At 51.2% G+C, this 284,507-nt stretch overlaps 4 protein-coding genes, 1 long non-coding RNA gene and 1 other non-coding gene across 8 annotated transcripts; 4 read left to right on the top strand and 2 right to left on the bottom strand.

Moving 5' to 3' along the window:
• Positions 1-67,052: 67,052 nt before the first annotated feature.
• FOXK1 (forkhead box K1) lies at positions 67,053-157,695 on the top strand. The gene is given in 10 exon segments (XM_033194141.1): positions 67,053-67,650; positions 128,712-128,897; positions 142,646-142,802; positions 143,400-143,546; positions 145,138-145,331; positions 148,922-149,088; positions 149,177-149,461; positions 151,102-151,326; positions 152,216-152,338; positions 152,341-157,695. Coding segments are annotated over 10 exon segments (2,199 nt in total). The 5' UTR covers positions 67,053-67,090; the 3' UTR covers positions 152,496-157,695.
• On the top strand, positions 74,582-74,689 carry LOC117073893. The gene has a single exon (XR_004433440.1). It is a non-coding gene; the product is annotated as a small nucleolar RNA U13 (small nucleolar RNA).
• Positions 157,696-159,434: 1,739 nt separating the features above from the next.
• Positions 159,435-161,165, top strand: LOC117073331. Its single transcript, XR_004433203.1, has 2 exons — positions 159,435-159,810; positions 160,641-161,165. It is a non-coding gene; the product is annotated as an uncharacterized LOC117073331 (long non-coding RNA).
• A 3,858-nt stretch (positions 161,166-165,023) lies between these two features.
• Positions 165,024-181,296, top strand: AP5Z1 (adaptor related protein complex 5 subunit zeta 1). The gene is given in 18 exon segments (XM_033195116.1): positions 165,024-165,191; positions 170,062-170,199; positions 170,456-170,642; positions 172,392-172,536; positions 172,763-172,872; positions 173,632-173,800; positions 174,338-174,481; positions 174,845-174,882; positions 174,952-175,114; positions 175,703-175,881; positions 177,087-177,229; positions 177,608-177,748; positions 178,325-178,356; positions 178,359-178,435; positions 179,345-179,442; positions 180,230-180,362; positions 180,443-180,657; positions 180,887-181,296. Coding segments are annotated over 18 exon segments (2,424 nt in total). The 5' UTR covers positions 165,024-165,150; the 3' UTR covers positions 181,158-181,296.
• A 5,444-nt stretch (positions 181,297-186,740) lies between these two features.
• RADIL (Rap associating with DIL domain) lies at positions 186,741-268,198 on the bottom strand. Of its 3 annotated transcripts, none has more exons than XM_033195111.1 (15): positions 268,071-268,198; positions 262,147-262,745; positions 222,229-222,476; positions 220,514-221,146; positions 219,105-219,142; positions 209,093-209,253; positions 204,454-204,566; positions 203,454-203,691; positions 202,517-202,689; positions 192,150-192,300; positions 190,077-190,312; positions 189,272-189,614; positions 187,810-187,949; positions 187,266-187,405; positions 186,741-187,117 (listed from the first exon to the last, which is right to left on the bottom strand). In XM_033195111.1, the coding sequence occupies exons 2-15, from the start codon at positions 262,679-262,681 to the stop codon at positions 187,015-187,017; spliced, it is 3,252 nt and encodes a 1,083-aa protein (XP_033051002.1). In that variant the 5' UTR covers positions 262,682-262,745; positions 268,071-268,198; the 3' UTR covers positions 186,741-187,014. The 3 variants fall into 3 exon arrangements, with proteins under 3 accessions (XP_033051002.1, XP_033051004.1, XP_033051003.1); XM_033195113.1 differs by having other exon boundaries at positions 190,113-190,312; XM_033195112.1 differs by lacking the exon at positions 268,071-268,198 and adding an exon at positions 266,612-266,963.
• PAPOLB (poly(A) polymerase beta) lies at positions 241,555-246,460 on the bottom strand. Its single transcript, XM_033195114.1, has one exon. The coding sequence runs from the start codon at positions 245,645-245,647 to the stop codon at positions 243,734-243,736; it is 1,914 nt and encodes a 637-aa protein (XP_033051005.1). The 5' UTR covers positions 245,648-246,460; the 3' UTR covers positions 241,555-243,733.
• Positions 268,199-284,507: the final 16,309 nt, after the last annotated feature.

The raw sequence follows: 284,507 nt of genomic DNA, 5'->3' as shown, positions 1-284,507 counted from the left end.
GGCATGGTGGCACTCACTTGTTGTCCCAGCTACTTGAGAGGCTGAGGCAGGAGAATCACTTGAACCTGGGAGGTGGAGGTTGCAGTGAGCCAAGATCGGGCCACTGCACTTCAGCCTGGGCGACAGAGTGAGACTCTGTCTCAAAAATAATAAAAGTAATAATATTATTATTACTAAATGGAGCTGGGCATGATGGTTCACACCTGTCACCCAGCACCCCAGGTTGAGGGCTCCAACAGGAGGATCGCTTGAGGCCAGGAGTTCGAAAGCAGCCTAGGCAGCATAACAAGAACTGTCTCTACAGAAAAAAAAAATTGTAATTAGCTGGGTATGGTGGCACACGCCTGTGGTGGCAATTACTCAGGTGGCTGAGATGGAGGATCGCTTGAGCCCAGGAGGTGGAGGCTGCAGTAAGCTATGATCACACCACTGCACTCCAGCTTGGGCAACAGAATGAGACTCTGTATCAAAAAAAAAAAACACACACACACAATAGAGATGCATTGCTTCACAGTTCCAGAGGCTAGACACCTGAAACTAAGGTGTCGGCAGGGCTCCGCTCACCCTGACCCTGTAGGAGAGGACTTTCTTGGCCTTGGCACATGGCTGCATGACTCCAACCTCTGTCTCTTATCACACGGCCTCTTGTCTCTTTTCTCTGTGCATCTTGTATGGACATCAGTCATGATGGATTAAAAGTTCACCCCCCTCTAGGATGACCTCATCTTAACCAATTACATCTGCAACAGCTCCATTTGCAAATGAGGTCCCAATCACAGGTTCTGGGGGCGAGGACTGCAAAGTTTGCTTTGGTGGGAGGTACAGTTCATATGATACCAATGGATAGACCAATAAGGGTGGTATCCCATACAACGGAAGGTTGTTCGCTCATAAAAGGGAATGAAATTCTGATACATGCTACAGCACAGATCAAACTCGAAAACGTTGTGCTAAATGAATGATGCCAGACACCAAAGGCCACATAGTGTACAATTCCACTTATGGGAAATAGGCTGAACAGGCAAATCCAAAGAGACAAAAAGTAGATTACAGGGGCTGGAGAGAAGGGAAGAATGGGGAGTGATTGCTTATGGGCGTGGCGTTATTTTTAGAATGAGAAAAAATGTCCTGGAGTTAAACAGCAGTGACAGCACAATTTTGTAAATACACTAAAAACTACTGAATTGTACACTTTAAAAGGGTGAATTTGTGGTATGTAAATCGCATCTTGATTTAAAAAAAAAAAAAAGGACCCTGTTTAAGAGGATGAAAAGATAAGCTACACACTGGCAGAAAATGTTTGCAAACCACGTACACCCCAAAGGACTGGTATTTAGAGTGTATTTTTTGAAAAGGAACTCTTCAAAAATCAACAGTAAGAAACAATCTAATTAGAAAATGGGCAAAAGAAATGAAGAGACATGGCTGGGTGCAGTGGCTCATGCCTGTAATCCCAGCACTTTGGCAGGCCGAGGCGGGTGGCTCACCTGAAGTCAGGAGTTCAAGACCAGCCTGGTCAACATGGCAATATCCCATCTCTACAAAAATGCAAAAATTAGCCAGGCATGATGACAGGTGCCTGTAATCCCAGCTACTTGGGAGGCTGAGGCAGGAGAATCGCTTGAACCCTGGAGGCGGAGGTTGCAGCAAGCTGAGATGGTGCCACTACACTCAAGCCTGGGTTACTGAGCGAGACTTCGTCTCAAAAAAAAAAAAAGAGAAATATTTCACTGAAAAAGATACACAGATGGAAAATAAACACATGAAAAGATGTTCAATATCGTTACCCACTGGAGAGAAGGTGCCCATTAAAACCACAGTGAGATATCATGAGACACTTGTCAGAACAGCTAAAATAAAAAATAAAATAAAAATAGTAACGCCGGGTGTGGTGGCTCACGCTTGTAATCCCATCACTTTGGGAGGCTGAGGCAGGTGGATCACAAGGTCAAGAGATCAAGATCATCCTGGCCAACATGGTGAAACCCTGTCCCTACTAAAAATAAAAATTAAAAACACAAAAATTAGCTTGGCATGGTGGTACGAACCTGAAGTCCCAGCTACTCGGGAGGCTGAGGAAGGAGAATCGCTTGAACCTGGGAGGCAGACGTTGCAGTGAGCAGAGATCGTGCCACTGCACTCCAGCCTGGCAACAGACAGAGTGAGACTCTGTCTCAACAACAGCAACAACAACAACAACAAAAATAGTAACAACACAAAATGCTGTTGAGGATGCAGGGAAACTAGATCCATCATATGTTGCTGTTGAGAATGTAAACTGGTACAGATACTCTGGAAAAGAGTTTGGCTGTTTCTTCAAAAACTAAACATGTACCTATCACACAGCCTAGCGACTGCACTCTTGGGCATTTAAATGAGAGAAATGGAAAGTTATGATCACACAGAAACCTATACATGATTGTTCAGAGTTGCTTTATTCATAATAACCAAAAACTGGAAACAACCCTGAATTGTAATCCCCATGATGCCATTAATCCCCGTGAGTCAAGGACGGGACTGAGTGGAGGTAATTGGATAAGGAGGCCATTTCCCCCAGGCTGTTCTCATGATAGTGAGTGAGTCTCACGAGATCTGATGGTTTTTTTGTTTTTTGTTTTTTGTTTTTGAGATGGAGTCTCACTCTGTTGCCTGGGCTGGAGTGCAGTGGCGCAATCTCGGCTCACTGCAAGCTCCACCTCCTGAGTTCAAGTGATTCTCCTGCCTCAGCCTCCCAAGTAGCTGGGATTACAGGCGCCCGCCACTATGCCCAGCTAATTTTTTGGTATTTTTAGTAGAGATGGGGTTTCACCATGTTGGCCAGGCTGGTCTCGAATTCCTGACCTTGTGATCTGCCCGTCTCAGCCTCCCAAAGCGCTGGGATTACAGACCTGAACCACCACGCCCGGCCAAAATCTGATGGTTTTACAAGCATCTGGCATTTCCTCTGCTTGCACTCACTCTGTCCTGTTCTTCCTGTGAAGAAGGTGCCTGCTTCCCCTTTGCCTTCAGCCACGATTCTAAGTTTCTTGAGGCCTCCCCAGCCATGCAGAACTGTGAGTCAATTAAACCTGTTTCCTTTATAAATTACCCAGTCTCAGAGGGTATTTCTCCATAGCAATGTGACAATGGACTAGTGTAAAACCCTTGCCCTTCAATGAAACTGTAACGTCCTCACCCTGAACACTTCTAATTTTATTAATTTATAATTATATAACTAATTTATAATTAATTAAAAGAAACAAACCATAGATACACATAATAACGTTTATGGTTCTCAAGGGAGTTATGCTGAGTGAGGAAAAAAAGCCAATCTCAAAAGGTTACATACTATAGGAATCCATTTATAAAACATTCTTTAAATGTAAATGACAACATTACAGAGCTAAAGAACAGATTAGTGGTTGCCAGGAATTAGGAACTGGGGTGAGTGGGTGGGTGTGACTGTAAGGGGTAATTCTGTACCTTGATTGTGGTGGCTGTCACACAAATCTGCACAGGTAATAAAATTATATCACACACACACACACACACACACACACACACACAGCCAGGCATGGTGGTTCATGCTTATAATCCAGCATATTGGGAGGCTAAGGTGGGAGGATCACTGGAGGCCAGGAGTTCAAGACCAGCCTGGGCAACATAGTGAGACTCTGTACAAAAAAATTTAAAAATAGCCAGGCATGGTGGTGCATGCCTGTAGCCCCAGTTCCTCAGGAGGATGAGGCAGGAGGATCACTCGAGCCCAGGAGGTCGAGGCTGCAGTGAGCCATGATCTCTCTACTGCACTCCAGCCTGAGCAACAGAGGGATACCCTATCTCAACACACACACACACACGCGCGCGCGCACACACACAGACACAAATGTACGTATATCACTGTTAAAATCAGAATTAGGTCTGTGGATTGTAACAATGTCAACTTCCTGGTTTTGATATTGTACTACAGATATGCAAAATGTTACCATTGGGGGAAACAGAATGACGAGTGCATGGGACTTCACTGTACTTTTTTTTCTCCAATTTCCTATAAACAGAATTATTTCAAAATAAAGAGTGTGTTGTCGTTGTTTTTAGAAACAGGGTCTCACTCCGTTGCCCAGGCTGTAGTGCAGTGGTACGATCATGGCTCTCTGGGCGGGGAATGCTTTGTTGTGATGAAAAATAAAACCTAAGTGGAAGTCACTGGGTTGGAACTCTGGGAAAGATTTTTTTTTTAAGTGGCTGACTAGGCCTTTTTTTTTCTTTTTTTTTGAGATGGGTCTTGCTCTGTCACCCAGGCTGGAGTGTAGTGGTGTGATCATAGCTCACTGCAGCCTCAAACTCCTGGGCTCAAGCCATCCTCCTGCCTCAGTCTCCCAAGTAGCTGAGACTACAGGTGCTTACCATTATGCTCAGCTAATTTTTTAATTTTTCTAGAGACAGGAGGTCTCACTATGTTGCCCAGGCTGGTCTCGAATCCTGGCCTCAAGTGATCCTCCCACCTCAGCCCCCAAAGCTCTGAGATTACAGACTTGAGTGGCAGTGCCACAGACAATGCCCTTTAAACCACTCTTCTTCCTCCTGTCTGGAGTATGGATGTGATTGTTGGTGCTGCAGACGCAGTTGAGACCATGAAGTGACCTTGAGAATGGAAGCCTGGAGAATGCAGAGGATGGTGAGGACAGAGAGACAAGGAGAGCCTGGGACATGGGGACTCCACAGAGTCGGAGACCTCACCTGGGCTGAGCTGCCCTCTTCTGATATTTAAGCCACTCTTTTTCTACTACTTGCAAACTCATCCTCAGTCCCCAACCAGGGCTCAAAAGACCAGTGAGAATCTGGAGAACCAGGCTGGAACAGGAACAAGAGCAAAGGCATCCCAAGAGTTAAGAAGCAAGAACCATACCCAGGAAGGTACGGGTGGCCCCGTCATTGTCATAAGGCGAGTCCTCTCCTTGCAGGAACAGCTGGGAATATAAACAGTCACGGGCAGGCAGAAGCAAGCCACACCCTTTCCTGGAAGCCAAGTCACGTGTTGGGACAAGAAAAGAGACTGTATAAGTCTGTACATTTTGCTTCTAAAACTCCCTCTTTGGCCCGGACATGGTGACTCATGCCTGTTAATCCCAGCACTTTGGGAGGCCAAGGCTTCAGAATGGCTTGAGCCCAGGAGATTGAGACCCGCCTGGGCAACATAGCAAGACCTTGTCTCTGTATTTTTAAATTTTAGAAATAGCTAAAAATAAATGAAAGCCCCTCTTTGGAGATTTTGCTTATTTTATTTTATTTTATTTTATTTTATTTATTTTATTTACTGACAGAATCTCACTGTCACCCAGGCTGGAGTGCAGTGGCACTATCTCAGCTCACTGTAACCTCTGCCTCCTGGGTTCAAGCCATTCTCATGCTTTAGCCTCCCAAGTAGCTGGAATGACAGGCACCCACCACCACACTTGGATAATTTTTTTGTATTTTTAGTAGAGACAGGGTTTCACCATGTAGCCAGGCCAGTCTCCAAATCCCAACCTCAAGTGATCTACCTGCCTTGGCCTCCCAAAGTGCTGGGATTACAGGAGTGAGCCACCGTGCCTGGCCAATTTTGCTTGTTTATTGTTATGATGTTTCCAGAGAGAAATATACTTACTCAGTGTTGCAAATAAAACAAGAGTTACGAATAGATGTTCCCACCATCTCTCCAGTCAGGAAGGCTTGCTCCACCATGCTGACCTGGAGACAGTGGGCGATCTCTTGTGTCCACATCAGATAAGCCTTGCCAGGTCAGAAGCCCAGTTGTTTAGACAAGCAACGGAGCCTGTCTCAGCGGAGAACTAGAAGCACTACAGGGAAAATCTCCATATGGCTTAATATACTATTGTTCCTCCTTGTCCACGGTTTTGCTTTCTGCAGTTTCAGTCACCCATGGTCAACTATGACCCAAAAATATGACACGGAAAATTCCAGAAATAACCAGTCATAAGTTTTAAATTGCATGCTGTTCTGAGTAGCGTGATTAAGTCTTGCAACACCCAGTTCCATCCCACTTGGGACATAGATACCTTTGTCTAGAGAACCCACATTGTACATGCTACCCACCTGTTGTCACTTAGTAGCCATCTCAGTTATCAGATTGACAGATCACAAGAAGAGGATTACTACAATGTAAGATATTGAGTGGGCTGAGCACAGTGGCTCACGCCTGTAATCCCAACACTTTCGGAGGCCAAGGCAGGTGGATTGCTTCAGGCCAGGAGTTCAAGATTGGCCTTGCCAACATGGAGAAACCCCGTCTCTATTAAAAATACTAAAATTAGTTGGGCATGATGGAACATGCCTGTAATCCCAGCTACTTGGGAGGCTGAGGCAAGAGAATCGCTTGAACCCAGGCGGCAGAGGTTGCAGTGACCTGAGATCATGCCAATGACTCCATCCTGGGAGACAGAGCGAGACTCCATCTCAAAACAAACAAACAAACAAAGATATTGTGAGAGAGAGAGGGAGACAGACAGAGAGAGAGAGAGAGCCCACATTCACTTAACTTTCATTACAGTGCATTGTTATACTTGTTGTATTTTATTATTAGTTGTTGTTAATCTCTTACAATGCCTAATTTAGAAATTAAGCTTTATTATTGGAAAGTACACATCGGATAAAACATAGTATATTAGGGTTTGGTACTATCTGAGGTTTCAGGCATCCACTGGGGTTCTTGGAACATAATCCCTACAGATAAGGGGGGACTCCTGCAGTGTTTGTGAGTGAATAAAAGGATAGGAAAGCCCTTTGAAGTCCTAGAATTTCCCTCTCATTGTAATTTTCAAAAATTTAAGGGTGCTCTGACCCCACAAGGGGAGTGATATGGTTTGGCTCTGTGTCCCCACCCAAATCTCATCTTGAATTGTAATCCCCAGGTGTTGAGGGAGGGAGGGACCTGGTGGGAAGTGACTGGATCGTGGGGGTGGTTTCTCCCATGCTGTTCTCGTGGTAGTGAGTGAGTTCTCACAAGATCTGATGGTTTTATGAACGGCAGTTTCCCCTGCGTTTTCACTCTTCTCTCTCCTGCCGGCATGTGAAGAAGGTCCTTGCTTCCTCTTCACCTTCCTCCATGAGTGTAAGTTTCCTGAGGCCTCCCCAGCCATGCAGAACTGTGACTCAATTAAACCTCTTTCCTTTATATTAGGTTGGTGCAAAAGTTATTGTGGTTTTCGCCATTGTAAGTAATGGCAAAAACCACACTTCTGCACCAACCTAACAAATTACCCAGTATTGGGTATGTCTTTATAATGTGAGAATGGACTAATCTAGGGAGGAAAGCCCTAATTTTGGCACATTCTAAAACAAAGGATCCCACAACAGGGACTGGGGAAGGAAGGCAGGAAAAAAACACCACTGACTTTTAGAATCTTTGTTCTTTTGCTCCTGATTCAGTATCTAGAGGAAGAGCAAACAGTTGGGTCTACCTTGGTTCACGTGACACCATTTGGCTTCTGGAGGGGAGTCCTGCTTACAAACCTCAACCCAACGCCACTGGGTGATATCCAGTGGGAAAGGGATGGACACTTCCTCAAGAGGAAACCAAGGAGAATGGAGAACTGGGGAACAAAGAAAAAATAATGTCCATTCCAATTAATTTAAACTTTTTTAAAAAAGAAAACTAAAGCTCCAGATACACAGGGTGATACTAAGATAGCATATTTGTGCTTTAAAAGAGTTTGAGACCAGACAGAGTGACTCATACCTGTAACCTTAACACTTTGGGAGGCCGAGGTGGGAGGCTCAATTGAGGACAGGAGTTTGAGACCATCCTGGGCAACACATCTAGAGTGTGTCTCTACCAAAAATTTTAAATTAGCCAGGCATGGTGGTGTGCACCTGTACACGCAGCTACTCCCAGAGGCTGAGATGCAAGAATCATTTGAGCCCAGGAGGTCAAGGCTGCAGTGAGCTATGATTGCACCACTGCACTCCAGCCTGGGTGACAGATCAAGACTCCATCTCTTTATTTATTTTTTTGAAATAGGGTCTTGCTCTGCTGCCCAGACTGGAGTGTAGTGGTGTGATCTTGGCTCACCACAACCTCCACCTCCCAGGTTCAAGCAATTCTCCTTCCTCAGCCTCACAAGTAGCTGTGATCACAGGCATTCCTCACCACACCCAGCTAATTTTTCTATTTTTAGCAGAGACAGGATTTCTCCATGTTGGCCAAGCTGGTCTCAAACTCCTGACCTCAGGTGATCCACCTGCCTCGCCTCCCAAAGTGCTGGGATTACAGGCATGAGCCACCACGCCCAACCCCCGTCTCTTTAAAAAACAAAAAGAGAGAGAGAGAGAGTTTCCGTGTCCAAATGGATTCTATACTAAAATCAACCTGGACAATTATGTGGTTCTCTGAAGTCACACAAAGAGAAGTGAAACAGTCCCTGACATCAACAAATTCCCAGTCTAGAAAGGGAGCAAGATATACATGCCACAGAGCAAAAAATGATTGGTAAGAACTGTTAAAGATAACCTACCCAAGCACCATGGGAGAACAGAGACCAGGGTCGTTAATTTGTCAAAATCAGAGTACGCTTCCTGGTGGAGGTGGCATTTGAGTAGGAGATGAGAATAGAGAACAGAAATTTGGAACAAATGATGTAGAGCTTTGAATGTCCTGCTGAATTTTTCTTTAACAGTATTGTTGAAGGTTTTTGAGCAGAGGAATAAACATGATCTTATCTCAGCAACAATGTAGAGATCAGATTGCCCCAGCAGGAGAGATTAAAGGTTAGAAAACCAGTAAGAATGTTGTTGCAATAAGGCAGATGAGAGATAAGGGCCTGCTTTAGAGGACTGGGAAGTGAGGGTAATGATGGGAAACCACATTTCAGGGAGCTGGACTGAGCAGGTCTGATGAATAATTGGATGGTGGGGGTCAAATAGAAGATAATGCAAGACTTCTGTCTTGGGTGATTTGGTGAATGGTGATGCTATTATTCAATCCGGGAAACTCAGGAGCAGTGTGCCAGGGGAAGGGGGTGAGGTTGATTGGGGTCAGATAGAGCTTGAGATATTTCAGAGATACACTGGTGGAAATATTCTGCAGGCTGCCGGAATTTTTCTTCTTTTTTTGAGACAGGGTCTTGCTCTGTTGCCCAGGCTGGAGTGCAGTTGCACCATCTTGGCTCACTGCAACCTCAACCTGGCAGGCTCCAGACATCCTCCCACCTCAGTCTCTCGAGTAGCTGGGACCACAGGCATGCACCACCACACCTGGATAATTGTGTTTATTTTTTGTAGAGATGGGATCTCACTATATTGCCCAGACTGTTCAAGCTACTGCCCTCAAGCAACCCTCCCACCTCAGCCTCCCAAAGAGCTGAGATTACAGGCATGAAATCACCAGGTGAAAATCTTGAGTCCAAAACTCAGAAAGAAGCCAGGTGTGGTGGCATGCACCTGTAATCCCAGCTACTCAGGAGGCTTAGGTGGGAGGATCACTTGAGCCTGGGAGTCCGAAACCAGCCTGTGTAACATAGGGAGACACCATCTTTAAAAATTAATTAATTAATTAATTAAAATTCAGGAAGGCTGGTCACTGGTCATCATTACCTTTGAACAATGAAATTATGGATGATTTTTGTCTGATTATTTTTAGGGTTCTTGATAGGCACATGTTACTTTTATAGTTACCAAAAAGAATATTGTTGAAGAATAACTGAAGGAGGAGACAGGTTAGGATAAGATAAATCAAGATGATCGCAGACATGGCAGAACGTGCGGACGCGGCTGCAGAATTAGAGTTCGTTCAGTTCAGATCCACAGTTACTATACATTTCTGCTTTGTCAGGCTCCAGAGTCACTGCCATAAACAGGACAGTGAGTGACAGATGTGGTCTCCATCCTCAGAGAACCCCAAGGAGTAGGAAGGTGCAAGGAGAGGAGAGATGAACAAATGTCCCACTTTGAAAAAAAAAAAACAAAACGAGGAAGGGCAGATTCTGGAAGCTGCAGAGTTCTACATCTTACAGCTAGGAAAAAATTCTAAAATCTTGCAAATCCTATGGGAACAAGGCACAGATGCGTGGTCCTTAAGAGATGGCCAGGACCCACCAGGAATATTCGAACCAACGGAAGCTCATTTTCCTTCCAGAGAAGGGAAGACTAAAGAGATTGCATATCAGGATTTCAGCCAGATATTTGACAAATGTCTCATGACAATTCTACAGGCGAGTTAGAGGAATATGGGCTGGAAGGGAGTGGAGTGAGTGTGGGTTCAGATGCAGTAGAATGACCTGCCGCATGCAAAGTTTTGATTAATGAGCTGATGTCAATCCAGAGAAAGGTCCTGAGACCTCACAGTTCTCCTCTTGGCTCTGTCCTGTTTATCATTTTCTTGACCAGGGAAACAGATATTGGCTGAGAATGAAGAACTTAATGAAACCTCTTGGGAAAAAGAGCTGGTTTGTCTTTTGTGATGAGAAATTGCCACCACCACAGTGTGTGTTTCTGCAGGTCCCAGATGACCAACCACCTCCCGTGAAGATGAAGAGTCCAGCCCTGCATGAAAGATCTTAGCGGTGTCCTCCACTGTCCTTCCCAAATCCAACATCCTTCCAGTCTGCCAAGCGTCTTTTGGACACTGTCACCCCAAAGTCCGCCATCTTTGCAAAGCCAGTGTGTCTACCCCAGAGCCCATCCTCTTAGGCTGAAGGCAGTTTGGTTTTATGGGAGGCACAGGGTCTGTGCAGCCAGTAACACCTGAGTTCCCATCGCCAACCATGCTGTCCAGGTGTGTGCATTAAGATAAGTGACTCCACCTTTCCTTCAGCCTCAGTTTCTTTATCTGTAAAAGGGGTAGATTCTACCTACCTCTTGGAGTTTGTAGGGCTTAAATAAGGACATGCTGCATACATCAAGTGTTTGGATTGACCACCACAAAGAAAAATCACTACCAAGCATCTCTGAAGTGCCAAGTACGCTACTGGGTGTGGGTATACAAGAGACACAACCTCTGCCTTCAAGGCAGCGTTTACTATCCAGGGCAGAGATGGATGGTAAATAGACAGACATTTACAATGGGCAAATAGGGCCAGGGGCAGTAGCTCACACCTGTAATCCTAGCACTTTGGGAGACCAAGGCAGGCGGATTACTTGAGGTCACAAGTTCAAGACCAGCCTGAGCAACATAATGAACTCTGTCTTTACTAAAAATAGAAAAATTAGCCAGGTGTGGTGGTGTACGCCTGTCATCTCAGCTACTTTGGAGGCTGAGGCACGAGAATCACTTAAACCTGGGAAGCAGAGGTTGTAGTGAGCCGAGATCATGCCACTGCACTCCAGCATGGGTGACAGAGCAAGACCCTGTCTCAAAACTAAACTAAAATAAATAGGCTAATAGGCTGGGTGCAGTGGCTTACAGTGCAGTGGTGCAGTCATAGCTCACTGCAGCCCTGACCTCCTAGGCTCAAGCCATCCTCCTGCTTCAGCCTCCCGAGTAGCTGGAACTATAGGTGCACACCACCACACCCAGCTAATTTTTGTATTTTTGGTAAAGACATGGTCTCGCCATGTTACCCAGGCTGGTCTCAAACTCCCAACCTCAAGCAATCCTCCCGCCTCAACCTCCCAAAGTGTCGGGATGACAGGCATGAGCCACCCACACCCGGCCCAAGAACTCTGTGTTTCGTGCAAACATGCATAGCTGTGTTTTCACTTTAAAGCCACTAAGCATGCTTCCTGCCCACTCCCTGCTGCCAGCCCCTAGCATCTCGCCTCCAGTCGAGGTTAAAGCCCTTCTTAGGTCTGTTCTTAGCTCCCCCAGGTAGCACTTCTGCATAGTTCACGTGCATTGCATTAGGGTGATGCCTAATCGCCATTTGTTTTCTTTGCGTGGAATTTGCATCTCTAGCACTCAGCAGGCTGCCTGTCACACAGTAGGTGATCAATAAACGTGGGCAGGATAATTAAAGGAATGCTCTCCCGCTCCAGCTGACACACGCCAGCCTCCCAACCACGTCCCACGTTGTGCTGTTGAGAGCTGCTCAGGGCGGCGCTGCTGTAACTGGTGCTTCGGATGTATTCTAAGAGCTACAGCTCAGACCAGGAGCACCGGAGAACAACAGGCCAGTTCAGATGATTACAGCAGGACTGATGGCATGAAGTGCGGGAGAAGCCGCTGCGGCTTTTCTGTTCAATTCCCGTCCTGCACTGCCATCTCCAGGGCACAGGAGCCCTCGCCAGGATGATCAAAGAGGCAGCCAACCCAGCGGGGGAAAAAAATGCAACATCACCCTGGTGACCAGGGCTTTTGATCCGGGAAGGTCGGAGCGTATTGGGAACATTTGCTCATCATTCCTCTCCTTTTGCTGTGCAGCGGTGAGAAAACGGGGAAGGCCAGTTGTTAAAAGTGTATCTCCTACGCTATTAGCTGATGAGACCACAGGACCAAGACAGGGACTGTCCCGGCCCAGCACTCACACCCTGTGGCAATGTCCCTAGCCAGCTCCAGGGATCTTGTACAATACAGATTCCAAGGCAGTCGCCTGGGGTGGGGCCTGAGAGCTGGCATTTCTAGCAAATCCCAGATGCAGCTGAAGGTGCAGGTCTGAGCCATAGTCAATCCGTAAGGGGCAAAGTGTGGTGTGAGGGCCAGCAGCAGCGCCTGGATGCATTTTTTTTTTTTTTTTTTTGAGACAGAGTCTCACTCACTCTGTCACCCAGGCTGGAGTGTGGTGTCACGATCTCTGCTCACTGCAACCTCCGCCTCCCGGGTTCAAGCAATTCTCCTGCCTCGGCCTCCCAAGTAGCTGGGATTACAGGTGCCCACCCACCACTACGCCCAGCTAATTTTGTATTTTTAGTTGAGATGGGGTTTCAGCATGCTAGTCAGGCTGGTCTCCAATTCCTGACCTCTGGTGATCCACCTGCCTTAACAAATGTATCTAAGTGTCCTTTGGCGTGCAGATTATTTTGTCACCACGAGGCCACTTTAAAGATACATTGGAGGTGCAACGTTCCTGGTGCTGGCAGGAAGACATTTATTTATTTCTTTATTTGAGTCAGGGACACCAGACCCCCGTGACATGCAATTTACCTACATAACAAACCTGCACATGTACCCCTGAACCTAAAATAGACGTTTTAAAAAGTATTTAAAAAATAATAAAATACGTTATTTGACTGTGTAAAAAAGAAAAAAAGTGTCTCTTTTTAGAAGGGGGTGGTGGGACAGGGTCTCACTCTGTCACCCAGGCTGGAGTGCAGTGGTACCATCTCGGCTCACTGCAACCTCTGCCTCCCAGGTTCAAGCAATTCTCCTGCCTCAGCCTCCCAAGTAGCTGGGATTATAGGTGCCCACCATCGCGCCCGGCTAATTTTTGTATTTTTAGTAGAGATGGGGTTTCACCATGTTGGCCAGGCTGGTCTCGAACTCCTGACCTCAAGAGATCCTCTCGCCTCGACCTCCCAAAGTGCTAGGATTTCAAGTGTGAGCCACCATGCTTGGCCAGCACCTGGAAGATTTTCGTTCCCCAAAACGTAAAATGCCTCATCCAGGCAGCATCGCCGTCAGCTGGGGGTTTGTTAAAAATACACAGTCTTGGCCCCATGCAGACCTGCTGAGTCAGAGCCCTGATGATTCATAGACACATGAAAGTTTGCAGCCGGGTGTGGGGATAATCTCATGCCTTTATCTCAGCACTTTGGGAGGCCAAGGCAGGAGGATCACTTGAGGCCAGGAGTTTGAGACCAGCCTGGAGATGTGAGACCCCATCTCTACAAAAAAAACTTAAAATTCTAGTTCTTCCATGTAAATAAGGTTTTGGAAAAAAGAAAATTTTTAAAAATTAAAATTAAAAAATAAATTTAATTTAATTTAAAAATCAGCTGGGCATGGTGGCACACACTTGTAGTCCCAGTTACTAGAAGACTGAAGCAGAAGGACCGCCTGAACCCAGGAGTTGGAGGCTGCAGTGAGCTATGATCGCACCACTGCACTCCAGCCAGGGCTACAGAGCAAGGCTCTGTCTCAAAAAATAAAAGGAACAAAATCAACCAGTGACATTTCAGTCTCCTTCCCACCTCTGTCCCCACCCACCTCCCCTACCCAGGAACGACTCTTATCAGTTTCCCCAGCATCCTACAGGGATGTCCACGCTCATGTAGATATACATGTGTCCCATCGTTCTCATAAACGCTCATGGAAGACAGGACAGTCTTGTCCCCTAGTTTCCTTCCCAAGCAGATTCTTCTTTTTTTTTTTTGTGAGACGGAGTTTTGCTCTGTCCCCCAGGCTGGAGTGCAGCGGCGCAATCTCGGGTCACTGCAAGCTCCACCTCCCAGGTTCACGCCATTCTCCTGCCTCAGCCTCACGAGTAGCTGAGACTACAGGCGCCTGCCATCACGCCCGGCTAGTGTGTGTGTGTATGTGTGTGTGTGTGTGTGTGTGTGTGTGTGTTTTTAGTAGAGACGGGGTTTCACCGCGTTAGCCAGGATGGTCTTGATCTCCTGACCTCATGATCCGCTGGCCTCGGCTTCCCAAAGTGCCGGGATTACAGGCATGAGCCACCGCACCCGGCCCCCAGGCAGATTCTAACCCCCGAGTCATAGACTTCGCAGCTAGCTTCCGAGCTTCTGCCCAATCTCAGATGGTCTGGACTTCACCTTCATTTTATGAACCCAGAATCAGCTGCCGAGGCTCTCCAAGAAGCCACGAGTTGGAGGGACCACACCTTGGCTTTCCAGGACACTCTCCTGTCCTATTTCAAAGTGAGTCAGGATCCTTTTTTTTTTTTTTTTTGGTGACAGTGTCGCTCTGTCACCCAGGCTGGACTGCAATGGCTCCATCTCAGCTTACTCGCAACCTCCGTCTCCCGGGTTTAAGCGATTCTCCTGCCTCAGTCTCCTAGTAGCTGGAATTACAGGCATGTGTCACCATGCCTGGTTAATTTTTGGATTTGTAGTACAGACGGGGTTTCTCCACAGTGGCCAGGCCGGTCTCGAACTCCTGACCTCAAGTGATCCACCCACCTGGACCACCCAAAGTGCTGGAATTACAATCGTGAGCCACCACACCCGGCCTGTGAGTCAGGAGCCTTCTTAACAAGCTAAAGCACCTCCCTTTACTCAAGAGGATTTCTTGCGTCTTCCAGATCTTAAAGGGAGAAAATCATGCCAAAAGATTTTGCGTATTTCTTAGTTTATTCTTGGATATTTTCATCTTAGCATCTATCATAAGAGGGACTTTTTCTAAAGAGCTGTTATTTGTTTATTGGAATTCTATTGTTCTTTTAAAAAAATAATCACTATGTACCCACTCATCTTATTCAATTTTCTTTTTTTTTTTTTTATTTTGAGACGGAGTTTTGCTCTTGTTGCCCAGGCTGGAGTGCAGTGGTGCGATCTCGGCTCACTGCAACCTCCGCCTCTTGGGTTCAAGCGATTTTCCTGCCTCAGCCTCCCAAGGAGCTGGGATTACAGGCATGCACTAGCCCAGCTACTGTTGTGTTTTTAGTAGAGACAGGGTTTCTCACTATTGGTCAGGCTGGTCTCGAATCCCCAACCTCAGGTAATCCGCCCACCTTGGCCTCCCAAAGTGCTGAGATTACAGGCATGAGCCACTGCGCCCAGCCCGAATTTTCTTATTGTTCACGGCAGTCTTCCAGTCGATTGCCGGGTTTCTAGGCATAGGTCATGTTATGCACAAAAAGTTTTTGATCAGTTCTTTATTTCAGCTCTTCTGAAACTATCTGTGGTGAAGGGTCATGTTTTGGTTTTCTAAAATACGTGACAACCAGGCATGGTGGCTCACGCCTGTAATCGCAGCACTTTGGGAGGCCAAGACAGGTGGATCACCTGAGGTGAGGAATTCAAGGTCACCTGGCCAACACAGTGAAACCCCATCTCTACAAAAATACAAAAACTAGCCGGGCATGATGGCAGGTGCCTGTAATCACAGCTACTCAGGAGGCTGAGGTGGGAGAACCGCTTGAACCTGGGAGGTGGAGGTTGCAGTGAGCCAAGATCATGCCATTGCACTCCAGCCTGGGCAAAAGAGCAAGATTCCATCCCAAAAATAAAATAGGTGAGAAGTTCATGAAACCCACTCTTGGCTAATTTCTTTCATTTTTTCTTTTCTTTTTTTTTTTTTTTAGACGGAGTCTCGTTCTGTCACCCGGGCTGGAGTGCAGTGGCCGGATCTCAGCTCACTGCAAGCTCCGCCTCCCGGGTTTACGCCATTCTCCTGCCTCAGCCTCCCGAGTAGCTGGGACTACAGGCGCCCGTCACCTCGCCCGGCTAGTTTTTTGTATTTTTTAGTAGAGACGGGGTTTCACTGTGTTAGCCAGGATGGTCTCGATCTCCTGACCTCATGATCCGCCTGTCTCGGCCTCCCAAAGTGCTGGGATTACAGGCTTGAGCCACCGCGCCCTGCCTTTTTTTTTTTTTTTAGACATGGTCTCACTCTGTCACCCAGGCTGGAGTGCAGTGGCACAGTCACGGCTCATTGCATCCTCAACCTCTCAGGCTCAGGGGAGCCTCCCATCTCAGCCCTCCAAGGAGCTAGGACTACAGGAGTGCTGATTGTTGTGTTTTTTGTAGAGATAGGGTTTCATCATGTTGCCTAGGCTGGCATCAAACTCCTAGGCTCAAGTCATCCTCCTTTCTTGGCCTCCCAAAGTGCTGGGATTACAGGCATGAGCCACCAAGTCTGGACTCTCAATGCTTAGCTTCTATTTCTGTACTTAACTTGTCATAGACAAGTAAACAATTGACAGAGGAGAGTGGTCCACAGATCTCATTTTCAGTATTATTGTTTCAGACCTGTCTCACTCTAATGTTATTAGATGATGTTAGAATTCCAAACCAATAGGGCATTCTCTTTATTCTCTCTCTCTCTCTTTTTTTTTTTTTTCTTTTCTGAGACGGAGTTTTTCTTGTCGCCCAGGCTGGGGTGCAATGGCCGTGACCTCGGTTCACCTGCAACCTCCGCCTCCAGGTTCAAGTGATTCTCCTCCCTCAGCCTCCCTAGTAGCTGAGATTACAGGCGCCCACCACCATGCCTGGCTAATTTTTGTGTTTTTAGTAGAGACGGGGTTTCGTCATGTTGCCCAGGCTGGTCTTGAATTCCTGGCCTCAAGTGATCCACCTGCCTTAGCCTCCAAAATGCTGGGATTTCAGGCGTGATCTCGAATGTTGAGTTACCAAGCTCTGTTTCCTACTGCAAGATCATTAACAAGGATTATGCAAAGTACAGAAACGTGGATCCACGAGTTTCCTAGTACTTGGTTTGTACATATGTGTTTAATACACTTTTTATGGCTAAAGCCAGAAAAAAAGGAGAAGAGGGAAAGATAATATTCCAGGGAGATATATATATATATATATAATTTATTATATACATATTAACATAATATATATAATTATATATTATATATTATTTATGTTTTATTTATTTTTATATTTATTTTATATTTTATTTATTTATTTTTTTTGAGACGGAGTCTTGCTCTGTCGCCCAGGCTGGAGTGCAGTGGCACCATCTTGGCTCACTGCAACCTCTGCCTCCCGGGTTCACACCATTATCCTGCCTCAGCCTCCCGAGTAGCTGGGACTACAGGCGCCCGCCACCACACCTGGCTAATTTTGTGTGTGTGTGTGTGTGTGTGTGTGTGTGTGTGTTTTTGGTAGAGACAGGGTTTCACCGTGTTAGCCAGGACGGTCTCCATCTCCGGACCTTGTGATCCGCCCAACTCAGCCTCCCAAGGTGCTGGGATTACAGGTGTGAGCCACTGCGCCTGGCTGGGATATTGATATTGATATTGAAAAAGTTCACGGATTTTCTCTAAGCTGGGGAGCGGAAGGGGGAGTAAGAGGACTTGAGCCAAAAATAAGTTTTAGAACTTCTGAACATGCTACAATTTGGCAGAGAGGAAAAACTACGTCTTCAAAAACAGATGTTTCAATTAATATGTCTCTTTTACTATTTATTAACTAGTGTCAAAGTGACGTCATTGGCCTAATTGTTCCCGCTGCAGCGGAACTGTCTCCAAGTTTGAGATCCCGTAATTATACGTTGGACTGCACGTGTCTTACAAGATCTTTGCGGTACCCTGCGGAGGAACGATGTCTGGGATTCCGCCAGTTCCAGGGTTCTGCTGGCAGTGGAACAGGACATGTGCAGCTCAGGGGTCAGGGAATTTTACCTGGGGGATCTTCAGGACCTACAGTCCCGGCCGGGCCTCCCAACCCTGTTGGCCAGTGGTGAAGACCACCATGAACTCTGTGCAGGTCTATTTTCCAAGGGTCTTCATTCTAAAATCAACCATTGGTGCCACTGAGGGAAGGGGGTTGCCGCCAGAGGGTGTGGCTACCCTGTCCCCAGGCTGTACCCCATCGGCAATATCCTCACTGCCAAGCAACAGCTCCTCTGCTTCCCCCAGACCACAGTCATCATGAAGTTGCCTCTTTATTTTCATTCTCATTTACCTTTAGTCTCCAACCTCCATTCTCACACCCAATTATTGTGTTTCATTCTGACACTCTTTGCTATTCATTGCTATGGGCCTATTTAGCAACTTTCAGAAATGAGAGGTAAGGCCGGGAGAGGTGGCTCACTGCCTGTAATCCCAGCACTTTAGGAGGCCGAGGTGGGTGGGTCACCTGGGTCAGGAGTTCAAGACTAGCCTGGCCAACAGGGTGAAACCCTATCTCTACTCAAAAGAAAAAACACACACACACAAAAATTAGCTGGGTGTGGTGGTGTTCACCTGTAGTCCCAGCTACAAGGGAGGCTGAGGCGGGAGGATCGCTTGAACCCAAGACGCAGTTGCAGTTAGCTGAGATCGCACCACTGCACTCCAGCCTGGGCCACAGAGTGAGACTTTGTTGCCCGCTCCAAAAAAAAAAAAGAGAAGAAAAAAAGAAGTGACATATAAACAAACTTTTTTTTTTTTTTGAGACAAGGTCTTGCTCTATCACCCACACTGGAGTACAGTCATTCAGGCTGGAGGTCCTAGCTCACTGCAGCCTCAAACCCCTGGGATCATGTGATCCTCCCACCTCAGCCTCCCAAAGTGCTGAGATTACAGGTATGAGCCGGTGTGCCGGCCTCTGTCTCCTTCTTTACCTTAAAACTCCCCCTTTGCTGGGCACGGTGGGTCACGCCTATAATCCCAGCACTTTGGGAGGCCGAGGCAGGCAGATCACGAGGTCAGGAGATCGAGACCAGCCTGGCTAACACAATGAAACCCCATCTTTACTAAAAATACAAAAAATTAGCGGGATGTGGTGACATGCGCCTATAGTCCCAGCTACTCGGGAGGCTGAGGCAGGAGAATTGCTTGAACCTGGGAGGCGGAGGTTGCAGTGAGCCGAGATCATGCCACTGCACTCCAGCCTGGCAACACAGTGAGGCTCGGTCTCAAAAACAAAAAACAGAAAACTCCCCCTCACTCACATGCTCCCACTACCTGGTCTGGTCTTTCTGTTCCACCAAAATAGTCCTGGCCTCAGGGCTTTTTGCACTTGCTTTTCTCTGTCCCTGGAAAGTCCCTTTTGCTCCCTCCCAATCTTCTCATTGCTATCTCCTTGTCAAAGAGGCCTCGGGTCAAAGGGCCACCTCCAGAGAATTCTTCAGGATCACCTGATCCAGATCACTGTATTTTCCTAACCACCAATGCTCACCGCCAACCACCTGATGGTTTTGTTTGTGTTTACTGACCACATCCTCTATAGGAATGTAAAGTCCACCAGAGGGAAGTCCTTACCTGTTTTCCTCCCTTGCGTCTCCCCTGCGCCTTTTATAATGCTTGATATCTACAAAGCAAGGATGCTTGTTTATGCTAAACGAGGGCTCTACCATTTGAGCTAATTCCCCAGTTCGAAGGATGCATGTGTATGAAATGAACAAATACACCGGGGGACACGCTCATGAGAAGATAAGAAGAAGCATTTCCACCAGAGAGATCATCAGAGCAGCCCTGAGGCTGGGTGTTCGAGGTCAGAAAGGCAGCCAGGTGGGGCCAGAGGGGTTCAAGATGATGAAACAGGCAGGGGCGAGACCCATCAGGGAGCAGGGCTGAGCCTCTTGGATCACAGAGAGGACATGGTCACGGGACAGACACAATGTGATCTGATCTGCACTGCAAGTGGTTAAAATAGGCTTAGCATAGAATTTAAAAGCTTAACCTTTTTTTCTGAAATGGAGTCTTGCCCTGTCGCCCAGGCTGGAGTACAGTGGCGCAATCTCGGCTCACTGCAAACTTTGCCTCCGGGGTTCAAGTGATTCTCCTGCCTCAGTCCCCCAAGTAGCTGACATTACAGATGCCCGCCACCACGCCCAGCTAATTTTTGTATTTTTAGTAGAGACGAGGTTTCATCATGTTCCCCAGGTTGGTCTCCAACTCCTGACCTCAGGTGATCCGCCCCCCTCGGCCTCCCAAAGTGCTGGGATGACAGGCATGAGCCACCACGCCCAGCCAAGCTTAACCATTTTCAAGCGTGCAGTTCAGGGGCATTAAGCACATCCACACTGTCGTGTGATCACCACCACCCATCTCCAGAATTCTTTCATCTTCCCAAACTCAAACTCTGTCCCCATCAAACACTCACACCCCCTTCTTCGGTCCCCAGCCTCTGGGAACCACCATTCTACTTTCTGCACCTATGAATCTGATGGCTCTAGGAACCCCATTTAAGCAGAATCATGCAGTCTGTCCTTCTGTGTCTGGCTGATTTCACTCAGCACCGTGTCCTCAAGGTTCGTCCATGTTGAAGTAGGTGTCAGAATCTCCTTCCTTTTTAAAACTGTGATCACGACTGCAATCCCAGCACTTTGGGATCACCTGAAGTCAGGAGTTCGAGAACGGCCTGGTCAACATGGCAAAACCCCGTCTCTACTAAAAATACAAAAATTAGCCTCGCATGGCCTGTAATCCAGCTCCTCAGGATGCTGAGACACAAGAATCTCTTGAACCCAGGGGGCAGAGGTTGCAGTGAGCTGAGATCGGGCCATTGTACTTCAGCCTGGGCAGCAGAGCAAACCAGAGTCTCAAAAAATAATAATAATAAAGTCGTGATAAAATATACAAAACATTAAGGTAGTGGAGGGGGTTGGGAAAAGGGGATGATTACTGTGTACAAAAATATAGTTAGATACAACAAATAAGATCTAGAATTTTCTAGCACAGCAGGGTGACCACAGTCAGCACTAATTTGTTGTACATTTTAGAAAAACCAAGAGAGTGCAATTGGAATGTTTATCACACAGAAATGATGAATGCTGGGGGTGATGGAAACCCCATTTACCCTAGTGTGACTATAACACAAAGATCTCATGTGTCCCATAAATCTATACACCTACTATGTACCCATAAAAATCAACAATTAAAAAAATTAAACTAAAAATATAGGTCAGGCAAGGTGGCTCACATCTGTAATCTCAACACTTTGGGAGGCTAAGGTGAGAAGATCTAAGCCCAAGAGTTCAAGACCAGCCTGGGCAACAGAGCAAGACCCCATCTCTACCAAAAATAGAAAGAAAAAAAAATGGCCACGGGTGGTGGCTTACGCCTGTAATCCCAGCATTTTGGGAGGCTGAGGCTGGCAGATCACCTGAGGTCAGGAGTTCGAGTTCAGCCTGGCCAACATGGTGAAACCCCGTCTCTACTAAAAATACAAAAAAATTAGCTGGGCGTGGTGGTGCACACCTGTAATCCTAGCTCCTCAGGAGGCTGAGGCAGGAGAATCGCTTGAACCCATGAGGCAGAGGTTGCAGTGAGCCGAGACTGCACCACTGCACTCCAGCCGGGGCAACAGAGCGAGACTCTGTCTCAAAAAAAAAAAATTAGCTGGGTGTGGTGGTGCCTCCCTGTGGTTTCAGCTATTTGGGAGGCTGAGGTGAGAGGATCGCCTGAGTCCAGGAGGTGGAAACTGCAGTGAACTGTAATGCCACCATTGTACTCCAGCCTGGGCAACAGAACAAGACCCTGTTTGAAAAATAAAAGTAAAAATTTAAAAATAGAGATATATAGATATACACATACAAAACATAAACTGCACTCCACCCCTTTTTAAGGCCAAATCGTATTGCAAGGTATGCCTCTCCCTGGAACTGATGTGTCTCGAGAGGGCCTCTTAGCTGCTGGGTGCAGTTGTCCAAGGGGGCACTGCGGGGCCCGGTGCCGCCCTCCATCCAGGTCACCACTGCACCTCCACGACCACCCACGGGGGCCCCCACTTTGCAGGCAAGAGCCCCGGGCTCAGAGGCCAGTGGGCTGCCTGCGCGAGGTCACGCAGCAGGTGAACCCTCCGCAGGGTGAGTAGCGGGTCAGGAGCGGGGCGCACTCCGCGCTCCTTCCCTGCCCGGCCGCAGAGCCCGGCCCCGCCCCGGGCCCTGCTACCAGCCCGCCCTGAGCCGCCACTGCGCGAGCGCAGGAGGAGCAGCGCGGCGCAGCCCTAAGGCGCATGCGCGGACGGCCCACACGCGCGGAAGGCTCCCTTCCGCCGGCGTGAATCCGCCGATCCGGGCTTTCGGGCCTGCCTGGAGCTCTGTTTATAAACACACCGCGCGGCTGCCGGCGAGGGGTAACCCTAAGGGGAGTGGGGTCGGAGGTCAGAGGCCAGCAGGCGCGGGGTCGCCGGCCGGGAGACCGGCCCCGCCACCCTCGGGGACTGCTGGCTGCGCGGCGTGGCCGGCCGGACCGCCCTACCGCGGACCGGTGCTGCCGGGGCGCCACGTGGTGCGCACGTGGTCCAGCCCCGGCGCTGCGGGTCCCCTCCCCCACAGCGCCGGCAGGACCGCAGCGCCCACTGGCGGCGCCTTGTTGCACATTGCGCGTGCGCACGACTCGTCGCGAGGCGCCTTCCGGTGGCACGGCGGGGTCCGTTGCCCGCTCGCGACGGCTGCGCTGGGATGTTCCGGGGCGGTGGGGTCGCCTGCCTAGTGTCGTGTGCGCGAGTGACGGGTGGAGGCCGGATTTGTGCGGGTTTTTCAAGGCTCCAAAGGGAGGGGGGAGCCTCCGAGAGTCCACGTGGGGCCGGTGGGATTCGCAGGGCCCGTTTTCTGAACATTGGGTGTCCTCGAACCTGGGGGCGCGGGTTGTGTCCGCCCCCAGCAGGGATGACCGTGCCTGGGTCAGTGGCTGCATAAATAAATAAATGAATGGGGAGGAAGTTGATAAAATGTTAAAAGTGTCGTTTCAGATTTTTTACTATGTCACCTACTCTTAGAGATTTTATGAGACTTTTTTGTTGTTTTTTGGAGAAAAGGGGGTCTCCCTGTGTTACCCAGGCTGGTCTCAAACTCCTGGGCTCAAACCATCCTTCCCGCCTCAGTCTTCTGAAGTGCTGGGATTACAGGAGTGAGTAATGGTACCCGGCCTGTTGATATTCTACGTGAAATCTATTGGGCTTTTCCTAAGCACTCCGTCAGTGGTGGTGGTTACAGTTGTTGCTTAAAAACAAAAACAGAAAGAAGTGTCATACCCTATTCTAAAAGGATTTGAGAAAGGTTTATAAAGATTAAAAAGCAAGTGGCAGGGAAAAATAAAAACAAACACGCAAACTTCCTCCTGACTTTTTCTGCCATTTTATAGCAAGGGTTCAGAATTGCATTGGTACTGTCAGTTGTTTCTGTAAAATTAGTGTTCCTCAATTTACTCCAGAGATATTTTTGTTTTCTTGAGACGGGGTCTCACTCTGTTGCCCAGGATCGAGTGCAGTGGCACAATCATGGCTCACTGCAGCCTCAGCCTCCCGGGCTCAAGCGATTCTCCTGCCTCGGTCTCCCAAGTAGCCAGGATTACAGGCGTGAGCCTCCATTCCCAGCTAATTGTTGTATTAATATATTTTATAGAGACAGGGTTTTGCCATGTTGCCCAGGCTGGTTTCGAACTCCTGGCTTCAAGTAACCCTACCACCTTAGCCTCCCAAAGTGCTGAATTACAGGCATGAGTCACCACGCCTAGCTCAGCAACATCCTTTATTATTTTATTTTTTCATTTTTGTAGAAACAAGAGTTTCACTGTGTTGCCCAGGCTGTTCTCAAACTCCTGGCCTCAAGCAGTCCTCCCACCTCAGCCTCCCAAAGTGCTGGGATTACAGGTCTGAGCCACCGCTGCCAGCCCATCTTAAATACAGTCACACATCGCTTGAGAAAGGGGTTACCTTCTGAGAAATGCATTGTTAGGCAATTTCATCCTTGTGTGAACATCATAGCACGTAATTACACAAACCTGTATGATACAGCCTGTGGGTGCTAGGCTACAAACCTTTAACAGCATGTTAATGTACTGAATACTATGAGCAATTGTAACACAATGGTAAGTATTTATGTATCTAAACGTAAAAAAGGTAAGGTAAAGATACAGTATTATAGTCTTACAGTATTATAATCTTAGAGGACCACTGTCATATATGGCGTGAATGATTGCCCTACTGCATGATTGTAAATACCTACTATGTGCCGGATAGTGCTCCGGACTCTGAGATGCCAGGGTAATCTCTATTTAGATAAATGGAAACTCTAAACATGGTTACATAATAAAGGAAAGCCAGGAAATACATAACGTAACGGTCAGGCTGATGGTACATGTTTAACAATTGACTGTGGAAGGACTGCATATATACACACACATTTATTATAAATGTTACTGGTATGAAATGTGTGTATCATATCAATTACAAATAATGATAAAACACATAATACTCTTTTTGTTTGTAAATTCCATAGTCAGTGATTCTGAGAGAATGCTTTCTCTGCATTGCTGAACTCCCATATCCAGCGGCCAACCTGTGCTTGAAACTGAATTGTAATCTGCAAGGTTGAGTTGCTACCCAACCCAGCATTTTCCCAGTAAATTTGTTGTTTTTAAACGTAATGTTTGGTCTGGTGGGGTGGCTCACGCCTGTAATCCCAGCGGGATTGTTTGGGAAGCCAAGGCAGGAGGGTCACTTGAGCCCAGGAGTTTTTGTTGTTGTTCGTGTTTTTTTGTTTTGTTTTGTTTTTTGTTTTTTGGGGGACAGAGTTTCGCTCTTGTTACCCAGGCTGGAGTGCAGATGCAATCTCGGCTCACCGCAACCTCCACCTCCTGGATTCGAGCGATTCTCCGCCTCAGCTTCCCAAGTAGCTGGGATTACAGGCATGTGCCACCACGCCCAACTAATTTTGTATTTTTAGTGGAGATGAAGTTTCTCCATGTTGGTCAGGCTGTCTCAAACTCCTGACCTCAGGTGATCCTCCCGCCTCGGCCTCCCAAAGTGCTGGGATTACGAGCATGAGCCACCACACCCAGCCAAGTCCAGGAGTCCAGACAGCAAGAACCTGTCTGTACAAAAAATAAAACCATTAGCAAGGCATGGTAGCATGCACCTGTGGTCTCAGCTACTTGGGAGGCTGAGGCTGGAGGATTGCTTGAGCCCAGGAACTGGAGGCTGCAGTGAGCCATGATCATGCCACTGCATTCCATCCCGGGCAACAGTGAGACCCTGTCTCAAAAAAATGAAAGTAAAATAAATGTAATGTTTGACATGAGTGTTGATATTTTCACTTAACGTTAACAAGTAAGAAATGAAGCAAAACACATACAGATCTGAACTTTATTTGTTCCTCAATGATGTCAGCAACTTCTCTGCTGTATTGGAGCATGATTTTCTGTTACTGGGTGAATCATTTCTCAACATTTTGTGCTATTCACAATATAATGGCTGCAGACATCACAGAATTTGAAATGTAACCACATGGTTAATTTTCTCCATTACTTTCTTATGTCTAGGGGTTGGCAAACGAATTCTGCAGAGTCAGATGGTAAATATTTTCCACTTTTCCAGACACGTACAGTCTTTGGCGCAGTCTCTTTTGTTTTGTTTTGTTTTAACCACCCTTTAACAACGTAAAAAAAAAAATTTAGCTCAAGCAAGAGCCAGATTTTGCTTTCAAGCCCTGAATTGCAGCATTTTCAGATTTTCAGTGTAAATATCTCCGCAATAGTTGGTCCAAGCTGCCAAGTGGAGTATCTGAACCAATGTGGAGTATCTGGACTTGAGTTGGGAGGATAATTTCCAGTATACAGATGGAGTAGTGTAACCTCAAGAGCACAGATTACAGTAAAATAATTAGGACGTGATAAGTGTGGAGACCCTTTCTTTTTTTTTTTTTTTTTTCAGACAGAGTCTCGCTCTGTTGCCCAGACTGGAGTGCAGTGGCGCAATCTCAGCTCATTGCAAGCTCCACCTCCCGGATTCACACCATTCTCCTGCCTCAGCCTCCCGAGTAGCTGGGACTACAGGGGCCCGCCACCACACCCAGCTAATTTTTTGTGTTTTCAGTAGAGATGGGGTTTCACTGTGTTGGCCAGGCTTGTCTGGAACTCCTGACCTCAAGTGATCCACCGGCCTCGGCCTCCCAAAGTGCTGGGATTACAGGCGTGAGCCACCGTGCCCGGTGAGACCCTTTCAATAGAATTTTTTTCGCTGCAAGTTTAATGTAATTTTTTTTTTGGTTTTTTGGAGATGGAATCTCTCTCTGTCGTCCAGGCTGGAGTGCAGTGGCGTGATCTCGGCTCATTGCAACCTCCACCTCCTGGATTTAAGCAGTTCTCCTGCCTCAGCCTCCCTAGTAGCTGGGAGTACAGGCATGCACTACTATGCCTGGCTAATTTTTGTATTTCTGTAGAAACGGGGTTTTGCCATGTCACCCAGGCTGCTCCCAAACCCCTGAGGTCAAGTGATCCACCCACCTCAGCCTCCCAAAGTGCTGGGATTACAAGTGTGGGCCACTATGCCCGGCCTAATATCATTTAATTTTTACTAATGACTGTGTTTAACAGCCAATTCACCAAAATCCTGAAAGTTTAATAATCGACTCTCACGAACAGCTGCAACTCAGCATTAGTCTTACCTGTAGGTGGAGATGGGCTTTGGGGATGGTAGACAGAGTTCCATTTCTTAGCGTGGGTTACACTTAGACACATCTGAAAGTGACCCCCAAGGAGCCACACCCCTGTATCACGCCCTCCCTTGAGCGTGTGCAGCGCCTGTGATGGGCTTTTAACCAGTGGCACATGGTGGAGAGGGCAGGTGTCATCCCTCAGATCTGGTTACATTATATGGAAAGGGCAAGGGGCTCCTATTCCCATGGCTCCCATGATCACATGACAAGACCCCATCTTGGTCCGCTGGAGACAGAGACACTCCTGCTGGTCTGGCAGAAGCAAACAGCATATTGTGAACAGTCCCTGGAGAGGACCTCATGGCAGGGGACTCTGCATTGCCTCCAGGACCCGAGGGCGGCCTCCAGCAGATGGCCAGAAAGAAGCTGGGGTCCTCAGTCATACGGCCACAAGGAAATGCATGCTGCCCACAGGCCGAGTGACCTTGAGAGAGGATTCTTGCCCCGTTGAGCCTCCAGATGAGAATGCAGCCCAACTCAACCTGGATTACAGCCATGAGAGGCTCTGAGCAGAGGACCCAGCTGAGCTGTGCCCAGACTCATCCTAGGGAGACCGCGTAGTGCTAAATGGATGTTGGTTTCAGCTGCTAAACTTGTGGTCATTTGTTACACAGCAATAGCAAACAAATACATAATTATTCAACATATGGATGCACCTTTCTGTATGTGTGTTACATTTCCCTTTTTTTTTTTTTTTTTTTTTTGAGACAGAGTCTTGCTGTGTCACCCAGGCTGGAGTGCAATGGCATGATCTCAGTTCACTGCAACCTCTGCCTCTCAGGTTCAAGTGATTCTCCTGCCCCAGCCTCCGGAGTAGCTGGGATTACAGGCGCCCGCCACCACACCTGGCTAATTTTTGTATTTTTAGTGGAGACAGGGTTTCATTATGTTGGTCAGGCTAGTCTTGAACTCCTCACCTCAAGCAGTCCACCTGCCTCAGCCTCCCAAAGTACTGGGATTATAGGCGTGAGCCACAACACCCAGCCCATTTCCCAATTTTTAAAGATTAGGGGATAAAACATAAACATTAAAAAGGGTAGAGAAGAACTGTACAGAATGTTGGCAAGAATGCCCTCAGACGGTCTAACAATGGTAAAAAAAAAAAAAAAAAAAAAAAAAACTGTAATGGGTTTTGGTTGGCGTGTTTGCCCCTAAAGAGCTTACTGTCCCAACTCCTTCTCCATGGCCTTGGGACGGAAAAGGCTGTGAATTTGGGAGCTGGAGTCCCACGCCTGAGTTTTGACCTCACCTCTGGCACTTTCTAACTACCTCTGTGTCTCCACTAGCCTCTATCCGCTCATCTTTAAAATGAGATAACAGTAGGACCTGACTCACGGATAGCTGTCGCGATTTGGTGAGCCAACCATTTTCACTATAGCCTTCATCCACTGTGGGGCCATTAGGGGCAGGGGCTGACTCCAGCTCCTGGATATTTCCATAGGTCCACCTCTAGAAATGTGATGACCCCATCCCTTTGGTTCAAGAATCAAAGTCAGGCCTGGCGTGGTGGCTCATGCCTGTAATCTCAGCATTTTGGGAGGCCAAGGTGGGCAGATCGCTTGAGAACAGGAGTTTGAGACCAGCCTGGCAAACATGGTGAAACCCCATCTCTACTAATAATACAAAAATTAGCCGGGCATGCTGGCATGCACCTGTAATCCCAGCTACTTGGGAGGCTGAGGCATGAGACTTGTCTGAACTGAGGAGGCAGAGGTTGCAGTGAGCCTGGATCATGCTGCTGCACTCCAGCCTGTGCAACAGAGCAAGACTGTCTTAAAAAAAAAAAAGAGCCAAAGTCAGTCAATATCCACCATGCCCCGGGCCATTTGAGGAGGATCAGGCATGCAATTTGCAGGGGCCTATGGACAGAGATTCCAGAAAAGGGTTCCTATCTTCCAACAGGCATCCGTGGGAAGAGATGACCTTTCCCTGTCTGAACACCATGGGAGAAGATGAGCTATGGACAGCCTGGGGCAATGCAGAGCCTGCTTCTGCAGGAGAGCAGCATAGAGCCCACCATCCATGGAGGGAGCTGGAGCCCCAGGTTGACCTACCTCAAAACTCCAGTGACATCCAGACCCCAGTGATATGGACAGAAACATTTCAGCATTGTTTGGACCATTTTGAGTTGGGTTTTCTGGTACTTGATGAACTAAACTTGCGTCGCTTCCACCAGGGCTCTCCCCTGTGGGAACGGGATAAGGGATGATTGACATTGGATTTGGTGTCCCCCTGGAGTTGGGCAAAGTGAGAGTGGCACAGCGGCTGGCATTTGATCTCAGCGGAACCCCATGGAGGCTCCCTGTGGGCTGCTGCAGTTGCTTCTTTTTTCTTTTTACTTTTTTTTTTTTTTTTTTTGAGATGGCGTCTTGCCCTGTCGCATGGGCTGGAGTGCAATGGGGCGATCTCGGCTCACTGCAACCTCCACCTCCCAGTCCAAGCGATTCTCCTGCCTCAGCCTCCCAAGTAGCTGGGATTACAGTTATAGGCATGTGCCACCATGCCCGGCTAATTTTTTGTATCTTTAGTAGAGAGAGGGTTTCACCATGTTGGTCAGGCTGGTCTCAAACTCCTGAGCTCGTGATCCACCCCCCTTGGCCTCCCAAAGTCCTGGGATTACAGGTGTAAGCCACTGCACCTGACCTTTATTTATTTATTTTTTGAGACAGAGTCTCCATCTGTCACCCAGGCTAGAGTTGCAGTGTTGTGATCTGGGCTTACTGCAACCTCAGCCTCCTGGGTTCAAGTAATTCTGACTCAGCCTCCTGAGTAGCTGGGATTATAGGTATGCCCCACCACGCCGGCTAATTTTTGTATTTTTGGTAGAGACAGAGTTTTGCCATGTTGGCCAGGCTGGTCTTGAACTCCTGGCCTCAGATGATCTGCCTACCTCTGCCTCCTACAGTGCTGAGATTACAGGCGTGAGCCACTGCTCCTGGCCTGCAGTTGCTTTCTTACCATCATCAACCCCATTCATATTAGCTCACACTCCTATAAACACACCACAGACTGGGCAGCTTCAACAACAGAAATGTATTGACTCACAGTCTGGAGGCTGGAGTCCAAGTTCGAGATGTCAACAGAGCTGGTTCCTCCTGAGGCCTCTCTCCTTGGCTTGTAGACAGTGTCTTCTCTCTGTGTTTGTTTGTTCTTTGGGTTTTGTTGTTGTTGTTGTTGGGGTTTTTGGTTTCTGGTTTTTGGGTTTTTTGAGATAGAGTCTCTGTCGCCCAGGCTGGAGTGCAATGGTGCGATCTCTGCTCACTGCAAGCTCCACCTCCCAGGTTCATGCCATTCTGCTGCTTCAGCCTCCGGAGTAGCTGGGACTACAGGCGCCCGACACCACACCTGGCTAATGTTTTGTATTTTTAGTAGAGATGGGGTTTCACCGTGTTAGCCAGGATGGTCTGGATCTCCTGACCTCGTGATCTGCCCACCTCTGCCTCCCAAAGTGCTGGGATTACAGGCGTGAGCCACCGCGCCCAGCCCCCTAATCTCCTCTTCTTATAAGGACACCAGTCACGTAGGGTTAGGACCCACCCTTATGATCTTATTTTACCTAAATTGCCTCTGTAAAGACTCTAGGCTGGGCGCAGAGGCTCATGCCCATAATCCCAGCACTTTGGGAGGCTGAGGCAGGAAGATCGCTTGAGCACAGGAGTTCAAGACCAGCCTGGGCAACAAAGTAAGACCCTGTCTCTACAAAACATATGAAAATTAGCCAGATGTGGTAGTGCACACCAGCAGTCCGAGCTACTAGGGAGGCTGAGGTAGGATGACTTGAACCAGGGAGGAAGAGGTTGCAGTGAGCCGAGATTGCACCATCTCATTCCAGCCTGGGCGACAGAGACTCTGTCTCAAAAAAAAAAAAAAAAAGAGACTGTCTCCAAAATAGTCATAGACTGAATGCTGTGTTCCCCCAAAATTAATAGGTTGAAACCCTAATCCCCAATGGCATGGTGTTAGGAGGTGGAGTCTTTGGGAGGTAGATAGGTCACAAGAGTGGGACCCTCATGATGGCATTAGTGCCCCCCACTAATAGGTCATTGTATTAGTTCCCTGATAATACAAAGCACCAAAGAGCTTGCGCTCCCCTCTCTGCCATGTGAGGACCTAGCAAGAAAGTAGCTGTCTGCAAACCAGGAAGTGGGCCCCACTGGACATCAGATCTTGTCCAGACTCCAGAACTGTGAGAAACAAATGAGCTCCTGACTGGATTCCTAGCACTTTGGGAGACCAAGGTGGGAAGATCACTTGAGCCCAGGAGTTCGAGACCAGCCTGAGCAAAAAGTGAGACCCCCCCTTCTCTACAAAAAGAAAAATAGAAAAAATTAGCTGGGTGTGGTGGCGTGTGCCTATAGTCCCAGCTACTCAGGAGGCTGAGGTAGGAGGATCGCTTGAGCCTGGGAGGTGGAGGTTGCAGTGAGCTATGATCATGCCACTGCACTCCAGCTTGGGTGATAGAGTGAGACCGTGTCTCAAAAATTTTTTTTAATGGTTAAGCTGTCCAGTCTACGGTATTTTTGTTATAGCAGCCCAAGCTGACTGAGGCAGTCCTCTACACCAACTGCTATATGCTACTGCCTCTGATAACTTGTCATGAAACACTTATGTGCTGGTGTGAAATTGCTGTTAGCCATGTTACTTGCTCTGCATATTATAACTAATGATATATTTGGAGCTGAGCAAAGGCTCCATAAGTACTGCTGAGCATCTGACTTTTGAATTTGCATCGGATGCTACCGTCATAGACAGGCACTCAGCAATTGTTCTTTTTATTTTATTTTTTTTAGAGACAGGGTCTTGCTCTGCTGCTCAGGCGGAGTGCAGTGGTGTGATCATGATTCACCGCAGCCTCAACCTCCGGGGTTCAAGCAGTCCTTGAACCTCAGCCTCCCAAGTACTGAGACTACAGGTGCACATCACCACACCCAGCTATATTTTTTAAATTTTTTTCTTTTCTTTTTTTATTTTTGAGATGGCGTTTCGCTCTTGTTGCCCAGGCTGGAGTGCAATGGCGCAATCTTGGCTCACTGAAACCTCTACCTCTGCCTCCTGGTTTCAAGCAATTCTCCTGCCTCAGCCTCCTGAGAAGCTGGGATTTTTATTTCATTTTATTTTATTTTATTATTTTATTTTGGGAGACAGAGTCTCACTCTGTCGCCAGGCTGGAGTGCAGTGATGTGATCTCAGCTCACTGCAACCTCTGCCTCCTGGGTTCAAGCAATTCTCCTGCCTCAGCCTCCCAAGTAGCCGGGATTACAGGCACACACCATCACGCCCAGCTAATTTTTGTATTTTTAGTAGAGACAGGGTTTCACCATGTTGGCCAGAATGGTCTCAATCTCTTGACCTTATGATCCACCCACCTCACTCTCCCGAAGCACTGGGATTACAGGCATGAGCCACCACACCCGGACATTTAAAAAATTTTTTTTGTAGAGATAGGGGTTCTCCCTATGTTGCCCAGGCTGGTCTTGAACTCCTGGCCTCAAGTGATCCTCCCACCTCAACCTCCTGAAGCAGCGGGATTACAGGCATGAGCCATTGTGCCTGGCCTCTAGCAATTGTTAAATGGATGAAGGAAAGGCACCTGGGCTCTGAGAAAGAGAAGCACCCTCATTTGATCCTCACTCTAATTCGACCAAAACAACGTGATCATTCCCACCATCCAACCTCCGGGACAAACGCAAGCCAAGGAAGCGCTGAGCCAGCAGGAGATCCACACCAGGAATGGTTTCCAGGCTGGGGCCTGCTGACTGCTGCCTTCCTCCCTCTTTAACTCTGCTGTACCTTGTCACCCTCCTCTCGCTTCCAGAGCTCCCCCTCGCTTCTGCTGTGATAGTAAGAGGCCCACAGAGCCTGCTCAAAGCTCAGCCAAGGCTAACCAAAAGCCATCTTCCCGCTCACAAACCCGCATCTTCTCTCTCCCACCCCAGCCTCAGAGTCTCCTGTCCCCCTTTCCTGGAAGCCAAAATATCACGGCCCTGCCATTGCACACTTGCTCTCATCTGCAGAATTTCACAAAAGAAACCAAAGGCCTCTGGGCCCCCACTCCAGCCCCAAGCACTCTGCCAAGGAGGGAGGCCCCTGCTGTTCATGCTGCCTCATGTGCAGGCAGACAGAGCTTCCCAGGCCGGCTTAGGTCGTGAGGTTGGCCTGGCAGGGATGAAACGGGGCCGGAAGAGGACTGGATTGTAGCAGGCAGTCCATGGGGCTTTATCGCCGTTTTATGCGGAACAAAGGCCCGGCTGGCCGTGGGAGCTGATGCTGCTGCTCTATTGAAATCTCGAGGTGGTTCTCTATTAATCACTCCCCCTGGCGCCTCAGAGGCCCAAAAAGGAGTCAAACAAAACCTCTTTTTCTAAGCAGGATGAGGTTTGCAGAGGCCTGAGCAGACAGATTCCCCCCGCCCCTCTCACCGACTTAACACACAAGAAAAGGCTGCCTGGGTGCATTGAGGAGGGGAGGTTGGAACGTGACCAGTTCCACTGGGGACCCCAGAGAGCTCCATGCAGGAAGCAGGGTGGGTGAGCAAGGGGTCTCGCCTTCCTGCAGCCCCTTCCTCGTTTTATTTTAGAAACTGCAAAGACCCGATCACATGATTTTTTTTCAGTAGACATTTACTAGGAGCAGGGTAGAAAAAAAACTCCCATTTTCTTTCCTCCTTAGACATAACCTTGAATCACAATTTCTTTGTTTCTCTCGCTCTCTTTTTTTTTTTTTTTTTACCTGATGTTGCTGTTCTGCATTAACCAATAACTGATACTGCATTATTCATTAACCTATAAATATGAAGTTTGGCCTCTATTGGCTTCTATTTTTAAACAAGCTAAAACACCAAGCAATCTTTTCCCCTGATAAGGCCTCACAGTCCCCCAGAGACCAGGCCTGCTGCCCCAGGTATGCGTTTGTCTTACTGAGAAACAGCTCCCTAATTTTTTTTTTTTTTTTTTGAGACAGAGTCTCACTCTGTTGCCCAGGCTGGAGAGCACGATCACTGGCATGATCACAGCTCAAACTCCTAGGCTCAAGCAATTCTCCTGCCTCAACCTCCCAAGTAACTGGGACTACGGGTGCGTGCCACGATGCTCAACTAATTTTCCTTTTTTTTTTTTCCTTAAGGTGGAGTCTCACTCTGTCGCCCAGGCTGGAGTGTGATGGCACAATCTCGTCTCACTGCAACCTCTGCCTCCTGGGTTCAAGTGTTTCTCCTGCCTCAGCCTCCTGGGTAGCTGGGATTACAGGTGTGCGCCACCACACCCAGCTAATTTTTGTATTTTTAGTAGAGATGGGGTTTCACCATGTTAGCCAGGCTGGTCTTGAACTCCTGACCTCAGGTGATTCCCCCACCTTGGCCTCCCAAAGTGTTGGGATTATAGGCGTGAGCCACTGGACCCAGCCTAAAGTTTTGTTTGTTTGTTTTGTTTTTTTGTGTGTTTTTGTTTGTTTTTAATAGAGACAGGGTCTCACTATGTTGCCCAAGCTGGTCTCAAACTCTTGGCCTCAAGTGATCCTCCCACCTCAGCCTCCCAAAGTACTATGATTACAGGCGTGAGCCACTGCACCCAGCTGCAATCAAGTTTTATTTCATAACTTACTTGATGACACTTTGCTGTCTCCCTCCCTTCCTCCTGCCCACTCCTTTCCTGCTTCCTTTACTCTCATTCTGTGTTCTTCTGCTTTTGTTTCATTTTTGGCTTAAGACAACAGAAGTTTGCTCGGTCACGGTTCTGCAGGCCTGAATTCTGAAATCACGGTGTTAGCAGGGCCACAATTCCCCTGAAGGCCCTTGGGAGGAATCTGTTTCAGGCCTCTGTCCCAGCTTCTGGCAGCCATGGGTGTTTCTTGGCCCATAGATGCATCATTTCTTCAATCCTTGGATTCTTCCGTTCTCTACCTTTACAAGGCCATCTTCTCCGTCTTTTCATGTCTTCTTCCCTCTATGTGTATCTGTGTATTCTGTGTCCAAATTTCCTTTGTATTTGTATTTTTATTTATCTGTTTATTTTTAGAGACAGGGACTCACTCTGTTGCCCAGGCTGGAGGGCAGTGGTGCAATCACAGCTCAAAGCAGCCACAGCCTTGAACTCCTGGGCTCAAGCAATCCTCCCACCTCAGCCCCCTTAGTAGCTGGGACTACAGGCGTGCACCACCACGCCTGGCTAAATTTTTTTTATTATTATTATTTTGTAGAGATGGTGGTCTTGCTGTGTTGCCCAGGCTGGCCTCGAACTCCCTGGCTCAAGAGATCCTCCCACCTCAGCCTCCCAAAAGTGCCGGAATAACAAGGCATGAGCCGCCATGCCCAGCGGGAAAGGATTTATCATGAGAGATTGGCTCCCATGATTATGGAGGTTGTGAAGATCTGCAGTTGGCCATCTGCAAGATGGAGGCCCAGGAAAGCAGTGATGCAAATCCCAGTCTGAGTCAGAAGGCCTGAGAACCAAAGAGCACCAATGTCCAAGGGCCGGCAAAGGTGAATGTCTCTGCCCAGAAAGTGCCAAATTTGCTCTTCCTCCACCTGTTTGCTCTATCTGGGCCCTCAAGGAATTGAACGATGCCCATCCACACTGGTGAGAACAGGTCTTCTTCTCCTTTATTTTATTTTATTTTATTTTTTTGAGACGGAGTCTTGCTCTATTACCATGCTGGAGTGCAGTGGCGCCATCTCAGCTCACTGCGACCTCCGCCTCCCGGGATCAAGCAATTCTCCTGCCTCAGCCTCCGAAGTAGCTGGAACTACAGGCACGCGCGCCACCACGCCCAGCTAATTTTTGTATTTTTAGTAGAGACGGGGTTTCACCATGTTGGCCAGGATAGTCTCAATCTCTTGACCTCATGATCCGCCCGCCTCAGCCTCCCAGGGTGCTGGGATTACAGGCGTGAGCCACCGCACCTGGCTGACGATGGGTCTTCTTTAATCAGACCTACTGATTCAAATGCTAATCACTCCTGAAAAAACCCTCAAAGACACACCCAGAAGCAATGTTTTACTAGCTACCTGAGTAGCCAGCCCTTAGCCCAAACAAGTTAATACATGAAATTAACCATCGCAGGTGCATGGATAGTCTAGCCCGCCATGTGCTGTGATCAAATCACAGAGGGAAATCTTACCATAGCTGTCAAAACCACTTCTACCATTGTGAAATTTTTTTATCAACTAAAAAAAAAAAAAGACACTCTAATTAGAGAGATGATTATAATAATGCCTTTACGGTGCTGCCTAAGGATTAGTCAGACCTGTAAAAGTAAAACATTTACAGTACAGCTGAGGGTCTACTCATTGTTATTTTCCAGGAAGAATTCAAATAACTCTCAGCTGATCTTTCTGGTTTGTTTTTGTTTGTTTTAGACAGAGTCTCGCTCTGTTGCTCAGGCTGGAGTGTGGCGGCACGACCATAGCTCTCTGTAACTTGGAACTCCTGGGCTCAAGCGATCCTGCCACCTCAGCTTGCCAACTAGCTGGGACCACAGGTGCATACCACCGTGCTTGGCTAAGTTTTTTATTTTTTTGTAGAGATGGGGTCTCACTATGTTTCACAGGCTGGTCCCAAACTCCTGGTCTCAATCAGTCCTCCAGCCTTGGCCTCCCAAAGTGCTGGGATTGCAGGTGTGAGCCACTGTACCCAGCCCTCAGTTGATTTTTTTTTTAATGCCAGTAATGATTGGAAAGTTTCATATTTTGCTTTATGGTTTGCAGCACAAATCAATGCACAGGATTTTACGAAAAAAAATTCAGATAGATCGGGTGGGGTGGCTCACGCCTGTAATCCCAGCACTTTGGGAGAAGGAGGCAGGCGGATCACCCGAGGTCGGGTTTGAGACCAGCCTGACCAACGTGGAGAAACCCCATCTCAACTAAAAATACAAAATTAGCCGGGCATGGTGGCACATGCCTGTAATCCCAGCTACTCGGGAGGCTGAGGCCAGAGAATCGCTTGAACCCAGGAGGCAGAGGTTGCGGTGAGCTGAGATCGCGCCATTGTATTACAGCCTGGGCGGCAAGAGCAAAACTCCGTCCCAAAAAAAAAAAAAAAATCAGAGATGTTTCTCTTGCTCCATCCTCAACACAGGCTTTTATTTTCCCCAGAGTGAAGGAGATGTTAGAAGAATGCTAAACCTTTGCCTAACTTCAAAGTTCAGCAAATAAGAATAGTGAGGCAAAGGTTTAGCATTCTTCTAACATCTCCTTCACTCTGGGGAAAATAAAAGTCTGTGTTGAGGATGGAGCAAGAGAACCGTCTCTGAATTAGTTTTTTTTTTTTTTCTTTTTGAGACGGAGTTTTGTTCTTGTCGCCTAGGCTAGAGTGCAGTGGTATGATCTCAGCTCACCGCAACCTCTGCCTCCCAGGTTCAAGCGATTCTCCTGCCTCAGCCTCCCGAGTAGCTGGGATTACAGGCATGCAACACCACACCCGGCTAATTATGTATTCTTAGTAGAGAGGGGTTTCTCCATGTTGATTAGGCTGGTCTCAAACTCCCAACCTCAGTTGATCCACCAGCCTCGGCCTCCCAAAGTGCTGGGATTACAGGCGTGAGTTATCGCACCCGGCCTATATGAATTTTTTTTTTTTTTAAGATCCTGTTCATTGATTTGTGCTGCAAACCATAAAGCAAAATATGAAACTTTCCAATCATTACTGGCATTTTTTTTAAAGATCAGCTGAGGGCTGGGTACAGTGGCTCACACCTGCAATCCCAGCACTTTGGGAGGCTTTGTTCTCTTTTTCCCTTTCGGTATTCCTCCCAAAGCACAAATTTGTAGTGCTTTGCAAAGAGTGCTTGATTAATATGTGTACTATACAGTTATTTAAAATGATATTGGTCGGGTGCAGTGACTCACACCTGTAATCCCAACACTTTGCAGGGGAGGGGGGAATGGGCCAAGGCAGGAGGATCATTTGAGGCCAGGAGTTTGAAACAAGCCTGGGCAAGACAGCAAGGTTCCATCTCTACAAAGAATAAAACAATTAACCAGGCATGGTGATGCACGTCTGTATCCCAATTCCTTAGGAGGCTGAGGCCGGAGGATCACTTGAGCCTACAAAACGGAGGCTGCAAGTGAGCCAAGATCATGCCACACAGGTGACACAGGGAGCCCTTGTCCATTAAAAAAATTTTTTTTTAATTAGGTCAACTAAGAATTTTTAAGAACATGGGGAAATACCACATAAAGTGGAAAAAAAAAAAAGGAAGAAAATAAGCTGAAAATAGCCAGCTGTAAGGTTAGGCATAAGATTTGTTTCTTTTATGTATGTATTTCCTAATTCCCTACAATGAATGCAAGCTGCAGTTCTAATTGAGAGAAATATCATTTTTTGAACGAGATGTAACAGAAACGGGCACAATGTTTTCATATTCCTTCTCTCCCAGATGCTACCTTTTTTTGATGATTGACTTTTGTGGTCCATTTAAGTTCCTTGTATGCAATTCTTGAGATGCTAGCTTGTTGCTTGGTAACAGTCGTTTTTAATAAGGCCTTTTTCTCACTGGTCCCCTTCAGCAGGGCTGAGCTGCAGAGCCAACTGGTGTGAAATGATTTCAGGCCAGGGCCACAATGAAACTACCTGGTCTTCTGAATTACCGAGTGGATGCTGGTACCATTGGCAATTTCCCAAAACATTACATTGAACAAATGTACTGGAAAGAATAACACCTTCAAGATTCACGGTTCCCTGTTTTTGCTTCAACTTGCAGATGTGCAGATCTCGCCTTCTATCTGTCCCTTGCACACTGCTGGTCCCCAGAGTTCTGTCTCTGTCCTGTTGCATCACATAGCTTTTGGTTGCTTACCTTTCAACCTCTTCCCCCTTTTCCTATCCAGATAACCCAGATTTCGTCCAGATATTCATTTTCCATCAGCTTCAGGGAAGGTGGACCCCAGTTCCTAAGAGAGAATCATGGCAGAGCCAAGAAAAGCGAGGTGACCCCAGACACCTCTCCAGGAATTGGGTCCAAGCATGGCCACATGATGTCGTTGTGATGAGTGAACAGAAGGGGAAACATGCTAGGGGAGGGGAGCACCTGGAAAAAAGGGTCTTTGTTCCTAAGAAGAGATGAATAAAGCAAAAATGGTATCTGGATCCTGCATTGTGGATGGAAGGCCTATGGTCCCTGCAGCCGTCTTGAAATCATCAGAGCCAACATACCAGGACAGAGGGGATGAATGACAGAAAGAAATGGGGTCCTCAATGACATCGCAAAGTCACTGAATCAGTCCACCGCAGGACTGTCCGTCTCCTAAGTTCTTTTTTACTTTTTAGACAGAGTCTTGCTTATGGCCAGGCTGGAGTGCAGTGGCATGATTTCGGCGTGATTTTGAACCTCCACCTCCCAGGTTCAAGTGATTCTCCTGCCTCAGCCTCCCAAGTAGCTAGAACTACAGGCATGCGCCACCACGCCTGGCTAATTTTTGTATTTTTAGTAGAGATGGGGCTTCACCATGTTGGCCAGCCTGGTTTTGAACTCCTGACCTCACATGATCCCCCACCTCGGCTTCCCAAAGTGGTGGGATTATAGGCGTGAGCCACCATGCTTGGCCTCCTAAGTTGTCATCATGCAAGATCATAAATGCCCTCAGTGTCAGAGTCACGTTGAGTTAAGCTTTCTGCTATTTGCCATCTGAAGCCATCTCACTGAGCCAGTGCTTAAGCTGAGGGCTTGCATGATGTGGATACCCTGTTCTTCCCTCTGCAGAGGGTGACCCACCCACTGGGGCCATCCACCACACTCAGACTACACCTGTGATCTTGGCATAATTATAAAAATGCCTCGCTCTACTCCCAAAAGTGTCCCAGTCTCAGGTGATCGATCGTATGGTCCCTGTTACAAATTGAATTGTGTGCCCTTGAAATTTCTATGTTTAAGTCCTAACTGTAAATACCTCAAAGTGTGACCTTGTTTGGAAATAGAGTCTTTTCAGATATCAATACTCAAGATGAGGTCATGTGGCTGGGCACAGTGGCTCATGCCTGTAATCCCAGCACTTTGGGAGGCTGAGGTGGGAGGATCACTTTGAGGCCAGGAGTTTGAGACCAATCTGAGCAAGATAGTGAGACCCCGTCTCTACAAACATACCTACATTTATTTATTTATTTATTTAGAGACAGAGTCTCGCTCTGTCACCCAGGCTGGAGTACAGTGGCTTGATCTCGGCTCACTGCAAGCTCTGCCTCCCAGGTTCACACCATTCTCCTGCCTCAGCCTCCCAAGTAGCTGGGACTACAGGTGCCCGCCACCACACCTGGCTAATTTTTTGTATTTGTAGTAGAGATGGCATTTCGCCATGTTAGCCAGGATGGTCTCGATCTCCTGAACTCGTGATCCACCCGTCTCGGCCTCCCAAAGTGCTGGGATTACAGGCGTGAGCCATCGCACCCGGCATAAACAATTTTTTAAAAATTAGCTGGGGATCCTGGCTGCGCCTGTAGTCTCAGCTACCCAGGAGGCTGAAGTGGGAGGATTGCTTGAGTCCAAGAGGTCAAGGCTGCAGTGAACTATAATTGCACCACTGCACTCCAGCCTGGTGACAGAGAGAGAGACCCCATCTCTGAAGAAAAAAAAAATATCAGGTTATACTGAAGTCAGGTAGGCCCCTAATCCAATACAACTGGTGTCCTTATAAAAAGAGAGAGTTTGGGCCAGGTGCAGTGACTCACACCTGTAATCCCAGCACTTGGGAGGCTGAGGTGGGAGGATCACTTTGAGGCCAGGAGTTTGAGACCAATCTGAGCAAGATAGTGAGACCCCGTCTCTACAAACATACCTACATTTATTTATTTATTTATTTAGAGACAGAGTCTCGCTCTGTCACCCAGGCTGGAGTACAGTGGCTTGATCTCGGCTCACTGCAAGCTCTGCCTCCCAGGTTCACACCATTCTCCTGCCTCAGCCTCCCAAGTAGCTGGGACTACAGGTGCCCGCCACCACACCTGGCTAATTTTTTGTATTTGTAGTAGAGATGGCATTTCGCCATGTTAGCCAGGATGGTCTCGATCTCCTGAACTCGTGATCCACCCGTCTCGGCCTCCCAAAGTGCTGGGATTACAGGCGTGAGCCATCGCACCCGGCATAAACAATTTTTTAAAAATTAGCTGGGGATCCTGGCTGCGCCTGTAGTCTCAGCTACCCAGGAGGCTGAAGTGGGAGGATTGCTTGAGTCCAAGAGGTCAAGGCTGCAGTGAACTATAATTGCACCACTGCACTCCAGCCTGGGTGACAGAGAGAGAGACCCCATCTCTGAAGAAAAAAAAAATATCAGGTTATACTGAAGTCAGGTAGGCCCCTAATCCAATACAACTGGTGTCCTTATAAAAAGAGAGAGTTTGGGCCAGGTGCAGTGACTCACACCTGTAATCCCAGCACTTTGGGAGGCTGAGGCAGGCAGATCACGAGGTCAAGAGATTGACGCCACCTTGGCCAATATGGTGAAACCCTGTCTCTACTAAAAACACAAAAAATTAGCTGGGTGTGGTGGTATGCACCTGTAGTCCCAGCTACTCAGGAGGCTGAGGCAGGAGGATCACTTGAACCTGGGAGGCAGAAGTTGTAGTGAGCCGAGATCGCGCCATTGCCCTCCAGCCTGGTGACAGAGCAAGACTCTGTCTCAAAAAAAAAAAGAGAGAGAATTTGGGCTTATGCTTGCAATCCCAGCACTTTGAGAGGCTGAGGTGGGTGGATCACTTGAGCTCAGGAGTTCAAGACCAGCCTGGGCAACAAAGCAAACCCCCCATCTCTACAAAAAAAATTCCAAAAAAAATTAGCCAGATGTGGTGGTGCACACCTGTAGTCCCAGTTACCTGGGAGGCTGAGGTGGGAGCATTGCTTGAGCCCAGGAGGTGGAGGTTGCAGTGAACCTCAATCTCTCAGGCTCAAGCAATCCTCCCACCTCAGCCTCCCTGAGTAGCTGGGGCTACAGGTGGGTGCAACCAAGTCTGGCTAATTTTTTTCATTTTTTTAAGAGATGGGGCCGGGCGCGGTGGCTCAAGCCTGTAATCCCAGCACTTTGGGAGGCCGAGACGGGCGGATCACGAGGTCAGGAGATCGAGACCATCCTGGCTAACACGGTGAAACCCCGTCTCTACTAAAAATACAAAAACTAGCCGGGCGAGGTGGCAGGCGCCTGTAGTCCCAGCTACTAGGGAGGCTGAGGCAGGAGAATGGCGTAAAAAACCCAGGAGGCGGAGCTTGCAGTGAGCTGAGATCCGGCCACTGCACTCCAGTCCGGGCGACAGAGCGAGACTCCTCCTCAAAAAAAAAAAAAAAAAAAAAAAAGAGATGGGGTCCCACTTTGTTGTTCAGTTTGGTCTCAAACTCCTGGGCTCAAGTGATCTTCCTGCCTCTGTCTCCCAAAGTTTTGAGACTATAGGCAGGAGCCACCATGCCCAGCCATTAAACAAGTTATTAAAAACATTAATCTCAAAGGAAAATAGTGATATATTTGACTGAATTAAAATTAAGAAGTTGTTCATCAATGTACAGCAACAAAAATAAAATGAAAATGAAAAGACCAGTCACAGAGAGTAGCAGAAGATACCTGCAACACATATAGCCAACCAGGACTAGTAGTTTTCCTACTGTTCAAAGAACTTCAAACCAGTAAGGAAAAAAAGGATGACCCTATAAAGAAACGGGCAAAGACTGGAATAGGCACTTCACAAAAGAGAAATATCATTTATTAAATGAGATATCACAGAAACGGGAACAGTGCTCTAATATTCCTTTTCTCCCGTATGCTTTTTTGGTGATTGACTTTTGTGGTTCATTTAAGTTCCTTGTATTCACAAAGGGGAGCAGTCCAAATGGCCAGTAAACATTTGAAAAGGCATTCAATCTCATTAGACATCATTCAAGTGCCTATTAAAACAGTAAGGAGATACATTTATGCTCTTTAGGCTGGCAGAAATTTTAAAGCCAAATAATAAAGATGTAAAGCAATGGGAACTCTTACACACTACAGGTGGGAGTGTAGATTGGTGCAATAGCTTTGGAAAATAGCTTGGCATTACCTAAAAAATTTGAACTTTGCATATCCTATGACTCAGCAAATCTGCTTCTAGACTCATAACCTAGAACAACAGTTCTCAAACCTTAGCCTGCATCAGAATCCCATGGAAGGCTTTTGAGTTCCCCTCCCAGAGTTTGAATCAGTAGATCAGGGCTGGGGCCTGAGAATGTGTATTTCTAACAAGTTCCCAGGTGACGCCAAGGCTGCTGGTCTGAGGATCACACTTTGAGAAACATGCACACCACCCAGATATACACACAAGACCTGCTAATAGAGTAATCACTGAAAATGTCCAACACCAGTTGAAAGAATAAAGTATGGCAGTGGTCCCCAACCTTTTCAGTACCAGGGACCAGTTTCGTGGAAGACAATTTTTCCACAGACCAGAGTGGGGGGGATGGTTTTGGGATGATTCAATCACATTCCATTTATTGTGCACCTTACTTCTATTATTATTACATTGTAATATAGAATGAAATAATTATACAACTCATCATAATGCAGAATCAGTAGGCACTTGTTTTCCTGCAATGAGACAGTCCCATCTGGGTGTGATGAGAGATCATCAGGTATTAGATTCTCACGAGGAGTTGTGCAACCTAGATCCCTCAAATGTGCAGTTTGCAATAGGGTTCACCCTCCTATGAGAATCTGATACTGCCGCTGATCTGACAGGAGGTGGAGTTCAGGTAGTACTGAGAGCCAGGGAGAGCGGCTGTAAATACAGACGAAGCTTCACTCGCTAGTCTGCCTCTCACCTCCTGCCGTGTGGCCTGATTCCCAGTCCGGGGCCTGGGGCCTGGGGACCATTGAAGGATGGGATATTTCTGTAGTGGAGTACTGCAAAGCATTGGAAATGAATGGACTGTAGCTAGGATCAAAATATAGATCCCAAACAATTCCCAAAGCCCAAAAGATAAAAGACCATACACCGTAGAAACCCAATCATAAAAATAAAAAGAGCTGGCTGGGTGCGGTAGCTCACGCCTGTAATCCCAGCACTTTGGGAGGCCGAGGCGGGTGGATCATGAGGTCAAGAGTTTGAGACCAGCCCTGACCAACATGGTGAAACCCTGTCTCTACTAAAAATACAAAAATTAGCCAGGTATGGTGGTGCGTGCCTGTAATCCCAGCTAGTGAGAGAGGGAAATGGTGTTTGTCAGCCACATCTTCCCCTTTCAAAGAGCTTTTGCTGGGATGACCAATTGTCCCTGATTGTGCAGGATTGAAGAGTTCCCCAGGATGCAGGACTTTCATGACTGAAACCAAGAAAGTCTGGGCAAACAGGGATGAGTTGGTCACCCTAAACTCTGTGACTTCTGCTTAAACACATTGACTGTAGCTATTTCTTTCTTTCTTTTTTTTTTCTTTTGAGATGGAGTCTCGCTCTGTCGCCCAGGCTGGAGTGCAGTGGCGCGATCTCGGCTCACTGCAGGCTCTGCCCCCGGGTTCACGCCATTCTCCTGCCTTAGCCTCCTGAGTAGCTGGGACTACAGGCACCTGCCACCTCGTGCAGCTAATTTTTTGTATTTTTTAGTAGAGACGGGGTTTCACCGTGTTAGCCAGGATGGTCTCGATCTCCGGACCTCATGATCCGCCTGCCTCGGTCTCCCAAAGTGCTGGGATTACAGGCGTGAGCCACCTCGCCTGGCGACTGTAGCTATTCCTATGGTCATTTTGCTAACCTCTGGCTTCAAGGAAGGCTGGGATATATAGGTTTTTAGCAGGGCTCATTATCACCCCAGTCAAAAACAGAGTCCTGTTAATTCGAAGGAAGGGCATAATGGATATTGGAAAGGCAGCTAGTGGTTCTCCCCTTTGACTCCAGACAGCAATCATTAACCACCCCGCAACATTGCCTGAGATCACATGGCTATCATTAGAGATGTGACAAGAAGCCAGGTCTTCTGCTGGTGGCCCCCATAGGTGGCCTGTTTCCCTCTTTCAAACAATTATTCATTTCTGGTAGCCAAGAGAGAAAACTATTTCCATATGTTAGCATTTTCAAGCTTCAATGACTAATTATATTCCAAAGGTGAGAGGTTTACCTTTGGTCAGGAAACCTTCCCGCCATGTCTTGACTCAGTTACCGGGTGAAAATGGTCACCAAATGGAACCATGGCTATTTTACATACACATCATTTTTCTTTCTGTGTTTGCAGTCATGCTTGACTCTTTCTCAATGGGAATTCTGGTTTTAAGATTTTAGTTTTGGGCCGGGGGCAGTGGCTCATGCCAGTAATCCCAGCATTGGGGGAGGCCAGGGTGGGTGGATTGCTTGAACTCGGGAGTTTGAGACCAGCCTGGCAACATGGCAAACCCTGCCTCTAAAACCAATACAAAAATTGCAGGGCATGTTGGGATGTGCCTGTAGGCCCACCTGCTTGAGCCCAGGAGACAGAGGTTGCAGTGAGCCGAGATTGTGTCACTGAACTCCATCCTGGGTAACAGAGTGAGACTCTGTCTCACAGACACACATACACACACACACACACACACACACACACAGATTTTAGCACAGATTTTAGTTTTGGCCGGGCATGGTGGCTCACACCTGTAATCCCATCACTTTGAGAGGCCAAGGTGGGCAGATCACTTGAGCTCAGGAGTTTGAGACCAGCCTGGGCAACATAGCAAGACCCCATCTCAATTTCAGAAACAAAAACAAGACCAGCCTAGGAAACACAGCAAGACCCCACTGCAATTTTTAAAAATTGTTTTAGTCTTATGATGGGTTCAGGAATCCTGTGTCCTGTACTCTCTTTTTATTTGGTGTTTTTCTGGTTTGTTTTCTCAAACATTAAGTACTGTTTTATCCTAGATGTCTTTATTCTAAGTACCCTTTGGTACCTGCATTTACTCTTATGGACTTGGTAAGAAAATGCTTGTTTGGGAGGATTCCAAATCCATTAACTCCATATGCCAGCTCACTTTCATTTCACCAGCCAGGTGCTTTGGCTGTATGGCATTAATATACATAAAAAGAGGGAGGCAAACTTATGTCTCATAGATGGAATCTTTTTTACCAACTTAAACTTTGGAAGACGCTCTTGGCCAGCTTGGTTTGTTCCTTTGAATCATGAATACGATAACCGGCAGAGGGAAAAAATATGATCGGTAGGTATCAGCCAAAGGATGCTGGGCCTTGTACATTTCATATATATTTTGTGGCCTTCCCATAACACATCATCATTGGAGGCTGCATATCTGCAAGGTACACACAAAATAGGCTGCATCTCATCTGCTTTCAATCACCACAGCACCGTGTATGTTTAGTACAACCACACTTCTTATAAACGGCCGAGCAACGGGCTGGAAGCCAGGGCTTCTCAAATTCCATTTCCTTCTCTAGGATACGAATTTCCTCATAGATGTGGAAAGCTACGTTTCCTCTTTCCTTTCCTCTCACTTCAAAACAGTGAATATGTGAGTATATATTTAGAGTAGCATGAGAAACAAACAGTTCCTACATCTTGCATGTAATTCACTAACGTCCAATTTCATTTTCTCTCCTTGTCTCCATGTAATTCCTTCTTTCCTGTTCAGAGCTCTGAAGATTTGTAATTAAACTCCTACACTTGGGGTTTTTTTTTTTTTTACTTCAGCTTTGATTATAATTTTAGGTTGAGCCATATGAAAGTAATGACAATTAACCACGTGACTTATTTTTTTTTTTTGAGATGGAGTCTCGCTCTGTTGCCCAGGCTGGAGTGCAGTGGCTTGATCTTGGCTCACTGCAAACTACACCTCCTGGTTCAAGCGATTCTCCTGCCTCAGCCTACCGAGTAGCTGAGATTACAGGTGCCCGCCACCATGCCCAGCTAATTTTCTTTGTAATTTTAGTAGAGACAAGGTTTCATCTTGTTGGCCAGTCTGGTCTCTGACTCCTGACCTCAGGTGATCCACCCGCCTCAACCTCCCAAAGTGCTGAGATTACAGGAGTGAGCCACCATGCCCGGCCCTCACATTTGACCATATTTGATTGGCAGTTGTATCTGATTCAACCTAATTATAAGCTGCATACATTGAGATCGTGCTTATATTCACAGCACTGCACCAAGTTTTTACACATATAACCCCCAGTTAGACTGCAGATTCACATAAAGTGGGAAAACTGGGGCACGCATGGAGATTAAGTGATTCGACCAGGGTTGTGCAGTTAGTAAGTGTTGGAGCCTCAATTAAAACTCAGGGGTCTGGCCAGGTGCGGTGGCTCACACCTGTAATCCCAGCACTTTGGGAGGCCAAGGCAGGCGAATCACTTGAGGTCAGGAGAATGAGACCAGCCTGGCCAACACTGTGAAACCCCATCTCTACTAAAAATACAAAAATTAGCTGGGAGGGGGTGGCACGCACCTGTGATCCCAGCTACTTAGGAGGCTGAGGCACAAGAATCATTTGAACCTGGGAGACCGAGGTTGCAGTGAACCGAGATCGTACCACTGCACTTCAGCCTGGGCAACAGAGTGAGACGCTGTCTCCAAAAAAATAACCAAAACAAAAGAGATGGTGGTCTCCCTACGTTGCCCAGGTTGATCTTGAACTCCTGGCCTCAAGCAATGCTAAGGCTTCGGCCTCCCAAATTGCTGGAATTACAGGCATGAGCCACGGTGCGTGGAAACTGGTTTCTTTGGAGACGGGTCTGAGCTCCTCATCACTGTTCTCACACCTCTCAAACACGTGGCTATTTGTCACTTCAGGGTAAGAAGACGTGACATACAGCAGCACCTTGGGATCTACATTAAAAGGCTGCTTACCCTGAATCCACTTAAAATGGAAACCAACACGTTTTAATTCTGTGAAATTTTGTGAGATTTGTGGGGGGAAGAAAAAGGTATGATTCAGGCTTTACCTAGAAAGATGATTCAAATACGTTGGTTTCACTTATGCTTCACTGAATTTAGTTCCTACAAAATTTTTGCTAACTTTTAACAGCTGAGACAAAATGCGCATAGCATATATAGCACCCATTTTAAATATACAATGCAATGGCTTTTAGTATATTCACAGATCTGCGCATGCATCAACACAGTTTATTTTAGGACATTTTCTTTTTTGTCATTGTTGAGACAGAGTCACACTCTGTCACCCAAGCTGGAGTGCAGACGTGCGATCATGGCTCACTGCAACCTCCACCTACTGGGCTGAAGTAATCCTCCTGCTTCAGTGTCCCAAGTAGCCAGGACTACAGGTGTGTACCACCACGCCTGGCTAATTTTTCTAGAGATGAGGGTCTCGCCATGTCACCCAGGCTGGTCTCGAACTCCTGGACTCAAGCAATCCGCGGGCCTCGGCCCTGTAAAGTGCTGAATTATAGGCATGAGCCACCATGCCTAGCCCTATTACCACATTTTCATTACACCAAAAGAAAATTCCTCGCTCTATAGCTATCAGCTTCCTCTCCCACATCCCCATCCCAGCCAGCCCTAAGAAATCACTAATCTGCTGTCTCTACTGATTTGCCTGTTCTGGACATTTGACATAAATGGAACCACACACTAGGTGGTCCTTTGTGATTGGTTTACTTCACTTAGCATAATGTTTTCAAGGTTCATTCATACTGTAGCATGCATCAGAACTTCAATCCTGTTTATTGCCAAATAATATGCCACTGTAGCCGGGTGCAGTGGCTCAAGCCTGTAATCCCAGCACTTTGGGAGGCCAAGGTGGGTGGATCTCCTAAGGTCAGGAGTTTGAGACCAGCCTGGCCACCATGGTGAAACTTTGTCTCTACTAAAAATACAAAAATTGGCCAAGTGTGGAGGTGGGCGCCTGTAGTCCCAGCTACTCAGGAGGCTGAGGCAAGAGAATGGCATGAACCCGGGAGGCGGAGCTTGCAGTGAACCGAGATCGTACCACTGGACTCCAGCCTGGGCAACAGAGCAAGACTCCATCTCAAAAAATAAATAAATAAAATAAAATAAATAAAATTGCCTTTTTGACTTGGAATCGGAAGCCTGACTTTTTATTTTCTTTCATCAGATCCCAAAGAAACCAACTGCCATTTCCACTGCTGAAGTCTCTCAACAAACATCACTGTGCACTGGTCTGGTCGCCAATGGGAATGTCTTTCCCACGAGTTCCTCCCACATCCTCAATAAAGAAGCAGGAATAATTACTGAAATTGTTCTTTTGGCCAGGCACGGTGACTCATCCCTGTAATCCCAGCACTTTGGGAGGTTGAGATGGGAAAACTGCTTGAGCCCAGGAGTTCAAGACCAGCACAGGCAACATAACAAGACCCTGCCTCTATTAATAAAAATTAAATTAGGCCAGGCACAGTGGCTCATTCCTGTAATCCCAGCACTTTGAGAGGCCAAGGCGGGTGGATCACAAGGTCAGGAATTTGAGACCAGCCTGGCCAACATAGTGAAACCCCGTCTGTACTAAAAATACAAAAATTAGCCGGGCGTGGTGGTGTGTGTCTGTAGTCCCAGCTACTCGAGACGTTGACGCAGGAGAATCGCTTGAACCCGGGAGGTGGAAGTTTCGGTGACCTGAGATCGTGCCACTGCACTCTAGCCTAGGCAACGAAGCGAGACTTCCACCTCAAAAAAAAAAAAAGAAATACAATAAATTAAATTACATTAAAAAAGGGGAAAAAAAAGAAATTTTTATTTGGTCTCTGCCAGGAAAAAAAGTAGCTTCCACTTAGCAATCAGCTTGTTTTTATTTTATGGAGAGTTAACCTTAGAAGTGAACATGTTTCCTTCTTTGTTTGGGCTGCTAGGTAGCTCAGAACCAAAACTGGAATCCATCTCTCCCAACTACATTAAACTTTACGGTTTGCATTTTGTGTACTCACTATATGCATGGCTTAATCTTACGTTTCTGGTCAGTATTTCTCTGTTTTTCAGTTTTCTTATTTACTGATCTACTTTTACACTGTTGTGTGTACATATCTGAGTAAGCTATCAGAAATGCATTTTTAAAAATTTGAGTTCAGAAGAACTTAACCACCATGATGCAATCAGCAAAAGTCAGACTGTGGGAAACTCGAATGAGCAAATGACCCAGTTTCTTGAAAGGGGAAGAGAAGGAAATGGATGGGAAAGCCTAGACGAAAAGCAATTACAAGAACCCTCATATGCTGTTCTTGGGAATGTCAAATTCTGCAGCCGCTTGGGAAAGCAGTCTGGTAATTTCTTCAAAAGGTAAACATATACTTAGTATGTAACCCAGCAATTCCATCCCTAGGAATCTAACTGGAGAGAAATGAAAACACACGTCAAAGACTAGTCTGTGAATGTTCATAGCAACTGCATTATTCACAGGGCCAAAAGCTGGAAGCAATCCATGTGTCCATTGAGTCGTGGATTTATTCATTTTTTTATTTTTTACTGTTAAAAAAAAAATTTTTTTTGAGACAGATTCTCACTCTATTGCCCAGGCTGGAGTGCAATGGCGTGATCTCTATTGCCCAGGCTGGAGTGCAATGGTGTGATCTGCAGATCTCACTGCAACCTCCGTCTCCTGGGTTCAAGCGATTCTCCTGCCTCAGCCTCCCGAGTAGCTGGGATTACAGGCATGTGTTACCACACCTGGCTAATTTTTGTAGTTTTAGTAGAGATGGGGTTTCACCTTGTTGGCCAGGCTGGTCTTGAACTCCTGACCTCGGATGATCCGCCCACCTTGACCTCCCAAGGTGCTGGGATTATAGGTGTGAGCCACTGCACCTGGTCGACTTTTTTTTTTTAAGTGTGGTATATCCATACCATACAGCGTTCTCAGCAATAAAAAGGATGAAGTGCTGGTACATGCAACAACACGGATGAACCCCCAAAGTTTGTGCTTAGTGAAAGAAGTCAGACACAAAAGACCATGTGTTGCATGATCCTGTGTACGTGAAATCCGTAGAAAAGTAGAAATGGGCCAGATGTGGTGGCTCATGCCTGTAATCCCAGCACTTTGGGAGGCTGAGACAGGTGGATTGCTTGAGGTCAGGAGTTCAAGACCAGCCTGATCAACATGGTGAAACCCCGTCCCTACTAAAAATACAAAAATTAGCCGGGTGTGATGGTGGGCACCTGTAGTCCCAGCTACTCGGGAGGCTGAGGCAGTAGAATGGCTTGAACCCGGGAGGTGGAGGTTGCGGTGAACTGAGATCCAACCATTGCACTCTAGCCTGGGCGACAGAGTAAGATTCCATCTCAAAAAAAAAAGAAAAAAGTAGAAATAGTCAAGGAGAAAGCAGATGCTGGAGTGAGGACTGACTGCAAATGGGCATGAGAAAATGTTTAGGATGATGGAGGTATTCTTGTTTTCTTTTCTTTCTTTCTTTTTTTTTTTTTTTGGTGAGACAAGAGTCTCGCTGTGTCACCCAGGCTGGAGTGCAGTGGTGCAATGATAACTCACTGCATCCTTGAACTCCAGGGCTCCACCGATCCTCCCACCTCAGCCTCCCAAGTAGCTGGGACCACAGGCACACACCACCAGACCCAACTAACTTTTTCTTTTTTTTTTGAGACGGAGTCTCGCTCTGTCACCCAGGCTGGAGTGCTGTGGCCGGATCTCAGCTCACTGCAAGCTCCGCCTCCCGGGTTCACGCCATTCTCCTGCCTCAGCCTCCCGAGTAGCTGGGACTACAGGCGCCGCCACCTCGCCCGGCTAGTTTTTTTGTAGTTTTTAGTAGAGACGGGGTTTCACCATGTTAGCCAGGATGGTCTCGATCTCCTGACCTCGTGATCCGCCCGTCTCGGCCTCCCAAAGTGCTGGGATTACAGGGTTGAGCCACCGCACCCGGCCCCAACTAACTTTTTCTAATTTTTTTTTTTATTCTTTTTTTTTTTTTAGCTGGAGTCTCACTGTGTTCCCCAGGCTGGAGTGCAGTGGCGCAATCTTGGCTCACTGCAGCCTCCGCCTCTCAGGTTCAAGCCATTCTCCTGCCTCAGCCTCCCAGCAGCTGAGATTATAGGTGCCTGACACCACCCCCTGCTCATTTTTGTATTTTTTGTAGGGACAGGGTTTCACTGTGTTGGCCAGGATAGTCTCCAACTCCCAACTTCAGGTGATTGGCCCCCGCCTTAGCCTCTCAAAGTTCTGGATATAGGCATGAGCCACCACACCCAGCTTAATTTTTAAATTTTTTGTAGAGAGGGAGAGGTTGCAGTGAGCAGAGACTGCACCACTGCACTCCAGCCTGAGCAACAGAGTAAGACTCTGTCTCAAAAAAAAAAAAAATAAAGTTGTAAAAGACAAACCGACAGACATGGTGGCTCACACCTATAATCTCACCATTTGGGGAGGCCAATGAAGGATTGATTGCTTGAGGTCAGGGGTTCGAGACCCGCCGGGGCAACATAGGGGAGACCCTCCATCTCTACAAAAAAAAATACAAAAATTAGGCCAGGCACAGTGGCTCATGCCTGTTAATCCCAGCATTTTGGGAGGCCAAGGCGGGCAGGTCACCTGAGGTCAGGACTTCGAGACCAGCCTGGCCAGTATGGCAAAACCTCATCTCTACTAAAAATAAAAAAAAAAGTAGCCGGGTGTGGTGGTGCATGCCTGTAATTCCAGCTACTTGGGAGGCTGAGGCAGGAGAATCACTTGAACTCAGCAGGCAGAGGTTGCAGTGAGCCGAGATCGCGCCACTGCACTCCAGCCTGGGCAACAGAGCGAGACTCTGTCTCAAAAAACAAAACAAAGCAAATTAGCGGGCGTGGTGGCAAGTGCCTGTAGTCGGGAGGACCACTAGAACCCAGGAGTTCAGAGCTGCAGTGAGCTGTGATTGCTGCACTGCGCTCCAGCCTGGGTGAGAGAGCGGGACCCCATCACTAAAATAAATAAATAAATAAACTTAAGAGTCTTCTAAAAAAAACAAAAATGAAGCTCTGGAGCACAGGTCACTGACGACATCTGGCTGGAACGAGGCTGTGAACATCTAGTTTTCGACTGCTCAGCATTCATTTCCCCTTCTGCTAACAGGAGTCAGGCTTTGCTTGAAGGAGTGGCCAGCCCTTCGCATGCAGCCTTCCAGAGTCTGCCCCTCAAGGTAGTATACACAGGTCCACCCTTAGCCCAGGCCTGGACACAGAACCTCTGCTAAGCCGATCGCCGCTTGGGATCCCTCGGGGATTCCAGATTCCAGTCTCGTACACAATGATGCAAGAAGGGAAGAGCTCAGAGCAGATAGATCCCGGTGGGGCATCCTGAGACACCAGCCTTGTATTTTTGCTGCCAAATCCCACAGCAGCCCTGACTCCTGTCTTTTCTGAAGCCTGAATCTTGGCGTTCTTCTGTTATGGGAACTACGGGCTAATACATTCCCTTTTTGTTTAAGTTGGCTGGGGTTGGTTTCTGTGGCTCAAAACCACAGCACCCCATGGCAGAGCCTCTGCGGATCGTCAGCTATTCTGTGTGCTTCTTTTCCTGGCCTGTCTTCGGCTGGTACAGCTACACGCCCAGAACCCCTTGGACATTAAGACTTATGCAAGCCGGCCGGGAGCGGTGGCTCAAGCCTGTAATCCCAGCACTTTGGGAGGCCGAGACGGGCGGATCAAGAGGTCAGGAGATCGAGACCATCCTGGCTAACACGGTGAAATCCCGTCTCTACTAAAAAATACAAAAAAACTAGCCCGGCGAGGTGGCGGGCGCCTGTAGTCCCAGCTACTCGGGAGGCTGAGGCAGGAGAATGGCATAAACCCGGGAGGCGGAGCTTGCAGTGAGCTGAGATCCGGCCACTGCGCCCCAGCCTGGGCGACAGAGCGAGACTCTGTCTCAAAAAAAAAAAAAAAAAAAAAAAAGACTTACGCAAGCCATGAGCAGGGCATGGTGGAGTCAGTCTGTGGTCCCAGCTACTCAGGAGGCTGACATGGGAGGATCATTTGGGCCCAGGAGGTGGAGGCTGCAGTGCATTATCATTGCACCACTGCACTACAACCTGGGGACAGAGCAAGACCCTGTCTCAAAAAAATAAAAAGAAATTCAACCAGGCGCAGTGGCTCACACCTGTAATCCCAGCACTTTGGGAAGCCATGGTGGGTGGATAGGTGGATTATTTGTGGTCAGGAGTTCAAGACCAGCCTGGCTAACGTGGGGAAACTCCATCTCTACTAAAAATACAAAAATTAGCCTGGTGTAGTGGTGCAGGCCTGTAATCCCAGCTATTCGGGAGGCTGAGGCAGGAGAATCGCTTGAACACAGAAGGCGGAGGTTGCAGCGAGCCGAGATCGTGCCACTGCACTCCATCCTGGGCGACAGAGTGAGACTCCATTAAAAAAAAAAAAAATTGGCCAAGTGTGGAGGCGGGTGCCCATAATCCCAGTTGCTCAGGAGGCTGAGGCAGGAGAATCGCTTGAACCCGGGAGCGGGAGGTTGCAGTGAGCCGGTATCTCGCCACTGCACTCCAGCTTGTGCGACACACCAAGAATCTGTCCGGAAAAAAACAACAAAAAAAATTCCATGGGAACCAGTAGCAGGGTAGGAAAACGTAAGCAGTAACAATGAATTCCTGGAGGCTCCGGACAGACGAGTCTGAGTGTTAAAATCTCCAAGGGGACCCAGCCCTAGAGGGCTCTCATACTTTTGTGTTTTGCTCTTGAAGCCCTACCAGATTTTCACAGTAAAGATCAGAGAAAGACAAAGCCAAATCCTCATGCTTCAGCAGAGGGAAGCGGAACACAGACGTTTTGAAATACACCAGAGCTCTCTGCTATTCTTTGCAAGGCCTGCCCTCAAGGGAAACTATTTCACCAGAGCCAGATGGATGGACTGGGGGCGTAGACTAACCACTTATTTATCTTGAATGCGCCTTATTGTCCTCATTTATAAAACCAGGGTAGTAGCCACAACCTCATAATGGTGTTGTAAGGATGAAATGATGAATGCTTGCAAAATGTTCTGAGAGGTGCCTTGGTGCACAGCACCTGCTTGATATACGTTTATCTGCTATCATTATTATCGTCATCCCCTGCCCCCAGATAGGGCAGAGATGTGGACACCGGAGCATCTCTGGATCCCGATGGACATCCAGTCCTCAAACTCAGTCCAGTCCTCTGTGAATCTGGTGTTTGGGCTACGATGATTCTTGCTTTTCTCATTTCCAAATCTATTCTTGCCAAATAAGCTTCGTGTCTTAAGGTAACATGAGTGAGTTTCTGAGTGTCTCACACCCTCACTGATTTCTCTCTCTCTCTGAGACGGGGTTTGTCTCTGTCATCCAGGCTGGAGTGCAGTGGTGCTGTCACAACTCATGGCAACCTCGACTGCCTGGGCTCAACTGATCCTCCTGCCTCAGCCTCCAGAGTACCTGGGCCCATAGGCACGCATCACCACACCTGGCCAATTTTTAAAATTATTTGTAGAGACGAGATCTCCCAATGTTGCCCAGGCTGGTCTCAAACTCCTGGGTTCAAACAATCCCCCTGCTGCAGCCTCCCAAAGTGCTGGGATTACAGGCATGAACCACTGCACCCAGCCAACATCATCCATTTTAACCCTCATTTTATAGTAAGGGAAACTGAAGCCCAGCAAGACCAATAACTTGTCTGAGGTCACACAGCTTGTTATTCATGAAGCTGCCTCCAAAATTTACACCTCTCCCACGGCACCATCATGCTGCTTTGTTTTAACATAGTGATGCAAACGTCTCAATTTTTTTTGCTTCACCTCTCCATCCAGGTCAGGGATGGACTGACTCAAATTGCTTCTATTGTTATCACTAGTATTTTATCTGGCTGTTGAATCCATGTATGGAACATCAGATACCCTCATTAACTCCCCTGCTGGTATCCACATCCCTGTGTAGTCCCCTCCCATACTGAATTAGGCTAACTTGTGTAGCCACTAGGCAGAATTGGACTTCTGGGGCCAGATCATAAAAGACTCTGTGGCTTCTCTTTGCTCTTCCATGAAGTCCTTGCTGCAAGGGAAGCCATGTTGTGAGGATGCTCAAGCAGCCCAGTGGCAGGAGGTCACATGACCTCCTGCCAATTACAGCACCAACTTCCCAGGTGTATAAGGGGCCACCTCAGAAGTGGAGCCTCCAGGCTCAGGTAAATTTCAGCTCCAGCTAACATCTTGATGCAACCTTACAAGAGACCCCTGAGCCAGACCCATCCAGCTGAGTTATTCCCAAGTTTCTGAGCCACAGAAACTGTAAGATGATAAATGTTCACCATTTTAAGCCACTAGATGAGGAGTGAGGAGTCATTTGTCATGAAGCAGTAAACGAGTAATGTATAGCACTTCTATCTTTTTTCCAAGTCCCAACGCCAGTGTATTTCATCAGGAATATTTTTCCCCATGCTTTGGTTTGAACATGTTTCCTGTGGTGTCAGAGTCAGATGTATATTTTCCTGAGCTGGTGTTTAAGAAATATGTATGAGTTCTAAATGACAGGGTGGCTGTAAAAGAAAAACAAGTTAACCTGTTGGAAGCAAGCTGAGGAAACACGGTTCATCGCTCTTAGATTTTTAGGCTATGGTCTCGAATGAGTAAGGAAGTGTTTCCACAGAAGATAATTCTGTGCCTTACACACAGGCACACACATGTGTGCACACACACACACGTGCACACTCATGCATGCACACACACATGAACATATGCACAGACACACATGCACATATGCACACACACACATGCACACATGCACAAACACACACACTTTTGGTCTCCTTGTCTTTTGCAGTGACATCAAAGTGCAGTTCTTTTCAGGAATGGTCAGAGTTTTCATCACTGAGTGATGAGAAACCCTACAGACTCAGTGAACAGGCAGGAAGCAAGACTGGAGACACAGGAAAGATCCTTGGAGGATACAGAAGCCGTAGGAGGTGACATTCAGTGGACAGGAAAAGGAAGAGGAGGAGAAGACAGAAGAATGCTCTGAGTTCCCCGATCATTCGCCAAATAGCTACCGAGCTTCAAAGGTTTCAGATTCTGAGACTTCTGCTTTGCTTTGTCAGCTTGCTTTCAGACTCAGCCAGTGCCGGGGTTCAGGGAATTCCATAAGGACCCTTTTCTTGTGATGGGGCTCTATTCTGCTGCCTTGCACATGTCCACCTGGTACCAATGGTCAAAGCAAGGACCCCTTGGGCTTAAGGCAGAAGAACAACCCCGTTATCGCTTCTTCATGGGTCTTCTACAGCTACTGTGTGCCCGGCACATGGTGCACGGCGTGATTCCTAGATTTTGGAAGAAAAAGGAAAGAGAAGGTAGAAGAATAGCCCAGCTATACCTCATTTTCTAGAGCAGCACCATCCAATAGAACTTTCTGCAGTGATGGAAGTGTTCTTCCTCTGCACTAATCAATACGGTAGCTATTAGCCACCTGAGCCTAGAGGCTCTGCTTCCAAGGTGGTCCCTTACACACCTGGTGCTATTATTGGCAGGAGGTCATGTGACCTCTCTACTGAGTGCTTAAGCATCCTCACAGCATAGCTTCCCTTGCAGCTACGACTCCATGAGAGAGCAAAGAGAAGCCCCAAGGGTCTACTAAGCATTTGAAATGTGGTGCCTGCCATAGAGGAGTGGAATGTTTAATTTTATATAATTTTAATTAGAGTATAAGTTTAGGTAGTCATATATGGCTAGCAGCTTCTGAATTGCATGGCATTGCTTTGGGTTTATAAAAACAGTCTCTCTAAAGATTCATAAAAACTTTTGTTAGGGCATGGTGGCTCACGCCTGTAATCCCAGCACTTTGGGAGGTCAAGGCAGGCTGATCACCTGAGGTCAGGAGTTCGAGACCAGCCTGGCTAACATGGTGAAACCCCGTCTCTACTAAAAATATAAAAATTAGCCAGGCATGGTGGCAGGCACCAGTAATCCCAGCTACTCGAGAAGCTGAGGCAGGAGAATCACTCGAACCCAGGAGGTGGAGGTTGCAGTGAGCCAAGATCCCACCACTGTACTCTAGCCTGGCCTGTAGAGCAAGACTCCGTCTCAAACAACAACAACAACAACAAAAAGCTTTTAAATTGGGCCAGGCACAGTGGCTCACTGAGTGTAATCTTAGTACTTTGGAATGCTGAGGTGAGAGGATTGCTTGAGCCCAGGAGTTCAAGACCAGCCTGGACAATATAGTGAGACCCTGTCTCCACAAAAAACAAATTTTTTTAAAACTAGCCACAGCTGGGTGCAGTGGCTCAAGCCTATAATCCCAGAACTTTGGGATACCGAGGTGGGCAGATTACTTGAGGCCAGGAGTTTGAGACCAGCCTGGCCAACATGTTGAAACCCTGTCTCTACTAAAAATACAAAAATTAGCTGGCATGATGGCTAGTGCCTGTAATACCAGCTACATGGGAGGCTGAGGTGGAAGAACCACTTGAACCTGGGAGACAGAAGTTGCAGTGAGCTGAGATCGCTCAGACTCTGTCTCAGAAAAAAAAAAAGACTAGCCAGGCATGGTGGCAGGTGGCTGTGGTCCCAGCTACTCAGGAGACTGAGGTGGGAGGATTGCTTGAGCCTGGGAGGTCGAAGCTCCAGTGAGATATGATCACCCTACTACTGTACTCCAGCCTGGGTGACAGAGTGAGACCCTGTCTCAAAGAAAAGAAAAGAAAAGAAAAGAAAAGAAAAGAAAAGAAAAGAAAAGAAAAGAAAAGAGAAAAGAAAAGAAAAAGAATAAATCCACCATAATATTTTTGTACAAGTTTTTGTGTCAACATAAAGTTTTCAGTTCACTTGAGTAAACATCTAGGAATGAGATTGTGGGATCCTGCTGTAAGTGTAGCTTAACATTATAAGAAACTGCCAAATTGTTTTTCTTCTTTTTTTTTGAGACGGAGTCTTGCTTTGTCGCCCAGGCTGGAGTGCAGTGGCACAATCTCAGCTCACTGCAAGCTCCACCTCCTGGGTTCCTGCCATTCTCCTGCCTCAGCCTCCCGAGTAGCTGGGACTACAGACGCCCACCACAGTGCCCGGCTAATTTTTTTTCTTTTCTTTTTGCATTTTTAGTAGAGACAGGGTTTCACCGTGTTAGACAGGATGGTCTCGATCTCCTGACCTTGTGATCCACCCGCCTCAGCTTCCCAAAGTGCTGGGATTACAGACGTGAGCCACCGCACCCAGCCCCAAACTGTTTTTCAAAGCTGCTGTACCATTTTGTTTTGTTTTAATCTTTTAAAAAATATTTATTTATTTATTTATTTTCAGGCAGGGTCTTGCTCTGTTGCCCAGGCTGGAGTACAGTGGCAAGATATAGCTCATTGCAGCTTCTACCTCCCAGGCTCAAGGGGTCCTCCTGCCTCCGCCTCCCACATTGCTGGGACTACAGGCATGTTCCACCACATTCTGATAATTTTTCATTTTTCGTAGGGGTGGGGTTCTCACTGTGTTGCCCAGGCTGGTGTGAAACTCCTGGCCTCAAGCAATCCTCCTGCCTCGGCCTCCCAAAGTGCTGAGATGACAGGCGTGAGCCCCCACACCCTTCCAGCTGTACCATTTTGCATGCCATTGGCAAGGTAAGAGAGCTCCAGTTGTTCCACATTCTTACCAACAGTTGTTATTGTCAGTTTTGTCTTCTAAGGAATGTTAATAGGTGTGTAGTGATATCTTGTTGTGGTTTTAAGTTGCTCTCTAATAATAATATTGATCATCTTTTCATATGCTTGCTTGTCACCCATACTTTTTTTTTTTTTGAGACAGAGTCTTGCTCTGTTGCCCAGGCTGGAGTGCAGTGTTGTGATCTCGGCTCACTGCAACCTCCGCCTGCCGGGTTCCAGCGATTGTCCTGCCTCAGTCTGAGTAGCTGGGACTACGGGGGCCTGTCACCATACCCAGCTAATTTGTGTGTGTGTGTGTGTGGTGTGTGTGTGTGTTTAGTAGAGATGGGGTTTCACCATGTTGGCCAGGCTGGTCTCAAACTCCCGATCTCAGGTGATCTGCCCATCTTAGCCTCCCAGAGTACAGACATGAGTCACCATGCCTGGCCCCATATGCCTTCTTTGGAGAAGTATCTGTTCATAACTTTCACCTGATTTTTAAATTAGTTAATGTGTTTTTAGAGACAGGGTCTCACTCTTGTTGCTCAGGCTGGAGTACAGTGGCACAATCATGGCTCACTGAAGCCTCGACCTCCTGGCTCAAGCAATCCTCCTGCTTCAGCCCCCTGAGGAGCTGGGACTACAGGTACGCGCCACCACACCCAGCTAATTTTTGTATTGTTGTAGAGATGGGGTTTCACTATGTTGGCCAGGCTGGATATGCCGATTTTCTAATGGACTGTTTCTCTAAATATTTTATTACCTCTTTAACAATAAAATTAAATAAACTCCTTCTTTCACACAGCCTTAACTTCATGTAGTGGTCTTGTGGATGGCTTACTGCCTCGGAGTTAGTTTTGTTCCTTCTTGTTTCTGCTACCAGCTTCACAGGCTTCTGCTAAGGTAAGAGCCTGCCTATGGTGGAGCTTGAAAAGGTTGTCTCACCCCTCCTTTGCAAACCCTTTTTTTTATTTAGATGGAGTCTCACTCTGTCGCCCAGGCTGGAGTGCAATGGTGCAATCTCAGCTCATTGCAACTTCCACCTCCTGGGTTCAAGTGATTCTCCAGCCTTGCCTCCTGAGTAGCTGGGATTACAGGTACAAGCCACCATGCCTGGCTAATTTTGTATTTTAGTAGAGATGAGGTCTCACTATGTTGGCCAGGCTGGTCTCAAACTCCTGACCTCAGGTGATCCACCCTCCTCAGCCTCCCAAAGTGCTCGGATTACAGGCATGAGCCACCGCGCCAGGCTGGAATCTTCTTATTTTTCTTTTTTGTTTTGTTTTTGTTTTGAGACAGAATCTTATTCTGTCACCCAGGCTGGAGTGCAGTGGTGTGATCATAGCTCACCGCAGCCTTGACCTCCCAGGCTCAGCCTCCCAAGTAGCTAGGACTACCGGTGTGCTCCACCATGCTTGCCCAATTTTTGTAATTTTTTTTTTTTTTTTTTGAGACAGAGTCTAGCTCTGTCGCCCAGGCTGGAGTGCAGTGGTGCAATCTCGGCTCACTGCAAGCTCCGCCTCCCGGGTTCACGCCATTCTCCTGCCTCAGCCTCCCAGGGAGCTGGGACTACAGGCGCCTGCCACCGCGCCCGGCTAATTTTTTGTACTTTTTTTTTCAGTAGAGACAGGGTTTCACTGTGGTCTTGATCTCCTGACCTCATGATCCGCCCGCCTCGGCCTCCCAAAGTGCTGGGATTACAGGCGTGAGCCACCGTGCCCGGCTTGTAATTTTTTGTAGAAATGGGGGGGTCTCGTTATGTTGCCCAGGCTGGTCTCCAACTCATGGACTCAAGCAATCCTCCTGCCTCAGCCTCCCAAAGTGCTGGTGTGAGCCACCGGGCCACCTGTGCTTCTTTTTTTGAGCGCATGCTTTGTGAGACAGCTTTCACATGCCCTCTGGACCTGGAGAGAGTGAGAGAAGAACTCCGTTTCTAACGTTTTGGTTGGTCAATGCCTTTTTACTGGTCCTTTTTAAACCTTCCCTGTGGAAGCTACCAATATATCCAATGACTGACTGTGTAAGGAAAAAGGAATGGCAAATGATTAAATACATGTCTGGACTTGCCAAGGTCACAGGGAGTTGGCCTCGTGAACTCCTTGCAGTATTATTGTACAGTGTTTTGCTCCTTGGGGAAAACATCATCTAGGTTTGTAGTTTGCGCACAATTCTTTCTTTCTTATTTATTTATTTATTTATTTATTTATTGAGATGGAGTCTTGCTCTGTCGCCAGGCTGGAGTGCAGTGGCAAGATCTCGGCTCACTGCAACCTCTGCCTCCCAGGTTCAAGCGATTCTCCTGCCTCAGCCTCCTGAGTAGCTAGGACTACTGGTGCACGGCACCATGACTGGCTAATTTTTTGTATTTTAGTAGAGACAGGGTTTTACCGTGTTGGCCAGGCTGGTCCCGATCTCCTGACCTCATGATCTGCCTGCCCCCATCCTCCCAAAGTGCTGGGATTACAGGCCTGAGCCTCCTGAGCTCAAGTGATCCTCCAGCCCCTGTCCCCTAAGTAGCTGGGATTACAGCCATGCGCCACCACACTTGGCTAATTTTTTGTATTATTTGTAGAGACAGGGTTTCACGGTGTCGCTCAGGCTGTTCTCAAACTCCCGACTTCAAGTGATCTATCCACCTCGGCCTCCCAAAGTGCTGGGATTACAGTCATGGGCCACCTCACCTAGCCTACGAGTCTTTTTTTTTTTTTTTTGACGGAGTCTCGCTCTGTCACCCAGGCTGGAGTGCAATGACGCCATCTCAGCTCACTGCAACCTCCACCCACTGGGTTCAAGCGATTCTCCTGCCTCAACTTCCCAAATAGCTGAGATGACAGGTGCCCGCCACCATGCCTGGCTAATTTTTGTATTTTAGTAGAGACTGGGTTTCACCATATTAGGCAGGCTGGTCTCAAATTTCTGACCTCAGGTGATCTACCCGCCTCAGCCTCTCAAAGTGCTGGGATTACAGGCATGAGCCACCACGCCCAGCCTACAATTCTTTACATTTAATATTGTTAGGCCTGTGGGGCCTGGAGGTACATACATGCCTCTTGTCATTAAATAAATCTGTCATTAAGAAGTCAGAAGTCATCTCAATGAGTCCAAAGGAAGAGACTGTATGAGGAGATTGTATGTAAATCTCTCTCTTTACCATTGTGGTAAAATACACATAACATATAATTTAACATCTTAACTGTATTTGTTTTTTTTTTTTTTGAGACAGAGTCTCACTCTGTCTCCAAGGTTGGAGTGCAGTGGCGCAATCTCGGCTCACTACAACCTCCGCTTCCTGGGTTCAAGTGATTCTCCTGCCTCAGCCTCCTGAGTAGCTGAGATTACAGGCGCCTGCCACCATGCCCAGCTAATTTTTGTATTTTAGTAGAGATGGGGTTTCACCATGTTGGTCAGGCTGGTCTTGAACTCTTGAGCTCAAGTGATCTGCCTGCCTCAGCCTCTCAGAGTGCTGGGATTATAGGCATGAGCCACCGCGCCCGGCCATCTGAATCATTTTTAAGTGCACAGATCAGTGGCATCAAGCACACCCACAGTGTTATGCAACCAACACCATCATCCACCTCCAAAATGTTCTCATCTTCCCAAACAGAAACTCTGTCCCTATTCGACAGTAACTCCCCGTCTCCCCTCTCCCAGTCCCCGGCACCCAGCATTCTACTCTCCTCTCTATGACTCTTACTGCCCAAGGGACCCCACAGAAGTGGAATCACACCGCATTTGTCTTTCTGTGACCAGCTTATTTCACTGAGCATAACGTCCTCAAAGCCCATCCCTTCACATGTCACGTGTGTCAGAGTTTCCTTCCTTTTCAAGTCTGAATCATACCCCACTGGATGTGGTACCACAGGGGTAAATGCATGCTTGGATTGCTTCCACCTGCTGGTTCTTGTGAATAAATAACGTTGCTGTGAGCATAGCGTGCAAGTATCTCTTCAAGACCCTGCTTGCAATTCTTTGGGGTATAAACCCAGAAGTGGAAGTCTGCACTGCATCTTATGGGAACTCTAGTTTATTTATTTATTTATGTTTGTTGATTTATTGAGACAGAGCTTTGCTCTATCACCCAGGCTGAAGCGCAGTGGCGCGATCTCGGTTCACTGCAACCTCTGCCTCCCAGGTTCAAGCAATCCTCATGCCTTAGCTTCCTGAGTAGCTGGGACAGGTGCACACCACCACACCGGCTTTTTTTTTTTTTTTTTTGTATTTTTGGTAGCGACAGGGTTTCACCGTGTAGGCCAGGCTGGTCTGAAACTCCTGACCTCAGGTGATCACCCACCTCAGCCTCTCAAAATGCTGGGATTACAGGTGTGAGCCACTGCACCCTGCCTAGTTTTAACTTTTTGAGGACCCTCCATGATGTTTCCCACAGAGGCTGCCCCATCTTCCATTCGCATCAACAGTGTGTGCCTTTGCAGAAGATCAGTATCTCCTGCATCCTTTTGCTTCTCTGCACCTCTCTCCTTTCGCTTCTCTTGCTGGTCTCCAGCGTCCTAAGGAACTTCCGCCGTCATTCTGGCCTATTTCCGGTTCAGGATCCCCATGGCAGCTGGAGTGATTGCATTTCAGATACTGCATGTTGGTGTGCCTGTCGTCTTGCACTTAAAGCCCCTCAGTGGCTTCCCATTACTCTCGGATCAGCCCCAGATCCTATAGGACCCATCTCGGCCCTTCTTCCCTCCTTAGCCTAACCTGGTTCAGCTGAACATGGCCACTCGGTTCCACACACAGTGGCCACCTGCCTACCCCTCCACAGCCCATACTTCCTTCTTTATCACACAGTTTCCTGACAGGGGCACTGCCCTCACAGTCCCATGCCACTTCTCTAATCAGGCATCCCTTAGACCTCAAGGAGGGGCCCCTGACTCTGTTTACCATCCTCCCCACCTCAATCAAGCAGGTACTCTAGTTACTGCTCCTGCTAAAAATGCGTTCCTTGGCCGGCCACCGTGGCTCACGCCAAAGTGCCTGTTATCCTAGCACTTTGGGAGTCCGAGGCAGGTGGATCATGAGGTCAAGAGATCAAGACCATCCTGGCAAACATGGTGAAACCCTATCTCTACTAAACATATAAAAATTAGCCAGGTGTGGTGGTGCACGCCTGTAGTCCCAGCTACTCAGGAGGCTGAGGCAGAAGACTCGCTTGAACCCGGGAGGTGGAGGTTTGCAGCGAGCCGAGACTGCGCCACTGCACTCCAGCCTGGGCGACAGAGGGGGACTCTGTCTCAAAAAAAAAAAGCAAAAGAAAAAGAAAAAGAAAAAAAATGCTTTCCTTGCCTCCCACTTACCTCTGTTTGCATGCACATATTCAAGACTGAGAGATGAGATTAATACCTATTTCAGCCCCAGATTGGAACTCAGTGTGTGCGGGTCAGGGAAGCTCCCGCCTTAGACAGGCCCAGTCTCTCGTCTATACTCGCACGTCACCATGCACTAGTCCCTTACTGGATGTATCATAGCTGTGACTTGATTTTACTTTTACTAGATGTGTCTTTGATTTAATATCTGCATCTTCCCCTCGACTATAATCTCCATCAGGGTGGGAACTGTGTCTCCTTTCCTGCCCTTAATAATTCATAAATGAGGGAAATGTGGAAATTGCACCACCTTTTTAGGGGGATCTGAAATGGCAATGGAGGACCAGGCTACTGAAGTCCCAAAGGGATCCCAATGATGCCCACATTTGCCACTCCCTGTTTTCAGCTAACATTTCTCTCTGGGGCATTCTCTCAGATCTGTCTTGCCTGGATCTAGCGTATTGAATGAGTGAATGAAGGGCTTTATAAAGAAAGAGAGATAGGCTGGGCGCGATGGCTCACGCCTGTAACCTAGCATTTTGGGAGGCTGAGGTGGGAGACTGCTTGAGCCCTGGAGTTGGAGACCAGCTTGGGCTATATAACGAGACCCTGTCGCTATAAACAATTTAAAAAGCCCGGGCGAGGTGGTTCACGCCTGCAATCCCAGCACTTTGGGAGGTCGAGGTGGGTGGATCACCTGAGGTCAGGAGTTCAAGACCAGCCTCACCAACATGGTGAAACTCCATCTCTACTAAAAATACAAAAATTAGCTGGGTGTGGTGGCAGATGCCTATAATCCCAGCTACTTGGGGGGCTGAGGCAGGAAAATTGCTTGGACCCAGGAGGCAGAGGTTGCAGTGAGCCGAGACTGCACCATTGCACTCCAGCCTGAATGACAGAGTAAGACTCTGTCTCAAAAAAAAAAAAAATTAAAAATTAGTTGGGCATGGTGGCTCATAGTCCCAGCTACTTGGGAGGGTGAGGTGGGGAAATCAGCTGAGTCTGGGAAGTTGAGGCTGCAGTGAGCTATGATTGTGCCACTGCACTCCAGCCTGGGTGACAGAGACCCTGTCTCAAAAGAAAAAGACAAGAAAGAGAGAGAGAAAGACAGAAAGAGAGAAAGAAAGAAGAAGGAAAGAAAGAAAGAAGGAAAGAAAGAGAAAGAAAAAAGGAAAGGAAAGTAAGAAAAAAGAAAAGAAAGGAGGGAGGGAGGAGCGAGGGAGGGAGGGAGGGAGGAGCGAGGGAGGGAGGGAGGAGGGAAGGAAGGAAGGAAGGAAGGAAAGAAAGAAGGGATCAGGGATTCAGTTATCCATCTCAAGTGGTCTTCAGTTACAGTAAAGTATGATGACCTTTTTTTTTTTTTTTTTTTTTTTTTTTGAGACGGAGTCTCGCTCTGCCGCCCAGGCTGGAGTGCAGTGGCCGGATCTCAGCTCACTGCAAGCTCCGCCTCCTGGGTTTACGCCATTCTCCTGCCTCAGCCTCCCGAGTAGCTGGGACTACAGGCGCCCGCCACCTCGCCCGGCTAGTTTTTTGTATTTTTTAGTAGAGACGGGGTTTCACCATGTTAGCCAGGATGGTCTTGATCTCCTGACCTCGTGATCCGCCCGTCTCGGCCTCCCAAAGTGCTGGGATTACAGGCTTGAGCCACCGCGCCCGGCCAATGATGACCTTTAATCTGAGGGTTTAAGAATGATCAGGCCTGGCACTGTGGTTCACACGGGTAATCCCAGTGCCTTGGGAGGTCGAGATAGATAGATCTCTTGAGACCAGGAGTTTGAGACCAGCCTGGCCAACATAGCAAGACTCTGTCTCTATAAAAAGTAAAAAAATTAGCTGGGCGTGGTGGCACTTGGGAGGCAGAGGCAGGAGGGTCACTTGAGCACAGGAGGTGGAAGTTGCAGTGAGCTATGATTGTGCCACTACACTCCAGCCTGGGCGACAGAGCTAGATTAAAATATAAACGTATGTATTATATATAATACACATATATTTTATCGTCTATCTATCTTACACTTTAGGGTTGGGGGCTGGAGTGGCTGGGGCGGAGAGACTGCTGAGGTCATCCGTCCCTTTCTCCAGTGACCTAGGCTCAAAACTTTCCGGATGGGCATTTCAGGGGTCCCCTGTTCCTCCCGATGGAGGAAAGGGCGTCCACTGCCTGCAGCCCCGCGGGCAGGGGGCTAGGTGCGCCGGATCCAGCTCTCCGGGGGCCCCCCCCAGCCCTGCCGGCACAGGCCTCGCCCCCGGCCCCCAGCTGGCGCGCGCCCCGTGGGCTGCGCTGGGCGGGACCGGCTGGCGGGCGAGGCGCACGGTGGGCTGGGAGACTCCGCTCCGCGCCGCCGCGATCTGGTCCGGGTTTCCGCGCCCGCCCAGCGCCCCGGCCTCCCCGCCCCCCGCGCCGCCGCTGCAGCCGCCGCCGCCGGAGGCCGCTCGGAGCCGCGCGAACATGGCCGAAGTCGGCGAGGACAGCGGCGCCCGCGCCCTGCTCGCGCTGCGCTCGGCGCCCTGCAGCCCCGTGCTGTGCGCCGCAGCCGCCGCCGCCGCCTTCCCGGCGGCCGCGCCCCCGCCGGCCCCAGCGCAGCCCCAGCCTCCGCCCGGGCCGCCGCTGCCGCCGCCGCCGCCGCTGCCTCCGGGCGCGATCGCGGGCGCGGGCTCCTCCGGGGGGTCCTCCGGGGTATCCGGAGACTCCGGGGGCGCGGGCGCGGCACCGGCCCTGGTGGCCGCGGCGGCCGCCTCTGTGCGGCAGAGCCCGGGGCCGGCGCTGGCGCGGCTGGAGGGCCGCGAGTTCGAGTTCCTCATGCGCCAGCCCAGCGTCACCATCGGCCGCAACTCGTCGCAGGGCTCGGTGGACTTGAGCATGGGCCTGTCCAGCTTCATCTCGCGGCGCCACCTGCAGCTCAGCTTCCAGGAGCCGCACTTCTACCTGCGCTGCCTCGGCAAGAACGGCGTCTTCGTGGACGGGGCCTTCCAGCGGCGCGGCGCGCCCGCCTTGCAGCTGCCCAAGCAGTGAGTGCCCCTCGCGACCCCCGCCGCCCGCACCCGGGGCTCACCCGCGACCTCGATCTCTGAGGCCCAGGCCTGGGGATCCCCCTACAGCCTACCTGGCCTGAACCCCCACCACCCCCAGCTAACCCCGGCAACCCCCGACCGGCCTGGATCCCGGGGTCCACCCCGACCCCCGCCTCCTGGGTCCCTGGGGTCACCTAGACCCCAATTCTGGACCCTCCGGCCGGAGGATTCTCCTCCACTTTCCCCGGCCTGGACACCCCGTCGCTTCCGACCTCTACCGGCCTGGACCCTGGGGTCAACCCCTACCCACACCTCGCGGCTCCTGGGGTCACCCCTGACCTCATCTCCCACCGGCCTGGGCTCCTGGAGCCACCCCTACCCCAAGCCCACTTGGCTGGGCCTCTTAGGTCACCTCTGACCCAGATCCCTGCTGCCCCCCAGCTCCCACTCGCCTGGACTCCTTGGTCATTCTTAACGCCTACTGGCCTGGATTCCTGGGGTCGTTTACCTCCCCACCCCGCCTAAACACGCAAGGTCAACCGTGACCCCCACTTCCTAGGCCCCCACCCCCCCGGGGTCACCCCTGACCACTAACCCCACAAGCCTGGGCTCGCAGGGCCACTCCCACCCCAGCTCCACCCAGCTGGGTCACTGAGGTCACCCTGACCCCAGTCCCTGTTGCTTGGGCCTGGGGACCACCCTCAACCCTTCCAGGTCACCCTGGACCACCACCAGCTTGAACTCCAGGGTCACCCCAGCCTGGCCTGGTTCTCAGGACTACCCCCGACCCCCACCAGCCAGGGCCTCAAGTCACCTCAGTGCCTGATCCCTGCCGTCCTGGACCCCAGTGGCCACCTCTGACTCTTGTCTGGTCTGGATCCTTGGGCCACCCCCACCCCATCCAGTCTGGGTCCTGGGGAGCCCCAGCACACTCACACAGGACAGTGGGAAGGGTGTTGCTCCGGGAAGTGCGAGGACCCTAGGAGTTTGGACTGGGCTGAAGGAGCAGAGGCCTGGCAGGGAGGGGAGAGGACAGGAAGCCCGTGCCTCAGTTTACCTTGCCAGTGAGTGCTCCTGGGATGGTGTAGCAGGACCCCAAGCTCGAATTAGATTCCCCTGGGCCCGAGGTCGCCAGGGCAGAGAGACCCAGCTGGGCCTGGATAGCTGCCCAGGCCTGTTGGTGCCTTTTCAAAGCATCCCGTGGTCACCTCCCGCCCATTCCGGTTCCCTCCTTTCCAGCTCCACCGCCTGCCCTCCGCACCCTCTGCTCTACCCCGGACCTCAAGGTCTGTTGATCAAGAGAAAGCCTGTTTAATTACTCATTTCCTCTGGAGCCACTTTCTTTTTCTATTTAGTGATTGCCTCTAACTCATCACCAGTGTTTATATTTCTTCAGTGTGGTTCTCCTTCCAGGGTTGTCTGTCTAATTACTCCCTTTTATAAACGCCTTGCGTCTGGGGAATTTTTGCTGGGGTAATTCCCAGAGCCCAAAGTTTGTGTCTGTAAACTTCTCCCCATTTTTAGAGCCTTGGCATGTTTGGTTACAAATATGGCATTGAATAATTTACAATGCAACATCAACAATGACTCACTCCCTCTTGGGGCCTGAGAGGGGAAGTATACCTTTTCCTAGCCATGCTGGAAAGGTGTGCATTTTGGTAAAATCAGAACTCAGGAGATAACAAAGTTGTTCTTTGCCTCAGTTAGTACTCTGTTCTCTCTTTTCCATAACCAATATACTCTCTTTCGTTTGGGGTCATTAATACTCTCTTTCGTTTGGGGTCATTAAATGCATTTGCTGGCCACTCTCCCCTCCAGTAAGAAAATGACAGGTAGGCTCCCCAGGCCCCCCTGAGAGGCCTGCTTTACAGATGCACTTTTATGTAACTCAGGTTCACCAGATACTTCCATTAAACAGTCTTGTTTTCAGGTTTCCTGTGCCAGCCATGGAAACAGGTACACTCCCCAGTCAGACCCAGCTTTAGTGAATCTTGAAGGAGGTTTTCACGGTATTTTTTTTTTCTAACTCAAGGGGAAAAAAATTCGACCTCAGATCGTCTACGAATAGGCCAGTAGCAGGTTTGTTATTTATGAAGTGTTATCAGTGTATACAGTCCTTGCACATTTATGCTCCAGGGAGCTCGTGTTCTCAGTGGGTGCATTACCAGGCATCGTGGTGGAGCTGTCAGGCTACACGGATGCCCGCCTGCTGACTTGGTGCATTAGATGTGTGTGAAGTGCTTGGCCCACTGTGCCTGTCTGTTTTTATTTGACTTCACCTGCACATGTGAGCAATATCTATGTAGGCAGCAATGTAAAATTTACAAGAACAAAGCACATGTGCAGAAGGAAAAACATTAACTGGATGTCCACGTCCACCCTCCTAGAAAAGAGCTGTTTGCTTCTTTTTTTTTTTTTTTTTTTTTTTTTTGTCACGGAGTCTTGCTCTGTTGCCCAGACTGGTGTGCAATGGCTTACTGCAAACTCCACCTCCTGGGTTCAAGTGATTCTCCTGCCTTAGCCTCCTGAGTAGCTGGGATTACAGGCACATACCACCACGCCCAGCTAATTTTTTGGATTTTTAGTAGAGACGGGGTTTCACTGTGTTAGCCAGGATGGTCTCGATCTCCTGACTTTGTGATCTGTCCCCCTTGGCCTCCAAAGTGCTGGGATTACAGGCGTGAGCTACTGTACCCGGCCTCACTTTTTTTTTTTTTTAATTTTAGAAAACTTATACCTAAGTAGTCACATATGTAGCACAGGCTGTTATAAACTTCTTTTTGGTTAGGTAAAGATTCTTTTTTTTTTTTTTGAGATGGAGTCTCTCTCTGTCGCCCAGGCTGGAGTGCAGTGGTGCAATCTCAGCTCACTGCAAGCTCTACCTCCCGCGTTCACGTCATTCTCCTGCCTCAGCATCCCTGGGAGCTGGGACTACAGACGCCGCCACTATGCTCGGTTAATTTTTTGTATTTTTAGCAGAGACGGGGTTTCACCGTGTTAGCCAGGATGGTCTCGATCTCCTGACCTTGTGATCCGCCTGCCTCAGCCTCCCAAAGTGCTGGGATTACAGGCGTGAGCCACTGCACCCTGCCTGGTTAGCTAAAGATTCTTAAGCCTGGCTGGGTGTGGTGGCTCATTCCTGTAATCCCAGCACTTTGGGAGGCCAAGGTGGGTGGATCACTTGAGTTCAGGAGTTCAAGACCACCCTGGTCAATGTGGTGAAACCTTGTCTCTACTAAAAATACAAAAATTAGCTGGGTGTGGTGGCTCGCGCCTGTAGTCCCAGCTACTTGGGAGGCTGAGGCAGAAGAATCGCTTGAACCCGGCAGCGGAGGTTGCAGTGAGCTGACATCACGCCACTGCACTCTATCCTGGGCGACAGAGCAAGACTCTATCTCAATAAAAAACAAAACAAAACAAAAAACAAAAAACAAAAAATGCTTCTTAAGCCTGTTATGTTGAAAGTCATCAAGAAATTGTAAGGATTTCAGAGCAAGGAAGTTAGATGCTTAAGTTTTTATCACCCTAAATGGGAAATTCATCACCGAATGTCAGGAATTACTGTGTCTGTTTTCTCTCGGGCTTTGGTACCTGCTATTGCCATTGCTACTGGAAATTGTGAATTTCTTTATTGTAAACTACAAATTCTCTTGCTGCGTTGAAATATGATTGCCTTGGACATGCTTGGATTTGGTGGGAGGTCTATGTTGTGTTGGTGCCCACACCATTTTCCAAAGCTGTGTGGTGCGGGGCTGCCCTCTTCGCCTTGGGACAGGTGCATGCCACACACACTTCCTGTACGGCTCCCACTCAGGAAGGATGCCAGAATTCACCCCTATTTGTTACTGGAGGTATATAATTCCAAATCTTCAATATTTTTAATTATTGGCGGGGGAAAAAAAAATGACTTGTGACCCAGCTTAGAGCTGATCTCACTCCACTGGGTGTCTGACACTATGCGTGGTGGGTAAGCATCTCGCCAGAGCCCCCAGGCACAAGGGAGAGTGCGTGGATTCTGATTCAGGTTTGCTTGGTGTTGAGTTGGAGGAACTGCCCGGGTCTCCGTCCTAGCGTTTCTCCTAGACCATAAGCTGCCTGTGGCTGGAGCCGAGAATTTATGATCTTTCACCAGAGACCTAGCGCAGGCACTGGCTGGTATTAGGTACACAGCAACTGAGTTCTGTTTGTTGAGTGAACAAATTAATGACTAAATGAATTTGCAGCTTCCGTAGGAGAAAAACAGTGTCATCGATTTAGCCTGGTGTCCTAAAAGCACCATGAGCCTGTCATGGGGGGGGAATTCAGACAGCCTTCTTCGGTTATGGGGGAAGTGGGGGTGAGGTGTGTGTGTGCTGCCATTCTTGCTGTCACTTAATTTTTTTTTTTTTTTTGAGATGGAGTCTCCCTCTGTTCCCCAGGCTGGAGTGCAGTGGTGCGATCTCGGCTCACTGCAAGCTCCACCTCCCGGGTTCACGCCATTCTCCTGCCTCAGCCTCCTGAGTAGCTGGGACTACGGGCGCCTGCCACCACGCCCTGCTAATTTTTTTGTATTTTTAGTAGAGACGGGGTTTCACCATGTTAGCCAGGATGGTCTTGATCTCCTGACCTCGTGATCTACCCGCCTCAGCCTCCCAAAGTACTGGGATTACTGACGTGAGCCACCGCGCCTGGCCTTTTCCCTTTTTGCATAGTTAATGTTTCCAACTGAATTCTTGGTTTGTTTGTTTGTTTTTGTTTTTTTGCGACAGAGTCTCACTGTGTCGCCCAGGCTGGAGTGTGGGGGTGTGATCTCAGCTCACTGCAACTTCCGCCTCCCAGGTTCAAGCGATTCTCCTGCCTCAGCCTCCTGAGTAGCTGGGATTACAGGCGCACATCACCACACCCAGCTAATTTTTGTATTTTTAGTGGAGATGGGGTTTCACCATGTTGGCCAGGCTGGTCTGGAACTCCTGACCTCTGGTGATCCACCCGCGTTGGACTCTCAAAAGTGCTAGGATGTCAGGCGTGAGCTGCTGCGCCCGGCCCCAACTGAATTCTTGATGCCACTTAATTTTGAATTTCATTACCCAATTCAAAATTCAAAAAATTTGTTTTTCTCATGAACCTGAGACCCTGTGTGTATCCCACACTTGCTTTTCTCTCTTTCTCTGCAACGTTTTCCCCCAATATTTTTATAGTAAATGTGGATTGCTTGAATAATTACAATGAGAACAAGACTTCTGTTTGTGGTAACTTTGAGGGGTAAGATTCATATGGGTGTCTTTTTTTCTTTATACTTTTCTGTGTTTTCCATGTTTTCTGAAGTGAACGTGGTTACTTTTTAAAATTATTTTTTAATTATGTAGAGACGGGGTCTTACCATGTTGCCCAGGTTAGTCTGGAACTCCTGGCCTCAAACGATCCTCCCACCTTGGCCTCCTAAAGTGTTGGGATTACAGGCGTGAGCCACCATGCCCAGCTGCTTTTTTAAAAACACACTTTTTATCATGGACAATTTCAAACCTAGACACAGGAACAAGCTTCCACATGGCTGTTGCCGGCTTCAGCAGCTATCATCGTGTGGCAGTCTTCTTTATCTTCACCCCCATTCACCTTTCCCCCTTGCCCCAGTTATTGAGAAGCAAATCACAGATGTCATCTTACTTTGTCTATAAATATTTCAACCAAAATTTCTAGAAGATAAGAATTCCTAAAAAAAAAAAAAACCAAACCACAGTGTCATTATCACACCTAAAAAATGAATAATAATTTATTACTGTCCTCAAATAATCAGTGCGTAGGTTTCTCTTACCGTCTGCATAGTTGTTTTCTTTTCTTTTCTTTTTCTTTTTTTTTTTTTGAGACAGAGTCTTTGCTCTGTCGCACAGGCCGGCGTGCAGTGGCACTATCTTGGCTCACTGCAACCTCTGCCTCCCAGGTTCAAGCGATTCTCCTGCCTCAGCCTCCCAAGTAGCTGGGATTACAGGCATGCAACACCACACCCGGCTAATTTTTGTTTTTCGTAGAGACGGGGTTTCACATATTGGCCAGGCTAGTCTCGAACTCCTGTCTCCAGTGATCCGCCCGCCTCAGCCTCTCAAAGTGTTGAGATTACGGGCGTGAGCCCCCAGGCCCGGTACCCACTGCTTTTTTCTCATGGGGTCTTTTGTCCTGTGTAGTTCCCCATACCCTGCCTTTGCAATTGGATTCTGCCAGCATCTGTTCACTATGTCCCTTCCTCTTGTCATTTCTGTAAACTGGTGACTAGACCCGGGGATTCCATCAACTCAAGTGTGTTTTGTTTTGCTTTGTTTTGCTTTTTTGCCAGAACTGCCTTATAGGTGGTGGTGCGTGCAGAGGTGAAAATGTCTGGGTGTCCCCCCTAATTTGTAAGATTAGCAGCTTTTGGTGATCATTGCCTGGGTCCCTTAATTTGTTCTTAACTGTACTTTTTTTTTTTTTTTTTGAGATGGAGTTTCACTCTTGTCACCCAGGATGGAGTGCAGTGGCACCATCTTGGCTCATTGCAACCCCTGCCTCCCAGGTTCAAGCAATTCTCCTTCTTCAGCCTCCCCAGTAGCTGGGATTACAGGCGTCGACCACCATGCCTGGCTAATTTTTGTATTGTTAGTAGAGAGGGAGTTTCGCTGTGTTACCCAGACCAGTCTTGAACTCCTGACCTCAGGTGATCTGCCTACCTCAGCCTCCCAGAGTGCCGGGATTGCAGATGTGAGCCACCGTGGTGGCCCCCTGTACTTTTTTGTAGTTCATTTTGGCTGCCAGCATGGATACGTGCCTGGGTTACCATGCCCCAGCTGCTGAGAGGTGCATTGTGAATGGCAGGTGTTATGGATCACAGCCTCTGCACATGTGCCAGGAGAAAAAGTAATTGTAACCACCAAAGCGTTTTACTACATAAATGTTTTAGCCCCTATAAAAACATCTGGAGATCCTTTTGTTGTTCATGAGCCTGACAATTGGGTGTTTTCATGCGGCGGCATGTGAGATGTGCCACCCTGGAACCTTGTTACGACGTGGGCACATTACCTGTCTGACCTGAAAAATAATTAATAAAACATACGGAAGCCAGTTTCGCATGGCTATTTCCAACTGGTCACTTGAAGAATATCGAATTATATAATTACTTATACATTGTATAACCATCATAAAATTAGTCACAGATTTTGACATGACATTATCTTGAAATTAATTGGAAAAGTGCCCCAGACCTGGGGAAGTCGAACGCCTCACTACGTGGCATCAAGGACGGTCACGGCATTCCTCTTCTCCTGGGGTTTTCCCACCCTTGTCACTGCCCTCACCCAGTCCCCTTAGGTGACCCAATGCCTGGGTGGGTCATGCTTGGCTGGTGCAGGAGTGGGCGTATGTGCTGAGCTGGGCTTTGCACTTGGGACAAGTGAGGGTGTCAGATCAGTCTCTTTCCAGTGGGTAGACGTGAAAACTCAGATGGTGCTGTCTCCCTTCTCCACGTGAAGGATCAGCCTGCAGTGCCAAAGGCGATGGGAAGAGCTGTGATTAGGGAGGGTTGGTCTCTTAGTGAAGGAAGCCACGGAGGAGACAAAGAGGGGCATCAGACCTGACTTCTGAGACCTGGTGGCCCCAGGACTGGAGAGGAGCAGATCCAGGTGCAGGATCTGCTGAAGGAAGGAACGTTCCCGTTGGGTGATGGTTTTCAGCCGGACCTAGGGAAAAAAATCGCTGCTGTAGAGGTTGGTGGGGAGCTGCTTCGCGGAACGGGGTGAAGCTTTAGTTTTAGTCCGGTGGTATCTTGATAGTCAAAAAATGAAGTGCGTGGCCGGGCGCGGTGGCTCAAGCCTGTAATCCCAGCACTTTGGGAGGCCGAGACGGGCGGATCACGAGGTCAGGAGATCGAGACCATCCTGGCTAACACGGTGAAACCCCGTCTCTACTAAAAAAATACAAAAAATTAGCCGGGCGAGATGGCGGGCGCCTGTAGTCCCAGCTACTCGGGAGGCTGAGGCGAGAGAATGGCGTAAACCCGGGAGGCGGAGCTTGCAGTGAGCTGAGATCCGGCCACTGCACTCCAGCCTGGGCGACAGAGCGAGACTCCGTCTCAAAAAAAAAAAAAAAAAAAAAAAAAAAAATGAAGTGCGGCATCTCCAATAAAGTCTTTACTCTGGTTTTTTGCTAGTTGGCAGTTATTGTGTATCACATGTATTTGTTCCAAGTGAGACTGTCAACTTGTTAAAAGTTACTTTAAAAAGCTCTGTGGGCACGTAGCAAGTACATTGGGTCGATGTTAAAAATATGAGCCACTTTCTAGTATTTGGTGCATGTTGAATTTCTTGGGCTTGCCGCCCATTTAAGAGAACTTACATAGGATTTTAAAAGTCAGTCTCTGAGGAGGGTGCTGTCATGTAGTATCATTGCTCTGAATTTAGAATATTCGCATGAAAGCCTTTGTCATATTGATGGAGGAATAGGGTTTGTGGGTGCTAAAAGTGTAGGATGTAGTGGTGTTCTTATTTAGTATTTTTGAAAAGACGCAGCTATGTTTAAAATTGTGTGCTGAAATGAGACTAAAGCATTTGATTTGGAGATAGAGTAATTTACGATTTGCTGTTTTTGCATCTTGTGAATGTCAGAGGATAAACTTGCTAAATTAATGACAACTCAAATTGCAGCAATGCCTCATTTCCATAATTACCCTACATTTAAAGCATTTCATATTAAAATGAGAGGATTGTATAAAATGTTTTTAGTTTGATTTCCTGGAAATAGGCCCCTGCGTCGTGACTTGTTGGGTGATCTTGTACTTAATTTTCATTGCGACTATTACTTTTCACGAGTTTCTAGTTTCCTGGTAAAATGTTGCCAGATAATTAAAAAGGATAAAAACCAGAATGTGCATGTGAGTGTAGCTGGTGAGTTTACAAAGCGAAACCAAGAAGGCGTGCGGCTTGCTGCCAGGAGTCGGAGGAACCAGGGTTCAAGAACTCGCCTCACCTGACCCATTTCTACAGTGTTGACGATGTATATTTTCCTTGGATGCTGTGAAGATGAGTTTGGGCGTGTTTTGCTTTACTTGAACATAACAGTTCCATCATTAAATCATGAACTGCTTGCAAAGACTAGCTTTTCTCTCCTAAGAATAGTTTTCAGGAGGTAGAGAAACTGATCAATAGGTGTACAGAATACAGATGGGGAATTTTTTTTTTTTTTTGAGACACAGCCTCCCTCTGTCTCCCAGGCTGGAGTGTAGTGGTGCGATCTCGCCTGACTGCAACCTCTGCCTCCCAGATTCAAGCAATTCTCCTGCCTCAGCCTCCCAAGTAGCTGGCATAACAGGCACGTGCCACCACGCCCAGCTAATTTTTGTATTTTTAGTAGAGATGGGGTTTTACTGTGTTGGCCAGGCTGGTCTTGAACTCTTTACCTCAAATGATCCACCCACCTCAGCCTCCCAAAGTGCTAAGATTACAGGCGTGAGCCACCACGCCCGGCCCTGGTGGGGATTATATACATGATTTGATGAAGAAGAATCTCGTCTGCCCTCAGTCTTGCATTGAACCTTGCTGGGAAAGGTGTGAACTATCTTCCATATGTTTCCTCAGAGGATGCTGAGCTCTGATCATGTTGCCCACCCTGCCCAGAAACCTCAGTAGCTTCCGTGTTCCCAGGGGGTGAGGCCCTGCCCCTCAGCAGACACCCTGGTATTCTGAAGCTGCTCCCCTAACCTGTTCCCCTAAGTGTCAAAGGGCATGGTTCTCTTTGGGCAGAATGACTGCTGGACATTCTCTGCTTATACGAGCAATTCCTAGACATGTTTTAGTCTCAGGACGTTTTTATACTCTTGAACTCCTACACATTACTGGGGACCCCAAAGAGCTTTGGTTTATATGGGCTCTATCTGTTGACGCTGACCGTATTAGAAATTAAAATATACATATTTATTCATCTACTCAAAAATAGCAATAATACTGTTTCAAAAATATTTTTATGAAACAAATATATTTCCCCCCCCAAAAAAATAGAGTAAGAGGTTTTTTGGTAGAACTCTGTAATGTCTGGCTTAATAGAAGACAGCTGGAATCCATGGCTGCTTCTGCTTTCAGTCGGCGTTGATGCATGTTTAGGCTGAAGTACATGGAGAAAAGCCAGCCTCCTGAGGACACGTAGTTGGAAAAGGGAGTGTTTTTGTAGCCTTTTCAGATATTGTGGATGTTCCTGGATGCCTCACTAAAACCTGACAAGGGATAGTTTCTTTTTTTGTTGTTTTGTTTTGAGACGGAGTTTCGCTCTGTTGCCCAGGCTGGAGTGCAGTGGCACGATCTCAGCTCACTGCAACCTCTGCCTCCCAGGTTCAAGCGATTCTCCTGCCTCAGCTTCCTGAGTAGCTGGGATTACAGGCACGTGCCACCACGCCTGGCTAATTTTGTATTTTTAGTAGAGACAGCGTTTCATCATGTAAGCCAGCTGGTCTCGAACTCTTGACCTCAGGTGATCTACCTGCCTCGGCCTCCCAAAATGCTGGGATTACAGGCGTGAGCCACTGCGCCCGGCTGGGTAATTTCTTTTTATTTATTTATTTTTTTGAGACAGCATCTTGCTCTGTCGCCCAGGCTAGAGTGCAGTGGTGCAATCATAGCTCACTGTAGCTTCGCCCTCCTGGGCTCAAGCAGTCCTCTTGCCTCGGCCTCCCAAGTAGCTGGGACTACAGGTGAGCACCACCAAACCAGTTAATTTCTTTTATTTATTTATTTATTTAGTTAGTTAGTTAGTTAGTTAGTTAGTTTTGGTCGAGATGGGGTCTTACTGCGTTTCCCTGGCTGGTCTCAAACTCCTGGCCTTAAGTCATCCTCTGCTGTAATGTCCATGGATGTTTTATACTGTGTTACGTTAAAACCTGTTGCTCTATCTTTCATTTTGAATGAATCTTTTGCCACTTCTGTGTGACTTTGTAACATCATACTTGGCCATTGGGAAGATTATTGATTGAGTTATGCAGATCTTCTAATGTTAATATAATTATACAAAACAAAGTCTGTTTTATCCTGAGGTTCAGCTCGTAGTTAAACTTGGTCTCTTCAAACCCAGAAAGCTGTGTTTTTAAAAACAGAGATCTTTTATAGGAAAAGGCTTTTTGTAGTCAGTTAATTTTTAAATCTGTTTTAAAAGTTGAGTGACACAGCATATTTTTTAATAGACTTTTTATAGAGCGGTTTTAGGTTCACAGCAAAAGCATATTTTTATAGAAATAAAGTTATATAATTTAGTCATTGGCCTTATTAGCATCTTGTGACATGACTTGGCTAAATTTAGTGTATTTTTTTTAAATGCACGGCAATGTTTTGATGATTTAGGGTGGCACAATTCATCCTGTTAGTTACTGCCGTTATTTTCCGCGGGAGCCTCTGTCCCCCAGGCTGCTCTCTGATGGTGCCCCTAGCCTTTTAGCCACAGATGTGGGTGTCCCCTCCCCTTGAGAACAGCAGAGTGATGGGGGAGGTGGGACAGGGTTGGGATGTCCCAGATGAGTCCTAAAGTCAGTAACAGAATTTGTCTTTGTTTGTTTGTTTTGTTTTTTGTTTGTTTGTTTGATTGATTTTGAGACGATCTTGTTCTGTTGCCCAGGCTGGTCTCCAACTCCTAGGCTCAAGTGATCCTCTAGCCTCTGCCTCCCAATGTGCTCAGGTGTGAGCCACCTCACCTGACTGCAAATAATCTCTTTAAAAAAAAAACCAAAACTTTTTTTTTTGTAGAGACAGGGTGTTGTTGTCCAGGCTGGAGTACAGTGGCATGATCACAGCTCACCGTAGCCTCTAACTCCTGGGCTCAAGTGATCCTCCTGCCTCAGCCTTCTAAGTAGCTGATACTACAGGTGCCCACCACCATGCCTGGCTAATTTTTTAAAATTTTTTTTTTTTTTTTTTTTTTGTTGAGACGGAGTTTCGCTCTGTCGCCCAGGCTGGAGTGCAGTGGCCGGATCTCAGCTCACTGCAAGCTCCGCCTCCCGGGTTTACGCCATTCTCCTGCCTCAGCCTCCCGAGTAGCTGGGACTACAGGCGCCCACCACCTCGCCCGGCTAGTTTTCTGTATTTTTTAGTAGAGACGGGGTTTCACCGTGTTAGCCAGGGTGGTCTCGATCTCCTGACCTCGTGATCCGCCCGTCTCGGCCTCCCAAAGTGCTGGGATTACAGGCTTGAGCCACCGCGCCCGGCCTTAAAATTATTTTTATAGAGACCAGTGTCTCACTATGTTACCCAGACTGGTCTTGAACTCCTGGGCTCCCATGATCCTCCCACCTGGGCTTCCCAAAATGTTGGGGTTATAGGCCTGAGCCATGCACCCAGCCAGAATGTGTGTGTATGGAGACAGTGTTGTGTGGGATTTTTCATGAAACTTTTCTAGGTTTTGTTGTTGTTGTTGTTGTTGTTTTTAACTTCGAAACATTTACATCAAAATAAGCAGACTTTTTGAAAAACTATGCCACTTCGGATAAACATAAAAATTCATTTTCTCCCTCCCCAGTCTGATAGGAACTCTTGGGGAAATTTCTCTTTCTCTCTCTCTTTTCCTTCTCACTGTAAATCACAGTAAATCAGCAGTACACCGAGAATAAAAGCAGTCTTCTGCCTATTCTGAAAAAGCTTTGCTTTTTGTGATTTGTATCACGTGGGTGAAGGGTCCTGTTTTTTCAAACATACAGTTGTGATGGAGGCTCCTCCCAGCCCCACCCACAGACCCCAACAGTGCCCGGTCTCACAAATGGATTCTGGGGCTTGGTCTTTGTTTTTGTTGGGGGCAGCATATGGAACCCAAAAATAATATCACAGCCTAGATTTGGAGCTTTGTGCCAGCTTTGTCTGTAGGATGACCGGTGTGGGTCTCACCTGGTGGCCGGGAGTCCACAGGGGTCTGTTAGCAGCAGTGAGCTGCAGGGCGCCTGTCAGCGGAGACCGTCTCATTCCCCAAACCCAGGAGCCAGAGGGACTGACGCCTGGATAAATGCACAAGCCGCCGCGGGTGGGATTAGTCGTCTGTAGAAAACCTTCCCAGAAATACACCCTCCCATCCTGTGACTTGGATACAGTTTACCGATGAAATTAGGGAACCTCCTACCCCTTACCAAGAAGCTGTGGCTGGAACTCAGTCAATGAAAAGTGATTTGTAAACTTAGTAACTCTTTGGAGCTGACTTCGAAAGAATGTTTAAAATGATAGCTGATACTGCCAGACAACAGAGCAGGCCGACCTCAGCCGTGAGGTTCCAGAAGAAGGAAAACTGTAGAGTTTGTGTTCGCTACCTCTGCCCTTGGGATGGAGCCATTCTGTCTACTTGGCCTTACAGCCCTGGCATTGGGAACAGTGATTCATCGCCATTTGATGAAAACATCTTTCCCTTAAGAACATCCACCTCCCTTGGGTTGGAGTCCATATTAACCAGGGAACGCTTGCAGCCCTAATTTGGTTACTAACCTGCAAAAAGATTCTGCTAGACTCTCCACCTTCCTTTGCAATTCTCTTTTTCTCCGTAAGTTGTGGTGTGGACAGATTTTACAGGCCTGCCCACCCTTGGATTGGCCAGTCAGGGATTGGCCATGGCGAGTCTAGAACTTTCTGTGGTGGTAGAAATGTTTTATATCTGTGCTGTCCAACATGGCTGCCACTAGGCATGTGTGGCTGTTGAATGTTTGAAATGTGGCTCAAGGCCGGGCGCGGTGGCTCGCGCCTGTAATCCCAGCACTTTGGGAGGCCAAGGTGAGAGGATCACCTGAGTTCAGGAGTTTGAGACCACCCTGGCCAACATGGTGAAACCCTGTCTCTACTAAAAATACAAAAATTAGCTGGGCATGGAGGCTCACGCCTGTAGTCCCAGCTACTCAGGAGGCTGAGGCAGGAGAATCACTTGAACCTGGGAGGTGGAGGTTGCAGTGAGCTGAGATCGTGCCACTGCATTCCAGCCTGGGCAGCAGAGCGAAACTCTGTTTCAAAAATAATAATGATAATAAAAATAAAATGAAATGTGGCTCATGTCACTATAGAACTGAATTTTTCATTTGGCTGTAGTATTTTTTTTTTCTTGTTTTTTTTTCTTTTTTTTGGAGACAGGGTCTCACTCTGTCGCCCAGGCTAGGGTACAGTGGTGCAATTGTGGCTCACTGCAGCTTCTAGCTCCCAGGGTTCAGATGATCCTCCCACCTCAGCCTCCTGGGCAGCTGGGACTACAGGTGTGTGCCACTACACCCTGCTCATTTTTGTATTTTTTATAGGGACGGGGTTTTACCATGTTGTCCAGGCTGGTCTTGAACTCCTGGGTGCAAGCAATCCACCCACCTCAACCTCCCAAAGTGCTGAGATTATACACGTGAGCCACCGCCTCTGGCCCCAGCATTAGTTTTTAAGTTAAATTGAAGTGGCCATACACGCTGCTGGTCAGCAGTGCCCTTGAAAAGTTGCAGGTCTGTGAGTTCCCTGGTGACTGGGCGTGGCCACTGCCTCAGTTTGCCCCATTGACCTCAGCGGCACAAGTATGATTTTCTGCAGTTGGCTTTGAGGTGGAAATGATCGGGAAGGTCTGGTCAAGGCTGTGGGATTTTGCAGACCACCAAAGTTGTCTGTGGTCACAAGGTGTCCTAAGGCAGGAAGCCCGCCCACCGAAGTTGTCTGTGGTCACAGGGCATCCTAAGGCAGGGAGCCCACCCACCAGACCCCTGTTAAAGGCTCTTTATGAAATGTCTTGTGACCTGGCATGGTGGCTCCCACCTGTAATCCCAGCACTTTGGGAGGCTGAGGTGGGTGGATCAACTGAGTCAGGAGTTCAAGACCAATCGGCTAACATGGTGAAACCCCGCCTCTACTAAAAATACACAAATTAGCCAGGTGTGGTGGCTCATGCCTGTAATCCCAGCACTTTGGGAGACCGAGGTGGGAGGATCACCTGAGGTCTGGAGTTCAAGACCAGCCTGACCAACATGGAGAAACCCCATCTCTACTAAAAATACAAAATTAACTGGGGGTGGTGGCACATGCCTGTAGTCCCAGCTACTCGGGAGGCTGAGGCAGGAGAATTGCTTGAATCCGGGAGGCAGAGGTCGCGGTGAGCCGAGATGGCACCATTGCACTCCAGCCTGGGCAACAAGAGCGAAACTCGATCTCAAAAAACAAAAACAGAAACAAAAAACAAAAAAACCCTACAATAATTAGCTGGGTATGGTGGCATGTGCCTGTAATCCTAGCTTGTTAGGAGCCTGAGGCAGGAGAATCTCTTGAACCCGGGAGGCGGAGGCTGCAGTGAGCTAAGGTTGTAGCACTGCACTCCAGCCTGGGCAACAGAGCATGACTCTGTCTCAAAAAAAAAAAAAAAAGAAAAGAGTCTTGTGCTGACTCTGACACCTGACATACGTTAGGAGGGGAGGCTTCCATTTGTCCCTGTTTTAACCCTACTGCTTGAAGCCAAAGGAAAGAAGCAAATCATCTGAGAGAAGATTCTGATGGTTAATAAAGAAGAGGGACAAGCTTGCTGATGTAGGGGAAAGAAATCGTCGAGGCCCTGTCTAGCTTGGATTTACTGTGCATATTGGCTGTGGGTGGATTACATGTGAGCTCATAAATGTTAACATTTTGCTTATGTCCTTGCAGATTTGTAAATTCCTTGATAAGCAGGCATGTGTCTGTTGTCTACCTGTCACACGTACCAGGTAGCCTTTGCTTAATAAGCCCTCGGAGTACTTGTGCTTTGAGCTCATGGAACTTGCGCAGTGGTGATTAAGCATTGGTGTGAATACCGCGTATCTTTGTCTCCCAGAAGCTGTGAGTCCCTTGAAGGCAGGGGCTGGTTCTTTCAGGAGGCATTTTGTTCTCAGTTCCTTGCCCAGTGCCAGTGAAGACACATTTACGGGTGTCATCTGCTGTAACCTGCTAGCTCTTCTAATAGATAAACCACAAAACCTTGCCCATGGAAAGTCCACAGTAGATGTTCCTGAATGGTGGGCAGAAAATGCCTCCTCTGGGTCGGGCGGGGTGGCTCATACCTGTAATCCCAGCACTTTGGGAGGCTGAGGCGGGTGGATCACTTGAGGCCAGGAGTTCGAGACCAGCCTGGCCAATATGGCCGAAACCCCATCTCTACTAAAAATAAAAAATCAGCCAGGCATGGTGGCGGGTGACTGAGGCAGGAGAATCCCGTGAACCCGGGAGGTGGAGGGAGGTCGCAGTGAGCCGAGATCATCCCACCACTGCACTCCAGCCTGGGCAACAGAGCGAGACTCCGTCTCAATAAACAAAAAAAGAAAATGCCTCCCTCAGGGTGTGATTCAGGAACCGAGGCTGGCACTGTCTGGAGACCGGCGGCCTGGGCATGGCTGTGCCTGCTGCAGTGCTGTCTGCATCTGGAGGAAGAGAGGGAGGCTCAGGGGAGGCCAGGCCCAGAAGCAGCAGATCTCACTTCCACTCAAGCCAGTGACCAGAGCTCAGTCTCCGGCCACCCCAAGGGAAGGCCGCATGCTCAGGAAGAAGATGACAGTGGCTCACTGAACAGCTAGCCAGTGGTCGTGGCCAACTTTTCAGATCAAGGTAGCCAGCTGCAGCCTGTGGGCCAGACCCTGCCAGCCGCCTGTGTTTGTAAATAAGTTTTATTGGAACACACCACACACATTTGGTAAGTGCTGTCTGTGGCTCCTGAGCTGAGCCAGAGACCATGTGGACCCCAGAGCCTGTGTTAGTTCGTTCTGGCCATGCCCGGTGGCCCGTCTGCACACCCCTGCCCTAGGCCACAGACGTCTACTCTTCCACATCAGTGCGTTTCACCCGGGTTCATCAGCACCTTTTATTACCAGTTTCTCTCCACATCGAACTGCCTGTGTTTCTTGTCATGTTGAGTCCTGGGTTTTGGGAATATGAAGATCTTTTTTTCTTATTATTTTCTAAAGGTTAGTGTTTACATACAGGAAAGGTAGGCTGTGTGTGTGTGTGTATGTTTCTTTGGTATGAGTTTTATAATACTAATTTTTTTTTCTTTTGTTGTTTTGAGATGGAGTCTCTCTCTGTCATCTAAACTGTAGTGCAGTGGCGCAAACTCAGCTCACTGCAACCTCCATTTCTTGGGTTCAAGCGATTCCCCTGCCACAGCCTCCCGAGTAGCTGGGATTACAAGGGTGTGCTATCACATCCAGCTAGTTTTTGTATTTTTAGTAGAGATGGAGTTTCACTATGTTGGCCAGGCTGGCCTTGAACTCCTGACCTCAAGTGAACCTCCTGCCTTGGCCTCCCAGCGTGCTAGGACTACAGGCAAGAGCCACTGCGCCCAGCCCTAATTTGTTATTAACATTTTACATTTTGAAAAAGTTGCACGCCTCCAAAAAGGTTGCAAGACGTGTCCAAATAACTCCTGCATGTCCTCTGCCCAGATTTGTTCATTTTTAGTGCTCTGCCATGTTTAGCATTTTCTCTATATATGTATGTTATCTGAGAGTGAGATATATATGAGATACGTATATATGTTTGTGTGTGTGTGTATATATATATATATATATATATCGTGCCCTTCTTCTTAATACCACAAGATGCATTTCCTAAGAATAAGGATTTTTCTTTCTTTTCGTTTCATCATATGCAAGAATAAGGATATTTTATTCATGCCCACCCCAGGACACCCAAAAAAGGAATGGAGGATATTTTACATAATCACAGTCTGTTATTAAATTTAGGAACATTAATGATGATCCCATATGATTAGCTCATGTGCAGTCCACATACCCCTTTGTTGTGGTTGTTGTTGTTGTTTGAGTTGGGGACTCTGTGTCACCCAGGCTGGAGTGCAGCGGCATGATCATAGCTCACTGCAGCCTTGACCTCCCAGGCTCAAGTGGTCCTCCCACCTCAGCCTCCTGAGTGGCTGGGATTACATCCACATGCCACCACACCCTGCTAATTTTTTTCTGTTTCTAGAAGCTGGGTTTTACCATGTTGCCCAGACTGGTCTCAAACTCCTGAGCTCAAGTGATCCTCCAACCTTAGCCTCCCGAGTAACTGGAAGTATAGGCCCACATTACCACGCCCAGCTTACTTTTTATTTTTTACGGAGATGGGGTTTTGCTGTGTTGCCCAGACTGGTCTCAAACTCTTGACCTCAAGTGATCCTCCCACCTTAGCTTCCTGAGTAGCAGGAACTATAGGCCCGCGTTACCACGCCCAGCTTACTTTTTAATTTTTATGGAGATGGGGTCTTGCTGTGTTGCCCAGGCTGGCCTCAAACTCCTAGGCTCAAGCGATCCACCCACCTCGGCCTCCCAAAGTCCTGGTGTTACAGGCGTGCACCACTGTGCCCGGCCCACATACCATTTTTGCCATTTGTCCCAGCATCCCCCAGTGCAGTGCTTTGTCCCCAGCTCGGGCTCCAGCCCAGGATGGAGTTTGGCGTGCTGTTGTCCTGTGTTTTTAGTCCTCTTAATCTGGGACAATTCATCAGCCCTTCTTTGTCATTATTGACCTTGACATTTTTAAAAACAAACCGGTTATGTTGTGGGCTGGCTCTCCATATACATTTGTTCAATTTGACAAAATCCCGACTTCAATCAGGTCGAGCATTTTGGCCGTGGGACTCGTGGGGTCCTTATCCACAGGGTTAATTTTTTTTTTTTTGAGACAGTCTCACTCTGTCACCCTGGCTGGAGTGCAGTGACATAATTTCGGCTCACTGCAAACTCCACCTCCCGAGTTCAAGTGATTGTCCTATCTCAGCCTCCCGAGTAGCTGGGATTACAGGCACCTGCCACCATACCAGGCTAATTTTTATATTTTTTAGTAGAAACGGGATTTCACCGTGTTGGCCAGGCTGATCTTGAACTCCTGACCTCAGGTGATCCACCTGCCTCAGGCTCCCAAAGTGCTGGGATTCCAGGCGTGAGCCACAGCACCTGGCCTCACAGGGTTAGTTTTGATCACTTGGTTTAGGTGTTGTCTGGCTGGCTTTTCCACCAAAGAGTTACTGGTTTTTTTTTCTTTTGTAAGTAAGTAATTTTTGAGATTCAGTACAAGTGTAAAATACTAATTTTGTATCTAGTCACATTACATTTCTGGTAACAGTTTTTTTTCAATTCATGTGCTTGCATTTCCTAGGTCATAATCCTCATGTGCAAATAATAATTCTTCTCTTTGTTCCAGTATCTTAGATCTCATTTCTTCATGTTGTCTGGTTGAATCAACTAGGACCTCCAAATAACCTTGACTGGGTACCATGATAATGGGCTCCTTCTTGTTTCTAGCTGGGAAAGAAACGCCTGTAAAGCATTTCAGAGTCAGTGGTGCTCTGCCTGCCTGAGAGCCATTTCCGTCGGGAGGCCTTCCCCGGTGCCCGGCTGAGCTTAGGTTCTACTGGCGTGCACTGCAGCACCCTACGGCACCCCATGTGGCCTGTCATTGTTTGTGGTTATATTTCTCTGAGACACCCTGAGTTTTGTGGGGGCAGGACCACGTTTTTCTTGTTTATTGCATAACCTCAGTCCATACCAATATGCTTGGCACATCGTTGGCACTTTGTAAATAATTGTTGGCAAAATGAATAAACAAATAGGAGAGATCTGAATGCAACAATAACCTGGTCTAAGAAAGTGATCAGAAGTTCTGCTGACTTAGCTTCTAAAGATCTGGCTTTTGCTGAGTGCCCTTGGGCAAGTGGATTGCCCCCGAGCTCCTGTTTTCCCATCTGTAAAGTGGGCACACTTCCTTTTTCATAGGTAATGGTGAGAATTACTAGAGATACATTAGAAGTATTTACTGGGCCGGGTGTGGTGGATCAGTGGGATTACGCCTGTAATCCCCTCCCAGCACTTTGGGAGGCCGAGGTGGGAGGATCGCTTTAAGTCAGACGTTGAAGACCAACCTGGGCAACATGGTGAACCCCGTCTCTACAAAAAGTACAAAAATTAGCCAGGCATGGTATCACACACTTGTGGTATGAGCTACTCAGGAGGCTGAGGGGGAAGGATCGCTTGAGCCCCGGAAGGTCAGGGCTGCCGAGAGCTATAATCGCACTACTACACTGCACCCTGGGTAGAGCAAGACTGTGTCTCAAGAAACAAACAAACAAACAAACAAGTACTTACCTCAGTGCCTGGCACAGAGACAGTGCTGATACACAAACATCCCACATACATGCATCTGTGCTGTCATCATCGCTGCTGTTACTGGCAAGAATGTATTATTCATTCTGCAATGTCAGAAGCGGGGTTTGTTGCAGGGCAGCGGGAAATGGCTGCGGTGCTTTGAGCTGCTCACAGTGGAGCAGACTGGCCCTCAGGTCTGCTGAGCTCCCTGCCCCAGCCTGTTCCAGCAAGGGCTGCCACTGACCAGCAAGGCTGTCATTCCTAGGTAGCATCTTGCGCTGGCTGCAGAACGGGTTTGGTATCTCCAAGCTCCCTGCGTCTCTGAAGGCTGCACGATCAGAGCTAAACAGTAGGGGTTTGTTTTGTTGTGTTTTTCTGAGCTGCTTATCTAGAAAATGGGAGCTCAAAGGACCAGGGACTGGAAGAGACAACCTCAGGTTTTACCTTGAATTAGTTTGAGTAACGTTTGTCGGGTACAGAAACTGGCCAAAACTTTGGAAGGACACTGAGATAAGAAGGTCTGATCTCAAGACAGCCTCCAGTTTGAGCCACCGTGCCCAGCCAGTTCGTATCTATTTTAAGGTATCTTTTAAATGTGGAAAAGTACAAAGGATATGGAGCAAGTACTATTGACCGGGCGCGGTGGCTCACACTGGTAATCCCAATGCTTTGGGATACTGAGGTGGGAGGATCCCTTGAGCTCAGGAGTTCGGGACCAGTCTGGGCGACATAGCAAGATTCTGTCCCTGCAAAACATAAAAAGTGAAAAATGATCTGGGCATGGTGGTGCTTGCCTGTATTCGCAGCTACTCGGGAGGCCAAGATGGAAAGACTGCCTGAGCCTGGGAGGTTGAGGCTGCAGTGAGCTGTGATCGCACCACTGCACGCCAGCCTGGACAACAGAATGAGACCCTGTCTCGAAAAAAACCCAAAAAGCAACAACAAAAAACCCAAGTCGTATTGTACCCACTAAGAATCAGTGCTTATTCACATTTTGTCATATTTTTTCAAGCCCTTTTTAAAGAGACACATGACAGATGAAATTGACGTCCCCTGTCCTCTGCCTTCCCCTCCCGTTTCTGTCCCTTCTCCAGAGGCAGCTCCTGGAGGAATTTAATCCTAGTCCTCCTGCGTACGTCACATATACACATAGATATCTAAGAGGCATTTGTTGTTTGTGGTTTTTCTTTTTCTCTTTTTTTTTTTTTTTGAGATAGAGTCTCACTCTGTTGCCCAAGCTGTAGTGCAATGGCATAATCTTGGCTCGCTGCAACCTCTGCCTCCCTGGTTCAAGTGATTCTCCTGCCTCAGCCTCTGGAGTAGCTGGGATTACAGGCATGTGCCACCATGCCTGGCTAATTGTTTGTATTTTTAGTAGAGACAGGGTTTCACCATGTTGGCCAGGCTGGTCTCAAACTCCTGACCTCAGGTGATCCCACCCGCCTCGGCCCCCCAAAGTGCTGGGATTACAGGCGTGAGCCACTACCCCCGGCCAGCATTCATTGTTTAGTTTATGCGAATTTTCAGGTTTGCATAAGTGGTGTCATGCCGTCTTCTTCATGATGCTGTTTGTATTTTCCACTTCTCTGGAAAGATCGCTTCATCGGTTAGCGCCCTCAGACATGCGTAACTCTAATGGGTATAGCCCCCTATCTTGGATGGGGCCTTGACGGGGCCTGTAGCCTCCTCCCCTGCCTTCCTCTTCTCAGCTCTGACCAGAAGGGATGGAAGCTTGTGTCCCTCTGGGTGACAGAGCCAGCCTGCCCACCCTACCCAGCTTGGGTTCTGGGTTCCTTTGTCCCTGTCCCCAGGGCTGCGTGTCCTGTTCATCCTCCTGAGCTCCTGGCCTGTGTCTACCTGAAAGGCCGTCCTTAGCTCCCCCCCGCCAGGTCTGGTTGGGGACCAAGACCCTGGTTGCTTTCAGTGCTGGGTGAGAGCGCCTCTGTGTCGGAGGCTGGGCTGGGCTGGGAAGACTGGCTGTCTCTAGATTCCAGGGCAGGCGGGATTCCAGGGCAGGCGGCTGGGAGGGCGTTTCTGAGGAAGCCCTGTTTTAGCCGAGGTCTAAGTTACAGGCAGGAGCTGGCGATGAGGAGTCAGGGAGACAGACCTCCAGCCATTGGGCCTCTCAGCTCTGGGGCAAGGGCAGGGAGGGGGAGGACCTGAGGCAGCAGAGCATTTAGGACGTTGAGTGAGTAAGGCGTGGTGACAGCCTGGCTCTCAGGGCACGGGAGGACAACTCGCCCGAAGTTAGCGGCCCCAAGCCATGTGGAGAACCCGTATCTGCAGGGCTGGTGGCGTCCAGCACAGGACAGAGTCCTGGTGTCCTCACCCCACAAGCCTCCTCCAGAGTGGCCCGACCCTGCTGCACAGGAGGGACAGAGCCACAGAAGGTTGAAGGTGCCCAGGAGACTTGCATACGTTTTGCTCATCTTAGGGTTGGGGACAGGACATCATTAAGAATTGTTTTTATATCTGACAAAACTAAAAGCTTGAATATTAAAACCAGATGATCCCGGGGAAAGCCGCAGCAGGGGACGGGTGCGCCATGCAATTCATATAGCGCAGCTCCGGCAACCGGGAGCCCGAGGCCCTTCAGTGCTCAAGAGGCACTTTCAGCCTCATCTTTCAGAGCATCATGACTAGATAAAAGTAGATGAAAATGGAATCGCAGCCTGCCGAGAGCTTTAGAGAGACTCTCCTAACCATGATTTAATCCGGGGAAGGGAGAAAAGTAACACGTGGCAGTCACATTACTTCACGACCATGAAGCCTAATACTCCCAGTCACTATAAATACAGAAAACCAAACCTGGCGGGGAAAAAAAATGTGTGTATACGTAGCCTTATGAGTGGAAAACTGGCTACTGCATGCTTAACAAAATAACTTGGGAATGAATTACTCATGGTGAGGCTTCCGATCAGCGTCTAACCTTGGTAGCGTCTGCCAGTAGCCGTGCTGAAAGGGTCTGCCAAGGGTACACTATGGGCATTTTTCATTTAAAGGTGAAAGATTTTTTAAAATGCATTGCTAAGAAACATCCCTGGCCAGGCGTGGTGGTGCACACCTGTAATTCGAGCACTGTGGGAGGCTGAGGCAGGCAGATCACTTGAGGTCAGGAGTTGGAGACCAGCCTGGCTAATGTGGTAAAACCTCATTTCTACTAAAAACACAAAAATTAGCTGGGCGTAGTGTCGCATGCCTGTAATCCCAGTCGCTCGGTGGCTGAGGCAGGAGAATCACTTGAACTCAGAAGGTGGAGATTGTAGTGAGTTGAGATCACACCACTGCATTCCAGCCTGGGCAACAGAGTGAGACTCTGTCTAAAAAAAAAAAAAAAAAAAAGAAAGAAAGAAAGAGAAAGAGAGAGAGAGGAAGAAAGAAAAGAAAAGAAACATTCCTTTCATCAAACAAGAAACAATATTTTTCAAAAATTAAAAAAAATGCTCAAAGGATTACCAGGTCGGAGTTGGATAAGCTAAGCTGGGATCCACAAAGCAGGAGGGATTGCCCTGTGTGCTAGGCAAGGCTGACATCAGTGACGGCATCAGGCTGTGCTCGGATCATGGGCCCATCTATAGTCATACTTTTAAAATTTTTTTCTTTTTAGTTTTTGTAGAGAGAGAATCTCACTGTGTTGCCCAAGCAGGTCTCAAACTCCTAGTCTTGAGTTGGCCTCCCAAACCGATCTGTGTTTTATTCTTTTTTTTTTTTTTTTTTTTGAGACAAAGTCTGGCTCTGACCCCCAGGCTAGAGTGCAGTGGCACGAACTCAGCTCACTGCAGCCTCCACCTTTCTGGTTCAAGTGATTCTCCTGCCTCAGCCTCCTGAGTAGCTGGGACTACAGGTGCATGCCACCGCGCCTGGCTAATTTTTGTATTTTTAGTAGAGACGGGGTTTCACCGTGTTGGCCAGGCTGATCTCGAACTCCTCACCTCAGGTGATCTGCCCGCATCAGCCTCCCAAAGTGCTGGGAATATAGGCATGAGCCACTGCACCTGGCCTAAAAGTTTATTTTCCATCAGTCTACATTCTCCAGCTTTTTAAAGTGAGAATTTTATTTTTTTGTTGCTGTTATTAGAGACAAGATCTCACTCTGTCACCCAGGCTGGGGGACAGTGGCACAATCACAGCTCACTGCAGCCTCAAACTCCTGGGCTCAAGCCATCCTCCCACCTCAGTCTCCCCAGTAGCTGGGACTACAGGTGCACGCCATCACCCTGGCCAATTTTTTTTTTTTTTTTTGTAAAGACAGGGTCTTGGCATGTTGCCCAGGCTGGTCTTGAACTCCTGGGCTCAAGTGATCCTCCCACCTTGGCCTCCCACAGTGCTGGGATTACAGGTATGAGTGATCACGCCCGGCCTTAAGTGAGAATTCTTATGGATCATTTCCTTCTTTCTTTCTTTCTTTTTTTTTTTTTTTTTGAGACGGAGTCTCGCTCTATTGCCGAGGCTGGAGTGCAGTGGCCGGATCTCAGCTCACTGCAAGCTCCGCCTCCCGGGTTTACGCCATTCTCCTGCCTCAGCCTCCCGAGTAGCTGGGACTACAGACGCCCGCCACGGCGCCCAGCTAGTTTTTGTATTTTTTAGTAGAGACGGGGTTTCACTGTGTTAGCCAGGATGGTCTCGATCTCCTGACCTCATGATCCGCCCGTCTCGGCCTCCCAAAGTGCTGGGATTACAGGCTTGAGCCACCGCGCCCGGCCCTTTCTTTCTTTTTTGAGATAGAGTCTTGCTCTGTCACCAGGCTGTAGTGCAGTGGCGCAATCTCGGTTCATGGCAACCTCTGCTTCCCGGGTTCCAGCGATTCTCCTGCCTCAGCCTCCCAAGTAGCTGGGACTACAGGCTTGTGCCACTACGCCCGGCTAATTTTTGTATTTTTAGTAGAGATGGGGTTTCACCACGTTGTCCAGGCTGGTCTCGATCTCTTGACCTTGTGATCCCCCCCACCTCGGCCTCTCAAAGTGCTGGGATTACAGGTGTGAGCCACCACGACCGGCCCTTACATGTCATTTCTTTTTATAGGAACCAATTTTAAAAGAAAGCCAATTTTAAGAGCTCAGCTTTTAAGTTATATATCTATATAAACTATATCATTTCAGTGTTTCAAAATTATATATGTAGATATATATATGCGCAATCGATGCTTATAGAAAATTGAAAAATACAGAAATGTGAGGAGAAGAGCCACATAGAACTCTCCACAAAGATGACAGCGAACACCATTTCAGTGCATTTTCCTCCTGTTTCCTTTTAAAAAATCTATAGCAGGGACTTGGCTGAAACCTTTTATTTGCATATTCACAACGGTTGGTGATCAGAATCACAACTGGTTAGGGGCTTAAATACTTAAAAAAAAAATACCCTTTGTCTGTGAATGATCCCTTTAAGTGGGTAAAGTGCTCTGCCACCCTAAGTTAGGAGTTTATATCTGTGACACTCCCTCCCTCCAGCTAAACAGCAAAGGGAGGTGGTCAGGGAAGTTCCAGGAATGCAGGCCTCTGGCCCCAGAGTGGGGTGGGGCCGTGGACGCTGACAGTTGGGGGCCCAGCCAGGACAGTCCCCAGCAGCGTGGCTGGGTGTCTGTGGTTCCCTCCTATCGAGAAGGAACCTCTCCACCCTTCTTCAACATGGATGGAATCCTGACACCACCCCCCGCACCCCACCAGCTGGATGAGATAATGCCGACAGTCACCAAAAAGCAAAATGTGATTTATGGTGCTTTCTGAATTGTTTTCGGAGTGCAGAAATGTAAAGGAGATCTTCATCATCCTCATAAAAGACACATCACTGGGTGAAACCTGCGAAAGTTACGTGAGTGAGGAATGATTTCCTTTGTCAGTATCAGCCAACTCATCATTGACCCCAGAGCCGGGGCTAACCTTCCTTGGCCACCCGGATGCCAGCCCCCGATGCCCCTGTAGCCTGTGCCTTCTCCCTCTCTCCCGCCGGGAGTTCTGAGTTCCTTCTCCAAGGAGGGCTGTGCCCTAGACTTCCGGGCCTCTTCCCGCTACCCTTCTCCAGGAAATAACTTAGCTACTTCATGCCCTAATTGAATTCCATTGCATTTTCTTCTTAAAAATAAAAGACTAAAAACTAACGGTTGCTTCCTGCCTTTGTCCATAACGGCCACCTTCTGATCTTAGAGAAGCGGCAATGTCTCCCCTCCAGGTTTCCCATGACGTCACGTTGACCACTTTGTTACCACCCCCTGGTGCCGTGGACACAGACGTTGCCCAAACGCTAATGGAGAGGGAAGAGGCGCGGGGAGCTCACGACGTTCGGGGTGGTGGTCTGGTCGGGGGGGGGTGGGGACGCTGGGAAAGAGCAGGTCTGGCTCAGTGCTTATTTTAGGGACAACTCTTCTGATGAATGGGCCATCCGGGATAAACAGATGGGGCTGAGAGTGCAATTTACATAACAATTAAGCTAGTTTAGTACATCCTGCAACACTGCTGAAACCAGGCCTCTCCCTGGGCGGGCTTTCCGTGTTATTAATCTACTTTATGACCCAGTTTCCCCAAATGGACAATTTTGCCTTGCGAGTGTTAAGATACATTTAGCGACTCAGGTATCTGCAGCAGCGAGAGGGTGGGTGTGGGAGCTGGTGAATTGTCTCTTCCGCCTTCTCCGGGTGTGCATGGAGAAGGCTGCCTCGCTGGGTGTTTGCAGTTGGCGTGTTCCCCGGTGCCATTCGTATCTGATTCATGCGTGTGTGACCATAGCATGCCAGCAGTACTCCATTTTCACTTTTTTTTTTTTTTTTTGAGACAGACTCACTCTGTCATCCAGGCTGGAGTGCAGTGGCGCGATTGTGGCTCTCTGCAACCTCCGCCTCCTGGGTTCAAGCGATTCTCCTGCCTCAGCCTCCCAAGTAGTTGGGATGACAGGGGCCCGCCACCATGTCCGGCTAATTTTTGTATTTTTAGTACAGATGGGGTTTCACCTTGTTGGTCAGGGTGGTCTCAAACTCCTGACCCCAAGTGATCCACCCTCCTCAGCCTCCCGAAGTGCTGGGATTACAGGCATGAGTCACCACGCTCAGCCTGTTTTCACCTGTTTCCTGAAATCTGAGTAAATGTGGAGGAAGAGAGTGCCCTGGCACTGGGGTACCCCCTGGGAGAGGTGGGGAATGAACTGGAAGGATGACAGCCAGTTCCTTTTCCCAGCCTGGAACCTGCTCCGCCCTCCAGGAGTGCTTGGAATGTGCTCTTTGAAGGGCCAGAGTCTTCCACCGAATAAAGGCTTTTTCAGATGCTGATTGGTGCTGATGCTGTGTGGCTTTGTTTGGGTTCAGTTTTTATCCTGGCTGGCAGAGAGGTCTCTAAAAATGAGTCCTCATTGCTTTGTAAACATGACCTGGTTGCCACAATGACCCCAGCCGCCCTTTGGAAAACTGGAAGCACCTGTGGATCCGGGATCCAGCCTCCTTCATCCAGGGCTGCTGGTCACCGAAAGGTAAATCAGAGTGGATCTTGGGAAAAGACCACTTCCTCGGGAAAGGTTGATTAGGTTAAACTCTAACTTGACCTTCAGTTATCCAAAGCCTCTCTCCAGGGTTAGGGTGCAGTTTTATGTACGGCAGAACAAGAACTAAAGATGACCGAGTTTAATAAATTGATGTCATAAAAGTACAGCAACTTGCCCCCAGTGCTATAAACTTGTGTGTGGCCTGGTAAGGAGAGTTCTCCCTGGTGTTTTTGTGGCTGCAGCGGTCGGGAGGCTGTTCCCTTCCCGGGGCTCCCCGCCTGGGGTCACCTTTATTCCTACCAGCTTCTCGAAGTCTGGGTGGATATCAGTGGCTGTCAAATATTGCTTTTAGAAAAGAGGCTGGTAAGGCCGGGCTTGGTGGCTCACACCTGTAATCCCAGCACTTTGGGAGGCTGAGGCGGGTGGATCACCTGAGGTCAGGAGTTCAAGACCATCCTGGCCAACATAGCGAAACCCCTTCTCTACTAAAAATACAGAAATTAGCTGGGCGTGGTGGCGTGTGCCTGTAGTCCCAGCTACTCGGGAGGCTGAGGCAGAAGAATTGCCTGAACCCAAGAGGTAGATGTTGCAGTGAGCCAAGATCGCCCCACTGCACTCCAGCCTGGGCAACGAGCGAGACTCTGTCTCAAAAAAAAAAAAAAAAAAAAGCAAAAAAGAAAAAGAAAAACAAGAAAAAAGAAAAGAGGCTGGTGGGAAAATGTAGCCTTGCGTGGCTGCTGCTATGCACACTGGGGGCCCGAGCCCCAGGATCCCCTCATGCCTTATTCACATTATTTGTTGCCTGGCATCCCCATCCTGTCACCCCGAGAATCCCCACTGCACGTTTCGGATCTGACCAGGATCCCTCCTTGTTCGGCCAGGTCAGTGTGAGGCCGCGTACCGTGCCTCCTTCCCACTGTCACGTTGCCGCATCCATAAGCCTGGCTTCCGCTTCCATTCTTAGGGTCTGAACAGGGCCAGGCTCTTCCCAAGCGCACAATCCACGTTGGCTGCTCATTTGGACTCGATGTCTCCGAGCAGATCGAGGCTGGCCCACCGCTGCTGGCCCGTGACTACTGCTGGCAGATCGAGGCTGGCCCATGACCTGGGCAGGCGGACCTTATCTGGGAGCCCTGTGCACAGCTGGTTTTGCAGCAGGCCCGTGTGGTCTGCTGGAAAAGGGCAGGTGGCAGAAGATTTTAACTTCGGTAAAATCGTGAACCGATTTTGCCACAGTAAAGTATAATCCATGATATAAAACATCAAATTGTGTTTTACGCCACCGGTTTGGACATTGGGGCAGTGAAGTTCCCCATTGTAATGGTAATTCTTGGCGTTGAGTGACCTCACGATGTGCTGCGCACCTTCTCGCTGTTCAGCCAGCAATTCACTGTCTGTAAAATAGGTCCAAAAGCTGTCCCCACCTCCGAGGAAGGAGAGAGGATCGAATGAGTTCACTTAGAACAACACGTGACACATTTAAACACGGAAGAACACGGAAGCCTGTGTGTTAGGCGTTAACATTGTTGATGTGTGAAGGGATAGAAAACCAGGCAAAATCCATGATTTTTCAACATTAGATTGTGTGGTGGCCACTTAGTTCAGCGCCACTGCTTCTTACGGCTTTGACTGTATTGTCCAAAAATTTCACAATATTCAGTTTCTTGGTTTCCTCATCTGAATGAGAAGGTTGGTACTTAAATAGAATCTGTGACTTACTGTGTTTTTTTGACGTTGGACGAGTAGTTCATTTGTCTAAGCCTCAGTTTCCCCAGTCATAAACAACATACCTGCCTGCTTCCTTTCTAAGATAACAGAGGTCTCAGAAAGTACAGGATAGGCCAGTGCGTTGGCTCACGCCTGTAATCCCAGCACCTTGGGAGGCTGAGGCAGGAGGATTGCTTGAGCCCAGGAGTTTGCAGGCGGATCACCTGAGGTCAGGAGTCTGAGACCATCCTGGCCAACATGGTGAAACCTGATCTCTACTAAAAATACAAAAATTAGCTGGGCACGGTAACGGGCGCCTGTAATCCCAGCTACTCGGGAGGCCAAGGCAGGAGAATCGCTTGAACCCGGGAGGTGGAGGTTGCAGTGAGCCACAGTCGTGCCACTGCACTCCAGCCTGGGCGACAGAGTGAGACTCCATCTCAAAAATAAATAAATAATAAAAAATAGTTGTATATTTTGGAGAAATGGGTGCAGCCAGGTATATATCCAGGTGTATAGCCTTCTGCCCCTTGTGGGACCCCAGGGTACGTTCTTGCTTTGGAGGGGAGGGTCACATTCAGGGCAGGGGTGCAGTGGTGGCTCTGCAGCCCCAGCAGTGCCTGTTCTGGCATGTTCTCTGCAGCCCCAGTGGTGCCTGTGTGGCACGGGCCACAGTGCTGTTAATAGAAGCTGAGCTCAGTTTTGGAGCCACCGGCTCCCACCACTGGGAATTACAGCCGTTCCATGTCGTGGATTTTCCCCATGTGTTTGTTTTCAGCTTGTTGTGACTCTTGTCCCTTCTCCTCGTCTGTGTAGTTCCTTCTGGGTAGAGATGTGTCTGTCAGCATTACCTGTCGACACCATCGTAGCCACTGGGTTCTGGGAAGCCCCATCACGGTGCCTGAGCTTCACAGAGTTGCAGAGCGGCCTGGCTTTAGAGAACACTTAGAGAAGATGGAGGTTGATGGAGACGGCTGTCCGTCAGCTGGGCAGTGGATCCTGCTTAGTCTCCCTGACTTCTTCTACTCAAGCAGGATGTCCATTCCTGATGCCTTGCCCGAGCAGCGTGTGCTCAGCTCTGTTCAGGAAGCGTTGTGTTGGCGTTCCCTCCTGGGTCCCGACACCTGGGGGTGTTTGCACAGGGCGGGAAGGCTGAGGGTCCTGGGAAGCATCCGTGGGATGTGTCAGTCAGGGAGGCCGGGCGCAGTAATAAACATGCCCAGCGTGGAAGGGCTTCCTGTAAGAGGGTGTGGCAGTTCAGGTTGGGTCCCAGCCAGCCACCAACTCTCCTTGGAGTGATACCTGGATGTTGAGGAGGGAGAGATCTGGAGTTAAGGAAGATGTGACCTTCTCAGTGGCCCTCAGACGTCTTGGCAAGTGAAGAGCATGAAGAGGTGTGCCCCATCCCATGGCCACTGGAGAACTGGCAGAAGCTCCTGGAGCAGTCCCTTGGGGAGATCAGAGCGGGTCTCAGGAGTGCAAGTCCTCGGCACCATGCGGATGGGCGTCATACCCTCTCGTATCTGCATCACCCATAAGGGGTGGGCAGTGGTGCTGCCGTGTCTTGTCAGGAGGCCAGCTCTGCGTCACCCACCAGGCTGGGCTCAGCCACAGGTCAGCAACATAGCGCCTCCAGGGCAGACGTCTTGGACCGTGGAGAAGCAACGCAAGGTCAGACAGCAAAGATCACAGCCGGCCGGTGTCGGGGGGTCCCGTGAGCTGGGCCTGGAGCTGAGGCTGAACTTGGTGGACTGTGTATGACTCAAGGTTGGGATGGGGCAGGGACTCCGGAGGGAGGGGCAGAGGGCAGGTGCCGCCGAGCAGGAGGGAGGACGCGGCAGGTGGCAGAGCCCACCAAGTCCAAAGCTGGAAGGTCAGATTCTTTGATATTCAGAGGTGGATCATCTGTGCTTATTTTTTTTTTTTTATCAGTCTGTCGTTTTTTATCCACCATCTAATCGTGACAGCTTATTTGCCTTTATTCCGTGCGATGGGGAGGAGGATCGAGATGAAATCCAGCAGCGTTTCCCTTCCCCGACGGTCGCCTCCCTGGGGTGAGACGTTTGATGTGTCAGACTTCACCCAGAGCATCTCCTGCCTCGGTGCAGTAATGGACTTGGAAACGATTTACTCCGGCACTTGGTTCCTGTCTCCATAAATACGGCTGCTTTAAAGGGAATGTAAAAAGGGCTGTAAATTGGTATTGATTGCCGGTGGTCTTGAAGAATCCGAACTGAGGATTGACCGTCCCTTGGAGTGAAGGCTCCGCATTCAGACACCTTTCGCCTTACATCATCATTGAGAAGGGAAAGGAGATGTGTTAGTTTCAGCTGGATTATTTACCATCAAGGCATAAACACTTACAGAGGCAGCTGAACCCATTTGTCCTGCCCCGTGCACTTACTTGAGAAGGCACATGGAGAGTTGTTAGAATCAAACTGCCACTCTCTGAATTCTGGGTGTATTATTGCAGTCTCGAAAAGCCTGGTCATGTTTGTGTTTAAGTGTACCAGCGATCAGGCTTCTCATTTTACACCTCAAGGGTTTCCGATCCTCTTACCTGGCTCATCTATTGCTCTTACAGATAGGAGATACTTGGTTCTGTTTATGCTGCAGAGAGCGTTCCAATCCGTTTATGATTAAACACTGCTCGAACAGCCGGGGCAGGATTTATTGACACAGCGGTGTGACGGGGACGGAGTGGTAGGGGATGAATCATTGCTCTCTCTTCTCTTTATTTCCCGTTGACAAGGGGTGACATTTATTTTTAAATTGTGCTCAGAGCTCTGTGACTTCTGCAGAACTCCAAACGCGATTTCATTTTTAAAATACAGTAAGAGGGGGGATAATGACCAATACCAGCAAAGGGGACATGCCTACTTCCTGGCCCCCTTAGGCCGATAACTCCACACCTGGAGCTCATAGTCAGGTAACTTTGGTTCAGGTCATTTAATCCAAGTACATTTGTGGCTTGAAAAAAGAAGTCTTTTCCTGCCCTATTAATTTGCCAGTTACTTACATTTTGAAATAGTCAACAAAGTTCATAGCTCTGGTCACAGCCCATTGTGTAATTTTAAAGTAGTCGAAAAATTATTTCTTTTCTCTACTGATCGTGACAGTGCGCTGTGCCAGGCCCCAAGCTAGGCTCTGGGCTTGGGGCAGGCTGGGATTCCCGCTGCACTGGGCTTGGTATCGCCGAAAAAACGAAGGTAGAGAGAGAATTAGACCACGGTGCAGCCGCCGAGGTCAGCTACCTAAATAAGAGAATTTGCATAACCACTGTGTTTTCTTTTTGTTATTATTATTATTATTTTTGAAGCGGAATCTTACTCTGTCACCAGGCTGGAGTGCAGTGGCGTGATCTCGGCTCGCTGCAACCTCCGCCTCTTGGGTTCAAGTGATTCTCCCGCGTCATGAGTTGATGGGATTACAAGCACATGCCACCACGCCCAGCTGATTTTTGTAATTTTAGTAGGGACAGGGTGTCACTGTGTTGGTCAGGCTGGTCTCGACTCCTGACCTCATGATCCACCTGCCTTAGCCTCCCAAAGTGCTGGGATTATGGGCGTGAACCACCGCGCCCAGCCTCGTGTTTTCTTTTGATTTCTTTTTTCTTTTTTTGGAGACAGAGTTTTGCTCTTGTTGCCCAGGCTGGAGTCCAGTGGTGCCATTTTGGCTCACTGCAACCTCCACCTCCCGGGTTCAAGCGATTTCTCCTGCCTCAGCCTCCTGAGTAGCTGGGATTATAAGCATGCGCCACCATGTCCGGCTAATTTTTTGTATTTAGTAGAGACAAGGTTTCACTGTGTTGGTCAGGCTGGTCTTGAACTCCTGACCTCAGGTGATCCACCTGCCTCAGCTTCCCGAAGTGCTGGGATTACAGGCGTGAGCCACTGTGCTCAGCCTCTTGATTTCTTACCCATCAGTAAGATGGTTTTTTAAGTCGTCTGTTCTTGAGCCCTGGAAACTGGCCTGTAACTCCCAAATCTTGTCACCTTTTACAAGATAGAACAAGGAGAGAACAGAGATCATCTTTTCATGTTGACACTATTTTCACTGTGTGTGTGTGTGTGTGTGTGTGTGTGTGTGTGTGTTTGTTGAGACAGTCTCACTCTGTTGCTCAGGCTGGAGTGCAATGGCGGGATCTCGGCTCACTGCAGCCTCCACTTCTGGGGTTCAAGGGGTTCTCTTGCCTCGGCCTCCTGAGTAGCTGGGATTACAGGCACATGCCACCGTGCCCGGCTTAGAGACAGGGTTTTGCTTCGTTGCCCAATCTGGTCTCGAACTCCTGAGCTCAAGCTATCCACCCACCTCCGCCTCCCAAGGTGCTGGTATTATGGGCATGAGCCACCAGCCTGGCCCCTATTTTCACTTTGAAAAGAAAAGTTTAGGTTTAAAGACATTACTTCTTATGTGTGAAAGTAGGAGTGCCTGCTTTCTTTGTTTTTTCAAGGCACATCTTATGGATTTTGGCTTACATATTTTCTAAGTAGGTGATACATTCCCACAGTTCAAAACTCAGAAGGTATGCAGTTAAAAAATGTGGGTTTTTTTTTTCTCTCTCTCTCATCTCAGTTTCCCACCTTAGAGAATCAGTTTCCAGTGTCTTGTACAGGAAGGGCATACAACCCAGACGTTTGTCCACCCGAGTCCGATTTCTCCAGAGAGCCGCGATGAGCATCATGCTTTTATGTGCTTTTGGGAAGTCTGCGTGCACGTGGAGTTGTGCGTATTCAGGGAGTGTCTTGTTGTAACGTATTTCTGCATCTTTTCCTTGATACAGAACAGAAGCCACACCAGCAACAATCAGAGGCTAATAGACTTGGGGCATAGCTTTTCTGATCAGATGAATTTCACGGCTTTAGTACAGAAAATATTCAAAGCAAGTGCAGCTGGAATTGTGATATATGCACGGTGGCATTGTGATGATGCAGGGCATGGTGGAACTGTGATGATCCGGGGCACGGTGGAACTGTGATGATCCGGGGCATGGTGGAACTGTGATGATCCGGGGCACGGTGGAATTGTGATATATGCACGGTGGAATTGTGGTGATGCAGGGCATGGTGGAACTGTGATGATCCGGGGCACGGTGGAACTGTGATGATCCGGGGCACGGTGGAATTGTGATACGGTGCATGGTGTTTTGTTTCAAGGAGAGATTGTAAGTCATGGCTTCCGTCTGCTGGCAAAGTGTGTCTCAGAGTGAAGCCGACAGGATCAAGCCCAAGTGTTCAGGGGGGCTCAGCTGTGGGCGACCTGTGTACAGGAGTGGGATTGCACGGTGGTCCAGCTCGTCTGTGCATCCGTCCTTCTGGGGGGTTGGCTGGAACTCGGGCCCCACTGGCCGGCGGCAGGAGCTGGAATGCCCGAGCTCTGAAGCTCTTCATCTTTCAGCAGTCAGCTTTCAACTTAAGCAGAGCCAAGTTTAGAATGAATGAATAGGATATTTGGAAATGCTCTGGTATTGTGAAATACGGAACTTTGCGAGTTCTTGTGGCCGTCCCCTTTGTTCCCTGCTGTGACTGACTGGCAGGACCCGGGGCTTGCCAAGTCAGTCTGTAGTACACGCTGTTAGATTGCTTGGCGTTGGCCAAGCCAGCGCCAGGTACCCTGACGCTCTCTCACAGTGAATCCACCCAAGAGCGCTCCCGTCCACAGCTGGCTCTTTGAATATTTGAGGAAATGTAGGAAAAGCAAAACTCACGAGACAATCCTTCCAGCCACTGGTCACAGGATGGGAGTTGCTGAACTTCAGCGTTGGCCACCAGTATCTGCTCTCTGTGCAAGGATCGAAAAGGCAGACCTCGGCCGGGCACAGTGGCTCACGCCTGTAATCCCAGCACTTTGGGAGGCTGAGGTGGGTGGATCATCTGAGGTCAGGAGTTCAAGGCCAGCTTGGCCAACATGATGAAACCCTGTCTCTACAAATCAGCCAGGCATGGCGGTGGGTGCCTGTAATTCCAGCTACTTGGGAGGTTGAGGCTTGAGAATTGCTTGAACCCAGAAGGCAGAGGCTGCAGTAAGCTGAGATTGCACCATTGCAGTCCAGCCTGGGCAACAGAAGAATAACCTATCTACAAAAAAAAAAAAAAAAAAAAGGAAAAGAAAGAAATACAGACTTCAAGGTGGGAGGATCACTTGAAGTCAGGAGTTCAAGACCAGCCTGGGTAACATAGCAAGACCCTGTTTCTACAAAAAAACTTTTTTTTGGTCAGCTGGATGTAGTGGCACACACCCGTAGCCCCAACTACTTGGGAGGCTAAGGCAGGCGGATCACTTGAGCCTGGGAGTTCAGAGCTGCAGTAAGCTATGATGGCACCACTGCACTCCAGCCTGGGTGACAGAGCAAGGCCCTGTCCAAAAGAAAAGAGAAAAGAAATACAGACTCGCAGAATGGGCCGCCTCCAAAAAGCCGGTACAGTGGGAGGGGCCCCAGACGTGTCTCTGTGGCCCACCGTGGCCACAGGCAGGGCCAAAGCCTGAGGCTGGGTCGTTCTCAAGACCCAGTGCTGGTCTTGGAAGCGGGTGAGTACAGAGGCCAGTGAGGGCACGGCAGGCGCAGGGTGGATGTGCTCCTTGGAAGCTGCGTGAGAGGGGGCTATGGGCATCTCCATTTTACTGGTTTGGAGCTGGCTTACATAGGCGTCGCAAAACAGATATCTACAAGTTTTCATTTTATGAACTATTTTAAGCTGATTGTTTGATTTTTCTTTATCTTTTTTTTTTTTTTTTTTTTTTGAGACGGAGTCTTGCTCTGTCGCCCAGGCTGGAGTGCAGTGGCGCGATCTCGGCTCACTGCAAGCTCCGCCTCCCGAGTTCACGCCATTCTCCTGCCTCAGCCTCCTGAGTAGCTGGGACTACAGGCGCCCGCCACCGCGCCCGGCTAATTTTTTGTATTTTTAGTAGAGACGGGGTTTCACCGTGGTCTCGATCTCCTGACCTTGTGATCCGCCCGCCTTGGCCTCCCAAAGTGCTGGGATTACAGGCATGAGCCACCGCACCCGGCCGATTTTTCTTTATCTTAATAGAGATTAAAATTGGTTGGTTTTTGTCTGGCTTATATGTGCAGCACATCCCCAGGTGAAGGGCAGGTTGTACGTGGTGGGAAGTGCGTGGCTGGGAGGTGGTGGCTGGGAGGCACGTGGCTGGAAGGTGGTGGCGGGAGGCGCGTGGCTGGGAGATGTATGGCTGGGAGGCGGTGGCTGGAAAGTGCATGGCTGGGAGGCGTGTGGCTGGGATGTGTGTGGCTGGGAGGCATGTGGCTGGACGATGGTTGCAGGAGGCATATGGCTGGAAGGTGGTAGCGGGAGGCATGTGGCTGGGAGGCAGTGGTGGGAGGTGCATGGCTGGGAGGCAGTGGTGGGAGGTGCATGGCTGGGAAGCAAGTGTCTGTGGGGTGCGCAGTTGTAAGGCAAGTGTCTGTGAGGTGCATGATAGGAGGTACTCCACCCTAGCCCCAGAGGCAGGGCCCTTCCCTGCACCTGACCCCACTGCCCTCCTGGTCCTGCCGGCCTCCTTGTCTCTCGGAGCATTGCAGCTTCATCTGCGCGAGGAGGCGCTTGAACCCCGCCTCTAAATGCTGTTTATTCTGAAGCTTTGCTGCACCGTGTATGTTTATTTACAAACACATAAGTCCGTGCTCCAGTTGAAGACCGACCACCACCGTGTGTTGCCCGCATCTTTGGGCTCTGGTCTCAGGTTGGGTGATGGTTTTCTGTTGTAAAAGTGGGAGAATATTAAGCATCTTTGCCTCGTCACCTTTTCTCCCTGATAAATGTCCACTGATCCTGGTTTATGTTTTTCACTCCTCCTGTGTGCTGTTTCAGTGTTGAAGGAAAGGAAAGTGGGGGTCGCTGCCCCTGGGGGCCCCGTCGCCTGTATTCCCGCCAGCTCCATGGGCACACTTTCCATCTGGAAACAATTACAGATTCACAAGGAGCAGCAGGTGTGTTGCAGAGAGGTCCCTGCACAGCCCACCAGCCTCCTCCCGGAAGTTGGCATCGGTGCGATGTGTGTGGTTCTATCATGTCATCCTGCGTGCCTCTGTGTGACCGCCACCTCGGTCACCACGCAGAGCCATCCCCACCGCAGCGGTCACACAGCCATTGTGATCCTGGCAGTCAGTAAATGTGTCTCCATGGCTGCAGGCCTGTCATTCTGAGAAGGTTTCGGAAGCGGGCTCGTCCGCAGCGCAGGGTCGGCTTTCTGAGTTGTGGGCCTTAGGAGTGGATTCCTTGTTATTGCTGAGACGCTGCTGGGTGGAGGTTCCCCTGTTTGTTTAACCCCCTTGTCTACTGAAGGGCATTAGTTTTTCCATTTTTTGGCGTATTAAAAATACAATAGTTGCTATGAGCAACCATGTTTAGGTTTGGAGCGGACACAGGTTTCGCTTGTCGGGGTAAGTACCCGGGAGTGCAGTGGCTAAGGCCTGTCCTTGGCATAGGTTTTGTTTTTAAAGAAACTGCCGACCTCGCTTTCAGAGTGGCTGCCACATTTTACCTTCCTTCCACCTACGTATGAGAAGCCCAGTGTCTCTGCAGCCTCACCAGCATTTGCTGTGTTTTTAAAAAATTTTAGCCATTCTGATAGCTTTTGTTTTTTGTTTGTTTGAGATGGAGTTTTGCTCTTGTTGCCCAGGCTGGAGTGCAGTGGCACAGTCTCGGCTCCCCACAGCCTTTGCCTTTGGGGTTCAAGTGATTCTCCTGCCTCAGCCTCCCGAGTAGTTAGGATTATAGGCGCCCACCACCACGCTCGGCTAATTTTATATTTTTAGTAGAGATGGGGTTTCACCATGTTGGTCAGGCTGATCTCAAACTCCCAACCTCAGGTGATCCACCCACCTTGGCCTCCCAAAGTGCTGTGATTACAGGCATGAGCCACCGCACCTGGCCTTGTTTCTTTCTTTCTTTGTTTTTAAGACAGGGTCTCACTCTGTTGCCCAGGCTGGAGTGTGATGGCACAATCATGGCTTACTGCAAAAGTATTCCTCCTGCCTCAGCCTCCCAAGTAGCTGGGACTACAAGCATGCTCCACCATGCCTGGCTAATTTTAAAAAAAGATTCTTTTAGTAGAGATGAGGTCTTGCTGTGTAGTCCAGGCTGGTTGCAAATTCAGCCTCAAATGGTCCTCCTGCCTCTGCCTCCCAACGTGCTGGGATTACAGGTATGAGCCACTGTGCCTGGGGAGTATGTAGCTGTCTTAGCTTTGTGTTTCCCTAATAGCTAACTACACTGCAGGTTTTTTTTTTTTTTTTTTTTTTGTGTGACAGAATCTCACTCTATCACCAGGCTAGAGTGCAGTGGCGAGATCTTGGCTCACTGCAATCTGTGCCTCCTGGGTTCACGCCATTCTCCGGCCTCAGCTTCCTGAGTAGCAGGGACTACAGGCACGCGCCACCATGCCCTTCTAATTTTTGTATTTTTAGTAGAGATGGGGTTTCACCATGTTGGCCAGGCTGGTCTCAAACTCCTGATCTCAGGTGATCCACCTGCCCTGGCCTCCCAAGGTGCTGGGATTACAGGCTTGAGCCACTGTGCCCAGCCTGCACTGAACATCTATTCATGTGCTTACTTACCATCTGCAGAGCCTCTTCAGTGAAATACCTCCTGGTATGTTTTGTCCTTGTTCTAGTTGAATTGTTTGGTTTTTATACTGAATTTTGAGTTTTTCCAGTATTCTAGATAGGAGTCTCTTCTCCCAGGTTGTGACCTCTTTATCCTCTCAGTGGACACCTGCGTCCATCCAGAGCTTTACATTTTGATGACATCTGATATATTGAGGTTTTTTTGTGTGTGTGTTTGTTTTGGTTTGTTTGTTTCTTTTATGGATCCTGTTTTTGGTGTCGTGGCTAAGAACTCTTCACCAAGCCCCAGGTCCTGAAGGATTTTTTGAAATTTGAATAGTTTTTCCCTCATTGGTTTCTCCCTGGCTGTCTTGTTTCTGGTTTTCAGAAGCCTGGTTGGGTTTCTTCGGGTTCATCCTGGATGGGGCTCACTCATCTTCAGTCTATAGGTTTATCATTCTGGCCAACTCTGGACATTGTTCAGCCATTATTTCTTTGAGTGTTTTTTGCCTCATCCGCTTTCTGTTCTTCTGGGAATCAGTGACATGCATGGGAGAGCTTTTATTATGGATGGTCTAGCGTGTCCTGAGACTCTTAAGACTTGATTTTCAGCCTCTTTTTCTCTGTTGTTCAGGTTGGGTAATTTTTACTGTTTCAGCTTCAAGCGCGCTGATTTCTTTCCTCTGGCTTTTTCGTTCTGCGTGAGCCCATTCATTGAGGTTTCATTTCAGCTGCCGTACATTTTAGATCTGAAATTTCCCCCGTGCCTCGGCGGGGATGGGCAGTGCATGTTACAGGGGGCATGACCAGCTTCCACGCTGGCAGAGCCAGGCTGGGGAGGCTTCAGCCTCAGCCCCTTCTCTCCCACGCAGGCAGGTGCTTCCTGAGAATTAGGCAGACTTGTTGGAAACGTCCTCAGCTTTTTACTTTTTTGTTTTGTTTTGTTTTTTTGAGACAGAGTCTCACTCTGTTGCCCAGGGTGGAGTGCAGTGGCGCGATCTCGGCTCACTGCAACTGCTACCTCCCGGGTTCAAGTGATTCTCCTGCCTCAGCCTCCCGAGTAGCTGGAATTAGAGACGTGCGCCACCACGCCCGGCTAATTTTTGTATTTTTAGTATAGACGGGGTTTCGCCGTGTTGGTCAGGCTGGTCTCGAACTCCTGGCCTTATGTGATCCGTTCGCCTCGGCCTCCCAAAGTTAACTTTTTACCTAGGTCTTTTTTGTCCTTCAGTTGTTTTGTAATTTTCTCTGCATGGGCCCTCCATGCCCCTGTCCCTTTCTTGCTTTACTCTGTCACCATTGCCATAAGTGCTTTCCCCTGAGTCAGCAGCCTCCCTCTGCATGTTAGGACCCTGGAGGAGGTTCTCTGTTCAGTCTGCGCACTTGGCTCGATGCAGCAGCTCAGACTGGAGCTTGGATCCTGGGCATCGTGGAGACTTTGCCTATGTGTGGCGGTGCACAGGGGCCTTGAAAACCCCCCGAGCTCCCCAGCCTTGAGTTGCTGGCCTGGCTCTGTGTCGCTGCAGCCCACAATGGTGCAACCTTCAGATGACCTTGGTGAGAAATGACCATTCCCTGTGACCTCCAGCCTGTTCCCTGCAGGCGAGAGTGGCTTAGTAAAATGTCTTGAATTCTGATCTCCAGCCATCGGCTGTCAATTAACCTAAACTGCAGAAAGAACTTTTTCTTAAACTTTGAGAGTAAGAATAATTCCAGCTCTCCATTGATAAGAACTCACAGACGGCAGCCTGAGAAGCAGTTTTCTATTTTCTTTTTCTTTCTTTCTTTCTTTCTTTTTTTTTTTTTTTTTGAGACAGAGTCTCACTCTGTCGCCCAGGCTGGAGTGCAGTGGCCGGATCTCAGCTCACTGCAAGCTCCGCCTCCCGGGTTTACACCATTCTCCTGCCTCAGCCTCCCGAGTAGCTGGGACTACAGGCGCCGCCACCTCGCCCGGCTAGTTTTTGTATTTTTTAGTAGAGACGGGGTTTCACCGTGTTCATCAGGATGGTCTCGAACTTCTGACCTCGTGATCTGCCCGTCTCGGCCTCCCAAAGTGCTGGGATTACAGGCTTGAGCCACTGCGCCCGGCCTCTTTTTTTTTTTTTTTTTTGAGTCAGGGTCTTGTTCTGTTGCCCAGGCTGGAGTGCAGTGGTGCGATCTCGGCTCACTGCAACCTCTGCCTCCTAGATTCAAGCAGTTCTCCTGCCCCAGCCTCCCAAGTAGCTAGGATTACAGGCGTGAGCCACCACGCCTAGCTAGTTCTTGTATTTTTAGTACAGACAGAGTTTCACTGTATTGACCAGGCTGGTCTCGAACTCCTGACCTCAGGTGATCCTCCCGCCTCATCTTCCCAAAGTGCTGAGATTACAGGCGTAAGCCACCACACCCGGCCCGTTTTCATTTTAATATTTGAGTTTTGTTTTTCCAAATTAGATTTCTGAAATGTAAATGCATCCCTTTCTCCTGCAGGAGTAACGGGGACATGCACAGCCATATTACTTTCTCCCAGAGGAGGCGGCTGGGGCGAGACTGGTGACCCCGCTGCATCCCATACCCTCCACCCATCCCAGCAGCCTCCTGCCTGTGGGCGGGAGGTGCTTGAAGAGGGGACTTTGGTGAGGCCTTGGGCTCCCGGTCACATCCTGCCCTGATTCAGTAGATGGCAGGGCAGGAGGTGTCTGTGTCTCAGCAGATGCTGGATTTCACTTCCACAGTCGCCTGGAGATAAATGCCAGCACTGTGCAAGCTGGCTTTGCATTCTCTGCCTTTCCTGTATACCCCTGCCTCAGATTCCAAAATCTGTTGTTCTAGAAACTCTAAGGTTTTACCCAGATTCCCATTGTTGCCTCTTACGTACTTTGGCCATCTGTATTTCCTAGGCTTAAAAAACCATTCTCCTGTGAAGAGGCCTTCCCTGAGATCCTGGCCAGAGGAGGTCCCGTGGCCAAGTGGCGGCAGCGCCAGGCATACATGGCAGGGCGGTGCGCTGCTCAGTACCAGTGGCCTCAGCCTGGTGCCAGCGTGCTGGGACGGGTACACTCGTGCCTGTTAACTGCACACCTGCGTGCAGCACGGGCACACTTGCACACAAGCATGTCAGCCGCACACTCATGCACATTCATGTGCTGTCTCTGGTGTTTTCTGAGAAACGGGATTTTCCTTGGGCGAAACGAGGAAGTAGTAGGAGACCCATCTCAGATGCTCGGGTGCCCGTTTGGGGAGAGTCAGCTGCCCAGCGTGGCTTTTGGCTTTGGGGAATTCCGTTCCTTTGCCGCCCCCTTGGCCTCGGCCGGCCCTCAGGCCTCCACAGCCCTCTGCTGCGTCTCTGCTCCTTCTCCATCCCTCTCTTGTTCTCTGCTTCCCGCAGAATTGGCATCTAGGTGAGGTGCCTGTGGGCAGAGCTGTCTATGGGAGATGGTGTGGTCCCAAGCAGGGCAGTCGTTGTAGGAAGAACCCACAGGAGCAGGTGGCTGATGCAGGCACCCTCAGCCCTGAGATCCAGACAAGAGGCAGCACTGGGTTCAGGTCCCCACACCACCTGTATCAGCTTGTGATCCAGAACAAAAACCAGTCTTTCCAAGCCTGGTGGTGATGATGGTAACAGCACTGTGCTTCCTCCAACACCATGGCTGTGAGCGGAGCAAGCTTCAAAGCACTGGGTGCAGGGTGCCTGCTCATGGTCACCCATGGGGTGGGTGGACACCCAGGGCGGCTTGCACGGTGCACACCCCCTGGCTCAGCACCGAGCAAGTGGGCCTGGACCCTGAAGGATGTGGCTGCCGCCCGGCTCCAGAGTGACAAATATAGCAAAAGAGCTTGTTGGTAAATACTGCCTGAAAACATTGGCTTAATTTGTCTTCTCAAAGCTGTTTTTGTTTTCTGTGGTTTTTTTTTTTTAACGTTCCCAGCTGACTAAATTTGCATTCTTCCCTCAAGGACCATCTTGGAATAATCTTGCTCAGCTGAATAATGTTGCAGACTAAAACTAGCAAACGCAGCCCCTTGCCTTCCTGTCGCCTCTCGGGTATGTCCATGCCGTCAGCCCTGGGGTGCCTCTGCAAACACAGGTCCCTCTTTGCCGTGGTACAATCACCATGGCACAGGACCGAGCGCAGAGACTTGCAGCAGTGCGGGGAGCTTTTCCTTTCTCCAGATGTTGCTCAAAACAGTTACTACCAATTTTTGTTTGTTTGTTTGTTTGTTTATTTGAGATAGGGTCTTGCTCTGTCACCCAGGCTGGAGTGCAGTGGTGCAATCATAGCTCACTGCAGCCTCAACCTCCTGGGCTCAAGCAATCCTCCCACCTCAGCTTCCCAAATAGCTGAGATTACCAGTGTGCACCACCACACTTGGCTGACTTCTTTGTATTTTTGGTAAAGATGGGGTCTCACTATGTTGCCCAGGCCGGTCTTGAGCTCCTAGGTTCAAGCGATCCTCCTATCTCAGCTTCCCAAAGTGCTGGGATTACAGGTGTGAGCCTCTGTGCTCAGCCCATTCGATTTTTAAAAACTTAAATGACCCTGCGTTTTCTGCTGCCCACTTTTTTGAGGGCTTTTGGTACTTTGGATTTTTTTTTTTTTTTTTTTTTTGAGACGGAGTCTCGCTCTGTCGCCCAGGCTGGAGTGCAGTGGCCGGATCTCAGCTCACTGCAAGCTCCGCCTCCCGGGTTTACGCCATTCTCCTGCCTCAGCCTCCCAAGTAGCTGGGACTACAGGCGCCCGCCCACTCGCCCGGCTAGTTTTTTGTATTTTTTAGTTAGAGACGGGGTTTCGCCGTGTTAGCTAGGTTGGTCTCGATCTCCTGACCTCACGATCCACCCGTCTCGGCCTCCCAAAGTGCTGGGATTACAGGCTTGAGACACTGCGCCCGGCCGGTACTTTGGATTGTTAAGTTGTGTGAGTGAACATGAGAATGACCTTGCCAAAGCAGCTCTTGGTGCCCTGAATAGCTGGGCACCAGGCAGTGCCCGAGACCTCCCTGCTCCCAGCTGGGATTCTGTGCACATCCAGAGTTTGTGTTTTTGGTGTGGTTGTTGTTGTTGTTGTTGTTGTTTTTGAGATGGAGTCTCGCTTTGTCACCCAGGCTGGAGTGCAGTGGTGCACTGTTGGCTCACTGTAACCTCCGCCTCCTGGGTTCCAGCGATTCTCCTGCCTCAATCTCTTGAGTAGCTGGGATTACAGGCACCCACCACCACGCCCAGCTAATTTATGCATTTTTTGTGGAGACGGGTTTCACCAAATTGGCCAGGGTGGTCTCGAACTCCTGTCCTCAAGTGATCTGTCTGCCTGGGCCTCCCGAAGTGCTGGGATTACAGGCGTGAGCCACTGTGCCTGGCCCAGAGTTCGCTTTTTATTCGGTTGGGGAACTCTGACTTACTGTCCTCTCGAAAGTCAAGCATTTCTATTTTGTCCAAATGTGTCAATCAGGGGTCTGTGCCGTGTGTGTGTGTGTGCGTGGCATGGCTCCACAGCTCCCATCCTAGACTGTGGTCCACGCCAGGGCTCTGGGCTCAGCAGACAGCCAGGCTGCTTCCACTGGACTGTGAAGCTTCCGTCTCAAGTCTCAAGGTGGCCTCAGTGTTCAGCACGGTTGCTGGTGCCCCAGTAATTATGTTTCCATTCCAGGCGAGAGATAGGAGGGAGGGATGGTGGGTGGTGATCCTCTGGATAGCTCTCTGCCACCTCTTCAGAGACTCCCACGAGGGCTGTGCCGTAGGCCACACCCACTTTGCATTGCTGGCTCCCAGCTGCAAGGGGAGCAGGAAATGTCATCTTTTCGCTGAGTGCGTGGCTACACAGAAAAATAGTAGGGACAGGGAGAGGAGAAGTGGGTTTGGGGGGCACCCCGCCCTCCTAACCCTGCCTGCTGCCCTCTGTCCCCAGCAGGAGCTCCCCTGAGCCCATCCATGCACTGTGCACCCACCACCCCCAGCCCCCTGGCGCCCACCTTGCCCTAAACCCCACTGTGCTGTACTCGCTCGCGGTTCCTGCAGGTGCACACTCTCCCTCTGAATTGGTTTCATTGCACTGAAAGTTGGGGTCACAGAGGTAGATTGGCGCTACCTCTTGAGAACAGCAGTGCCCAGGCTTTGGCCCAAGCGGCCAGAACACCCCTTGGAGCACTGACCCCATTGGCTCCGGGAAATGCAGCGAGAACAGAGCCCAGTCCCTTGGTGGGACCGGGGGCGCTGCTTTTGTTCAGAAAGCAGTGGGGTGATGTCATGGGATTTTTTTTCACTGCTGTTGCCCAAAGTGAAACTGGGCTTAGTTGTTGTCTCAGGAGCCCAGCCAGCCAGGGGGACACGGCCTCCTGCCCGCAGGCAGAGGCCTGGGGCCAGATGTTCGCTTTCTCTTTCGCTCCACAGGAGTGAGGAGCAAGGACCTCATTGCCTTCGTGCGGCCGGGCCCCTCCGGCCCGTCTGTGTGGACAGACTCGCTGGGCCTCGCCCGTGCTCCGGGCGTGTGGCTGTGTTGGGAGGACGGGAGCTCTACTGCTTGGCAGTGGACACACCCAGGCTGCTGGCCGGCCCAGTGGGTGGCAGTGCCACTTAGATGTGATTTCTCAATCTCTGTCAACTGCCGTGGCTGCCCGGGCTGGGCTGTCCTGTAGGTTTCAGTTCTTCAGGGAAACAGGCTGGGAGCCAGGCGAGGTGCCCATACTCGGAGGGGTAGGGAGCCAGAGGCACATGTGCTGGGCATGGGCTGGGGCCTCTGGCTGGCGGGGGGCGGGGGTGTGTTTGGGCCTGGTGGGATTCCCCATATTAGGAAGGTGAGCTAGGCTCAGCTGCAGTGGCCGAAGCAAGGAAGTGATTTGTCAAGCCATTTAGACACTGTCCCTGTTTTCTTTCAACAAACAGACCTTTTTTTTTTTTTAAGCAGCAAAGACCTTTTGCTCTCTATTGGGGTGTGGCTGAGGTTTGCATTTGGGGGCTCTCTTGAGCTTTGCCGTTGTCTTCAAGGATGGTATCTAAAGGGAAAGTCTTAAAATAAATAACTTTGAATTTGGATAGGAATGTCTGTGTAGTGAGGGACAGGAGGCTTCCGTGTGTTTCCCTAGAACATTCTCATTCTTGGCCAACGAATGCTTTTACTTAGGAAGGACGAGACCCATGCTGCAGACCGTCTGTTGGAGCTGGCTGCAGTGGGATGGCAATCACCTTCCTGGCAGGCCCCTCCCGGGCTCTGTCCTCTGCTTCTGAAAGCATTTCCTCCACCAACTTTAGCAAAACTGGGCCTGGCAGATCATTTGAGGTCAGGAGTTCAAGACCAGCCTGACCAACATGGTGAAACCCTATCTCTACTAAAAATACAAAAAAGTTAGCAGGACACAATGGCACGTGCCGCAGGAGGCTGAGGCAGGAGAATCACTTGAACCCGAGAGGTGGAGGTTGCAGTGAGCCGAGATTGTGCCATTGCACTCTAGCCTGGACCACAGAGCGAGACTCCGTCTCAAACAAAAACAAAAACAAAAACAAAAACCGGGCCTGGGCCTTGGAGGTGCCTGAGTGCAGAAGATAGACAGCGGGAGCTCAGGCCTGCCATGTCGCTCTCCTTTCTTCTCCCCTCTGCAGGGCGGCAGCTGCTCTGCCCTCAAGCCCTCTCTTTTCGCCCACCCTGTTCATAGGGGGAAATGATAACATGGTCGCTTTCCCTCAAACTCCGTGTTTTCACACATCACCAAAGTGTTCAGAGAAGTGGGATATTTTGGTGAGTTAATTTACTTAAAGTGCTTAGCACACAGTACCTGGTATGTATAATAATAGCAGATATTAGTTGTCAACTACTAATTTTAATTTTTTTTTTTTTTTTTAAAGAAACAGGGTCTTGCTCTGTCACCCAGGCTGGAGTGCAGTGGCATAATCACTGTAGCCTTGAATTTCTGGGCTCAGGTGATCCTCCCGCCTCAGCCTCCTGCAGTAGCTAGGACTGTAGGCATGCACCACCATGCCAAGCTAATTTTTTTTTTTTTTGGTAGAGACAGGGTCTCGCTCTGTTGCCCAGGCTGGTTTTGCACTCCTGGCCTCAAGTGATCCTCCCAGTTTGGCCTTCCAGTGTTGGGATTAATAGGCGTGAGCCACCACTCACAGCCTAACTATTATTATTGTAGAATTTCATGTTAAGGTTTGCAGGTTATTCTTTCACTTTATTTTTTAATTAAATTAATTAATTAATTAATTAATTTGGCAAGGGCATCTTACTCTGTTAACCAGGCTGGAGTGCAGTGGTGCGATCTTAGCTCACTGCAACCTTTACCTCCCGAGTTCGAGTGATTCTTGTGCCTCAGCCTCCAGAGTAGCTGAGATTACAGATGTGCAGCACCACGCCCAGCTAATTTTTGTATTTTTAGTAGAGACTGGTTTCACCATGTTGGCCAGGCTGGTCTCGAACTCCTGACCTCAGTTGATCCTCCTGCCTTGGCCTCCCAAAGTGCTGGGATTATAGGCGTGAGCCACGGCGCCTGGCCTGATTTTACAGGTTGTTCTGAAGTGTGGTGTTTTCTCCTTTCAGGCTTCAGTGCTGAGGGCGGCCTGCTGTCCGTCCCTGAGACAGACTGGGCCCTGCCTCACCAGCCCATCACTCAAGGTCACATGAGAGTGCTCACTCCTGGGTGGGAACCAGTGCACTGAGGAAACACTTTACCAGAGTAAACGAGATTATAACTTGTTTGCCAGAGAACCTCTCCTGTGGCTGCACCTGAGCCTCTCCTGGGTCTGTCCGTGGTCTTCACATTGGTGCTTGGACACCCGTCCTTCGGGAGGGGAGTAAGAGTGGCCTGTAAAATGGAGATAGTCGGTGGCATGTGTTTGCTGATTGGATTGGCATTGGTATACACAGTTACCAATCACTGCACAGACAGTTCCAGGGGCCCTCCCCCAGCCATGTTTAGTGGCACTGACCTCGGGCAGCTGGGCCCCCGGGACTGCAACCAGGGGACTGCGCTGGCCCTGGATAGCAGCCTGGACTGGTCAGAAGCTTCTGTTTGGAGCAGTTCTGTTGGCAGCCCCCTGCCTCCAGTGGAGATGTGACATGGCTCTTTCTTGTCTCCCAAACATTCTCTGATTCTTTGGATCATCGATCCTCCCACAGCAAAGGCGGTATTGTTGCTGTCCTTTCAAGGTTAATCCAGGATCAGAAAAGTCTAATCATTTCTCTGTGGTTTTTGGAATTTCCAAAGAGCACCCAGATTTTAACCCTCAGTCCTCCGGGTTGTCCGGCTGCGGCCGTGCCGCTGTCGAGCAGTAAGCTCATTTCACCTCCCGTATAAACTTGTTTCTATGCATTTACCTCCTGGGAGACTCCAGATTCCTGAAAGAACTGCATGGTTATGAACTCTTACTCGTGTGCACTGAAGTGCACGTGCTGTGTGTGTACTGACCCTCTGCCCTGTGGGAGCCACGTGCTGTGGGGAGAACAGACCAGCAGCAGCTGGGACTCCCCCTCCAGGAACCTGCTCCCAGCTAGGCATGGTGGTGGAAGCCTATAGTTCTAGCACTTTGGGAGGCTGTGGCAGGAGGATCGCTTGAGGCCAGGAATTTGAGGCCAGCCTGGGCAACATAGTGAGACCATGTCTTTGAAAAAAAAAAAAAAAAAAGTAAGAAAGAAAAGAAAACGTATTCCTCCTAAGTCGGGCATGAGAATGAGCCAGGGAGTTCAAGGAAGGCTGCCTGGTGAACAGTCTTAGAGGACGAAAAGTCTATGCGGATAAACCAGTGTCTTGTACTTAGTGTCAGTCAGGTGGCCAGTGAATAATGACTCAGTGGAATTATTGTGGACAGCATTTTGAGATCTGCAGATTAAGCCATTTGGACTTCCCAGAAGCATTTTCTTAAATCAGCATCGAGACAGAAGATGGACGATAACTTGAACTGCTCGTCGCGAGCAAGCTCTGGCACCACGTGCAGCCTGTTCTGTCTGGGTCAGCCCCAGAGGGCTGCAGAACGCTGTGTCTGCGTCCACTGTCTTAAAGAGTCCTGTCCGTCTTTACGCAGTCTTTGTGTTTACGTGTAAGCCACACAGCATGGTGGGGAGCGGAGGTCATTCTGCAGCCTACTCTCTGACCCTCAGGGTCCTCTTTGGGAGCAGCAGGCAGTGGCTTTCTCCTGGGCCAGGCAAGATTGTCTTGAGGAGTGGAATGTCTGTTAGAAATGCAGATCGCTGGGGCCACCACCATTTGGCCAAGTCACTCATCTGAGGGTCCCTTAGCCTCTGCAGGCTAAAGCTGTGGGAGTCACCGTGGGTCCCCATGGCGGGATTGGGAAGCAGTTACCTATCAGATGAATGTTCCTTCCACGAAGGGAAGGCGGGGTGATTTTGAAGGAGCTGTGAACACCAAGGGTGCCATCCTTACCTGTGCTGCTGTGGGCTGCTCAGGATTGCCGGACCTAAGGAGCCCCACCCAGCAGGACACACACACCTGAGCCCCCGGGAGGGTGGGTGGCCATGGCTGTGCTTGGCTGCCTCTGTGGGCCTCTGTGGGGCTTCATCCTAATTCAGTGAGGTCTCTTGCCACCTTCCTCCAGGGCCTTCCTGAGACGGAGGCTGAGACTTCAGACTCAGAAAGAAACCCTGGCCGGGCACAGTGGCTCACGCCTGTCATCCCAGCACTTTGGGAGGCCAAGGCAGGTGGATCACCTGAGCTCAGGAGTTTGAGACCAGCCTGGCCAACATGGTGAAACCCCGTCTCTACTAAAAAATACAAAAAACTAGCCGGGCGAGATGGCGGGCGCCTGTAGTCCCAGCTACTCGGGAGGCTGAGGCAGGAGAATGGCGTAAACCCGGGAGGCGGAGCTTGCAGTGAGCCGAGATCGCGCCACTGCACTCCAGCCTGGGTGACAGAGCAAGACTCCGTCTCAAAAAAAAAAAAAAAAATACAAAAACTAGCCAGGAGTGGTGGTGCACGCCTGTAATCCCAGCTACTCGGGAGGCTGAGGCAGGAGAATCGCTTCAACCCAGAAGGCGGAGTTTTCTGTGAGCCGAGATCCAGCCACTGCACTCCAGCCTGGGCAACAGAGCAAGACTCCGTCTAAAAAATTTAAAGAAAGAAAAGAAAAGGAAAACGAAAGCCTGGCCTTGGTCAGACCGTTGTCTGCAGTTTTCAGTGCATGTCACTGACTCAGCATATGGGCTTGAGTATTTCGCTGTCTTTTTTCTTTTTCCAAATAGAACGTGCTTATTTGCCTGATTACAAAAATAAGTGCATTCTCTCTATTTAAAAAAATTAGGCCCTATGAACACATAAGAACTTATAAACACTGAAACTGCTACCGCGTTTTAATTCACACACCCCATGCACACCCCCACATTGTTGTCACTGCGAGAACACAGGGCCCAGAGCCGAGTACACTCGGCCAGGGTGAGTGATGGGCAGTCTCAGAGCTGTGTCCCTGACCACCCTGCCACCCAGCTTGCCACCGCTGTCAGCCATGGGCTACGTGGGTCCTGGGGTTCAGGAGAACACGGTTGGGGCACGGACCCAAAAGTGGAGTCAGGGTTGCAGCTTTGGTTCCTGCAGGAGGGACGCAGGCACAGCGGAGAGGGCGTGGTTTGCAGGCACCAGTGCTGGTTCAGTGTGGGGGAGGGGATGATGTTTTTGTTGATGTTGGGACGTTGGTGACCCAGCCCCTGCCCCGCCTTCGAGTTCGTGCCTTATTTTCCAAAGCCGCCACACTGGAGACATCCTTGCTGCGGTGTCATCTGTAACTTGTGTCCCATCACTGCCTTGCCCTGTTCTTAGCACACTGGCAAAGACAGGGTCTCTGCAATAGAGAGGCGCCTATGGCTGCAGCCATCTGTGTTCGTTTTGGGGGTGTCATAAATAAATGCCTTCCATTTTTAATAGAAAGACAGTATTTTAGGTTAAAAAAATTAAGATTGTCAGAATTCTCTGATTTGGGGATTTTATATGTTAACGTTTCTTTCAAAACCATTTCCTGAGGATGGGCGCAGTGGCTCCCTCCTATAATCCCAGCAGTTTGGGAGGCCAAGGCAGGAGGATCTCTTGAGACCAGGCGTTCAAGACTAGTCTGGGCAACATAACAAGACCATGTCTCTTCAAAAAATTAAAACCATTTGCTGAACAGCCTTATTTCTCCGAGGAGTTTAAGCAAACACTGGCAGGGCCTCTGGCATTCCAGTTTCAGGCCTTATCTGATGTGGCCCACCCTGGGACCGTCACCTGACTTCCTGTGCCCGCACAGAGAACTTGCTGGTAGGAGGCGGTGAGAGGTCTCCGAGGTGGTGGGTGGGCATCCCTGCAAGTCAAGCTCTGCTGTTCCCCAGCCTTCCCTTGAGACTCTTGGGGGCCCAGGCCCTGTGCGATGTTTTCCCCCTGCGTTGGAGCCAGACCACTTAACAGAACCAGACGAGCCAGGTTTAAAGCTTTATCGGGTTTCCTAAAGACACGTTGCAGCCTGCAAAATTCGAAAGTTCCTGTTACAAAGTATATAACAGCTTTTGCCTCCCATTCTTGAGTCTTTCATTTCTTCAAGAACATGGTAGCAACATTTAAAGAACCTTTTGGAAAGAGAGAGGTGGCTGGGCACAGTGGCTCATGTCTGTAATTCCAGCACTTTGGGAGGCCAAAGTGGGTGGATCACCTGAGGTCAGGAGTTCAAGACCAGCCTGGCCAACATGGTGAAACCCTTTCTTTACTAAAAATACAAAAATTAGCTGGGCATGGTGGTGGGCATCTGTAATCTCAGCTACTCGGGAGGCTGAAGCAGGAGAATCGCTTGGACCCGGAGGCGGAGGTTGCAGTGCACTAAGATCACACCACTGCACTCTAGCCTGGGCAACAGAGCAAGACTCTGTCTCAAACAAAACAAAACAAAACCAAAAAAACAGAAAGAAAAGAGAGAGGACTGCTGTAACACCATCCTTATCCAGGGCTGTTTTCATTTCTCCTTCCAGTCCTTATCTTAGTAACAAGAATAACTGAAGCAAATTTTCAGTAACCGCTTGCCACGTGCCAGCCGTCCGGTCAGGACTCAGGACTGATGTTCACGGCATGGAGACTTGAGGCCACACGGAGGCCGGGCTGGCCAGGGTGAGGTTCAGATCCAGTGACTTGCTCAGGTGCCCCCAGGGCATCCGAGCAGCCCAGGCTCCAGCCAGGCAGGTCTGACGTCACCTCCCTTGCCGTTAGCCGCTGCACTGTTCCACTTGGTCTTCTGCTAAATTTATCAAGCTGTCGTAAATGTTTCCCTATTCCTACACGCATCAGTATTTAGCGAGGGCTCCTTATGTGTGACACGCCTTGTGTGCCTCTGATGACGCTGCTTGCAATCGTTTGTTCAGCCCTTACAGGAACTCTGAATATGCACCGTCATTACCCCAGTTTTGCTGATGAGGGAAACAAGGCCAGTGCATGTAGAGACTGACCAAAGATTCCGGTGTCGACAGTTCTCCATTCATTCATTCACCGTCATAGCCCACTGCAGCCTCCGCTGCCCAACCTCAAGCCATCTTCCCTCCTCAGCCTCCCAAATGGCTGGGACTATAGGTATGTGCCACCACACCTGGTTAATTTCTTTAAAAATTTTTAGAGACAGGGCTGGGCACAGGGGCCCACACCTATAATCCCAGCACTTTGGGAGGCCAAGGCAGGTGGATCACCTGAGGTCAGGAGTTCAAGACCAGCCTGACCAACATGGAGAAACCCCGTCTCTACTAAAAATACAAAATTAGCAGGGCGTGGTGGCACATACGTGTAATCCCAGCTACTCAGGAGACTGAGGCAGGAGAATCGCTTGAACCCGGGAGGCGGAGGTTGCAGTGAGCCGAGATCGCGCCATTGCACTCCAGACTGGGCAACAAGAGCGAAACTCCGTCTCAAACAACAACAACAACAAATTTAGAGACAGGATCTCGCTGTGTTACCCAGGCTGATTTAGGAATTACTGGGCTGAAGCCATCTTCCTGCTTTGGCCTCCCAAAGCGCTGGGATTATAGGCATGAGCCACTGCGCTGGCCAATATGCATAGTTTTAACTGGCCATAGTAACACAGGGCTTCAAACAGAAGTCCTCAGGTCTCACTTTGCAGAGGCAGTGGCTTTTAAAGCTTCCCAATTAACAATCTGAGCTACTATTCACTGAGTTTTCGCCCTGTTGTAGACATGCGTGGCTTTCTGTTAGAGAAGATAGGGTCTGACTGTCCTGCTGCCCCTCCTCATCTGGGAGCCGCGGGTCCACACTGCACGCCCCTTGTGTGTGTGCCTCTTTGCCGTAGTGCAGAGTTTCTTTATCTTCTTACTCATCCAGCATTCTCTGTACCTATTGCGAATTGATCTCTGGACGCTGACGCCACTCTAGAACTCCGCTCAGCAGTTGGGTAACATGACATTCCTGTCCTTCGGTTCTCCTGGGAACCTTCTCCCGAGAGCCCTGGCTCTCTCCTGCACAGCTTCTGTTCTGGGGCTTTTCACCCTCTTCCTGGATTCTTTCAGTTAGAATGTAGTTTTGATTTTGCACAAAGGTCAAAATAACAAGGACCAAGTCTGTTTCGTTTATACGTGACAGTCTTTTTTTTTTCTTTTTTAAATTTTATCATTTTTTATTTCAAGCTGGGGTCTTACTATGTTGCCCAGGCTGGTTTCAAACTCTTGAGCTCAAGCACTCCTCCCACCTCAGCCTCCCAGAGTGCTGGGATTATAGACGTGAGCCACCATGCCCAGCCACATGTGACCATCTTAATGTCAGCTATGACCTGATGGCACCAGGCTTTTTCTATTATGTTGCTCTGTGATGCAGTGTGCCTTTATGGCCCACTGTGGCTGCTCAGCTCCTGCCATCACAGCCACATCTGGCTGTTGAGAAGGGGAGGAGTGAAGAAAGCCCTTGGTTCCTCATACAGACATGACCCATTTGTATCCCACTGACTAGCTCATAGTCTCATGGCTGCAAGAGGGGCAGAGAAACATGGTCTTCAGTTGGGTGGGTGTTTCTCTGTCGCCGTGTTTGCTATAGAAGAAGGAGAGAAGGTGCTCTGGGAACCACAGTCTCAGCCACAGTCCAGGAAGCTGCCCGGTGCCCACTTGGGAACTGCATCCTGCAGGTATCGCTCGTGAAAACCAGCCTGGCGTCTTCTGGCCCTTCGCTTGGGTCTGCGGTGTCTCTCAGTGGTGGCTGCTCTGAGGCCCCTGAAGCTGCAGGCTGGGTGGGACGGTGGGAGCCTTTTCCTGGTCTTGACTCGCGCTGGCGTCCTCTCTCTGGCTGTCATAGCCAGCCCCACGGGATTGTGGAAGCCACAGGAACCTCCCGGCACGCGCCAACCCTGGACTTCCCCCGGAGCTCGTCTGGGTGGCAGGTGCTGGCCACGTGGGGTCTGCCCTCCAGGTGCCGCGGGTGAAGCTTCACCTGGCGCAGGGAAGGCCATCAGACTTCCAGCTTGTCACCTGTGTCCTTGGCCCCTAACCACTGAAGCAATGCCTGTGTTTTAACCTTAGTGACCGCACCACCCGGCTCCTCGGAGACACGCGACTCCACAGCGGTTAGGAGATAGCAGGTGCATTCCCGGAGTTCCTGAGAAGGAGCGGCCTGTGTGGGGTGACTCTAACTCAAGCCATAGGCCTCCTAGACAGAGCCTCTGAAACTCCGGTTTTCTTTGTCCTTCCTGGGATAGGTCTCATCCAGCCTCTTCCTTTTGACATTTTCTGAGTCACTTTGAACTGTGCAAGGTTTCCCGTTTCCCCTGGACGTGGCTCTTGTGGTCCTGGCCTTGGTGGGCAGGTGCAGGGCCCGCTGTCTCCTTCGGAGGGTGAGATGCTCTGTGGCTTCCTCCATGCCCCTCAAACTCATTTGCCTCAGTCCCTATCTTCCTTGTTGGGGACATTCCCCAAGTGTCTGTTCTTGTGGAAGGGGAGGCGCCCCCTCCCCCCCCCCCCCGCTGCCCAGGTGTGCGTGGGCATTGGTGCATGGGGTTCCCGCCCTGGGACTTCATGGAAGGGCTCAGGAGGGCTGGGTCTCAGGCTTTTCTCCTGGGCCATCATCTGCTGACAGCTGGGCTCAGCTCTGGAAGCTTGGGGGGCCAAGAGCCTCCAGTCCTCCTGCAGAATTTCAGGTCTCAAGGCTATTTTCGGCATGGGGTGTTGCTCTCTGCTGCTTCTGTGTCGCGTGCCCTCGTCCAGGCCTCGTCGTTCACCCCCTCCAGAAAGTAAACCCGTCCTTCTGCTGGGAGAGACGGGGCGAGGGGACAGCTGTGGACAGGAGCGATCTGTCACATTCATTTTAAAAATTGCCTCCGGAAGCTTTCACGGCTTCTTCTTTCCTTCTCTGATGATTTCTCTGTGTCTGAAATGATGGCAATTGTATTTATAAATACGAGAATTAAGTGAGCTATTTTTATTTTCCTGACAGCTTTCTGGTTGGTCAGGCAGGTGGTGGGATTCATGGCCTAAGGAGGGGATGGGAATGAAGGCACGTGACATGCCCCAAGTCACTCGGGCTCATCACTGGTGGAGCAGTGGCCAGTGCCAGCTAGCTGTGTAGAGAGGACTCTGTGGTCTGAGGCTGAGCCAGGCAATGTCGTCTCCAACCAAGTCACCAGTTTGGCCCAACTTTCCAGGAGCCATCAGCTTCCAGGTGGACCCAGGAAAAACCCAAGGCTGGGGTTAGACCCTCAGTGTGGGAGCTTTCGGGCAAGAATTCTCCCCACAAACAGCTGGCCTGAGATGGACTGCACACACCCTACAACTAACCCTTTCCATTGTTCCAGTCCGTGATTTTCAGCACATTCACAGAGTTGCACAGCCCCCAAGTCAACCTTGGAACATGGTCATGACTCCAGAAAGCAGCCCTGCAGCCCTTAGTCATTTTCTCTTTTATTTATTTATTTTTTAATTTTTTTTTTTTTTTTGAGACGGAGTCTCACTCTGTCGCCCAGGCTGGAGTGCAGTGGCCAGATGTCAGCTCACTGCAAACTCCGCCTCCCGGGTTTACCCCATTCTCCTGCCTCAGCCTCCCGAGTAGCTGGGACTACAGGCGCCCGCCACCGCCCCCAGCTAGTTTTTTGTATTTTTAGTAGAGACAGAGTTTCACCGTGTTAGCCAGGATGGTCTCGATCTCCTGACCTCGTGATCCGCCTGCCTCGGCCTCCCAAAGTGCTGGGATTACAGGCTTGAGCCACCGTACCTGGCCTCCCTTCGTCATTTTCTACCCCCCTGCCTGTCCCACCCGTCACTCCAGCCCTAGGCAACCACAAAGCTCCTTTCTAAGTCAGGCAAGAATGTTCTGGAGAGATTTCCTCCAAAGATGGGCACTTGCTAGTGCAAGAACCTCCCTGCCGGGCTGGTGGACGGAGATTTCTACCATGTGGGCACACTTAACCTTGGCAGAATCTCCACCAGTCAAGACCGGCAGTGTGTGTGGCTGAGTTTAAAGCACCGTGCAGCACCGTCACGATGCAAAATGTACGCTTTGAAACTCCAGCTAGAGCCCTGCACCTCTATCAAGATATTACAGGGAGAGATGTAACTGGCAGACTCTGTGAGCACGCTGGGGAAACATCCATTTAAAAATCAAACTGGGTGCGGCGGCTTACACCTGTAGTCCTAGCACTTTGGGAGGCTGAAACAGGTGGATCTCTTAAGGTCAGGAGTTCAAGACCAGCCCGGCCAACATGGTGAAACCCCCATCTCTACAAAAATACAAAAATTAGCCAGACGTGGTGGTGCACGCCTGTAATCCCAGCTACTCAGGAGACTGAGGCAGGAGAATCCCTTGAACCCGGGAGGTAGAGGTTGCAGTGAGCTGAGATCGCACCACTGCACTCCAGCCTGAGCGACAGAGCGAGACTCCATTTCAAAAAATAAATAAAATAAAATAAAGTAGCATGCTTCATAGCATTTTCTCCGCCTCCTAGTAATGAGGCCGCCTGCCTCAGTACAATCACTGTTCCAGCAGAGACTATGAAAATATTTATTGTTAAAATTTAATTGGAAAACTACTATTACAGTATGAAATTGTCTGTCATCTATAGATGGGGTTAGATCCCTGCCTGTCCTATAAGACATCGTTTTGTTTTACTGAAAACTCAATATATATACAAATCATCCAGAATCAGTTTTTTTTTTTTTTTTTTTTTTTTAAGACAGAGTCTTGCTCTGTTGCCCAGGCTGGAGTGCACGGGCACGTTCTCGGCTCACTGACATGGCCGTCTCCTGGGTTCAAGCGTTTCTCCTGCCTCAGCCTCCCGAGTAGCTGGGATTACATGTGTGTGCCACCGTGCCTGGTTAATTTTTTGTATTTTTAGTAGCGGGGGGGTTTTGCCATTTTGGCCAGGCTGGTCTCAAACTCCTGACCTCAGGTGATTCGCCCATGTGGGCCACTCAAAAGTGCTGGGATTACAGGCAGGAGCCACCACGCCCAGCCTAGAATCAGTTTTTTGAACTGGAAAGCACCTTAGGGATGGTGTCTTCTATTCCAACCATTCTGTTTTATTAGCAAAGATCACGGAAGCGCAGAGAGGTTAGGTCGAGTGGTTCTAGACCAGTTTTGTCTTTTGGTGGCGTTCACCTTTCTCGTGAATCCCCACACCTTACACCTCTCATTCCTGCCACAGTTTGCTCTTTGAAGGGGAGAAGTGAAGCCTGGAAAGGCCTTTCCACCCCCCTGGAGTTGGGGAGTGATTTAGCCCAAGGTCAGATGGGCTCTGGCTTGTACCTGGCTTTCAGGTCCCAGTTCAAAGGGGGACCCAGCTCCTCTTCTGTGCTTGTGTGTGTGTGTGCATGCGTGTGTGGTGTGTTTGCGCATGTGCATGTGCAAATGTCTTACCAAAAAGCACCTCTTCATGTCTTCCAATTTTTAGTACATGTGCTGCCGAAGCGAGCACTCTTCATGTCTTCATATCCAAACCCCGATCTCCAGGATCCCCTTCTTCTTGTGACCTCAGTCATGGGCCGGAAGCCACGTCTTCTTTCTCTTTGGCTTTGATGGCTCCAGCGTGATCCGATCCCATATTAACATAGGGACTTTCATGACACAGAAGGTCAGAGGTCTCAACTGTGCCCTTCTGACAAGTAGGAGAACATGCTTTGTTTCATTGATTTGCAGTGGTTCAGGGAGTTGAGGGAATTGGAGAAAAGAGACAAATGGCAAGGGCCATAGAAACTATCTTTAAACATTTGGCATCATGACTGCCATCGTGTCCAGCGCTGGTGGAACAGGGGTACGTCTGTGCGTGCATCTGTATGTTTGCGTGTGTGTGTGCATGTACGTATGTGCGTGCATGTGTATGTGGACGTCCGTGTGTGCGTGCATGCTTGTGTGCGTGCATGCGTGTGTGTGTGTGTGTGCACGTGTAGATACACACACAGACACTGTTCGTTTAGCACCGTCGTTCACAGGTGGAGCTCACCTTAGCTCCCCTGCCTGGACCCTCAGCCAGATGCTGGCCTCAAACCTCTTTCCTTGCTTCCCTGGGTCAGGGACACCCGGCCCATCCTCAGACACCAGCTTGGGTAGACAGTGGCTCTGGGACCCACAAAAGCTAGCAGCCCCCAGGACTGAAGAGCCCTTGGGCTTCATAGAGCATCTTAGAAAATGGGTGATGCGAGGCCGGGCAGGGTGGCTCACGCCTGTAATCCCAGCATTTTAGGAGGCCAGGGTGGGAGGATTACCTGAGGTCGGGAGTTCTAGACAAGCCTAACAATGGAGAAACCCTGTCTCTCCTAAAAATACAAAAATTAGCTGGGCATGGTGGCGCATGCCTGTAGTCCCAGCTACTTGGGAGGCTGAGGCAGGAGAATCGATTGAATCCAGGAGGTAGAGGTTGCGGTGAGCTGAGATTGTGCCACTGCACTCCAGCCTGGGCAACAAGAACCAAACTCTGCCTCAAAAAGAAAAACAAAAAAAAGAAAATGGGTGATGCGGCCAGGCACGGTGGCTCATGCCTATAATCCCAGCACTTTGGGAAGCCGAGGTGGGTGGGTCATCTGAGGTCAGGAGTTCGGTATCAGCCTGGCCAACATAGTGAAACCCTGTCTCTACTAAAAATACAAAAATTAGCTGGGCATGGTGGCACGGGCCTGTAATCCCAGCTACTCGGGAAGCTGAGACAGGAGAATTGCTTGAACCCAGGAGGTGGAGGTTGCAGTGAGCTGAGATTGCGCCAGTGTATTCCAGCCTGGATGACAGAGCAAGACTCTGTCTTCAAAAAAAGAGAGAGAGAAAAGAAAGAAAATGGGTGATGGACCTTTCTAGTCATAATACTGATGCACGAAATCTCCATTGGGCTGGACTGAAGAAAGTGTAAAGGACATCAGACATTCCTCTCAATGTGACTTAAGAGGACAAAATTGCGGAGTATTTTCAAATGGCCTTGGGCTGCCCTTCTGAACCTTGGGGGTGCCTGACCACCCACCCTTATCCCCCAAGATTCACTCGCTGGGCCGTGCCTCCCAGACAGCGTCTCATCCTGGAAACAGTCTCAGAGTCCCTTTTGTGTTTGGAAATAGAAACCTGGTGCCCACAGGCCCAATGGTGCCTGGTGCTGAACGATGCGGTCCGGCCTCCTTGGAGAGACCCAGCCTTCTCTGCCCAGTATCTCGGGGAGAATCAGGACTGGCCCAGTTGAGCCAGTTTAAGTGCCTGATTTTCTCTCTTCGATGTGGGCAGCCTGGCTAGCAGAGCTATGGGAGGAGCTGCACATTTGTAATGCTGAGTCACTTCCTTTGAAGCGGGTCCCTGGGAAGAAGACTGACGCAAGAGGACCCCCTGCCGACAGCCAGGCACCCTTCGTCACTCTCTGACCCGCTCCTCAGTCCTGTCTTTCAAAAACGCTTTGACGAAGAGCAAAGGGGCTTTCAAATGAAAGAGGGGTGTTTGCGCACGTCCAGGCAAGATTTTAGGTAGATGTACTGTTTAAACACTGCCGCAGATGTAAAAACACGGTCAGGCATAGACCCAGCAGTCTGGTGCTAGGAGACTTCATGCAGGTTCCACTACAAGAGACCTTAGGGTCTCTCAAGTGTTGAGTCACTTCGCCTGTTCTGAATGCCTTCTGGAACTCTGAAAATCGCATTATCACCGGTGGCTTCTCTACATTCTTTCTAACCCCCCTCCCACATTTTTAAAGGAGAGCCTTTTCCAAACAGCTGTGCAGGCGGCCAGCGTTGCTTATCTCCGTGTGGGCAGGCTGCTGCTTTACATTGCTTTTGTTTTTGTTTTTGTTTTGTTTTGTTTTTAACTGAGTCCTGCAGTTAGCAACTTGATAGTTGCTGCCTCATCAGTTTAGAAATTGCAAGGGCAGCTGGATCAGTAATGCTCAGCTTTGTAAACGGTGGCAGTTTCTTCAAGCCAGGTGAACCTTGGATACTGTTCACGGCACCCTGGTGTTGACTCTGACGTTTGCGGCGGGCTTTGTTTGCATTTGGTTGTCTCCACTAGAAAAACCGAGGCTCATGGTTTTAAGCCCAGAACTGATGGTGAAGCCGGTCCGTTAAGCTCTGGGTGGATAATGCACGCCCTCTGCGACTCCCGCCTGCCCGAGCAGGGGTGGAATTGCTCCTGCTGTCAGATCTTCTAGGCAGTGGCAGAGAATCATCTTGAAAATGTCTGCATAGGTGGCTGCCGTGCTGTTTCAGTCTTCCAGTATCTCCTTTGAGAGGTGGCAGATCTCACCTGGGTGCCACGGCAGTTGCCCTGGCAGACAGGAAGTAGCCGTGTCTGTCTGGAGCCTGAGTGGGAGATGGCATGAGCGGCACTTGTCTGGGGATATTTATATCTCTTATGTCTCACGCACAGTGAAAGACAACTGACGGCCGGGCACAGTGGCTCTTGCCTGTAATCCCAGCAGTTTGGGAGGCTGAGGCAGGCGGATCACCCGAGGTCAGGAGTTCAAGACCAGCCTGACCAACATGGTGAAACTCCGTCTCTACTAAAAATGCAAAAACTTAGCCAGGCGTGGTGGCGGGTGCTTGTAATCCCAGCTACTCAGGAGGCTGAGACAGGAGAATTGCTTAAACCTGGGAGACCGAGGTTGCGGTGAGCTGTGATCACGCCACTGCACTCCAGCCTGGGTGACAGAGCAAGACTCCCTCTCAAAAAATAAAATAAAAAATAGAAAGACAACTGACGTCCAAATAAGCCTAAGTCTCAGTTCCTAAGTGTCTTCATAAAAGCATCGAAAGTGCTCTCTGGGTCCCAGGTTTGAGAGTTAGGGTCCGGTTACGTTGACACACGGACATGCACCTTTCCTGGATGTTGGCGTCTTCTCGAGTCTCCTCCTGCACCTCACACCTGCTCCTCCTCCCGTTGCAGGTGTACGTTCCGGTTTCCCAGCACGGCCATCAAGATCCAGTTCACTTCGCTCTACCACAAAGAAGAGGCCCCGGCCTCCCCGCTCCGGCCGCTGTACCCACAGATCTCCCCTCTGAAGATCCACATCCCGGAGCCGGACCTCCGGAGCATGGTCAGCCCCGTCCCCTCCCCGACTGGCACCATCAGGTAAGCAGCCCCCCAGCCTGCCCTTGGGCCCCCGGGAGAGAGGGAGATGGTGCGAGCGTGCCTGTCGCATGCAGCACTGGGTTCCAAATCTCTCTGGAAAATTGCACGTGTATGGAAACACAGAAAGTGTTATATGTGCATCCGGGACCTGGCTGAAATCTCTGAATTCTCTTACAAAGGGAAGAATCACTGCCTGGTCATCACTTTTCCCACTGGAAGTTTTACATATTAGGGTTTGTTAAAGAAAGCACAGGTTTTTTTGGTTGTCTTTTGTTTGTTTTGTTTTTTTAAAGTACATTGGAAATGGTTTTTTTGTTTGTTTGTTTTGAGACAGAGTTTTCGCTCTGTCACCCAGGCTGGAGTGCAGTGGCGTGATCTCGGCTCACTGCAACCTCCACCTCCCAGGTTCAAGCCATTCTCCTGCCTCAGCCTCCCAAGTAGCTGGGATGACAGGTGCCTGCTACCACGCCTGGCTAATTTTTTTGTAGTTTTAGTAGAGACGGGGTTTCACGATGTTGGCCATGCTAGTCTTGAACTCCCGACCTCAAATGATCTGCCCGCCTTGGCCTCCCAAAGTGCTGGGATTACAGGCGTGAGCCACCGTGCCTGGCTGAAAATGTTTTAAAGTAATATTTGCCCACCAGGATTTGGTGAACTTTGTTTCTGGAAGCTTCATTTGTGAAAATTCTCTGTGACCTTTTAGAAATTAATCTAGATTTTGAAGAAAGTCCTCAAACTTCCTCATCTCTGGTGTGTTATACAATGATAAACTCCTGAGTCGGGGTTGCAGGGTGAAAAGTGTAAACAGAGCTCTGTGTAGGGAGTGCCAGTGAGCCCTGGACTGAGTCACACACAAACCTCAGGTGGCAGCCTAGATGCGTGGCACACAGCCCTGGCCCTGGTCCTGTCATACAAGGATGCAAAAACAGACGTGTGCTTGAGGCTGGAGGGTTCATACATTCTTTAATTATTTACCTCTTCATCGCGGACATTTCCTAAACGTGGCTGGCTTTTCTCTCTCCCAACTGCACGTCTGTGGCCCTGAAGACGTGTGGCCGCGCACGGTTTGGTGCCGGAGCTGTGACTCCTCCACAGCACCAGCAGTTTCCGCGTCGCTCATGCGTCACCAGCAAAGGTCAGCCCAGTGGAAAAAGCAGATCGCATCTTAGGGCTGTTGTGAACATGGTGTTGACCTCACCTATACCCTGAAAGGGGCTCAGGGGCCCTCGGGGACATCTGTGAGGCACGTTCTGGGCACGCTGGTCTGTTGGAGCGAGTGCCGTGGCAATCCTGGGCCAGCCACGTCAGTCCCTCCCTGCTGACCTGTGCACTCTGCTGAGCCCCAGCTGCACCTTTGCTTTCTTTTTTCTTTTTTTCCCCTTGCAGCTGTAGGAGAAGAGAGGGCTTTTGTTTGTTTTTCAGAGATAGCGTCTCACTCTGTCGCCCAGGCTGGAGTGCAACGGCGCAATCATAGCTTATTGCAGCCTCCAGCTCCTGAGCTCAAGCGATCCCCCACCTCAGCCTCCCAAGTCGCTGGGAGCACAGGCATGCACCACCACACCCAGCTAATTTTCTTATCTTCTGTACAGACAGGGTCTTGCTATGTTGCCCAGGCTGGTCTGGAACCCCTGGGCTCAAGAGATCCTCCCTCCTCCACCTCCCAAAGTGCTGGGGTTACAGGTGTGAGCCAACACACCCAGCCTGTATGTGGCCTGCACCTTTTCAGGTCCACAGTTAGAATTACACACTGGCTTCTCTTGGAACACAGCCATCAGGGGCATGGCTTCTCTATCCTGCTTTGCCGACAAGTTACCAGTGGGAATCATCTCCATTTGAGTTGCCTGGAGTTGGCCTCCTTTTTTCCAGAGCCAGTGGGTGGGCAAGTCTCTCGTGGAGAGAGAAGTTCAGGGACAGTGCTGCTGCGGAAAGGCGAGGCCCTGGGCTCAGGCTGGGCGTGGTCGCGTATGTGACCCTTTGCGGTCACTTCAGCCCCCACCTTCCCGGGCCTGGTTCCCGCCTGCAGAGCCAGTGCTGTGACGTCATGACCCTCTGGAATGATGATGATGGTGAATCCTAAGTGACTGAAAGCCTGGTGTGTGCCCACCTGGCCCTGTGCCGAGCAGTGCACATGCAGTATTTTATTTAGTTCATATAGCTTTATGAGAGAATGTTCTGGAAGTAGACAGTGATGATGGTTATTCAATTTTGTGAATATCCTAAAAGTCACTTTAAAGGGTGACTTGACTGGGCGTGGTGACTCACACCTGTAATCCCAGCACTGTGGGAGGCCAAGGCGGGCAGATCACTTGAGGCCAGGAGTTTGAGACCAGCCTAAGCAACATGGTGAAACCCTGTCTCTACTAAAAATACAAAAATCAGCTGGGCATGGTGCCACATGCCTGTAATCCCAGCTACTTGGGAGACAGAGGCAGGAGAATGGCTTGAACCCAGGAGGCAGAGGTTGCAGTGAGCTGAGATTGCACGACTGCCCTCCAGCCTGAGCAACAGAGCTAGACTCCATCTCTAAGTAAATGAATAAATGGTGAATTGAATGTTACGGGAATTGTATCTGAAGGAAGCAGTTGAGCACCGCATATGTCCTTAAGTCTTTACCTAGTACCACCTTAAAGGCACTGTAGAAATGGTGGCCAAGACCAGCTCATGTGCTGCTGGGAGCTCACACCAGAAGAGGCTGCTCCTGCTGCTTTTGGGGTGGGCAGCAAAGGCCTCAGGTCCAGAGAGAAGCAGGCCAGGCAGCGATTCGGGGCTCCTGAGGAAGAGCTAGGCCAGTGCCCCTGCCTTAACCTGGCAGTGGGTTATTAATCAGCAGGTTGTATTCCAGCTAAACAGAAGCTTTATTTTATTTATTTATTTATTTTTTGAGACCGAGTCTTGCTCTGTCACCTAGGCTGAAGTGCAGTGGTGTGATCTCGGCTCACTGCAAGCCCCACCTCCCTCGTTCAAGCAATTCCCCTGCCTCAGCCTCGAGAGTAGAGTAGGTGGGATTACAGGCGCACGCCACCACGCCCAGCTAAATTTTTTTGTATTTTTAGTAGAGACGGAGTTTCACCATATTGAAAGAAAGAAAAATGTTTTGGTTTGCTCCGGGAGGGGGCTTAAAAAAATAAAACTACTTCCCAGTGTTAATCCAAATTTGCACATTAAAGTCGCATTTGTATGACAAGAGAGGTCGTGGTTTGCAAAGGAGTTAATAAGCGATACCTGTTTTTTAAATTAGGGCAGAGAAAATACTGTTTATTTTTATTTTATCTTAGCTTCAGGGGGTACATACTGCATGTTTGTGACATGGGTATATTACATACTGGTGGGTATTGGGCTTAGGGTGCCCATTACCCAAAGTACCCCGTAGGTCATCTTTCACCCCTCTCCCGCCTTCCCGCTTTGGAGTCCCAGTTTCTTGTTTCCATCTTCCTGTTCCTGAGTACCCAGCGTTCAGCCTCTGCTTATAAGCAAGAACAGGCGCTGTGCGGTATTGTTTCTGAGTTAGTTCACTTGGGACAAGGGCCTCCAGCTCCCTCGCGTTGCTGTCCAGGCCAAGATTTCGTTCCTTTTTATAACTGGGAGTAAAGAAATTTCGTACTGAGCACCTGAAGCTCTTGCGGCTGGAGCTGTTCTGAGAAGCTGGGTGGCGGCCTCCTGTGACCGCGAGTCCCCATGGGGGATGCGAGCAGCTCCCTGGGCCTGCAACCCGCCCTGATCTTGCTGCGGGAGCCGGGAAGGTGGGGGGCCACCCCGTTCCCCTCCTTCCGCCCAGTCCTGTTCTTTGAAACCGCCCTGTGCAAAGACCGGATTCTTGTTAGGGGGAATTCTGTGCGGAGAAAGTAGTAAGTTAGGGACTGGCTGTCTGGCTTTTTGGCCTTCCATTGTTACAATAAAAGCCTCTCTGTTTACATCCGTTTATCTTAGCACCGTGGAATTCAATTGAGTGTTTAGAAACCTCAGAGGCCCTTGAGGTTTTGCCTGCCAAGATACTTTTCAGTTTGAGTTTCTGCTGTAGGGTGGAGCCGGCGTGTTTACAAACACTCCTTGCCCTTCCCTGCCCCCTCCCCACTCTCCTCTCTGGCTGGCTCCCTAACAGATCCGGAGGTGGGAGCGGGGCCAGGCCCGGAGAGCCGGCTGCCTGCAAGGCTGTCCCCTCCCGGTGCCGCCCCGCCCCCGCGGTGCCTGCCTTCCTAATTTGGTGTGCATTCGCCTCGCCAGTCCTCATTGGCCGTGGAGTGGCCGCCTTGGTGTAGGCCGGGCTCGCCCAGAGCCCCTCATTCCCAGGAGTCGGGAGTGGCTTGGGAGCGGCTTTTTCCTGGGGGGCCTCCCTGGTCAGCTGCCCCTGCCCCCGCCCCCCGCCCCACCCTCCTTCCTGCCTTTCCGTTCCTCCTGCTTCGTTCTCGAAGGCGCTCGCTCCCTTTCCCAGGATGGGTGGGTGTGGGTGTGTGGTTTTGTGTGTACGTGTGTGTGTTTTTCTGATTGATTTTTTTCTACCCTGAAGTACTCCACCCAGAAAATGAATGAACTCTCTCTGAAATAAATTCTGCTATCTTTAGCAGCAGTTTGACCTTTCTTTCCTTTTTTGGAAAGAAGAGTTTTTACAGGCCAGGCGGGGTGGCTCAGGCCTGTAATCCCAGCACTATGGGAGGCCGAGGCAGGCAGATCACCTGAGGTCAGGAGTTCGAGACCAGCCTGGTCAACATGGTGAAACCCTGTCTCTACTAAAAATACAAAAATTAGCCAGGCGTGTAATCCAGGCTACCTGGGAGGCTGAGGCAGGAGAATGCTTGCACCTAGGAGGCAGAGGTTGCAGTGAACCAAGATCGCACCACTGCACTCCAGACTGGGTGGCAGAGCGAGACTGCATCTCAAAAAAAAAAAAAAAAAAGTGTTTTTAGGAAGGAATTGAAGTATTTAATGAAAGAATTAAAGTAGTTAATCATTTTCTAGGTTCTACCAAACAGACACCAGTCTAAAAAGTGTTCCTTAGAGGTAGAGTTTGTTTTGAGACGGAGTCTCGCTCTGTCACCCAAGCTGGAGTGCACTGGCCAGATCTCAGCTCACTGCAAGCTCCGCCTCCCGGGTTCACGCCATTCTCCTGCCTCAGCCTCCCGAGTAGCTGGGACTACAGGCGCCCGCCATCTCACCCGGATAGTTTTTTGTATTTTTTAGTAGAGACGGGGTTTCACCGTGTTAGCCAGTATGGTCTTGATCTCCTGACCTTGTGATCCACCTGCCTCGGCCTCCCAAAGTGGTGGGATTACAGGCTTGAGCCACCGCGCCCGGCCTAGAGGTAGAGTTTTAAGAAAACTGCTGAAATTCAGTGAAAGGACATTGCACAGAGAGTGACTATTTCTGCTCATGAGGGCAATACTTCAGGAGCTGTTTCTCTTAAGGCTTTTCCTGATGTCTCCAATGTGGAGATCAAAAATGAAAGTAAGTCGTACAATTCGGTGAAGGTCAGCAGTATGTAAATATACAGTAAAAATGCAGCAACTGACTTCAGAAATCTTTCCCTTTTAATCATGATCTTTCAACACAGTTCTGCCTTACTACTAGATAACATTCAGTCCTAACTTGGTTTATGTTGTTTTGTAAAGTTAGAGGTCTTTTGCGTTTGGAGGTTATTGGATCTACGTTAGAAATACTCTCCTTTTTCTGACAAACTTTGGTTCCTTCCTGCAGGGTGATTCATCTGTTTCAAAGTTTCTGGTTGGCTGGGCGTGGTGGCTCACGCCTGGAATCCCAGCACTTTGGGAGGCTGAGGCAGGAGGATTGCTTGAGGCCAAGAGTTCCAGACAAGTCTGGGCAACATAGTGACACCCCATCTCTAAAAAAAAAAATTTTTTTAATTAGCCAGGTGCAGTGGCTCATGCCTATAAACCCATCTACTTGGGAGGCTGAGGCAGGAGGATCACTTGAGCCCAGCAGTTGGAGGCTGCAGCAAACTATGATGTCACCGCTGCACTCCAACCTGGGCAACAGAGCAAGACCCTGTCTCAAAAAACTAATAATTAAAAAACACCAGTTTGTGGCTGCAGCCTTCCCTGTGTTTTCAGCAGGTCTGCAGGAGGATTGTGGTGTGAACGTGTGAGTCACCCCTAGCGGGAATCATGCGTGGCTGATCTGGGCTGGCTGCGCTAGCATTTGCAAATCTAATGAGGGTCCCTCTTCCCTTGTCTCCCTGTCCCTGTCCCTGTGGGTCCTGCTGCCCCTCCTCACCCCACCACACCCTCTTATGTCTTTTCCCAGCTGAGAACTCTGGGGCAGTAACTGTTGCTTCCTCTACAGGGGAAGGTTGGGACTTTCTGTCTTCCTTTAAGCCTAGATCCCTTCGAGGGGCGACTTTGGTGCTAAAGTGTTGAGAGTTCAGAATGAAGCTTGGTAGGGGAGTCCTTGTGTTTGCCCCAATCTGTTGAAAGGATATCCCCACCCCCGCCTTTCCTGTAATCTCAGGGAGGGCCCTAGCGCCCGCCTGACTTCTCAGGTCGACCTCTGGCGACCAGCGGCTTGTGTGGAGTAGGCCTGTTGCACAGCGTCTGTGCAGGCACGTGACGCACGAGGACTGCCCTTCCCGGGTTCCACGAGCCTCAGGGGAAGCAGGAGGTGCCTGCAGACATGGAGCTGACCCCGGAACCTGCCTAGCTGCGGGGCGCCTCTCTGCTCAAGCACCCACTCAGCTCTGTGAGGTCTGTGCCTCACGTGAGAGCAGCTCCTGTTCAGGCCAGCATGCTGGCTGTTCTCACCGGGGCAAAATGCACTTCAGAAACAAGTTAATTTTATTTTTAAAATTATTATTTTTAATGGTGGTTCCAATTTGGGTTTGGGGGGTTGATTTTGTTTCTGTTTGTTTGTTTTTGGAGACAGGGTCTCTCACTCTGTTTCCCAGGCTGGAGTGCAGTGGCACAGTCACAGCTCATTGCAACCTTGACCTCCCGGGCTCAAGCCATCCTCCCACTTCAGCCTCCTGAGTAGATGGGACTACGGGCACCTACCACCACACACAACCCAGCTCATTTTTTATTTTTATTGAGATGCTTTGTTGGCCAGGCTGATCCTGAAGTCTTGGCCTCAAGCAGTCTTCCCACCTTGACCTCCCAAAGTGCCAAGATTACATGTGGACCCGTTTTGTTGTTGTTTTTGTTTTGTTTTGTTTTGTTTTGAAGCAGGGTCTTATTCTGCCACCCAGGCTGGAGTACAGTGCTGCAGTCACGGCTCACTGCAGCCTCGACCTCCTGAACTCAAGCGATCCTCCCACCTCAGCCGTGACTATGGGAGTGATCCACTAGTTAATTTTTAAAAATAGCTTCCCAGCAGTTTGCAATGTCAGATTTATCTTAAAGGAACACATTCTTTAAGATCGTTCTAAGAATTCGCCTCTGAAAATTTTCTTTCCCTATTTATTTATTTTTTTCAGATTACGAAGAGGCTATCTATCTATCTATCTATCTGACTATATGCATCTTACAAAATGCAAACATTTCAGAAAGTGAAAATCCCCCCACAAGCCACTCCCCAGAGCTGAGCCCTTCTGTCTTCTGTGTCTCTGAGTCGTATTTGTACGTGACTGTCTCTTGGTTTTTCCGGTGTAGATATGACACATGAGCTTCCTGTATGGAAATTAAGGATTTAGCTTCCTCCCTCCCCATCCCAGTAAAGTTACATCACCATGTGTGGTTTACCTAGCGTTAGCATTTTCTGTATTAGAACTGTGTAGTGATTGTAACACTTAGCCATTTCCTTCCTTGTACTTTTGGCTTATTTCCGTCACACTCCCCCTGCTCTTGGAGTTAATAATGGCCTTTTCTCCCTTTACTGTGAGGGCCTTCCTCTGGGGCCCCTCTGACCACAGGATCATCTTCTCCATCATCCTAGGAATCCCCTCAGGAGGTGGTGGTGGAGAGAGGGCTGTTTCCTGATTCCCACGTCTTCCTCTTTCCTGATTTGTTCCTTTGTTTTACTAGAGTACATCCTCCAGTCACTTCCTGGGAAAGGGCACAGGAGAGAGACTTTGCATTTATTTACTTATTTAAGAGACAAGGTCTCACTTTGTTGCCCAGGCTGGTACTTCTAGGCTCAAGCGAGCCTCCTGCCTCAGCATCCCGAGTAGCAGGGACTACAGGTGTGCACCACCACACCCGGCTAACTTTTGTATTTTTTGTAGAGATGGGGTCTCGCTGTGTTGCCCAGCCTGGTCTTGAACTCCTGTGCTCAAGTGATCTGCCCACCTCAGCCTCCCAAAGTGCTGGGACTACAGGTGTGAGCCACCTCACCTGGACCCCTGGTTCCTGTCCACACTTCTGGGACTGGCTGTGCCTGCAGGCCTCTGAGCTGAGTCTCTCATGCCTCTCCTTTTCTTTCTCTCTCTACTTTCCGGGAGATTTTCTCCAGTCTCTCCTTCCACCCTTTCTTGGATGTGTATTTATCCTCTTTTGAATTCTTAGTTTTTGAGAGTGTGTTCTTGCTCTGCAGGTGTGCTTTGCTGCTGCTCTCACTGTCTTACAGAGACGGCGTCGTTACCTCTCTAGGTACGGGAACCACGTCTCATCTCCTCCCAGGCTCCCATAGGTTTTCCCGGGTCCCTCTTCTCTTCTGTTTTGCACCATGTCCCACCTGTTAGAAGCTTCATCAATCCACAGATGTGCCTTGGCCGGCTGTTCTGTTTAACAGCGAGGTCCTAGGCCGGGCGCGGTGGCTCAAGCCTGTAATCCCAGCACTTTGGGAGGCCGAGACGAGCGGATCACGAGGTCAGGAGATCAAGACCATCCTGGCTAACACAGTGAAACCCCGTCTCTACTAAAAAAATGCAAAAAAACTAGCCAGGCGAGATGGCGGGCGCCTGTAGTCCCAGCTACTCGGGACTGAGGCTGAGGCAGGAGAGTGGCATAAACCCGGGAGGCGGAGCTTGCAGTGAGCCGAGATCCGGCCACTGCACTCCAGCCTGGGCAACAGAGCGAGACTCTGTCTCAAAAAAAAAAAAAAACAAAAAAACAGCGAGGTCCTAAAAATCCTCTTAGAGTGGCTGGTGTTGGAGCAGGGGCTGGGACAGGGACCCCGAGCATTCTCCTCTGCAGGGAGGTTCCCCCAGGAGGCTTCAGGCGCTGCCTTGGGACACAAAGGACATCGCAGACCCCTGCGGCCTTCTCCCCGCTCCACTGCCCACAAGGCTCCGTCCCAGTCCCTTCCTCCAGCCCCTCCAGGCGGGTCCCATCTGTGTCTCTAGGGCTTCAGGAGGCATCAGTCCCTTCTGACAGAGCACTGCCCTCTCTGGGCCTGCCAGAAGCGATAACCATCCCGACCCTAGGCCTCTCAGGGTGGCCTCCACCTCAGCATAGAGCCAAGGGCATTGAGGGTGCACTGGAAGGACCACAGCCCTGTGCCCCAGGGAAGGCTTGTCTTGGGCTCTGGGGACAGAGCCCAGCTGGCTACTCCAGAGGTGGCTTTAGGTCTGTCGTTGGATTTGCCTTTCTCAGCGTGACTTCTCATGATAACGCGACCCAGCGACCCGTGTGTTCCATGGCCTGTCCATTCCTCTCCAGTCTCCCTGCACTGGCATGTCCTGGGTGGTCCCAGAGGTGCCTTCTAGGCCCGGTCCCTGGGCATGGTGGAGGCTGCACGTGGTGGGCCAACACAGGGTTGTCCCCACGAGCCCAGATCCAGGAGCCCCCCATGCAGGATCCTCCGGCTCTCTCACCTGAGGCAGAAATGTGACTTGGGAATTGTCCTCCCTATAAAGGAAGCAAAATCGGGGCCTGGGGTGAGCTGCTTACTGTGCTTCTTCCCACTCTCAGCCTCCAATCGGGGGGCACAGGCATTTGATTCCCACGACATCTGTGGGCTGTCGCTGTCCAACCTCTGCGTCCCACACCCAGGCAGCTAGGGACTGGGGGTCCTGACTGAGGCCTGGGATACTTACCCCAGAAGGAGTGATTCTCTGTTTCCTGGAATTGAGCTGGGGGTCCCTGTCAGGGAGCAGTGGGGTCCCCTCAACTTTCTGCTCTTTCTCATTCCCACAGGAGGAAACGTGTGCATGTGTATGTCGTCATTTTCAGCATTCTTTTTTTTTTTTGAGATGGGGTTTCGCCCTTGTTGCCCAGGCTAGAGTGCAATGACGCAATCTCGGCCCACCGCAACCTCTGCCTCCCAGGTTCAAGTGATTTTCCTACCTCAGCCTCCCAAGTAGCTGGGATTACAGGCGTGCGCCACCACGCCCAGCTGATTTTGCATTTTTAGTAGAGACAGGATTTCTCCATGTTGATTAGGTTGGTCTCGAACTCCTCACCTCAGGTGATCTGCCTGGCTTGGCCCCCCAAAGTGCTGGGATTACAGGCGTGAGCCACTGTGCCTGGCATTCAGCATTTTTTTTTTTTTTTTTGTGTGGGGGGAGACGGAGTCTCGCTCTGTTGCCCAGACTGGAGTGCAGTGGCACGATCTCAGCTCACTGCAAACTCCGACTCCCAGGTTCACGCCATTCTTCTGCCTCAGCAGGAGAATGCTCCTGCCTCCTGAGCAACTGGGACTACAGGCGCCTGCCACCACGCCTGGCTAATTTTTTGTATTTTTTAGTAGAGACGGGGTTTCACCGTGTTAGCCAGGATGATCTCGATCTCCTGACCTCGTGATCCACCCTCCTCGGCCTCCCAAAGTGCAGGGATTACAGGTGTGAGCCACCACACCTGGCCCAGCGTTTTCTTTAGATTGCTAAGGGAGTGTTTCCGTGGACTCTTGGCATCAGACACAAGATGTCTTGATTAGTTTCCCAGACGGCTCCAAGGCCCCTGGCTTTGGAGCTGGGTGTCCCATCCCACCTCGGCCAGGCACCCTCGGACCTGTCTTTCCCCAGAGCATTTTACCAGCCCTTAGTGGCTGTGAGGCTCGAGCAGCCTCTGCTTCCTGCCTCCCTCAGCTGCAGGCCTGGTATCGGGGGCCCTGGTATCAGGAGCCTGGTACCAGGCACAGCCACATGGCTGAGGCCCACCTGCAGAGGACAGCTGAGTGGGGCTTATTGAAAGGTGGGCTGCTCCGAGGGCTGGAGGAGCCATGTGAACAAACACACGTGGTCCCTCAGCCCAGGTGGCTGGAACCTCCAAAACTGCGGCGACGTACCTGTCCCAGCTGGAATGACACCAGGATCTGGCAGCCCAGGCCAGGTCCAGTGCTGGGGAACGTGGTGGAGAGACCACCTTCTTCTCTTCCCTGTGTTTGAGCCAGGTTTTGACAACCTTTATTATTTCCACTTGAAATTATTATCTGGGGAATGACAGCCTTTCCTGTGGGTTTTACTCCATGAGGTTTTTTGTTTGTTTTCTGAGATAAGGTCTCACTCTGTTGCCCAGGCTAGAGTGCAGTGGTGTAATCATAGCTCACTGCAGCCTCGACCTCCTAGGCTCAAGCCATCTTCCTGCGTCAGCCTCCTGAATAGCTGGAACTGCAGGTGTGCACTACCATGCCCAGCTAATTTTTTAAATTTTAAAACTTCATTTATTTATTTACTTTTAGAGACAGGGTCTTGTTCTGCTGGAGTGCAGTGGCACAATTATAGCTCACCGTAGCCTCAAACTCCTGGGCTCAAGCAATCCTCCTGCCTCAGCCTCCTGAGTAGCTGAGACTACAGGTGCACACCACCACACCTGGCTAATTTTAAATTTTTTGTAGAGATGGGAGTGTCACTATGTTGCCCAGGCTAGTTTCGACCATCTGGGCTCAAGCGATCCTCCCGCCTCGGCCTCCCATATTGCTGGGCTTTCAGGCATGAGCCACTGCTCCTGGCAGACATGAATTTTCTAGGATCTTTTGCAAAACAACTGCTGGGAACAGGAGCAGGTCCCTGCCACACGTGCTGGGCCATCTGTGGAGTGGGGGGTGGGGGGTGCCCCTCGTTGGTCCTCAGGAGGATCCAGAAGCCCGCCTGCCACCTCATGGGCCTCCGACAAGATTTTCCGAGCTGATTGGCCATTCCCCAGCCTGTGGCTGGAGAGCAGAGTGTATCTGAGTGACACCTCGGCTCAGTGGTCCCAGCAAGGCCTGACATCTCAGTTCTTCCTGCTGAGTCCCAGGGGGATATCCAGTGGCTTTGGGTCTGGGACCGGGTGCACAGGCGTGGTCTGCAGCCCCTCCAGCCATGAGGCCATCCTGCCTCGGCAGGGAAGTATTTGGTTCCCAGAGGCCCTTGACAAAACTGATTTTGGGGGCTGTGTGCTGTTCTCAGTCAAAACCTTTCTGTCCCCTTCGCACCTTCTTGTAAGCTTGGGTTTTGTATTTTGGGTTCAGAACTAAATTCAGAAAGTTTCCTTTTGACCGTTGCTACCTCTATCGAGCCATTTGTGGGTGTTCATTTAAGTTTCGACATGTGCGGAACTTACCTATCTCTGCTGTATTTGGGGAGTCTGTTGGAAGAGAGAACAGGAATTCCAGATCAGAGTCCTTAACGTTCCATGTGGGTGACACTGAGTCATTCCTGACAATGCCCCAGGCCTGAACTGCTCATTAATGTCAGCTGCCAGGTTTTTCTCAGCCGCAGGATTTTTTTCATTCATCCCCCTGCTCCATCCAAAAAATGTTTCTTGAGCCCCGCCTGCACCGAAGGGGGCTCCTACTTGGCCTAAGTTTTGGAGACCTGAGTCTTGTGCCTGGACAGTTGGGGAAGGATGTTCCAGGCAGACGAAGCGGCAGCAAGGCGGGAGGAGGAGAATGGACCTTCTGGATGGTTCTGGGTGGCCTGCAGGGCAATGCAGCCAGGGAGCGTCCTGCCCGCCACAGGGGCTCTAAGGCGGCTGAGGGGGGATGTCAGCATCACAGGTGGGCAGGGTCCAGCCCAGGACGGGGCCAGGTGGGTGCCCATGAGCTCAGGACAGTGGGAGCGCTTTCTCTCGGGAGGTTTTGCACCCACTCTTCGTGTTCTCATTGGCTTTCTCTGAATACCTGTAATAGAAATCATTTTCAGAAGCAAAACATCGCCGTGGTTTGCTAACCGAAGCCTGCCTGAGTGAGTTAGGGAAGCAGGCCAGGGCGCACTCCTCAGCTGGACGGACGCAGCCTCCTGCCCACGGTCCCAGCCTCAACCCAGAGCCTCACCTGCAGCCGGGGGTGTCGGTCACTCCCCGCCACCTGGGTTGCTCCAGCCTGGGAGGGAGAGGGGATGAGGGCAGGGGTGTCTCAGCGGCTCAGGGCAAAACCGCAGGGGTTGTCTCTTCCCGAGGGCGGTGTCTCCAGGAGAGCCACCTGCCACTCCTTCATCCTGCGGGGAAATGGTACCTCCACAGCCCCTTTCCAGCGTCTGCCTCTGTGACTGCACGGGCGTTGTCCTGGGCCCGAGCCTTTTCCCACAGCGCCACCTTGTGGACACCTGTGCAGGAGCCAGCAGCCCACGGAGGCTACCTACTCTGGGTGCACGTCCTGTAGGGTGCACGTCCTGTAGGGGTGTGCGTGGGGGGAGCTGAGGAGGGGCCCCCACAGAGCTGCCTGACCAGGTGCTGCCCTGGGCCCTGCACAATGGCAGGAGGAGGGCCTGCAGCACCCTCAGTCCCCGAGCAGAAGTCACCACTGGAAGGAAACTTGGCTGCCCTTTCCAGCGTCTTGTCCCTGACGCTGTGTGGCCTTGGCCGGGCAGCGTGATGGCACTTACGATTGGCAAGTGCGAGCTTCTTTCCCACAGCCCCACCCTCTGGGTAGGTCCGGAAGCCCTGTGTCCCACAGGGGCCCCCTTTTCAGAGCCATGAGCTTACAGTGTCCTTCTCTCTCCTCAGCGTCCCCAACTCCTGCCCAGCCAGTCCACGTGGTGCCGGCTCCTCCAGTTACCGCTTTGTGCAGAACGTGACCTCAGACCTGCAGCTGGCAGCAGAGTTTGCAGCAAAGGCCGCGTCGGAGCAGCAGGCAGACACGTCCGGAGGAGACAGCCCCAAGGTCTGAGCCCACCTAGAGCCATGATGCACGTGGTGACCAGGATCGGGCCATAGTGACCCAGTGTGGGCGGCATAGACAGCCCAGGGCCCACGGGCGTGTGCTTGAGGTGGTCTCAGCCCACAGGGAATGGAGCCACAGCTGGCCATAGAGCCCAGATCATCCCCGTTGGTCATTTGCTGGTGACAGGGGTGGCACCATCACCGAGGGCCACTCCCGCTACGCTCCTTGTTTATTTGCTGCTGGCATCCTGGCGTCAGAGCCTTCATACAGCCCATGAGAAGGATGGCACTCTCCTTATAACTTTGTGTCTTAGCTCGTTTCTGTCCAACAGCTGTTTTCAAATTGATTTGTGGAAGAGGTGAGAAATTCCAGAATTAAATTATAATAAAACCGAAGTTTTCCTTCCCATGAGGCAAAAACGGCTGTTCCTAGTTGAATGCAAGCACATCAATGGGATAGTTGGAGGGCACCGGGATGGGTGCCGTTGAGACATGCACGGTCTTGTGGGAAGGTTCCTCCCTGTCACCTGTGACGGGTGGGTGGAGTGGACTCGGGGACCTTGCTGGAGTTCATCCCGTGAGCCCTGTCTCTCCGCAGGACGAGTCAAAGCCGCCGTTCTCCTACGCGCAGCTGATCGTGCAGGCCATCTCCTCTGCCCAGGACCGGCAGCTGACCCTGAGCGGGATCTATGCCCACATCACCAAGCATTACCCCTACTACCGGACGGCCGACAAAGGCTGGCAGGTGAGGCCAAGTCCCTGGGGCTGGACCACCTCTGAAGGCCCTTAGAACGTGAAACTAACAGGCGCATCACTTCCCTTAAAACAGAAAAGAGGGCCAGTGAGGGAGCTCATCCCTGAACCCTAGCACTTTGGGAGGCTGAGGCAGGAGGAGGATCAAGACCAGCCTGGGCAACATAGAACCTCTTTTCAACTAAAAATTAGCTGAGTGTGGTGGTGCACACCTGTGGTTCCAGCTACTCGGAGGCAGAGGTGGGAGGATCGCTTGAGCCCAGGAGGTGGAGGCTGCAGTGAGCTATGATCACACCACTGCACTCCAGCCTGGGAGACAGAGAAAGACCCTGTGTCTAAAAAGAAAAAAAATATTTTTTTAACTAAGAAGATAAATATAAAAGAGGGATGTTTTCACAGATGGCATATGATACATCTGACAGCACTGTGATACCGTTGTATCTAAACACTCTTTTTTATTAGTTTTCTTCTTCTGAGCTCCAGAACTGAGAAGATGGGTCTATACCTTGTTAGATTGTGTGCTTGCTGTGCCTTACGATCCCATGTTAAGTTGGAAAAATGCACCGTATACTGTTAATAAAACCATGTGCATGTCTGAATTGTGGATGGGATTGTAAGGGCTTTGTCCACACCAGCCATGACTGACGCATGTTGCGTTTGCCTGTATTTTCTCCAAAGTCAGTGTAGCACATCCACTAGTTTTGTGTTGTTTGTTTGTTTTTTGAGACAGGATCTCACTCTGCTGGCCCGGCTGGAGTGCAGTGGCGTGATCTCGGCTCGCTGCAACCTTTGCCTCCCGGGTTCAAGCGATTCTTCTGCTTCAGCCTCCCAAGTAGCTGGGACTACAGGCGCCCACCACCAGGCCTGGCTTTTTTGTTTTTGTATTTTTAGTAGAGACAGGGTTTCACCATATTGCCCAGGCTGTCTCAAACTGCTGACCTCAGGTAATTCTGCCCACCTTGGCCTCCCAAAGTGCTGGGATTACAGGCGTGAGCCACCACGCCTGGCCAAGACCCAGTGTTTTCTTTGTCCCAGACATGCTCCTAGACCAGGATCTGTCGTTCTGTTTCACTTTTTCTGTAAAGAGTGGTAATGGCAGCCAGGCACAGTAGCTCATGCCTGTAATCCCAGCACTTTGGGAGGCCAAGGTGGGAGGATTGCTTAAGCCCAAGAGTGTGAGACCCCATCTGGACTAAAAATACAAAAAACCAGACATGGTGGCCCACGCCCATAGTCCCAGCTACTCAGGAGGCTGAGGCAGGAGAATCCCTTGAACCCAGGAAGTGGAGATTGCAGTGAGCTGAGATTGAGCCACTGCAGTCCAGCCTGGGCGACGGAGCGAGACTCCGTCTTACAAAAAAAGAAAAGGTAAAATGGTCATGATGCTGTGTCAGATTTTGATAGGAATGACCTGCCCTGTGCCTCAGTGCTGCTCCCATGAGGCCCAGTCAGCGCAGAACCAAGGGCTCTGCACAGCGGGACGGCCCCCCTCACCCTGGTCCCATGTCTGTTGCAGATTTGGGGCGGGTGGGACTCGTTTTCTGATTTGCTGTTGACGGGTGAATGTCTCTGCTTCCCTGCAGAATTCTATCCGACACAACCTCTCTTTGAACCGTTACTTTATTAAAGTCCCACGTTCCCAGGAGGAGCCTGGGAAGGGGTCTTTTTGGCGAATAGACCCCGCCTCTGAAGCCAAGCTCGTGGAACAGGCATTCCGGAAACGGAGGCAGAGGGGCGTCTCCTGCTTCCGCACCCCCTTCGGGCCTCTGTCCTCAAGGTAAAGCTCTGTGCGCGGCTGTCCTTGAGCTGTTAGGAAAGCTGAGCTGCCCCAGAGTTTAGAGATGCCTGGTGCAGTCTGCCCTCCGGATCTGTGGGCCCCATAGCTACAGGCTCAGCATGCGGGCATGCAACTGATCACAGGTCCAAAATATTCCCCCCAAAAAGAAAAGGGCTGGCATGGGGCATCACGCCTGTAATCCCAGCACTCTGGGAGGCCAAGGTGGGTGGATCACCTGAGGTCAGAAGTTTGAGAGCAGCCTAGCCAACATGGTGAAACCCTTGCCTCTACTGAAAAAAATACAAAATTAGCCGGTGTGGTGGCAGGTGCCTGTAATTCCAGCTACTCGGGAGGCTGAGGTAGGAGAATCACTTGAACCTGGGAGGCGGAAGTTGCAGTGAGCCGAGATTGTACACACCACTGCACTCCAGCCTGGGCGACAAGAGCAAAACTCTGTCTCATAAAAAAAAAAAAAAAAGTAATACAAGTGAAACAATATACATTACAACAGCTATTTACATGGCATGCACAGTGTGTTAGGGATTATAAGCAACCTGGTGATGATTTAAAGCTTACAGGAGGATGTGCGCAGGTTGTATGCAAAGGCGGCACCATTTCTACAAGGAACTAGGATAAGCATCTGCAGATTTGGTACCTGCAACCCCCTCCCCTCAAGTACCGAGGGGTGACTGCTGGTTTTGGCACTCAAAGACTCCACCATTTTCTGTTTTTGTTTTTGTTTTGAAAGAATACCTCAGGACCAAGAACTCCTAAAATAGTAAGGTTACTAAGTAAGCCACTGACTGTTGTATGAAAAATCACATTTTAGTTCTTAGAAGTGGAAATGTGTGTAGCAATGGGAACAGTTCCTAAGGCCGAGAATAAGTGGACTGCAGCTTTTGGTGGCACTGAGCTTTCCGTTGAAGTGTGAGAGGACCCAGGGAGAGCCGAATCTTTGAAGGGACAGACGAGGGGTATGACTTGGGGAGCCCACAACCACCTTTGCTTTTCGCAGATGCTGGGAACACAGCCCTGCTGCAGGCGGGGTGGACAGACCCTCCCCCAGCCGCTGCCGCCGCCCACCTGGTGGGTCAGGGCCTCCCCTGCCCATCTCGGTCCTGGCCGAGCCCAGTCTGGAGGAGCAGCACCTCCTGTGAGCAGCCTGGGCAGCTCTACCCAGGTTGCACCTCAGATGAGCCCATCCCAGGTGTGGGGGAGATCTCCTGAGCGGCACTCCCGGAAATCCTTACCAGCGGAAGGACACGTTAGCATCTCGTGCTTCCCATTTCAAAATTCTGTTTCCAACACGGTTCGATGAAAGATTGAAATATCTGAAAATTCATTTCAGGCAAGGGTCTGGCCTTGCGGTTCTCAGGTGAACGGGGCGTATGGTTAAGGTAGGACTTCAAAAAAGTGTTAGAACATCATTTGGAGCATTTCAACTGAGCATTTCAACTGAGCTTCAAGTGACGTTCAGACACTTTTTTGAATGAGAGACCTCCACTCTCTGCCTTCATCTTCAAGTGGCACCATCTGTGTGTGTCAGGGCACATTTCCCCTTTATACGAGGACACCAGTCATTGGATTCGGGTCCACTCAAATGACCATGACCTTTTGACTTGATCACCGCTGTTAGACCCTGTCTCCAAATAAGCTCACGTTCTGAAGTACTGGGGGTTAGGATGCCAGTGTGTCTCCTTTGGGGGACATGGGTGAACCTCTGATAGCCACCAAGGTCATTTTCAATGACATTGAAGATGTCCATCTTCAAGGTCGCACTTGGAGCTGTGGAAGCAGGTGTTGTGCTGATAGAATCTGCTTGGGCGGTGGAAGGAGGGAAGACCCTCCGGGCCCTGAGGACTGTACGGCAAGAGCTGTGTCTTCCAAAGAGGGAGGAGGTTGGCTTGACTTCCAGAGGCTGGATGGATTTAAAGGGAGGCAGGTCCTAGGAAATGGGGTGACTGGGTAGAGGAAGGGGAGATTAGAGAGGGCCCCAGGCCGGGCGCGGTGGCTCAAGCCTGTAATCCTAGCACTTTGGGAGGCCGAGACGGGCGGATCACGAGGTCAGGAGATCGAGACCATCCTGACTAACACGGTGAAACCCCGTCTCTACTAAAAACTACAAAAAACTAGCCGGGCGAGGTGGCGGCGCCTGTAGTCCCAGCTACTCGGGAGGCTGAGGCAGGAGAATGGCGTGAACCCGGGAGGCGGAGCTTGCAGTGAGCTGAGATCCGGCCACAGCACTCCAGCCTGGGTGACAGCGCGAGACTCCGTCTCAAAAAAAAAAAAAAAAAGAGAGGGCCCTGACAGGCATTTGGACTCTTGGTAAGAATTAGAGCCGTGGTAGACTCAAGAACTGGGGAGCGGCCTGGCCACACGGGTTTGGGATTGAGTCCGGTGTGCACTGGAATCCACAGTCAAGGCCTCCAGGCCCCTGGATGAGGAACAGACAGGGAGCTAAATGGTCTGGAAGAGACTGCAGGGCAGCAGGGAGGGGAGGGATGGAGAGGGAGCGCCCGGGCCTCTGCCTGTGGAGCCCAGGAAGGGCCCAGCTCAGCCACCCGTGGTAGACACAGCATATGCAAAGTGACCAAGGATGTTTGTAACATGATGAAGACTCTGGCCAGGCACAGTGGCTCATGTCTGTAATCCCAGCACTCTGGGAGGCTGAGGCAGGAGGATCACTTGAGGCCAGGAGTTCAAGACCAGCCTGGGCAACCTAGCGAGACCCCCTGTCTCTACAAAAAAAAAAAAAATTATATATATATGTATATATGTGTGTGTCTGTGTATGTATGTCTGTGTGTGTGTGTGTGTGTGTGTGTGTGTATGTATAAAAGCTCGCTCCTTACCCCAGCCGTCCCTGGTGAGTCCCAGCTTCCTGCCTCTCTGGTCTATGCTGAACCCCCCTGCTTTGCGTGTGCAGCGGCATGGCTGGGCTGCGTGTCCTGCCTCACGTGTGTGTTGGGTGGTCCCAGAGAAGAAAGCTGACTGCTTCCAGGCCCGGGTCTCGGCCGTGTGGCAGTCGCCCACGCCAGGCCCTCATAGGTGGCACCTGGCAGGAACGCTGTATCGTAGAGCCTGGGTTGATGGTGGCGGGGAGCGGGCAGGGAGTGGGCGGGGAGCGGGCGGGGAGTGGGCGTGCTTGGACTGTTAGTTGTGCAGGAAACAGTTGTGCTCCCAAAGCTCGTTTTACTCTCGGGTAGAGTTTTCATGGTATAATCGTTGTGCCCAAGAAACAGAAGCTTATGTTTTTGGTACAGAAGGCCTGAGCCATTTTCACGGACACCTGGCTGGACCTCGGTGGAAGTGAACTCTGTAGGTTGTTGCGTTCACTGCAACACCTCAGATGATACCGTCCCCTCCCATGGAACGGAGCCTCCCCCGATGCAGCCCCCGCTCAGATGGAGTTTTAAACACTGGGTTCCGGTTTCAGGGGGCATTTCTCACCGTCTGAACGGGGAGGACAGAGACAGCTTCAGGGAGTGTGGGCGGGTGATGGGGGCGACACTGAGATGCGTGATGTCTCGGAAACGTCCTCCTGTCCCTCAGCGTGGGTGCTGACTGCCACGACCCTTCCCTCTCTTCCAGGAGCGCTCCAGCTTCGCCCACACACCCCGGACTGATGTCCCCTCGCTCCAGCGGCCTGCAGACCCCAGAGTGCCTGTCTCGGGAGGGCTCCCCCATTCCACACGACCCTGAGTTTGGGTCCAAGTTAGCTTCTGTCCCAGAGTACCGGTATTCCCAAAGCGCACCCGGTAAGGAGCGGGCGGCCCTCTTGCGGGGTGGGGTGGGGCTCGTGGGGGTGCGGGAGGGGTCACCATCTGCTCTCCGCCCTCCATGCAGGCTCCCCCGTCAGTGCCCAGCCAGTGATCATGGCCGTGCCTCCCCGACCGTCCAGCCTCGTGGCCAAGCCCGTGGCCTACATGCCCGCCTCCATTGTAACCTCACAGCAGCCCGCAGGTCACGCCATCCACGTTGTGCAGCAGGCCCCCACCGTCACCATGGTCAGGGTGGTCACCACGTCCGCCAACTCGGCCAACGGATACATCCTCACCAGCCAGGGCTCGGCAGGAGGCTCCCATGATGCCGCGGGCGCAGCCGTGCTGGACCTGGGCAGCGAGGCCAGAGGTAATGCAGCTGCGGCTGGCAGCCTTCACAGGACCCTCCGTGGTGGTCTGGGCCGGCAGATCCCCAAGGCAGCGCCATCAGCCTGGGCCTGGAGCTTGAGGAGGATGATTCTCTGCTTCTGCCTCTCGCTGCCTTGTCCTTTTAAATCAGCATGAGCTGGGTGGGTGGCTCATGCTTATAATCCCGGCACTTTGGGAGGCCAAAGCGGGTGGATCACGTGAGGTCCGGAGTTCGAGGTCAGCCTGGCCAATGTACTGAAACCCCGTCTCTACTGAAAATAGAAAAATTAGTCAGGCATGATGGTGCACTCCTGTAGTCCCAGCTACTTGGGAGGCTGAGGGAGGAGAATCGCTTGAACCCTGGAGATGGAGGTTGCAATGAGTTAGATTGCGCCAGTACACTCCAACCTGGGCGACAGAGCAACACCCTGTCTCAAAAAAATAAAAAAACGTGACTCTCCACAGATGCGTCCTTCTTGTTGAATAGGGCCCTTGGATGCACATAGCTGTGTCCTTGCCCTAAGGTAACATTAAATTCGGTTGTGCTGCGGCCTTGCGTGCATTTGGAATTTAGTATTTTCTGCAGGAGAAAGAACGAGCCTGGGAAGACTGTTCTTTTCGACTCCCTCGTAAGGAGACTTTAGAAGTCATTTAGGGAAAAAGTAGTTCTGAATTGCTAAAAGAAATCCGATTCCAGGGCTTGATGGGGTAGACACTGAACACGCAGCTGACCCCAGAAGCCCCTCTCCGGAACACCTTCAGTTAGGCAGCACCCCCTGACGCCACTCTCCACCCTTGACTTCGTCTCCGCGGTGGTGTTTTCAATGTTGCCGTAATGAAACTGCAGTTTGGTAAGGGAAGGCCAAGTTACGGCTCTAATCAGGATCGTTTCATTCCAAGTAATACATTTTCTTTCTCAGGCTAAATTTGGGTTGGTTAAAGCTAAGGTATTTAAAATAGTGTTCTAGGCCGGGCACGGTTGCTCACGCCTGTAATCCCAGCACTTTGGGAGGCCGAGGCGGGTGGATCACTTGAGGTCAGGAGTTCAAGACCAGCCTGGCCAACATGGTGAAACCCCATCTCTACTGAAAATACAAAAATTAGCTGGTTGTGGTGGCGGGCACCTGTAATCCCAGCTACTCAGGAGGCTGAGGCAGGAGAATGGCATGAACCCAGGAGGCAGAGGTTGCAGTGAGCCGAGATCGCTCTGCTGCACTCCAGCCTCTGCGACAGAGCAACAAAACCCGTCTCAAGAAATAAGTAAGTAAAATATTGTTCATACAAAAAAACTAGCCAGGCGAGGTGGCGGGCACCTGTAGTCCCAGCTACTTGGGAGGCTGAGGCAGGAGAATGGCGGGAATCCGGGAGGCGGAGCTTGCAGTGAGCTGAGATCTGGCCACTGCACTCCATGCTGGGCGACAGAGTGAGACTCTGTCTCAAAAAAAAAGAAAATATTGTTCGAAAACCTTAGTAATTGTTTTCTTCCCACACCTATTTCGCCCATGAGATTTTCCTCTAGCAAAGCAAGTTTTTCCCAGTGCTGACCTCACTTTCCCCACTTGGCAACCTGTTGCCCAGGCGTTGAGGAAATCGATTGTCTCGTTGGCTCAGTGTGGTGCTGACTTGGTTCCTGTCCCGCAGGCCTGGAGGAGAAACCCACCATTGCATTTGCCACAATCCCCGCGGCCGGTGGAGTCATCCAGACAGTGGCCAGCCAGATGGCCCCCGGGGTCCCCGGACACACAGTCACCATCCTGCAGCCCGCCACACCTGTGACCCTCGGGCAGCACCACCTTCCAGTCCGGGCCGTCACTCAGAATGGAAAGCATGCGGTTCCCACGAACAGTTTAGCTGGCAACGCTTACGGTGAGGCCCTGGCCCTGTTCTCCATGCCACATCCCAAGGTCTGTGGCTCCCAGTAGTCAGTGCAGCACGAGAATGTTCTCCCAGTATCACCCGATCTTCCACTCAGTTCAGTTTATTGCATACCTGCTATACTCCAGGCACCGGGATAATGCTAAGAAAAGAGGGTGGAAGGGGCTGGGCTCTGTGGCTCACACCTATCATCCCAGCACCTTGGGAGGCCAAGGCAGGCAGATCGCTTGAGCCCAGGAGTGTGAGACCAGCCCAGGCAACATAGCAAGACCCCATCTCTACGTTAGATTCAAAAACTTAGCCAGGTGTGGTATCGCGCACTTGTGGCCCCCCGCTCGGGAGGGTGAGGCTGTAGTCAGCTGTGATTGCTCCGCTACATGCCAGCCTGGGTGACTGAGCGAGACCCTGTCCCTTAAAAAAAAAGGGGGGGGGTGAAAGAAAAGAGGGTGGAAGGAAAACCCAGACCTGCCCAGTGTCTGGATCACGCTCCATGGGGTGAGGCAGGAGGTGGAGGGAAGGAGGAGAGCTGGGGTGCTGGGGTGCAAGGGCACCGGGCAGGGTGTCAGCAGGGTGGCTCAGGGCGGTGCGTCTGTGTAAAGGAGCGGGGTGAGCCGTTGATGTCTAGCAGGATCCAGACAGCAACAAGAGGGGCCTGCACCCGACAGGCTGGAGCCAGTAGAGACGGGGCAGATGAGGTGGGGAGGGGACGGCAGGGCCCACAGGGCCTGCAGGGAGCAGAGCAAGGGGAGCCGGCCTGCCTGGCAGGGGTGCACTGAGCTCTGGTTCCTGCTCGGCGGCTTAGCCCCTGTGTAGGTGACTTGAAAAAAATAGCTGGGTCCTAACCAGACCCCAGAGTAACCCTCTTCTTCCTCCACTCCAGCCCTCACCAGCCCTCTGCAGCTCCTTGCGACCCAGGCGAGCTCATCCGCGCCGGTGGTGGTCACCCGGGTGTGTGAGGTGGGGCCCAAGGAGCCAGCAGCAGCCGTAGCGGCCACGGCCACCACCCCCCAGCCACTGCCACCACCGCCTCTGCCTCCGCCTCTTCCACTGGAGAGCCCGAGGTCAAAAGGTCCCGGGTGGAGGAGCCCAGTGGGGCTGCAACCACACCGGCCGGAGTGATCGCAGCCGCTGGCCCCCAGGGGCCAGGCACCGGCGAGTGAGGTCACCTGCAATGTGGGGCAGTGGGACTCACCCAGCGGCGAACCCGAAGCTGGACCCGGCAGCTCAGGCGGCCGCACCCACAGACGGAGGAGAACAGCCCATGGCGGCCCGTGGGCATCAGCAGCACCTGGACACACCCAGCCCTTTCCATTTTATCGCCTGCCCTCCCGTGGTTTAAAACAAAAACACATAAACAAGTTCAGACAACTGATTGTATGATTCTGGGAATTGTTTGCTTTCATTTCCTTCTCCCTTGGCACCACCTCCTCTCCCCAGGCTTCCCTGTCGGGCGTGGGGAGGAGGTTGGAGCTCAGCATCTCGAGGAATGTGTCAAGACAGCCCCTCTGCTCCACGCTGCACGACCAACTGCCTTTGTCCCAGGAGGACGGACAGAAACGCAGCACGGCACACACCGAGGCTGCTGGGGAGGCCCGGGAACTGGACGGATGCCTGTTGAGGAAGCCAGGAGCTGCCGAGCCACGGACTGCCTAACAGCCTCTCTGCCCGGAACGTGACATGGAGAGTGTTGGCATTAACTCGGGGGGTATCCGGTTTCACTTCGGACCCCAAGTTTTTCTTTGTTTAAACTTGGAATTCAGACTTCATTGTACACCTGAGGCAGACACAAAAGGGATCGTGTATTTCTGAGGATTTCATCTGTTGACGGTCTGATGACTGGCTGTAGGTCTGGGGTTCCCGCTGGGTTGAGTCCCCTCGAAGAGTAAACCTGCCGCTCTGATAACTTCAAGTAAGAGCAGCAGCTTCCTGGGTTGGCGTTCGCGGTGGAAGCTTCCTAGGATGCAAGATCGGCCTGGATCCGCCTGCCGCAGACATCGCACTGCCGGGGACAGTCGGGGCCACTGCTCTGCAGACCAGACCTCCCCAGATTCTCCCGTGGCTCTGACGTCCCGGTGCTGACGGCCACAGTGGGACCCAAAGGTGCCAAATGCCATCTGCTCCAGCTGCTCTTTCACCCAGTTACAGCGTCCGTACCACTCCCACATTGATCTGCTGTTTTAAATTGGAACCATTTCTCCTGCCTGAAACTCCAGGGCCCCTCCGTGAGCAGAAGGGAGGTGGCTTGTGGCCACCCTCATGGGGGAGCTCTGTTTGCTCCTGGGCCACTGCTCAGGTCCGTCCATGAGCAGAAGGGAGACCACACCCCAGCAGCAGTGGCGAGCAGGCCTGTGCCTCCACACCCAGCCCCGGCCAACGCGACTGCTTTTGTTTGCCACACGGTGAGAACCGGAGGATGGGATGCTCTAGCAGTTGGGTGGCTCCGAGGTCCCTGAGGAAGCCCCTCCTGCACTTCTATTAAGATGGCCAGTGGCGCCTGGATCTTTTGTCATCAAGCGGCATTGAGCCAGAGCTGTGTAATGCTGAGCCCAGCTCGAGGAAGAAAGAGGAGTCCTTCCGTGTGTGTTGGAGATGCGAGGTGCATCCCTGTAAAGGTCAGCTGTCAGTTTTGCTGGCCGCTCCGGCGCTGGCTGTCCTGTTGGGGAAACAGCGACAGATTCAATACAGAGCTCCGGAAGAGCCTGAGGAGTAGTGGGTCTTGGAAATCGCCCATCCTCTGTGTCACAGCCTCTCACCAGCAAAGGAGCCTCCGTCCGGGCCGTGGCGGGAGAGCCACAAAGGGACCTAGGCGCCTGGAAGGCATCTGAGGGAGGCGGCTGGGCAGGTGTCTCCCTGGAGAAGAAGGGAGAATGCTTTTTCAAAGTGATTCCGAGGCAGTGCGGGAGGACACGCGTGCTGTGCGGTGGAGTGGGGTCGCCCGTGGCCCCATCAGAGTCCCCATCCCCCAGGACAAGTGCAGGACCTCTGTGGGCCCCCTCCTTTCACCTAGATAGAGAAAACCCCTGTTCAGTTTCCTTCTCCCATTCTGTTGTTTTTCTAAGCCCTCCAAAATGAGTCGTTTCTATGGCACTAACCTTTCCATGAGAAATAAGCTCTTTGTGGAAGTCCATACCTGTTGCCCTGGGTGAGATTTCAGAGAAGTGGGGGCGGGATGAACACAGCCGGCCGTCCTGGGTGCAGTTCCATCCGTGGAGGATGAGCGATTGCGCCCCGTACCACACTGAAGCCTCCTGCTGTCGTCTGTGGGCCTTTTCTTTCTGTGGTGCCTGGTGTGTGCGTGCATGGCTGAGAGAACGGGGTGTGGTGGTTGGAGATGGCTCCCTGACACCGGTGCCTGTGTGGCCTGAGCCGGCACCCTCCTGGGAGCGCCCGTCACAGGGGGCCTCTGTGACCACCTGCTGCTGCTCTCTCCTCCATGGTGACTGTGTGTCCCCAGGGCTGCACGTGGCCACCCTCATGGAGGAGCTCTGTTTGCTTCTGGGCCACTGCAGGTTGGCCTCCTCGTGCAAGCTGATGTCTGCAGGGAGCGCCGCGTGCCAGGATTGCACCACGTGTTGGTCACAAAGTGAGGTCGCCTCTTGGCCTGGTCTGCTCAGGCTGGCTCTGACCCACTTGCTTTCCTGGTTTTGAGACGGAGCACATTCTTCCTGTTAGTGGTAGCGTTCTCTGATTTCACTGCTTCAATGCCAAGGGCGTGGAAAGGGAGTGGTGGATGGAGCCGGAAGGTGGCGAGCACAGGATCCCTGGGTTGCGTTCTGCCGCTTGGGAGTCCTCACTGTCTAGCTTCTGCGGGGGATGCATAGAGGGATGAAGGGACATGGTCCTAGGGGTCGGCTCAGACTCAGAGCAGGGCAGGGAGAGGAGGCCTGGGTCCTGGATCCACTGCTCTGGCCAGGCTCGTAACCATGAGATTTTGAAAGAGTTTTTGGTCATCTGAGCAGGTACCATGCCTGGCTCATGCTGGAGCTTGTCTTGGAACCGGTAGCCAGAGGCCCAGGAAGGGACAGGGCCCAAAAGGGCTGCACATCCCGGCCACAAAGTCCTCCCGGCGTGCCCTGAGCCAGCCCAGTGAGCGCCTCCCAGCCAGGCGCTTTTGCGGAAGCAAGAACACAGGCCAGGGGCACCGGGAGAGCCTCAGCCCCCAGCCTGGGCGGCCTGTGACCCTGAGTCGTGTCTGGTTGACCCAAGAACCTTCTCTGGGTTCTCAAGGGTGAGCTGACCCTAGCGACGTGCAGAAATGTGGGAAGCAAAAGCAGCTTGATTCCAGCCCCATTCTGGGGTCACTGCAGAAGCAGAGGCTGAGGGCCTGCTCTCTGGTCATCAGGGTCTGGGGGCACGGTCCACAGCAGATGAAAACGGCAGGTCACAGTGGTGACTTTGGGAAGGGCCCCTCCTGCTTTGCCCTGTTCAGAAAGGGGCTCTCTCAGAGCCCCTGGGCTCGGTAACCCGCTTCTCTCTTCTGCTTCCTGCGGGATAATTGCCAGGTTTACCAAATACAAGAAAACACCCACTTTGGCTAGGAGGTAAGTCCCAAAAACAACATCTTAAGTGGTTGAGGACAGGCATCCACCGAGGCCATCTGGTGGCCCCTGGGAAGTGGGGAAGCAGGGCCTGAGCGTCCCCCGGCTGCTACGGCAGCAGCTGGCTCAGGGCACCCTCTCCCGTGCCAGCTTCTGCCACCAGCCCAGTGTCCACGGAGCAGCAGGGCCAGAGGAGCTCAGGGAGACCTGGCTGTCAAGGGCATGGTGCCCAGTGTCCCGGTGTGTGCCCGTCCTCAGCCACTTGTGTCTTTCTTCCCACGTGGAAGTTCTCCCGGTGACACCTGCCCTCCGTTGAGGGTGGGATCTGTCACTCATGCCTTTGAGGGACCCAGATAGACTGTCCCTCTTCTGCTTTCTTTCTACATTCCTAAAAAACCTCAATGTTAATCCCTCACCAATGGGCCGAGTACGGCCTCACGGCTCTGCAGCGCCCCAGCCTTCTCCCACCGGCTTCACGCTAGAGGGCGCCATGTGCTGTGGGTGAAACGAGACGCTGGTGTCAGGTCCCCATGCAGAGACCCTCGAGGCGGCGCTGGGAAGACACTGGGCGGGACCGTGACCAGGCAGGTGGAGCCATGTGTGTCTCACACCTGCCGCCCCTCAGTTTCCTTCCCGAGGTCTGGTGTGTTCTCTTTGGGGTTTGCTGTTTATTTGTATTTCCTTTCTCTTTGATTTAAGAACCATGCCGAGTGAAAAAGGTGGGAATGAATTTCTGAGTTGCTGAGTGTTCCCTGATCCTAGGTACTGCGCTCTGTGCTTCTCGAGCAGGGAGGGGATGGATTTGGTGGAGTTGGGCCGGGCCGGGGCTTCACCCTGCCCCCTCCAGACTGCCGGAGCCCCAAGAAGTTTTGAGTCCAGCTGGGCCTCGCCGCCCGCCCCATCGCCCGCTCCTGGGTCCGTTTACTGGTTTAAGATCAGAGGCATCATTCAGCGAATGCTCTTGTGTTCTCTACATAAAGAGGGCCCTCCCTGGAACACCCCAAGGGAGCTGGGACTCTCCAAAAAGCCCCCACTAAGGGCTCCCCTCTGTCTCTCGAGAGAAATCCCTTCTTTGGGAGAATCAGTGAGTTCGGGAGGAGGAGGAAGCTTTTCCTTGGCTTTGAAATCAGTGTTTTTATAGAGACAAAGAACAGACCTCAGTGGAAAACTGAAAACGTAATTGAACATGGGGAAGCGTCGGAGAAGAAAGGATTTTCCCCTTCGCTTTCAGAGCCGGCGGGAGTGCAGGTCTATTTTGCTTCAGAAGCCTCACATTCTGCTTTGCCTTTGAGTGACTTCATGCGGGGTGAGGAGCTGTAGAGCTCTCTAGAGAGGATACCCCAAGTCCATCCTGGGCTCCTCTTCACCCCTCTGAGAAAGCCCCCTAAAAAAGGCTTTAGAATCACCAGCGTGCCGCCTCATGTTGCAGGGCGGAATCGCACGCTCCTCACGCTGGAATAAGTTACAAAACATGACTGTAAGGCTCTTTGCAAATGCAGAGCCCCAGAATGCTGGCTGGAGGCCTCCTCGGCCCTGCGGGCGGCCTGGCTGCAGTAGGTCTGCTGTAAGGGGCGACCACGGTGACTGCATCACACTCCTGATGAAAATGTGTTTACCCACAGCCTCGCCTCGAGCCTCCTTGACATTACCGCTGCCTCGAAGCAATATTATTTAATAAGGATACTTTACATTGCTCACATGTGCTGCTATGAAGACAGGATTAATCCTTAGAACAGGACTCAGCTCCGGAGGTTCCCGGGTAATGTATTTTGGCTCTTGGAAGTGAGGGTAGAATTGAGAATATAACAAATGGTCTCCTGCCTGGTTCTGTCCCTTATTTTCAGATTGTTTTCATGCATCTTACAATTTTCTTTTCCTTTCTCCAGGCCTGTTTTTCAGTGCTCAGGACACGGTTTTCATCACATACTTACTGTTTTGTTGTCGGGTTTGGTGCAAGCCCTTTGCAATTCACATTGTCTTTTAATACGAAAAGCTGCTACATTTGGTGACCAGAGGGAGGGTTTGGAATCTGTGCTTTGCAGGGGATCTCGGTGGGTACTGCGGCCCCTCGCAGGGTGGTGAGCTGGGTCCGTGCCTCGAGAGGGGGCCCCTTTCCCACGCCACGCGGCTTGAATTCTGTCGGAGTTGAATCTGTGGAAAGGATTGTCCCGTTGGAGTTGCTGCATCCTTTCCTCTGTCCTCCCTGTCTCCCAAACCCCGAAGTCACAGCTGCTTGCAAGGATGCGATTTTGGGGATACAACCACACACATTTCCCTCTGAACTGAAATTTTAAAAATAGACCCATTTCACTGACTTCTTTAGGGAAAATAGTTTCACTCTTGGGTTGCCTTATGAGCCCACAGGCGTGCGACCCTGTCTCTGCTGGGCTTTTCCGGCCCCATCCCAGCTCCTCCTTCTCAGGCAGAGGCTGCAGCCCTCAGCTCTGCTGCTGGATGGAACATTTGAGAACCCCCTCCTGGAAGGCAGACAGGGTGGAGGGCCCAGAGCCAGCCCTGCCATGCGTCATGACCGGTGGTGCCACGTGGGGGTGTGAAGCTGGGCTGGCTTTTCCTGGAGGTGGGTGAGAAGTCTGCCTGGGCAAAACAGAATCAGAAGGCCACGAGAGAGAGAGGGGAGCGGGGGGAGTGGTGAGGAGGATTCATCTGTGACTGATGAACCTCGCCATGCCTGTCTGTCACATCCCAAGTCTGTGCCAGCTGCTGGAGGTCAGACTCCTGCCCTGAGAAACAGCCCAGTCCTTGGAGAATGAGACTCTGAGGCTCAGTGAGCGGAGGCCTTCCCTCGGGGCCAGCCATTCCCGGGAAGCCTGACTGTGATCCAGAAGCTCTGCGGGTCGCCAAGACTGGCATTTTCCTTGTATTTTTGTGCAGGGCTGAAGTGGGCATTCCTCCTTTGAATTGGTGAGCCTCTGGGGTGTTTTTTAGTTTCTTTTACTCATCCTAATGGCTGGTTTTGGCTGCTCAGAGTATCAGAGAATATTACTAAGAGGGCAGTCAGTTTATTTTTAGGCATCTTTCTTTCTGTCCAGGGAGAAACCCCTCGGAAGAATCTTAGTCACTCTTTGCACCTGCCCTGTCATTCTCGCCATGGGGAAAATGCGTTGAAAAGAAAAATACGGGGTCCAGGGAGAAGCTGTGAACGTATTTATTGGCTTTGGTGAAGCAGCTGAACACTGGCTGCAGAGGACCCCCTGCCCCCACCCCGCTCCAGGCCCCAGTGACCCAGCTGCATCTTAGGTTCCATCCAGATTTCAGTCAACCAGAGGCTGCCAGAGGTGACTGAAGAGGTCTCCAAGTCACTGTCACCTTTCTTTTTTGAGATGGAGTCTCGCTCTATCACCCAGGCTAGAGTGCAGTGGCCCAATCTCGGCTCACTGCAACCTCCGCCTCCCAGGTTCAAGCGATTCTCCTGCCTCAGCCTCCCAAGTAGCTGGGGTTACAAGCACCTGCCGCCACGCCTGGCTAATTTTTGTATTTCTAATAGAGGTGGGAGTTTCACCATGTTGGCCAGGCTGGTCTTGAACTCCTGACCTCAGGTGATCCACCTCAACCTCCCAAAGTGCTGGGATTACAGGTGTCAGCCACCGCGCCCGGCCTCTGTCACTTTTTTTGCTCCTTACCCATTTTTTTTTTTTGGGGGGGGGGAGTGAGACTACAATGGGAAGACACCTAGTTGGTTATTCTTTATCTCGGATTCTTTTTTTCTGGAATCGTTTGCTCATTTGAGTCGTCGGTGGTTTGCCCTGTGTCAGACACAGCGAAAAGAGTGCCGGGAGGCTGGGGCCAGGGGAAGCGAAGCGGCTTCAATCGTTCTCCTCCCTTCGGCGACAGGACCTGCTCCTCCGAGGCTACAGTTAAAAGCAGCTTCTAGAACTGACCCCTAAGCTTCCAAATGTGTTGGCTAAGCTGAAATGAGGTCTGTGACTCTGAAATAGATGTTTTTTTCCCCCTGCATGAAGTTCATAGGCCTGGATGTTAAATTGCGTCTGTGGCCTCTAAATCTCCAGGTTAACTGGTCCAGATTTTTTTTCTTTTAATCAATAACAATGGGGACTTAAAATCAAATATTTGGCCGGGCGCGATGGCTCAAGCCTGTAATCCCAGCACTTTGGGAGGCCGAGGCAGGCAGATCACCTGAGGAGTTTGAGACCAGCCTGGCCAACATGGTGAAATCCTGTCTCTACTGAAAATACAAAAAATTAGCCAGACGTGGTGGTGGGTGCCTGTAATTCCAGCTACCAGGGAGGCTGAGGCACGAGAATCACTTGAACCTGGGACAGATGGAGGTTGCAGTGAGCGGAGATCACGCCACTGCACTCCAGCCTGGGCAACAGAGGGAGACTCTGTCTCAAAAATAAAAAATCAAATCAGGTATTTTAAGTTTGGTCCTTCTCTCCTTTCTTTCAAGAAAGGCTTTTTGGATACCTAGAATACCTTCATGTACGTGGCTTGATTTCGGTTTCAGGAGAAGTGGGGGTGGGAGGAGAGACCACAGCTGGTTTCCAGAGTCTGTCCTGAGATGTCACTGAGTCCAGACACTTGAGCTGCACGTGCCCTGCAGATGGCAAAGGCTGGCACGCACACGTGCGGGAGAGGTTAAAGCCAATACTGAGTTTTTGTTGTTGTTTTAATCTGAACAATTATTCGCCTGTAAAAATAATTTGGGAGGGGCGGGTGTTCAGTGTGTGTGTGTGTGTGTGTGTGTGTGTGTGTGTGTGTGAGTGTGTTTTTTTTTTTTCCTTACAGTGGCTGCCTGTCTAAAGTATTTTTCACAACATGTTTGATAATCAGTGCTTTAAAAAGCAGCAGTATCCTATAAAGTGGAAATGTCAGTTCTAGAGCATTGGATGTGAAGTTCCAGTCATGTCACCTTGCGTGTCCCACCCTGGAGGAGTGAAGGTGGGCGCCCCGGTGGGGGTGTGGCTGCACCCCAGCCCCGGGAGGGGGCACGCATGACACCAGAGGAAGGAACAGCCCCACCCATGTCAACAGCAGGCGGCCTGTGTTTTCATTTCAAATGGGATACAGTATTTTTTTAATAAGGAGCCATACTTTTTTTTAAGAGTTTGAGATCTGAATGTGATTTCTAATTGTATCAGACGTTAATGTTTTAAAGCTATAACAAAGTTTAAAATTTCTACTTTTTGTTTTTCATTTATTTTAACTGTTCTTTTATCTATTAAATTGTTGTATGTGGATGGGGAAGTTTTGTTTCTCCTCTTAGCTTTTGTTTCTATAACCAGAAATAAAATTCTATATTAAAGAAATGACCCTGAGGCTCCGGCATGGTCCTTGTACACAGGTGGCTGCTGAAGGCGGTGGACGGACAGACGGCCTGGACACACAGGCTCCTGGCCCCCTGGACACACGGGTTCCTGGCGCCCTGGACAGACGGGCTCCGGACCCCCTGGACACGCAGGCTCCTGGCCCCCTGGACACATGGGCACCTGGTCCCCTGCTCTGGAGGCTGAAGGGCGGCTGCTGCTAAGGGAAGTCGCCCATAGGTCCTTGGTATCCTGTTCCTGGCTCACACAGGAGATGCTTCTGCAGGTGCCTGTGGCTCCTGGACTCGGTGACCACCCACTGAGAGTGCTCTCAGCGAGGTTTGCAGCTCCAGGAATGTGAAGACAACGTGTGTCTCCCCTCAGACATGGCAAAGGCAGAAACCAGCTGAGCCAACCCCCTGCTCCTGGCACATGCCCAAAGCCTGGCTGGGGGGCACTTGCAGGTACTTGTCACTGCCCCAGTGGCTCCTGGGCAACTGTGGGTCCTTCCTGCTGGCCCTTGGCTAGATGAGAATTTCTACCTGTGTACAAGATGGGTAGAAATGTACATGGGGAGTAGTTCTCCCAGGCCTTGCTTATTGTAGGTGTGGGGCCTGGGGGGTGGGGATGGCATTGACTTTGGAACTACACAGACCTGGGTTCAAGTTCCTACTGTGTCCTCACCAGCTGTGGGACTTCAGCCTGCAATGCGCTGCACGTCTTCATGTGCCACACAGGCACCCCCACCCCACAGGCCTGGCGCCCCGAAGCTCAGCTGCGATACAATCAGCCTCTGTCTCTTCTGACAGTCCCCCAGACTTATGAGACCCTTGGGTGTGTCTGTGTGACGACTTCCAACGGGAGACTTGACAGCGGTGCGTGCTTGTCACACGTCTATCTTCTGTCAAGGTTCTGTAGTGTTTGCGTGTGACTCACTCAGCTGAATAACTTGCATTTTTCCAATTGTACAGTTGCCCACAGTTGCAGCTAAAGTTTGACTGCTTCTCTGTCTTCCTTCAAGTTAGTCCATTTCCATTGTAAGAATCTAATACAACTTTAACAGATTAGTTCTAGTTTAGGATGTCAGCCCGGGCTGGGCGCGTTGGCTCACACCTGTAATCCCAGCACTTTGGGAGGCCGAGGCAGGTGGATCATTTGAGGTCAGCAGTTCAAGACCAGCCTGGACAACATGGTAAAACCCCGTCTCTACTAAAAAAAAAATACAAAAAATTAACCAGGCATGGTGGCGTGTGCCTGTAATCCCAGTTACCCGGGAGGCTGAGGCAGGAGAATCGCTTGAACCCGGGAGGTGGAGGTTGCAGTGAGCTGAGATCACGCCAGTGTACTCCAGCCTGGGGGATAGAGCTAGACTCAGTCGCAAAAAAAAAAAAACAAAACAAAAAAAACCAACTTTTCAGCCCAACAGCAGGCGTGAGTGAGAGGCGTAACCTTCCTCTAGGGAGCTGCACTGGCTAATTATTAATTGCATCATTTTTAAGGTGTTCTAGTTGTGTTTGTTTGCTTGCTTGTTTAGAGACAGGGTCTTGCTATGTTGCCCAGACTGGTCTTGAACTGGGCTCAAGCGATCTTCCTGCCTCGACCTCCCAGTGTTTGGATTACAGACATGAGCCACCATGTCTGGCCTTTTTTGCTTTTGATTAGGACAAGAATTTTTCACTAGTGAGACCTTAAAATGACATTTGACACTAATGTAAACATTTTGTAAGAAACAAGTCAAATATTACCCCTGGTAAAATTGCTTGGGTTTTGTCTGTGTGGAGAGGGAGAGACAAGAGATTGAGATTCCCAGCACATAATTAGAATCTCAGTTAAAGTTAGCTGCCCTATGAACCTGGGTATCTATACAACAAAGAGGGGTGCATCTCTCAGAACCCCAGAAGACATACAATTATGCACTGCAGCTGTATTCATTATTGTCAAAATCTGGAAACCAACCTAATATTCATGGACGAACAAGAAAAGCTAATACGGTATGATTCCATTTGCATGAAGTATAAAAAGAGGCAAAACTAATCTCTGGTGAGAAGAGAGACTAGCAGTTACTTCGGGGGGAGGGGAGTGTGTGTTGACTGGGAGGGGGCCACGGGGGACCTCTGGGGAGCTGGAAATGGTCTAGATCTTGAACTCAAACCATGGCAGGAGTATTTACACCACAGAAATTATCAAACACAAATCACCCCCCGACTCCCCACCACCGCCAATGGAGCCGAGGCTTAAGACATTTGCCAATTTACCACTGGTTTCTAGAAGTGTAAAACATCGAGTTCATTTAAGGTTTGTGCGCTTTGGTGTGGACGTTTTACCCTAGTAAACGTTAAACACTGGCAGTAGGCTTTCCATAGACTACCTGTCACCAGTTTTCCTTTGCCAATCTTCAACCTGCAGCTCTAGGTGCACTCACCGCACTCCACCGACTCCCATCCACTGCTCACCATCCACCAACTCCCATCTCTTCATCCTCTGCACCAGGTGCTCTCAGACATCACTGGGCGCCCTAGAGCATCTCAAAGTCATATGTGGAGCTCCTGCAGGAAGCCTTGCCTCCCTCCCTCCTCCTTCCTTCCATCCAGGTGTCTTCTCGGGGCTTATCCCTTCAAGGTCTAACCTTGACGCACCCTATCTACGGAACACCCACCCAGATTCCCACCCCCTACCCTATTCCCCAGAACCTTCAGCAGTACCTAGCACAGATACGGCTAAATCATCGCTTGTCCACTGAATGACTGACTTGGCACAAATTTCCTCGTCCTTTTCTGCCCCAGACAGACACCCCACAAACATGAAGTTATCCTTGATTTTTTCCATTTTCTTCCTCCTGCAAATTCCTCAATCACAGGTCTTGCAAATCCTACCTCTAAATGGTTACTGAATCTGCCTACTTTCGGGGCAACCTCCCTTCCCTGGACCACAACTGCACCAGCCTCCTTTCTCCCTCCGGAGTTTCCCAATCCTTTCTCTCCCCTGTGGCCAGAGGTCAGTTCCCCCCTGGGGTGCATTTAAGCCACAGGAAGCCGATCACTGTCCTAGGCCCGCCCCTCCCCACCCCTTGGTCTGGACACCCTGTGGGCTCATCTTAGGCCACAGTCCCAGAAGCTTTCCTCCTCCGGTTGGACCCCCGCCCAGGTCAGGCTGTGACAGCGTTTATCATGACGCTGGCGTGTCGCCCTATGTCCCCCTGCCGTCTGCAGGGTGGCAAACATCGCTAGGGCGCAGCACATCCTGGGCATCCAACACATCTGTTAGAATGAACAGAAACTTCCCCTCTCTGGGCCTGTGGCCTCATCTGTAAAATAAAGCTCGCGAGATCCCATGAATACTGTGGGGATTGAATAAGGGATTTTTTTGTTTTGTTTTAAGCAGCAGGAACAGCGGCGGGATGGGTGCTCAATAAATAGGAGCTCAAAAAAATCCCCCAAACTGCCCAGAGCCGCAGCTATTCCTTGCAAACTGTTGTTCGCTACTGGGCTCAGCCCACAAGTGGCGGAGTTTGTGTCAGATTTTCAGGTAGTACTTAGCATAGGGACTCCCGCACCACAGAACTGTTTACGAAACAGAAACCAGAACTGGGGCAGTGACACGTCGGAGCCAGCGATACCCTCTCCCAAGGCCCCAGGCGCCCAATATCCGCCGGAATAGTTTCCGGGGTCGAAGGGCGCCGGCGTTCCAGAGTGCCGAGGTTCCAGGGTCGCGAAACTCCACAGCTCCCAGGCGCCGACCCGGACCCCCAGCCAGGGCACCTACGCCCTGCCCCAGGGGCTCCACGCCAAAGCCCATTGGTCAGCAACCTGTGCCTCCTGTCCATGTGATGCGGCACGTGACGCAGCTACGTAAGGCCGCTGCGCTCACGTGATGCCGTCCCGGAAACTGACCGGGCTGCCGGGCTGCTGCGCTGCAGCTCCTGGAGTTTCAGCGGTTCGTGCGCGCCTGGTAGCGGTGGCCGCGGCGGCGGCGGCGGCGGCGGTGGCGTCGCGATGTTCTCGGCAGGAGCGGAGAGTTTGCTCCACCAGGCCAGGTGCAGGGCAGCTGCGGCCCCGGTTCTCCTTTCTGCACCTCTCCCTAGGGGCACACGGGGGTGGGTCTCACGGGACAGGGGGGCCAGGGCTCCCGCCTTGCAGGAACCCGACTGGACCCGCCCTCGAGACTTGGGGATCGGAGGCAACACGGCGGCCAGGCGTGGGGTGAGGAGGTCGGGGAGGGTCACGGTGGGTCTCCGGATGAGGTGACACCTGAGCAGAGTGTTGGTGAGCGAAACTAAGTGGGGTGGGACCCGGTCGACAGTTTAGTCAAAGGCTTGGCGGAGAGAACCCCGCGTCTGGCAGGAAATCGAGCATCCAGGCGCTTTCGTTGCCTCACAGTCAAGAACACAAAGTCACAGAGAGCCCGGAGGGATGCTTAGGAGTAAGGCTGTGTGCCAGGCTGGGCAGCTGGAGGCCATCCGAGGGCTTTGGGGAACCGTGGGAGGGTTTTGTGACTTAGAAAGATCGCTCTTGGCGCGGATGTATTTGCTAGGCTGAGAAATCACCTACCAGGCTGGTTCCAGGCTGGTTCCAGGCTGGTTCCAGGCTGGTTCCAGGCTGGTTCCAGGCTGGTTCCAGGCTGGTTCCAGGCTGGTTCCAGGCTGTCTCTGGGCTCCCACTAAGGAGTGGGTAGCCCCTTCCTCACCAACTAGCCAGTCATGGGGGAAAACAGTGTAGGCGAGGACTGAAAAGACTCACGGTCCACCAAACAGGCAAAGACTTCATACTGCATGTTTAAAAGAAGAAAATGCTGACCGGGCGCGGTGGCTCACGTCTGTAATCCCAGCACTTTGGGAGGCCGAGGCGGGCGGATCACCTGAGGTGAGGAGTTCGAGACCAGCCTGCCCAGCAGGAGGAAATCACGTCTCTACTAAAAATACAAAATAGCCGGGCGTGGAGGCGGGCGCCTGTAATCCCAGCTACTCGGTAGGCTGAGGCAGGAGAATTGCTTGAACCGGGGAGGCGGCGGTTACAGTGACACGAGATCGGTCCACTGCACTCCAGCCTAGGGAACAGAGGGAAACTCCGTCTCAGTTAAAAAAAAAAAAAAAAAAAAAACACTGTCAGAACTACAGCCCCTTGGTAAACGTAAACAAACTTGGTGAGGCGGGAGGCCGAGGCAGGAGAATTACATGAATCCAGGAGACAGAGGCTGCAGTGAGCCAAGATCGTGCCACTGCACTCCAGCCTGGTTGACAGAGCAAGACTCCATGTCAAAACAAACAAGCAAACCTGGATTCAGCGCTAGACCAATTGGTGGGAAAGATTCGGGTGGTTGAAAGTGCTGTGATTATAGTGAGTGAGGTCTTGAAGACAGGACAAAAGTCTCTGATCAAAATAACCCTTAAAATTCCACTCATTAGGAAGGGGCTTGGTGAATATGCAGCACCATCTCCCAGCAGCTCAACACAGGCAACCTTCCCTTCAATCCTGGACAGATATGCCATTCATGTGGATGTAGGGACTGTATGAAAATGAAAAATACTGGCATCTCAGCATGCAACATGTTCATCCCAAGGTCCTTGCCAAGAGACAAGGAAAAACACTCACTGAGAACTTCATCCCAGTCACATTCTGCTCCAGGTCATAAACTTGTGACGTGAAAGACAAAATGAATAGACCTCACTAGATATTTATTTATTTATTTTGAGACAGTCTTCCTCTGTGGCATAGGCTGGAGTTCAATGGCGCAATCTCAGCTCACTGCAACCTCCGCCTCCGGGGTTCAAGCAATTCTCCTGCCTCAGCCTACCAAGTAGCTGGGATTACAGGTACCCGCCACCACTCCTGGCTGATTTTTTTGTAACTTCAGTAGAGATGGGGTTTTGCCACGTTGTCCAGGCTGGTCTCAAATTCCTGAACTCGGCCTCTCAAAAGTGCTGGGATTACAGGCATGAGCCACCACACCCGGTCGAGCCACCACTATTTAAATACCTGTTTCTCTGCCTCCCTGGCTTGGTGGGCAGGCATTTTTGAGGATAGAGTGTGGTTGAATTTTCCTACGTAACATACATGAGTTCTGCAGTTGCCCTCTTAGGGTTTCAAGAAGGCTAGTAATCTATCAGGACTTACCAGTTTTCACAGTATACTTAAGCCTGTGATTTCTGGTGATGTTTTAAAATAAATGACTATAGTTTGAGGGTTAAGGTTTGGAGCAGACCAGGCACAGTGACTGGCCCACACCTGTAATCCGAACACTTTGGGAGGCCGAGTTAGGAGGATTGCTTGAGGCCAGGACTTTGAGACCAGCCTGGACAACATAGTGAGACCCGTCTCTACAAAACAGAATTTTTAAAAACTTAGCCAGGTGTGGTGGCACGCACCCGTAGTCACAGCTACTCAGGAGGCTGAGACAGGAGGATCACTTGAGCCAAGGAGGTTGAGGCTGCAATGAGCTATGATCATGCCACTGCACTCCAGCTCAGGTGACAGAGGGAGACCCTGTCTCCAAGGAAAGCCAAAAAGATTTGGAGTGAACTTGAGTTTCTCTGTAAATGTGTCAGAGATACGGAAAGCAAGCATGGAAAAAGTGATTGAAGATGGCTCTGTAAGGTGAAGGATAAATGGAGAAAGCGGGAAGCGAGTGAAGGATGGGGGCATGGAGGGGTGCCCATCAAAGTCAGGGGTTTCCAGGAGGAAGAGCCGCAGACTGGAAGGTCAGGAGCTAGTGGGGCGTGTTTCAGGCAGAGGGTCCGTGTGAAGGGGGAGAAGCAAGAAAAACAGGACGTGGAGGCTGGAGAAGGAAGGCGGGGCCGGGGTCTTGTAGGCAGCGTTAGGGTCTGTAGGAGTTTGGATTTGAAAGCAGTGAGGAGTGATTGAAGGGTTTGGATCGGTTGGCTTTTAGAGAGAAGCTTGGGATTTGGAGAATATGCTGAAGGGAATTAAATCGGGGTGAGGGGTTCCACCTTTCTGGGAAAGATTCTCCGTTTTGTGTGTGTGTGTGTGTGTATACATATATATGTATACGTACATATGTATGCGTACATATGTGTGTGTATGTATATATATATAGAGAGAGAGACTCTTACTATGTCACCCAGGCTGGAGTGCAGTGGCACAATCTCAGCTCACTGCAGCCTGATCTTCTAGCTCAAGCAGTTCTCCCACCTCAGCCTTTCAAGTAGCTGGGACTACACCATGCCCAGTGAATTTTTTTTATTCCTTTTTTTGTTTGTTTTTGAGACGGAGTTTCGCTCTTGTTGCCCAAGCTGGGGTGCAACGGCGTGATCTCAGCTCACTGCAACCTCCACCTCCCGGGTTCAAGCGATTCTTCTGCCTCCGCCTCCCGAGTAGCTGGGATTACAGGTGTGCGCCACCACACCTGGCTATTTTTTTGTATTTTTAGTAGAAACAGGGTTTCTCCATGTTGCCCAGACTGGTCTCAAACTCCTGACCTCAGGTGATCCGCCCGCCTCGTCCTCCCAAAGTGCTGGAGTTACAGGTGTGAGCCACCGTGTCCGGCCGAATTTTTTTTATTCTTTTGTAGAGATGGGGTATCACTGTTTAGCCATGGATGGTCTCAGACTTCCGGGCCCAAGTGAGCCTCCCACCTCAGCATCCCAAAGTGCCGCGATTATAGGTGGCCTGGGGAGGGCACAGCCATGTAGGGGGCCCTTCTCAGGGAGTGCCCAGAGTCCCCTGGCACGGCAGCCCCTTTGCCCATTATCGGTTCTTTCTTTTAGACTGGGATAGAAACCTAAAAACAGGCTTTCATTTGGGACTTTATTCAGCATCTTACCTGTGGCTTACTAGAGAGATTTTTAAATTAAGCCAATTAGTTAATCGAGTAAAAAATTATAATGGGTTTACCTTACAATATGTCATAACATTTGTTCTTTAATATATAAGATTTTATTCTCAGGCCAAGTGCAGTGGCTCACGCCTGTAATTCCAGCACTTTGGGAGGCCGAGGTGGGCGGATCATGAGGTCAAGAGTTTGAGACCAGCCTGGCCAACATGGTGAAACCCCGTCTCTACTAAAAATGCAAAAATTAGCTGGGCATAGGCCAGGTGTGGTGGCTCATGCCTATAATCCCAGCACTTTGGAAGGCCGGGGCGGGCGGATCACGAGGTCGAGATCCAGACCATTCTGGCTAACATGGTGAAACTCTGTCTCTTCTAAAAATGCAAAAAATTAGCTGGGCGTGGTGACCGGCGCTTGTAGTCCCAGCTACTCAGGAGGCTGAGGCAGGAGAACGATGTGAACCCAGGAGGCGGAGCTTGCAGTGAGCCGAGATCGCGCCACTTCACTCCAGCCTGGGCCACAAAGCGAGAGTCCATCTGAAAAAAAAAAAAAAAAAAATTAGCCAGGAGTGGTGGTGGGCACCTGTAATCCCAGCTACTCGGGAGACTGAGGCAGGAGAATCACTTGAACCCCAGAGGCGGAGGTTGCAGTGAGCCGAGATCGTGGCACTGTACTCCAGCCTGGGTGACAGAGCCAGACTCCATCTCAGGGAAAGAAAAAAATATATATATTCTTGTTCCCACAAGTGGAAGGCTTATTGAAGACTTCTTTTGTAAAGCCCCTTATTCTGGAGTAAATTTCCTGCTCTTGCATGAGGCCCCTAAAAAGAATCGGTTTTAGTCCTTCTGCCCCTGGAATAGCAAAATCTAAGTGCGTGGGTCTCCATGACTGAGATTCGTCATAGTGCACTGCAGCAATGGCTCACGAAATCCTGGGGTGAGAGGAACCAGCTCAGGGAATCAGCGAATTTATCTGGAGAGCCATGAGCGGTGCAGCCGTGTTCCTCCCACACACTCGGCTTCTCTTTTCTGAAGAGGGATTTTCCCTGCTCCAGGAGTTATCCTTTTTTTGGTTCCGAGCAGCGAGTGCTTCTGGGTCCTGAAGTCCTCTTCTTTGTTTAGGGAGATCCAGGACGAGGAGCTGAAGAAGTTCTGTTCCCGGATCAGTAAACTGCTGCAGGCGGAGGACTTGGGGCCGGACACCCTTGACTCCCTGCAGAGGCTCTTCCTCATCATCTCAGCCACGAAGTACAACCGGAGGTGAGTGTGGCCACAGCTCAGGCTGGCTCCTCATGCAGCAGCCCCAAGAGAACCCGGCCCGGGCCCAGCAGGTCGCTGCAGATGATCCTTGGGGGGTTGAGTCATTTGCCCACTTAAACCAGCGCTGAAGGTCCGTCCTCACATAAAACGCTCTGTCCACCGGCCCAGGGGTGCCTGGCCAGGTGCTCTGGGGTGCGGGGTGCTCCTGCCACGGATGTGACGTGTCGCTGCCCTCCATGGGCATCTCGCCCTCCAGGCTGGAGAAGACATGCGTAGACCTGCTGCAGGCCACCCTCGGCGTGGCCGCGTGTCCCGAGCAGCTCCAGGTGCTTTGCGCCGCCATCCTGCGAGAGATGTCCCCCTCCGACAGCCTCAGCCTGGTCTGGGACCACACCCAGAACAGCCGGCAGCTGAGCCTGGTGGCCTCCGTGCTCTTGGCCCAGGTAGCGCAGCAGTCACCACCCCAGTTGGCCGTCCTGCCCCAGGGGTCTCGGGGCCTCGGGTGCAGCCAGCAGGCCGGCCTATGTCCTGCTGGCTGGGCACCAACATGTTACGTGGGCCTGCTGGGCTTGCGTACCCATTCCAGTCAACAGGGCATGCCCCAACCTCCAGTGTGCCAGGCACTCAGCACCGAGATGCGTCTAGAACAAGCAGACACCTGCCGGCTCCGGCGCCCCTGCTTCCTGGCTCCCCTGTTCCTTGGGAAGCAGCCATCCGGTGCTCTCTTGAAGACTCCATGAGGGTACAGAGCCTGGGCTGCTCTGGTGACATTCCTAGACACGTGTAAGGGTGGCACTGGTGATGCTGATAGAGCAGCAGGCTTCAGCTCCCCGGGCCCCGTTCCAGGAGTTTTCAGACCACAGGATTTGTTGCTGTAAGCGGAGCTCAGTAGAGGTGGTGGAGTTCGGTTTCTCAGATACAGCCTTGAGACAGTGAGTCAGGGGAGGCTGGGCCTCCAGACCTTCTTTTTGGAGTTTTGTTTTGTTTTTTAGAAACAGGATCTCACTCTGCTGCCCATTGTAGAGTGCCATGGCGTGATCAAAGCTCACTGCAGCCTCGGACCTCCCTGGCTCAAGCAATCCTCCCACCTCAGCCTCCTGAGTGGCTGGGATTATAGGCGTGCATTACCACACCCAGCTCATGTTTGTATTTTTCGTAGGGACCCAGGGTCTCACTGTGTTGCCCAGGCTGGTCTCGAACTTCTGGGTAGCAGCCCTCCCTCCTCGGCCAGGAGTTTTTGCCAAGTCCATGTCCTCTCTCCCTCTGTGTCGTGAGCAGGCCTGGATGCTCGGCGTGGGGATTCAGGGGTTCACAGGCTGTCTGTGGTCATGGGTTGCCCAGGGGTGCAGAGTCTGCTGGAAGGTTGCGGTGGAGCCGGGGTTTTCCCTCCGTTCCCAGCCTGCAGCGTCATGAGCCGCCTCCCGCGCTGGGGTGCAGCCTGCGGTTGCTTTAGTTCTGTGTGGGCGAGAGCTTGTGGGCCCCAGCGTACTCAGGGCGTCCTGGTTGGTGCCCAGCCCCCTCACCTCACAGAGCCCCTGCAGGCCACCTCCAGGCCTCCGAGATGACCCCGGTAATGCTGTGGTGGCTCCTCGCCTTTGGGACAAGATGACTCCGGCTCTTCTTGTTCATTTCACCAGCCCTTTTCCTCATGCAACTCTCACTTTTTTTTAGTGGAAGATGATCTTGCAAAACTGCTGCCAGGCACCAGCGGTGAACCCCCCGCGAGGCACCTGGCCTCCCAGCCACCAGCCGCCCTCCTCCCTCCCCTGACGGCCCTGCCCCTCTGCTGGGTGTCTCTGGTGCTGCTCAGATGTTTCAGCATCTGGGTGTGCGGAGTGAGGCGGGCAGTTTAAAGACTGGGACTCCACACTGGAGGCCCCGCAGGACGGGGTGTTCTGTGGCTGTGACCAGGCCCATGGTGGCCGCCATTGTGTTTTTAGCATTGAATCAGCCATGCCCCTACCTGGGCCCCCTCCACCCTCAGCGATGCAGCTCCCAGGGAAAGAGGCTGGAGGTGGAGCAGGCACCTTGCAGCCCTGGGTGGCCCTGGGTGTGACATCCTCCCTGCCACCTGCTGGGCCGGGATATCGGGGACCGATGCTTCTCAGGAGTGTCACACAGACTTCCGGAATTGGGGGAGCTGGTCTCCAGCACAGGCCAGTACCCCAGCGCTTGCCCTGTCTGATTTGAAGGGTGACAGAAATGAGGAGGTCAGTGCTGTGGGCCAGGGCGTGCTGCGAGCACTGGAGAGCCGGCAGCCTGAGGGGCCCAGCCTCAGATACCTCCTCCCCATCATGGCCAAGGTCGTGGTCCTCAGCCCGGGCACCCTCCAGGAGGGTACGTGGGTCCCCTCCCAAGAGGCTCTTCTGGGTCTGCCTTCCTGGGTCTTTCCTTGAGGGCCCGTGGTGGGTTGGGAGTGGGGAGTGACTTGGGGGTATGGGGAGGTCCAAGGACCTGGGACGTTGTAGGATTCTGTTTTCTGAGAAAAATAGGCCAGCATCCCAATGGCCCAGGCATCCACAGGATTTAACCTCACCTCCCCATGCCACTCTACCCACTGCAGACCAGGCCACCCTGCTCAGCAAGCGGCTGGTCGACTGGCTGCGCTATGCTAGCCTCCAGCAAGGGCTCCCGCACTCCAGCAGCTTCTTCTCCACGCCCAGGGCCCGGCAGGTGAGCGCGTGAGGCCGGGACTGTTACGGAACCGTGGCGAACAGAGTCACAGACGACCCCTTCCCGGGAGCTCCTGTGCCCACTGTGGCCAGCCCTGCCTGACAGGTCCCCATTGGCGCCTGTGCCCACTGTGGCCAGCCCTGCCTAATAGGTCCCCATTGGCTCCTGTGCCCACTGTGGCCAGCCCTGCCTGACAGGTCCCCGTCGGCGCCTGTGCCCACTGTGGCCAGCCCTGCCTAATAGGTCCCCATTGGCGTCTGTGCCCACTGTGGCCAGCCCTGCCTGACAGGTCCCCATCGGCTCCTGTGCCCACTGTGGCCAGCCCTGCCTGACAGGTCCCCATCGGCTCCTGTGCCCACTGTGACCAGCCCTGCCTGACATGTCCCCGTCGGCGCCTGTGCCCACTGTGGCCAGCCCTGCCTGACAGGTCCCCGTCGGCGCCTGCTGTCATTCCGCAGGGTCCAGGACAAGCCTGCCTCTGCTGTGGGAGGTGCTTGGGTCAGGTGGGGCCGCAGCCACCAACCCGTGTGGCTCCGGGGGTCTGCACGTGGGTTCACTCCCAGGGCCTGCGGAGAGGATGTGCGATGCGCGTCTGCCTGGGGTCAGGTGGGGACGGTGTTTTGATATCACACAGGGCGGGCCGCTGCCCGGGCTCACATTCAGGCAGCTTCCCCTCCACCTCCTGAGGAGCTTGTACTAAAGGTTGGCATTTTTCCCAGCCTCGGCCCCTCCACCCACCCCCGCCTGTCCTTCCCGCAGCCGGGCCCCATCACCGAGGTGGACGGGGCGGTGGCCACAGACTTCTTCACGGTGCTCTCCACCGGCCACCGCTTCACGGAGGACCAGTGGCTGAACGTGCAGGCCTTCTCCATGCTGCGGGCGTGGCTGCTGCACAGTGGCCCTGAGGGCCTGGGCATCCTGGACACAGGTGTGCTGGGGGTGGGCCGACGTCAGACAGCGGTGGGAGGCAGGCGCACTGTGGGTTGGGCGCGACGGGGACACAGGCAGAGGTTGGGGGGACACAGGTGTGCCCAGGATGCAGCGGAGGTCGGGGCTGGGCAGTGCAGCCTGCTGACCTGGAGCTAAACCGAGAACACTCCCTGGCCAGCATCGTTGGGGTCCGGGGTCAGCACTGGGGATCCTCTGGACACCTCGTGACCCTCACGTGCTGTGCAGAAGTCAGAGCCGCCATTTAAGGCAGGCTCCCTTAAGGTTGCTGGGGTGACGCCGCTGAGCTCCTCCCAGCTGCTCTGTGGACTTGTTGGGGAAGAAGCCTCAGCTACCCTGAAGGGCGGCCGTGATGGCGAAGCTGCCGGGTGGGTGGACATCCCAGGACGGTGACGCCTCACGTCCCTGGGGAGGGGCTGTGGCCTGTGCTCTCCTCCTGCTCTTCCAAGCAGGGCAGCGGGCATGTCCCAGCCCGGGAGCCACGCGTCGGCCTTCTGAGCGTTCCCTCCTCCCGCAGATGACAGGTCAGAGCAGGAGGGCTCCACGCTGTCGGTGATCTCTGCCACCTCCTCCTCCGCTGGCCGCCTGCTGCCACCCCGGGAGCGGCTTCGGGAGGTGGCCTTCGAGTACTGCCAGCGCCTCATTGAGCAGAGTAACCGACGTGAGTCCCCCGCCCAGGCCACTGGCCTCCCCGGGGCTCGGCCCACCTGCTCCGCAAGGCGACCTGAGGCCGCACGTCTTCCCTGAGCTGCTGCTCCAGAGGGGGTTCCCGGGTGGCCGGTTTGGAGCAGGCCCGTTTTTGCTTCTGGGGTCACCCCTGAGTGTTCTTTGGGCTCCACGCCAGCCCCCAGCCTGGCCCTGTCCCGCCTGCGCCCCTCAGCCTCAGTCCCACTCACGTCCTCCTTAGGGCCTGTCCCACCCCTCTGCTCCTGGTCCTGCCTGGAGCTTCCAGGACACAAGCTGCCCATCATTGGGCTGCTCCGAGGCTGAGACAGAGCCGGCTGACTTTTTCCCCTCCTTCCAGGGGCCCTGAGGAAGGGGGACTCCGACCTGCAGAAAGCTGTAAGTGGCTGGGGATGGGGGGATGGGAGGTGGTGACTCGGCCCTTCTGATGTGGCGCGTGTCCCACAGTGCCTGGTGGAGGCTGTGCTGGTGCTGGACGTGCTGTGCCGGCAGGACCCGTCCTTCCTGTACCGAAGCCTCTCCTGCCTGAAGACCCTGCACGGGCGGGTGCGCGGGGACCCGGCCTCTGTGCGGGTGCTGCTGCCCCTCGCCCGCTTCTTCCTGAGCCACGGTGAGCCCGGGGCGGGGTGGCGCTGACTCTCGGGGCTCTGCGCCTGCCTTTGGTTTTAGGATGGGATTTTTTCTTCCCCCTTTTTTTTTTTAATTGTGATTGAATAGAGACAAGGGTCTTGCTGTGTTGCCCAGGCTGGTCTGGAACTCCTGGCCTCAAGCGATCCTCCTGCCTTGGCCTCCCAAAGTGCTGGGATTATGGGCATGAGCCACCATGCCCAGCTCATATTTATTTTTTATGGATCACTGTGCTAGATGTTGGTAATTTTTAAACTTTTTAAATAGGGAAATAAACAGAAACTCTCTTTACTGAGTCCCTAGCCTGGGAAACCCGAAAGTCTAGGAACCAGTACCTTCCAAAGAATGTGCCATAGTTTGTGTGACTCATGAGCTGACCGTGTTTCTGGGTGAGGGAGACTGAGTGCCGCTTCCCCAGTGTCCCGGTGTAGGATGCCTTGGAGCCCTTGGTGTCCTGGAGAGCAGGCCCAAGACTCAGGGGCCCTAACCAGCCACAGAGAAGCACGGCCAGAGTGAGGTCAAGACGCGTGCGTCTAGCAGACGTGCACCCCGACGGGCCCTGGTCTTGCAGGGGAGGCAGCTGCAGTGGACTCGGAAGCCGTCTACCAGCACCTGTTCACCAGGATCCCGTTGGAGCAGTTCCACAGCCCCATGCTGGCCTTTGAGTTCGTCCAGTTCTGCAGGGACAACCTCCACCTGTTCGGCGGGCACCTTGGCACCCTCAGATTGAGCTTCCCCAACCTCTTCAAGGTACATCTGGGCATCCCTGGGTGCCAGGGCAGGGGCGCAAGTGCCTGGGACTCCTCTCCTCTTTCCAGCGGGGTTCAGGGTGAGTCCTGGCTGAGCATAGAGCCCTGTGAGTCCTGGGCCTGGAATGTAGGGTGCAGGGTGACGGGGGGTCCGGGGTGCCCATGCAGCATCACGTGAACGATGGTGCCGTCCAATAACTCCCTTGTGGTGGTTTTGGGGAGGGGGTAGTGCCACAAGATGGTGAGTTTGTTCTCACAGCACTGGGGCAGGGCTGCTGGCCTGTTGGATCCCGCCCCCGGGAGCCCTGCCTGGTGCCTTGGGCCGTTGGCTGCCATTTGCCTTTTTTTTTTTTTTTTTTTTTGAGATGGAGTCTTGCTCCCATCACCCAGGCTGGAGTGCAGTGGCTCAATCTCAGCTCACTGCAACCCCCGCCTCCTGGGTTCAAGCAATTCTCCTGCCTCAGTCTCCTGAGTAGTTGAGATTACAGGCATCCACCAACATGTCCAGCTAATTTTTGGTATTTTAGTAGAGAAGGGGTTTTGCCATGTTGGCCAGGCTGGTCTCGAACTCCTGACCTCAGATGATCTTCTCGCCTTGGCCTCCCAAAGTGCTAGGATTACAGGCATGAGCCACTGCACCCAGCCTGGTGCCATTTGCTTTTGAAATGTCTTTTGCAGCCTCACCTCGCTGTAAGGTCTTTTCAACCCACGTGGGGAATCCTTTTCCTAGAGAAAAACCAGGACAGTGGGAAATTATTGACCTGTTGGTACGAAAGTAGATACAGGCCGGGGGCGGTGGCTCACGCCCGTAATCCCAGCACCTTGGGAGGCCAAGGCAGGAGGATCTTGAGGCCAGGAGTTCAAGACCAGCCTGGGCAACACAGGGAGACCTCTTCTCTACAAAAAATAAACAGCCACACATGGTGGTGTGTGCCTGTAGTCCCAGCTGCTCAGGAGGCTGAGGTGGGAGAATCACTTGAGCCTGGAGGTTGAGGCTGTAGTGAGCTCTGATTGCACCACTGCACTCCAGCCTGGGCGACACAGCAAGACCCTGTCTCAAAAAAATAAAAAGCGGGAGGAGGCAAATGTAGAAGCCCTCCTGGGGACTGCAGGTCTGGGACAGCAGTGGGGCCCTGGCCAGCTGCTCCCTCTGCCGCCTGCTCCACAGCTCCGAGCCCTGTCCGAACCACTTCGCTGTGCCCGCAGTTCCTGGCCTGGAACAGCCCACCTCTCACCTCCGAGTTTGTGGCGCTCCTCCCGGCCCTGGTGGACGCCGGCACGGCCCTGGAGATGCTACACGCGCTGCTGGACCTGCCCTGCTTGACGGCGGTGCTGGACCTGCAGCTCAGGTGGGCCCCTCGCCCTCCGCCAGGGCTGCCTCTCCAGGCAGCTGGTTCCACACACTGGGCCCCCTCCTCACCGCTCCTGACCCTACACTGGGGACCCTCCTCCCTCCCCACCAACACCTGACCAGTCCTCCCCTGCAAAGCCACCTCCAGGACAGGGCGTGTCTTGTCACCCTTGGCCACCCGCCAAGGGCAGCCCCTGCGCCCTGGAGTTCCTCACCTGTCTTCACACACAGGCCTGAAGCCTCCTGTGTCCCCAAGCCCTTCCCAGCACCCGAGGCGCTCTGATGTTAGGGACACCTGCCGTGTGCCTCCTTGATGGGGGTGCCCTTGAGGGCAGGGGCCGCATTCCAGCCTGGCCTTGGGCATCTGTCCACGCAGGTCATTGCCGGCTTCATCCGAGAGGCCACTCTGGGACATCTCTCTCAGGGCCCCCAGCTGCCTGGAAGCCTTCCGGGACCCCAAGTTCCAGGGTCTTTTCCAATACCTGCTGCGCTCCAAGGCCAGCGGCGCCACCGAGAGGTAGGGGGCCCTTGGGCCAGGGGGCCACCAGGGGCTCAGAGAGCCAGGCCACAGCCACTGGGGTGGGGCTCGCTGCTGGGCCCTGGGCTGAGGCCAGGGTGCTTTGTGCGCCAGACAAGGCTGCATGCCTGACTTGGGGAGCAACTGTCATCACCATTGCAGAGGCCCTGCTTCTGCAACACAGGTCTGCCGGGTGCGGGGCCTGGTCTCAGCTCTCTCTGCTGCCCACATCAACCCTTATAAGCCTGCAGGTCAGCCTTGTGGGTGCTCCATTTTACAGATGGAGAAACCGAGCCTGAGCCCAGAAAGCAGGAGGCCTGGGACCAGCCCACAGACCTCTTGCCCTCGGCCCACACCAGCCTTTGCCCCGACGGCTCTACTGTCCCGGGTGTGCTGACACCAGGGTTCTCCCCAAACCCAGGGGAGCAGGAGGTCCTGAGAGGCGATGAGCGAGGATGGGAGTGGGCTCAGCTGTGCAAGAGGGAGCAGTGGCAATGTGGCCCCAGCGCCTGGTCCTTGCCTGTGCTCACCAGGTAGGGGAGCGGGCAGCGCTTAAGACTACGCCTGTGTTCTCAGGTTGGTGCCGCTCTACCAGCTGTTGCAGCCTATGCCAGCTGTGCCCGCGTGGCCCAGTGTGCCGAGGCTGTGCCCACGCTGCTGCAGACGTTCTTCTTAGCGGTGACCCAGGTGAGCTCGCCACCTGGAGCCCCCCATTCCCATGGGCCTCACAACCGAGGGGCAGGCCAGAGCCGGCACCGTGGGGTCCTCCTGAGCTCTGCAGAAGGCTCATCTCACCACACATGCCATCCACAGCCACTCTGAGGGTCAGGGAGGCACAGGGACATGGCTGCACGGGCCACAGTCCCGGCAGGCCCCGGCCCCCACCCCATCCCCTTCATCCCAGCAGGGCCCGGTCCCCGTCCGATCCCCTTCATCCCGGCAGGGCCCGATCCCCGTCCCATCCCCTTCATCCCGGCAGGGCCCGGCCCCCGTCCCATCCCCTTCATCCCGGAAGGCCCTGGCTCCTGTCCCAGCAGGCCCTGTCTCCCATCCCCAGGACAGGGCGAGTGAGTGGCCTGGGCGCTGGCGGCACAGCGGGGGCCGGAGCAGTTTGTCTCCCTGCTGCCCCTGATAATTCAGCATCTGCATCTGAGGCCAAAATAAAGGCTCCCACAGGCTGGTACCCCGCCCTCCCCAACCGTTGCTGCTTCCCACCTCGGGAGCTCTACAAGCCAGATGCCAGTGCAGGAGAGCCTGGGAGGTGGGCAGGCCAGCAGGGCGCTGGGCACAGGGCTGGGTGTCGCCTGGGCGCACCCTTGGCCGAGCAAGACGTGTCCCCAGCCTTGCAGAGCGAGAATTGGCAGAGGAGCCGCGGAATAAGCAACGCCTCTGCCGGGGCACCCGGGTCTGCCCGGGGATTCCCTCCCTGTGCCCGGATGCTGCCAGCTGAGTCTCTGTCCCTGGGTGTTGGGGAAGGCAGTGGATGAGGAGTCTCCAGCCCCTCAGCTGCCCCCCAACCTCACCATGGCTTCATCCCCCACCCTAGGGCCTGCAGTAGGGGTGGGGCTGAGCCTATCTCCCACTCCTTATCTCCAGGTGGCTGACGGGGCCCTGATCAACCAGCTGGCGCTGCTGCTCCTGGGCAGGAGCGACTCACTCTATCCGGCCCCGGGGTATGCGGCCCGTGTACACAGGTGGGTCCCTCCTGCACCACCTCCCCATCCCTGGGCAGGTGCCTCCTGGACCCCTTCCCCTTCCCCTCCCCCTCCCCCTCCCCTTCCCCTTTCCCCTCCCCTTCTCCTTCCCCTTCCCCTTCCCCTTCCCCTTTCCCCTCCCCTTCCCCTTCCCCTTCCCCTTCCCCTTTCCCCTCCCCCTCCCCTTCCCCTTCCCCTTCCCCTTCAGTGGCTTCAGCTCCACCCCTAGCTGGGCCCTCAGCAGCCTCAGACCCTGCCACCCCCACCCACAGCCCTATGTCCAGCCCCGGTGCCTCCTCTCTGCCTCTCAAGAACATTCCCCTGTCCTTCCCTCTGCCGAGCCTGTCATCTTCAGGGTTGGCTCAAGTCCGTCTTCCACACCCTGTCCCCTGGGGTCCTTCTGTCCAAAGGCCTGATGCACGCAGGCCCATCCTGGTCCTACTCTGAGCCTGGGCCTGAGGCCAGCGGCAGTGCCAGCTTTCTCCCCAGTGAGGAGAACAGTTCCTCTAGGGCTGGCAGTCATCTGCCTCCCCCTATCTGAGGGTGCAGCCTGCACCTGCCACTCACACGCTTCCCGGGTCTCTCCAGGCCTTTGGCCTGAAAGGGGTGGCTGGGGTGGGGATGGGGTGAGAGGTCTGCACGGAGCAGGTGGGGCAACAGGGTCAGAGGTCTGCATGGAGCAGGCGTGGGGAGCGGGTGAGAGGGCTGCACGGAGTGGGTGTGGGGATGGGGTCAGAGTCTGCACAGAGCAGGCATGGAGTAGGCATGGACCCGGCTCCTTGGGCAGTGTGCTGAGCTCCCAGTTCCTGGCCCTGTGTACGCTGAAGCCCTCCCTGGTGGTGGAGCTGGCAAGAGACCTGCTGGAGTTCCTGGGCAGCGTGAATGGCCTCCGCAGCAGGGCGAGCCTCGTCACAAGCGTGGTAAGGCGGGCGCTGGCCTCCCCTGGCTGCTCCTGACCCAAGAGGCCTGGGTGGGGGCTGAACTCTGTCCCCGGGCCTAGGTATGGGCCATCGGCGAGTACCTATCTGTGGCCTACGATCGGAGGTGCACTGTGGAGCAGATCAACAAGTTCTTCGAAGCCCTGGAGGCCCTGCTGTTCGAGGTCACCCAGTGCCGCCCCTCTGCTGCCCTGCCCAGGTGTCCCCCCAAGGTGGTCACCGCGCTGATGACCACACTGACGAAGCTGGCCTCCCGGAGCCAAGACCTGATCCCCAGGTGCCTGGTCGGGGAGGGAGAGAAGCCTCCTGGCTTTCGTGGGGAAGAGACGTGGCTTCTGAGGTCTTCTCATCCAGGTGTCTTGAAATGGTGGCAGCAGCGCAGGTCCTGAGTGGGCCCTGCTGAGCTAAAGCCACTGCTGGGCACTTCAGGGCCTGGTCCCTCCACACAGACCCCTGTCCCTGGGAGGGGAACATCTGCAGCTGACAGTAGGGACCCTCTTCCCCAGGGCCTCTCTGTTGCTGTCAAAGATGAGGACCCTGACTCAGGGTCCAGCCACCAGCTCCATGCACAGCGAGGAGGGTGCGGAAGCCATCTGCACCCGGGCCACGGAGCTGCTGACCCTGCTGAAGATGCCCAGTGTGGCCCAGTTTGTGCTCACACCCACCACGGAGGTGTGCAGCCCCCGATATCACCGCGATGTCAACACGGCCCTGCCCCTGGCCCTGCGCACGGTGAGCCGGCTGGTGGAGAGGGAGGCCGGCCTCCTGCCGGGATGAAGGGACGGCGGCCAGGGACGCCGGTGCAGATGAAGAGGGTGAGGGAGTCTTGGGAGAGGAGGCAAGGCCCAGGGTGGGCTTGGCACCCTCAGAGACCCATGGGGCTAGCCCCTGCTCACCCTCTGGGCTTTGTCTCCGAGCCTTTCTCTCCCAGGCAACGCTGAGCTGAGGGGAGCCATGGAGCGGCTCTGATTGGAGGCTGAGGCCCTGTGGCCAGGCTGGGTGGAGGCTGCTGGGGCTGTTTCCTAGTCTTCGTTTTTGGACAGTTTAGGGGCAGAAAGAGCTGCAGTAAAAATAAATGCCTTTAATAAGCGTCTGTGTGAAGAGTGCGCAATCAGTTCCCTTACCTGCCTTGTACCCTGGGGAGAGGGCCAGGGACTGGAGCTCCTGCAGCTGCTGCCAGTCCTGGGGGTCAGCCGGGTGCGCCGCTGCTGCAGAAACCAGGTCATTTGTGCACAGCCCAGAAGGCAGTGACGCGAGTTCCCGGGGGTGGTCACCGTGCTGGGTGGTGCGCTTGGTCAGTGCCCCTTTTGATGCCCTTGAATAGCTTGAAGATGGAGGAAAGGGGCCGGGGAGGGCTGCAGGCGCCGTCGCCTGTGCAGGCTGCAGCCTCTTGCCATTCGGAGGGAAAGTCCCAGGGAGCCACCTGAGTGGAGCTCAGAGCACTGGATTCGTGCGAAGGGGAGGTGCCTGGTTGTGCGGCCCCGGCCCCGCCACTTTCCTGGGCCTTGTGCTCCTACCCGCCGGGCCATCGAGGCACAGCTGCGTCCCACATTCCGCCCGGTGCCTGGGACGGGCTCAGCCGCCAGGGGGCGCCGCCGCCCCGCGAGCCTCGCGTCCCGCCCCCAGACTCACCCCCGGCTTTGGCTCCGCCCTCGGTCCCCGCTTTTGCTCTGGCCCCGCCCGCCTCCCTCCGGCCTCGGCCCCGCCCCCGGTCCCCCATCGCTCCGCCGCTAAGAAACCAGGCGCTGAAGGCGGCTGCGGGGTCCTCCCCCTCGCCCAGCCTCAGGACTACGGAGGGGGCGAGTGACGCGCAAGGGGCGGAGCCGGGGACACCGTGCAGGCCCAGGAGCTCCCCAGACCCCCGGGCCGAACCCGCGGGGTCCTCACCGCCAGGTTCCAGCCCAGGAGGCGCTCGCCCGCCCCGCAGCCTGGGCCTGGGGTCGCGTTCCGAGCTCCAGGGCGAGTGGTGTCCCCCGCGGCGGGAGTGCCCAGGACAGCCCAGGGTCGCTGAGCTAGGGTCGCAGGAAAGGCTGGCGCTGGCAGGCGCTTCCTTCGGCAGCACTGTGTTTGTGTTTCCACGTGGAAACACAGCAGTGCACGTGTAGAACTGTGCACACCAGGGCGTGCGTGCACACGTGCATGCACGTGCGCGGGTCTCGGGATCGCGTCCCCGCGCGGTGCACGACCCAGTCTGCAGCAGGGGGTGTGGGGGCGCTGCTGGGCCCATCCTGAAGCTCAGAGAGCGCGGGGCTGCCCCTAGCCTAGCCTCGGAATGAGTCTCCCACTGAGTCCCCAGCTCCCCTCCTGCCCTGGGGTGGTGCTTCCCTGACCGGAAGGCGTCGGGGCTGTCCTGGCTCCCAGCTCCCAGACACTCATGGGGCCACCGCCCAGGCCAGCTGGTGCTGAGTCCGCAGCCCATGCAACTGCGCCGGGCTTAGGACGGGGAGTGTGGTTTGCGGGGCCGTCCTACTCATCTGAGTGACAAAAAGGAGCTCATGGCCACAGGCCTCCGAAGGCACGACCCCAGCCCAGGGAGGAGCGGCCTCCAGGTGGCTTCCAGGAGGCAACTGGGAAAGGGGCAAAGCTCACCAGCTCTCAACTTTTTTAAAAAATAAACGTTGAAATTTTAGAATAGTCTCAGATTTACAGAAAAGATCATGAAGCTTAGAAACATTATATGCTAAGTGAAAGAATCCAGACCCAAGGCCACATACTGCATGACTCATGTCAGAGGCCTGGGAACCAGAGCAACTCCATCTTGAATAGGGGTTGGGTAAAAACCAGGCTGAGACCTGCATTCCCAGGAGGATAGGCGTTCTTAGGGGATGAGACAGGAGGTCAGCGCAAGGTACAGGTTCAAGATACAGGTCCCGGAGACGCTCCTGATAAAACAGGATGCTGTAGAGAAGCTGCAACCACGGGTGCAGCTTCTGCACCAAGACAGCAACCATGGTGATCGCCAGTCATCCTCGCTGCTCATTAGCTGCTAATTATCATGCATTAGCATGCTAAAAGACACTCCCACCAGCGCAGTGACAGTTTCCAAATGCCATGGCAACGTCAGGAAGTTACCCTATGTAGTCTAAAAAGGGGAAGGACCCTCAGTTCCGGGAAATCTTCATCCCTTTCCTAGAAAACTCATGAATAATCCACCCCTTATTTAGCATATAATCAAGAAATAACTATAAGTCTACTCAGTCTAGCAGCTCATGCTGCTGCTCTCCCTATGGAGTGGCCATTGTTCTTTTTCTTTTTTGTTTTGAGACGGAATCTTGCTCTGTCACCCAGACTGGAGTGCAGTGGCACGATCTCAGCTCACTGCACCCTCTGCCTCCCAGGTTCAAGTGATTCTCCTGCCTCAGCCTCCCAAGTAGTTGGGATTACAGGCGCGTGCCACCATGCCCAGCTAATTTTTGTATTTTTGGTAGAGATGGGGTTTTACCATGTTGGCCAGGCTGGTCTCGAATTCCTGACGTCCTGCCTCGGTCTCCCAAAGTGCTGGGATTATAGGCATGAGCCACTGCACCTGGCCGATTGTTTTGTTTCTTTACTTTCTTAATAAACTTGCTTTCACTTTATGGACTTGCCCTGAATTTTTCCTTGCTCGAGGTTCGAGAACCTTCTTTTGGGGTCTGAATCAGGACCCTTTTCTGATAACACATGGAGTATCCACAAGAGGTGTAGCCACAGAGGCAGAAAGTGGGTTCGTGGTTGCCAGGGCCTAGGAGCAGAAGGGAATGGGGAGGTATGTTTTCCCCTTGGGAAGTGACAACAATGTTTTAAAACTAGACAGTGGTGATGGTTGCATAACACTGTGAACGTGCTACTTGCCATTGAATTATAACTTTAAATAGTTAACTGTATGTGAATTTCATTTTAATTTAAAAAGTGGTGACAACTGAATATGTACAAAGCATAACTGGTATATTAATAGTAACAAGTCAATGTCAGTTTTCAGGTTTTGCTGCCATGCAGCAGTGGGAGAAGTCGGTGGAGGTACACGGGACTCTGCTATTTTTGCAGCTGCCTTTGGATCTATAATTATGTCAAAATAAAATGCTTTTAAAACACAAAAACAGGCCGGGCGCGGTGGCTCACGCCTGTTATCCCAGCACTTTGGGAGGCCGAGGCGGGCAGATCACCTGAGGTCAGGAGTTTTGAGACTAGCCTGGCCAAGCTGGTGAAACCCGGTCTCTACTAAAAATACAAAAATTAGCTGGGTGTGGTGGCGGGTGCCTGTAATCCCAGTCAGGAGGCTGAGGCAGGAGAATCACTTGAACCTGGGAGGCGGAGGTTGCAGTGAGCCGTATTGCACCATTGCACTTCAGCCTGGGTGACAAGAGTGAAACTCCATTAAAAAAAACAAACAAACCCAAAAAACAAAACACCCATAAGAAGTGTTACTTTTCAAAGTGTGTGGATTGTCTGGAGCCCGGCTGAGAAGTCGTTCTGTTCTACGTGGTGTCCGTGGGATCACTCATGGGACTGCATTCGCCTGGCTGCTCAGCACACACAGTGGCAGCCCTCAAGAGTCCTGCACCTCAGCTGGGCGCTTCAGCGGCCAGGGGCTGGCTGGGGGCCTCCCGGACTTCACCGGGCCTCCCTTCCTTGGGTTGAAGCCAAGAACTTCCTTCCATGGATGCTGAGTTCCAGGAGCATGAAAATAGAAGCCAAAGGCCCGTGAGTCTGGCTTGGAAGTCCCAGAATATCACTTATGCTGCATCCTATTGTTCGGAGCAAGTCAGAAGGTCGGAGAATATTGCAGAGAAGAGATAAGCCCCTTCTCTTTGTGGGAGGAACTGTTGGTGGCCACTTTTGGAAATGCCTTGCCACTCTCTTTCCTCTGGCCACTACAGTCCACACCCCTCCCACATAAAAAATATACTCAACCCCCTTCCACTGTAAGGCATCAAATCAGAGTCCAGGATCCTGGGATCTGCACCAGGTCCAGAAACGCAGACGGTCCAGAGCTGTGAGACATTCTCAGCAGTGCTAACACACACGCTGTGGGAATTCTAGGAAAAGAAAGAGAACAAGGCCAGGCACGGTGGCTCATGCCTGTAATCCCAGGACTTTGGGAGGTTAAGGTGGGCAGATCACTTGATGTCAGTTCGAAATCAGCCTGGCCAACATGGTGAAACCCCGTCTCTACTAAAAATACTAAATTAAAATTAGCCAGGCGTGGTGGCATGTGCCTGTAATCCCAGCTACTCAGGAGACTGAGGCAGGAGAATTGCTTGAACCTGGGAAGCGGAGGCTGCAGTGAGCTGAGATTGCACCACTGCACTCCGGCCTGGGTGACTGAGCGTGACTCTGTCTCATAAAAAAGTTAAATAAATATTTATAAAAGATATGAATATATTACATATAATATATAATATATAAATTATTATAAAATTATTTTATATATAACATCTTAAATATATATACACACACATTATATATATATATTTTATCCAGTATTTTTGGAACCTGGCAGTGGTCGCCTTTTGGAGCCAGGCGCAATGGGGTGCCGCACACAGAACTGGGGTGGACGCGCTGCACCTCCCAGTAGCGCACACCAGGGGGCAGCGTGGGGCTGCACGAGGCCCAGGGCCTGGGACGGACCCAGGACACCAATTTGGGGACCCCGCGCGGACCTCTGTCCCCGTGAGGGGAGCATCTGCAACTGACTGGCCGGGACCCTCTTCCCCAGGGTCTCTCTGTTGCCATCAAAGATGACCCTGGGCCACCAGTTCCACCACAGCGAGGAGGGCGCGGAAGCCGCCCGCACCCAGTCCACGGAGCTGATGACCCTGCTGAAGATGCCCAGCTACCCGCGCTGTCACCGCAAGGCCGGCCCTGCGCACGGACAGCTGGCTGGTGGAGAGGGACGCGGGCCTCCTGCCGGGGTTAGGGCCGGAGGGCAAGTATTAAGGGCCTGGGGCCACCAGCCTGGTATTAGGGCCAAGCTGGTGGCTTTCTTAGGGGACAGAAACTCGGGAGGGAGCAGGAGTCCTGAGAGAGGAGGCAGGGCCCAGGGTGGGCTTGGCGCCTCAGAGACCATCAGGCCTATCCACTTTCCAACCCCTGGGTGTCTAGACCTTTCTCTGGGGCCTGTGCTGAGCAGCGGGATCAGAAGCCCAGCGGCCTCTGTGCCAGGTCTGGTCCCTGCTCCAGCTGTGAGGGGCTCCTGGAGCTGCTTCCGGCAGTGCCCTGTGTCTGGGCGGGGCGAGGGCAGGGAGAATCGGTTCAGATGATCCCCTGATGACAGAGTTGCTGCATTCTCCCGTGCCGGTGGCAGGCAGAGGCCACAGGCCTGCAGCCCCTCCGAGCGGCCCACGCCTGCTCCCTGAGATGAGACCCCAGCAGGCCACCCTCTAAGAACGGGAAAAATACTTTATTGAATCCGTACTTCTCCATTAAAGTCTTTAAACATAAAAGCTCTGTAACAAATATCACAACGTCGCGTCATCTGCCATATAAATAAAACCTACACTGAGATGCACGTTATCAACAGGTGTGTCCCCAAGGTGAGGCTCCCCACCTGGGACCCGACTTGGTCAGTTACAAAACAGGGACAAAGGCGGGAGGAAGCGCCGTGTCACCGGGCAGGACCGGGCCTGGGGAGTGTGGGGGTGTCCTCGCCGTCCCCCTAGGGGGGCGTGCGGAAATGGATCTTCTTGGCTGTTTCCACGTCAGACTTGGCAACCAGGAACCGCATCTTCTTCCCGCCGTGACGGATCAGGTCCACGGCTCTGAAATCCATGCCAGAGGTGGGGGGTGGGCAGGAGGGCACCAGGGGAGCCCCACAGGGTGCAGCCGGGCCTCTCCTGCTACCCCAGGTCCCCTCCCCTGAGCAGGGCGTCTGGGAGGAAGGGCGGGGCGTGCATGCGGTAGGGGTACCTCAGGTAGCCGAGGCCCAGGAGGCTGCTGCCGTTCACCTCCAGGATACGGTCCCCCAGCGACAGGCGCCCGTCGGCTGCTGCGGGGCTGCCCGGGAGCAGGGTCTGGATGTAGAGCCCGGGGGCGCCCAGACGTGTGTGCTGGGGACAAGCACAGGCCTCAGAGCTCTGCAGGCCCCTGACTCTCACTGTCCCCAGCGAGGACCCCCGCAGTCCCTCCCTTGGCACCTACAGGCCCCTACGTGGCATCCAGCCAGGCCCACGCATGGTTTCACGTGTCCCTCCAGAAAAGCAGTGGACACCACTGTCCCCACAGGCCCAGGACAGACCCCAAAGGCTTGAGGACAGAGGCAAGAGACAGCAGGCCCGGGGACATGGCCGTTGGACAGGCCAGGTCCTCAGTCTCAGCTGCAGGGACCACCCCACTCTCCTCCCCGAAGGCCTTCCTGTAGCCATGTGGCCATGCAAGCTGCAGCCAGGCTCCCATGAACGGGAGAAGCCAGGCAGCCTGCACGGGGGTGGGGCGGGGGTCCTGGGCCACTCACCATCCCGTCGATCAGGCCCATCCCCAGCCCAGAGGGGCCTCGTTCCAGCTCCACGGTGAAGACGTAGCAGAAGTCCTCAGTGCTGGAGCTGCGACTGGACGGGGCTGGAGGGGACTCGTCCTCAGGGGCTGCAGAGTCTCCTGGGTGGGGGCCGGGAAAGGTGGGTGGGAGTGAGGCGCCAGGAGTCAGGACGAGGAATAGGATGTCCTGGCCTGGCTGCCTCCGCAGGAGGTCAGGGACTGGACGGCCTCCTGTGGCTCCCAGGAGACACTGTTCAGGCACAATGTGACCGGCAACCCAGACACTAGGGTCGGGGTCTGCCTGTGAACGACACCCCCACGTCCCCTGAAGGAGCACCTCAGTCCCCGCCCCTCGCAGCCCCAGGACACTGGCGCCTCTGGGGGACGGCTGTTTTCCAGCTCTAGGGCCCCAAGTGGTTCTGTGCTGCCTCCTCAGCAATCTCTGCCCTTCTTCCTCCTCCTCCCTCCACACCCAGATGTGACCATGTGCACCCCGAGGGTTCCCACCGCTGACCAGACCGGGGCCCCAGGCCCTAGCCCAGCCCAAGCACCTGCCCTGAGGGCCACCAGCTGCTGCCCTCTCCGTAATGGCGATCCCGCCGTGGGGGCACTTGGGTCAGAGATGAACTGTGCCCCTGAGTAGGTGGCCTGCCTGGGACCCAGCTCTGCCAAGTGGCCCCAAGCCACAGGGGACACTCTGAACTCTGCACACGCACCCAGGACACTTCACTCCTGCAGGGCACACCCAACCCCCTCACACAAGGCCAGGGCTGGTTGGGCTGCCTCACCCTCAGTGCCCTCCCCAGCCTAGCCCGGCTGCGCACGCACACTCATGCACACATACATGCACACCATGCACACACGTGCAAGCAAGCCCATGCACACACACCCATGCGCAGATGCACACACAGTGCACACCAGGCAGACACCCAGGCACACAGAGATGGACACACAAGCACATCCACGCACACACATGCACACACGCACCAGCACACCCATGCACCTGTGAACACACCTATCCACACGCACAAGCACACAGGCACACACAGGCACACACAGGCCCTGCCCCAGAGGGCTCCAGCTCCACCTCCTCCCTGAAGACCTCTGGGTTCCCCCCAGCACATCCTCTCCACTGGCTCAGACATCCCTTCCTCCACCCGGTGCAGGAGTGACTCTGAGCCGCTTCCTGGACCCTTTCTCTCCCAGATCACAGTGAGTAACTGCCCAGGACGTGTCAGCGACTAAGCGACCGTGTGGCCCAGCTCCTGGGGGGCTGAGCTGCCCTGAGTCCTCTCCATCTGGCCCCATCCCAGGTTGCAGGTGTCTGTGGGGCAGGTAGTGAAAGCCAGGACCCCAAGGGTGGAATGACCCCAGGGGACGGGCCATCACGGTGCTGTGTGGGTCTGGGGTGGGTTTCCGCTTGAGCACCAGGCAGGCCTCACCTTCCAGAGCTGCACCCCGGAGGCCGCTGGGTCCGTTCCTCTGCCTTTCTGGGAGCGCTTTTCCACAGGGGCCGCTGGACTCTGCCCAGTCGGGGTCCCCAGGCTCAGGGCCGAGTGGAGTGCTGGGAGGCGTGAGCAAGCAGGACGAGTCTGTGTGCGGGGGGCCAGCCTGGGAGCCCCCACGGCTGGGTTGCCTTCCAGGGGGTGCCTGTGCCCAGGGAGCCCCCCTCAAGGGAAGAGTACGCTCTGGAGCAGCTTCCCGGGCTGCTGGGCCAGGGTCCCTGGAAGCCAGGGGGCAGCTCGGGGCCTCTGGATGCCCATCAGGGATCGCGTGGTGCATACCCTGGGGAGAGGAAGGGTGATAGCTCAGGCAGAGGAGAGGTGGCCCGGTGGGCACAGCACTCGGGCAACTGGGCAGCCTGCAGGCAGAAGGGCCGCCAGGCTGCGGGGGCAGAGGTCAGAAAAGGACTCCTGGCAGCCTGTGCAGCCTGAGACGTGCAAGAGGCAAAGGGCTTCCCCGCCATCGGTAAGCACGGCCTGCGGTGGACCAGGACTCCTCGGGTTCCCAGAGCTCTGGCCAGCTGTCCCCAGCCCAGCTTCCAGGCCCTCTCCGGTCCTCCTGCACCTGGGGGCACGCTGTCTGGGCCCCCTCCCTGGGTACCTCAGGGCATGCTGTCTGGGCCCCCTCCCCAGATACCTCGGGGCATACTGGCTGGGCCCCCTCCCCGGGTACCTTGGGGCACGCTGGATGAGTCCCCTCCCTGGGTACTTGGGGCACGCTTGCTGGGTCCCCCTCCCCGGGTACCTTGAGACACGCTGGATGGGTCCCCTCCCCGGGTACCTCGGGGCATGCTGGCTGGGGGGCCCCACTGCCAGGGCTGCCGGGACTGGCTCTGCTCCGCAGGCCCCACAGAAAGTGGCGGATGTACAGCAGGTGCTGGTAGATGCTGTCGTCCAGGCAGTCGGCTTCCAAGTCCACCTGGAAGCCCTCGCTGGGCAGGACGATGGGTGGGGGGTTCTCGTAGGACTCCAGGACATCCTCTGTGGGGCAGAGAGGATGCCCGTGATGGCCACAGGAGAAGCTGCCTCCCTCACCAGGCCACCCCGCCCAACCGTGTGGGAACCCAGGGGCCAGCAGATTGAGCTCTGAGTCCCCTGACTTGTGGACACAGGAGGCTGGGATCCTGGCCACAGTAACTGGCCCCACCCTAGGACTCATCCCTTCTGAATCCTCCCTGACCACCCGGTGTGACGTCTGAGCTGCTCAGGACTGAGAACAAGGCCTTGTAGCCAGGAACCCTCCTGCACCACTGAGCGGCTCTGCACTGGGTCTGTCTCTGCCTCACTGGTTTCCAATGGTGTCCCCGGGTAACTGGAGCTCCCCCAGCCCCACTGAGCTGGACGCAAGCTCCTCCCAGGTGCTGCTAGGGCCGGAGCCGACTGCCTCCCTGTAGGAATCATGGGACACAAATGGCCTGTGTGCGGGCTGTTCTCTGTCCCCTGGAACGCGAGCACTTTTCAGGCGACGGGAGAGTGCGTGCATGCCGAGCTCCTAGCCCCTAGCACAGAATTCAGGCCACCGAAATGAATCAATGAGGAGGGAGGACTTAGAAGGTGTCAGGTGGAGCCAGGGGTCCTGTTCAGAGACGTTCTCCAGGCCCAGTGCCAGGTGACCGGGGGCCGCGGAACGGCACCCCAGGCCCCGTCGGGTCTGTGCCTCCCACCATCCCGTACTCTGTTTTGTTGATGTGTTATACGTAATGTGAATGATGGGAGATGTGTGTATAATCTCACATTAAAATGCACCCCTGGCGGGCACGGTGCCTCACACCTGTCATCCCAGCACTTTCGGAGGCCCAGGCAGGCGGATCACCTGAGGTCAGGAGTTCGCGAGCAGCCTGGCCAACATGGTGAAACCTGGTCTCTACCAAAAATACAAAAATTAGCCAGGCATGGTGGCACGCACCTATAATCCCAGCTCCTTGGGAGACTGAGGCAGGAGAATCGCTTGAACCTAGGAGGCAGAGGTTGCAGTGAGCCAAGATCGCCCCACTGCACTCCAGCTTGGGTGACAGAGCGAGACTCTGTCTCGATCAATCAAGCAATAAAATGCATCATTGGTCGGGCATAGTGGCTCACGTCTGTAATCCCAGCACTTTGGGAGGCTGAGGTGGGCACATCACCTAGGTCAGGAGTTCGAGACCAGCCTGGCCAAGATGGTGAAACCCATCTCTGCTAGAAATAGAAAAATTAGCCAGGCATGGTGGCAAGCACCTGTGATCCCAGCTACTCTGGAGGCAGGAGAGTTGCTTGAACCTGGGAGGCGGAGGTTGCAGTGAGCTGAGACAGCGCCACTGCACTCTAGCCTGGATGACAGAGCGAGACTCTGTCTCAATAAATAAATAAATAAATAAAAGATAAAATAAAATGCACCCCTATGTATGTGTGTACACATATATATGCACACAGACCCCTCCGTATGGACACGTGTGCATGCGTGTGCACACACATGGCTCACGAGCTCAGGGATGCTTCCCCACGGCTGTGTGCCGCTGCTGCTCCCTTCCTGGGCAGCCACACAACACGGGGAGGCCCCATCCTCCGGCTCCGTGAGGGAACGAGGGGGCCTTGGACCTGAGCCTGGAGTCTGGAACTTGGGCACGGACTCTCGGCTCCTTGACTCCCCCGCAGAGGAGGTCCCTGGATCCCCAGGTGGTGGAGGGGGCAGGGGGTCCTCCCGGTGGAGGTTTCTCTAGGGAGGTCCCCAGGAGAGAGGGCCCCCACACTCCAGTTCACATGGGATGAGAGTGTGCTGCCTTCAGCCTCAGGGCGAGTCTCTGGAGTCCCCAGCCCTCTCCTGCCCTGGGGCAGAGCTTACCTGACCTGAAGGCCTCGGGGCTGTCCTGGGCCCCCGGCTCCCAGGTACTCACGGGGCCCATGGCCGAGGCCAGCTGGTAGTGAGTCAGCAGTCGGTGCAGCTGTGCTGGGCTCAGGGCGGGGAACGCGGCCCGCAGGGCTGTCCAGCTCATCTGGGTGACAAGAAGGAGCTCATGGTCACAGGTCTCTGGGTGCAGACCCCAGCCCAAGGAGGGATGGCCTCCACAGGTAGCCTGGGGGTAGCCAGCTGAGGGGCCCTGTGGTCCTCACTCCCACCAGGGATCATCTGTGAGAGGGACAGTGTCATTGCAGCAGTTCACCCCTGGCACTTCCTAGCGCAGTTGCTCCAGGGAGAGGCCGGCCGGTGCCATCGGGAACCCCCTGCCCAGGGAACCCACCCCTGCCTCAAGCAAGGGCCCGCCTCACATGGCGGCCGCCAACCAGAGAAACCACTACTGGGAAATGAACAGTGAAATCAGATTCCTGCCTCCAACAGTGTAAAAGAAGTCAATCAAGTCGGCTGAAAACCTGACTGGAAGGCAGGGGCATTCATCATTTAGGTGACTCCTAGGAGGCAAGGAAAGCATTTGTTTGGTTGGTTGGTTTTTGAGACAGAGTCTCACGCTGTCACCCAGGTTGGGGTGCAGTGGCTCAATCATAGCTCACCGCAGCCTTGACCTCCCAGGATCAAGTGATCCTGCACCTCAGCCTCCCGAGTAGCTGGGACCACAGGCTTGCACCATTATGTCCAGCTGGGGTTTTTTTTGTAGAGATGGGGGTCTCACTATGTTGGTCTCAAACTCCAGGCTGGTCTTAAATTCCTGGGCTCAAGTGATCCTCCTGCCTCAGCCTCCCAAAGTTTTGGAATTGCAGGTATGAGCCACTGCGCCTGGCCCAGGAAAACGTTTTAGGCAAGACAAAAAGCCTACACCGCAAGGAAAGGGTGGATTCCTTCAAGAAAATGAAACAGCCTCTGCGGCCCCCTGGGACCTCTGTCATCATCCTTCTGGGGTTCCCTTCCCCGGCTCCCAGCCAGTTCTTATTTTCTGGAATTCATTTCTTCAGCTCTCTGGTTTGTCCTGTTTCTACGGAATAAATCTTCTAGTAGCTTCCCAAAAGGGGCGCATCGCAGGAAAACGGCTGCCCTGCATGCTGGAACTGTCTTCACCTCCACCCTGGACTGGTCATCTGGCTGGCACAGAACTCCAGGTCAGAGGACATCACCATTTGGATTCTTCAGGTGCTGCTTTGTCCTGTGACTCCTGTGCTGCTCATCCAAAAGCATCCTGAGTGCAGATCTCCAGGATCTGCCTTGTACCGATTCTTGTCTGGAAGGCTGTGGGTTCTCTGTGCCCATCGTCCTGAAGTCCTGGGATGCTGAGTTTCGGCGCAAGCCCACTCTTGGTAGCAGCTCCTCCTCGCTGATGTGCGGCTCTGGAAACTGCCTGCACCTGCCTTCCCCGTGCCCTCCGCCCCTCTGCTGGCTCTTTCTGGACTCCCACTGTTTGGATGTTGGCCTCGCTGATGGGTCCCCTCTGTTCTCACCCTTGCTTCCTCTCTGTTTCTCTCCCATGTGTTTTTCTGCCCACATCCAGGGGCCTGGGCCGTGGCTACCAGATGTCCACACTGAAGGACAATCGGTGTCTCGGGCATCGTGCGGGAGGGACGAGGGCACAGCACTGGCCGCCCCCTAGCCTTGGCATGTCCTCCTCCAACACCGCCAGCCCCCACCACCACATCAAGAAAGCCTCTGGTTTGCCCACGGGTGGTTCTGTTTGACTGTGAGTTCCTAGAACCTTCTCTACTCCCACTTCTGTGCTTGGTCCAGAGTTGGTGTCAGAGGGGGCCAGAGGTTGGGGCCAAGAGATCAGCTTCAAGGGAACAGAACTCTCTCCCCTCCTCCTCCCTCTCCTCTCTCTCCCTGTCTCTCTCTCCCCTCCTCCTCCCTCTCCTCTCTCTCCCTCTGTCTCTCTCTCTCCCCTCCCCTCCCTCCTTCCCTCCTTCTCCCCCTCCATCTCTCTCCCCTTCCTCCTCTCCTTCTCTCTCCTCTCTCCCCTCCCTGCGTCTCTCTCCCCTCCCTCCTCCCTCTCCCTCCCCTCCCTCCTCCCTCTCCTTCTCCCTGTCCCTTCCTGTCTCTCTCCCCTCCCTCCTCCCTCTCCTCTCATTCCTCCGTCTCTCTCCCCTCCTCCTCCCTCTCCCTTTCTTCCTCCCTTCTCCTGCTCTCTTTCCCCCCTTCCTCTCTCCCCTCTCCTCCCTGTCTCTTTTTCTCCCTTCTTACTCCCTTCCCTACCCCCGCATCCCTCCGCCCTCTCTCTCTCCGCTCCTCACCCTCCACTCTGGTGGTCCAGGGAGTTTTCTTCCCACCCGCTGCACAGCTTTTTATTTCTGCTTCCACAGTTTGATTTTCCAAGACTCCTCTTGTTCTCTCATGGATAGAATCTTATTATTATTTTATGGATACGATATATCTTGTCTTATTTTTATGAGGCTATAAGTGACTTTTTCACTAAGCTTCTCCCTGAATTGTCTGTTTCAGGAGTCATCAAACTAGGGCCAGCAAGGCCTATTTTTATAGGACCCCCAAGCTAGAAATGGTTTTCACCTTTTTAAAGGGTTTGAGAAGAACAAAACAAAGAAGGAGATGAGACAGAGACAGAAGCGGCCGCAAAGCCCGAAGTCCTCACAGCTTGGCCCTTTACAAGCAGCAGCCCGTGGCCCTGGTCTGCTCCTTCCAACGCCACCGTCTCTCTGTGTCTCCTTTAGACGCTCTGCTTAGGATGCCGGGCGCAGGGCGGGCGCTTCCCGGCCTCAGCGTGGGGAGGCCCGGCCGCTTCTGGAAGACCCTTGGCCCTGTCCCCAGCCTCCCTGGGCTGTCCCTGCCGACTCGGGCCTGACCATCTCCTGCAAGGGCGCTCGGGCCGGGCTGCCAAGCTGGGTGAGAGGCTGGGGCCTCCTTTCCAGCACGAGGTTCCTGCCTTCAGCTGGCCTAGTTTCCCCAGCCAGGAGAACTCCTGTTGTCAACGTTCTAGAAATATCCCCGCCCAGCTGAGCAGGGAGAGGCAGAGATCCTGAGTATCGCTGCTGCCTCCTTTCCGTGCACACAGAAAACCACACATTTGACACACACAACCCAACCAGCTTCCCCCGAGGAACACGCCTGTGTACCCAGCCCCAAGAACAAGAACCAGAACGTGGGCCGGGGCAGCTTAGGAGCCCCCAGGGCCGTCCGGGCACCACGGCAGGTCCCGCCCCACTTCCAGCCCTGCAGACACGCTCCTCGCACCCGACTCCTTCAGCTCAACCTGCCCTTTCAGGAGTATTTTATATCTTATTTATTTATTTAGAGACGGGGTCTTGCTCTGTCGCCCAGGTTGGGGTGCAGTGGCGTGATCTCGGCTCACCGCAAGCTCCATCTCCTGGGTTCCAGTGATTCATGTGTCTCAGCCTCCTGCGTAGTTGCCTAATTTTTGTATTTTTACACCACGCCTGGCTAATTTTTCTATTTTTAGTAGAGATGGGGTTTCACTGTGGTGGCCAGGCTGGTCTCGAACTCCTACCTCAGGTGATCCACCCACCTCAGCCTCCCAAACTGCTGGGATTACAGGCGTCAGCCACCACGCCCGGCCTTATTTATTTTATTTTCTTTTATTATTTAAATTTATGGCAGGGTCTTACTCTGTTACCCAGGCTGGAGTGCAGTGACATGATCACAGCTCATTGCAGACCTCCCGTGCCTAAACGATTCTCCTGCCTCAGCCTCCCGAGTAGTTGGGAGCCACAGGTGCACACCACCAGGCCTGGCTAATTTAAAAAAAGTTATGTTTGGAAAGACGATGTGGGGGTAGTCTCGCTATGTCACCCAGGCTGGTCTGGAACTCCTGGCTCAAGTGATCCTCCTGCCTCGGCCTCCCTAAGTGCCCAGCCAACCGCTCAGGTGTGTCCGTGGCTCCTTGGAACCAGTTTACTCAGTCACGTTGCTCTGCCGTATTTCACTGTACTGAAGAGACCACTTTATTCATCCCTCATGTTGTTGATAAATAGAAGATGGGTTTTACCCAGTCTGGGGTGGTTATGAGTGGTGCCACTGGAAGCATCCCTAAGCGGGCCGTGGTGAGGGACCCACGGAAGCATCTCTATCGGGGGAATTGCTCAATCAGAGCACACGCACTCGGTCAGCTTTGGCCGACGCTGCCAGACGGCTTTCCAAAGTGGTGAGCCGCATTTACAACCTCACCAGGAACACCTGAGGGTTCAAACCACTGCACCTCCTCACCAGTGCCTGGCTTTCTTCCTTTCAACCATTCTGATGTGTTCGGTGTTTAAAATGCTGAGATTAGGCCAGGCGCGGTGGCTCACACCTGTAATCCCAGCACTTTGGGAATCCGAGGTGGGTGGATCCCCTGAGGTCGGGAGTTCGAGACCAGCCTGGTCAACATGGTGAAACTCTGTCTCTACTAAAAATACAAAAATTAGCTGGGTGTGGTGGCACGTGCCTCTAATCCCAGCTACTCAAGAGACCAAGGCAGGAGAATCGCTTGAACCCAGGAGGTGGAGGTTGCAGTGAGCTGAAATCACACCACTGCACTCCATCCAGCCCGGATGACAGAGCGAGACCCCGTCTCAAAAAAAAAAAAAAAAAAGCAAAAACACCTGCTGAGGTTAGTTTTTGCTTCTGTTTTTTAAGGCTAGTCAAGTGAAGCAATGGGAGTGGAGAAGAAACAAGAAAATCTGTAATTGGTTGTGATGAATTAGTTCTAAACACCAATGCACTCAGACCAGTCTGAAACGTGGAGAGTTTGGGCTGCATTTCTCTGATGACGAATGAAGTTGTCCAGCTTTCATGCGTAATTCTTTCTTTTTTTTTTTTTTTTTTGAGACGGAGTCTCGCTCTGTCGCCCAGGCTGGAGTGCAGTGGCCGGATCTCAGCTCACTGCAAGCTCCGCCTCCCGGGTTTACGCCATTCTCTCGCCTCAGCCTCCCGAGTAGCTGGGACTACAGGCGTCCGCCATCTCGCCCGGCTAATTTTTTGTATTTTTTTAGTAGAGGCGGGGTTTCACCGTGTTAGCCAGGATGGTCTCGATCTCCTGACCTTGTGATCCGCCCGTCTCGGCCTCCCAAAGTGCTGGGATTACAGGCTTGAGCCACCGCGCCCGGCCGCGTAATTCTTTCTTATAGCCCCTTTTTGGGTTTTGGCATCAAGGTATTACTGGTGTTTTAAAGTGAGATGGGGTTTCCTCTTTTTCTACTCTCTGGTAAGAATTTGGGTACTAATGGTATTATTTCTTGCTTTTTTTTTTGGAGACTGAGTCTGGCTCTGTCGCCCAGGCTGGAGTGCAGTGGGGCGATCTCGGCTCACTGCAAGCTCCGCGTCATTCTCCTGCCTCAGCCTCCCGAGTAGCTGGGACTACAGGCGCCCGCCACCACGCCTGGCTAGTTTTTTGGTATTTTAGTAGAGACGAGGTTTCACCATGTTAGCCAGGATGGTCTCGATCTCCTGACCTCGTGATCCGCCTGCCTCGGCCTCCCAAAATGCTGGGATTACAGGCGTGAGCCACCACGCCCGGCCTATTTCTTCTTTAACGTTTAAAATAATTCACCAGTGAAACCATCTGGGCCTTGAATCTTCTTCATGGGAAAGTGTTAATCAATTTAATTTCTTTTTTTTTGAGACAAGGTGTCATTTCTGATGTCCAGGCTGGAGTGCAGAGGCACAACCATAGCTCACTGAAGCCTCAATCTCATGGGCTCGAGGAACCCTCCTGCCTCAGCCTTCTAAGCAGCTGAAACCACAGGTATGCATCATCATGCCTGGCTGCTTTTTCTGTGTGTATTTTTTGCAGAGATGGGGGTTCCACCATGTTGCCCAGGCTGGTCTTGAACTCATGGGCTCAAGGGGTCCCCCTGCCTTGGCCTCCCAAAGTGCTGGGATTACAGGTTGGAGCTACCGCACCTGGCCTTTCAGTTTCTCTAATGCATGCAGGACCATTCAGATTTTTAACTTCCTGTTGAATCAGTTTCAATAAGTAATCTTTTTCTTATTTGTCCATTTTATCTAAGTTGTCAAATTTATCAGCAAAAAGTTGGTTATGATCTCCTCTAATTTTTAATTTTTAATGCAGGAGCCGAGTGATGGCCTCCTTTTTCTGATACTAGCAACTGTGTTTTCTCCCTTATTCAACTTTCTATTTTTATTTTATTTATTTATTTATTTATTTTTTGAGACGAAGTCTTGCTCTATCACCCAGGATGGAGTGCAGTGGCATGATCCCAGCTCACTGCAGCCTCCACCTCCCAGGTTCAAGGGATTCCCTTGCCTCAGCCTCCCAAGTAGCTGAGATTACAGGCACACGCCACCACACCCAGCTAATTTTTGTATTTTTAGTAGAGACGAGGTTTTGCCATGTTGGCCAGTCTGGTCTCAAACTCCTGAGCCCTCAAATAATCCACCCGCCTCAGCTTCCCGAAGTGCTGGGATTACAGGCTTGAGCCACCGCGCCCGGCCGCGTAATTCTTTCTTATAGCCCCTTTTTGGGTTTTGGCATCAAGGTATTACTGGTGTTTTAAAGTGAGATGGGGTTTCCTCTTTTTCTACTCTCTGGTAAGAATTTGGGTACTAATGGTATTATTTCTTGCTTTTTTTTTTGGAGACTGAGTCTGGCTCTGTCGCCCAGGCTGGAGTGCAGTGGGGCGATCTCGGCTCACTGCAAGCTCCGCGTCATTCTCCTGCCTCAGCCTCCCGAGTAGCTGGGACTACAGGCGCCCGCCACCACGCCTGGCTAGTTTTTTGGTATTTTAGTAGAGACGAGGTTTCACCATGTTAGCCAGGATGGTCTCGATCTCCTGACCTCGTGATCCGCCTGCCTCGGCCTCCAAAATGCTGGGATTACAGGCGTGAGCCACCACGCCCGCCTATTTCTTCTTTAACGTTTAAAATAATTCACCAGTGAAACCATCTGGGCCTTGAATCTTCTTCATGGGAAAGTGTTAATCAATTAATTTCTTTTTTTTTGAGACAAGGTGTCATTTCTGATGTCCAGGCTGGAGTGCAGAGGCACAACCATAGCTCACTGAAGCCTCAATCTCATGGGCTCGAGGAACCCTCCTGCCTCAGCCTTCTAAGCAGCTGAAACCACAGGTATGCATCATCATGCCTGGCTGCTTTTTCTGTGTGTATTTTTTGCAGAGATGGGGGTTCCACCATGTTGCCCAGGCTGGTCTTGAACTCATGGGCTCAAGGGGTCCCCCTGCCTTGGCCTCCCAAAGTGCTGGGATTACAGGTTGGAGCTACCGCACCTGGCCTTTCAGTTTCTCTAATGCATGCAGGACCATTCAGATTTTTAACTTCCTGTTGAATCAGTTTCAATAAGTAATCTTTTTCTTATTTGTCCATTTTATCTAAGTTGTCAAATTTATCAGCAAAAAGTTGGTTATGATCTCCTCTAATTTTTAATTTTTAATGCAGGAGCCGAGTGATGGCCTCCTTTTTCTGATACTAGCAACTGTGTTTTCTCCCTTATTCAACTTTCTATTTTTATTTATTTATTTATTTATTTATTTTTTGAGACGAAGTCTTGCTCTATCACCAGGATGGAGTGCAGTGGCATGATCCCAGCTCACTGCAGCCTCCACCTCCCAGGTTCAAGGGATTCCCTTGCCTCAGCCTCCCAAGTAGCTGAGATTACAGGCACACGCCACCACACCCAGCTAATTTTTGTATTTTTAGTAGAGACGAGGTTTTGCCATGTTGGCCAGTCTGGTCTCAAACTCCTGAGCCCTCAAATAATCCACCCGCCTCAGCTTCCCGAAGTGCTGGGATTACAGGGGTAAGCCGCTGCGCCTGGCCTCTTATCCAACTTTTCAAAGAACCAACTCCTGGCTTTATTGCTTATCTCAACCATGTTTGCTTCCTAGTTCACTGATTTTTAGCTCTCATCCGTCATCTCCTCTGCTTTCTTTGGGTTTGATTTGTCGTTCTCTTTCTTGCCTCATGATTATTCATTCTCGGCTTTCCTTGTAGTCCAATATATACATACAAGGCTATAACTTTTCCTCTTAAGACTGCTTTAACGGCAGCCTACAGGTTTGGATATTTTGTATCTTCATTGTTGCGGATGAACTTAATGCTGAGTTGAGGTTGGCAAGCTTTTGGTGAGGCTCAGACGGCCTCTGCTTGATCCTCACCCCAAGGTTCTTTTCTTCGTCTCTCTCTGTCTCTCTTTCTTTCTTTCTTTTATAGTTGGGGTCTTCCTCTGTTGCCCAGGCTGGAGTGCAGTAGTGTGATCATAGCTCACTGAAGCCTTTAATTCCTGGACTCAAATGATCCTCCTGCCTCAACCTCCCAAGTAGCTGGGACTACAGGTGTTTGCCCCATGCCTGTCTCTCACTCCAGTGTTTCCATCGGGGGCCTGGTGTTTACTTCCCAGGGGGTCCTGGACTCGTCATCTCTGTCTCCTCTGCACTGTGAAGCCACCACAGATTCCACTCTTTTTTTCAACGCTTTTGGTTCCGTTTTAAAGTCTCTCTCCATCGCACTCCCTGGAGATTCAGAATGTTGGCAAGTGTCTTAGGGAAAAGCCGGCCATGCATTTCAGGCCCCTGACGTCTCTGAGCTTGCCTCTCGCCTGTGAGATGGCCAGTGTTGTGCTATTCCGGTTTCTGTTTCCCCACCAGTGGCCCCTGCCTGGACAAAGCCTAGATTCTCAGCCTCACACTGTCACCTGCTCCCAGGACAGCAAATGTCTCCAGGGAAAAGCAACAGGAACTTCAGGTCAGCTCTTTGTGGAGGATCACCCTCTCCTCATCCTGCAGGAGCTTGCTCACGCCTTTCAACAGATGACTTTGTGTTTCTTTCCGACTGTGCGAGCTGTCCTCAGTGGAACTGCAGGCTCAGCTGCTGCCTCCAAGCCTCAGTGCTTGCCACAATGTCTATCAACTGTTCTTCTGTTTTAGCCCCATCTTGACATCAGTGTCCATAGGTACCTGGTGCCACCAATTCCTGAGCCTTTTGGTGGCTTCCTATAAATTGGGTTACTTCTCAGGAGTCAGATTGCTTTTTTCTTTTTTGTAGAGATGGGGTCTCACTGTGTTGCTCAGGCTGGTCTCAAACCAATGGCCTCAAGTAATCTTCTCACCTCAGCCACCCAAAGCACTGGGAGTACAGGGATGAGCCACCGTGCCCAGCCGAGTCAGCTTTCTTCAATCTGCTAAGGCAGTTGCCCTTCACCCATCTGCTTTCTGCCTTCCAAAATAGCACTGCTTTTGCCTCCTCTATGACTTTGTCCTTGTGGGTTTGTGGCATTAAAAAGCATTGCTTTACTTCTGTTTAGTAATACCGCAGAAGCAAACTAAATTCACGGTTTCAATCTGCCACACGTAGGATCCAGACAGCCTCATTTTCCGAATTTTCTATAGTAAATAAAAATGCTTCACTTTTTTTTTTTTTTTTTTTGAGACAGGGCCTCACTTTGTTGCTCAAGCCGGAGTGCAGTGGTATGATCTCGGCTCACTGCAACTTCTGCCTCTCCGGCTCAAGCGATTCGCCCTGTGGCCACTCTCACCGTCGCCCTACAGCATGTTCAGCATTTTCCAGGCAGGAGAGGAAACCATTGGCTATTTCCATTAATTACTGTGACAACTGTGCTGGGAAGGAGGGTGGTGTGCGGCCAACTGTGTTGGGAGGGGCGTGGTTGAGCGGCGAGGGAGGTGGGGAGGGGCATATCGGTTTCCCGTTGCCGTTGTGACAAATGCCCACACACCTGGCGATCACGGCCACACAAGTGCCGTGTGTGGCACTCTCACAGCTCTGTGGCTCCGCGGCTCAGCAGGGCTGACAGCAAGATGAAGGTCCCGGGGGAGGATCCGTCTCCCTGCTCTCCTGGTTGCTGCCAGAATTTAGTTCCTGTAGTTGTAGGACTGGGGTCCTCTTTCCAGACTGGCTGTCAGCTGGGGCCACTCCAGCTTCTAGAGGCCACCGCACTCCTTGGCTCCTGGCCCCTCCTCCAGCCTCAGAGCCACATCCCCTCTTCTTCCATTTCTATCTGATCCACCCTTCTGGACTCATCTGAGTGGACTGGGCCGCCCAGATACCCAGGTCATCGCCGAATCTCTAGGTCCTTAATCGTAGTCACACGTACAGAGGCTTCTTTGCCATGTGGGGTAACATGGTCAGGGGTCTCAGACATCTTTTGGGCCACTATCCTGCCTACTGCAGGTGGAGACAGCCATGGAATGGAAGCAACTTTGCTAATTACCTATGGGAGCTTTGAGCTTTCCAGCCCAGAAGCCCAGGCCCGGCCCCCAGGCTTGGTTCAAGAGCCAGGGACCCACCATGTGGCCCCGCCCTTCCCGCCTCCCATGCGCACCCCCTACCTGGATGAGCTGGGCCCTGGGCGTGGCCAGCAGGTTGAGGGTGCAGGAGAGCTTCCGGAAGAAGTGCTCTCCAGCCGCCCCAAAGCCGGCACTCCGCATCCACTCCAGGAGCCGCTGCAGGCGGGCGCAGGCCTGGACACCTCTGGGCCAGTGGAAGCAGCTCAGGGAGGGGCCTGTGGAGGAAGGGAGGGAGGGAGGGAGGGTGATGCCTGGGCTGCCCTCCCCGGGGACACAGACATGGGCCTGTCCCCAGAGCCTGCCCTTCCTGGCTCTGGGCCACTGAGGACATCACAGCTCCATGACAGGCAGGAGACCTTCCCTCCGCTTCCAAGGCAACTGACCAGCCTCGAACCCCTCTCTGGAGCGGGGGTGAGGTGGGAGGTGAACGTAGAAGGGCAAGGTGGGCTGTGACGGCCACTGACTCCACAGAGCAACCCCTGGCTGGGACCTTCTCCCACCCCTACACACATGTGCAGGAGGCCTGCTGCCACCTGGGTCTCCCCATGCACCCCAGTGGCCCTGGCTGGGAATGACCAGTGTTCCTGAGCCCCACAGGTGAGGCAGGGTCCAAGGCCAGAGTCTGTGGCTGCACAGACCTGGGTTCCATCCTGGCTCTGAAGTGTCCACCGGGCAGTTCTGGGACAGTCCGGTGACGCTCTGAGCCCGTTCCCTCCCTGTCACGGGGAAGAGGCCCCGTGCAGACCTCTTGGCTGTGGCTTCTCTGAAACCCTGATGGGACCTTGGCTCCTACGGGATGCGCTGTGGCAATCTGTCCCCCCTCACTCTGGCCTCCCACCCCTCAGGGACACCAGATGCTTGGGGAGCAGGAGCCCAATAAGGGCAGAGTCGCCCCCAGGAACTGGTGAGGGAGGCGCCAGCAGCCGTCACATCCAGGAATGTGAGCCCCCGACCCCTCAACCCCGCATGAGGCCCTCACCCCTGTCGAGGAGCTGGTTGAGGAGCAGTGTCCCAGAGAAGAAGAAGAGGTAGGCAAGCATCTGCGAGGCCACCTCGGGGTGCACCTGCAGCTGCCGCAGGAGGTCCAGGGCTGCCTGGTACACGGACACCACGCGGCGCAGCTCCTCGGGCAGTTCGGGAGCTGAACACCAGCTCTCACGGCGCTCCATCTGGAATGGTGGACACTCCAGGAGTGCTGGGAGGCAGATGTACAGGGACTGGCGGGGGCGAGAGAAGAACAGCAACCAGCATTTCCAGGAGTGCTGGTGGCCGAACAGGGGGCCTGACCCAGCGAGCTCCCCACCCACGCACTGCTCGCAGGGACCCGGCCTCGGCGGCTTCCTACTGGACAGGCCACGGCTTTGCAAACGTCCAGTGTGGGGTGTGGGGACACAGGAGCTGCCTCCCGGGGCTGCTGGGAGCAGAGGTGAGGTACAGGGGGCTCAGGGGGCTCTGCTCCTGTTGGAAGCACAGATGAACTCAGAAGGCGCACAGAGGTAGTGCCTGGGGGGATGGGCTCCAACAAAGGGGCTGGAGACCCCCATGGGTAAAGACGGGAGAGCCATCACTCCCCCGAAAGTGGCTCACCACACCCCCGATGCACCCCAAGCTGGCAGCACCTCTGGCACCCGCGGGTCCAGGGTGACAACAGGGCCACTTCCCTTGTGCCCCATGCTGGAGCCTCCCCCACCTCATCCTTGACCCTTGAAACAATGGCAGGAAGGGGGTGTTCCAAGGCGAGGGAAAGAGGGAGCTGGGATGGTTCTAGGGTTTCTGTGCGACCTGAGGAAGAGGGAGTGTGGGGGGTGCAGCTGGGCCTTTGCAGAACCTGCAGCCACTGCTCCCCGCTGAAGTGGAGCTTGCCACGGTCCCCTCCCTCGGCCGCCCCAGAAGGCTCCTAGGAGAGCCACAGGCACAAGCTTGAGCCCCACTTCATCCCAGGAGCTGCCTGAGGGCAGAAGCAGTGCCCGTCTGTGCACCTTGGAGACGTAGTAGACGCACTGCTGGAAGGCGTACAGCACCACCTCCTCCAACACCGCCATGGCCTCCTCGCTGGCCGTCAGCGTGCAGGAGAACAGCGACTCCTTAGAGCCTGCGGGGAGATAGCCACACGGATGGTCACGACGGGCACAGCACTCAGGAACGCAGCAATTCAGCCGGCCGCCAGTTCTGTCCCTGCCGCGGGCACTGCCCAACACGCCCATCTGGGGTCCAGATGCCATAAACCGGCCGAGGGACTCCGGGCCCTGGCTGGGATGAGCGCAGCAAACCTGCCGCCGCCCTTACCAGGGGAGGAGAACGCTGGGGAGGGGGCAGGAGGGACCCAGACACCCAACGTCTCAATGCCCAGCCCTGCCTAAGTGCTCATTCACTCCCACGTTCTGGTAAGTTTTCTGTTACAACCAACTGCACCCAACATAGCAGGTCCTAACTCCCTCCCCACAGGTCGCCTCTGACCTGCGACACGGGTCACAGGACTCTGGCAGCAGCCCCCGAGTGGCTGCCACTCCGTGGAATCATAACAGTCTTTTGGGAGGAAAAAGCCCAAATCACCTATTTCACCCCCACTCCCGGGTGTCAGTGGGGGCGGCTGGAGCTGAGGCTGGGGGGAGCTGCCCACCGAGTGGTTCCTGCCCTCTGGGTGGGGGCTCTTGTGAAGGTGAGAGGCCCCTGACAGGGTGGAGCCTTCCTGGGGGCTTCCAGAAAGTGAGGGGGCATGTGGTGGTCTCAGTGACTGGGGGTACCATCAGCACCCAGGTGGTGTCCTGCCTTTAGGCGCGTTCATTCTCTCCTGGGACTGTGGGCGGCGACCACAGCTCCCCTCCTCTCCCTTCTGTGAGGTCTTCTTCCAGGAGGGGCAGAGGGGCCGCACCGTGGGAGCTGCCTATCGGCGCACCTGGCAGGGCTGCGTGGGTGGCGCCTGGTGAGCCAGGCCAACACTCACCCCGATGCGGGCCTCCCAGGAGCACAGGCCCCCCAGCTTCCCCTCTGCCACGTAGAGTGCACGGGAGGCCGCCCACTCATGGCCAGGACAATGCTGCGCCGAGTCCCTGGACAAGCCCCTGTCACTTTCGCTCCTCTGCTCCTGGTGCTCCTCCTTCAGGGGCTTGGGGCTGCCTGGCCCAAGCCTGCTCCCCAAGAACCTGTGAGACCCCCCAGTGCCTGCCCCACAGGGTCACATCTGGGACCCAGGCAGGGCAGCTGGAGGGACCCCGGGGTCCAGGGCAGTGAGGGGATCTCAGGTTCTGCCAACCTCAGCACTGCGCTCAGAGGCCTCCAGGCCTGTGGAGACACACAAGACAGCCCGAGGGCATCCACAGCGACTACCAGCCAAGGATATTCACAGCCACGGTAGGCGGGTCAGGAGGCTGACCTCTGACCCGTCCACCTGTCCTGGTGCCCTGACCCCGACTTCCTCAGGCTGCCAGGTCTGAGAACCCAGCCCCACATCACTTCCTGGGCAAGGGCAGGGTGCCGGCGGGAAGAGGGAAATGGGGCGTGGGAGTGACAGGAGGAGGAGAAGGTGGCAGGGGCTGTGCTGAACTAAACCACAGAGCAGCCTCCAACCACCCCCCACGGGCCTGAGACTCCATTTCTTATTTTATTTTATTTTTGGTAGAGATGGGATCTCATTATGTTGCCCAGGCTGGTCTGGAACTCCTGGGCTCAGGCAATCCACCCGGGTGCCTTGGCCTCCCAAAGTGCTGGGATTATAAGCATGTGCCCCTGCAGCCGGCCGTGAGACTCCATTTCTTCCTTTCTTTCTTTTTTTTTTTTGAAACAGAGTCTCACTCTGTCACCCAGGCTGGAGTGCAAGGGCAAAATCCCAGCTCACTGCAGCCTCCGCTTTCCAGGTTCAAGTGATTCTCCCGACTCAGCCTCCCAAGTAGCTGGGACTACAGGAACATGCCACCATGCCCCGCTTATTTCTGTATTTTTAGTAGAGACAGGGTTTCACCATGTTGACCAGGCTGGTCTCGATCTCCTGACCTTAAGTGATCTGCCCACCTCAGCCTCCCAAAGTGCGGGCATGACGGGTGTGAGCCTGGCCCTTAGACTCCATTTCTAAATCCCCCAAGACGCGTTTCCCTGTGTTACCAGGGCTGGTGGGATTTCTGAGGATTTCTGACGCCCACAAGCAATTAAGAGGACACACCAGGCGACGGCCCCTGCCCTGCCACGAAACTCCACAACCCCTGAGGAAGCCGGCCCTGTCCCTAAAGAAGAAGGCGCTGAGCCTCAGCCATGAAGAGAATCCGAGACACACACGACGGTGTGAGGCGGCACGGGAGGGGCCTGGATCAGAGCTTTGGACAAAACAGTGTTTGGGGAATGACAATGGCCATGTGACTCGCTCTCAGGACGGGACAGCCCTGCTCTCCGAATTCTTCCCACAGACATTTCCTGCAGAGAGTCAGGAGGCTGACGGGGCTCTGACCCTCCGGCCCCTACTGGGGCTATTTCCCACTCCATTCCCTGGCGCCTGCCTGGCCCTCGACACCAGGAGCCTGCGGGCGTCCCTGGGCCCCGACTCCCACCGCCGGGCCAAACACTACCCAGGCCCCTGACCAAAAATAACTTCCTCCCAAGACCAAAGGCAGCAGCTCCATCAGCCTGGAGCAATTTTTCCCATGAAGAGCAGCCAACACGGGGACCACATGGGACCCAGCTGCCTGCAGCCACCAGACCCAGGCAGCCACGAAGCCACATGGAAAGTCAGCCGGGGACTCGCCGGGAACACGGAGCCCAAAAGTCACAGGTCCGCGAACTGACTCTTTCTGTGGGGGCCGGAACAAAAGGGGCCCCTAAGCTGGCCCCGTCCCCCTGTCACACGGAAGGACCAAGTGCACTGCAACGTCAGCGAGGGTCGCCCTTGGCCAGCCGCACCCCCGGAGTTGCCTCCATCCCAGGGCCACCTGCTGGCTGCGACTCCAGCCCTAGAGGATGGCGGAGTCAGGTCTGCAGGGAGAGGCGACGGGCGCTGGAGTCCCGGGAGCCCAGGAGCCCCAGGGGAGGACTGCAGCCAGGCAGATGGATGTGGGAAACTTGCGTGGAGACTTAGGGACCCACAGTCGTTTACGTCACTTTCTGGGAAAAAGCCAGAGGCAAGGTCTAGCTTAGATCCAGGCCCCGTGGACAGGCGTGGGGGACACAGGCACGTCACGTGGTGAGAGGGAGGCGCTGGGGCATCTGCGCAGTCTCACATGTGTCTCACATGCAGTCATAGCCACAGACCCCTCCCAGGGACGGGGACACAGCTGAGTACACAGAGACCCCGCAGCGTCTGGTAGACTGAGCCTGTGGGAGCGCCCGTCCCTGTACATCGGGCCCGGGCCTCCCTCGCAGCTTGGAGACACAGCCCAGGGCAGCTCGGAATGCACCACTCACTGACCTGGGTCCTCCAGAGGCAGGGCCACAACGCCACGGCCACTCAGGACCCTCCGGCCCTGGGCCCGCCTGACAGCCCACCCCACAGATGTGAGGGCAGTGGATGGACAGCAAGGCCGTGGGGGGCAGAACCAAGGCCGCCCACGAGAGGCTCTGGTCCCCAGTCCCCTGGGCCCGCTTGTCACTTCCGCAGCACAGTGGCACAGTCCTGCTGCCCCACCTGGCTCCATTCCAGGCCCCACACAGTCCTCAGCAGACACACCAGCCGAAATCCTACCCCGGCTTCCGGGCCCGGCCCCACACCACCTTCCTCATGAAGCCCCCGAGACTGCCCCGTTGGAACTCCTCTCCCTTAGTATTTTCAGAACACTTCCTACTGCATTTCAGAAATCCTGAAATGTTGGCCAGGCGTGGTGACTCACACCTATAATCCCAGCACTTTGGGAGACTGAGGTGGGCGGATCACTTGAGGTCAGGAGTTCGAGACTGGCCTGGCCAACATGGTGAAACCCCATCTCTACCAAAAATACAAAAACTAGCCGGGAGAGATGCCATGCTCTTGTAATCCCAGGTACTCAGGAGACTGAGGCACGAGAATCGCTTGAACCTGGGAGGAGGAGCTTGCAGTGAACCAAGATCCCACCATTGCATTCCAGCCTGGGCGACAGAGCGAGACTCTGTCTCAAAAAAAGAAAAAGAAATCCTGAAATGTGTATTTCCCACATCTTAATCTATGAAACCGACATGATCTATAATTTCACAACGATGACTGGCAACATCTGTCCTTCTGGAATAACGGTGCGTCTCAGAACGGGTGGCGGTCTCATGGCCGACGCTCTCCCTAATGCCCCTTACATTTGGTTCATGGTGGACGGTGGCATCTGTCTCCCTTACTGAGTGGCCTGTGTAACCCCCGGGCCCTCCTGCCAGCAGAAGAGTGGGGCTGCGGTCAAGGGGATGCCACTGCACGGAGCACATGGGATGACGGGGACAGACTGAGCGCCAAGGCGCTGTGGGGGGAGGTGCCAGGCTGGCCCATGCCACCAGCACCAGCCTCACAGGCCGTCCCCGAGCAGCTGACACATGGCAGCCCAGGGGCTGAGGAAGCACCGGCATGAATCCATCCCTGCTATCATGGCCAACTCGGTCCTGAGGACGGCGAGGAGGTGCCACACTCCCCTGCCTGGGGCGCCGGCGGGGGGAACCTCCGGAGGGCAGCGCCAGCCGTACCTGTGACGTCCAGCTGCTCCTCCATGCTCTGCATGTAGAGTGGGCATTTCTGCTGGATAAAGTACAGGAGCTCGATGGAATTAGACATCCAGAAAAGAATGGGCTGCAAGTCTGGAACCAGATCAGCCATGGCGCAGCCGGCCAGCGAGATGGGCTCCTGGCTACCAAGACAGAAAGACTAAGAGTTATGCGGGGACCCGACACCCAGGAGGCTGAATCTACCACTCTCTCTGAGTAAGGACGCGCATTTTCACGGGACGCTGACAACAACTGCAACCGTCAACCTGACACTGCTGGGCAGGGACATTTAACAATACATGTAGCCGCCTGGCATCTGCCCATGACACCCGACAGCCAGAGGCCCCTACAAGCCTATCAGGGAGACAGCCGGGTGCCACAGCCATTGGTAAAAAACCTTGGTAAATAAATGACTTGCATGTCTTCTCTTTTGGAAGGAGATCATAAAGTGGCTATGAATGCTGAGACAGAATGTGTGCCAATATGTGTGTGTGCGCCTGTATGCGTGCATGGGGGTGGGGGCTGGTCCGAAGTTTTTATAACAAGAAATGTCTGTTCCATTATATTATTTAAGTTAACAAGGTAATTATCAAAGGAAATAAACAATAATAGAGCTATTCTGGGAGGTGCACAAGGCAAAATGAAATGCTACTTTATTAAAGCAGGAAGTCAGAAAATCACATATAAAGTCCATGAATCACGGGGTAGCAGGCAAAGCATGTGATTTGAAGACTCAGAGGCAATTGTTAGAAACCCAAATTGAGGCCAGGCATGGTGGCTCATGCCTGTAATCCCAGCACTTTGGAAGGCCAAGGTGGGTGGATCACCTGAGGTCAGGAGTTCGAGACCAGCCTGGCCAACATGGTGAAACCCCGTCTCTACTAAAAATATAAACATTAGCTAGGTGTGGTGGTGGGCACCTGTAATCCCAGCTACTCGGAATGCTGAGGCAGGAGAATCGCTTGAATCCGGGAGGCCTCCCAAGTAGCTGGGACTACCGGCATGCACGGCCATCCCTGGCTAATTATTAAAAAAACTTTTTTTTTTTTTTGAAGACATGGGGTCTTACTATGTTGCCCAGGCTGCTCTTGAACTCCTAACCTTAAGCAATCCTCTTGCTTTGGCCTCCTAAAGTGCTGGGATTATAGGCATGAGCCACCATGCCTGGCCCTGATTCTGTATCCATGGGGTTCGTTGTTACTCTGAGTAACAAAAGCAGAGGCTCAGGCCCCTCCCTGGCTAGCCCGATGCAGGTAGGGGTGGGGTGGCGCCCTTCCCTCCCAGGCCTGCTGCCTCCTGACTCAGTGCTCCCTTTTCAGGGGATGACGGCAACATCAGGTCTGCCTCCTCCCTTGGCGGCAGCCTCTGCCGTCAGGCTGGCTTCCAAGCTCAGAGCTCCCAAACCCTTTGTCCCGCATCTCTGGCACCAGCCGCAGGATGTGTCTGTCTGGTGTGACTTGACACTGCCTTCTAGTGTCCTCAGCCAGCCTCTTGGAACGTCTGAGGGGTGGATACGGCGAGGCTGTGCTGAGGTCCCCGGGTAATTCCTCATTTAAAATGCCAACCACACGTCTTTCTCACAGGTTCCTCATCTGGTCCATGCACCAGCTTAGCATTAAGCCACTGGACAGGCTGCCTCAGACGCCCTGGGTCCCTAGCAGCTCAGAGGACGCATTCATCCATAAGCCTCCATAATCGCAGCTGGCGTACACAAATAGCCATGTGCCCGAGTGGTGAGCAGGAAGGATCATTTTGCAAACAGATCAAATCATGCAGATCTGACTTGGGACTGCCTGGGGTGTGGAGGGCGGCCCTGCTGCCTGGCCCGTGGCTGGCCCGGATACTCCTTGTCACCTGTGTCCCTTACTGGGGGGATTCTAAGGGGTGAGCCAGGCGGCTGCCACTCTGCTGGCCACAGGGCATGGTGCAAGCCCAGTGCCTGCCCCCAGGCCCCGGGCAGAGCCAGGCTCAAGGCTGGACAGCTGTCAGAGTGACCACCGCACGCAGTCCCAGGTGCGTGGACCCAGCCTGGGGTCCTTCAAAAGGTGCCAAGCCCACAGGAAATGCCACCAGGACCTTAAGGCAGTCAGTGTGTGAGGGCATCTGGGAAGGGCTGAGGCCCTGTTTTCCTCCCTGTTGTCTCCCCAGCTGGGCAGCCAAGCGGGGCTAGGGGAGGAAGCCCAGGCTGCATCCCAGATTCTCCCCAGTGCCCCAAGTGTTGCCTGCTCTCTCTGACGTCACTTCACTGTTGTCCACAAACAATGTTGACCTCTCTCGCTTGCGCACAGCTGGGGAGGGAAGAAACTGGCCTGAGACTGTCTCTCCTATTTCTGGTGGCTAAGCAGGTCCGCTACCTGCTCATGGATCTGGCACAGCTAAAAGTCCTGCTCCTTTTTGTCCATTCTGGACACTGGCTTGAAGGACATGCATGTCTGCAGATGGGCAGAGGAGCTTTTTATGTAGTTAAAGGATTCGCTGGGCTCTTCGGAGACTAATTCCATCTTGTTTTCAACATTTGCTGCCCTTCTCAATTTTACTGGAACCCAGAGGGTAGATGGGCCTCTCCTGGAAAACAAGCAACCAGGCTTTGCAACTGGAGTTTCAGGATCAGACTCGGGCCAGGTCAGCGCTGAACGCTCCCACCTGCCAACTGGGGCCACGTGAGTGGGGGCCCAGGGAATGATGAAGATCCAGCCCATTCTACCCAGACCTGTGTGGACGGAGGAGCAGGTCTAGTGGAAAAGGAAAACCCATGTTGTTCTAGAAGAAGGCAGAGGGAAGGGCACTTGGGCAGGGACGGCACAGCCCAGCAGGAGGAATGGGCGCAGCTGGTTGGGGCAGTTCTAGAAGAGGGCAGAGGGGAAGGGCACTCGGGCAGGGACAGCACAGCCCGGCAGGAGGAACAGGTGCAGTTGGCTGGGGCAGTCCTAGAAGAGGGCAGAGGGGAAGGGCACTCGGGCAGGGACGGCACAGCCCGGCAGGAGGAACGGGCGCAGCTGGCTGGGGCAGTTCTAGAAGAGGGCAGAGGGAAGGGCACTCGGGCAGGGACAGCACAGCCCGGCAGGAGGAACAGGCGCAGTTGGCTGGGGCAGGCCGGTCAGGGCGCGCGGGTATCTCCTGCGGGTGAAGGGAGGCACTGGAGTCCCACTCCTGGGAACCAAGGCAATGGAAACACTTGCAGAGCCCACAAGGAGCACAGAGGCGAGAGCGTAGGCTGCCGGCCACGGCCTACGCATGCCTGTCGCGTCCATCAGGAGAGGACCAGGGAACGGCGCACCCCAAAATGTGGGTCAGCCACATCCACCCACCTGGAGAAGTCGTGAGTGAGAAAGCAAGCCACAGACAGCTCAGCCAGTGTCATCACACCCGGAAAGAAAGGAAGAAAGAAAAAAAGGAAGGAGAGAGAGAAAGAAAAAAGCCAGGAACGGTGGCTCACAGCTGTAATCCCAGCACTTTGGGAGGCCGAGGTGGGCAGATCACGAGGTCAGGACTTCAAGACCAGCCTGGCCAACATGGTGAAACCCTGTCTCTATTAAAAATACAAAAATTAGCTGGGCATATTGATGCATTCCTGTAATCCCAGCTACTCAAGAAGCTGAGGCAGAAGAATTGCGTGAACTGGGACCCAGGAGGCGGAGGTTGCAGTGAGCCAAGATCACGCCACTGCACTCCAGCCTGGGCTACAGAGCAAGACTCTGTCTCAGAAAAAAAAAAAAAAAGAAAGAAAGAAAAGAAGGGAAATGAAATGGTGAATATATTGCAGGAAACTGTTAGAAGTGCTCTTTGGGGGCTAGGTGTGGTGGCTCACATCTGTAATCCCAGCGCTTTGGGAGGCTAAAGCAAGAGGATCACTTCAGTCTTGTCTCTACAAAAAATCCAAGAATTAGCCAGGGCATGGTGGTGCACACCTGTGGTCCCAGCTACTCGGGAGGCTGAGGCAGGAGGATTGCTTGAGCCCAGGAGGTTGAGGCTGCAGTGAGCTCTGACTGCACCACTGCACTCCAGCCTGGGCAACAGAGTGAGACCCTGTCTCAAAAAATAGTAATTAATTAAATTAAATGAAGTAAAAACAAAGAATGATTTGAGACACAGTAGTGTTAAAAGCAAGCTGAAGCTGGAATAATGTAAGTAATAAAATGAAAGCCTGGAAGTGAGGATGGGGGTCGAAGCATCCTGAGATCTAGTGTTCCATAAAAAGATGAAGGTATTAATATTTTCAGAATTACTTTTAAACTAATAAAGAAGGAAAAGGGGAATTTTAAAAAATCCAATCAGGCCGAGGTAGGCAGATCACCTGAGGTCAGGAGTTCGAGACCAGCTGGCCAACATGGTGAAACCCCGTCTTTACTGAAAATACAAGAATTAGCCAGGTGTGGTGGCACGTGCCTGTAATCCCAGCTACTCAGGAGGCTGAGGCACGAGAATCGCTTGAACTCAGAGGGTAGAGGTTGCAGTGAGCTGAGATCGAGCCACTATACTCCAGCCTGTGCAACAGAGCGAGACTCTGTCTCAAAAAAAAAAAAAAATCCAATCAGATAGGAAAGTATAAAAATTAAAGGCAAAAGGCACAGAAAACAGTGTGAAACTAATGTTAAAAATGTGGCCAAAGACATCAGGAATGGCAATAAACCTAAACAGATTCAACTTGCCCATTAACAAAGATAAGTCAGGTGAATAAACAATCGCTTTCAAAACATAAAACAAAAGGACACAGAAAGGGTGAAGGTAAACTTTCCCTGGTTCCATGTACGGGCTGGAAAAAACTGATCAGGCGAATAGGAAACCAGTGAAAGGGGATGTGGTACTCACCCCAGGGAAAGAAAGATTCTAGGGCACTAAGAATCATCAGGACAGGCCGGGAGTGTGGCTCACGCCTGTCATCCCAGCACTTTGGGAGGCCAAGGTGGGCAGATTGTTTGAGGTCAGGAGTTCAAGACAAGCCTGGTCAACATGGCAAAACCCTGTCTTTACTGAAAATACAAAAATTAGCCAGGCATGGTGGCAGGCACCTGTAATCCCAGCTACTCAGGAGGCTGAGGCAGGAGAATCGCTTGAACCTGGGAGGCAGAGGCTGCAGTGACATGCGATTGCACCACTGCACTCCAGCCTGGACGACAGAGCAAGACTGTCTCAAAAAAACAAAAACAAAAAAAACAGCGCCAGGAGCAGTGGCTTACACCTGTAATCCTGTAAACCCAGCACTTTGGGAGGCCGAGGTGGGCGGACCACAAGGTCAGGAGATCAAGACCATCTTGGCTAACACAGTGAAACCCCATCTCTACTAAAAATACAAAAACTTAGCCAGGTGTGTTGGCAGATGCGTGTAGTCCCAGCTACTCGGGAGGCTGAGGCAGGAGAATGGCGTGAACCCAGGAGGTGGAGGTTGCAGTGAGCTGAGATCCCGCCACTGCACTCCAGCCTGGGGGACAGGGCAAGACTCCATCTCAGAAAAAGAAAAGAACAAAAAGAAATAAAAAATGAAATAAACCAATCATCACTAAAGAAAGGGATTTGGCCAACACGGGTCTCCCTCCCTGAGGACTCTGGCCCAGATGTTCTTCCAGCAAAGCTTCAGGGCCAGCCCTCACCTCATACGAACCAATCTGGAGAACTAACAAATGGAGAAAGCTCCCCAATTCATGTTCTGTGAACCTTGTTACTAAAATCAGACTAGGACAATGCAAAAAAAAAAGTATGTAGACCGATTTTACCAATAAATTCAGATGGGAAAATCCTAATTAAAAGATCAATAGTCAACATCATTAATCGTCAGGGAGATGCCAATCAAAACCACAACGAGATGCCACCTCACTCCTGTTAGAATGGCCATTATCAAAACGATGACAGATGACAGGTGTTCGAAAGGACTGTACGCTGTTGGTGGGAATATAAATTAGTACAGCCTTTACAGAAAACAGTATGGAGGCTCCTCGAAATATTAAAAATATAGACTGGGCATGGTGGCTTACGCCTGTAATCCCAACACTTTGGGAGGCTGAGGTGGGAGGACTGCTTGAGCTCAGGAGTTTGAGACCAGCCTGGGCGAACATAGTGAAATTCCATCTCTACAAAAAACACAAAAATTAGCTGGGCGTGGGGGCGCGCACCTGTAGTCCCAGCTGCTGGAAGGCTGAGGAGCGGGAATTGCTTCAGCCCGGGGGTGGAGGTGGAGGTTGCGGCGAGCTGAGGTTGCGCCAGTGCACTCCAGCCTGGGTGACAGAATGAGACCTTGTCTCAAAAAAAAAAAAGAAAACCGAGGAATGTAGCACTCCACATTAACAGATTAAAGGGGCGAACTATGATGATCACAGATGCAGAAAATGATTTAGTCAAATTCAGTGGTCATTCACAATTTGAAACACAGAACACAAAGATTTGAGGCAAACAGGGCAAACAAAATGTTAGTAATATTAAATCCCAAATCATCATCATCATCATCATCATCATCATCATCATCATCATCATGATGTCAGTTTCAGGCGTGGGTTCACGGATGAGTGACGGAGTCTGTACTGTTCTGGGTTTTGTAAGTGATTCATTATTTTACAAAGGAAAAAGGAAAAGGCCCCCAGGCGTGCATGAGGGATGGAAACAGGGCTGTTTCTAGGCCCTAACGATGACGGTTCCGGAACGCACAGCACGAGCGCACAGCTGCAGCAGAGACGGCCCGGCCTTCCTGTCAACAAGGAAGCTGGGTCCACCCAGAGCTGCACTTCAGACTGCAGGCCGCCCAGCAAACAGGCGCTGGGGTGGAAGGTTCCAGTCCTCCCCGCACCTCAGCACCTAGGAGGATGAGGGCTGGGTACACTCCCATCCCCTCCACACCCTGCCTCAACCTCAGAACTCCAGCTGTCCTGGAGCAGAGCCCCAGAGGGAGGCCACCACGCCTGTCACTGGGCCAGTCCCAACTCCCATGCAAACTTCTCCTCAGCACTGAAAGCCCACAAGATGCCAGGCGCCACTGTAGGGGCCCGGGCCTGGACCACCTCCTTGCCATGGGTCAGGCTGTCAATCACCCTTCGATGCTGTCCGGGGCCTGGCTTCTGTGGAACCCCCTCCTGTCAGGCTGGGAGGCACAGCCTGGGTCCCTCACACAGTCCCAGATCTCACAGGCCAGGACCCACCCACTGCATGGCATCGGGACCTGGCTAGAGGGAGCAGCTGTTTGCCAGTGAAAGTGGAAGGCATTCAGAGCTCAGCTCTCCCTGGGCCGGGCAGTGGGGATGCTGGGGACTCCAGGTCAGTGGTCCTCAAGCTGTCCCATGCCTGTCCCTCCTACCTTTGAAAGAAGGATGGACCTAGCGTAGACATCAGCAGGCACATATGGCAATAATGGGCTTTATGGATGGACCATTTTTGGTAGGTGAGGCACTCACAGGCTTTGACTGTGTCCCCACCCAAATCTCATCTTAAACTGTAGCTCCCACAGTTCCCGCGTGTTGTGGGAGGGGCCCGGTGGGAGGTAACTGAATCATGGGGGCGGGTCTTTCCCGTGCTCTTCTCCTGAGAGTGAATGAGTCCTCACGAGATCTGATGGTTTTAGAAAGGGCAGTTCCCCTGCATACGCTCTCTCGTCTGCCGCCATCTAAGACGATCCCTTGCTCCTCCTTTGCCTTCTGCCACGATTGTGAGGCCTCCCCAGCCATGTGAGTCCACTGTGAGAACTGTGAGTCCATTAAACCTGTTTCCTTTACAAATTACCCAGTCTCGGATATGTCTTTATTAGCAGTGTGAGAACAGACTAATAAAGGCATGGATGGGAATCACACAAGCCTCTGTGTACCGCAGCTTGACTTAAGGGGGTGCTGCCAGCCACTCAGCCTGAGCCCCCCAGACGCATTCCCTCCCTCGCTGCCTAGCATGGCCACCACCTTCCATTCTGCTTTCATCAGTGTCATCTCTCATGTGTGTCTTAAACAGGATGGCTTGGCTGTGAACATCACACACGTGTGTGTGTGTGTGTGTGTATGCATTTAACCGTACCACAGACACTGTGCTGGGTGCTTTTTCCCAGCATTGTCTTGGATTCAGCTGCACTGAGAGAGCAGTGGCTGAAGGTCATTCCCTGCTACTGCTGAGCCCTCTGCCTGGAGGAGACATGTGACGGCTTCAGCTCCTGTACAGGCACACTGCCCTCCACAAGCAGGTGTCTCTCTAGGGCCTACTCGAGGGTGGGAGTGTGGGCCACAGGGGCTGTGCGTCTGTATTAGACCCAACCGAATGGTTTCCCAAGCCCCCCAGCAGTGTCTAGGGTAGAGACAGTGCTTTCTGTGCAAACAGCCGTTGGAGAGTGGCGGTGCACTGCCCTACCTCTAACCCAGGAGCTGCGCCTTTCCCTGAAGGAGCAGGTTACTTCTAACCCAGAATCAGGGGAGAGCAAGGGAGGAGAAGTCTCAAAAGACAGCCTCGTGCAGCCATAAAGAAAGCACGAGATCGGCCGGGCACAGTGGCTTATGCTCATAATCCCAGCACTTTGGGAGGCCAAGGCGGGGGGGAGGCGGGGGGGATCACCTGAGGTCAGGAGTTCATGACCAGCCTGACCAACATGGAGAATCCCCGTCTCTACTAAAAATACAAAATTAGCAGCCGGGCGCGGTGGCTCACGCTTGTAATCCCAGCACTTTGGGAGGCCAAGGAGGGCGGATCACGAGGTCAGGAGATCGAGACCATCCTGGTTAACAAGGTGAAACCCTGTTTCCACTAAAAATACAAAAAAAAAAAAAAAAAAAAAAATTAGCTGGCCATGGTGGCAGGCACCTGTAGTCTCAGCTACTTGGGAGGCTGAGGCAGGAGAATGGCATGAACCCAGGAGGCGGAGCTTGCAGTGAGCCGAGATCACGACACTGCACTCCAGTCTGGTCGACAGAGCAAGACTCCGTTTAAAAAAAAAAAAAAATTAGCTGGGCGTGGTGGTGCATGTCTGTAATCCCAGCTGCTCCGGAGGCTGAGGCAGGAGAATCGCTTGAACCCGAGAGGCAGAGGTTGCGGTGAGCCGAGATTGCACTATTGCACTCCAACCCGGGCAACAAGAGCGAAACTCCATCTCAAAAAAAAAAAAAAAAGCACGAGCTCTTGTCCTTTGCAGGCACATGGATGGAGCTAGAGGCTATTATGCTTAGCAAACTAACGCAGGAACAGAAAACCAAATACCCTCTCACTTAACAAGTGGGAGTTAAATGATGAGAACACGTGGACACAGAGAGGGGAGCAACAGACACTGGGGACTTTCAGAGGGTGGAGGCTGGAAGGAGGGAGAGGATCAGGAAATACAACAAATGGGTACAAGGCTTAATACCTGGGTGATGAAACAATCTGTACAACAAGCCTGCATGACACAAGTTTACCTACATAACAAGCTGCACTTGTACCCCTGAACTTAAAATAAAAATGAAAAATACATACTTAATAAAATTGTGAAGATTCTCAAAAAAAAAAAAAAAAAAGCCAGGCATGGTGGCTCATGCGTGTAATCCCAGTACTTTGGGAGGCCACGGCAGGTGGATCACTTGAGTTTAGGAGTTCGAGACCAGCCTGGTCAACACGGTGAAACCCCGTCTCTATTGAAAATACAAAAAAAAAAAAAAAATTGCCGGGCATGGAGGTGCGCACCTGTAGTCCCAGCTACTCGGGAGGCTGAGGCAAGAGAATCCCTTGAACCTGGCAGGTGCAGGTTGCAGTGAGCCGAGATTGCACCACTGCACTCCAGCCTGGGGACAGAGCAAGACTCCATCTCAAACAAAACAAAACAAAAACAAACAAAAAAAGAAGACCTCACCCATCCAGTCTTAAGGGTGCCCTGAAGCAATTTCCCAACTCAGAGCTTCCCAGGGTAATGACTAAAGAAGCAAAAAAGGTCGCTGCTTGGACGGAAGGACAAAGCCCGGAGCTGACCCCAAGGCGTGGGGAGACCCCTCGGGACTTGGCTCCCCCGGGGAAGTGTGAGCCCCCGGGACCTGCTGCTCAGAGACGGGCACAATAACTAGGTCATACTCACAGTTGCGCCTGCTTCTCTGCAAGTTCTTTGGTTTTCTCCTACAATTACAAAGCAGGAGAAAAAGCAAGTGAGAAAAACAGGCTAACACAGGGACACGTTCAGATACACATTATACCATCGACATGAAAACAAGCCATGCTGCCCCAGGCATCCTGTGTGACGCTGACTATTTATTCAAGCTGTGCTGGAAAGGACATTTTCCATGTGACTTAAACATCTTCCCATTCCATTACCGACTATGACCTACAAGTTTCCTACAATAGAGTATCTCACAACTCTCTAGCTTACATAACAACCGGCTATTTAAAAAATAGTAGAGGCTGGGCAAGGTGGCTCACGCCTGTAATCCCAGCGCTTTGGGAGGCCAAGGCGGGCAGATCACTTGAGGTCAGGAGTTTGAGACTGGCCTGGACAACATGGTGAAACCCCATCTCTATTAAAAATACAAAAATAAACCGGGTATGGTGGTGTATGCTTATAATCCCAGCTATTCGGGAGGCTGAGTCAGGAGAATCGCTTGAACCTGGGAGGCGGAGGTTGCAGTGAGACAAGATCACGCCACTGCACTACAGCCTGAGTGACAGAGCGAGACTCCATCTCAGAAAAAAAAAAAAAATTATTATTCTTGCCTTAGTAGTAAGTTATTATCTAGCTAAATGTAACCATGATGGCTGACTGCGCATAGACTCTAACCATTGTCTATATGTTTGGTGAGGAACGAGGACAGGGCAGTGGCGACACAGTCACACATTTCAGGAAACAAATGCGCAAATGACATTCGCATGGGGTAGTGGGTGCAGGGGCAAGAGGTGAACTCAGGCTCGGTCTGATGTCTATAAGCTCAATTCCTGGGCCAGGCCATTCACATCTGGGAGCCTCTGTTTCAGAGCCTGTAGCCTAGGGGCAGGCTGAGCCCTGGCGTGCTGCCGGGAGTGGGCCAGCCACACAGCCAGCTCCAGGTGGCTGGGACGCAGGCTGGGACCCGGGTCCCTCAGCAAGTGGCTTACAACCCTCTGGCTTCAGTTTCCCTGATGCCGCAGTGACGTGGGATGCGGTATTTACATTGTGAGGGTGGTTGTGAGAAAGAAATTAAACAGCGTTTGGTTTGCAAGTAAGTGCCTGGCGCAGAGGAGACTCGGGCCAGAGCTCAGGAGGTGACCTCGGACCCCATGTAACCCCCACCCTGAGAGGCAAAGTGCTGTAACTGACGCCTTGGGCTCTGGGGCTGCTTCTGGTGGCCTGTGGGGCTGGGAGGCAGCCACAGGCAGGGAAGGGCCACCCTGCGCTCAGCGGCACAGCACCGTGGGGGTCAGATAGAGGCGCTCCCGCCCCCCAGCCAGGGCCAGCTCGGGGCCCCCTCCTCCCCCAGACCAGCACACGACCCAGACCACCCACCCCAGCACACTGACCCAGACGGTCTCGCGGATCAGCCTGGCTATCTTGAGCAGGAGCTGCCCGAACGTGCCCGGCTCAAAGTGGGTGGCCGAGTGCTGGATGCAGAGGCACAGCAGGAAGGCGGGGGTCAGCTTGTGGTCGTCGCTGCCTGGCTCGATCAACGTCATGATCCTCTGCAGCAGCGTGTCCTCGAGGTGGGGCTCGAACTCCAGGAGCAGCTGCTGGCGCCGGGGCAGGGCAGCCTGAGCAGGGGAGGCAGCATCCCGGGCCCCAAGCGCGGCCCCGCACAGCCGGCAGCTCTGCGGCACCGCCCGGAGGCGTGCCAAGGCCTGGGAGGGCAGGGGCTGGGCCTGCGCGGGATCCTTGAACAGCAGCAGGTAGTAGAGCCCCAGGGAGAGCAGGTCCCCGTGGTGCAGCACCACGGTCCTGCGCCCCACCTCGGAGAAGTTGATGGAGATGGGCGCCCCGGGGATGGGTTCCAGGACCAGCCTCCCCCCTGGCTGGCCGCTGTCCGGTAGCGGGTGCCGGCGAATGGTGCAGTGCAGAGGCAGGATGTCGGGGGCCGAGAGGCTGATGCTGGGCTTGCTGGAGGGGGTTCGCTGGCCCACCGTGTGCCGGTCCCGGTTGAGCACATACACCAGGCTGTCCTGAAAGAGACTCCACTCAGGGCAGGCGCAATGCAAGCAGCACACGGGAAAAGTGGCCCGTCTTTAGTCACTGGTTGCTGAAGCCGCGTGGCTGGCATGCTGTCCCCGCAGGCTCTCCATGTCCCTGGCCATCCCCAAACCAGAGCCCAGGCAGCTCTCAGGAACCCGCCTCTCGATGTCCGGGCCCATCCCAGTGGAGGCTGGTTTCCCAGAGGAGCCCCGGGGACACATGAGAGACCCAGGAGCGACCCAGCTTTGAGACAGGGAGAGGCCAGGTTAGGACTGGTGGGGAAACGGGCACTGGTTCTACAGACTGGACCAAGGACTTCGTAACTTCTCCCAGGTCATCCCCAAAACTGTGTGGCAGCACCGCCCCGAGAGAAGATGCCACCTGAGACCTGAGCACAGGAGCCCTATGGCTGTAAAGTGCTCATGGAAATGAGCAGCAAAAGAGCTGGTTGCACAGGAGGGCGGGGGGGCGAGGCAAGCAGGGGGGCAGGGAAAACAAGTGTCTGGCAGGGCAAGTGTCCTGCAAGGTGAGGCGAGGCGGCCCTGCGCCTGGCATCTGCTTGGGGCGACAGCCTGCCTGCTCTAATGGAAGTGGTGAGAAACTGCTCTGGGCAGGTAGGGGTGGGGTGGGGCCGTTTCTCGGTGCCCCCTCAGAGAATGTGGCCACCAATTGGTGACTCAGCACCCCCCTCGCCTGGAGCAGGAAGCAGACTGGCCCTGGCCGCCTGCTCTGGCCACCTGCCCATGCCCTTCCCCAGAGCCAGGTGGGAGACCCAGCCTGGGAAGGCCTGAGTTGTTCTCCCTGAAAGTGCTTGGTGCTGAGGACACCCACTCTGGGATTGGGGAAGTGAGGAGCCCCCACTGCCGCCCGCTGTGGCCTGGACAGGGAAAATGTGGATGACTCTACATCTGCCCTTGCCACCCCACTCCACAGCCTCGGCACACACAGAGGGGCTGCAGCCACAGAGCTCGCGGCCGACTGGGCTGAAGGCGGGAGGAGGCCTTGATTTCTGAGTCCCGCCTGCTGTCCCCGCAGTGGCACCGGGCAGTGAGTGTCAGGAGGGGAGGCTCACGTGCTGCTGGCTGTAGCCCTGCAGAAGGAGCAAGTGCGGGGAATGGTACAGCGAGTACCGCATGGTGTCCGGGCCGGGCTCCTCAGGGCCCTGGGCGGCAGCAGGCAGGGCGTTCACTGGGCTCAGGCTGGTCTCACTGACTGTGCGGCGCAACCGGGGTGGAGGGGAGCTCCGGGCATCCCCCAGGGCCAGGGCCGGGGTTCCCTTTGCACGACTCCGCTGCAGCCTCCGGGCCTGGGCGTTTATCCCTGGAAGAGAAGCAACACAGGGTGAACAGTTAGAAATCTAATAGCACCAGGGCTGGGCGCGGTGGCTCACACCTGTAATCCCAGCACTTTGGGAGTCGGAGGTGGGGGGATCACCTGAGGTCAGGAGTTCGAGACTAGCCTAGCCAACATAGTGAAAACCCCATTTCTACTAAAAATACAAAAATTAGTTGGGTGTGGTGGTGCGCATCTGTAATTCCAGCTACTCAAGAGGCTGAGGCACCAGAATGACTTAAACTCAGGAGGCGGAGGTTGCAGTGAGCTGTGATTGCACCATTGCACTCCAGCCCAGGTGACAAGAGCGAAACTCCATCCCCTCCAAAAAAAAATAAATAAGTCTAATAGCGCCCACGTCCCAGATCCTCCTGAGCTCAAATCCCACTAAGCCACGTCTCCTAATGCCTGTCATTGTTCCGTCAAAACAGGTCTGGTGGAGACTCAAGGACTCTGCCCTCTAGCCACGCCCCTCGAAAAACCAGACAATGCCTTGGCACCACCATGGCACCCGCAGGACAATCTCAGAGCCGGCAGCCTGCCTGTCAAATCCTCAGGCTGAGGGGACCACACCTGCCCTGTGGCAGCCCAGGGTCGCACGCGGCCTGCCCGACCAGCCAGCACCACGGCCCACAGGGCCTCAAACCACAAACGTTTTCCCACGGCAGCCTGGGCCTCTGCAGGGTCACCACGCCACCTCCAGAGTCCTGCCCCATCCATCTGGGCACCAGGTGAAACTCCCCTGGGGGGGGTGCTCTCATGAGATGAGACAGGCTGGTCATCATCCTGCCCCCACTTTACAAGGAGGAGGTGTCACTGAGCCACGTCACCCCAGCCCATGGGGCTGCCGATAGCCTGCTCCTGCAACAGCATGGCTGCCTCCTTCCCAAGGCTGCCTCTGACACTCCCAAACCAAAGCAGCCACACACACAAACACACATGTGCATACACATGCCCACAAATACACATGCACCCGCACAAAAACGCATACACACATGCACACACACTCATACACACACATAAACACACATGGGTACACACATACACACCAACACACACATGCACACACATGCACCCACACAAAAACACACACACATAAACGTGCACACACATACACACATGCCAACACACATGCACTCACACACATTAACACATACATGTGCACACAAACATGCACATACAGTTCAGAGATAACACACAACCTTAGAAGAAGACTTAAAATCTCATAAATACAGACACACACTCTAAATGCATGCTCTGGGAAAGCCAGTCGGCTGCAATAGACGAAAACCGCTCACCAGTCCCCAGCTGACCTGGCGCTGTCTTTTCTGAGCCCTCTGCTGAGTTCCCTGTACGCAGCCTTTCAGGTTAAGATCCGTCCCCATCTGTGGCGGCCTTTCCTCCAGCCATTCCCAATAAAACCAAACAAAAGCCGGATGGAGGGAGGCGGCAGCTGGCCGAGGACGACCCTTACCAGCGCCAGCAGCCCCGCCGTCCTTCCCAAGGCAGCCGGCAGCCTGTGCATCTGCAGCCCGCGGGGGGCTGGGGCGTGAAGGAGGCCGCCCAGCCGCAGTGCGAGGCTGCTGGGCTTGGCTGCTCATCGCCTGTGCTCCTGCCGGCTGCAGAATCCGGCCCAGCCTGGCGGGTGGCAGGTGCCCAGCAGGTGGGGCCTGGTTCCCCTACCTCGTCCCACCTGCCACTCCCACAAGCATTACGAGCCCCACAGCTCAGCCTCATTGCACAACTGTGGGGTCAGATCCGAAAGAAGAAGAAAAAAGCTCCAGATGATGCTCCGGCCCCCAAGTTTTTCCCAACTCTGGGGCCAGGTTGCAGGAGGTGACCTCAGAGTGACCTTCTGGAAGTCCCAGGGCCATGGGGCAGGAAGGGTTGCTTCTCCTTCTAGAGTCCCAGGGGCTCCCAGGGGGCCTGGCCACAAATGCGGCACAGGATGTCCCAGGCCTGTGTCCCCTAGGGCTGCAGCCCCAGGCAAGTGGCTTGCAGCTGAGTGTACCCTGCTCCTCCAGGCAAGGCCCCACAGCCTCCTCAGGCCCAGGGTTGGGATGTCTGCAGGTCAGAACCAAGGCTGACACACAGGGGCCACTCCCAGGGTCTCCTTGCTGGTGCTGGGTGGGCCTGCATGAGTGTAGAAGGGCCAGGCTGCCAGCCTTCAATGAAGGGCCAGAGATGAGGCCTCTCCTCTGGGCGGAGGCACTGTCCCTGCACCCAAGGCCACAAGCATGACAGAGCCTCCCTCTGAGTGCAGGTGTGGGGGAGGTGAAGCAGCAGCAACGGCCACTGCCAACAATGGCACGGCTGCGGGCATGGCCAGTGTGGACAGCAACTGACCACGCCACTCTGCTCCTCAGTCCCCTGCTGTGGGAAAGACAGCAGGACCCATGCACTTGTGCACACATGCATGCACACGAGCATGCACACGTGCACACGTGCATTCAGCACTGCTTGAGTTAGCAAATCCCAGAACCCACCCAATCGCCCCTCACAGGGAGCTGCCATGCACGGGAGGAGAGCTCTGCAGAGAGAAGACCGTAGTCAGCTGTGTACATGACCACAGGGTGAAAGAGCAAAGCTTCAGGTGACACGTGACATGACATAACACATGGTATGACGTGTTGGCTCAGTTTTTATTAAAGCACCTAAAACACCACTGTACATCGCTTATGGTCTTTATATATTTGCACGCAAAGCTATTTTTTACCCCCAAGTCATTCAGGAGTAGGTTGTTTAATTTCCATGTAATTGTATGGTTTTGAGCAATCTTCTTAGCACTGATTTCTATTTTTGTTGGGCTGGGGTCGGAGAGGGTGGTTGGTATAATTTCAGTTTTTTTTAATTCGCTGAGAATTCAAACAAATGTGTTTTACGGCCAAACGTGTGATCAATGTAGAGCTATTTTACAAAACAAGGCACACAGTGAATTTACCACATGGTGGCTGTCCTCAGCAGGCAGCGGAGTAAGCCTGGGGCTGGTGGAAGAAATGCCTTCAGTTTCACAGGATGTAGTATAGCGTCCAGTACGTAACAGAATATATGTTATATATAATTTATAATAAATACATTATCATAACTTTATATCGTGTTTGACTTATTTCATTTTTAAAAACTCTAAACAAATACGATAAAAACCTTTACCTGCCCAGTCTGGGAGGTGGGAACCCAGGTGTCAGGTAAATGTAACTGATGATACTTTATTTTTAAAAACTTTTTTGTTGGTTTGTTTTGAGACAGAGTCTCACTCTGTCACCCAGGCTGGAGTAGCAGTAGCAAATCTCGGCTCACTGGAACCTCTGCCTCCTGGGTTCGAGTGATTTTCCTGCCTCAGCCTCCCAAGTAACTGGGATTACAGGTGCATGCCACCATGCTGGACTAATTTTTGTATCTTTAGATTAGAGACGGGGTGTCACCATCTTGGACAGGCTGGTCTCGAACTCCTGACCTCAAGTGATCTGCCCACCTAGGCCTCCCAAAGTGCTGGAATTACAGGTGTGAGCCACCGTGCCCAGCATAAACACTTTTGTTAAAGTAAAAATCACAGAAGTTTGAAAGGCTTCTTACTCACGTGTGGCTTTGTGACTTGGCACTGTCCCAAGATGAGGCTGCAGGAGACGGGACCCCAGCACTCGTGTTCCCAGGGGGTCTGCTGTCAGGCTTGTTGGGGGCTGACGTGGCCTCCCAAGTTCCCTCAGAGAGAGCTGCAATCGAGCCCTGTTTGTGCCTGACCTGATACAGCTTCATCACCTGAGTCACCTGAGCATGTCAGCGCTGTGCAGTCCCAGGGTGGATCTACCTAAACTGGGACAGAAATCGTCCCCACTTGGCCTTTGGGTGGAGGGAGACAGATGCACGTGGAGAGCATCTCTCGCAACGCTGACCCCAGCCACCTTCAGAAGCATCACATGGCGCCATCGCTAGACACACAGCGTGGACGTTTCAAGGCCCTCAGACCTGGCAGCACATTGCTCACGAAGGGGAGGCCAGGGCTTTGCAATTTTAGGGACTGCCTGGTTTGGGAGTCTTATACAAGTATGTTCTTTGCCAAGAACAGGGTCACCCCAGGGGCCCCTGTGCAACCAATGGGAGAGTCCGCCAACATGAAATAAGTTCAGTGAGAAATACATCATCAAGAAACCACTATTTCTGGCTGGGCGCGGTGGCTCACGCCTGTAATCCCAGCACTTTGGGAGGCCGAGGTGGGCGGATTACAAGGTCAAGAGATTGAGACCATCCTGGCTAACACAGTGAAACCTCGTCTCTACTAAAAATAAAAAAATTAGCTGGGCATGGAGGCAGGCGCCTATAGTCCCAGCTACTCCTGAGGCTGAGGCAGGAGAATCGCTTGAACCCGGGAGGCGGAGGTTGCATGAGCCGAGATCACGGCATTGCACTCCAGCCTGGCAACAGAGGGAGACTCCGTCTCAAAACAAAACAAAACGACAACAAAAAGAAAACACTATATCGAAACAAATGAATTCTAATAAAGCAAAATGGCAGGACGGCTGCAGCCTTTCATGACAGTAATTTTAGATGGGAAGTTATTCATCTTGAATAAAGCGCCAGTCCCTGCTGTGGGTGAAGGGGACACCTCCAGGCTGCAAGCCAGAATATACCCATGTCTTTCGTTGCCTACCCCATGTGAGGGACAAGACGGGCTGCCTAGTTTCAGCCGAGGTCAGCTGTGGCCCCAACGCCCTCGTCTTCTTCAAGGATCTCTGGGAATGTTCCTGCCCTGGCGTGACTGAGTTCACTGGGAACAGAGGTGCTGCATAGGTTTGAGGGATGTCCAGGAATCTGTATTGGTAAATGCCATCTGGAAGGTTCTAGAACACAGCAGTCAGGGAGAGGAGCCACTGCCAGAGCACTCCCCCTCCCCCAAAGCCCTGTCCACAGCGGTTCCTTACAGGGAGCAAGGTGATACCCACAAGTACTGGGAGAGCTTGGTGGGGGGCCTCCAGTTTGATTTAGTGTCAATTTCAATCCTTCTCAGGATAAGTGTCTGTCAGTTCCTGCAGGGGAAGCCCGCGGGTGTGGGTCTCCCCTGCTGCCCCTTGTTGATCTGCTCTGGTGGAGAGGCAGAAAAACAACCCGGCCCAGGAATAAGGCAGGGTCTGGGTAACTAGGACCTTGGTGGGTAGCACTGTTTTGCCCACAGCATCCCTCAGGGACCTGCCTGGCTGCAAACATCTGCTAATACATGGGGTCCCAGCCTCAGAAGCAAAACGTACACTTTCTGATATTGTAAGAAGATAATACAAGGCCAGGCCCAGTGGCTCAGTCTGTAATACCAGCACTTTGGGAGGCCAAGGCAAGAGGATGGCTTGAGTTCAAGCCCAGGTTGAGCAACATCGCAAAGACCCCGTCTCTACAAAAAAATACAAAAACTAGCTGGGCGTGGTGGTGTGTGCCTGCAGTCCCAGCTACTTGGGAAGCTGAGGTGGTAGAATCACCAGAGCCCAGAAGGTCGAGGCTGCAGTGAGCTATGATCATGCCACTGCATTCCAGCCTGGGCAACAGAGCAAGAACCTGTCTCAAAAAAAAAAAAAAGATGTGACAAGGCCAGAGGTTGGAATAGCAATGCAGGCCTCCTAAGGGACCATGGTTCGCAGACAGGCCTGCCTGGCCATGAAATGTTTGCCTTTGATATGGGATGGAAGGAGTAGAAAGTGCAGGGCGCCGGGGCAATGGGGAAGATCGGGATGGGACGGTCATTGTTGACATCCTTCTTCTACTCTCACAGCAGAGGCCGTAAGGAAAGGAGCGCTGAGCTCTGTGTCCCTGAAGCCCTGTTAGCGGACTTCCTCCCCAGCCTGGGCCAAACCGAGCTGCTGAGCACAGCCTCATCTCCTAGGTAAGGTAGTCACTGCTGGAGGAAGAGGCGAGGGGACAGCATGCAGCCACCACCACACGACTTTGTCTAGGCCACCCCCTCCCCTCCTCGAGAAGGCAGCGCCTAGTGACGCGCTGCTGGCAGAGAGGGCGGGGCTCTGCGTGCCGGGGGTGCACAGGGAACCTGGACAAGCAGCTGGTGACCGTCACCAGCTCCCACAGACTCTGAACAGCCCTGGAAAGAAAAACACAGGCTTTTCCTGAACGTCGCTCAGTTCCTCTATAAACTCAGCCGGCAGCTTTCACCTCCTGATCCTGTTTTATCTTCCCTCCCCGGCTCTTGATGGTTTGGAATAATGATATACACAACTTGGAACCGTTTCTGTCACCCATCCTCACTCTCAGGCCTCAGAGATGAGGTGACTAGGACTGGAGACAGAGGGGATAATGAAACGTTCCTGGGCTGCGGAACTTGACCGCTACTGGGGAACGGAGACCATTTTGCTTATTTGCTATGTTGCCCAGGCTGAAGTGCAGTGTGGATTCACAGGCGTGGTCACCATAACGCCCTGCAGCCTCGAACATCTGGCCTCAGAATAGCTGGGACTATAGGCGTGCACCCCCATGCCCGGCAAGAGACAATTTTTATTTATTTTTTTTTTGAGAAGGAGTCTCGCTCTGTTGCCCAGGCTGGAGTGTAGTGGTGCCATCTCGGCTCACTGCAACCTCTGCCTCCTGGATTCAAGCGATTCTTGTGCCTCAGCCTCCCGAGTAGCTAGGATTATAGGTGCCTGCCGCACCACCCCGCCCTCCCTCCAGCTAATTTTTTGTAATTTTAGTAAAGACGGGGTTTTGCCATGTTGTCCAGAATGGTCTTGATCTCTTGACCTCATGATCCGCCTGCCTTGGCCTGCCAAAGTGCCGGGATAACAGGCGTGAGCCACCGCCCTTGGCCAAGAGATGATTTTAAAGTGGCCCCTAGTAACAGCCGGGGGCGCACTGCTAAATAAACTCTGTAGTTACTGCTGCAAAACACAGAGGTCAGATAGGCCTGAAATGAGTCTTCCTTTAGCTGAAGCACCCTTTTCTAAGCCAGCAAAGGACACAGAGCCCTAAGACCATCAAGCAGTGCTTGAAGAAAAATCATTTCAAATGTACAAAAAAGAACTGCTTAGGCATAATTTGGTAAGCACCTCCCTGTGCCATGGCCAGCTTGATTCTGGGCATTTTGCATCTAATTCCATTTTATTCTCATTACAGAAACCCTACAAAGGCTGGGTGCTGTGGCTCATGCCTGTAATCCCAGCCCTTTGGGAGGCCGAGGCAGGTGGATCACCTGAGGTCAGGAGTTCAAGACCAGCCTGGACAACAATGGGGAAACCCCGTCTCTACTAAAAATACAAAAATTAGCCAGGCATGATGGTGGGTGCCTGTAATCCCAGTTACTCGGGAGGCTGAGACAGGGGAATTGCTTGAACCCATAAGGCGGAGGTTGCAGTGAGCCAAGATCACGCCACTGCACTCCAGCCTGGGTGACAGAGCGAGACTCCGAAAAAAAAAAAAAAAAGGCCCTACAAAGCAACTGTGGTTAGACAGGAACATATTAGCCTCGCTTTTGGGAACCAATTCTCCCATTAGGGAAACAATTCTAGGGAGACTGTATATGTAACTTCCTCTTGACATCAGGAACAAGACAATGATGCCTGCTGTAACCACTTCTCTTCAACTTTGTACTAGATCCTAGCCAGTACAACAGGCAGGGAAAAATAGAGGAAAGATACAGGATTGAAAAGAAAGAAGTTGCCAGGCTCAGTGGCTCACGCCTGTAATCCCAGCACTTTGGGAGGCCAAGGCAGACAGATCACGAAGTCAAGAGATCCAGAATATCCTGACCAACATGGTGAAATCCCATCTGTACTAAAAATACAAAACGTTAGCTGGGCATGGTGGCAGGCACCTGTAGTCCCAGCTACTTGGGAGGCTGAGGCAGGAAGATTGCTTGAACCTGAGAGGCAGAGGTTGCAGTGAGCTGAGATCACACCACTACACTCCAGCCTGGCAACGGAGTGAGACTCTGTCTAAAAAAAAAGAAAAGAAAGAAGGAAACAAATTCAATTATCATTATTTTGCAGACAATGTGATTGTGTATGCAGGAAATGCAAAAGAATCTACGTAAAAAATTATTACAATTAACAAGTGAAATTAGCAAGGTGACTAGACATGGTGAATAAGCAAAATTCAGACTGTTTTGTTGTGTTTTTGAGACAGAGTTTGCTCTGTCACCCAGGCTGGAGTGCAGTGGCACAATCACAGCTCACTGCAGCCTGCACTTACTGGGTTCAAGCAATCCTGGGTTCAAGCAATCCTTCTGCCTCAGTCTCCCAAGTAGCTGGGACTACATGTGGACACCACCACACTCAGCTAATTTTGTATTTTTTGTAGAGACAGGGTCTCACTGTTTTGCCCAGGCTGGTCCCAAACTCCTGTGCTTAGGCATTCCTCCCACCTCAGTCTCCCAAAGTGCTGGGATTACAGGTATGAGCCACTGCACCTGGCCAGTAATATTTTTAAAGATCAGAAGCAAATCATGTCAGATTCATGACCCGGGAGTCAATCACACGTGGCCCCTGAGTGCTAGGATGGAGGAAAGGGAGCGAATTAAGAAGCAAGGGGTGTCAGAATTTGACCTATGTAGAAAAAAAAAAAAAAAAAAAGGAAGAAAGAAGCGAGAGGTGTCCTGTATATGAAAATTATATTTGCAGAATACTTTAGAAACCTAACCTAGCCGGGCGCGGTGGCTCAAGCCTGTAATCCCACCACTTTGGGAGGCCAAGACGGGCGGATCACGAGGTCAGGAGTGCGAGACCATCCTGGCTAACACGGTGAAACCCCGTCTCTACTAAAAATTACAAAAAGCTAGCCGGGCGAGGTGGCTGGTGCCTGTAGTCCCAGCTACTCGGGAGGCTGAGGCAGGAGAATGGCGTAAACCCGGGAGGCGGAGCTTGCAGTGAGCTGAGATCTGGCCACTGTACTCCAGCCTGGGCAACAGAGCGAGACGCCGTCTCAAAAAAAAAAAAAAAAAAAAAAAAGAAAGAAACCTAACCTAAAGAAAGCTAATGTAGGCTGGGCATGGTGGTTCATGTCTGGAATCCCAGCACTTTGGGAGGCTGAGGCAGGAGGATCACTTGAAGCCAGGAGTTTGGGAGCAGACTAGGTAACACAGCCAGACCCCGAATCCACAAAAATAAAAAGATGAGCCAGATGTGGTGGGCCACACCTTGTCCCAGCTACTCAGGAGGTGGAGGCAGGAGTAGCTACTGCACCCACGAGATGGAGGCTGCATGAGCTATGATTGTGCCACTGCACTCCAGTCTGGGTGACAGAGCAAGACCTCATACATACAGTCAGAAAACGAAGGCATATTCTGAGAAAACGCCAGAACCCCATCTCTAACCGATCACTAAATGAAGTAAATGAATGCATACACTAAGAAAACACCAGAATGAAAAGCACCAAAACGTTGAAAATGATTCTCTCCAGGAGGTGAGCCGACAGGTGATTTCTACTCCTTTCTTCATACTTTCACTTATTTTCCAAATTTTCGGCAAATTAAGAGGTTCCATTTTTTTAGAGGGAGAAGAAATTATTATTATTAATATTTTTTACATACTGTAGGGTATTATTTCCATGATGAAACTTGGACCGCCTCATACTAATTAGAGTCTTACTCAGGGAACAACAATCGCGCTCTCTGAGAAGCAACTGAAAACCTAATTAAGATAATGGGTAACTGAGGAGATAAAATGCTTAAGCCATTTGTTAGGCAGACACAGATGGAGACGGAGCTCTCCAGGGCTGTGCCGAGGAGACAGCAGCGTGGCGGAACCGAGAACTTTCTCCAGCCGAAACCAGGGGCCGTAGCCAGTTACCCTGGGAAGCCTGTGAGCCCTTTTCTTCCAGCGGGTCACGGTTACCAGCGAAGCACAGTCCTGCTCACCGCATCCAGCATGGCGCTGGGCAGGCCACCAACACCGACAGCCCTGTGGAGGGCGCTGTTTCATCCCAGGCACCACTGGGTATTTGTCTCTTTTGTCCCAGAGGTACAATCTTTTTTTTTTTTTGAGACGGAGTCTCGCTCTATAGCCCAGGCTGGAGTGCTGTGGCGCGATCTCAGCTCACTGCAAGCTTCGCCTCCCGGGTTCACGCCAGTCTCCTGCCTTAGCTTACCGAGTAGCTGGGACTACAGGCGCCCGCCACCGCGCCCGCCACCACGCCCGGCTAATTTTTTTTGTATTTTTAGTAGAGACGGGGTTTCACCGTGTTAGCCAGAATGGTCTCGATCTCCTGAGCTGAGATCCCGCTACTGCACTCCAGCCTGGGTGACAGAGTGAGATCCTGTCTGAAAAAAAAAAAAAAAATGCTAAGACTGGACTGTGATGATGATCACACAGCTTTGTAAGTTTACTAAAAATTCATTCGATTGCATACTAAAAACAGGTAAATTTTATGGTATAAAAATATCTCTTATAATAAAACTTAAAAAAAAAACTCAGCAAATACATTTCTTTACATCATAATCCAACAGAGACAACGAAGACGGCTCCAAGAAGCTGAAATTGATAAGATATCGAATATATCTAAACATCTTAAAAGAGAGAAGACAATTAAGACTGCTAAGGGAATGCGGAAATAATAAAAAGAACCGAGGAAAAGAACGGACAAGCAAGAAGGACAATAATTAACTACAAAGAAAAACAGAAGTTGGACAGGAAGGATAAACAATCTTTGTATGGACCCATCTTTAGTTGTGAAAAGCTATATATGATCATAAAAATGCAAACCCTGATTATTAAGCTAAAAAAAAAATGACTATATTGAGAAGGCTGGGCAATAGGAATTGGAAATTTGGAGGGGGTTGGTGAAAAGACCTAAGTTCTCATTTTCCATTGAAGGAAGTCACTAGAAAATGTCTAAAATTTTAAAAAATCAAGACATAGCAGGATACATTTGTTATTTAAAGACAGGGAATTAGGCCAGGCCTGGTGGCTCATGCCTGTAATCCCAGCAATTTGGGAGGCCGAGGCGGGTAGATTACCTGAGGTCAGAAGTTTGAGACCAGCCTGACCAACGTGGAGAAACCTCATCTCTACCGAAAATACAAAATTAGCCGGGCATGGTGGCACATGCCTGTAATCCCAGCTACTCGGGAGACTGAAGCAGGAGAATCGTTTGAACCTGGGAGGCAGAGGTTGCGTTGAGCCGAGATCGTGCCATTGCACTCTAGCCTGGGCAACAAGAGGGAAACTCGGTCTCAAAAAAAAAAAAAAAAAGATAAGGAATTAAAAGCCAAAAAGAAACAGTTCACAGTTGAAAGTGGTTGTGGGGAGTTCAAAACTGGGAAGAAGGAACGGCTATGGCAGAGAACTGCTGTTTTGCTTTTAATTAGTAATGAGAAAGTATTGCTTTAACTGTGCATATATATACATAACTTTGGTGAAAATAAGTAAAAAATTTTAAGTGTACATAGTTCTCATTCTACTACAAGAATGAATGAATGAATGAACGAATGTTCATAGGATCAATTCCATCAACTCCTAAACACAGGTGTTTATCTTCTAACATCTCTGGAACTGGAAGACATCCTGTATTCTGTGGAACGTCAGCCAGGCTGCAGCTGTGAGGCGAGAACTTGGTTGTTTTGCCTGGGGCGAGATTCTGCAACATTTCAGTTAATTCAGGACCATCCAAAGAATGAACATACCTTCCAGCTGTTATCTGCAACAAACTTGCAGACTGAATAGCAAGTGGCTTGGAAGAACATACTAGAGATGAGACAGCAGGGGATGCCACATCACCAATCCGCTTGAGGACAAAGAAAATGATACTGTGTGGGGAGTGTGGACAGGGACGGTTCTGATTTGAAAAGACTTAGACTCTAAATTCATTTCACTCCTGCATACCTTTCTGTGTACGCACAAAACGAATACAGATCAAAATCTGTGTTGAAATAAATCTTTAGATACGATATAGCTTAAGTACAAAAATAAAAATCCTAGATAATAAGAATTATGTCTTAGTTTAATTGTCGTATTTTTTATGTTGGTTAACACTGGTAATCTTACTACTGATAACATCTTTTCTTTGGTGAAATATGGTATACGTAGGAAGGTAAGTTGCAAAATTGTTCCTAACAATCCCCAAATACATAGTGTTTCGTCTACACCAAGGAATATTCCATAACCATTAAGATGAATGAATTGGAGGTATAACACACGATGTAATTTTCAGACAGGATCTGGTATGAAAAATACAGAAAACTAAGTATATGATTCCCCCATTTTTTCTTTTCATTTTTTTCTTCATTGCTTTTACCCACACTACACAGATGATTCCATTAAAAAAAAAAAAAAAAACTTTGACAAAAAGAACCCTGTAGGTATGTACATACATATGTAAGAAGTCCCCTGCAGAATAATATAAGCACAGAAAAAGCACGGAAGGTCACTATGGTAGGCAGAATTCTAAGATGGCTCCATGATCTCTGCCCTCTGGGCTCACTCTGTGATTATGCTGCATGGGAGAAGAGATTCTGCAGATATAATTAAGGTTGTCTATCAGCTGACTTTGAGGTTATTCATTGGGCCAAACCTAATCACGTGTGCTCCTTCAAAGCCCAGAGTTCTCTCCAGCTGGTCACGGAAGAGAAGTCAGAGAGATATGAAGTGTGAGAAGTGTGTGATGCCACGGAAGTTCTCCAGGGCATCACAGGGGCAACCTGACAGCAGTCACTGGGAGCTGAGAGTGGTCCCCGGCTGTAAGCCAGTGAGAGAGGAGGGGAGAGATGCAGAGGCTTCAGTCCTAAAACCACAAGGAATTGAACTCTGCCAACAACCTTGTGAGTCTGAAAGAAGTCCCTGAGCTCCAGAGAAGAATGCAGCCCAGCTGATACCTTGAGTGCAGCTGTGTGAGACCTGGACAGAAGGTCTAGCTCCCCCATGCCCAGACTCCTGACTTGTGGAAAACGTAAGTTAAATACTATAGTTTTAAGCTGCACTTGTAGTTGCAAGCAATAGAAAACAAGTTCAGGGCCGAGTGCGGTGGCTCACGCCTGGAATTCCAGCACTTTGGGAGGCCAAGGCGGGTGGATCACCTGAGGTCAGGAGTTCAAGACCAGCCTTGCCAACATGGTGAAATCCTGTCTTTATTAAAAATACAAAAAAAAAGTAGCCAGGCATGGTGGCACACATCCGTAATCCCAGCTACTTAGGTGGCTGAGGCAGGAGAATCGCTTGAACCTGGGAGGCGGAGGTTGCAGTGAGCCGAGATCGTGCCATTGCCTGGGTGACAAGAGCAAAACTCCGTCTCAAAAAAAAAAAAGAAAGAAAGAAAAGTTCAGATTTTAGTGCCAGGAAATGGGGTGGGTGCTACTGTAACAAATACCTAAAACGTGAAGGTGCTTCGGTAATCAGACAGTAGGTGGAGGCTGGAAGGACTCTGAGAAGCAGGATGGAAAAAGTCTAGATTACCTTGAACAGGCTACTAGGAAATGTGCACAGTAAAGACATTGCTTCTTTCTCAGAATAAAGTGAGAACTTTCCTAAATCACCTCAGAGAAAGGCAAAATTGCTGCAAACAGCAGAAACCTAGATGCTCACAAGCCTGCCAGCAAAGGCTCAGAAGGAAGTGAGAGGCATGTTACTGGAAACTGGAGGAAGGAGGGTTCTTGTGATGTGAGGGCAGGGAGCTCACTGAAATTGTCATCCTGCAGTTGTTGGAAAGCAGAATTTGCAAATGCTGAACCTGAAGAGATGGCCAAGGAGGTTTCCAAGCAGAGTATAGAAGGTGCCCCCTGGTTTCTTCTTGCTGCTTATGGTGAGAGGCAACAGGAGAGAGAGAAATTGAAGAACTGTTCAGCAAAATAAGAACCAGGACACTGGACAAGTTTGAAAATGCACAGCCTCTCCAGATGACAAGAGATGCCAAAAGTCAGAAGTGGCTTCTGATGGGAGGCAGAGAGGAAAAACCAAGTGTAGGCCTGGACAACCTTTTGCTGAAACCCAGGAGGACCAAAAGGTCAGGGTACCTGGTCACATAAATGACTCAGTAGAGTAAGGGTGTTTCTCGTATATTTTTCTTAGTCAAAACAGAGCACCTCAAGGAAGTTCAAGAGCACTGTCCCTCCACCATCTCACCAGAAGCTAAAAGTAGAGAAGGGATTATCTCAGAGACATTTATGGATGTGGCTTCTGTCTAATGGAGTGAATTCTTGTGAAATCCTCATCCGGCCCACAAGTTCTTCAGAAAATTATGCCAGCAGAAACACTGCTGGCCTAGACCGAAAGGAACAGAGACACTGAAAAATGAAGGGGGTGGCTACAGACAGGAAGTAGCTGATAAACACGCTACCGTCCATGCAGAGGGAAAGATGACTCAGAGGAGGAAGCCAAGATCCCAGAGGGTGGCACCAACAGGACAGAAGGCAGAGCTAAGAGACTATCCCCAGGCTTTGGAATGGAACAAAAGAACTTCCACTGGACTGGAATTTGCCTCACTAGAGTTCAAAAATGCTTTGGGCCAGGCCAGTGGCACCTTTTTACCTTCCATTTTCTCCTATTATTTATTTATGTATTTATTGAGACAGGGTCTAGCTCTGTTGCCCAGGCTGGAGTGCAGTGGCATGTTCATAGCTCACTGCAACCTCAGACTCCTAGGTTCAAGCAATCCTCTCATCTAAGCCTCCTGAGTAACTGGGAACACAGGTGTGTGCCATCAGGCCTAATTTTTTATTTTTTGTAGAGATGGGGTCTTGCTATGTTGCTCAGACTGGTCTTGAACTCCTGGCCTCAAGCCATCCTCCCACCATAGCATCCCAAAATGCTTGAATTACAAGAGTGATCATTTCCCCTTTCTTCTTCTTCTTCCTCCTCTTCCTCTTCTTCTTCCTCTTCCTTTTCCTCTCCTTCTCCTCCTCCTCCTCCTCCTTCTTTTTTTTAAAGACAGAGTCTCACTTTGTAGCCCAGGCTGAGGTATAGTGGTACGATCTTGGCTCACTGCAATCTCCGCCTTTCAAGTGGTTCTTGTGCCTTAGCCTCCCAAGTGGCGGGGATTACAGGCATGTGCCACCGCACCCTGCTAATTTTTGTATTTTTGGTAGAGATGGGGTTTCACCATGTTGGCCAGGTTGGTCTCGAACTCCTGACCTCATGTGATCCACCCGCCTCGGCCTCCCAAAGTGCTGGGATTACAGGTATGAGCCATGTGCCCAGTCCATTTCCCTCACTTTTGAACCAGAGTGACTGTTACCCTATGCCTGTCCCACCCTTGTAAGTTGGGAGGGCTGGGGCAGATACTTGTGTCTTTGGTGTCACAGGTCCACAGATGGAAAGAAATAGTGCCCCAAGAGTGGTACTTAATGGATTATACCCAGAAGCCCCATTCACACCTGATTTAGATTAAGATGATGAGATTTTAGACTTGAACTGATACTGTAATAGGATGAGACTGGGGGACCTTGAGATGGGGTGAGTGTGTTTTGCATGCGGGTGTAACTATGGGTTACTGGAGGCCAGATGGCAGACTGTGGCAACCAGAATTCTAAGATGACCCCCAGTGACCCTTGCTTTGCATAACCTGCCCTCCAACCTTGAGTGTGAGTGGGAACTGTTTGTGTCATTTCATCATTATGTTTTGTTGTATGGCAAAATAGATTTTTGCAGAGATGTAAATAAGTTTATTCATCAGTTCACTTTGGGTTCATCAAAAGGGAGATTATACAGGTGGGCCTCACCTAAACACATGGACTTTTTAAAAAGCAGAAAGGAAGTCAAATACTCAAAGAATGATGGAGATTCGACATGCCACTGCTGACTTGAAGATGCTGGGGGTAGGCCGGGCGTGTTGGCTCATGCCTGTAATCCCGGCACTTTGGGAGGCTGAGGCGGGCGGATCACCTGAGGTCAGGAGTTTGAGATCAGCCTGACCAACATGGAGAAATCTCATCTTTACTAAAAATACAAAATTAGCCAGGCATAGTGGCGGGTGCCGGTAATCCTAGCTACTTGGGAGTCTGAGGCAGGAGAATCGCTTGAACCCAGGAGGCGGAGGTTGCGGTGAGCCGAGATCGTGCCACTGCACTCCAGCCTGGGCGACAGAGCAAGACTCTGTCTCCAAACAAACAAGCAAAAACAAAAAGATACCACTTTGGTATTGGTTGTTTAATTATATTTCACACATATGAAAGCATTTGTAACTTAGACTAATAACAAAATGAACACCATTTCATCCACCACCCAACCTAAAAAGAACGAACTAGTTCCAGAATCACATCAACCCTCCCAAGCACATCTTCCTGCCTGTCCCCACCTCTCATCCTACCAAAGGGAATCACTTTCCTGGATTCCGTGTTTAACATGGCCTTTTTTCATTTATACCACACATTTTTGGAACCCTAAATTATACAGCTCTACTTTGCTTATTTTGAAACCTTATATAAATGGTATCATGCTCTGTGCATTTTTCTGCAATGTGCTTTTCCCCCCAACATAATGAGACACAGCTAACATTGACGCAGGTAGCTACGGTTTAATTTCACAACTTTATGGTATTTATTGCACAAATATGCCATCATCCAGCCATTCCCTCATTGATGGATATGTGGATTGTTTGGAACTTTAGGCTACGACAAAACATTAACATAAACACTCTCATACTCATTTTCAAATGCTTTCTGACTTTTCTACCACCACGAGAAATACCAGAGAAAATTATGGTATTTAAATGGCACACTGGAGGTAAACTAGAAGGTGTGTAGGGTTCTGGACACGGCTGTGGTCCCACAGACTCTGGTCACCCCAAAGACTAAGGGGATCAGTAAGATGAAGTACATCAGTGTCCCACAGCACAAGGGTGAAGACCTACGGGTAGGATAATTGGAACGCAGAGTGTGGGCCTGTCGTCAACTGTGCTAGGTAAGACCAAGCTGCTTCCCAAAAGGGCCAAAACAATTTGCACCATGTTCTCACTGGCACTGTGTTCAAGTTTCCATTGCTCCTCATCCTCACCATACCTAGACAGTTAGACTTTTATATTTTTGTTAAAAAAAAAAAAAGAAAGAAAAAAGAAATACCTCTCTGGTCTTATATTGTATTTTCCTTATTATTACTGAGATTGGACAAATTTTCACGTTTATTGGCTGTTCCTAGTTCCTCTTCTGTGAAATGCTTATGCATTTCTTTGGCCCATTTTTTTAAAGCTGGGTTGTTGGGGATTTTATTGTTTTCATTTTTTGAGACAGAGCTTGCTCTGTCGCTCAGGCTGGAGTGCAGTGGCGTGATCTCAGCTCACTGCAACCTCCATCTCCTGGGTTCAAGCGATTCTCATGCCTCAGCTTCCCAAGCAGCTACGATTACAGGTGCGCATCACCATGCTCAGCGAATTTCTGGATCTTTTGTAGAGAAAAATACAAAAGGTGGAGTTTCACCGCATTGGTCAGGCTGGAATCAAACTCCTGGCCTCAAGTGATCCGCTCGTCTTGGCCTCCCAAAACACTGGGTTACAAGCATGAACCACTGCATCCAGCTTTTTTTTTTTTTTTTTTTTTTTTTTTTAAGACAGACTCTCACCATCACCCAGGCTGGAGTGCAGTGGCGTGATTTCAGCTCACTGCAACCTTCATCTCCTGGGTTCAAGAGATTCTCCTGCATCAGCCTCTTGGGACTGCCCCGTACATGCTGGGACTACAGGTACATGCCACCACAACCAGCTAATTTTTGTATTCTTAGTAGAGATGGCTTTTTGTCATGTTGTCATGTTGCTCAGGCTGGTCTCGAACTCCTGGCCTCAAGCGATCTACCCGCCTCGACCTCCCAAAATTCTGAGATTACAGGCATGAGCTACTGCACCCGACCTGTTGATCTTTAAAATAGACTTTTTCCTTTGCCATCCTTAATATATTCTGGATAGCAATCATTTGTCAGTTTTATCTTATCACAAAATCTTCTCCCAGCTTAGGGCCTGTTTTTCAGTTTTTCACTTTTCACTGTTCATTATCTGATGAACAAAATTTCTTAATTGTACCAATCTCTTCTTTTATGACTTGAGCTTTTTTGTGTCTTCTTTATGCTATTTGTTACTTAATTTTTAACTTACTGTTCTGTGGTCAGAGAACATGTCCTATAAATCAGATACTTTGAAGTGTGTTAAATATTACTTTTGATATAGCATGAGGTTAATTTTTGTACACACCCAATACTTGAGAACAATATGCATTTTCCAATTGTGGGGTGGAAGGTTCTATAACAAATGTTCACCAGATCATTGATGGCAAACAATGGCTGAGGGGGATGGGTGACAAATCCAGCCCTGGCCATCTGTTTACATATTGTCTATGACTGATTGCCCTCTACAAAGGCAGAGTTAAGTAGCTGCGAGAGAGACCCCATGGCTTCACAAAGCTGAAAATATTTACTATCTGATCCTTAATGCGAAAAGTCCACCAGCCACTATGCTGGACTGTGTTCAAAAACTGTTTCCCTTCTATTTTTATCTGCTTGGTATCAGTTAATGAAAGGCTGTTTTGAAATCTTCTATGATAATGACATATTTAGCAATTTCTGTTCATTTTTGTTATTTTATGTTGAGGCTGATTTATTAGGTGCAGACAAGTTTTAAATTATTCAATATTCCTGATGCGGTAGGTATTCTATCATTAATGCACGGTCCTTTTGCCTTTAATAATTATTTTTGCTCTGACACCCACTTGAATGATATTGTTATTATACCAGCTTCTTTTCATTAGCATGCTTTTTCCCCATCCTTTTATTTTGGTTGTGTCTCATTCTTAGGTAAAATAGCATACAGTTGGACTTGGTTTTCCCATGGAATCTGACTGTCTCTGCCTTTTTAAAACACGAAGTTTGGTCCATTTATTGTAGTGACAGATATATTTGGTTTCATTTCCATGACCATAGATTGTGTTTTCTTTTTACTCTATTTTTTTGTATGCTTTCTCCCTTTTTTTCCTGCCTTCTTTTGAATTCGGCTTAACTTCATTTTTTATCTTTACCGATTTGAAATTTTAACCTTTTCATGTTTCCCTAAACATTATTACATTCTAGACTGAGTAAAGTTGAAAAGTTCATCAGTGTCTCTACCCTCCTTCAGAACAATGTAAGTACATCTGAATTCATATCTTAGATTTAAATCGTACTACTGTCCAGTATTTTAGTTTCACTTTGCTTGTTTGCCATTTATTTTTATTGCATTTTTAATGGAGAAATAAGTCATCTGTTTTCAAAACAGTGCTTGAATATACCAGGAGTATAGATACTATAAAACAAAGCAAATTCCACTCACTAGGTACATCACAGGAAAAATGGTCTGACATTCAAGTAATAAAAATTAGAAATAAAAAGTTCCAAGGTTCCAGCTTGGTAAAACAGATACAGTTACAGGTAATGTTTAATAAACTAATTTTTTTCCCAATGTGTAAACAAAACGACCAGACTAAATTTTTGCCTGGCCATTTCAACTTAACACCATAGCCATTCGAAATACAGATACTGTGCACACTTCACCCGATTTATTATTGTGGTGAAAGGGCAAAGATGTGAGAAAAAAAAATACTGTATACTAGAGATCAGAAGGTAATGGTGAAAGAAAAGTCTCTACAGCCTAAAAGGACATGACTATATTCCAACTTTAGAAAATTAATCCAGAAAGACAAGAAAAGAGTTTAAGTAATTGCAGTTTAACACGAAAAGTGCAGAGTCAGAGGAGGGACAGGAGGGGTTAAAGCAAGGCTAATTGGAAAGCCTGTTAAGTTTGCTGTCTAGATTAAGCAAGACTAAACTTTCATTCATTCACATCTGTTGCCCCTCATATTTCCTAAACATAGATGCTCTACTGCTTAATTACGAGGGATCTTTTTTTTTTCAACTTAAAGTATTGCTAATGTTTTGTAGACTAAAAGAGCAGAAAGCCAATAAGATGTCAAGTGCTTGCTAGAAATTACTTTTTTATGTTTCTACATGTAAAATTTAGAGATGAATTTTGATAAATCATTTAAAAATAAAAATGTGCTTAAAATTCTTGAAGAAAATGCCTTTTTGCTTATGTGTGCAATTGGAAATTAACTTTCCTATAAGGATGTATTCTGTGGAATGTACAAAACTTCTCATATGAAGCGATCAAATGGTCATCCAAGATCAGAAACATATCTCATAGACATTACATTTAGTAAAGTTTTGCTAAAATGTAGTGTTTCATTGTAACCAATATTTGGTGTTTGTGCCACGTGGCTACAGGATTGTCGGTTTCACATCATGGTTTAGAGATTATTATTCTTTTTTTCTTGTGAAATGACACATAAGCATACTGTGCCCATACAAGCAAAGAGGGGGAGGCAAAAAGCTTTTTTGTTTTAGGACTAATGATTGAGGAAAAGAGAACATGGAGCTTTGTTAGCTCAAAGAAAATGTTTGATCGCTGATTACTCTCTAAAACAGTTCTACGGATGAAACCAGTGTGTCCTTTCTCCATAGTGTGCCATCAAAACCAAAGACCTACTAATGATTGTTTTGATGTCAAATACATACCTTAAAGTTGACATTTCATTTTAAAGGGTTACAACTACCTCACAGGGACTGAGCTAGATGTACTTTTATGCTTTCTCTGAAGTATAGTACACCACTGCACAATGGTAGCCAATTTTAACATTAATAGTGAACAAACCTCTTCAGGGAAAGATAAAATTCACCAATTTGAAAAATCTAAAATTAGTTCTACTTTCTAATAGAAAATATAAAGTGCATCATCAGTATAAGGAATTCTGATACCAGTTTGTATTGCAAATTTTCCCAACAAATCATCAAACATAAATCCAGTCCAGATGTCAGTCACGGGTACAAATATAGCTGAAAGGTTTTTTTCTTTTTAAGGGCAGTAGTCCTTTGAAATAGTTAATGTAACTGTTGCTGACACATTAATAACAGTACCTCTAGCTGTCACATACTAATGTGGACTTCTGATCAAGACTGGCCCAGTAAAGGAAGTTACCAAATAAGCCTCAATCTATTTCAAGTCATATCCAGTCCTGTACCCTTCATTCTCCTTTAGTATTTGAAGACGACAGGTTGAGTTGGCAGATACTGTGCATGGACGCCTGACGTTGTTTTTAACCATTCAACCTTTTTCACTGAATTCTTGATAACAGGAACTAGATTTGCAGGGAGAATGGGGATACTGGAAAGATCTATACTGATGTTACCTGAGAGGCCAACAGAGAAGATGCTGTCTGGATTTTTCTAATGGAGTTGTACTTGTCTTTGTATTGAGTTTCTCCTCTTCTGTTTTGCTTTTCTTGGTCCTTTCTTCTTTATGAGGCAAGAATATCCTCTAGACTCCAACTATAGGATTAGATATGTTTGTTGCTGCGTTTCCTGAAGGTCTGGATGGCTTATGAGACATGTCGAAGAAACAACTCTGGCGACCATGGCCTTTGGTGATGGAGAAATGGCAGGCTGAGAGACAGCATGAGGAATACTTTCATTTAATGCAACCCCTGAACTTTCACTGGTATTCATCTGTGGCAAGGAAATTTCAGGAGCCTGTACGTTAGCCATCGATGCTGTCATTACAGCCAGGGCAGGACTATTTCTACCCTGAGAACTGCTAATCAATGGGCCTGTCTTCATAGTGCTAGTAGATGAAGGCACAGACATGCTGTTTTCACAGCCTGCAGACAAGTCAAAGCTGCTGTCGTTTAGATCTGTCAATCTTCTACCTTCTGTTGCGTGTGCTTTCTTGTCCTGAAGCACATGATGAGGCAGCAGCTGGTGAAGCTCCTTTCTTCTTAAATGCATTGCAGTAATTTTCATACCCATCTCAAACATCTTACTATTCATTGCTTGCCTATAAACAGTATCTGTGAAAGACTGGATATCATAGGTGAGATCAATACTGAGAATTTCAGAGTTTTCTGGCTTTTTTAGCACTAACCCAATCACCCACATTGTACGAAATTCTTCCATATCAGGATTTTCTTTGGGTGCTGGAAATGACTGTGGATTCACATGTGCCAGTGTAATAAATTCATTCTTCTCCAAGCTCCCAACCAGGATTCGGATCTTTGATTCCACCAAGCCCACCCATTCTAAATGCTGTTTTTCTGTTGGTGCACTTGCCAGAAGTACAATATAATGCTTGTACTTCTGAAAGAAGCTCGGAGCTTCAAAGAGTTTGGACCACTCAGCCTTACTCAGCAAAATCTCGTGTGTGATAGCAAGTCCCTGTTTAAACTCCTCAATCATGACCATCCTGGTTGAAACAGACACGTTGTATGTGGAGTTCTGCTGTGGGTATGCTGGTGTGATGATGGGCATAAGATGGTACCTATCACTGGGATTTACTCTTGGGTCCCATACAGGCAAATTAAGATTCCGTTCTTCAGGCTCTTTCAGTAACACTGGGTTTGGCCATTCCCATTCCGAAAATACCAAGAAGAATTTCCGCACGAGAGTTGACGCTACTGCATTTGGATAAAGCTGACAAGTTCTTGCTACCAGCATGGCCCAGGAAACACCTCCGAGGAAACCTAATATATTGGAATAGATATTGTGGCACTTGGCCCACAGTTTGATGGCTCTTAGAGTCAACCTGAAGTTGTCAATGTTTGGCACTAGATGTAAAATTTCATCGGTTACCCGGCAACCGTTAAGGCTTCTTATGCATCTAATGTCTAAATTTTTAAGCAGACTGTCATCTCTTAGGTCCAAATCTTCGGGAATAGTCTGTAGTGCTAATCTTGCAAATAAAATATCAATCTCTATCCCATCAAAACACAGTTTGATAACTGGCACAAATGCCTCCTCAACAGCCCTTAAATCTTTTACTTCCTCCTGTAGTTTCAGTTTAACATAGAATGAGGTGAAAAAGTCGCTTCGATCCACATGCCTTGGTGCAACGCACAAGGCGTCAATATCTGCACCTTTCGTATGTACTCCTAATCTGTAAGAGCCAAACGTAAAAATCTTTCCGCCAACGTTTTCAATTACAGACTGGGGAAGGCTCTTGCTTTCACTGATTTCACGTATCCATTCCTTTACCAGATTATTTAATTTTTCCAAAACTAAAATCCTGCGCTGCAGTTCCTCTTCCTCTTCGAAGACCCCGAAGGGCCTGAGGGTTTCTATTAGCCTCTGGGTTAGAAGGCAGTCCGTCTCCTTGGGGACCGCTAGGCTGATAGGCGAGGAGATGCCGTAGCACTTCGGTGGCGGTGCCTGCTGTGGTGGTCCCTGCGTTGTCACCGGAAACGGCATCATCTTTCAGCGCCCTCCGCTCCAGGGCACGTCCCCCACCACTGCGACCTTCGTGGCCGCCGCCCGGGTCATGATCCTCTGAGGCGGGAAGGGCAGGGCTTCTAGCTGCCCTGGTTCGACCCCACTCCCGCTCCCGCTGCGCGCCCGCCGCTTCAGGAGCTTCTCCGCCTTCCCCTCAGTCCCAACATGGCGCCAGACCCCTCAGCGGCCGCGTTCCAGAACCTACCGTACACGCGTGGGCGCCTGCGCACCGGCCGCCAGCCCGAGGGCTCACGGGTGCCATGGCTTTCTGGCCGAGGGCCCCCTCCCGCTGCGCGGGGGGGTCTAGATGGGGCTGGACAGGGCTCACGTTGTCTATAACCGGCCAAACTCAACCCTTTATTATCACTATTTTACATATTTGCCCAACTTTACCCATCTAATTCTTTGCTCCCCAAGTCCCCTGACATCTCAGATGTGCATGTTTTCTGGGGGCACCCTCTGCCCACTTCACCCTAGCGTGCACCCTTTGGAAATCCAAAGACCCCTTCATAGTGGGAACCCGTTGGTGGAAAGCAGTTTCTGTCTTGTTTCTTGGGCCGTTGCTGGACGTTGGTTTAGCTGGGGCAGCATTTCGAGGTCAACATTTGTATTCTGGCCATGCTTTAAAGGCATGATTCTGCTGTCCTCTGGTTCCCATTGAGAATTCCACAGCTGCATGAACTGCTGCTCGTCTGCCTTTTCTTATGGCAGCTGTAAAAGTCTCTGTCCCTACTGCCTTGTCTGATCCCACCACTGTGTGTCCAGGCATAGATTTCTCTTTAATAATCTTAGCCAGGCCGGGTGCGGTGGCTCACTACTGTAATCCCAGCACTTTGGGAGGCCAAGGCTGGCGGATCACCTGAGGTCAGGAGTTCGAGACCAGCCTCAACATGGAGAAACCCTGTCTCTACTAAAAATACAAAATTAGCCAGGTGTGGTGGTGCATGCCTGTAATCCCAGCTACTCAGGAGACTAAGGCAGGAGAATTGCTTGAACCTGGGAGGTGGAGGTTGTGGTGAGCTGAGATCGCGCCATTACACTCCAGCCTGGGCAACAAGAGCGAAACTCCGTCTCAAAAAAAATAAATAAATAATAAAAATAAAAAATATAATCTTACCCAGGATACACTATGATTCCCAAATCAGAAGTCATGCTTTTCATGATCTCCAGAAGCGTCTCAGGCACTTCCTCGGAATATGTTCTCCCACCTGTCTCCTGATTCTCTTCATCTAGACACGTTGTCAGCCTTCTCACTCTGTCCTTCATGTCTCTTAAGCCATGTGTCTTTCTGGGTGATGCCAGATTACCTCCAAGTCCTCTCTTCAGTTGTATTTAGTCTGCTGTTTAAACATCATTGAAATATCCACTTAAATACTTATATTTTTATTACTAGAAACACTATTTTGTTCTTTTCCAAGCTTCTCTTCCTTTTAGAGGCATTCTGTTCTTTCATGTTTTCCCCCCACCTTTTATTTCTTTAAACGTGTTAAACATACATATTTAATACTCTATAACTAATGATTCTAATTCCAAATGCTCTTGAGAAACCATATAGTTTTTTGTTGTCCAAGAACTCAGAGTGGCACTACTTCTTGTGTCTTGTAATTTTGGATTGTGAGCTCATTTCTGGTGAGGCTTGGAATGCCTGTGTAGAGGATGTGTCCTTCCAAAGAGGATTTGCTTTGTTTCCAGTAGATGTTCTTGTACACTATAGAATTACATACAGTCTAATTTCTTATCCAGGGATTATCCACAACATCTAGGTGGTGCAACTTTGAACCCCAAATACATGTGAGAGGACATGTGGTTTTCAATTCTAAGGATCAGTCTTTAGTTTTTCCCACCCAGGTAAAGAAAGAGAACTTCCTTTGCCATCTCCTTTCACCAGGTAGCAAATTTTTCCTATTCCATTTTTCACTCAATGTGTCACCCTTTGAGGATTCCAGTTGTATTTGGAGGGGTCTCAATTCTAACTTCCTACCTTTTAAGGTCCTAAGAGATTTCTCTCTCTTCTTGGACAGCTGCTAAATTTAAGTTTCTCAGTTTCCAAGACTGGTAAATGCCTCTAGGGCGGTTCTAGTTTCAGAATCAGCTAAAATTCTGAGGTTTCAAGGCATCTCTCTTTTTTTCCACCCCTAGAGATTTCCTTTATTTTCCTGGGTAAGCTATGCATTAAAAAAATGACTTCTTGTATTTATCCAACATTTCCAGGCACTTTACATAGAAAGATTTTCCAGGATAATTAATCCCGTATATTGCCAGAAAGATAAATACCTTCTTTTCAATCCATTTCAACATTGGCTTGCATGCTCAAAAACAGCTATCAGAAAGGTCTTTGGTGACCTCCATGTTGCCCAATCCATGACCCCAATGATTTCCATCATCTTTGACCTATCGTAGCTTCATCTTGGCCTCTGCAACACCATACTCTTTATGTTGTCTTCCACATGTCTGGCCACTCCTCAGTCGAATTTGCTGATTCCTCCTCCTTTACTTGACCTCTAAATGTTGGGAGTTCCTCCAGTTTCTATTCTAAGCCCTCATTTCTCCTCACTGCACGTACATTCACTGCCTGGTTAATCTACTGATTTCCACAGCTTTAAATATCTCCTACTTACAGATTAATTCATATTTTAATCAGACTGTCTGAACTCCAGAGCCATATTATCTGACTGCCCATGGTTGCCCCTATATTTGAACTCCAGATCCATATTATCTGACTGCCCATGGTTACCACCTATATTTGAATGTCTTTAACTTAACATAGTTTAAAGAGAACTCTAACTCTTCCTCCCATAGTTTGCTTCTCTCTCAGTCTCCATTTTAGGAAATGGCATCTCTTTCTACCCAACTCGTGATACGAGAAACCTGGGAGTCATTCTGGACACTTCCCTCTTTTGCATTCTCAACATCCAATTCATTTACAAGTTCTGTTGATTTCACCTCCAGAATATACTTAAAATCCCTCTACTGCTTTCTACCTGTTCCCTTATAACTCTAGTCCAAGCCACCTCCAGAATATACTTAAAACCCCTCTACTGCTTTCTACCTGTTCCCTTATAACTCTAGTCCAAGCCACCATCAACTCTCATTTCAACTTCTACAACAACTGAATTAATCTCCTATTACTGACCTTTTCAAAGTATTCTCTACCTAGGAGCCAGAGTCATCTTTTAATCCCTCCAATGACCTCCCATTATATGCAGTGTAAAATCCAAAATACATAACAAGCCAGATTGATCTTTCCCCCAACTATCTGTCTAGCCGCACCTGCTGCAACTTTCCCCTTTGCACCAGTTGCAATGGCCTTCTTGCAGTGCCTGCCTTTGCTTCATTCTGTCTCATCCCTGGATCTTCGCACAATGCTGTTCTCTCTGCCCAGAACGCTCTTCCTGCCCCACCAACTGCCCACTGCTCTCTACCTGGTTGGTGTGTTGTCATCTTTGACACTGGCTTACATTTCACCTCTTCAGAGTGAATTTCCCTCACCCCCATTCCAAATGAGCACCTGTGCTTCTTTTTCATAGCACATAAAACAACTTGTAGTTGCAGTCATGTAAATTATGACATTTTGGACAACAGGCCATATATACAATGATCGCCCTACAAGAATATAATATTGTATTTTTACTGTTTCTTTTCAGTGTTTTTTTTTTTTTTTTTTGGTTCCCAAGTTTTATTCAAGAACGCATACAAAATATTCCAGATAAATGAAATTTAATCCTTGTCTTCCTCCTCTTCTTCGTCCTGGTTAATCTGGAAGTAATGTAATTCATAACTCTTTGCTGTTAGCAACTAGGCGCAGCCCAATATTCTTCAAATATTTTTTTGTTGAGATATTTCAAATACCTTTTGGAGAAAGGGACTTGGATGTCACAGTGATCTTGCTCTTGCTCCTTTCTATGGTCACCACCCCTCCACCAAAGTTCCCAGCTTTTCCGTTCACTTTGATCCTTTCTCGAAAAAACTGCTCAAAATTGGCAGCATCCATGATTCCATCTTCTACAGGGTGGGTGCAATCAAGAGTGAACTTCAGAACTTGCTTCTTCTTCTTCTTCTTTTTTTTTTTTTAATTTGAGACGGAGTCTTGCTCTGTCACCCAGGCTGGAATGCAGTGGCTCGATCTCGACTCACTGCAAGTTCCGCCTCCTGGGTTCACACCATTCTCCTGCCTCAGCCTCCTGAGTAGCTGAGACTACAGGCACCTACCACCACGCCTGGCTAATTTTTTTTGTATTTTTAGTAGAGATGGGGTTTCACCATGTTAGCCAGGATGGTCTCGATCTCCTGACCTCATGATCCACTCACCTCAGCTTCCCAAGGTGCTAGGATTACAGGCATAAGCCACCACGCCCAGCGAGAACCTGCTTCTTTTTTTTTTTTTTTTGCCCCCCTTCACCACAAGGTTTTTCACAGGAGCTATGGCAGCAGCAGACGCAGAAAGGGAGGTGAGTGAACTCCTTTTCTGTGTTTAGATATGTTTAGACACACAAATACTTACTGTTATGTTCTAATTACCTTTAGCATTCAGTATACTGAAATATACTGTACAGGTGTGTAACCTAGGAGCAATAGGCTATGCCATACAACCTAGGTGTGTAGTGAACTATACCATCTAGGCTTGTAGAAGTCACTCTGGGATGTTCCAACAATAACAAATTGCCTAATGATGGATTTCTCAAAACATATCACCATCATTAAGTAGTGCATGACTGTACATGTTTTTTGAGTGATTATATCTGTGTATGTGTGCATGTGCATGTGTGTGTGCATGTGTGTGTGTTTTAAGGGACAAGGTCTCCTCTGTTGCCCAGGCTGGAGTGCAGTAGTGCGATCATAGCTCACTGCAGCCTCAAACTTCTGGCCTGTCTTGTCCTCCCAAAGTGCTTGGATTACAGGCGTGAACCACTGCACCCAGCCACATCTTTGTTTTGACTGCCCACTAGACTCCTGACTCCATGAAATCATTTATTTATAAATCCATTAAATTGATGTCTTTGTTTTGTCTATTGCAACATATCCAGCGCCTAGTCAAGAGCCTAACACAGAGTAGCCAAATTTTATTTATGAATAAATGAGAACAAAAAATTATTTCTCATCCAGGTCTCTGGCAAATCAATATCTAGAAAACCTGTTTCTTGGGTCTTGACTACATAGAGGGGCAATTTCAAATCTATACATTGTGACCTTGGGGAAATCATTTAATTATTCATTGCACAGCTGCTCGCAAAAGACAGCTATGGACTTTCTATGGCTGCATTCCTATAACACTCCACTCCACTGCAATACCTTTGGATGTGAAAGTGTCTCCAGGGGAGACTTATCCTGGGTCAGTGAGGGGTGAGGACAGTGGCGCAGTCAGTGCTATGGTTTGGATGGGGTTTGTTTGTCCCCACTAAAACTCATGTTGAAATTTGATCCCCAAAGGGGCAGTGCTGGAGGTAGGCCTAGTAGGAGGTGTTTGGGTTGTGGGGACAGATCCCTCATGAATGGCTGCTACTGTGCTCACCGTAGTAAATGAGTTCTCGTTCTGGCAGGACCAGATCAGTTCTCACAGGAATAGATTGGTTTCCAAGAATAGTAGGCTGCTATAAAGCCAGGGCACCCCTCAGGTTTCCCTCTTTGCACCTGTCTGCTTCCCCTTTGACCTTTTCTGCCATGTGATGATGTAGCATGGAAGCCCTCACCAGAAGCCAGGGCCATGCCCTGGAACTTCCCAGCCTGTGGAACCATGAGATAAATAAACCTCTTTTCCTTGTATACTACCAGCCACAGGTATTCTGTTGTGGTAACAAGAAATGGACTAAAGCAGCGTCTAAAGGTGTGGAGGGGCACACAGGCACAGGAGGCTTCTGAGGAAGCCGCTGTCCAGCCGTGCTCACCAGGAAATGACATGCACATATGCTCTGTAATCCAGCAGCTCCATTCCTGGAAGAATGCCTCCGAGAACTCTGCACAGGCCCTCAACAAGTTCATTGTGTCACCATTTTAGTAGGAAGAATCTGTACCCCATTTTAGTGTCTGTGCTTAAGGAAATGAATATATGGTATAGGCATATAATGGAAAACTATGCATCAGTCAAAAGCAATGAGTTGACTAGAGCACCATGGGTAGGTGTCAAAAACATAACGTGAGGCTAGGTGTGGTGGCTCATGGCTGTAATCTCAGCACTTTGGGAGGCTGAGGTGGGAGGATGACTTGAGCCCAGGAGTTTGAGACCAGCCTGGGCAACTTAGTGAGGCACTGTGTCTATTTTTAAAATAAATAAATAAATAAAGTAATGTGAGTTATAGCTCAATCCCACTTAGGTAAACATATACAAAATATTATTTATGTCTTAAGGATACATATGAATCCAAATATAGGAAAGGTATGTTGGAATGGTATTCATTAATACACTAGAGTGGGTTCCCAAGGACAGAATGACGATGAAAAACGAAAATGATCCTATCCATCCACCAGAGCAGCTGCCAAAAGATTGGAAACCAACAGCCACACAAAGCACAGAGAAGCTTGTGTGGCCCTTCCTCTGCACTTACTTGCTCCCCATATTGGTGAGATGGTTGTCCTGCATTAGGCATGGCTGCAGGCCAGAGAAACGAACTTTCATAACCTTGACTTTGACATCGTTGGTTTCTTACTCTGGGGAAATGAACGGGTCTTTTAAATAACATGTATGTATACATGTGGCAGCCTGTGGATCAGCGATCCGCAACCCTCACAACTTCTTTGCCTCGTACTAGAGGATGCAGAGCCAAATCTTTGTCCAGCTTCCTTGGCAGCCAGAGCCAGCCGTGGGTGGCAATGGCATTAGTGAAGCTAGCCTCCCCTACTGTGTGTGTTAGCCATACTTGTTTCACCTTCTTCCAGCTGCAAACTTGTACCAGCTTCATGTTTTCTAGTGAATGTTTTGCCATTTTCTTGCTGATCTTTAGACATGCATCACTTTATTCTAGTTATTCATCACATCAGTTTTAGATATTGCAAACATTTTCTTCTAGTGTATCACCTTTTATCTATACAGTGTCCTTGGTCAAACAGAAATTTTCAATTTTGATATAGTCAAATCTATCTACTTTTTTTCCTTACAGATTGCACTTAAAAAAACAAACAAAAACAAACAAACAAACAAAAAACCAGGCTGGGCACAGTGGCTTATGCCTGTAATTCCAGCACTTTGGAAGGCCGAGGAAGGCAGATCACTTGAGGTCAGGAGTTCAAGACCAGCCTGACTAACGTGGTGAAACCCTGCCTTTACTAAAAATACAAAAATTAGCCGGGCCTCATGGCAGCTGTCTGTGATCCCAGCTATTCAGGAGGCTGAGGCAAGAGAATGGGCTGAACCCGGGAAGCGGAGGTTGCAGTGAGCTGAGATCACCCCACTGCACTCCAGCCTGGGTGACAGAGTGAGACTCCATCTCAAAAGACAAACAAACAAACAAAAACAGATGAGGTCTTGCCCTTTTGCCCAGGTTGGAGTGCAGTGGCATGATCACAGCTCACTGCAGCCTTGACCTTCTGGGCTCTAGTGATCCTCCCACCTTAGCCTCCTGAGTAGCTGGGACTACAGGCCTGTGGCACCACACACAGCTAATTTTCATATTTTTTTTTTGTAGAGACAGAGTCTCATTATGTTGCCCTGGCCCAACTCCTGGCCCAATTGATCCTCTCACTTCAGCCTCCCAAAGTGCTAGGATTACAGGCGTGAGCCACCATGCCCAACCAGTTTGCACTCTTTAAGCCTTCTTTATGAAATATTTCATTTGGCTATATAATCTTTTTTTTTTTTTTTTTTTTTTTTTTTTTTTTAAGTGGAGTCTCGCTCTGTCGCCCGGACTGGAGTGCAGTGGCCAGATCTCAGCTCACTGCAAGCTCTGCCTCCCGGGTTTACGCCATTCTCCTGCCTCAGCCTCCCGAGTAGCTGGGACTACAGGCGCCCGCCACCTCGCCCAGCTAGTTTTTGTATTTTTAGTAGAGATGGGGTTTCACTGTGTTAGCCAGGATGGTCTCGATCTCCTGACCTCGTGATCCGCCCGTCTCGGCCTCCCAAAGTGCTGGGATTACAGGCTTGAGCCACCGCGCCCGGCTGGCTATATAATCTTACCTTTGACATGTAGGTCTCTGATGCATTTGGAGGAAGGATCCAATTTCCGTTTTTTTTTTTTTTTGGTTTTTTTTTGTTTTATTTTCCATATAGCTGAATCCATACATCCCAACATCATTTACAAAATTCTTTCCCCAGGATTTATGATGCATGCTATAGCCCACCCAATTCCTACAGGGTATTTGGTCTGCATCTGCACTATCTCTTTTGTTCCATTGCTTTATTTGTCTCTTCCTGTCCCTAAAACCACATAGTTTCAACCACCATGGCTTTAAGATATATCTCAAGACTAATAAGGTCAATCCCTCCCACCCTTGCTTGTGTTGTTCAAACCTATCACAGGCATTCGAGAATCTGACTCTTTCACAAAGATGGACACTCAGGCCAGGTGCAGTGACTCACACCTGAAATCCCGGCAGTTTGGGAGGCCGAGGCAGGAGGACCACCTGAGCTCAGGAGTTCAAGACCATCCTGGGCAACAAAGTGAGGCCTCATCTCTACCAAAAAAAAATAAAATAAAGAAATAAGGAGAGTGTGCTGGCATGTGCCTGTGTTCCCAGCTTCTCAGAGGGGCTGAGCTGGGAGGATCGCTTGGGCCCAGAAGAATGAGGCTGCAGTGAGCCACGATTGCACAACTGCACTCCAGCCTGGGCAACAGAGTATGTCCCTGTCTCAAACAACAAAAACAACAACAACAACAACAACAACAACAACAACAAACAAAGATGGATGCCAAGTATTTCAAGGATAGCACGGCAGGGAAGGGGGCGCAGGGCGAGCTGACTTCTCTCAGTCTATATATATCTGAAACCTCTGAAAACACTTCTGCCACTTAAACCCTCAAAACAAAAACGATACATTCTCTACGTTAGTATATTCTCTGAAACCATGAGAGACGCTGCTCAATATGATTTAAACAGATCCCCAAACATCTTTCAACCAACATTATATATAGGTCACTGTTGGGAACCAACAGATATTAACATGTTTTGTTTTGGTTTGGTTTGGTTTTTTTTTGAGATGAAGTCTCGCTCTGTTGCCTAGGCTGGAGCGCAGTGGCACAATCTCAGCTCACTGCAACCTCCACCTCCCAGGTTCAAACAATTCTCCTGCCTCAGCCTCCCAAGTAGCTGGGAATACAGGTGCACACCACCATGCCTGGCTAATTTTTTTTGTATTTTTAGTAGAGACAGGATTTCACCATATTAGCCAGGGTGGTCTCGAACTCCTGACCTAAGGCGCTCCACCCGCCTTGGCCTTCCAAAGTGCTGGGATTACAGGTGTGAGCCACCACACCCGGCTATTTTGTCTTTCAAACATTTCACACCAGTGACAACATCCCTCTGTGTTTTTGGTGTTAATGCTAAACTCTGTCAGTGGCCCCTTACAGAATATAGCTGGACGTCACCCGAGTCCCCAGGGCAGGAGGGGGTGCTGCCCCTCCAGGACTCACTCAGCTCAGGGGACTACAGGGCTGTTAACAGTGCTTCTATGACCAAACTGAAGGTTATGGATTTTTTAAAAGTCTAAGCAGCAAACTGAAGGATGAAACTGGCTGTGAGCAACTAACCATTTGACTTCATTTTCTCTTTGAATTGGAAATGCTCAAACATGTCTTTAAAGTTCAGTAAGTTTTCTAGTTTTAGGCTGGTGAAAAAAGGTTTGGGGTTGTTTTGTTTTTAGCCAGACCACATACAGTGAACGTTTCCCATGGTGACTCTGTCATTGGGAATCCACTGGAAGGGAAGTCCCAGTCAAGTGGCATGAATTATTCCCACGTAAAAAGAGGAAAAGCAATCCTTTCACAAAACTTCACTGTGCTAAGATAAGAGTTATTTTCAAGTCAGAGTCATAGCGGAAGAAAAATATTTCAAATGAAAACAACCACAAATATGTTTGGGGACACGGGAGGACAGAACTCACAGCACCCAGTCAGCAGAGGAAGGTAGCGGCAGCTTCCTGTGTGCACACAACAGTCCCTGTGGCCCGAACATCCCTGGCTGTCATCAGGGAGGCCGAGTCCTGCTGCCTGTCCTGAGTGACAAGGCGGGACAACAAACGCAAACTCAGAGCTGGCACGCAGCAACAACACAGACCTGCCACCCACCTGCCAGCTCCAACACAGTGCTGGGGGCAGGAGGGCAGCCCACCACGCCGCCGGGTGACCAGGGCTGCAGGTTCCTCCGTCGCTCAAGCCACATCCACACGCCTGGACGGCCACACCGTCCCCATACCACCCTCCCCCCCCCCACACACACAAAGAAAACCGACTCCACTCTGGAGTCTTGCAGACGCAGGGGAGCTGAGACCCACAGAGGGGCCTCCTCTCCTCAGGGCACCAACCCTTCCACAGGTATTTAATAAGCACCTACTATATACCAGACATTGGATGGGCTGTTTTTCAGTCAAAAGCCCGGTGAGTGCTGGGGTGGTGTCCCCAGGCTTTGTTTAGCCTGAACCTTCCTGGCTAAACCTGGGCAGCTTTACAAGCTCTCTAGGGTGCCTCTTTACAAAGGGGGTATCCAAAGCCATGGTGATGTCCGTTTCCAGGAAGGCATGAATGCCAAGACTGCATGTCACCATCCCTGAGACCCTGGGCTTGCCAGGCACCCCAGCCCCTCCGAGCGTGGCCCGGGAGAGACGCATGTCGCCAGTGTGGATCAGGCCTGAGGGCCTGCGGAGGGCACTCAGCTACATGGTCCCAGTGGACAGGGGCTGGTGGGGCCAAGTCCAGGCAGCCAGGTCCAATACTGCAGCTCTCAATCGAGGGCAGGTCTGCCTCCAGGGAACAGCTGGCCATGTGTGCAGACATCTTTGGTTGCTACCACTTGGGGGTGAGGGCACAGGAGCCAGGGACACTGCTCAATGCCCTGCAACCACGGACGCCTCGCTCAGCGAAGATGCCCCAACCTGAAATGTAACGGGAGGAAGGGAGAAAGCAAGGAAGGCCAGCCATCCCGGGGCTGTGCGCCGGTTTAACACTCGCCCCTCCTGCAAAGGCGAACCAACCCTCCACTCACCCTTCCCCAGCCCCTGACAAAAACCACATGGCCCTGCCATCGCCCCTCCCCAGTGCGTCTAAGTGACTGCTGTCTTATCTCGGTGACAGGACCCAGGCCCTCTCCGTGGGGCACCAGCCCTAAATACCAGCCTTCTGGAAAAGGGGGGTGAGAGCCACTTCCAGCCCGGCTACACCTCCAACACCAGCCTCCTCCTGGAAGAGACCCTCTAGGTTTTGTGACTCTGGAAATCAGGGGGAACCTGGCGGCTGTGAGAAGGTGACGTTTATAGAAAACAAAACCCAAAGTGCCTGCGTGCATTTCTACGGTGGGTAACAGCGAACTAAGTGATGACTGAACTGGCAGGAAGCGCCTGGTTGACACCTTCCCCACCTGACTCCACAGGGGAGTACAAGGTGAGGGGCAGGGGAGAGGCCTGAGAGGCTCTGGCGAAATGCTTCCTCTGAAATGGTGCAACCCGTTAGCTCAACTCAGAACCAGTGTGACTCTGTTTTTCTTTTGAGTCAGAGTCTTGCTCTGTCGCCCAGGCTGAAGTGCAGTGGTGCGATCTCAGCTCACTGCAATCTGTCTCCCGGGTTCAAGCGATTCTTCGCCTCCCAAGTAGCTGGGATTACAGGCACTCGCCATCATGCCCAGCTAATTCTTTTGTATTTTCAATAGAGATGGGGTTTCACCATGTTGGTCAGACTGGTCTCAAACTCCTGACTTCAAATGATCTGCCTGTCTCGGCCTCCCAAAGTGCTGGGATTACACACGTGAGCCACCGCGCCTGGCCAAGTGCGACTCTTACCGTAGGAACAATAACTGGAAATTATTGAAAAACAGTGTTAACCGTGGTGAACAACCTGGGGCTGGACTCATTCACACACATGTACACGGTCACACATGCACACCACACAGACACATGCACACCACATCACTACATGCACAGGCCAGGGGTCCCTTCCCTTTCTCGTCACTTTTTCTAGGTGATATCGGACTGTTCTCTCACCAGGGAGCAGGGACAAGCCCATGCTGGGTCCTCTGCGGAGAGAATGCAGGAGCTGAAGGGGCCCTAGCGCACTCTGGACCTCACTGGGCCTGCCCTGCAGGGGCAGATGCCATCCCACCATCCAGCTGTCCTTCTGAAACTACACCACCCACTTCAGTAGGATTTGTTTCACTGCAGCCCCCCACCTTCCGCCACAGTGACACGGTGATGCATGCCCCACACTGAGGGCCGCTCTCAGGACAAACAGGCACCACAGCAGCCCCATCGGTGCCCAGGGAGGCGCAGGACAGGCGAGATGCTGGAAGGCGCAGAGCTCCCCATCACTGGGGATATGTAAGGGAGAGGACACAGCGGGTGTTAGGAAATCCTCCCCACCATGATTCTTCTGCATCACTCCAACCTGAGGCAGGCTGGCACCCAAAGCTGCTGGACAAGCTGCTACACTGAACAACCCCTTGGCTTCCCACTGCCTCCCCTTCTCTGGCTCTCAGTCGTTCCCCTTGGAAGGGTGAGGGAGGAATCACCTAGTGCTGGCTGCAAACTCACTCAGGGGGACACGGGACACAACAATCGCTCAGCGCCCTCCCCGTTCTGTGCCTCCAAGCCAGCTGGAGAGAACTCTCAGAGGCGGGTTCCAGGGATGTGCAGAGGCCACCTCTAACCCATGGAAAGGCCGTGTAGGTACCTCACGCGGGGAACAGTTCCGAGTGGGAGACTTTGTGTGTGTGCACACCTGTGTGGACATTTCTGTGTCCAGGTACCCAAGTGTCACCACAACAACCGAACATGCTCTTGCACGAAGGTTCTGGGTGCGGGCCCGTTTGAGGCAGGGCTGTCCGGCAGCAGTGGGGTCTGTGCAGGGTCACCCCAGCGGAGCCTGGCTTATCCACATGGGAACTCCCCCCAGGTCTAGGCTTCCCCTGGCTCCGTGCAGAGGCTCAATAACTGTTCTGTAATGAGCAGAAGCACGTGTGCATGCCTCTACCAGTCGCTCCATCTCAAACCACCCAGCCGCCTCGGTGGACCTTCTTGGCATGGTTGGGGGTCACAGGAGTCCCCGGGCCACAGCCAGAGAAGAAGGTCAGCAAGGAAGGATGAGTCCCCGAGGCCCAAGGCACCGGCTCTGGGTAAGTAACAACCTGCTCCAGCCCAGACAAGTGCGTCAGTACAGCTGGGCAGCCTGATGGACTCTCTGGCACGTTTCAAAAACTGCCACCAGTTTAGACAGGCTGTGAGCAGGGGCACTTTCGCTTGCCCTGAATAATGTAACAGGAATGATTCCAAAAGAAGTGCATGAACACCATCCTGGCTAAGACAGTGAAACCCTGTTTCTACCAAAAATACAAAAAAAAATTAGCCGGGCGTGGTGGCGGGCACCTGTAGTCCCAGCTACTCGGGAGGTTGAGGCAGGAGAATGGCGTGAACTCGGGAGGTGGAGGTTGCAGTGAGCCGAGATCGCGCCACAGCACTCCAGCCTGGGTGACAGAGCGAGACTCCATCTTTAAAAAAAAAAAAAAAACAAAGAAGTGCGTGAACTTGGCTGGGTGTGGTGGCTCACACCTGTAATCCCAGCACTTTAGGAGGTCAAGAGGGGCAGATCACCTGAGGTCAGGAGTTTGAGACCAGCCTGACCAACATGGAGAAACCCTGTCTCCACTAAAAATACAAAAATTAGCCGGGCGTGGTGGTGCACACTTGTAATCCCAGCTACTTAGGTGGCCAAGGCAGGAGAATCATTTGAACCCAGGAGGCGGAGGTTGCAGTGAGCCAAGATCATGCCATTGCACTCCAGCCTGGGCAACAGAGAGAGACACCGTCTCAAAAAATAAAAGAAGTGCATGAGCCTCAGACAAGCTCCTGTCTCCTGCAACATGCAGTCTACTCCCCTCCCCGGCCCGCCCTGTCCTACACCTATCACCTGTGCAAGGAGGTGGGCCTTTCCAGGGCTCCTCCTCGCCCGGTGACATAGAACCCAATGGCCTCAGGACACAACAGGCTGACCCCCAGCCACACAGCAACAACCCTGGCCCACGTTCTCCAGCCCCAAGGTGGCCCTGTCCCACCCGATTTTTGCCCTCCGCTTGGCAGAGGCATCTCATGGTGGAAGAATGACCACAATTCTGTGTCTGACGTTGAAGACCCTCTGTTCCTGTGCAGAATACATCCCACCACGCACCTCTTTCCTTTCGGGTTTCCTGGTCTCACGGGAGGTCTTTCTGAATCAGGAGGGGAGGGACTCCTCTGCCACTGGATCACTGTCCTTCCAAGGGACCACTGGATCGTGACACGGCAGGGTCAGGATGAAAACCAGATCCCAGAAGCGGCGACCTTTGGCTGGAGGAAGGGCCTCCGGGTGCAGGCAACTGGGGGTGCTTGTCTGAGCAGACTTTAAGAGCCATAATTAGGCCGGGCGCGGTGGCTCAAGCCTGTAATCCCAGCACTTTGGGAGGCCGAGGTGGGCGGATCACAAGGTCAGGAGATCAAGACCATCCCAGCTAACATGGTGAAACCCCATCTCTACTAAAAATACAAAAAAATTAGACGGGCGTGGCAGCGGGTGCCTGTAGTCCCAGCTACTCGGGAGGCTGAGGCAGGAGAATGGCATGAACCTAGGAGGCGGAGCTTGCAGTGAGCCGAGATAGCGCCACTGCACTCCAGCCTGGGCGACAAAGCAAGACTCCGTCTCAAAAAAAAAAAAAAAAAAAAAAGAGCCATAATAAAGCAACCACAAGTTACTCTTTTTATTGTTATTTTTTTGAGCCAGGGTCTCCCTCTGTTGCCTGGGCTGAAGTGCAGTGGTTTAATCCCAGCTGCAGCATCTGCCTTCGTGGCTCAAGCCATCTTCCCACCTCAGCCTCCTGAGGAGCTGGGACTACAGTACGCACCACCATGCCTGGCTAATTTTTTTTATTTTTTGTAGAGATGGGGTCTCACTATGTTACCTAGGCTGCTCTCAAACTCCTAGGCTCAAGCAATCCTCCTACCTCGGCCTCTCAAAATGTTGGGAATACAGGTGTGAGTCACTACACCTGACCAAATTTAGTTTATTTATTTATTTATTTATTTATTTTTGAGACTGAGTTTCGTTCTTGTTGCCCAGGCTGGAGTGCAATGGCATGATCTCGGCTCACTGCAACCTCTGCCTCCCAGGTTCAAGTGATTCTCCTGCCTGAGCCTCCTGAGTAGCTGGAATTACAGGTGCCTGCCACCACGCCCGGCTAATTTTTGCATTTTTAGTAGAGAGGGGGTTTCACCATGTTGGCCAGGCTGGTCTCGAACTCCTGACCTCAGGGGATCCACCCACGTTGGCCTCCCAAAGTGCTAGGATTACAGGTGTGCACTACCACACCCAGCCAAAGTTATTTTTTATGACACATATCTATTAAGATCATCAACTTCTTTCCACCAATTGAATAAATCACCAGACATGGTGGGCCCCAGGGCCCCGGGCTCTTAAGCCCTGAGGCAGGCACTCAACGCTGCCCCCGCTCTTGGCACTCCTCGGACAGACAGTGATCAGCTGCCCATGGCCGGGCCCTCCTCGGGAAGGCCTCCCACCGCCCAGGTACCCACAGACCCGTGGTGCACCGAGTGCACCAGAGTCACCTCTGCAGACCGTGCAACCAGGCAGTGCCACATAGGTTTTGGCCTGGGACGGATTCCTTGATTGTCTTTTCACTTTATTGCCCCAAAAACTCCCCAACAAGGTCGCAGGTGCTAAGGGACTTGCCGGGACCATGTATTTAACAAGGCGTGCGTGGTTGCTGTGGTCAATGAGATGACTGCTGGAGAGCTGGACAATGATCTGATCAGACAGAAGAACAGATGTGGCCTCAAATATTGCAAGAATATATCAGGAGCCTCTGAGGAACACCAGCCAGCCTCCTGCCACGTAGACAAACTACGACTTCCCAGACAGCTGAGGTGAAAATGGTGAGTTCAAGAGGAAACCTTCTTTGGGAGGCCAAAGTAGGAGGATCACTGGAGGGCAGGAGTTCAAGACTAGCCTGGGTATCACAGCGAGACTCCTGTCTCTACAAAAAGTAAAAAAGTAGCTGGGTATGGTGGTGCACCTATAGTCCTAGCTACTCAGGAGGCTGAGGTGGGAGGATCACTTGAGCCCAGGAGGTCAAGGCTGCAGTGAGCTCTGGTTGTGCCGCTGCACTCCAGCCTGAATGACAGAGCAAGACCCTGTCTCAGAAAACAAAAGAGGAAGCCTTCAAACACCCAGGACATGGGCTCCGACTGCCTCCCGCAGAGCAAGCCTGCCCGACGCATCCCCTGCGCCACTCCTTCTCCCCCTCCCCTGGCTGGCCTTCTCAGCGCTCAGACCCACGGCTCTTCCTGAACCTGTGGCCCTCCTCACCTGCCGTGATGGTGTCCACCTCCTTGGCTGCCAGCTCCTCCACGTCCGACCTCTTCCTCAGCTCAAACCTCCGGGATAAACCTTCTCGGGGTTTCCATAATTCCTGGATCAAGAGGGGCTTCTCACTGTCCCCAAACACCCGAAAGCACTGGGCCTGCCACCGCTGCCCAGCGTCGCCGGCTTGGCCGACCACATCACACAGCACGTACTGGCCAGCCTGCCCGGGGTCCAGGGCATACCGCTCCAGCGCCTCCTTCACCAGCTCACGGGCACTGGAGGTGCCAGTGGCCAGGACGCTCTTGTAGTGGGTTCCTGTGCAGACACTGTCCCCAAACACCTTCAGGACACCAGGGGCCGAGAGCTGGGTAGAGAGCTCGGCGGGGTCGTCACTGGCGCCCAGGCTGGAGAAGGTGGAGTCCAGGTCCCGGTACTTGTAGGTCAGCGTCCGGGACAGCATGCTGGACAACAGCTGGCTCTGCCGCTTCAGTTTGCTCTTGGTGGGCGGGGACATGATGAAGTGTGTCCCATAAAACATGGTGGGCAAGGCTTCATGGATGAGGACGGGGGGCTTCAGCCAAAGGACGTGGGGAGGCCGTGGCCTGGGAGAAAAAGTGAGAGAGGTTAGCGCCAATCACCGTGAGCACCAACAGCAAATGAGGCCACAGGCGGTGGCTCCTGCCCGTCGTCCCAGCACTTTGGAAGGCCAAGGTGGGAGGATGGCTTGAGCCCGGAAGTTCCAGACCAGCCTGGGAAACATAGTAAGACCCCAACTCTACAAAAAAATTAAAAATTAGCCAGGCATGGTGGCGTGCACTGTACCCACTGCTCTGAAGGCTGAGGCTGGAGGATGGCTTGAGCCCAGGAGTTCAAGATTGCAGGGAGCTATGATCGTGCCACAGCCCTCCAGCTGGGGCAACAGAGCAAGACCCCATCTCAAAACCTGATGGACATAACAGGTCATGGGCATCCTGGCCCTGCAGACCTGCCACCAGAGCACCTGAGCAGAGGATGTGGCTGGAGCTTGAAGGGCCACCAGAGACAGAGAGGACTAAACGGGCTGGAGCGCCCTTCAAGGAAAGCCATTACTAGGAAACACAATGAGGTCGCCACGGTAAGACGCGCTCCGCTGCAGAGCTTGGGTTTCTGGGAAGTGCTGGGCGCAGCGCCCGTGGGCAGTGAGCATCAAGGAGTGCCCCACCCGGAGCCGCCCCCAGCACCGTCACAGCCACAGAAGAGCAGCGGGCAGCCCGAGGGCAAAGCTTCACCTCTCCGTAAACCCCGTGTCTCCTGCCCCACAGGCTGCAACGTGGGAAATGGGTCACAAACACAGTGGAACCAGGAAAACAGGCAAATCGCAGCCACGTTAACAGAATCGACCATCAGACATTCCAGGCACAAACCCCCCAGAATCTACCCCTCCAGGCAAGAGACCCGTCCTGGCTTGAAGGAGATGCTCCCTGGGATGGCAGCATTGAGTGGCCTCACAAGCAGAGCGGGAACAAAGGGCCCCTCTAGAGCTGGTGCAGGCATGGCCGGAATGCGTGTGTCCCGCCCACCACAGGCCGCGGGTGCCTGGCGCTCCAGGCCACAGAGATTTAGTCTCCTGGGGAAACTGGAAAACAGCCTGGGACGCGTTGGCGTGTCATACAATCACACTTCTAATGTCCTTAGTGTGCCCAGGGCCAGGAGTTCCAGATGGTTTCTCAGTCTCCCTCCAGAACCTCTGTGGGGGCAGGAGGGCAGAGAAAAAGGAAGGCAGGTCTCCGATTTGTAAAAGGTGAGGCTGGACGGCAAGGCAGGAAAATACTGGAAAACTGCGCACACATCTCTCCATTACTCTACCCCACTTCCACGCTCATGTTCTCACCGAAGACAAAGGCGGCAGACGAGTGAGCCAGGAGGAAAGCCTGTTTTTTGGAAAGCTCTGGAAAGAGCGGTCTGGGTCCCAGTGAACACAGGATAGGTCGCCTGCCACTGTGACCCGGGTCAGTACTAAACTCCGCAGCAGTCGACTGACACTGTCCAAGCTTGACTCACTCATCGTGCTGCGGGCACTGCAGAAGGCTTCTGGAAAAGACGGTGGCTGCCTAGGGCCAGAGAAAGCAACCAGGGAACCCCTCCAAAGAAAAGGAGCCATGCTATCCCCTAGGGAACTAAACAGTGGAACCGTCCTGGCCTCCAAAGCTGACACTGTGAACTGGCCTCTTTCTAATATCACCGAGGCATCGCTCATCTTCTCTGGAGCCTCTCACTGCCAGCCAGAGCTGTCATGGATGAGTCCTGAAATCAGATCACCACTCGCTTCCTCCAGAACTAGCCCAGGTCAGCCAGCAGCTGCGCTTTCTCCGACGACCTTGAACTCTTCAGAAATACTTCCGACAGCTTCACACACCCAAGACTGGGTTCCCAACGCGGATGTCTGCCCTGTGGGGTGGGTGGCTGGCCATTCTCCTGTTCCTATAGCCCACTGCTGACAGTTCACCACGGCAAAGGCTTTCATTGTTCCTGGCTTTCTGAAGATGTGAACTTGCTGTAACAGGTGTCACGGACATCCCAGTACAGGTCATAAGCAGATGGAGCCTTGAGGTTCCATCGAGCCAGGCCATAAAGGAGTAAAGGAGCAAAGCCTTTGTTTCTCTTCCTCTGAGGAAGGTGCAACGAGTCTCCTTGTCAAATCCTGAGAAGCTCAGAGCCGGCCACAGCTTCCCCCACGGACTCATCAAAGGCCTCGATTTAATTTACAACAAAAGCATTTTCAGACAGTGCTCACATCACAAACGTGCGCCTTGGCCTGTGCACACTACACCGGCGGCTTCAAATTGCCCTCGAATCTGACCTCAGCCTCCTGTGGTCAGTTTTCAAAGTGAGTACTTGGAAACACAGAACAAAATCCCTCAAAGAGCCTCTCCAGCCAGCCCTTATTAACCATCCATGAGAGCTGCACAACCCCACTCGCAAGCGCCTCTCCAGACGCCCCAGGCAGCACACGCTGGCAGAGGGTCAGCCACTACTTTTTCATAGTGGTCATTTCCAACGAGTTCCCCAGGGTGCCAAGCCAAACTTCAGGTGGTGGATGGTACAGCCTCTGCCACCAGGCAGCTGTGGCTCAGGAAACCTCTGCCTCTGCAGATGAAGTCTAAATGCCGATATAAACATGATATCAAAACCTGGGGAAGCCCCCTCTAGGCAGGAGAAAGCCCACATCACAGAAAAGTCATGAAGCAGAGGCAAGTGTTGAAAAGGCCAAGGCGGGAGAATGGCTTAAAGCCAGGAGTTCAAGACTAGCCTGGGCAACATAACAAGACCCCGATCTCTCTAGAAAATAAAAATAAAAAATTAGCTGGGCATGGTGTGCACCTGTAGTCCCAGCTACTCGGGAGACTGAGGCAGGAGGACCACTGGAGACCAGGAGTTCCAGGCTACAGTGAGCTATGATTGCGCCACTGCACTCCAGCCTGGGAAACGGAGTGAGACCCTTTCTGTTTAAAAAAAAAAAAAAAAAAAGGCCAGGCGCAGTGGCTCACGCCTGTAATCCCAGCACTTTGGGAGGCCGAGGCGGGCGGATCATGAGGTCAGCAGATCGAGATCATCCTGGCTAACACGGTGAAACCCCATCTCTACTAAAAATACAAAAAATTAGCCAGGCGTGGTGGCAGGCACCTGTAGTCCCAGCTACTCCGGAGGCTGAGGCAGGAGAATGGCGTGAACCTGGGAGGTGGAGCTTGCAGTGAGCTGAGATCACAGCACTGCACTCCAGCCTGTGTAACAGAGCAAGACTCCGTCTCAAAAAAGACAAAAATTGGCTGGGCGTGGTGGTTCATGCCTATAATCTCAGCACTTTGGGAGGCCAAGGCAGCGGATCACTTGAGGTTAGGAGTTCGAGACCAGCCTGGCCAAAATGGTGAAACCCTGTCTCCACTAAAAATACAAAATTTAGCCAGGCATGGTGGTAGATGCCTGTAACCCTAGCTACTTGGCAGACTAAGGCAGGAGAATCGCTTGAACCCCAGAGGTGGAGGCTGCAGTGAGCCGCGATCACAACACTGCACTCCAGTCTGGGCAACAGAGTGAGACTCTGTCTCAAAAAAAAAAAAAAAAGACAAAAATTATAAAAAGGCCCCCAAATACAATGGAAAAGTGAGTTAATATTTGGGGCCCAGGGGTGGATATAGGTTTTGTAAGGTCTGACATTTACATAATTCTTCTTTAATAAAAAACAAACACAAAATTACAAACACATAACTGCTAGGTCCCCTCCCAGGGCCTTGGAAGCTTGAACTTCAGAAGTGTTTTTCTCCCCATTACCCTGATCCCTGCTTTTCCCACAGTTTCTGGAGCCGGATTCGAAGGCAGAGGCAGAGTTAGCAGTATCATGAAACAGGAGAAAATGTAAGCAGAGAGAATGTGATTCACTCCTTTCCAATAATTCCTTCCTAAGCCCCCAGAAGTCCCTGTTTACACAAACCTTATCTGTTTGGGGATTTTCAGAAAGCATTTCTCTCCGTTCGGTCATCCTCCCTTGGCCAGACCAGAGGGTGCCCACTCGTTCAAGTGCTGCCCGCTTCCGAATCCCAGAAGGCGGAGCCTGGCCTGTTTGTTAGAATGGGATGGACTCGTTTTTTAAAAGGCCAAGGGGAGTGCAGGAAAATCCGACCGGGCGGAGCACGCCCTCGGTAACCAGATCTGTTTTTCTGGAAGTGCGACCGGCATCTTCTGCCCCATTCGCTCCTCTGTGACACAAATACTTGGGGAAAGCGCAGGGCTCGGACAGCGAGGGTGTGAGGCGCTGGCTGGTGCTGCTCTTAGAGAATGTTTTCTCTTGTTCTCAAGGAAGGGTCCAGTTTCTGATGAAAAACAAGCTCAAGTCCCAGCGGCGAGTACAGGGAGTGAGGTCAGTGCTGCGCTGACGACATGGGTGGAGCGACCTCTCTGCTCCAACAGGACAATGTGGAACCCATTATCATTTCCAGCAGGAGGGAAAACCAAATGCAGACTTCACACACCCAGCTCCCTCCTTCCGTGAATCCCATCTTTACAGCCCCCGCCTGAGCCACGCTTTCAAATGCAAACATAATTCAATCAGATTTAATTCTGACCTGCTAGCTGCTGGAGAGGGGACTGACTTGCCACCCAGCAAAAGAGACTTTCAACACTGGTTCCTGTCTGGAATGCACGGTGGCCCATGTTAACCGGGAGACACGAGCAATCAAATTCTTCTGTGCAATTCAGATTAGTCAAACACTTGACAGGCGACACGGCAGGGCAGGCTGGTCCACAGCCCCGCCGGGGCCCTGCCAACCGCACCAACAGGATCCTCCTGCGGGGCCCCGGAACTCGGCTCAGCATCTGTTATCTTGGATGCAGTATTTGTCAAGGGGCTGGAAATGGTACATAAATAGCCGAGAAACAATGCTTTGAGCTGGCGCACGAGTGGGGATCTGGCTGCAACCGGGACGGGGTGTGTGCGGAGGACGTCTGGCCCGCCCGGGTGGGAGAGCGCGCGGAACCCTTCGCCCCGCTCCCCTGCAGCGCTCCCCGGACGAACGTCCTCCTCCAGGGCACAGCCGGGGAAACTGAGGGACGAGAGTCTCCTGGAGTTGGGGGTCCGGGACCCACGCGGACAGCCAGGCTCAGGGGCTCGCGGGGGTCGGCAGCGCGGACACCCGGATCCCCAAAGGCTGGGCCGCCCTTGCCCGCGCTCGCCGGCCTCCGAGTACCGCCCCCCGGATCAGGCCGGGGCCCGAGAGCCGGTCGGTTTCCATGGCAACTGGGCAAGCCTGCCCTCTGCGCCCGGACCCGCGGCCGGGAGGGTCCCGGAGCGCGCCCCGCGGCCTCCGCGCCCCGGGCCCCCGGCAGCGGCCGAGCAGCTCCCCTTACGAGCCACCCCCGCCTCCGCAGTCACTCCTCGCGCACCCCACACTCACCTCCGCCACAACCCGCGGCGCCGCCACGTTCCCGCGCTGCTCCCACCCGCCGTTGGCCTGGGCCGGCGCCCAGACCCGCGCGTGCCGCTGCGCCTCCTGCCGGCCGCGCAACGGGCGGGGCGGGACCGCGAGGGGGCGGGGCCACGAAGGGAGGGGCGGGGGAGAAGAGGCGGGCTGGAGCTGGGCCTCGGTGTCCAAGAGTCAGAAAGACCCGAGGAGGCGGGGTCTCTATGAGAGGGGCGGGGCCAACCTGTTAGAAAACGCAGGCTGTGCTCTGGCGCCTCCTGCCGGCCGCCCAATGGACGGGGATGCAGCCTCGAGGGGCCGGGGCCTCATAGGAGAGGCGGGGTTTTGAAGAAAGGGGAGGGGCCAGTTGTGGAGAGGCGGGGCTTGCAGCCCATCCCACAGCCTGCAGCATAAGGAGGGGGTCCCCGGAGGAAGGGTGGGACCAGTTCTGAGTCCCTGAGCTGTTTGTGGGCTCTGAGCTCTTATGGTTGGGTGGGCTATTTCGAGACGGCACCTTCTAGTAGCCCAGCGAGTGGGTGTAGGGGAGGATAGAGCTGTGTCCCCAATTAATGAACATCTTCTAAGACATCGAAAAGGAACAAGGGAGGAATTCCCTCTCCTCTACCATCTGTCTCCCACCCAGAGTTTTAAAAGACAAATCAGGTCATGGCCCTCCTGCTTACCATGATGTAAAAAAAAAAAAAGGCCAGGTCAGCTCTGGGGCTCTGGACCCAACTGCCCTCCCTGGGGATTTGTTTAAAAAACAGATCGTGTCCTCGGCACTTTGACTGGGGTTTTCCCTTTGAGGAATGTGGGCTGGACCTGGGAGATTCAGGTGGCTCGCAATATCAATATGCAGAATATGTGCCCCGGAAGTGAACCTTTTTGTGGACAACTATCGCGGCATGACTTCCGTAGTCATGACCCCATATTCCCGATGGAGGTCGGAGCAGACAATGATGAGTGTGGGAACAGACATTTATTGACCACCTGTGTGCCAGGCCCTAGACAGCTTTACCTAGGCCACCTCACTTAATACATCAACTCTTGTGGGACAGAGATGTCTGAGACATTCCAGGCCTCCCCTTTCCTCCGCCTATCACCTGCTAATCCTAAAATCCACCTCCTAAACGTTTTCCAATAAAAAATACTGCCTTAAAACCAACACAGAGAGACAGATTTGAGCCAGGCTTTGGTCTCCTTATTGATCAACTCACAATATGGACAAAAAAAGCTTTTGTCTCAAAAACTTAATGCAGTAAGATTGGCCTTTTTTTTTTTTTTTTTTTTTTTGAGACAGAGTCTCACTCTATTGTCCTAGCTGGAATGCAGCGGTGTGATCTCGGCTCACTGCAACCTCCACCTCCTAGGTTCAAGCGATTCTCCTGCGTCAGTCTCCCGAGTAGCTGAGGTTACAGATGCCTGCCACCATGCCCACCTAATTTTTGTATTTTTACTAGAGACGGGGTTTTGCCACGTTGACCCGGCTGGTTTTGAACTCCTGACATCAGGTGATCCACCCACCTCGGTCTCCCAAAGTGCTGGAATTACAGGCATGAGCCACCGCAGCTGACCAAGATTGGCTTCTAGCACAGCAAGCACGGAACCCTTTTGTTCAGCAATACTCCCATTTTTCAGATGAGAAAATAGAGGCATAGAGATGTCAGGTTGCTGGAGGTAGAGACAAGAACTGAGCCAGGAATACAGGACCCATTGTATACACACCAACCTCCTCACCTACCCCGGGACGGGATGTTTGAAAGGAATAACGTGCTTAAATATTTCAATTCAGGTGCACATGAAGAGACAATGGTCAGAGCTGGTTCAGGCCTGGGTTTTCCTCCTGCAATATTCCTCACCCTGCCCCTGGCCCATCTCCCACAGTCCCCACACCCTTCTTCCACAGGGGTCGGATAACTGCAACCCATGGGCCAGATCTGGGCTGCCTTCTGTTTTTGTAAATAAAGTTTTATTCAAACACAGCTACCCTCATTTGTTTAGATATTTTCTACGACTGCTTTCCTGCAAACAAGATTTTACAGCCCCAAATATCTACAATATTATCTGGCCCTTTACAGAGAAATTTTGCAGATTGCTTCTTGATCTAGAATTGCTGATTTTTTGGTATGAATATGCTGCTTCACGCCTCTAGATCTTCGCTCTGGCCAGTCCCTCGGCCTTGAAACACCTTTCCCAACTGTATTAGATTGCCTGAGCTGCTATAACAAAATGCCAGATTGGGTGGCTCGGAAAACAGAAAAGTATTGTCTGGCAGCTCTGGAGACTGGAAGTCCAAGGTGAAGTTGTCAGCAGGTTTAGCTTTTTGGGGGCCTCTCTCCTTCGTTTGCAGATGGTTACCTTCTGGCTGTGTGCCCACATGGCCTTTTTTCTGGGTGTGCACCTCCCGGCTGTCTCTTTGTGTGTTCAATCTCCTCTTCTTACAAGGACACTAGTCAGATTAGACTAGGGCCCATCCTAACAGCCTCGTTTTATCTTAATCACCTCTTTAAATCTCCAAATATAGTCTCTTTCTGAGGTGTGAGGGGTTGGGGCTTCAACAAACAAGTGAATTTTAAGGGGACAAAATTCAGACCATAACAGCAAACTTCATTACCTGGCTAATTTGTTTTTTGTGGTTGTTGTTTTTTGAGACGGAATCTTACTCTGTCGCCCAGGGTGGAGTGCAGTGGGGCAATCTCGGCTCGCTGCAACCTCCGCCTTCCTGGTTCAAGCGATTCTCCTGCTTCAGCCTCCTGAGTAGCTGGGATTTTAGGAACCCGCCACCATGCCTGGCTAATTTTTGTCTTTTTAAGTGTATTTTTAGTAGAGATGGGGTTTCACCATGTTGGCCAGGCTGCTCTCGAACTCCTGACCTTGTGATCCGCCCGCCTCAGCCTCCCAAAGTGCTGGGATTACAGGGGTAAGTTACTGCACCCAGCCACTAATTTCTACTCATCCTTTGAGACTCAGACAAGGCGTTTCTTTGGTGGTAGCCGACTTCCAAGATGGCCCCAGTGATTCCCACCTCTTGGTTTTCATGCTCCTGTATAGGCCCATGTTGAATAGGGCTGACCTGTATAACCAGTAAGATATTGCCAAAATGACATTGTGACTTCTGGAACGCAATAATAAAAGACATGGCTTCTGCCCTTGCTGTCTCTTACATCACTAGCTCTGAGGTCAGCCAGCTGCCATGTTGGGAGGACACTGAAGCAGCTCCACAGGGGTCCATATGGTGAGAAACTAAGGCGTCCACCAACAGCCAGGCCAACTCGCCACCCATGTCAGTGAGCCATTGTGGATGTGAGTCCTCCAGCCCCAGGAGACTTTAGGTGACCAACATCCTAACTGGAGTCCACTGAAGTACCCTGAGCCAAAATAGCTCCCTCCTCCCTGCAGCAAGGCTACTCCCAAATTCCCAACTCTGAAACTATGAGATGATTTTTTTTTTTTTCTTTTTTAGATGGAGGCTCGCGGCTCGCTCTGTTACCTAGGCTGGAGAGCAGCGGTGCAATTTCAGTTCACTGCAACCTCCGGCTCCCAGGTTCAAGTGATTCTTCTGCCTCAGCCTCCCAAGTAGCTGGGATTACAGGCACCTGCCACCACCACTCCCACCTAATTTTGTATTTTTAGTAGAGATGGGGTTTCGCCATGTTGGCTGGGCTAGTCTCGAGCTCCTGACCTCAAGTGATCCACCCACCTCGACCTCCCAAAGTGCTGGGATTACAGGCATCAGCCACCGCGCCCGGCTGATAAATGTTTATTATTGACCTCAGCTGCTAAGTTTTGGGAGCAGTTTGGTATGCAGCAATGGATAACTAATACCCCTTATCCAGGAAGATCTTCCTGTCCCCTAGACCTGGCTACATGCCCTCTTCTGTGCACCCATGGTCTTTTAATTTTGTTACCTTTTTATTGAGCAAGTCCACATCAATCACACTATGTTCCTTAAACCTAAACCAGATGTTATGACTCCTCCACCTATAACCCTCTCATAACTTCCTTTTGCACTTAGAGTAAAGTAGGGTTTGCAAAACCCGGCTCCAACTGCTCTCTTCCTTGCCCTTGGAGTTCCAGCCCCTTGGAACTTCTTTTCTCATGCACACTTAAGTCATCTCTCTTCTCTGAGACCTTTCCTCTTTCAGTTTCCCTGACCCCACAGCCTTCCCTCTGTGTTTTCATGCTGGGCCCCTTCCCAGCACAGAAACTCATCTCTCTTCCTGTCTTCTGACCACTTCTTGACCATCACCCCTGAGTCATTCTCGATTCTATTATCTGTTTAATTTATATGTATATGTGTATATATGTATATGTGCGTGTGTGTATATATATATATATAGAGAGAGAGAGAGAGAGAGGAGAGAGAGAGAGTGTGAGAGAGAGAGACAGGGTCTTGCTCTGTTGCCCAGGCTGTAGAGCAGTGGTGTGATTATAGCTCACTGAATCCTTGACTTCCAGGCTCAAGTGATCCTCCCACCTCAGTCTCCTAAGTAGCTGGGACTACATGCAAGTCTATTTTTTTTAATTTTTTTAATTTTTTTTAGAGATGGGGTTTCACTATGTTGCCCAGACTGGTCTCGAACTCCTGGCCTCAAGCAATCCTCCCATCTCGGCTCCTGAAGTACTGGGATTACAGGTGTGAGCCACCATACCTTGCCACCTGTTTTATTTAATTCATAGACTTTATAACCATGTCAACATATTTGCTTATGTATTTAACATACACTAGAGTTTGTGTTCTTGGAAGGCAAGGGCTTCATGTGTCTTGTTTACTGTTCTCTGCAGGTGCTCAATAAATATTTGTTAAATGAGTAGATGAAAGAATAGATTTCCATCCACTCTCACCCCTTTCCTAGGGAAAGTCCAAAGCTATATTCACCTCCGTATCCCAGCATCCGGCTCCTGGGCAGTTTTTGAACTGTCGGGTTAAGTATCTTTGGAAATTCACTGGGCGAAAAAGGAGTGTTGAGCTGTCCTGCTTGGCCACCAGAGAGTGACAGAAACCTGGAACTGACTCCAGGAAAGGACCTGAACCCAGAGGGAAAGGATCTCGTTAATGTCCAGCGTTCCGGTGCCCGAGGGATGGCCATCCAGGGGCACAGACTGGGCTCTTTTGGGCCCAGAGGAGCGAGGAGGCAGGCTTTAGGAGGTACACGGGGAGCATTAGATCCCAACTTTTCCTTTCCAGACTGTTACATCTGGTCTCCCTAGAGGGGGCTGGCAGAACAAGTGATTTAGTCCTTGGATTCCATTCTTCAGGCCCTCTACACCTATAAATAGCAGCGCTTATAGCTCATGCCTATAATCCCAGCACTTTGGGAGGCCAAGGCAGGAGGACCACTTGAGATTAGGAGTTCAAGGCCAGCCTGGCTAACATGGTGAAACTCCGTCCCTACTAAAAATTTTAAAATTAGCTGGATGTGGTGGCACACACCTGTAGTCCCAGCTACGTGGGAGGCTGAGGTAGGAGAATTGCATTAACCTGGGAGGTGGAGGTTGCAGTGAGCCAAGATCGTGCCACTGCACTCCAGCCTGGGTGACAGAGCAAGACTTCATCTCAAAAAAAAAAAAAAAATAGCAGTGCTTTGGGTTTGGCCATTGCTTGTAAACTCATCAGCCCCAAACTCAGCAATTGTTTATGCTTTTGCTCATTTGTTTTTTGAGATAGGTCTCACTCTGTTGTCCAGGCTGGAGTGCAGTGGCACCATCATAGCTCTCTGCAACCTTGACCTCCTAGGCTCAAGTGATCCTCCTGCCTCAGCCTCCCGAGTAGCTTGGACCACACATACACACCACTGCACATGGTTAATTCAAAAAAAATTTTTTGAGGCTGGGCACAGTGGCTCACGCCTGTAATCCCAGCACTTTGGGAGGCCGAGGTGGGTGGATCACGAGGTCAGGAGATAGAGACCAGCCTGGCTAATACAGTGAAACCCCGTCTCTACTAAAAATACAAAAAATTAGCCGGGCGAGGTGGCAGGCACCTTTAGTCCCAGCTACTCAGGAGGCTGAGGCAGGAGAATGATGTGAACTCAGGAGGCGGAGCTTGCAGTGAGCTGAGATCGCACCACCGCACTCCAGCCTGGGCAACAGAGCAAGACTCCGTCTCAAAACAAAAAAAATTTTTTTTTGTAGAGAGAGGGTCTCGCTATGTTACCCAGGCTGGTCTCAAACTCCTGGGCTCAAGTTTATCCTCCTGCTTTGGCCTCCCAAAGTGCTGGGATTACAGGTGTGAGTCCCCGAGCCCGGCCCAAACTCAGCAATTGTTAGTTTTCTTCATATACCTTATGTAGAGCAACTTTCAGTCAACAATGTAGGACCTCCTGGCACTGATAATGTATGGGGTACAGGGAGTTACAGAGTTGAGCAAGAATCCTCAAGGAACTTACGCTGTAATGAACAGTAACTATTTTAAAGTGTATAATTCAGTGGAATTTAGGACATCCACAGTGTTATGCAAGCATCACCACTGTTTAGTTTTAAAACATTGTTGGCTAGGCGCGGTGGCTCACGCCTGTAATCTCAGCACTTTGGGAGGCTGAGGTGGGCATATCACTTGAGGTCAGGAGTTCGAGACCAGCCTGGCCAACATGGTGAAATGCCGTCTCTACTAAAAATACAAATATTAGCTGGGTGTACACCTGTAGCCCCAGCTACTCAGGAAGCTGAGGCACGAGAATCGCTTGAACCCGGATGGCAGGAGGTTGCAGCAAGCCAAGATAGTGCCACTGCACCGCAGCCTGGGCAACAGAGTAAGACTCGGTCGCAAAAAAAAAAAAAAAATGTTGTCACCTTCAAAGGAGAGACCACCACGCCAGCTAGGCAGGCACACCCCATTCCCTCCTGCCCCCAGGTCTCGGCAACCACCAATCCACTTTCTGCCTCTGTGGCCACACCTCTTGTGGATATTTCATATAAGTGGAGTCAGACAATATTTGACCTTTTGTGTCTGGATTCTTTCCCTTAGCATAGTTTTTGAGGTTCATATCTTTCCTCTAAATCTGAAACTCTTCTAAAATTTCAAAGTTTATTTCAAAACATTGAGAGCAGGTGAGCCCTGTGGGTTGCCTGTGGCTCTAGAGAACTGGGTTTGAATTGGCAAGGTTTGGGCTCAGATCTGCTCCAAGTGCTTCTGTATTCTGGGAGCAGCACTTACCAGGGGCATGGTCTTCTCATGATAGATGGCAGAGATGCAAGAGACCAAGCCAAACCACATGAGTTTATCTAAAGCATCTGCTAATGTTACATCCACCGACATTTCATCGGCCAAAACAAATTACATGGCCAGGTGCAGTGGCTCATGCCTATAATTCCAGTACTTTGGGAGGCCAAGGAAGATGGATTACTTGAGTTCAGGAGTTCAAGACCAACCTAGGCCACATGGTGAAACTCTGTCTCTACAAAAAATACAAAAATTAGCCGGATGTGGTGGTGCGTACCTGTAGTCCCAGCTACTTGGGATGCTGAGGTAGGAGGATCACTTGAGCCTGGGAGGTGGAGGCCTCAGTAAGCTGTGATTGCATCACTCTACTCCAGCAGAGGTGATAGAGCAAGACCTTGTCTCAAAACATACAACACAACAAAACAAAAAAGCAACAAATCACATGGCTAATCAACATCCAGGGGTCAGGATAGCATGCTCTTCCCAAGCTGGTAAGTGTCCACGTCTGGAATGAGGAGGAAGAAAGATGTGTGAACAAATCATCCAATCTGCCAAAGAGAACTAAACACTCCACTTCCACTCTGTATGGTGGACATCATTATGTCTGTCTACTTTATTTGTTTTTTCAGAGACAGGATCACACTCTGTCACCCAGGCTGGAGTGCAGTGGCACAATCATAGCTCACTGGGCTCAAGCAATCCTCCTGCCTCAGCTCCTGAGTAGCTGGGACCACAGACATGCACCACCACACCCAGCTAACTTTATTTATTGTTTGTAGGGATGGGGTCTAGCTATGTTGCCCAGACTGGTCTCGAACTCCAGGGTTCAGGTGATCCTCCTGCCTTGGCCTCTCAAAGTGCTGGAATGACGGGTGTGAACCACTGCACCTGGCCAAGATGCTTTTTAAAAGATGTGCAATCTCACCGCTGTGAAAGGAAAATAGTTCTTGGACCCTAAAATCCCTAAACCAAAGGGAAAAGTCAAGCTGGGAACTGTTTCAGGTAAACCTGCTTCCCATTTTATTCCTAAATGATAGCTACGAATACTTTTTAAAAAATGCTATATACCTCCCTCACAATTTATCTGCAAGGAAATTCCTTGTGGGCCTCAAGATCTTTACCTTAAAACAGTTCTGTTGAATTTCCCTCAGCAACATAAATTGACAGCTGATCTTCACAGGTGCGGGACAAAGGACAGAACTCTAAGTCATCCCTCTGTCCACTGAAGACAAACGCGTATCTGATTGCTTCCTCTGCCCTACTATGTATTAATAAAAATGCAGATTCTGACAGGGCGCCGTGGCTCATGCCTGTAATCCCAGCACGTTGGGAGGCCGAGGCCAGCGGATCATGAGGTCAGGAAATCGAGACCATCCTGGCTAACACGGTAAAACCCCATCTCTACTAAAAATACAAAAAATTAGCCAGGCGTGGTGGTGGGTGCCTGTAGTCCCAGCAACTCAGGAGGCTGAGGCAGGAGAATGGTGTTAACCTGGGAGGCGAAGCCTGCAGTAAGCTGAGATCGCGCCACTGCACTCCAGCCTGGGCTACAGAGCGAGACTCCGTCTCAGCAACAATAACAACAACAACAAAAAATGCAGATTCACTAAGCCCATCTAAGGCATAAATGACTATTCCCCTACCCCACCCTCACATGTAAATTGCGTATTCAGTGAAAAACTGATCAAAGACTCAAAAGAATGTAACTGTTTGAGGCCGAGCACAGTGGCTCACGCCTGTAATCCCAGCACTTTGGGAGGCCGAGGGAGGTGGATCGCTTGAGGACAGGAGATCAAGGCTAGCCTGGCCAACATGGTGAAACTCCATCTCTACTACAAATATAAAAAAATTAGCTGGGCGTGATGGTGCGTGTCTGAAATCCCAGCTAATCGAGAAGCTGAGGCAGGAGAATCTCTTGAACCGGGAGGCAGAGTTTGGGGTGAGTGAAGATTGCGCCACCGCACTCCAGCCTGGGCAACAAGAGTAGAACTCCATCTTGGAAAAAAAAAGAAAGAATGCAACTGTTTGTCTGCTCTCTCGCTCTCTCTCTCTCTCTCTCTCTCTCTCTCTCTCTCTCTCTCTCTCCTGGAAGCACTCCCTGCTTCAAGTTGTCCCACCTTTCCAGATTGAACCACTGTCCATCTTACACATATTGATTGATAGCTCATGTCTCCCTAAAATGTATAAATCCAAGCTGTTCTCCAACCACCTTGGGTGCATGTTATCAGGACCCCCTGAGGCTGTGTCACAGGCACATCCTTAACCTTGGCAAAATAAGCTTTCTAAATTGATTGAGACCTGTCTCAGATACTTTTGGTTCACAACATGAAAAATGATAAGTAAGTGAGATAATGCAAATGTTCATTAGCTCTACCAGGCCATTCAACCATGTGTATATATATTTCAAAACATCACACTGTACATCATAAATACAAACAATTTTTATTTGTGAACTAAAAGAACAAAATAAAAAATGAATCAAGGCCAGGCGCGGTGGTTCACACTTGTAATCCCAGCACTTTGGGAGGCTAAGGTGGGCAGATCACCTAAGGTCAGGAGTACGAGACCAGCCTGGCCTACATGGTGAAACCCCGTCTCTTCTAAAAATACAAAAATTAGCCGGGTGTGGTGGCGGGCACCTGTAGTCCCAGCTACTCGGGAGGTTGAGGCAGGAGAATCGCTTGAACCTGGGAGACAGAGGTTGCAGTGAGCTGAGATCACACCAGTGTACTTCAGCCTGGGTGACAGAGCGCGACTCTGCTCTAAATAAATAAATAAATCAGAAAAAATTAATTAATTAAAAGATGTGCAAGCAGGACAGGTAGAACATACTAACAGTATTGATTTCTAGGTGATAGAGTTTATGAGTAATTGCAATTTCTCTTTTTTTGAGACAAAGTCTAGCTCTGTCGCCCAGGCTGGAGTGCAGTGGTATGATCTCAGCTCACTGCAACCTGCACCTCCCGGGTTCAAGCAACTCTTCTGCCTCAGTCTCCTGAGTAGTTGGGACTACAGGCGTCCACCACCACGCCCAGCTACTTTTTTGTATTTTTAGTAGAGACGAGGTTTCACCATGTTGACCAGGCTGATCTCGAACTCCTGACCTCGTGAACTCCTCAGCCTGAACTCCTCAGCCTCCCAAAGTGCTGGGATTACAGGCGTGAGCCACCACACTGGGCCTACTAATTGCGGTTTCTAAGATAGCCACCCCAATACATAGATCCCATCCTATGCACTCATCTTGCTGTAAGAGGAGTGGATGTACCTCTATCAAGTGTGGGGGAATGGGGTCTACATTGCCTCCCCTTGAACCTGGGAGGGCCTTTTTTGCTGCCTTGAGCAAAAGTGTTACCGGAAAGGTCCGATCCAGAACCCCAGAGAGGGTTCTTGGACCCCATGCAAGAAAGAATTCAGGGTGAGCCCACAGAGTAAAGTGAAACTTTATAAAGAAAGTCAAGAAATAAAAGAATGGGGCTGGGCGCGGTGGCTCAAGCCTGTAATCCCAGCTCTTTGGGAGGCCGAGACGGGCGGATCACGAGGTCAGGAGATCGAGACCATCCTGGCTCACACGGTGAAACCCCGTCTCTACTAAAAAATAAAAAAAACTAGCCGGGCGAGGTGGCGGGCGCCTCTATCCCAGCTACTCAGGAGGCTGAGGCAGGAGAATGGCGTGAACCCGGGAGGCGGAGCTTGCAGAGAGCTGAGATCCGGCCACTGCACCCCAGCCTGGGCGACAGAGCAAGACTCCGCCTCAAAAAAAAAAAAGAAATAAAAGAATGGCTACTCCATAGGCAGAGCATCACTAAGGGCGGCTGGTCGGCTATTTTTATCGTTATTTCTTTTTATTATTATTATTATTTTTGAGACAGAGTCTCGCACTGTCACCCAGGCTGGAGTGCAGTGGTGCAATCCCGGCTCACTGTAACCTCCACTTCTCAGGTTCAAGCGATTCTCATGCCCCAGCCTCCCAAGTAGCTGGGATTACAGACATGCACCACCACACCCAGGCAATTTTTGTATTTTTAGTATAGACAGGGTTTCGCCATGTTGGTCAGGCTACTCTTGAACTCCTGATCTCAGGTGATGTGCCCACCTCGGCCTCCCAAAGCACTCCTGGCCCAGTTGTTTCTTGATTATATACTGAACAAGGGGTGGATTATTCATGAGTTTTCCAGGAAAGGGATGGGCAATTCCCAGAACTAAGGGCTCCTCCCCTTTATAGACTATCTAGGGTAACATCTTGACATTGCCATGGCATTTGTAAACTGTCATGATGCCAGTGGGAGTGTCTTTTAGCATGCTAATATAATTAGTGTAAGCAGTGAGGACGTCCAGAGGTCACTTTCCTCGCCATCTTGGTTTTGGTAGGTTTTGGTCGGCTTCTTTACCACATGCTGTTTCATCAGCAAGGTCTTTGTGACCTGTGTATTGTGCTGACCTCCTATCTCATCCTGTGTTTTAGAATGCCTTAACCTCCTAGGAATGCAGCCCAGTAGATCTCAGCCTTATTTTACTCAGCCCCTATTCAAGATGGAGTCACTCTGGTTCAAACGTCTCTGAACAAAGAATATGGCAGGAATGATGATGAACGACCTCCCGAGGCCAGATCATAAAAGGCAACAGTCTCCCAGCTGGGTCTTTCTTTCTCTTGAGACACTTGCCTTAGGACCTAGTTGCCATGTTGTAAGGAAGTCCAGGCCACATGCAGAAGTCACATGTGAATGTATATTAAGCATGTCTTTTTAGTTATTTCTGATAGAATAAAAAGTCTGTTTGGATACCTAGGGCCTTTCTGATCCTGGAGGTACTATCCCTCCTAGGGCCAGCCAATTCCTAGAGCGAGTAAAAGAGTGGCTTTTAAGCGTGCGTTTCATATGCAAACCAAACAATCACAGCTCACCCCCTCCACCTCCTCCACTGGGCTATCAGATTCCAGGCCATTATTCCCCAATCCTAATCACCCCAGGGCCAGGGACCTGACATCTCACTGAGATGGGATAGTTCCCTTGATGTTGGCACTCTTCGTGGGCGGGAACTGAAATGGATTGTTTCACTCAGTCTGCCCCCGCCACTCCTCTCGAGAGGAAGAGTGCAAGCTAGCAAGTGTAGGAACCAGAGGCAACGCAGGCTGCAACCGGCCAGTTGTTTGTCTCTGGTGGGAGCAGGCCTTGTGCGACCCCTGCAGCACCATCTGTCTACGCCCCTGCCCTCTCGGCACCCAGGTTCTTGTTCCGCGTCCAGGAAGAATCAGGTCACCCAAACGAGTTCAGAGGTAGGTAGTGTATGCGGAGGATTTTATTGGGTGGTGGATGTGGCTCTTAGTGGAATGCAGAATTGGAAAGGGGATCGTGCCGGAAGAAAAGTGATCTTTCCCGGAAGCTGCACTGTCTGAAGTTAGCCTCATTTAAACGTAGTCTCTGACTCTCAGCTACTTGTATCCCCGGTGCTCAGCCGCTTGCATCCCCGACCGCTTGCATCAACCAGCTGAAGTCTTTCTTTTTTTGAGACGGAGTCTCGTTCTGTGGCCAGGCTGGAGTGCAGTGGCCGGATCTCAGCCCACTGCAACCTCTGCTCCCAGGTTCAAGCGATTCTCCTGCCTCAGCCTCCCAGTAACTGGGATTACAGGTGCTCACCACCACGCCTGGCTAATTTTTGTATTTTTAGTAAAGACGGATTTCGCCATGTTGGCGATGCTAGTCTTGAACTCCTGACCTCAGGTGATATACCCGCCTTGGCCTCCCAAAGTGCTGGGATTACAGGCATGAGCCACTGAGCTCAGCCAGCTGAAGTCTTTTTATGGACACAGGATAGGGGTGGGATGGGCCAAAATGGCAATTATTTGCCGCGGGGGGGCGGAGGGGGGAGCGGAGGGGCGGCTGCGGAGGGAGGGGTGCTGTGGTGGAGAAACGGGGTCAGCTATTTTGACTTAAGGCTGAGGTTTCAGGCTTCAGGATAGAGTTTAGCCAGGAGGCCAGGCATTCCTTTTTTTTTTTTTTTTCTGAGATGGAGTCTCACTCTGTCACCCAGGCTGGAGTGCAGTCGCCACTCACTCAGCTCACTGCAATCTCCGTCTCCCGCGTTCAAGCAATTCTGACTCAGCCTCCGGAGTAGATGGGATAATAGGCACGCACCACCATGTCTGGTTGACGTTGACACTCTTCTGGGGCGGGAACTGAAATGGATTGTTTCACTCAGTCTGCCCCTGGCCACTCCTCTCGAGAGGAAGAGTGCTAATGTTTGTATTTTGAATATTAGTGTTGTATTAGTGTTGTATTAGTGTTACTCCACCCCCATTTATATCAGCAATAATCCCATTTTCTGTCTTTCTTTCTTTCTTTTTTTTTTTTTTGAGACAGAGTCTCGCTCTGTCACCCAGGCTGGAGTGCAGTGGCCTGATCTCAGCTCACTGTAACCTCACCTCCCGGGTTCAAGTGATTCTCCTGCCTCAGCCTCTGGAGTAGCTGGGATTACAGGCGCCCACCACCAGAGCCAGCTAATTTTTGTATTTTTAGTAGAGACGGGGCTTCACCATGTTGGCCAGGCTGGTTTGGAACTCCAGATCCCAAGTGATCCCTCTCCTCAGCACCCCCAAAGTGTTGGGATTACAGGCGTGAGCCACCACGCCTGGCCTTAATTATCTCATTTTCTACAGTGAACAGAGATCACTTTTATAAAAAGAATTGGCAAGTGTTATGTTAAAAAAAAAAAAAAAGACAATTAGCCAAGAGTGAGACATCTTAATTTTCTTTCTTTTTAAATTTAAGTTTTTTCTACTCCACTGGAAACAATAATATTCAGCAGAGGGATTCTTCTTCTTCTTCTTTTTTTTTTTTTTTGAGACAGAGTCTTGTTCTGTCGCCCAGGCTGGAGTGCGGTGGCCAGATCTCGGCTCACTGCAAGCTCTGCCTCCCAGGTTTACGCCATTCTCCTGCCTCAGCCTCCCGAGTAACTGGGACTACAGGCACCCGCCACCTCGCCTCGCTAGTTTTTTTGTATTTTTTTAGTAGAGATGGGGTTTCACCATGTTAGCCAGGATGGTCTCGATCTCCTGACCTCGTGATCCACCCGTCTCGGCCTCCCAAAGTTCTGGGATTACAGGCTTGAGCCACCGCGCCCGGCTGGGATTATTCTTCTTAATATAATTGTTTATCAAATACTGTGTTAATACAAAAATAGCAATTTCACAAACACAGAAAGGGTCCAATACCAGCAGGACATTTTTTAAAAGTCATGCCGCAAACGCCACTTTCAGACATTGTAGACATTATAGGTCTATAGAAGTGAATATGAAAGACAATCATATAGTTGCTGTTTTCCCCCACCCCAGAGAAAGGCCTTAAGAAGCAGCGAGGCCTGCACCTGCAGAGGTGGGAAAGCTCCTAGCGGAACCTGGCAGTGCAAACAGGACTGGTGGGCAGTGCATTCGGTGAAAGGCTGGAGCCTGAAATTTGAAAACGCTTATGGAGGCAGAGTAGCCCTTCCAACATTGATTGCCCTCCTTCGTTTCTCTAGTGTATTTAATCTTGCTTTCTTTTTCTTTTTCTTTTGAGACAGAGTCTCACTCTATCACCTAGGCTGGAGTGTATTGGTGTGATCTCGGCTCACTGCAACCTCTGCCTCCCAGGTTCAAGCGATTCTCCTGCCTCAGCCTCCCGAGCAGCTGGGATTACAGGTGCCTGCGACCACACCCAGCTAATTCTCGTATTTTCAGTAGAGATGGGGTTTCACCATGTTGGCCAGGCTGGTCTCAAACTCCTGGCCTCAAGTGATCCACCCGCCTTGGCCTCCCAAAGTGCTGGGATTACAGGTGTGAGCCACCACACCCGGCCTATTTAATCTCTTTCTCCTGCCTTCTAAACCCTCCTGACCTAATGCTGGCTTAAGTTCAGGGCCACGCTGCCCACTGGGTCTCTAGGACCACCTAGCCTCAAGGTCCCCGACGAATATGGGCCATCACGAAGACAAGAGGCCATGAAATGTGATCCTGTATTCCTCCCAGTGGGGTCAGGGTTCTCAGTAACCAGATTCTTGGAAGCTCCTAATTTATTTCTTCTTACCTGTCCCCACATGGCCTGGGGGCACTCTGACTCCCAAGCCATAACACCATGCTGAGCCCTACCAATTGCAGCAAATAGACACTAAGCGCCTATTACCAACAACTATGGCTTTCTGGGAATGTACCACTAAGAACAGCTTTCAGAACTTAGGATTCAGAACCGCTCATGGGTCATAAGATCAATCTGGTGCGTTGCAACCAGCAATTTGAAACCATGACGTAAGATGGGATGGGACAGGGCAGGGAAGGATAGGATAAGATAAGATTGGATGGTGCTAGGATTTGTGTCCCTCCAAATTCTACGTTGAAAACCTAACTGCATGGTGATGGTATTAAGAAATGAGGTGTTTGGGCAGGGCGCAGTGGCTTCCACCTATAATTGCAGCTCTTTGGGAGGTGGCCAAGGTGGGCAGATCACTTGAGGTCAGGAGTTCAAGACCAGCCTGGCCAACATGGCGAAACCCCATCTCTACTAAAAACACAAAAATTAGCTGGGCGCCATGGTACGCACCTGTAATCTCAGCTACTTGGGAGACTAAGGCAGGAGAATTGCTTGAACCTGGGAGGTGGAGGTTGCAGTGAGCTAAGATCACACCATTGCACTCCAGCCTGGGCAACAGAGTGAGACTCTGTCTCAGAAAAAAGAAAGAAAAAAAGAAAGAAAGAGAGACAGAGGAAGGGAGGAAGGAAGGAAGGAAGCAAGCAAGCTAGGACGGAAGGAAGGAAGGGAGGGCTTGGAAGGTCATTAGGTCAAGGAGGCTGCACCTTCATGAATGGGATTAGTACCCTTACACAAGAGGCCTGAGAGAGCTGCTTTGCCGATGTTGGCCATGGGAGGAGACAATGAGAAAACACCACCTAGGAACCAGGAAGCAGTCCGCACCAGACACTGAGCTCGCCAGTTCCTTGTTCTTGGACTAATCAGCCTCCAGAACCATGAGAAATAAATTCCTGTTGTTTATAATCCACCCAGTCTATGGTATTTTGTTATAGCAGCCAAAATAGACAAAGGCTAGGACAGGATAGGATAGGACAGCAAATATCAGAGCACATCACCAGTCAGTCCTATTTCAGTAAACTGGAATCACTGTGTAAAATGTATTTCTTTCTTTTTTTTTTTTGAAATAAAGTCTTGCTTTGTCGCCCAGGCTGGGGTGCAGTGGCATGATCTCAGCTCACTGCAGCCTCGGCTTCCTGGGTTAAACAATTCTCC

This window comes from Trachypithecus francoisi, unplaced genomic scaffold, assembly GCF_009764315.1.
Source record: "Trachypithecus francoisi isolate TF-2019V2 unplaced genomic scaffold, Tfra_2.0 Lachesis_group4, whole genome shotgun sequence".
NCBI classification, from domain to species: domain Eukaryota; kingdom Metazoa; phylum Chordata; class Mammalia; order Primates; family Cercopithecidae; genus Trachypithecus; species Trachypithecus francoisi.
Note: the sequence above shows the minus strand (reverse complement) of the source record. Positions and strands in the feature narration are given on the sequence as shown.

Bases quoted from the DNA above. Each gene is read 5' to 3' on its own strand.
- PAPOLB (XM_033195114.1), bottom strand. From the start codon at position 245,647: ATGATGCCGTTTCCGGTGACAACGCAGGGACCACCACAGCAGGCACCG.
- RADIL (XM_033195111.1), bottom strand. From the start codon at position 262,681: ATGTTTTATGGGACACACTTCATCATGTCCCCGCCCACCAAGAGCAAA. The intron at 190,313-192,149 runs GTAAGCTCTGCC...TCTGCCCCACAG, and splicing joins CCCCGAGGCCTTCAGGTCAG to AGGATGTCCTGGAGTCCTAC. The intron at 187,950-189,271 runs GTGAGGCCTGCC...GCCCCCACCCAG, and splicing joins CCGGGGTGCAGCTCTGGAAG to GAGACTCTGCAGCCCCTGAG.